Source organism: Myripristis murdjan, chromosome 18 (assembly GCF_902150065.1).
Source record: "Myripristis murdjan chromosome 18, fMyrMur1.1, whole genome shotgun sequence".
Lineage (NCBI taxonomy): Eukaryota > Metazoa > Chordata > Actinopteri > Holocentriformes > Holocentridae > Myripristis > Myripristis murdjan.
Window position 1 is genome coordinate 5,708,804 of NC_043997.1, and position 286,015 is coordinate 5,994,818.

General features: G+C 40.5%; 18 protein-coding genes and 2 long non-coding RNA genes across 27 annotated transcripts in view; 10 read left to right on the top strand and 10 right to left on the bottom strand.

Moving 5' to 3' along the window:
- Positions 1-4,109: 4,109 nt before the first annotated feature.
- Positions 4,110-26,421, bottom strand: LOC115376872 (gastrula zinc finger protein XlCGF57.1-like). 3 transcript variants are annotated; one of them, XM_030076684.1, is made up of 3 exons: positions 26,227-26,421; positions 19,528-20,831; positions 4,110-6,067 (listed from the first exon to the last, which is right to left on the bottom strand). In XM_030076684.1, the coding sequence occupies exons 1-3, from the start codon at positions 26,384-26,386 to the stop codon at positions 4,661-4,663; spliced, it is 2,871 nt and encodes a 956-aa protein (XP_029932544.1). In that variant the 5' UTR covers positions 26,387-26,421; the 3' UTR covers positions 4,110-4,660. The 3 variants fall into 3 exon arrangements, with proteins under 3 accessions (XP_029932544.1, XP_029932546.1, XP_029932545.1); XM_030076686.1 differs by lacking the exons at positions 19,528-20,831; positions 26,227-26,421 and adding exons at positions 8,150-8,378; positions 18,483-18,829 and having other exon boundaries at positions 4,110-6,456; XM_030076685.1 differs by lacking the exon at positions 4,110-6,067 and adding an exon at positions 8,151-8,378 and having other exon boundaries at positions 18,483-20,831.
- A 1,466-nt stretch (positions 26,422-27,887) lies between these two features.
- Positions 27,888-28,677, bottom strand: LOC115376896 (gastrula zinc finger protein XlCGF71.1-like). The gene is given in 3 exon segments (XM_030076722.1): positions 27,888-28,091; positions 28,093-28,461; positions 28,463-28,677. Coding segments are annotated over 3 exon segments (666 nt in total). The 5' UTR covers positions 28,594-28,677; the 3' UTR covers positions 27,888-27,925.
- A 3,042-nt stretch (positions 28,678-31,719) lies between these two features.
- LOC115376888 (butyrophilin-like protein 2) lies at positions 31,720-40,216 on the bottom strand. 2 transcript variants are annotated; one of them, XM_030076709.1, is made up of 7 exons: positions 39,955-40,216; positions 38,399-38,504; positions 37,643-37,984; positions 33,825-34,103; positions 33,050-33,328; positions 32,823-32,937; positions 31,720-32,378 (listed from the first exon to the last, which is right to left on the bottom strand). In XM_030076709.1, the coding sequence occupies exons 1-7, from the start codon at positions 40,018-40,020 to the stop codon at positions 32,360-32,362; spliced, it is 1,206 nt and encodes a 401-aa protein (XP_029932569.1). In that variant the 5' UTR covers positions 40,021-40,216; the 3' UTR covers positions 31,720-32,359. The 2 variants fall into 2 exon arrangements, with proteins under 2 accessions (XP_029932569.1, XP_029932570.1); XM_030076710.1 differs by lacking the exon at positions 39,955-40,216 and adding an exon at positions 39,383-39,448.
- A 7,937-nt stretch (positions 40,217-48,153) lies between these two features.
- On the bottom strand, positions 48,154-55,617 carry LOC115377049 (butyrophilin subfamily 3 member A2-like). Its single transcript, XM_030076902.1, has 5 exons — positions 55,509-55,617; positions 54,534-54,875; positions 54,108-54,386; positions 48,859-48,990; positions 48,154-48,394 (listed from the first exon to the last, which is right to left on the bottom strand). The coding sequence occupies exons 1-5, from the start codon at positions 55,615-55,617 to the stop codon at positions 48,165-48,167; spliced, it is 1,092 nt and encodes a 363-aa protein (XP_029932762.1). The 3' UTR covers positions 48,154-48,164.
- A 2,285-nt stretch (positions 55,618-57,902) lies between these two features.
- LOC115377050 (high affinity immunoglobulin gamma Fc receptor I-like) lies at positions 57,903-64,443 on the top strand. Its single transcript, XM_030076903.1, has 7 exons — positions 57,903-57,933; positions 58,345-58,407; positions 59,017-59,283; positions 61,081-61,326; positions 61,970-62,095; positions 62,281-62,349; positions 63,357-64,443. Exons 1-7 carry the CDS (start codon positions 57,903-57,905, stop codon positions 63,470-63,472), a joined length of 918 nt encoding a protein of 305 aa, XP_029932763.1. The 3' UTR covers positions 63,473-64,443.
- Positions 64,444-70,347: 5,904 nt separating this feature from the next.
- Positions 70,348-73,567, bottom strand: LOC115376889 (butyrophilin subfamily 3 member A2-like). The gene is made up of 5 exons (XM_030076712.1): positions 73,236-73,567; positions 72,268-72,546; positions 72,037-72,159; positions 71,548-71,592; positions 70,348-71,307 (listed from the first exon to the last, which is right to left on the bottom strand). The coding sequence occupies exons 1-5, from the start codon at positions 73,534-73,536 to the stop codon at positions 70,859-70,861; spliced, it is 1,197 nt and encodes a 398-aa protein (XP_029932572.1). The 5' UTR covers positions 73,537-73,567; the 3' UTR covers positions 70,348-70,858.
- A 68-nt stretch (positions 73,568-73,635) lies between these two features.
- Positions 73,636-89,260, top strand: LOC115376894 (low affinity immunoglobulin gamma Fc region receptor II-like). Its single transcript, XM_030076720.1, has 8 exons — positions 73,636-73,647; positions 85,307-85,493; positions 86,129-86,173; positions 86,610-86,852; positions 87,466-87,711; positions 87,884-88,003; positions 88,737-88,796; positions 88,938-89,260. The coding sequence occupies exons 2-7, from the start codon at positions 85,463-85,465 to the stop codon at positions 88,790-88,792; spliced, it is 741 nt and encodes a 246-aa protein (XP_029932580.1). The 5' UTR covers positions 73,636-73,647; positions 85,307-85,462; the 3' UTR covers positions 88,793-88,796; positions 88,938-89,260.
- Positions 77,958-101,405, bottom strand: LOC115377051 (trichohyalin-like). The gene is made up of 5 exons (XM_030076904.1): positions 101,150-101,405; positions 99,256-99,330; positions 99,035-99,151; positions 97,440-97,963; positions 77,958-79,019 (listed from the first exon to the last, which is right to left on the bottom strand). The coding sequence occupies exons 1-5, from the start codon at positions 101,403-101,405 to the stop codon at positions 78,714-78,716; spliced, it is 1,278 nt and encodes a 425-aa protein (XP_029932764.1). The 3' UTR covers positions 77,958-78,713.
- Positions 92,048-92,429, bottom strand: LOC115376900 (uncharacterized). The gene is made up of 2 exons (XR_003929865.1): positions 92,259-92,429; positions 92,048-92,161 (listed from the first exon to the last, which is right to left on the bottom strand). It is a non-coding gene; the product is annotated as an uncharacterized LOC115376900 (long non-coding RNA).
- A 5,398-nt stretch (positions 101,406-106,803) lies between the features above and the next one.
- LOC115376890 (Fc receptor-like protein 5) lies at positions 106,804-114,536 on the top strand. Of its 4 annotated transcripts, none has more exons than XM_030076713.1 (10): positions 106,804-106,849; positions 107,094-107,156; positions 107,876-108,142; positions 108,973-109,218; positions 109,785-109,886; positions 110,572-110,649; positions 111,585-111,659; positions 112,312-112,347; positions 113,127-113,218; positions 113,382-114,536. In XM_030076713.1, the coding sequence occupies exons 1-9, from the start codon at positions 106,819-106,821 to the stop codon at positions 113,216-113,218; spliced, it is 990 nt and encodes a 329-aa protein (XP_029932573.1). In that variant the 5' UTR covers positions 106,804-106,818; the 3' UTR covers positions 113,382-114,536. The 4 variants fall into 4 exon arrangements, with proteins under 4 accessions (XP_029932573.1, XP_029932575.1, XP_029932574.1 ...); XM_030076715.1 differs by having other exon boundaries at positions 110,572-110,613; XM_030076714.1 differs by lacking the exon at positions 112,312-112,347.
- A 2,323-nt stretch (positions 114,537-116,859) lies between these two features.
- Positions 116,860-120,060, top strand: LOC115377052 (low affinity immunoglobulin gamma Fc region receptor II-like). The gene is made up of 4 exons (XM_030076905.1): positions 116,860-116,890; positions 118,022-118,288; positions 119,453-119,698; positions 119,891-120,060. Exons 1-4 carry the CDS (start codon positions 116,860-116,862, stop codon positions 120,058-120,060), a joined length of 714 nt encoding a protein of 237 aa, XP_029932765.1.
- Positions 120,061-123,624: 3,564 nt separating this feature from the next.
- On the bottom strand, positions 123,625-125,034 carry LOC115377053 (RNA-binding protein 25-like). The gene has a single exon (XM_030076906.1). It carries the CDS (start codon positions 125,032-125,034, stop codon positions 123,625-123,627), a length of 1,410 nt encoding a protein of 469 aa, XP_029932766.1.
- Positions 125,035-129,898: 4,864 nt separating this feature from the next.
- Positions 129,899-136,141, top strand: LOC115377054 (Fc receptor-like protein 5). Its single transcript, XM_030076907.1, has 9 exons — positions 129,899-129,929; positions 130,538-130,600; positions 131,502-131,771; positions 133,252-133,497; positions 134,100-134,369; positions 134,554-134,799; positions 135,064-135,114; positions 135,274-135,390; positions 135,818-136,141. The coding sequence occupies exons 1-9, from the start codon at positions 129,899-129,901 to the stop codon at positions 135,850-135,852; spliced, it is 1,329 nt and encodes a 442-aa protein (XP_029932767.1). The 3' UTR covers positions 135,853-136,141.
- A 222-nt stretch (positions 136,142-136,363) lies between these two features.
- On the bottom strand, positions 136,364-139,115 carry LOC115376876 (trichohyalin-like). The gene is made up of 3 exons (XM_030076692.1): positions 139,068-139,115; positions 138,846-138,965; positions 136,364-138,583 (listed from the first exon to the last, which is right to left on the bottom strand). The coding sequence occupies exons 2-3, from the start codon at positions 138,952-138,954 to the stop codon at positions 137,031-137,033; spliced, it is 1,662 nt and encodes a 553-aa protein (XP_029932552.1). The 5' UTR covers positions 138,955-138,965; positions 139,068-139,115; the 3' UTR covers positions 136,364-137,030.
- A 17,313-nt stretch (positions 139,116-156,428) lies between these two features.
- On the top strand, positions 156,429-159,193 carry LOC115377055 (myelin-oligodendrocyte glycoprotein-like). Its single transcript, XM_030076908.1, has 4 exons — positions 156,429-156,538; positions 157,197-157,541; positions 158,379-158,428; positions 159,137-159,193. The coding sequence occupies exons 1-4, from the start codon at positions 156,430-156,432 to the stop codon at positions 159,191-159,193; spliced, it is 561 nt and encodes a 186-aa protein (XP_029932768.1). The 5' UTR covers position 156,429.
- A 17,620-nt stretch (positions 159,194-176,813) lies between these two features.
- Positions 176,814-224,330, top strand: LOC115376199 (Fc receptor-like protein 6). The gene is made up of 11 exons (XM_030075691.1): positions 176,814-176,827; positions 198,166-198,411; positions 199,472-199,654; positions 216,317-216,379; positions 216,775-216,837; positions 217,116-217,229; positions 220,844-220,909; positions 221,238-221,312; positions 222,197-222,232; positions 222,608-222,702; positions 223,962-224,330. The coding sequence occupies exons 2-11, from the start codon at positions 198,204-198,206 to the stop codon at positions 223,986-223,988; spliced, it is 930 nt and encodes a 309-aa protein (XP_029931551.1). The 5' UTR covers positions 176,814-176,827; positions 198,166-198,203; the 3' UTR covers positions 223,989-224,330.
- Positions 189,079-190,841, bottom strand: LOC115376904 (uncharacterized). The gene is made up of 3 exons (XR_003929868.1): positions 190,816-190,841; positions 190,592-190,711; positions 189,079-189,098 (listed from the first exon to the last, which is right to left on the bottom strand). It is a non-coding gene; the product is annotated as an uncharacterized LOC115376904 (long non-coding RNA).
- Positions 224,331-252,034: 27,704 nt separating the features above from the next.
- LOC115376200 (uncharacterized) lies at positions 252,035-260,948 on the top strand. The gene is made up of 11 exons (XM_030075692.1): positions 252,035-252,065; positions 252,479-252,541; positions 254,033-254,278; positions 254,808-254,909; positions 256,543-256,602; positions 256,869-256,949; positions 257,363-257,416; positions 257,728-257,787; positions 257,905-257,940; positions 259,946-260,046; positions 260,858-260,948. The coding sequence occupies exons 1-10, from the start codon at positions 252,035-252,037 to the stop codon at positions 260,041-260,043; spliced, it is 831 nt and encodes a 276-aa protein (XP_029931552.1). The 3' UTR covers positions 260,044-260,046; positions 260,858-260,948.
- A 3,190-nt stretch (positions 260,949-264,138) lies between these two features.
- On the top strand, positions 264,139-275,320 carry LOC115376090 (L-amino-acid oxidase-like). Of its 2 annotated transcripts, XR_003929773.1 has the most exons (9): positions 264,139-264,221; positions 265,474-265,517; positions 267,573-267,796; positions 268,341-268,453; positions 269,342-269,543; positions 270,659-270,727; positions 271,617-271,753; positions 272,381-273,751; positions 275,309-275,320. XR_003929773.1 is itself a non-coding variant. In XM_030075557.1 (8 exons), the coding sequence occupies exons 2-8, from the start codon at positions 265,496-265,498 to the stop codon at positions 273,174-273,176; spliced, it is 1,563 nt and encodes a 520-aa protein (XP_029931417.1). In that variant the 5' UTR covers positions 264,139-264,221; positions 265,474-265,495; the 3' UTR covers positions 273,177-273,945. The 2 variants fall into 2 exon arrangements, 1 of the variants encoding a protein (XP_029931417.1); XM_030075557.1 differs by lacking the exon at positions 275,309-275,320 and having other exon boundaries at positions 272,381-273,945.
- A 9,017-nt stretch (positions 275,321-284,337) lies between these two features.
- Positions 284,338-286,015, top strand: part of LOC115376201 (C-type mannose receptor 2-like) — a 10,893-nt gene continuing 9,215 nt past the window's right edge. The window contains exon 1 of the mRNA XM_030075693.1: positions 284,338-284,650. Coding sequence (XP_029931553.1) covers positions 284,353-284,650 — 298 coding nt within the window. The 5' untranslated portion in view covers positions 284,338-284,352. The remainder of the gene's footprint in view (positions 284,651-286,015) is intronic.

Consider the following 286,015-nt stretch of genomic DNA (forward strand, 5'->3'; position numbering starts at 1 on the left):
GGGGGGTTGGTTGTAACGCAGTGTTACAACTAAGCCACAATAAAAACAACTGCGTATTTGTCACTAGCATAAGAGTAACGTTAGCTACATAGTGTAGCTGTGTGTGTGTGTGTGTGTGTGTGTGTGTGTGTGTGTGTGCCCCTATCATCATGGGATTTCTACTGTATTCTTTCAAGTAGCTAGTGTATATTGAATAATAATAGTGTTTTTTTGTTTTTTTTTAAATTATTATTTCAATTGCTCTTATTTTGTGCTTTGAGCTGAAAGTCTGCTTCATAGCTGCAAGGTTTGAACTAAACCTGCTAATGCAAGACCAGTTTATTCGCTTAATTAAATTTAGTACTTTATAATAAAATGCCTAAATTTAGTCATTTAAGTCATTTAAACATATCTGAAGATTTCAGGAAATGTTACATGGGTCCAGTTTAAAGTGTCCAGCAGCCTCGCCCTTTAAGTTAGGTTAAGCTGAGTTCAGTGGAATTAAGTTGAGTTAAGTTAAATTAAACGCTCCTGAAGCAGCGGCAGGGGGGATTACGCACTGCGTCCCCCTCTGTCCATCTGGCAAACGTCCGCTCTCTGGCAAACAAAATAAAAGAACTCAGAACTCAGAACCTCTCACTTGGGTTCTGATTAAATGGATACAGATTACTAGGATTCAGTAAATAGTGTTTAGATTCTGAAAGTGAAAATTTAATGCAGAGTATCGTAATGGTGCCCGCAGTGAAGCCCAGACTGCTGCTCAGTGTGCTGTCCGTGGTGCTGAACCTGGTGGTGCACTGGGCGCTGTCCGTGGTGCTGGACATAGGAGTGGTAAGGGTGCGGCCTGTGGCGCTGAGTATAGGCGCTGTCCGTGGTTCTGAATATGAAGGTAATCGGCTTGTAGTCCATGGTGCTGACTTTCGTGGCGGACTGGGTGCTTTCCATGGTGCTGGACATGGAGGCAGTCAAGACGTGGCCCATGGTGCTGTCCGTGGTGCTAGACATTGAGGATTAGAGTGGTGGACATGCTGGTGGTCTTGGAAGTCAGGTTCAGCAGCAGACCCGCAGACCGTCTCTGTGGCTAGGTGCAGCTCCCTGGCTGTGCCAGTGAAAACGAATCTCCACCCTCAAAACAAAAGATTCACCACTAATAAACCTTTCCTCAAATCTTTGTGTTTTTAAATTCTAAGATGTGTGTTTCAAATCCCTATGATCCACTGTGTAAATAAGACCACTTCAGAGCTGCTGTAAGGTATTTTTGTTTGCTTGTTTTATCACTTTTGTCACAACTAAATTCTACCCATAATGAAATTCCACCAATAGGAATCATGGCTTCATAATTAAATACAAACTTAACTATTATTATGTTTACTCTTTGCAGCTATGTTTTCTTTGCTTCAGAGTATTCAACTTTATTTTGTTGATTTTTCCATAAATATGGGGAGGACTCGAACAGACCATGTTTATTTATTTGTTTATTTTCCAAATTCGGCCTACACATGCCAGAGTTTGTTCCTGCTCTTTGTGAGAGTTTGGTGATTTCCTATGTAATAACAGATAGAAAAATAGCAATCAAATGTCAACAGTTTTCTCTTTTGTTACTCTATAATTTCAGACTCCCCCCGAAAAAAAAAAAAAAACACACACGCACACACACACACACACGTACCACGTATAGATATCTATATATCTATACGTATACATGATGATGTAAACGGTTTCGAATGGTCTGACGTGACACTTGGGTGCCTCTCACCTCCTTTAAATGTGCCTGGAGTTGAGTGGCATTCATCATCTGGTTCCGCAGGGCACTGTTCACAATGAAGCAGTCATCAGTGTGGGATGTGGCCAAAGGACTTCACTTCTATGCCTTTCTGTGACTCTTCCAGTCTCTCTGTATCTCTGTTGCAACCTGCTGATGACACTCTGTGACACTCTGAGCTCAGTAGCCACTTCCGTCTGAGAACATCCTGTTTGAAGCCTCGCAATGGCGAGGTGCTGCTGATCAATTGTTAGGTGTCGTCTTGGTCTCATGATGTCAAAATGTGAACAGCATGATGAGGAGGACTGTTTAAATACCAATTCTAATTGAACCAGGAAATTTATTGGTCGATTCATGGATCAAACACCTGATGTGAATTTTGCCGTTAAACTCCTTGTTAGAGAACAGCAACTTGTGCAAAAAGTACTGAAACATTGAACAGTTGGACATGTGCATTCAAAAGTTTACAGAAGGTCTCATTAAGTTCACCTGTAAAGGTTATAATGCATTTTAGGTTCATCCTGAAAATTCACCCAAAAGCCAAATATCCCTAACTTTTTGTGAGTAGTGTATATTAATATATAAACCTTTATAAGCTGTGTTATCAAATATGTTCTGTGGTTCCAGATGAATTTCAAAATGCAAAAAGAAGAAATGAGAGTGAGACAAAAAAATTTGAGTAAGCAATATATTGCAAACAACCATTAAACTGAAATAGGCTGTTCATCAGCTGATCAAAAGTTTAAGACCACAGCCTTTAAAAGCCCCAATTTTCGGAAAAATGTGGATTCAGTGTCATTTTCTGTCAGGTATCCACACTGTCATGACCTCCTGATGGCAAAGGCAAAAAAGCTTTCTGTCTTTGAGCACGGTCGGATTGTTGAGCTGTATAAGCAAGGCCTCTCGCAGCGTGCCATTGCTGCTGAGGCTGGACGCAGTAAGACAGTCATTTTAAACTTCTCAAAAGATCCTGAGGGTTATAGAATAAAAAAGTCAATTGGTAGACCCCCAAAATTTCACCGGCCCTGAGCCGGAGGATCCAATTGGCTGTCCGTCAAGACACAGGACAATCCTCGGCACAAATTAAGCTTGTCACTGTTGCCAACTGCAGTCCCATAACCATCAGACGGCATCTGCGAGAGAAGGGTTTTAAGAACAAAAATGTCTTCAAAGGCTTCGTCTCCTTCAACGGCACAAAATTGCCCATTTGGAGTTTGCACGAGAGCACCAAACATGGGACATTGAAAGGTGGAAGAAAGTTTTATTCTCTGATGAGAAAAAAATTAACCTTGACGGTCCTGATGGCTTCCAACATTACTGGCAAGGAGATCCCACCTGAGATGTTTTCTACACGGCACAGTGGAGGGGGCGCCATCATGATCTGGGGGGCTTTTTCCTTCAATGGAACAATGGAGCTTCAGGTTGTGCAGAGGCGTCAAACAGCAGCTGGCTATGTGGAGATGTTGCAGGGGGCATCCTTCATGACTGAAGGCCATCATCTGTGTGGTAATGACTGGGTTTTTCAACAGGACAACGCTGCAGTTCACAATGCCCACCTGACAAAGGACTTCTTCCAAAGAAAGAACATCACTTTTTGAACCATCCTACGTGTTCCCCTGATCTAAATCCAATTGACAACATTTGGGGTTGGATGGCAAGGGAAGTTTACAACAATGGACACCAGTTCCAGACAGTGGATGCCCTCCGTGAAGCCATCTTCACCACTTGGAGCAACATTCCCACTAGCCTCCTGGAAACACTAGCATCAAGCATGCCAAAACAAATTTTTGAGGTGATTAACAAGAATGGCGCAGCTACTCATTACTGAGTGCTTTTTTTGAATTTTTTATTTCTATTTTAGGGGGGTTTGGGGTTTTTTTGAGATACTGTCCTAAACTTTTGATCAACTGATGAACAGCCTATTTCAATTTAATAGTTGTTTGCAATGAATTGCTTACTCTTTTTTCTTTTTGTCTCACTCCCATTTCTTTTTCTTTGGCATTCTGAAGCTCTACTTGGGACCTTCTTAAGATCCAACAGTTCAACTGGTCTTTTTGATTTTGATTGATATTTTCTAAACTATATTTAGTAGCTAGACCCATACATGTCTGGATAGAATAGCATTTTGAGAGGGATCGAAGGGCACAGGGACTTTTGCAGAGATGCTACACAAATGGGTGCCATGTCAAAAATGCGGTAACTGGACTGGGCTGTTGGTTTGTGGAGAATTTAAATGTCCCAAGTTGTACATATCACATCAAGAGGTCTCTCACCCCCAACAGAGAAAAAAAAAAAAAAAAAAAACAGAAAACATCAGTATATAAACATTTACACTAAAACACATCTGGAGAAATTACTTCAGGCCAGATTCAATTAAGATTTTATTATGATATATCCATACATACATATACTATATGGACAAAAGTATTGGTTCACCTCCACTTTAAACCCCCAAGAGTTTTTCTGACCTCCCATTCTAAATCCAGAGGCATTAATACGGAGTTAGTTCCCTTTTTCGCCCGTTCATCCAGAAGAGCATTTGTGAGCTCAGACACCGATGTTGGACCAGAAGGCCTGGCTCGCAATCTCCATTCTGGTTGATCCCAAAGGTGATGGATGGGGTTTAGGTCGTGGCTCTGTGAGGAATTCCTGCCCAGGATGTTAACTGACATGTAAGAGAAAATCAAACCGACACGGGAACAGAAACTTGACTTTGAGCCAAACAGCAGCAACAAGATTTGCTCTCTTACATGAGCCTGCAGTAACACAAGATGTGTGTGAGCAGACGTGGCTGCATCTCCAACCACAACACTGACTGACAAGGGTTTGACTTTTCTCGACCTGAGCGATGGACTCTCAGCAAGTTCTCTGCGTTACTGTCCTGTTGAACAGTCCAGCTGAAGCGGCAGCTCTGCAGCTTCAGCTCTGTGGGCTCTGACCATGACACTTATGCTGTTTAAGATGTCCACAGCGGCTGTAACTTCTCCCACACACACTGCAGCTGAACGGTCTCTTTCCTGTGTGGAATCTCATGTGCTTGTTTAAGATACGCTTATCTGAAAAGCTTTTGTCACATTGTGAGCAGCTAAATGGTTTCTCTCCTGTGTGGACTCTCATGTGACTGTTCAAGTGATTATGACGTGAAAATGTTTTGTCACATTCTGAACAGTTAAATGGTTTCTCTCCTGTGTGGACTCTCATGTGTCTGTTCAAGTTATTTTGATTTGAAAAGCTTCTGTCACATTCTGAGCAGCTAAATGGTTTCTCTCCTGTGTGGACTCTCATGTGTATTTTTAAGTAAGCTTGATCTCTAAAACCTTTATGACAAACTGAGCAGCTAAATGGTCTCTCTCCTGTGTGGACTGTCATGTGCTTTTTTAAGATACGTTTATCTATAAAAGTTTTGTCACAATCTGAGCAGTTAAATGGTTTCTCTCCTGTGTGGACTCTCATGTGAACATTTAGGAATCGTTTCTCTTTAAAACTTTTGCCACAATCTGAACAGTTAAATGGTTTCTCTCCTGTGTGGACTCTCATGTGTACTTTTAAGGATGATTTACCTCTAAAACTTTTATGACAAAATGTGCAGCTAAATGGTTTCTCTCCTGTGTGGACTGTCATGTGTACTTTAAAGGATGATCTATCTCTAAAACTTGTATGACAAAATGTGCAGCTAAATGGTTTCTCTCCTGTGTGGACTCTCATGTGTACTTTTAAGGATGATTTATCTCTATAACTTTTATGACAAAATGTGCAGCTAAATGGTTTCTCTCCTGTGTGGACTTTCATGTGTACATTTAAGGATGATTTATCTCCAAAACATTTATGACAAAATGTGCAGCTAAATGGTTTCTCTCCTGTGTGGTCTGTCATGTGTACTTTTAAAGATGATTTCTGTGTAAAACCTTTATGACAAAATGTGCAGCTAAATGGTTTGTCTCCTGTGTGGACTGTCATGTGTCTTTTTAAAATATTTTTCTGTGAAAAACTCCTACCACAAATTGAGCAGCTAAATGGTTTCTCTCCTGTGTGGACTCTCATGTGTGTGTTTAATTTACTTTTAGCTATATAACCTTTACCACAAACTGAGCAGCAAAAAGGTTTATCTCCTGTGTGGATTGTCATTTGTCTGTTTAAATCCGTTTTCTGTGAAAAACTTGTGTCACAATCTGAGCAGTTAAATGTTTTTTCTCTCTTGCGCATCACCATGTCCATATCTAAGTTCTGTCTTTGTTTAAAGCTTGAAACACCAACAAAGCACTTCCACTGTTTAATGTTTGTGTTTTTGTTCACCATGTCCTCCATGTCATCTTCATTGTCATCAGCCTCAGAGTCAGAGGAGTGTGAGGAGAGGAGCTGGCCATTACTAGCTGGTTGGAAATCAGCAGCTGGATCTATGTTCCCGGCCGGTTCCTCTCCAGCAGCTTCTGTTTCCATCTTTACAGTGGAGCTGCTGGCCGGAGACTCTGCCTCTCTGCTCTCCTCAGTTTGGCTTTGATGAAGCTGTGAGGGCCCAGCTTCCTCTTCATCATCTTCACTCTTCACAGTGACAACGGAGAGTGGGACCTTGATATCTTGTAGTTGCTCTGTCTCCTGACTGGCCCAGAGCTCCTGCTGCTCCTCTTTAACGTGTGGCGTCTCTGGCTGCTCCTGGTCCACACTGGGGCTCCACTCCTGCTTTTCTTCTTTACACACCAGCAGCTGCTTGGGCAACACTGAAACACACACACACACATACATTAAGGAAACCATAACTGGAAGGTGTACACCAAATGCAAAACTGAGTTGTTGGACCTTTTTAGGGGCTACGATAAAATACAATCTACTATGTGCATCTAGAGATGTTACTTTTATTCATTTCATAATAGAAATCAGGCAGCGACCAATAGATCCCTATAAACTTTTAAGCAGACAGGCTTGTAGAACATGTAGGGAGCACAGGGGGGGCTTCATGCTGTGGACCAACTGCTCCTTTAACTCTTTTAATGGCTTCTTTTTGGGATTCTTTGAGGAAAAAAAAGTTAATTCTTTGAGGAAAGTTCACGAACAGACTTAAACCATTATGCTGTTGTATTTCTGCATTATCACACCATGTGTCTGAGCAGTGTTCACATGTGGCTGCATCTCCGACCACAACACTACCAGAGTTTGATCATCTATCATTTGGTGATTTTGCTCTATTCATTTGGTCAAAAGAGAAGAAAGTAGAGGTTCTCTGAGGAGCCATCATGACAAGACAAACTAACTACTTCTTAGCCAGCTAACATCTGTGTCAAGGAATACAGAACACCCTAAAGTTAACGTTTTTCTCTTTAATATTTAATACTACCCAGAATTGAAAGCACAATTCAGTTTTTATTTCCCTTGTTAAGTAGCAATGTTTTATTTTACAATGTCAGTTCTGTGTGAACTCTCAGAACTTAGCCTCACTTTGAAGAGATATTTAGCCCACCTGCCAAATACCAAGCTTCACACCAATGGATTCTGTTGATTGTCTAGTTGGAAAAATGGAGTGGAAAAATCACTTTAGAGCAGCCGATTTGTTACAAAACTGGCACACAGTCTCATTATGGTATGGGAAACTACAGCCTGGATTTACGTGTAAATCAGACAATTAGATATTCCTGAGATATAAATAAATGAGCATAACAGCGCCCCCTAGCGGCCGATTTACACAATATTTTACGGTGTCTTATGGGTCACTTGGCACTCAAATTTGGTGTTGATTTGACAAACTGATGTATAGCCATAAATCACTTTCTGTTTGGTACGAGGTTAAACATTTGTAACTCTGACATTTTTCATTGAATCAAAACTCTTTTGATAACTTTTTAGTTTGAGGGTCCGTTGATTTTATGTGCCAAATTTCCTGAAGATGGGGATTGTTTGCCACCAACTGTCGTTTACCTTACTATTACAGTTTCGGCTCCAGTATCAGTTTTACCAGTTTTAATGGAATTAAATGAATAATAATAACCCAAGCGATTCCTAACCCTACTGGAATCGCTACTCGGGCTTGGACTCCTAATAAATCCATTGAGATAACAGGATTTGATGTATTAAAAAAAAAAAAAAAAAAAAAAAAAAAAAAAAAGAGCCCCGCGTGTTCAGCAGCTAGATTAGCTTGTGTGCTAACGGCTAACCGAACCAACTGAGCTGCTTTAAGGCAGTGAGCCCAAATTCTTGCTATCGCCAATCGAAATCGAGTCGATATCGTGATCTGATGAGGGCTGCAGCGTGTCTGGATCTTTCCTCTTGAATCCATCTCACTTAAAAACAGCATTAGCAGTTATGCTATGATAACTGCTAGCCTAGCTCGACCTGCCGGAACAGCCAAGGGTTAATCCAGATTATATCCAGCTGCGCCTCAAACTTTGGTGGAAAAAAAGTCCTGTTAAGTGGACAAACCTGTCGGGAACAGCCGGGCTCCGGGGTGTAAAAGCGCGTCCAGCAGCTTCCTCTGTCGCTCGTTGTCTTCTTTCAAACGGGAGATCTGCTCCTTGTAGTCCGCCAGCGCTCCGTCCAGCAGCTCCGACATCCGAGCGGCAGCCGCAGCCTGACACCGCCAGACCACCGAGCTCAACCCCTGTAGCTCTGACATCCTGCTGCACAGAGCTGCTCCTCAACCTACAGGAGTCTGGACACCGAGCAGCATGTGAGGGATTATGGGGGAGAGAGAGAGAGAGAGAGAGAGAGAGAGAGAGAGAGAGAGAGAGAGAGAGAGAGAGAGAGAGAGAGTCACGTGAGCAGAAGTTCAAAATGCGTCACGTGATTCATGGATACTTCAGATAGTTGGACATTTGAACGCATGAGCACACAATTAGTTTACAATTAGCAATTAGTTGTCAATATAAGCGCTCATGTTCAGTATTTTTATAATTCACCTGCACATTATAAGTGAGTCTGTTGTTATATCAGTACAGTTACATTAAAAAAAATGAATAAATAAAACTTCAGTGTTCAAAGTGCGCATGGCAGTGATAGGGAAATTCAATTTAACAGAAATCAATAGTTTCTAAAGTAAATTAAAAATCGTTTGTATGCTTGTTTGTTTGGGCTGTCAGTGAAAGACAACAACAGTCTAAATGGCCTCATCAAGGTCTGCTCCATGATTATCGGAGTCCAGCTTAAAGACTTGAGTTCACTATATAAAGGACACGTGGTTCAGAAAGCCAAATGTATTATCAGTCAGCCTGACCACGTTTTACATTGTGAGTTTACCTTACTGCCCTCAGGGTGGCGCTATTATGCAACAAGGACAAATCGCTATTCACACTCTTTTATTCCTTCTTCTATCAGGCTGATAAATGCCAAATGTCAAGAGTTGCTTTATCCTTCTATATTTAAGGGTATATTTTTGTTTTCTATTATATTTGTCCTTCCATCTCACATGTATTTATTTGTTAGATATGTATGAGAGAGCTTGTGATGTACACCATGTGCTGTGCTGCTGCATAATGGTTGATTGCTGTTTCTGTGTAGTATTATGCTGCATTGCGATTTGATTGAAATTGTAAATTATAAGGACTGGAGACTGCAAACTGAATTGCCCATTTGGGGATAAATAATGTTGTCCTGGTTCTGATTCTGATAAAGCTCACCAAATGCGCCCAAAACAAAACTGTTTCTTTGTCTTCTTGGAAACCAAAGAGAAGGAATTGTTATGATATAGATTACAGTTCATGTGATTTCCTGCAGAGGGGCAGAGTGAGAGCTTTTACTGAGGATTATGACATCTGAGAGAGAGAGACAGAGAGAGAGGGTGTGTGTGTGAGTGTGTATGTGTGGGGGGGAGGGGGGGGGGGTAATAGTGTTTTTTTAACTTATTATTTCAATTACTCTTATTTTGTGCTTTGAGCTGAAAGTCTGCTTCATAGCTGCGAAGTTTGAACTAAACCTTCCAATGCAAGTCCAGTTTATTTGCTAAATTAAATTTAGTACTTTATAATAAAATGCCTAAATTTCATGAAGACCATTTTAAAAGTCATTCATGTGGACTGAAATTTGCAGTGCTAAAGTTTGTGCACTTCTAGCAGTAACTACACTTATTATATTACAAATTCTTACATATGTTGTTTAAATTATATGGTCATTTAAAAATATCTGAAGATTTCAGGAAATGTTGCACAGGTCCAGAAGCCTCGCCCCTTAAGTGAAGTTAAGTTGAGTTCAGTGGAATTAAGTTGAGTTAAGTTAAATTAAGCGCTCCTGAAGCAGCAGCAGCGGGGATCACGCTCCCCTCTATCCATCTGGCAAACGTCCGCTCTCTGACAAACAAAATAGAAGAACTGCTGCTTCTTGGTTCTAAAAACTCAGACTTTTGCCGTTCTGCCGCCCTGTGCTTCACTGAAACCTGACTCAGCGAACACATCCCGGACAGCCACGCACAGCTGACAGGCTTCCAGCTGCTCCGAGCAGATCGAGATATGGACCTTTCAGGCAAGACGAGGGGAGTTGGAAAATGACAGGTGGCCTTTTTATGCACTACGGGAGTTTTCCTCGTTTGTTTTGGTCAGTGTTTACATCCCACCTCAGGCGAGCATAATGGAGCACAGCACCACCAGATCACAGACTCCCTTCTCATCATTCCTGGGGGCTTTAACAGACTACCTCTTGAAGCTCATCGAGAGAATGCCAAGAGTGTACAAAGCAGTAATCAGAGCAAAGGGTGGCTATTTTGAAGAAACTAGAATATAAAACATGTTTTCAGTTATTTCACCTTCTTTTGTTAAGTACATAACTCCACATGTGTTCATTCATAGTTTTGATTCCTTCAGTGAGAATCTACAATGTAAATAGTCATGAAAATAAAGAAAACGCATTGAATGAGAAGGTGTGTCCAAACTTTTGGCCTGTACTGTACATTACAGGCCCAGACGGATCGCGGCTGTGTTCGCCGCGCATATCCGTCCAATGACACAGTATAAATGAGGCTACCAGGCAGCCTGCGCGCACGCGCACACACACACACACACATATGTCTATCTATCTATATATATATATATCTATACACACACACACACACACACACACACACACACACACACACACACACATATATATATATATATATATATATACATATACACTACTCACAAAAAGTTAGGGATATTCGGCTTTCGGGTGAAATTTCAGGATGAACCTAAAATGCATTATAACCTTTACAGGTGAACTTAATGTGACCTTCTGTAAACTTTTGAATGCACATGTCCAACTGTTCAATGTTTCAGTACTTTTTGCACAAGTTGCTGTTCTCTAACAAGGAGTTTAACGGCAAAATTCACATCAGGTGTTTGATGCTCCAGCTCATCGAGGTCGTATCATTAGGGAACGGCTGCTGGAGACTGGGGTACCTCAAATGGAGTGGCCTGCACTTTCTCCAGACCTGCATCCCATAGAAAACCTATGGATCAGCTGAGTCGCCGTGTAGAGGCTCGGAGCTCTGTACCCCAGAACCTCAATGTCCTGAGGGCCGCCCTTCAAGAAGAGTGGGATGCCATGCCTCAGCAGACAATAAGTCGACTTGTGAACAGCATGAGACGTCGTTGTCAAGCTGTAATTGATGGGGCACATGACAAGTTATTGACACTGACATTTTTTGTTGTGGTATATCCACCACTGTTGTTGGATTTTGTTTCAAGAATTTGTTTGAGATGAGGAAATCACCAGTGTATGCTTCTACTTAAATGCCCTACTTTCTTGATATAATATCACTGTAGCGTAAACTTTTTACATTTTCCATAAATTTCACCCAAAAGCCAAATATCCCTAACTTTTTGTGAGTAGTGTATATATTGTTTGAATGACTAAAACTAATGACTAAAACTTGACTAAAATAAGACTAAAATCTTTTTAATTTTCGTCGACTAAGACTTAAGGACAGCAATGACTAAAATGTGACTAAGACTAAAAAGCATTTTTCGTCAAGAAGACTAAGACTAAAATTAAAATGGCTGTCAAAATTAACACTGTTACACAGTTATAAAGGACGTTTATCGCTCTGTTCCCTGTGCAGTTTTGGGACTCTCTGATCACTGTCTGATTCATCTCATCCCATCCTTCAGGAAGAAACTAAAAACTGCTAAGCCTCTAGTAAGGACCGTGAAGAAATCTGCAAATCTGAACCGTGCCATCAGAGTAGCAAAGCGCGCCCACAGTCAGAAGATCCAGGGCTTCTTCCAGGACCCCAACAACACCAGACAACTGTGGCAGGGCATCCAGACTGTCACCGACTACAAAGCCACACCCACACCCTGCCAGGATGACATCAGCTTCCTCAATGAGCTCAATAACTTCTTCGGAAGGTTTGAAGCTCTAAATAAAAATCCTGCGAGGAAAGCTACCCCCCACCCCGATGAACAGCCACTCAGGCTTGAAATCACTGCAGTGCGGAGAGCCCTGAGGAAGGTCAATGCACGGAAAGCTGCAGGCCCTGACAACATTCCAGGACGGCTGATCAAGGAATGTGCAGACCAGCTGGCCCATGTGCTCACAGACATTTTCAACATGTCACTGAACCAGGCTGTTGTCCCCCCGTGTTTCAAGTCGGCCACAATAATTCCAGTGCCCAAGAAACCAGCCATCACATGCCTTAACGACTTTCGCCCCGTTGCACTTACATCCACCATCATGAAGTGCTTCGAGAGGGTGGTTAAGGACAACATCATCTCCATACTCCCCCCATCATTCGACCCGTTCCAGTTTGCATATCAGCCAAACCGCTCCACGGAGGATGCCATCTCCACTGCTCTCCACCTGAGCCTGGAGCACCTGGAAGGAAAGAACACCCACGTACGGATGCTGTTCCTGGACTTCAGCTCAGCATTCAATACGATCATCCCCCAGGACCTGATATGCAAACTGGAGCCCCTGGGCCTCAAAACCTCCCTGTGTAACTGGCTGCTGGACTTCCTCACCGACAGAACCCAGTCTGTCCGTGTGGGGAACAACACCTCCAGTGTCATCTCCCTGAACACCGGCTCCCCCCAGGGATGTGTTCTGAGCCCCCTGTTGTTCACCCTGATGACCCACGACTGTCGCCCCAGGTACAGCAGCAACCACATCCTGAAGTACGCGGACGACACAACAGTTGTGGGCCTCATTCAGGACGACAACGAACTGGCTTACAGGGAGGAAGTGCAACATCTTGTGGACTGGTGTAAGGTGAACAACCTGGTCCTGAATGTCGATAAAACTAAGGAGATCATCGTGGACTTCAGGAGATCCAGACCCAGCCACACACCCCTCCTCATCAACGACACAGCCGTGGAAGTCGTGAGCACTACCAAGTACCTGGGGGTGCACATCACCGACAACCTCGGCTGGTCACTCCACACCTCCTCCCTGGCGAAGAAGGCACAGCAGCGCCTGCACTTCCTACGGCGGATGAGAAGAGCCTCCCTCCCCCCTCCCATCCTAACCACCTTCTACAGAGGGACCATCGAGAGCCTGCTGACCAGCTGCATCTCCGTCTGGTCTGGGAGCTGTAGGGCCTCAGACTGGAAGTCTCTGCAGAGAGTGGTGAGGACGGCGGAGAAGATCATCGGGACCTCGCCCCCCCCCATCCAGGACGTAGCAGACAGCCGCTGCCTATCCAGAGCCCACCGGATTATTTCTGACCCCACCCACCCCCAGCATGGACTGTTCTCCCGACTGGCGTCTGGCAGAAGGTTCCGCAGCATCCGCTGCAGAACAGCCAGACTCAGAAACAGTTACTTCCCCCTGGCCATCAGACTGCTCAATGCCAAATAACTTGTCATATGAACAATACATTTCTGTGCAATATATCTTTATGGAGGTATGGTTTCTTCAGGCCCAGGGTGTGTAGCCCAGTCCGGGAAACACCCCTGGGATGAGGAGAATTAATTACCTCCTATTTGTGCAATAACCCCCCCCACCCCCACCCCCCCTCCGCCGCCCGCCCGCCCAGCAGCTACGTATGGACAATACATTTCTGTGCAATATCCCTTTATGGAGGTATGGTTTCTTCAGGCCCAGGGTGTGTAGCCCAGTCCGGGAAACACCCCTGGGATGAGGAGAATTAATTACCTCCTATTTGTGCAATAACCCCCCACCCCCCACCCCCCCCTCCGCCGCCCGCCCGCCCAGCAGCTACGTATGGACAATACATTTCTGTGCAATATCCCTTTATGGAGGTATGGTTTCTTCAGGCCCAGGGTGTGTAGCCCAGTCCGGGAAACACCCCTGGGATGAGGAGAATTAATTACCTCCTATTTGTGCAATAATCCCCCCCCCCCGCCCGCCCAGCAGCTACGTATGGACAATACATTTCTGTGCAATCTTCCACTGTTAACACTGTTTAGTCAGTTGTTTTCTTTTTCTGTTGTTTACATTCTGTTCTTATTGCACTCATTATTATTTACACTGGTTATTCAGTTGTTTACGCTGCTCAGTCCGTTGTTTACATTCTGTTTTTATCTAGTTATTCTCAATTGCACTCATTATTATTTATACTGGTTATTCAGTTGTTTACACTGTTTAGTCTGTTGTTGTACATTCTGTTTTATCTAGCTATTCTAAATTGCACTCATTACTATTTAGCTCCTGTTTTTTAGCACTAGTTATATAGACCATATCATACCAGTTATATAGACTATATTTATGTATAATATTTATATTTATATATACCTAAACGGTCCCACAATTCCATCTCTGCTGTAATCCGGAAGCCAAGCAACGACATTTCGTTGCCAAAATCTCACTGCTGTGTTTTTTTGTGCAATGACAATAAAAGAAGTCTAAGTCTAAGTCTAAGTCTAAATGGACAGAGGAGTCAAAGCTACAGGCCTGCTTTGACTGCGCTGATTGGAGTGTCTTTGAAGCTGCAACCACAGATCTCAACAAACTGTCTGACACTCTGACATCATATATCAGCTTTTGTGAGGACATGTTCGTACAGACCGAGACCTTCTGCACAAACAACAACACCAATCCCTGGTTCTCCTCAAACCTGAGGAAGCTACGTCAGGCCAAGTACGAGGTCTACAGGAGTGGGGATCGGGAGCTGTACACGCAGGCCAGAAACACTCTGACAAAAGAGATCAAAGTAGCTAAGAGGAGCTACTCTAAAAGACTGAAGCACAGCGTTTAAATCAACAACCCTGCGTCTGTGTTGAGAAGCCTGCAGACCATCACCAGCTACAGGAGACCATCCCCCACCCCTGTGGGAAGCATTCAACTGGCTCAGGATCTGAATAGCTTCTACTGCAGGTTAAAACAGCCAACACCCAGCTCATTCACACCTCTCAGCCATCCCAACAACGGATTTCACTGCACCCCCTCACCACTACCCGACCCCCCACCTGCACTGATGATCTGCGAGAAGGTTGTTCACCAGCTCTTTCATAGGCAGAAGATCAGGAGGGCTCCAGGACCTGATAGCATGCGTTTTATTGTAAGATCCGGTTGTGAATCAAAGCGTACAGTGGTAAAAAATAATAAAGTCATAAAGTCAAAAGGCATTCTTGTTTTCAAAGATTATGTTTGTTTTTTTTGTTTTTTTTTTTTTGCTGTGAAATTAAGCTTTTACTTTCACTTCTAATTAAAAGAAATAAAGCTGTCAGATTTCTTTGGAATCTTGTGATAATTAGTTAGTTAGTTAGTTAGATACTTTATTCATCCCGAAGGAAATTCACAGTGCAATTATGCACTGCCGTTATAATGAAAGGCGAAACGGCGTTAGATATTTCAGTATTTCAATAATTTAAAAAAAAATAAAATAAAATAAAAATAAAAAACTACAAAGAAACTTACTTGCTGCTTCAGAGGTAAATTGCTCTACCGCAGATCTTGAGTTAAAAAAAAAAAAAAAAGAAAGAAAAAAGTAGTTTTCGACCCGCCCCTATTTATTGTGGCCGCTGTGCCTTCCTGTCTGCTTCAGCCCATAAGCTTTACATCGTAGGCCTAGATTATGCAAATTTCAGACGATATTAAAATGTTGTGGCTGTGCATGACATGATGTGCTGATTTTTGAAGGTTGACAGGCTACTGGTATTTTTGGGCCTGAATCTTCCAAAAACAAATAATTAGAATACTCAGAATGTCTCAGTTGGGTTCTGAATATATGGATACAGATTACAAGGATTCGGTAAATAGTGTTTAGATTGTGAAAGTGAAAATTTAATGCAGAGTATCGTAATGGTGCCCGCAGTGAAGCCCAGACTGCTGCTCAGGTTGCTGTCCATGGTGCTGAACACAGTGGCGCACTGGGCGCTGTCCGTGGTGCTGAACATGGGAGTGGTAAGGGAGCGGCCTGTGGAGCTGAGTATAGGCGCTGTCCGTGGTGCTGAACATGGGAGTGGTAAGGGAGCGGCCTGTGGAGTTGAGTATAGGCGCTGTCCGTGGTGCTGAACATGAAGGTAATCAGCTTGTCGTCCATGGTGCTGACTGAAGTGGCAGACTGGGTGCTGTCCATGGCGCTGGATACGGAGGCGGTCAGGGTGCGGCCCATGGTTCAGTCCGTGGTGCTAGACATGGAGGCGGCAGACCCGCAGACCGTCTCTGTGGCTAGTTGCGGCTCCCTGGCTGTGCCGGCGAAAATGAATCTCCATCCTCAAAACAAAAGATTCACCACTAATAAACTTCTCCTCAAATATTTGTGTTTTTAAATTCTAAGATGTGTGTTTCAAATCCCTGTGATCCACTGAGTAAACAAGACAGCTTCAGAGCTGCTGTAAGGTATTTTTGTTTGTTTCTTTTGTCACTTTTGTCACAACTAAATTCTACCCATAATGAAATTCTACCAATAGGAATCATGGCTTCATAATTAAATACAAACTTAACTATTATTATGTTTACTCTTTGCGGCTATGTTTTCTTTGCTTCAGAGTATTCAACTTTACTTTGTTGATTTTTCCACAAATATGGGGAGGACTCAAACAGGCCATGTTTTTTTTTTTCTTCCAAATTAGGCCTACACATGCCAGTGTTTGTTCCTCCTCTTTGTGAGAGTTTGGTGATTTCCTGTGTTATAACAGATAGAAATACAGTGGTCCCTCGTTTATCGCGGGAGTTACGTTCTAAAAATAACCCGCAATAGGCGAAATCCGCGAAGTAGTCAGCTTTATTTATTTTTTTTTACAATTATTATAGATGTTTAAAGGCTATAAACCCTCCACTACACACTTTATACACCTTTCTCAGACAGACATTAACATCTTCTCACTTTTCTCTCTTGTTTAAACACCCTCAAAATTCAAACCTTCGTAGAAAAATAAGTCCAGTATTACAGAATGAACGCATTCTGTACTGTACAGGAGACACGGCACGGAGGGGATTGATTGACAATGGTCTACAGTCCCTTAGCCAATCAGGACGCAGAACACAATGCGCTGTAAAAAAAAAAAAAAAAAAAAAAAAAAAAACAACAACAACGTGCAAAATTGCACTAAAAAAATCCGCGAAACTGCGAGGCCGCGAAAGGTGAACCGCGTTATAGCGAGAGACAACTGTATAACAATCAAATGTCAACAGTTTTCTCTTTTGTTACTCTATAATTTCAGAAACTCCCCAAAATACAGTTGAAAGGTGGAAGAAAGTTTTATTCTCTGATGAGAAAAAAATTAAACCTTGACGGTCCTGATAGCTTCCAGCGTTACTGGCATGACAAGGAGATCCCACCACCATCCCGAGATGTTTTCTGCATGGCACAGTGGAGGGGGCGCCATCGTGATCTGGGGATCTTTTTCCTTCAGTGGAACAATGGAGCTTCAGGTTGTGCAGAGGCGTCAAACGGCAGCTGGCTATGTGGAGATGTTGCAGGGGGCATCCCTCATGACTGAAGGCCATCGTCTGTGTGGTAATGACTGGGTTTTTCAACAGGGCAAAGCTGCAGTTCACAATGCCCGCCTGACAAGCTACATCACTCTCTTCACTCTTTTGAACCATCCTGCAATTTCCCCTGATCTAAATCCAATTGAGAACATTTGGAGTTGGATGGCAGGGGAAGTTTACAAAAATGGACACCAGTTCCAGACAGTGGATGCCCTCCGTGAAGCCATCTTCACCACTTGGATCAACATTCCCACTAGCCTCCTGGCAACACTATAGCATCAAGCATGCCGAAACGAATTTTTGAGGTGATTAACATGAATGGCGCAGCTACTCATTACTGAGCCCTTTTTTGAAAATTTTATTTCTATTTTATGGTGGTTTTGGTTTTGAGATATGGTCTTAAACTTTTGATCAGCTGATGAACAGCCTATTTCAGTTTGATAGTTGTTTGCAATAAATTGCTTACTCATTTTTTTTTTTTGTCTCACTCCCATTTCTTCTTGGAATTTTGAAGCTCTACTTAGGACCTTCTTAAGATCCAACAGTGCAAAATATAAATTCTTGCAAATTTTCAACTGGTCTTTTTTATTTTGATCAGGAGTGTATCTTCTAAACTATATTTAGTAGCTAGACCCATACATGTCTGGATAGAATAGCATTTTGAGAAGGATCAAAGGACACATGGACTTTTGTAGAGATGTTATACAAATGGGTACGATGTCAAAAATGCGGTAACTGGACTGGGTTGTTGGTTTGTGGAGAATTTAAATGTCCCAAGTTGTACATATCACATCAAGAGGTCTCTCACCCCCAACAGAGAAAAAAACATCAGTATATACATTTACACTAAAACACATCTGGAGAAATTACTTCAGAGCAGATTCAATTAAGATTTTATTATCATATATCCATACATACATACACTATATGGACAAAAGTATTGGTTTACCTCCACTTTAAACCCCAAGAGTTTTTCAGACACCGATGTTGGACCAGAGGGCCTGGCTCGCAATCTCCGTTCTGGTTGATCCCAAAGGTGATGGATGGGGTTTAGGTTGTGGCTCTGTGCTGAATTCCTGCCCAGGACGTTAACTGACAAGTAACAGAAAATCAAAGCGACATGGGAACAGAAACTTGACTTTGAGCCAAACAGCAGAAACAAGAATTGGTCTCTTACATGAACCTGAAGTAACACAAGATGTGTGTGAGCAGTGTTCAGATGTGGCTGCATCTCCAACCACAACACTGACTGACGAGGGTTTGACTTTCCTCGACCTGAGCGATGGACTCTCAGCAAGTTCTCTGCGTTACTGTCCTGTTGAACAGTCCAGCTGAAGCAGCAGCTCTGCAGCTCCAGCTCTGTGGCTCTTACCATCACACTTGTGGTTTTTAAGATGTTCAAAGCGGCTGTAACTTCTCCCACACACACTGCAGCTAAATGGTTTCTCTCCTGTGTGGACTCTAATGTGTACTTTTAAATTAGCTGTATATCTAAAACTTTTATGACAAACTGAGCAGCTAAATGGTTTCTCTCCTGTGTGGACTTGCATGTGCCTGCGTAAGGAACGCTTGTCTGAAAAGCTTTTGTCACATTCTGAGCAGCTAAATGGTTTCTTTCCTGTGTGGCCTCTCATGTGTACTTTTAGGTTAGTTTTATCTCTAAAACTTTTATGACAAAGTGAGCAGCTAAATGGTCTCTCTCCTGTGTGAAGTGTCATGTGTACTTTTATGTAAGTTTTATCGCTAAAACGTTTATGACAAACTGAGCAGCTAAATGGTTTCTCTCCTGTGTGGACTCTGATGTGTCTGTTAAAGTACCTGTCCTTTGAAAAACCTTTGCCACAAAATGGGCAGCTGAATGTTTTCTCTCTGTTGTGGATCACCATGTGCTTATCTAACGTTTGTCTTTCTTTAAAGCTTGAACCACAAACATGGCACTTCCACTGTTTCACGCTTGTGTTTTTGTTCACCATGTCCTCTTCACTGTCATCAGCCTCAGAGTCAGAGGAGTGTGAGGAGAGAAGCTGGCCATTACTAGCTGGTTGGAGATCAGCAGCTGGATCTACGTTCCCGGCCAGTTGCTCTCCAGCAGCTTCTGTTTCCATCTTTACAGTGGAGCTGCTGGCCGGAGGCTCTGCCTCTCTGCTCTCGTCAGTTTGGCTTTGATGAAGCTGTGAGGGCCCAGCTTCCTCTTCATCATCTTCACTCTTCACAGTGACATCGGTGAATGGGACCTTGATATCTTGAAGCTGTTCTGCCTCCTGACTGACCCAGAGCTCCTGCTGCTCCTCTTTAATGCGTGGCGGCTCTGGCTGCTCCTCTTTAACGTGTGGCGACTCTGGCTGCTCCTGGTCCTCTCCTGTGTGGACTCTCATATGTCTGTTCATGTTAGTTTGACTTGAAAACCTTTTGTCACATTCTGAGCAGCTAAATGGTTTCTCTCCTGTGTGGACTTGCATGTGCCTGCGTAAGGAACGCTTGTCTGAAAAGCTTTTGTCACATTCTGAGCAGCTAAAGGGTTTCTTTCCTGTGTGGCCTCTCATGTGTACTTTTAGGTTAGTTTTATCTCTAAAACTTTTATGACAAACTGAGCAGCTAAATGGTCTCTCTCCTGTGTGAAGTGTCATGTGTACTTTTATGTAAGTTTTATCGCTAAAACGTTTATGACAAACTGAGCAGCTAAATGGTTTCTCTCCTGTGTGGACTCTGATGTGTCTGTTAAAGTTGCTGTTATTTGAAAAACCTTTGCCACAAAATGGGCAGCTGAATGTTTTTTCTCTGTTGTGAATCACCATGTGCATATCTAACATTTGTCTTTCTTTAAAGCTTGAACCACAAACATGGCACTTCCACTGTTTCAGTCTTGTGTTTTTGTTCACCGTGTCCTCCATGTCATCTTCACTGCCATCTGCCTCAGAGTCAGAGGAGTGTGAGGAGAGGAGCTGGCCATTACAAGCTGGTTGGAAATCAGCAGCTGGATCTACGTTCTCGGCTGGTTCCTCTCCAGCAGCTTCTGTTTCCATCTTTACAGTGGAGCTGCTGGCTGGAGGCTCTGCCTCTCTGCTCTCCTCTGTTTGGCTTTGATGAAGCTGTGAGGGCCCAGCTTCTTCTTCATCTTCACTCTTCACAGTGACATCGGTGAATGGGACCTTGATATCTTGAAGCTGTTCTGCCTCCTGACTGGCCCAGAGCTCCTGCTGCTCCTCTTTAACGTGTGGCGGCTCTGGCTGCTCCTGGTCCACACTGGGCCTCCACTCCTGCTTCTCTTCTTTAGACACCAGCAGCTGCTTGGGCAACACTGAAACACACACACACAGACATGCATAAACACTAAAGAAACCATAACTGGAAGGTGTACACCAAATGCACAACTGAGTTGTTGGACCTTTTTAGGGGCTACGATAAAATACAAGATACTATGTGCATCCAACACTCTGTGAGCTGCTCAACTTCTGATGAAATTTTACAAACAATGAGGCAGCTTGGAAATAGTCCTATGGTTTATGGGCAAGCATTGATCTAGAGATGTTTTTTTTCCCCATTCTATTTTAGAAATCAGGCAGCGACCATGGCTGTAGTCAACCAAAGAAAATCTTGGTCCACTAAAGCCCTGAAATTTCGACCAAAATTCAACTAATCGGGGGTTGGCGGGAATACAAAAAAAAGTTACTATTTTTGTATTAATTAACCGGGCAGTAGCCTACCTGGTAGCCTCGTCTGCCTAAATGAATTCTAAATAAACATGAACAACTAGTATCTGCAGCATATTAAATTGTTTTTGGCTTAATTATTTTGCACTGAATGACACACTCAAGTCGGTCGGCTTTGACAGTGTGGCATCATGTGCACCTACGCAACATCATAGCCTATGATTTCCCAAAACAGTACTATGTCAAGCTGCCATCGTTGCGGGTGTGACTAAAACTTTCAAAGATGCCAATTCTGATATGTTTACACTCAAAACTGATGGAGCAACCTAGCACAGATATGTTAGCTTACCGTTTTTAGGTGATATGCCATGTTGGTCATTGAGCTGTGATACGCAAACTGTTGTTTGCAAAGGTTGCATTTGACTTTTTTTCCATCTATTTTGGTAAACAACAAAACAGCAACCGCACACTAGAACACTGTGCATTTATAAATTTATTAATGCAGTGTTTTAGTGTGCGGTTGCTGTTTTGTTGTTTTCCTTAGTTTTTAAGTTCAGCTCCAGCACCTATTCTAAGCGCACAGCTTACGGATGAGCGGTGGCTTTTCCTCACAGTCTTCTTTTCCATCCATTTTGGAAATCAGCAGCTGGATCTACGTTCTCGGCTGGTTCCTCTCCAGCAGCTTCTGTTTCCATCTTTACAGTGGAGCTGCTGGCCGGAGGCTCTGCCTCTCTGCTCTCCTCTGTTTGGCTTTGATGAAGCTGTGAGGGCCCAGCTTCCTCTCCATCATCTTCACTCTTCACAGTGACATCGGTGAATGGGACCTTGATATCTTGAAGCTGTTCTGCCTCCTGACTGGCCCAGAGCTCCTGCTGCTCCTCTTTAACGTGTGGCGGCTCTGGCTGCTCCTGGTCCACACTGGGGCTCCACTCCTGCTTCTCTTCTTTAGACACCAGCAGCTGTCACACTGACAACATCTTTGACATGGTAGAGGACCAAATGTTCATTAAATGTTCTTAATTAAGCAAATATTCGAAAAACCAGGCCTAATTTTTTCTTCAATTCAGAAAATACGGGCCTACCTGTCTGTCTCCACAAGTGGATTGGACTGATCCAAAATTGTGAAAACAGGGGGGATGTTCTGAAGAAACGACTGTTACCCGTGTTTTGAAAACACCCCCATTAACACTTAGTGCTTTTCTCCTGATAAAATTAACACGGCAAATAATTGACGAATTAGATTTTGGTCAACAAAGAACGTATCGACCAATAGACTAACAGACTACAGCCCTAGCAGCGACCAACAGATCCCAACATTTAAGTAAACAGACTATTTTTAAACTCTATTTATTTTTGCCGTAAACATCGGCAAAGGCAAAAATAACCAAAGGTAAATTGTTCATAAAATTAGATAGTTTACAATTAAATGCTGTTAAATCTGGTTTAAATAATTTAATAATAAGGATTAATTCTAAACTGACACTGCAGTATTGTTATTATTATTATTTGATTTAAAAGAAAAAAAAAAAAAACAGTTTGTCCCAACTCTCTTCTGAAATTGTTTGTAGTGACAGCCTGGATGGTTTTAAAACAAAAAGTAAAAAAAATCAGTTGAGGTCATAGGATTAGGTGTAAAACAGGTAATGGTGGCAGATATAAAAACAAACAAATAAATACATTTTAAAAACTCTACATGCTCACCAGCAGGTGTTACGGATCAACTAGTTCAGGGTTTCTGCAGGTTTCACCTGATAAAATTTAAGACTTTTTAAGACCTTTTTAAGACCATTATGAATGAAATTTAATACCTATGTCACAACATAAAAAACAAATAATGCAGAGTAACAAAATTACTTTATTAACATCTCGGGGGGGGGGGAATGGACTGCATGAACAACAGTAACTTAATGACTGATTGACTGTACAATTGACTGTGTGTGTGTGTGTGTGTGTGTGTGTGTGTGTGTGTGTGTATACAATCTCCTCCTCAATGCTTTTGAGCTCAGTGTCTTTGTCCTTGCTGGCCCTCCTCAGAGCAGGTTTTCGACTTATAGGACTGGTGTTTTGTAACAGTATGAAGGATCCAGAGCACCTCCGCTCTCAGTGTCGGCTCTGATCCTAAAAATGCCCGAAGATCTGCTGACCCGCTGCTCGGTTTGTCTCGAGGCACTGCGGCCGCTGCGGTGGTTCCAGGGGGAGCTGGAGCTGGTTCCAGGGTGGCCACCGGAGTAGAACTGGGTGATGGCGGGAGTTTGGCGGAGACGCTTTATGGCGGTGACATGTTTCTCACTTTTAGCATGCGATTCCAGCGCCTGTATCCCCAATGTTCCCAGTTGTATTAGTTTTTTTTTTTTTTTTTTTTTTAAAAACACACGCTGCAGAACACCTCACGGTCATGTTCTGGAACCTGTTTCAACCACGGTTTGAATTCGTCCTTTTCCAGCCAGGCCTCGCTGAACTTACATTTCCCCATCGCTGCAACATTCAACACCTTTTTTCCCTTGTTTATATTTCTTCTGTTTCCGAAAATGTCGAAAGGGACTCACTAATAACGCGATAGCTCATTGGATGCATGGATAAATTGCATCAAATGAGCGATCGCATTATTAGTAAAGCTATAGTAACGTGATAGCACATTGATCCAATGAGCTATCGCGTTACTATCGTTGTAGTCATAATATAGTCACAGATATACATCTATGAATATAGTAATGAATTGTTTCGGGAGCTTTTCATTTAGCATTTGCGGTAGCTTTACCAACTTATGAAAATTAAGACCTGTTTAAAATTATTTAAGATGTAAATTCAGTGATTTAAGTCTTTTTAAAGCCTTAAAATTTGATTTTCTAATTTAAAACTTTTTTAGACTTTTTAAGACCCCACGGAAACCCTGTGGTTTCCATGTTAACTGGTTACCATGGTTTGTAAACATTCGGCGTTCCTCGTGGCAACAGCAGGGCCGTACTCAACGTAGACGTACCGGTACGTTGACATCAAGCTAACAGAAATGATAAAGCTCTGGACAACCTGTTGCATTACACAAGCGTTGCAAGTATGGAAGCCGAGGGGGCCATTCTCCTGGCGATTGTAGCCGAAGAACTGTCTGAGCAGGACATTACTTTCTATGGATCATTAATAATGGGGGCACTGCAAAAGACCTTTGACATCACTGCCGCTGCTTTGCGGATGAGCAGAGGGTGGAGACCTCCAACCCGAATCAGTGGTTATCAAAAAAAAAAAAAGTTATTGTTAAACACTGTTTCCAAGATTTGTACCATAAGGCCTACACAAATGTGTTTTAAGTTTTAAGTTGAATAAAAGTTTCCATATTATTGAAGAAAAACAATAACCTATGTCTGATCTATCATCGTACATAGCACATACATGTGCTTTTACCTCTTCAAATGATGGGTAGTATTCTGGTAGTATTTGGGGAGCAGGAACTACTACAGGAACGTCCTCTCGCTCGGCCCTCTCAACTGTCGTGTCTCCACTGAGAGGGCCGAGTAATAATAATAATAATAATAACTTTATTTATATAGCACCTTTCCAAACCAAGGTTATAAGGTGCTTTCCAATAAAAACAAATCACAAATAAATACACATAAAACAATGAGTGTAAGCTACTAAAAGATCCCATACAACAATAAAACACAATACAAATAGATAAAACAATGATTTAAAAAAAAGCTATTAAAAAGATCCCACAAACAATAAAAACATACAAGTTACATTAAAACCACTGGTTAGTAAAAGGCCATGTGATAAAAGTGAGTCTTAAGAAGAGATTTAAAAGAAGAAACTGAGTTAGCCTGAGATCTTCCGGCAGGGAGTTCCACAGCTTCGGGGCCCGGACGTCAAAGGCTCGGTCCCCTTTGGTGATGAGCTGGTCCCTCAGAACGGCAAGTAGGGCCCTGCCGGAAGATCTCAGGCAGCGATCAGGCTCATATGGAATCAGCAGTTGACTAACATAGGCAGGAGCCTGACCGTTCAAGGCTTTAAAAACAAGCAGTAAAATCTTAAAATCAATTCTACAACTCACAGGCAACCTGTTCAGCTCTCCAAAATCAAGTCATTCCTCTCTCGCTCAGAGCTCCGCATGAAGACAGGAGTAGGACCAGGCAGGACACAGCAGGAAGAAGGTTCCTGTAAAGTTACTGCGCGGCTGCGCGACCATGACCGAGGCATCAAAATGCATGTTGTTCAAAAAGCCTGTTGTTAGCGTTAGCCAGCACGTTAGCGTTAGCTTGGTAGTATTGAACGTGTTGCTAGGGACGTCTCATGTTAGCTAAAGCTAACGCTAGCGCCCGGCTATTTTGTTGCTTTCTGTTGACACCACATCGCGCCGTGACTAAATCTAATCGGCGCCAAGTAAACCCCAAGCCCACCCGGGAGTTTTTCAGGGCCGCTCAGAGTCCCTACCCCGAGGCAGGGCCGTTTTTAGCCCCTGTAAAAGTTCAGGAACTTTCTCCTATTGGGTAGTTCCTGCGGTGGAGACACGCGACAACGGCCGCGGCCCCGTAAAATTACCCCTTAGTTCCTGCGGTGGAAACGGGTCTATTGTTATTTTGAAGAAAACAAAGCAAAATATGGAGTAGATTTCTGATTCCCACTGTTTCACTAAACCACCAACAAGCTAAGTCAAGCAGATAGTTAGCCAAGTCTAGAAAGTTATAAACGAGATTGAATAATAGGCATTCAGGCGAGGTCAGCTACGTCTCCTCGCCGTGATGAGCACATCTGCTGTTGCCATGAGAAATACCCGACATCTCCAAACAAAAAGTCACCAGTTAACATGGAAACCAGCTGATCCGTGACACCGGGTTAGCTTGTGTGCTGACGGCTAACCGGCTGAGCTGCTGCTTTAAGGAAGTGAGCCTTCGATATCGTGATATGGTAGTCTTTGCTTTGCAACTTGACAACAGCGTTAGCAGCTATGCTAACTGTTAGCTGCTAGCCTAGCTCGACCTGCATGTTTATTCCAGATTATATCCAGCTGCACCTCAAACGTTGGTGAAAAAAAATCCTGTGAAGCCGACAAACCTGTCGGGAACAGCCGGGCTCCGGGGTGTAAAACCGCGTCCAGCAGCTTCCTCTGTCGCTCGTTGTCTTCTTTCAAACGGGAGATCTGCTCCTTGTAGTCCGCCAGCGCCGCAGCCTGACGCCGCTGGACCAGCGAGCTCAGCTCCTGCATCTCCGACATCCTGCTGCACCGAGCTGCTCCTCAACCGTCTGGACACCGAGCAGCATGCGAGCGCGAGAGAGAGTGTCACGTGAGCAAAAGTTCAAAATGCGTCACGTGACACATGATGGAAAAGTCACATAGTTTGACATTTGAAAGCATGAGTTTACACAGATGCAATTTTCGGCAATTAGATAGATAGATAGATAGATAGATAGATAGATAGATAGATAGATAGATAGATAGATAGATATACTTTATTGATCCCAACCAGGGAAATTCTGGAAGTTGTCAGTGCAAGCATTTTTCGCACATTATAGACCTATAATTTGCAGATCATTTGTATGGTATGTATATATTGTATGTATGTGGTCTCTTGTGGGATTATCAGTTTTTCTGAGCCTGTTTTGTTTGATGAACTTGGACCTTTTGGTCAAAACCTCTATGACAGTATTAACAAAAAAAAAAAAAAAAAATGCATTTACTCTGCTCTGCCTGCCTCTCTTGCATTTGGGTCCCAGTTTTTGCTGACTTCTGCCAGCTTTGCTGCTCCCATGAGTAGAAATCCTGATATTGACAAAACACCTGAGTGGTCATTCAACCCACACACGTAACTACGACTGAAGCCAGCTATGTTGTTCTTAATGCTAATATTTTCTAAACTATATTTAGTAGCTAGACCCATACATGTCCGGATCGAATAGCATTTTGAGAAGGATCAAAGGACACATGGACTTTTGTAGAGATGTTACACAAATGGGTATGATGTCAAAAATGCGGTAACTGGGCTGGGCTGTTGGTTTGTGGAGAATTGAAATGTCCCAAGTTGTAAATATCACATCAAAAGGTCTCTCACCCCCACCAGAGAAAAAAAAACATCAGTATATACATTTACACTAAAACACATCTGGAGAAATGACTTCAGGGCAGATTCAATTAAGATTTTATAATCATACATACATACATACATATACGATATATTAAGTATTGGTTCACCTCCACATTCAACCCCAAGAGTTTTTCTGACCTCCCATTCTAAATCCAGAGGCATTAATACAAAGTTGGTCCCATTTTTCGCCCGTTCATCCAGAAGAGCGTTTATGAGGTCAGACACTGATGTTGGACCATTAGGCCCGACTCGCAATCTCTGTTCTGGTTGATCCCAAAGGTGATGGATGGGGTTGAGGTTGGGGCTCTGTGCAGGCCGCTCAAGTTCTTCCACACCAAACTCAGCCGGCCATGCCTTTATGGAGCTGCTTTGTGCACTGGGGCTCAGTCATGCTGGGACAGAATAGGACCTTCCCCAAACTGGTCCCACAAAGCTGGAAGCATCTCCAACCACAACATTGACTGACGAGGGTTTGACTTTGCTCGTCCTGAGCGATGGACTCTCAGCAAGTTCTCTGCTTTATTGTCCTGTTGAACAGTCCAGCTGAAGCAGCAGCTCAGCAGCTCCAGCTCTGCGGCTTTTACCATCACACTTGTGGTGTTTAAGATGTCCAGAGTGGCTGTAACTCCCACACACACTGCAGCTGAACGGTCTCTCTCCTGTGTGGAATCTCATGTGCCTGTGTAAGACATGCTTATCTGAAAAGCTTTTGTCACATTCTGAGCAGCTAAATGTTTCTCTCCTGTGTGGAGTCTCATGTGTACTTTTAAGTTAGTTTTAACACTATAAGTTTTATGACATTCTGAGCAGCTGAATGGTCTCTCTCCTGTGTGGACACTCGTGAAGCTTCAAGTTATATTGACATGAAAATCTTTTGTCACATTCTGAGCAGTTAAATGGTCTCTCTCCTGTGTGGACACTCATGTGAATCTTCAAGTTATATTGAGATGAAAATCTTTTGTCACATTCTGAGCAGCTAAATGGTTTCTCTCCTGTGTGGACTTGCATGTGTGTGTCCAAGTTACTTTTACGTTTAAAACGTTTGTCACATTCTGAGCAGCTAAATGGTCTCTCTCCTGCGTGGATTCTCATGTGTACTTTAAAGCTAGTTTGATCTCTAAAATCTTGATGGCAAACTGAGCAGCTAAATGGTTTCTCTCCTGTGTGGACTCTCATGTGTTGGTGTAAGACATGCTTATCTGAAAAGCTTGTCACATTCTGAGCAGCTAAATCGTCTCTCTCCTGTGTGGACTTTCATGTGAATGTTTAAGCGTTGTTTGTCTGTAAAAGTTTTGTCACATTCTGAGCAGTTAAATGGTTTATCTGTGTGGACTTTCATGTGTCTATTTAAAACACCTTTATGTGAAAAACTCTTACCACAAATTGAGCAGCTGAATGGTTTCTCTCCTGTGTGGACTCTCGTGTGTACTTTTAAGTTATTTTTAGTTATAGAACGTTTACCACAAAATGGGCAGATAAATGGTTTTTCTCTCTTGTGTCTCATGTCCATATCTAAGTTCCGTCTTTGTTTGAAGCTCAAATCACCAGCAAAGCACTTCACTCTTGTGTTTTGGTTCACCGTGTCTTCCATGTCATCTTCACTGCCATCAGTCTCAGAGTCAGAGGAGTGTGAGGAGAGGAGCTGGCCATTACTAGCTTCCTCTTCAAAATCTTCGCTCTTCACAGTGACAACGGAGAGTGGGACCTTGATATCTTGAAGCTGCTCTGCCTCCTGACTGGCCCAGAGCTCCTGCTGCTCCTCTTTAACGTGTGGCGGCTCTGGCTGCTCCTGGTCCACACTGGGGCTCCACTCCTGCTTCTCTTCTTTACACACCAGCAGCTGCTTGGGCAACAGTGAAACACACACACACACATTAAGGAAACGCTGGAAGGTGTACACACAACACAAAACTTAGTTGTTGGACATTTTAGGGGCTATGACATTTTTTTAATAGTTATTTGTGGACAAAATCACTTTAAAGTAGCTTATTTATGACAAAACTGGCACACAGTCTGGTTATGGTATGGGAAACTACTGCCTCGATTTGCATGTAAATCAGACTTTATTCGATATTCCTGAGATGAAAATAAATGAGCATAACACCGCCCCCTAGCGGCCGATTTACACCAACTTCTGCACAGACCCTAACACGTCGTTTATATAACTACCGTATTTCACCAATTACAATAGCCTTAGTAATAGTTATTTACATAACTATTACAGTTTAGGCTCCAGGAGCAGTTTTACTGATGGAAGGATAATAATTAATTAAATAATAATAATCCAAGCGATCCCTAACCCTACTGGCATCGCTAATCAGGCTTGGACTCCTAATAAATCCGTTGAGGTCATAGGATTAGATGTAAGATTACTATGTTCAGTTAAACGTACCTTAATATCAAAACAGCAAGAGCCAGTAATGAATTAATCATGTTTATGGAACTCATTTGAGTGAATTACAGGTAGTTGTTTTGACACACGAGCTGACCAATACAGATGTTTGCCAATGACCACCTCTTTGTCAGTTTTTTCTTCTAAGACTCATGTCTCAATCAGTTTTACTGGTTACATAAAGGTTATAATAATGACTATATAAATGTGAGCTATTTGTGTGTGGTAGGGTTTCACAGATGGCCAGATTTATACTCTCGGTGGATGGCTTGCAACCACTTTGTCCTTCTAATGGGCTCTGTGTTTATATTTGGCAAACCTATAAACTTTAATTCCGGATTTTTAGCAAAATTCGACGTGCAAAACGTAACACAGCAGCTCTTAACCACTGTCCACTCGTTGTTTTCAATGGTCGCTAAGGCTGCTTTGTTTTCCACCTAGGCTAAAACCGGATGTGACGTTTGTGGGCGTTTCTGTTTAGCTTCGTGTATGCGTGTTCACATATCCTGCGTTCCAAATCGCATACTTATACTTTTTACTTTTAGTATGTACTGCAGCTGCCCTTAAAAAGTATGTAGTTTAGTATGTATTGGGACATACTAATTCTTTTTTTCCCTACTAAATAGTATGGTAGTATGGGTATTGGAACGCAGGGATAGTTGGAAACGTCTTCTTCTTGTTGTTTTTTGTTAGCTGGCAAACCATTGTACTCCACTCCCGCCACCTACTGGATTTTTACAGCACCACTTTGTTCACCCTGAGTGCTCCCGTTCACAAAACACTGTCCGATTTACTGATGCACATCACCCAGCTCATGTCCACTACATGCAAAAATCTCCAGGCAGCATCCACTACCATCCCCCTGTACCTGTTTCCACAGCAAAACCGATAACCACGGCAACGAATACCAAAACGAGCGGCAGCGAGTGTGTGTGTCCAACAGAGATAGGAAGAAATCGTGATGGTTCACTCCTTACCTTCTTCTGTTGTTCACTCTAGGGGGGAAAACCGTTTTTTTTTTTTTTAAACTCCTTATATCTTGACAAAAACATCAACAACAACATTGTGTGCCGTTTGATGAGCTGTTGTTTAATAACCTGTGTTAGGGCATAACAGAATACAAGTAACAGCTTGTATTTTCTGCAGGTCTGTTATGTGAGTTGGACCAAAAAAAAAAAAATAAAAAAAATAAAAAAAATAGAGAACATAAAACGGTGCAATGACTTCAAGAATTTTCTTAAGACGTTGTTGTTTAACAGAATGATCTCTTTGTCAAGGCGGGCGTTTTGGTAGAACATCTTTTCTCACTAACAGAGAGAGGAGATTTAATTTAATGTTACACAAACAAATACAATTCCAGATATATTTTATTACAAAAATAGAATAAGACACTTGTAAAGAGGAGAATCTGATTATTAAAATATTGCACTTCAGACAAGAAACACAGACTGAATTGAATAGTCAACATCTACACTATTGATATTATACATAACTACTTTGCACAAGCCAGAAAAAAGATGCAACAGTATGTCAGTGAAACCAGTGTGACTGATTTCACTTGTTCTGCTATTTTCTGGTGCATGGCTGTGAGGGACCAAACAGGATTCACAAGTTAATTTACTGGGGGAAAAAATGGCACTTATTCGTTCCTAACTCAAAGAAGAACAGAAGGAGGGCGGCATGGCTCAGGAGGTAGAGCGGCTGTCTGGTCATTAGAGGGTTCCTGGTTTGATCCCTGGCTCCTCCAGAGTGTGTCAAAGTGTCGTTGAGCAAGACACTGAACCCCTCACCGCTCCTGATGGACAGCTAGGCACCTCGCATGGCGGCTTCAGCCGTCAGTGTGTGAATGGTTGAGTATGAGGCAAACATTGTGAAGAACTTTGAGTGGTCGGTAAACTAGAAAAGCGCTTTAATAACTAAACAGAAAGAAATGCTTTAGTATGCTGACCTTTACAAAGTAACTGAAAATGTGCTACCAAATTAGAGACAATGTAACATCGAATATTAATAAAGCACTGTGTGTCATTTATCTGTTTAATGCTGTATGAAAAGGCATGGCGACTGCAAAAAATGTGCATAAAGTAAATTAAAGTGAAATGAAGGGGTCCAAAAGGTGTGTGGAACTAATAAAAGAATTTTAAAGTCAGTATGAAAGCTGACCGGCAGCCAATGCAGAGACTTTAAAGCGAGTGTAAAGTGTGTAAAGTGTCAGTATTTGTCCAGCACAGCTTTGAACTGGAGATGCCAAATAGCTCGTATCGGAAGAGATTGGACACGAGCTTTATGTTAGGTGAGTCAACTATACAAATAAAGATATAAGGAAAATTTGAGTTTGCCACTCTCATTAAAGAAGCAAGGCAAAAGATTAAAATTACAAGTACACACAACATAAGACAACTGGTAAAAGTGACAGCAATAAATAAAATGTCAAAAAAAAATTCAAAAAAGTAAAAGGCTTAATGCAGTGCAGTTTAAATATCTATAGTAAATTGTATTGCACCCTTTTATTAAATGCTGTGCTCCCTATTGTATTGCACCCTTTTAATAAATGTTATACTCCCTGTTTTTTGCGTCAAGATCAACCGCGCTTTCTGCTTCGATCTGCTCCCTGTCCCTTTCTCCTTCCGTCAGAGACTTGGTTTCTTCTTTGTCACTACTTTGTTGTGGTGTGTCTTCTTCTCTCTCTCTTCCTCTTCTCATCATATTTTTGACCTTACGCTGTATCTCGGTCTCTGTGTGCAAACAGAAGCAGAGAAGAGTGTTTAAGGTGAAATTCAGATTTGCTGCATACGCACTGTTGGAGTTGCAGCTTGACGGAGCTCAACACACACAGCAGAAGATGGTGAAGCTACAACATTTTTACATTGAATGTCTGCAGAAATGCACATTTCTACATAAATGAAGCATTTAATTTCAAAATCAGACAGTAATAATTTGTGAAAAGTGACATTTCTGACAGACTGAAATGAAACTGAATTGATAATTATTCATATTTTCTCTGCATGCAACAAAATCTAATAATATGTAATGGAATATTACATTATATATCACAATGAAGATTGAGTTCATTTATTTTGGTTTTTATGATGAAATCTTTCCTATCACGATAATCATCAAAGAGCTGTGATGGTAGTTTGATATTAAACATGGAGAGGAAAAAATAGTTTGTGACTTACTGATTTCTTAAACTCTCCTTTTTCCACAAAATAAAGACAACTGCAGAAATACACATGACAGGAACAACCACACGGACAGTGATAGCAATAGCATGATTAGGTGGGAAGAGATCATCTGAAATGATAAAACACAGAACAGCAGGCCATTTTTTTTTATAAAACTACATCTCAGCTGTTTAAAACAAAGTAAGCGCTTATATGATAAATGTAAAAGACATTTTTCTCACCTGGAACATGAATCTGTGTCTCCCTGGTTTGCTGTATTTTGCTTTGCTGAACCCTGCAGGTGAAGCTGTTGCCGTGGCTCTTCTCCACAGTCACTCTGCTGCTGACAGTATAGAGTCCATCAGGACCTCTGACTGTCTCTGGAGCTCCAGCAGAGAGGAGCTTTCCCTCAGCGTCCAGCCAAAACAACTCAGGCTCTGGGTACCAGCCTTTACTTTCACACTCTAAAACCACTCCACTGCTGCTTTTGGTCATGTTGAGGACAGGAGAGGAGGCAGCACCTGATGAGGAGAGAGAGGAGGAGGGATTGCAACCAGTGACTTCAGTGGAAATGGGAACACGATCCTTGGCACAGCACCACTTTGATTTTAGGAAGTCCTAATCCAATCCATAATTTCAATACAATGACAAAATGTGGATTTAGCCACATAATGACTCTCATTTTTTCTGTATGGCATTAGTATATTTGTAATAAGCTACACATTTCCTTTTTTCCTCTGTGCCAGTAAAGTCACCTCCTTCCATTGAGTAAGGAGGTCCAGCACATACACCAAACAATAAGAAGCTAGTTTTCAGTATGAATATTAATTAGTCTCTGTTTTGTTATTTAAGGTTGTTCTTGTATATTACAGGCATATTCATGTATATATGGTATAGTCTGTCTAGATTTGTTGATTCTCCACTATTTCTTATTGTAGCCTATTCCTGTATGTTACATGCATACTGGTGTGTGTTCTCTTTGTCTTATATGATTAATTTAAAAGACATTTTTCTCACCTGGGACGTGGATGTGTGTGTCCCTGCTCTGGTTGATGCTGAGCTGCTGAACCCTGCAGGTGAAGCTGTTGCTGTGGCTCTTCTCCACAGTCACTCTGCTGCTGACAGTATAGAGGCCATCAGGACCTCTGACTGTCTCTGGAGCTCCAGCAGAGAGGAGCTTTCCCTCAGCGTCCAGCCAAAACAGCTCAGGCTCTGGGTACCAGCCTTTACTTTCACACTCTAAAACCACTCCACTGCTGCTTTTGGTCACGTTGATGACAGGAGAGGAGGCAGCACCTGGTGAGGAGGGAGAGGGGGGATTTCAAATGGTTTGCATATCAAACAGGCAAAGGTGTTGATGATGCAAAGCTTTTTATATTGGATAAAGCATACAAGCACCTCGAGAATCCAAACGGCCACATGTGACTTCTATGAAATTTGAGATTAAGCTTTGATTGAGATTTGATTTTATTGGTCCCCGTAGGGAGATTTGTCTTCACTGACTGTACATAACAAGAGGGCAACATTGCACATCACAGGCAGACAACAGCAGTAACGACATGTGACTAGACATAACAGTAAAGCACTAACAACACAAAGCAGTGGTAGACAGACAGATCAGCGGGGCCTGCCGTTCAGGGCAGCTATAGCTGCAGGGATTAGGCTTTTCCCGAGGCGAGCCCTCCTAAACTTGATGGTTCTATACCTGCACCCTGAAGGTAGTGGGATGATGTATTGGTGCAGTGGGTGAGTGATGTCTTGTGCTATGGTGTTTGCTAAGTGGGAAATGGACTTATTGTTTAGTTCTGTGAGGTTGGGTGTGGGGAGACCAATGATTTTAGCAGCTGTGTTTGTGATGCGTGTTTGACCCGGTTGGTGACAGAAAGCATGGTGAAGAAACATGTGGAACAGTACAGGAGGATGGGTTGAATGATGCTTTTATAGCGTAACAACAGGAGGTGGTGTGCAACATATAGTCCTTTAAGTTTGCAGATGGCTGACAGTCTTTGTTGGCTTCTTTTTTGAGTGTCCGTGGTGTGCTGATCAAAGGTGAGTTTATTGTCCAGAGTTATTCCCAAATTCTATTCACAGACTTTTCCTCTGCTTTTAATAAGATGCAGCCATTTATTTAAATTGAGAAACTGGCTTCTCATTTTAACTTATCAGAGCGGATTTTACTTCTGATTTTTAACTTTTTAACCGACAGAACTCAGTGGGTCCGTGTAAATGAGCAGACGTCCCACACTATTGTTGCTAACACTCGTTCTCCACAGGGCTGCGTTTTGTCCCCACTGCTTTTTATCATGTACACTGACAGCTGCAGGTCATCCCAGTTGGGGAGTTTTCTTGTGAAATTCTGTGATGATACAGCCCTACTGACACTTCTCCAAGGCCCACAGTTACACCATGGCTGTGCCCTACCTGCCTTTGCTAAATGGTGTGAGGACAACTATCTTGACCTGAATGTCTCAAAGACCAAACAGTTAATCATTGACTTCAGGAGGGACAGGCCAAAACCAAGTGTAAGCGCTATACAAGGCCAAGAAGTCCAAATAGTGGAGTACTTCAAATATTTAGGGACAATCTTTGACTCCCAACCCAACACTATTATGCCCCCTTGAGGAAAACCAATCGATATTCTAACTCCCTCCTTCCTTCAGCTATTAGATTGCTGAATAACAATTGAACTGAACTGGGTATGAGATATGGAGCAAATGCTGTTATGTGATGTTTTTCTGTTGTTGTGATTTTAGCTGGGAACTGTAAACAGAATTGTCCTTTGTGGGATAAATAAAGTTTTCTGACATGACCTGGTGAAAATCCATCTAGCAGCATGAGTTTCCTGGTCTCATACTTTTAAGCAGAGGCAGATTTAGGTGGACATGGTCATGGGTCATGGACATGGGCAGCCCAGCTAGCCGGCCAGGGTCCTTTCTCCCCGTTCTCCCTGTGTCTGTGTGGGTTTCCACTGGGAGCTCTGGTTTCAGGTGAACTGGAGATTCTAAATTACCCCTAGATGTGAAGATGTATGTGAATGTGCTGGTTTGTCTGTCTGCCCTGTGATGTAGCAGTGACCTGTCCAGGGTGTTTCCCTGCCCTCCACCCAGTGAGCGCTGGGATCGGCTCCAGCAGCCCTGAGACGCTAATTAGGATAAGTGGAAAATGAATGAATGAATGAAGGAAGGAAGGAATGAATGTCCTGGGTAGCTTCCTTGGGCCGGATCTCGCCAGGGACAGCATGTATCTATCTATTAGGGCTGTGCAGAGGCTCCACTATTTGTATTTGTATTTCTTTTGGGGAAACATAATTCAGATTCAGATTCAGGGAAAAGTAGGTATGGCTTGAAGTATTTTTTTTAATCATTGGATTTTAACCACAAATAAATACAAAATGAATGAAATTCCTGTTTATTAGAACTATACAGGTTTAGGAAAACCACATTTTTATCTGTACTGTGACTGTTACTGTCTATTCTTTTGGTCTATCTCCATCTGCTGTGCTCCATGAGGTGTAGTATTTGGGTTATTGCCACTCTAAATCAAAAGGATTGATGTCAAAGACAGCAAAAATAGCACTGCATGTCATAATTTAACTCAGCTTGTGAAAACAATGAAAGTATCGTTTAGAGTTTACCGGAGTCAAATTCCTTGTATGTGAACACCAATAAAGCTGATTCTGATTCTGATTCAAGCCAAACCTAACCTAACCTTCTGAACCTCGGCACAAAAGAAAACATTCTCTACCTGCAGAATATGGATTCAGATTCAGGTGTATCTCTACTGTCTGTTAATTTACTTTTTCTTTTTTTTTTCTTTTTTCTTTCAAAGCATACACCCAGCTACTCCTAACATTCACCAAATACATTTTTAGGACACACAATGTTGTAAATGTGAAGCAGTATGCTGCTTCACAGCTCAGGAATGTCGTTGAACAGACAGAGGAAGATCTTGATTTATTGTGTGGTCACTGCCGTTCCTTATAATGGCCACTAGGGGGAGACACGCTATCAATGACTGAGTAAATAAGTAAAGGAATGAATGAATGAGTGCATGGATGGATGGCTGAACAGATTGATGGATTCATCAATGTTTGTGTTTGGTTGTCAAACCAAACACAAATATACAAACTGCTCCATACGGTGCAAAACTGAACTGTAAATAACGAAACATTCAATACACAACATTGGGGGTGGGAATCACTAGAGACCCACCACACCATATTATCAAGATACTTAAGTCACAATACAACAATATTGGGATTTTAAACATTTTTGAAATATATTTTGTATTGCGATATATTGAGATTTATTTACCTTTTTTTCAGCTGCAAATTCTGTCATAAAAGCCTGACATAAAAGTTGCATCAATTCGTAGTGATGCAATATCAACCCTTAGCGTCCATATATTGATGCAATATTTACATATAAAATACTCCATTACTGTGCTGCATCGATTATTTTGCCCAACCCCACACACAACACACCCCACACAAGGCAGTGTTACAAACACATCCAAACACACACTGAGCTGATGAATCCATGAATATACTGAAATTATTTTTGTGTTTGTTTCAAATAGTTTTGAGGTGTGCCTTTGAGCGAATATTTGTTGATTTTATAATGTTGTCCCAAATTTCTGAATGAAAAAAGAGGCTTTTTTTGCGAAGGAGAAAAACTACAGAGGACTGGAAATGGTGGTGTTTCTTTTCTTCTAAACCAAACCAAAACCATGACCCAAAAATTGCAATATGAACAGTACCATGGGTTTACTGAGCTGTCACACCCCTAGATACTTTGCTTATTAAATAAATGCATTATGTAGACAAGCCCACTTACCAACGATAAGCTCAATGAAGGATTCTCTTGGCAATGAGGGAAGGAGACACCTGTACCCTCCCTCATCAGAAAGTTTCACCTCAGAGAGCTTCAGTGAAACGTTTCCGTGCTTCAGTTTGTCAGTGAAAAGAGACGTTCTTCCCACGTAGGATGGGTTTTGACGTGTCACAACCTCCTGACCTTTATACCGCTGGTGCACCAAACTGTGGTCCAGGTCAGGTCTCATCCAGTCCACTGGCATGTCTGCAGCGTCTGTGGCAGGTTCCAGGTGGCTCGGCAGAATGACATCATCACCAACTATTGCCACTATTGGCTGAGGAGGACCAATCAGCTGATGCTGACCTGCAGGTATCAAGAGAAAAGATGCCAACAGACTGAATAAACGGATCAATATTTTCAGTATTTTTGCATTTTATGCATCTTGTGATTTAAGTTTTTTGTCTTTGTGTCATGTATTGTCATGTATCAGCTGCTATGACATTTTAATTTCCCTTCAGGGATTAATTAACCTATCTATCTGTCTATCTATCTATTTATCTTCAACAAAGAAATGTTTTTTATGCTACGCACATTGAGAATAGTTGTAATGCGCACAAAGAAGAAAATGTGTTGAATTTGCTAAGCAGACGGTCATGTAGCTCCTCTGCCAAAACAATAGAAGTAGAAGCTGCCATTGTTGTAGAATTCAATAGTATGAGGAAGAGAAGAGCTGTAGAGGAGGAGGAGAGAGAGAGGGAGGGAGAGGGAGAAACCTACCATGACAGGAATGTGCTAGAAGGAGACAGACAGTGTGACAGAAAGCCATCACACTGCGTCCAGATGGAAGAGACCCTCTGTCCACCAGTGCAACCATCCTTGACTTCTGAAAATTACAACAAACCAAATTTTTTAAAATTGGATCCATCAGCATGAACACATGGAGGAAAAACATTTTTTGAAGTGGCATGAGAAAAAAAAAATCAACATCATGTGTTCAAAAGTAAACACTAAGCAAACAACATAAAGACTCAAAGTGATAATAAAGTTTTCTGTCATGTCATCATGCTCTTATTGCTCTGAACACTTAATATCTTAAAAACGTCACACCTGTACTGCAAGTAGTTTTACTCTCAAAATGACGGTGAACTCGTTTGTCATTGAAGGTTTTTTTCTGCTTTCTCATTTTTAATTTGAGTTCTTGAGTTGAAAATAAATGCAGCCAATTTTAAAAAAGAACATTTAGCAAAGTTTTATTTTTCAGTGGAATTCTGTGTGACGCAAATAGAAAACAGGTGAAGCTCCATTTCCTGCTTCACAATCTCTCTGTAAATCAGTACATAATGGTGTCAGCCACATTTGATTGTTGTGTGTAAACTGCAGTAAACGTTGTGTCCCAGCTGACACGGCCGCCGTCCTGATCTTACACCTAAAATATGTTTACCTATAGACCCTCATGTTGAGCAGCCTGATGAACAGTTTAATAAAGTTTAAGAAATTCCTTCCTATGAATGTTCTTTTCTATGAAATAAACAAGTTACTCTCACATTTAGACCGTTAGACGTTTCTGAAGTTAAATTACAAAAAAAAAAAAAAAAAAAAAAAAAAAATCTTGCTATGTCGCAGGATGTTGAGTTTTCTTCGCTCTAAACAACTTGGTCCTTTCACTTTCATTTAAAAGCCTTTGTGTCGCTGTGAAAATCTGGTTTCTTTTTGGTCGTACGATAACGTAATATTTAGATAAATAAATAAATAGATACTTACGGCATATTTCACAGAGTAGACAGACCTAGAAGTAGATACGTTCTATAAGCGAGGTGTTGAACTAACAACAACAAAGCACTGTCTTGCCCTTTTCTTGCACTGGGCGGACTTTCTTTGTGCCCTCCCATCCGCTGTAGTAGTGATCCAGTTGTAAATATTAGTTTAACTTGGGCTCTATAATGAATTGAAACTACTGAGCATGTGTCAATAACAGAAAGCTACAACCTACTTAATCTTCATTTTGATCAGTATTTCAGGCTGAGAGCCTCTGAAACAGAATTTAGAATGATGCAGAATGATGCAAATGATGATGCAGTTAGGCTACATGACATAAATTAGACAACAGCTTGTATGTACAAATCATCGGCTGACAAAGTGCTGTCAAATTTACAGACTCGGTCGTCCACAGTTGAATGATGAGGTTCAGGCGTAATGGGCAAAGCATTTTCACGTGCAGCATCTGCATTTTTGAAAACTTGATCACAGCTCAGGCTTTCCTTAAAATGGAATTAAAGCATCTTAGAATAAAACCAAATAATCAGTGATGGTCTGTGTGTCTGATTTGAACTCACCTGAACACTTTTGTCTGTCATTTCAAACAGTGTCAGGCGGAACAGAGGACAGCGACGACAATTCATCACAGGTAATCACGGGTAAATGTTTGATTTCCAACAGGCAGCAGGCAGCACTGGTCAGTGTGTGTCCATTCAGTGTCTGGCTCAGAGACGTCTGTCCTTTGTTCTCCTAAGATGACTGTTCCATTCTTTCAGGAGAGGAAACTGGCACTCAGCTTGGGCCTGGTGCAATTAGTGTGATTGTCATTGCCTCCATCACTCTCATCCTCGGTATTGTTACTGGTGTCTGTGTGTGGAAACATAAAGGGCTCTAGTTTCGCAGACCAGGCGAGGCGGGGGCGTAGCGCAGATGCGCTTCGCCAACTGGGTGTGGCCAGGCGGATTTTCCAAGTTTGGCACGCCGTTCTCGGTGGCGCAAGTACTCCGCCGTCCCTCCTACCGGCGCAAGGGAGGAGAGAAGGCGTGGAGTGGGTTTGACACAGCCGATTCACATTTAACCAATCAAATGAGCCCCTGTCCTCGCCTTTAAAATGCGCTGCGCGAAGGCGTAATGAAAGTTTACACAGCTGACAAGGAGGTCTACTGCCGCAGGCGGAGCGGAGCCCAGGAGACAGGCGCGGAGCGGAGACCGGCGAGCAGTGCGCACACGTCACCAAAACCTCACAGGCAGGCTTCCGGGATGTCAGGCACATGAACGATGCAATAAATACCGAAAAAAACACTATTCAATGCTACGATCACAATCAGCACATACATATATCTCCATATCAACTGTCCCGTCACAGCTGATGTCAGATCAAAGGAGATTGGCACTGTTTATGCTGATTGTGAGGTTTTGGTGATGTGCGCCAGGCAGCCAAACTTCCACTGCGCCGGCTCCGCTCCGCCTTGCGCGGAAAGTAGACGTGGTTTCAGGAGGCGAGCTTTTGGCGCACCTCGGCGAAGCTTTTTGGCACAAAACTGTCACTGCGCCAAGCCGAATCTGTCGGCACCTCCCCCCGCTGCGCCACCACTCCCATCTCCGCGCAAGTCCGTCTGCGAAACTTGGACACTGTCCGCCTCTGCCGTTTCGCCGGTCGAAACTAGCTCTGCGCGGGGTTCGCCTCACTGCGCCACCCCGCGCTGCGCCGGGAAACTAGAGCCCAAAGCCTGTAAGTCACAATATCGTGCTCTTAAACTTTTTATCACTGACATTTGTCCCACTGTCGTCTAATTTACTGTATTACTGAAAGGATCCAGACCCCCTTCACTTTTGGCACTTCTGTTATGTTGCAGCCTGATGCCACAGCTGTCATAAATGATTGTAGCATCAGGTGCATACTGAGGTGTGTTTTCATTCCCCCCACCTTTTTGCAACAATTTCCAAAGGTCAGCTGAAGGTTATTTTATGGTTGAGTCTCCACATTTGAATCAGCTGAGGCTTAAGTGGCGTCGACGTGTATCACCTCCCTTTGGCAGAGTAAAACTCGTGTATTTTCTGTGTAGAAGCCATACATTGCTTTACTGATTGATTATTTTGTGTTCAGTTAGTTTTCTCTTGTTGCCATGGGTTTGGTTCACATGAGCACTGAGGTTGACAGCTGGCAGGTAGGTTATATCAGTCTGCTTCACCTGCACGGGGAGGAGAGAGATGAGTCTAGGTAGCCGTAATTTTTGTTGACCGCATTTCCGCATTTTTGCTTTTGGTTATCACTTTTGTTCATGATCTGCTTTAATACACGTTCGCCATTAAGTGTGCACATTCAACATCATACGTGCGTGTAAAGCCGCTGTAGTGGCTGATTGTCATTAAAACCCATAAAACATCTCTGGACTCAGCATGCTTCCTTGGACAAGCAACAGCACGTCATACAAATATACAGGACCCACTCTCTGCCTCACAAGCGACTTTATTGAGATACAGAAAGCCGCAATATTCTGTTCTCACAGAAAGAGCAGACGAAAAGGCAGGATGAAAAAAGCGGAATGGGATTTGTTTTGTTTTATCCCTCATCCGTCTGTTCTTCTGAATTTTGTTCTGTCTTTAACTTCTGAATAAAGGTGCCGCCTGATGAAATGTTGGAGTTTTAGTGTTTTAAAATACGCTCGCCTTTTTACACAGATTAGTCAACCATTTCACCTCAGAAAGACGGTGTGCGTTTGTCTTTGATTTTAACTTTTTTTTTTTTTTTAATGAAATTACTTCTATTTTTTTTTTTTGGGGGGGGGGGGGGGGGGGTAATTTAAACTAATTAAAAAGTTATATTAAGAAAATGAAATTCACATGATTATGTTTTCAGTGTCCTGTACACACTTTGGACGCATCGGTTATAAATAACAAAAATCTGTACTTAGAAATAATATAAAGCCATTAAAACACCAAAAATTAATATTTCTTTCCAATTTTAGGTCAATCTGTGAGATTTTATGGTGATTTGCATATTTTTCCATAGTCGCGTAATAGGAATACTGGATGTATAAGTGGGGGTGGGAGGAAGTTATGTTTTATTTAAAGCGATACTGAGGCCGTCGACAAAGAAACATGAAGTACCTGACACATAAACTTTGGTAACAATTAGTTATAATAATTTTGTGGAGGTTTAAGTCAAATTGACCCCAAACATAAAAGATGTTCGTAAATTTCAACATAACAGGAGGGTTAAATGTTCCTGCTTCAACTGGGGTACTGAAAGATAATAATTAAAGAAACCATCACTGTCAATTCATCTGGTTTGCTGTAATCTCAGTGGACGCAGAGGGTGGAGCTCATATCCCTGAAGGTCTCACACCGTGCATTCAGCTGAAGAGTGTTCGAAACCCCACAGAGCATCACGCATATTTCACTTATGAAGAAAATCCCCACACAAGCTCTTATTTCAGCATGCTCATTAATTTAATAGCCTGCCATGTTCTTTTAAAATGTTCTTTTATCTGTGGATGATTGTGTATACAGTAGGCTATGCATGTGTTGTGCACTTGTTTGTTGTTGTTCAGGCATTGCAAAGCGGAATTTCGTTACACTTCGTGTAATGACAATAAAGTCTATTCCATTCTATTCTGTTCTATTGCAAAAACCCAATATTTACACTGCTGCTTTCTGTGAAGCCACACACCTAGAACAATAGAGACGCTACAGGAAGTTCTAGTTTTGCCGAAACAGCCGACGTCTGTGTTGCTGTGTGAGTTGGACAATATAAATAAATAAATAAATGAATGAATAAATACAGAGAACATGAACAGATTCTTGAGACGTTGTTGTTTAACAGACTGAACTCTTTGTCGAGGCGGACGTTTTGGTAGAACATGTATTCTCACTAACAGAGAGAAGAGAAATAAAACAGCAGATATCTTATGTAGTAGCATTTCTTGGTGTGACTGGTTTTACTTGTTTTACTTGCTCTACTAACCCTAACGCTAACCCTAAACCAGTTGTCCTCGGATAGGAGTTAATCATTTCAACTTAATTAAAACATTCATTCATTCATTCATTCATCTTCTAAACCGCTTATCCTCACTAGGTTGCTCAAAATGTGTCCCACATATTCGTCACGACCGTCAGATATTTATTTAAAAAAATAATAATAAAAAACCTACAAGGTCAACTACATTCCTGAGGATCCCTTTTCAAATCTTCAGCTCTACTGCATGCATCAAAACCACTCAGGCTCCTGGAAGTTTGCTGTTTTCTCTGAAATCTCTTCATATTTTTGGACACTGCTACTATCACAACCATAACATTTCAACACCGTCACTTTTGTATAAAAAATATTAGATTAGATTATGGAATAAATGTATACTTTTTAAGAAGAGGTCTGATGCGGGTAGCAACAGGGCGAAAACAAGCTGGTTAATGTGAACAACTCATGCTTATCATGTTGAAAGAGCAGGTTTTTGTCACCACCGTCAGACGTCACCACCGTCAGGTTTTCTGTCTGACGGTGATGACTGAAGTCTGAAAAATGCTTATAACAGTGCTCAGGATTGTTATTTTTTATACCAAATAGTTAAATAAAGTTGTTAAGCAAGAAGCCATTGACTTGAGTGGCATAAATTTTGGAAATGTATGTTGTAATGAGACCACTGTCACCACCGTCAGAGGCAGTTATATTTGTTTTAAATGAATATGCTTACAATATGTTTCTTTGGTGCTGTTGAGTTATTAAAGTAATATATTTTAATACAAAAATATGTTTTTCAAATAAAAACAAAAAAAAAAAAAAAAAAAACATTATGGTGATGGTGTTGACAAAAACACCTATTTTATGAAAAAAAAAAAAAAAAAAAAAAAGCAATGTACCGGTGAGGTTGCACCGGTACATTGCTGAACAGCCAAGACCTTGGCCTATAATGATATACCTTCAGATTTTGTAATTTAATCACTTTTTTTTTTTTTTCAAAATTATTACCTGTTTTATCCAAATTCCCAAGAATCAGTGTACTACTTTCTGGTGTGAGGGACCAAGCTGGTAGACACAAGGATTCTCAAGTTAAATTATTGAGGGAAAAAATGGCACTTATTCGCTCCTAACTCAAGGGAGAACAGAAGGAGGGTGGCATGGCTCAGGAGGTAGAGCGGTCATCTGGTCATCAGAGGGTTTCGGGTTTGATCCAGAGTGTGTCCAGTGTTAGGCTACTTCTCGGAGCTTCAGTTTGTCAGTGAAAAGCGACGTTCTTCCCACGTAGCATGGGTGTTGATCAGTCAAAACTTCCTGACCCCTTTTCCACTGAAGCACCAAACTGTGGTCCAGGTCCAGTCTCGTCCAGTCCACTGGGATGTCCGTGGCAGGTTCCAGGTGGCTCTGCAGGATGACATCATCACCAACTATTGCCACTATTGGCTGAGGAGGACCAATCAGCTGAGGCTGACCTGCGGGTATCAAGAGAAAAGATGCCAACAGACTGAATATTTTCAGTATTTTTGCATTTTATGCATCTTGTGATTTAAATTTTTGTCTTTGTGTCATGTATTGTCATGTATCAGCTGCTATGACATTTTAATTTCCCTTCAGGGATTAATCTATCTGTCTATCTATCTATTTATCTTCAGCAAAGAAATGTTTTTTATGCTACACACATTGAGAATAGCTGTAATGCGCAAAAAGTAGAAAATGTGTTGGATTTGTTCCTGTTCCAGCTTCAAAACATTCAGCCCAACTGGGGAAAAATGTTTCTGAATAAACTTGTGCAACACATCTCAGCTGTAGAAGCAGAATGGATACAGATAGGGATGAGCCGGATACTCGGCTGAAACGAGTATCCGGTACGGATATAGCACCGTTGTGTGATAGGACAGTCACACACAGCGCCCCTCCACTACACACACACAGTACAGCGGTGCCCCGCTCACACACACACACACAGGGACAACCTCAGATGTCACTCACTCAGGTGTGACAGCTCACGTCGCGTCTCTCTTCAGTAGCGGTCAGGTGTTTTCCAGCTCGCTCTTCCCTCGGATTGTAATCACTGATAGTCAGTAGAGTTTCTGCTAAACTTGACTGGTAACAGACGCGCTGCTTTTGAGCAGAGTTAGGGTTAGGGCTTAGGGGTTGGGGCTGAATGCGACTGGCCTCGTGTCTCTCACTGCCGACACAGCGGTAGTTTTTTTTTTTTAACCATCTGCTCGCTCTTACACACTTACACACACACATTAGCCGAACACACAAAGTATATTATTATTTTGATTTTATTTTGGCTGCATGCACTGAGAGTCTGACACTTTCTCACTGTAGTTCATAAAAATAAATATAGTAGTAGTAGTATAAATATTACAAATTAAGCTATATATCTATATAAATATATCTCTATCTATCTATCTATCTATCTATCTATCTATCTATCTATCTATAGCCTATATACACTCTCTCTAGTACTTCATAATTGCCTACTGCATGTGTTGTATTCATTGATGCACTTAAGAATATTCATGTTCTGTGTTATAAAAAACTTGTTCTGTAAATAAACTAAAACATTGATCTGAAGCTTCTGAGGCTGCTCTGTAAATAGGTTTCCAATAAACAATAAATATAGCAACTTCTGATCAACCAGTATCAATTTCAGGCTTAAAATAACCTACCGTCGTAAGCCCCACCCACTTCCGGTTTAGACCCCGCCCACTCCGAGTACAGATACGGATGTAGATGGTTAACCCTCCTGTTATGTTCAAATTTTACTAACATCCCTTATGTTTGGGGTCAATTTGACCCCAGCAGTTTAAACCTCAACAAAATTATTATAATTAAAATTGTTACCAAAGTTTATGTGTCAGGTACTTTATGTTTCTTTGTTGACTACCTAAATAGTCCTTTAAATAAAACATAACAGGACACTGAAAACATATCATCATGTGAATTTCATGTTTACCCGGTAGTATCCACTAAATTAGGAAAAGTCATAAAATATGAAGCAAAAAAAAAATGATGTTAAGTATGTATTTAGAGTTGTTAAAAACTGAATGGGGTCAAATTGACCCCAAACATAATAGGAGGGTTAAACAGATACAGATACAGATACAGATAGTGGTGTACTCGCTCATCCCTAGATACAGATCACTATCACTGTGATAAGAGGACAGTTTACTTCCAGGGAGTGAAGGAATGCTACAGGCCCGGTTAAGCGACTAGAAAAGGCACATAGGCCTACACATTGGTGTAAAAGGGGAAAATACATAGGCCTACTGACAGAGTTAGAATGAGGAGATTCAATACGTGACATTCCTGCACAGTAACTGCCTGCTGTGTGGACAGATGTTTCTGCTTCTAGCTCTTCCTCCCTTCGTCCAAATAAAAGTTTTGCAAGTGTTGTCGTCTTTCCACGGGATGAGATTTGATAAGATTTTAGTGATTCCGATTCCATGATTTAACAATTTTCTTATCGAGTCTCACTGGGCAAGGGGAAGAAAAAAAAGTACAAATGGGCTTACTTGTATTAACTTGTATTTTAAATATATATATATATATATATATATATATATATATATATATATATATGTGAGTGTGTGTTTGTGTGTGTTTTTGTGTGTGTGTGTGTGTGTTTATGGTTCATATTTGTAGCAGGTCCTCTGAAGCTTAGTAGACAGTCACGTAGCTCCTCTGCCAAAACAATAGAAGTAGAAGCTGTGTACTTAGTAATAGTATGAGGAAGAGAAGAGCTGTAGAGGGGGAGGAGGAGAGAGGGAGAAACCTACCATGACAGGAATGTACCAGAAGGGGACAGAGAGTGCGACAGAGAACCAACACACTGAGGCCAGATGGAAGAGACACTCTGTCCGCCAGGGCAACCATCCTTGACTTCTGAAAATGACAACAAACCAAAATCTTTAAAACTGAATTCATCAGTGAGAGCACATGGAGGAAAAACACTTTTTGAAGTGGCAGGAAGGAAAAAAAATCAACATTATGTGTTCAAAAGTAAACACTAAGCAAACAACATGAAGACTCAAAGTGATAATAAAGTTTTCAGTTGTCATCATGCTCTAATTGCTCTGAACAGATAATATCTTAAAAACGTCACACCTGTACTGCAAGTAGTTTTACTCTCAAAATGACAGTGTACTCGTTTGTCATTGAAGGTTTTTCTGCTTTTTCATTTTGAATTTGAGCTCTTGAGCTGAAAATAAATGCAGTCGATCTTTAAAGAGAACATGAAAGTTTTATTTTTCACAAGAACTCTGTGTGACGCAGGTATAAAACAGGTTGAGCTTCATTTCCTGCTTTGAAATCTCTCTGCAGATCAGGAAGTAACGTTTTTATTGTTCTGTGTAAACTTGTGTCCCAGTTAACACGGCCACTGTCCTGATGTAACACCTAAAATATCTTTACTTATAGGCGTCTCTACTAAGTTTAATAATGATTAATTACCGCGGGGAGGGGTGGTGTGTGTGTGTGTGTGTGTGTGTGTGTGTGTGTGTGTGTGTGTGTGTGGGGGGGGGGGGGGGGGGGGTTACACATATACAGTCTGTGGTAGAAAGATGATAGACTGACACCTTGTGCTCACATCCAGTTCTGCACTGAGCTGATTTATCTTCTCTGTCTTGCTTCGGGACATGAAACTGTCTTTGGTCTCCTGTAGCTTTCTCTCATGTTCTGCTCTTCTGTCATGTAGACCCAAGCTAGTCTCTCTTAGTAACTGTTGGTATACATTTTTCTTTTTCTCAGCAGCTTCTTTTTGTGTTTTTATTTCCTTGAGGTTTCTGTCATCATCTTCATCCCACTGTCTCTCTCCCTGCTTCAGCTGTCATTTGTGTCTCTGTTTGTTTCTCCGGGTTCCATCTGTTTCTCTTTATTCTCTTTCTTCTGTTGCTTTTCAAGTTTTGCATTTTTTGTGTCCAGATTCTTCGTTGTGTCACTTTCTGCACTGACTTGTTCTCTGTTTCTTTCTCCTTCCATCAGAACCTCAAGTTCTACGTTGTTTCTCACAGATTCAGTCTTCTCTCCTTCTCTCTCCTGGGTCTTGGTCTCTGTGTGAAAACAGAAGCAGGAAACAGCTGAAAGTAAAACCTGCTGTACAGTGTTGACTTAAAAGGTAAGAAACTGAAGACAATTTTCAGGTCATAAAAGGTCAGCAGTAGATTCATCATCATCATTCATCGTCTGAAAGCTGCTCATTACTTGCCATAAATGAAGGTATTACAGCAAGTGAGGCATTTAATTTCTAATAGACTTGTAATGAACACGTTTTCTGACAAAATGTAAAAATCCATCTGGAATGATGTGGTTACATTTTTGTTATATTTATGCATTATAACTTTATAAAACACACATATTTTTTGTGTTATCAGATTTTTTTTCTTTTTAACTGAACAATTACTGATATGTGTATGTTTTATTGATGTTTTATCATGAATCCCACATATAAATATAATAATAAAAAAGCTGTGATAGTAGCCTCATATCACAAAAGGAGAAAAAAATAGTGACTTACCAATTTTGTTTTGTCTCCATTTATAAACAAAAAAGGCAAAGCTAATACACAAGAAGACAACAGCAAAGCCAATGACGATATGTTCAGTGGAACAACTACAATCAGCTGTAGTTATGTCCATGAAGAAATCACCTGAAATGATAAAACACAGAGCAGCATGGATTTTATGTAAATGAGACAACAGCTGTTTACAGTTAATAATTTGTATGAATTTAAAGTCATTTTCACCTGGAATGTGAATCTGTGATTCCCTGGTTTGCTGTATTTTGCTCTGCTGAACCCTGCAGGTGAAGCTGTTGCTGTGGCTCTTCTCCACAGTCACTCTGCTGCTGACAGTATAGAGGCCATCAGGACCTCTGACTGTCTCTGGAGCTCCAGCAGAGAGGAGCTTTCCCTCAGCGTCCAGCCAAAACAGCTCAGGCTCTGGGTACCAGCCTTTACTTTCACACTCTAAAACCACTCCACTGCTGCTGATCATCACCAACTAATGCTGCTATTGGTTCTGGTGAGCCAATCACTACAGACTGTCCTAGAAAATAAAATACACAAACCGAAGAATAAACGGGACAGAACAACAGAAACAATATTTTCACCTTTTTTTTTTTTTTTTTTTTTTTTTTTTTTTTATCAGAAACAAGAAGAATCAGTGCTGGTTTGCACTAAGAATGTAACTGCACTGATAACTTGTTTATTTCTGCAAAGGGCAATAAAGCCTTTGAATCCTTGAATTAAGGGACATTTTGAAGAAACTTCAAAATCAATTTCCTAAAATATTCCCATCAGTCAGCCATGATACCCCTGCATTTTGCAGTTTTTTTTTCTGCTGACTTATTAACGATAAATAAATGAAAAAATCTCATTCTAATTGTAAACAAATGTTTTCATTCAATCCAGCAATAAGGTTCAAATTAGCAACAGCAGTGCAGTGTGGCTGCTGAGACACACAGGTTTACTGATATGGTGATTTATAATACTTATATTAACATTTGAATTAACTGCAGTGTGGCCACAGGTCTGAATGGAGCTGAAGTCGACTCAGCCAATCAGAGCAGAGGACTGAAAGGTCCAGTTTACCTGTAGAAACTGGGAGTCTGAGGATGAAGAACAGACAGGATCCAAAGCAGCTGCACACACTCCACTTCATTTTCCTCTGGGAACCAAAACAGACACCGAGGCTGAAGAAAACAGGCTGCTGACAAAGATCAGTCAACTGAGAGTCAGTTCAAAACAATCTTTAATGATCTGTGTGGCAAATCTGTTGAGTTGAGCTGAATATTACATTAATCATTATTATTATGATTATAATGATGATGATGATGATTATTATTAGTCGTAGTAGTATGAGTAGTGACAGTAGTAGTGGTGGTAGTGATAGTGGTAGTAGAAGTAGTAGTAGTAGTGGTGGTAGTAGTAAAGTCGTGGTAGTAAGACTAGTAGTGGTGGTAGCATTAGTAGTAGTAGTAGTAGTATTGATAGTAGTAGTAGTAGTGGTTGTAGTAGTAGTAGTAGTAGTAGTAGTAGTGGTAGTAGTGGTGGTGGTAGTAGTAAAGTAGTGGTAATAGTAGTAGTGGTAGTAGTAGTAGTAGTAGTAGTGGTACTAGTTGTAATATCACTAAACAACAGTAGGTAATCATGGTTTCATGTTATTATGACAGATTTCCAGCAGACGTGTGGTAATAAAATCAGCTTCAAATGTGATTATAATATTATATTATTATATATTATATATTATATTATCAGAATTCCAGCTCATTACATCAGTGTTTGAAGCTGTTTGGTAAAAGCTGCTCAACAGCGCTCCCTGCTGTTCATTTTTTATCATTTTCACATCCAGGTTCGTAAAGAGCACAGCTGCTGAACTGTTTGTGCCTGGCTGAGCAGATTCAAACCTTTCAGCTTCAGCAGGACCCACTGTGATTTAAAAACGCTCTCCTGTGTGTGTCACATCAGGTCACCTGGTCTCTGCTGGTGTGTGAGAGCAGAAAATTGCCTGTTCCAAAGTTGCCACGTTTAAGTCATGACAGTCAACTCTCCGAATGCTAAATACTGAACCCACATCACTTAAAAACATAGCAAGCAACAGTTTTATGTTCAGAAACGATCGTCTCTGAATCGTCCCACTCTGGACTTTGTGTCTTAACGCTCAAATGAAGCCTTAAGCAGTTTGTAAGAATCAGTACAGTGCTGTTATTTTCACTGAGCAAGTTATTACTACAGTATCTGCTAGCCTCCATCTCACACACAAATGCTAGTTTAATAAGCTGGCAACAATAAACTGCTTTTTAAGCCAACATTTGGAAACACATTGGTATAAGAATTGAAAAAAAGGTCATCTCACCTGTTGCATGTCGTGTGGAGTCACTTCACCTCAGCAGGAAGGTGCTGCATGACCAAAGTCCTCAAATAAAGATGTGATAAAAATATAATAAAACACACTTTGATCCTTGATTTGGGTCACTTGTAGGCCCACTGTGTGTGTGTGTGTGTGTGTGTGTGTGTGTGTTTGGCAGCCTCTGATCTGCAGAGCGTCACACCCACCAGAGGAGAAACCATTCTGCAGTTACAGGGCTGCGGCAGATTTACTGGCTTTAACATGTCTGCAGAAAATCAACCAGGACATTTAGGTAGTGTATATATAGCAAAATTATTTATTTACATTGATGCTGACAAACCCAAATACTGTTTATTCATTCATACACAAACACAAAGTCGCCTGAAGTTCACAAAGTTGTTGATCATGAAAACTTGATAAAGAGCAGGACAGCCTTACATGAATTATCATTAAGCAACAATCTAACAATTAATGCTAATTATCACAACATTACATAAACAGAAAGCACTAAGCAATACAGTATCTCAAACAACAACAATAACAACAACTCCACACAAGCATAAATATCATCCAATAAAAAGTGGAAGCATAACCAAGTTTAACAGTTGCCCTGTGGCATTGGAAATGGAAATGGTATTCTCTTATTCATTCATCCATTCTCTTTATCAAACCCTAAAGATCAATTGATGGAGATTTACAACACTGACTGTACAAACAAATCAATTAAATGTAATTACAATCTATTAACTACAATAAAACAGTTCCAACATTCAAAAGATATTATTTCCTCTTCTTTCTCTGGTTTCTCTGCTTTTTGCTTCTTAAATCGTCATTTAGAGCAACTGGGTGATGCTGTTTTCTCCTTCAGTTCCTCTAAATCAGAGCAGGATTATCTTCCCACAGCACAGGAAGGCTTTATCAACAGAGTTTAATAGTTGAGTAGATGCACTCTCCTGGTCAGCTGCATGACCCAAACCCATGCGCCCTGACTTGAAATTCCACAAAGATGCTTAAAAAAAAAAAAGTAGATAAATTAGCCAAACTTGAATCTCCAGATGTGCTGCACATTCACTGGGATTTGATCTGGTGATGACAGGAAGCTCCAAATTTACAGAATTCATCCTGGAAGAGAAACTTATATTATTTGTATCAGAATTACACAATATGCTAAGGTCATGTTGTAACTCAAAAAAAAAAGGAAAAAAAAAAATCTCAGATGCGGAAAAAAGAACAAGAAAAACTACAAAACTGACTGAAAAGCCAGTTTCTATCTGTACTATACAAGCCTCACTGTAACTGTAAATGCTGCTTCTGTCAAGGTTATCGTTCTTATTTTCCATATTGTTTTTAAAACAGTAAGCACTGTAATAGTTCATACAGTCTGTGGTAGAAAGATGATAGACTGACACCTTGTGCTCTATGTTGTCCTCTGGTTCACAGGTCTGCTCTGTTCTCAAGGCTCTGTTTTCTCTGTAGGGGCTGTGAAAAGTTTACTATTAATTGCATCAGTCATTGTCTTCATCACATCCAGTTCTTCACAGAGCTTATTTATCTTCTCTGTCTTGTTTAGGGGCATGAAACTGTCTTTTTTGTCCTGTAGCTTTTTCTCAAGTTTTGCTTTTCTGTCATGTAGAACCCAGTTAGTCTGTTTTAGTAACTGTTCATATTCATTTTTCTTTTTCTCAGCATCTTCTTTCTGTGTTTTCATTTCCTGAAGGTTTCTCTCCCTCTCCTCCCTCTGTCCCTCTGACTCCTCCAGCTGAGATTTGAGTGTCTCTATTTGTTTCTCCAGTTCCTGTTTCTCTTTATTCTCTTTCTTCTGTTGCTTTTCAAGTTTTGCATGTTTTGTGTCCAGACTCTTTGTTGCATCACTCTCTGCTCTGACTTGTTCTTCTCCTTCCATCAGAACCTCAAGTTCCATGTTGTTTCTCACAGATTCAGTCTTCTGTCCTTCTCTCTGCTGGGTCTTGGTCTCTGTGTGAAAACAGAAGCAGAAAACAGTGTTGAATCTGAAAGTCAAACCTGCTTTAAAGTGTTGACTTAAAAGGTGAGAAACTGAAGACAGTTTTCAGGAGAAGATAAGAGGTGAACAGTGTCATCATCATCATCGTCATCATCATTCATCATCTCAAAGCTGGCAACCTGGAGTAAATTTTGAGATGCTGCTCAGTATTATGTGGCATAAAGTGTTGCAGCAGTTTTTGGATTGGGTAAGGTTCATGCAACATTTTGGCCATTTTTGACCACTTGAGAACTGATAAACATGGTTAAAGATCCATCCGAAATACCACATTGGGACACCAAGACCTTGAGGAACACCACAGAAAAATTCTGCTCATAACTTGCCATACACCAAGGTGCCATTACAGCAAATTAAGTATTTAATTTCAAACAGACATGTAATGAACACATTTGACAAAAATACTTTTGGCTTGGGAGCAAAAATCCACTTGGATGATTTATGATGATTGAGCAGTTACTGATGTGTGCATGATTTATTGATGTTTTGCTATGAAATCCCACATTCAAATATAATCATCAAAAAGCTGTGATGGTAAAAAAAAATAAATAAATAAAATGAAAAGGGGGGGGGGGGGGGGGGGGGGGGGGTGAATAATGACTTACCAATTTTGTTTTGTCTCCATTTATAAACAACGAAGGCAACTCCAACACACAACAAGACAACAGCAAAGCCAATGACGATATGTTCAGCAGAACAACTATAAACAGCTGTAGGTGTGTCCATAAAGAAATCACCTGAAATGATAAAACAGCATGGACAGCATGGATTTTATGTAAAAAAAAAAACAAAAAAAACAAACAAACAAACAAACAAACAAACAAACAAACAAAAAAACACCAGTTTTTTACAATTAATAATGTGCCCATGCCATAAATAAATTATAAAAAAAATCACCTTGAATGTGAATCTGTGTCTCCCTGGTTTGCTGTATTTTGCTCTGCTGAACCCTGCAGGTGAAGCTGTTGCCGTGGCTCTTCTCCACAGTCACTCTACTGCTGACAGTATAGAGGCCATCAGGACCTCTGACTGTCTCTGGAGCTCCAGCAGAGAGGAGCTTTCCCTCAGCGTCCAGCCAAAACAGCTCAGGCTCTGGGTACCAGCCTTTACTTTCACACTCTAAAACCACTCCACTGGGATCTTTGTTAATCCCAAGGACAGGAGAGGAGACTGAACCTGATGAGGAGAGATTTCACACAATATAAATTCAAGTTCAAGCTGATTTAAAGCACAATGTCACATTAAAGGGCTTTACATCCCCACAACTTAACAACAAACAGGTAATCCAAAACTGAAAAAACAGGAAACTTCTGGCTGACTCACCAACATTGAGCTGTATGAAGGTTTCTCTCCGTATCGAGGGAATGAAGCATCTGTATCTTCCCTCATCAGAGAGTTTGACCTCAGAGAGTTTCAGTGAAACGTCTCCATGGTTCAGTTTGTTAATGAACAGAGATGTTCTGTCCTTGTAAGATGGGTTTTGATCAACTAGAAGACCCACACCATCACGCCACACGTAGATAAATTTGGGCTTCAGGTCAGGTCTCGCCCACTCCACTGTCATGGCAACAGCATCCATGGCAGGTTCCAGGTGGCACGGCAAAATGATGTCTTCACCAAGTATTGCCACTATTGGCTGAGGTGGACCAATCAGCTGAGACTGACCTGGGAAGAAAGAGTTTTGTTTCATATTTCTTGCTATGAGAATATAATTGGTTCAATTCTATAGGTTGCATGTCCACCAAGAAAATTTTTACCTATTGCACATCTCCTGGAAACATATTTGGTGTGATTAAAGTCTGCTAAATGTCTAAATATTGTAGTTTGGTGTTTAAGTTAAATAAACGCCTCTTGGCAACGGGGAAAGAAATAATCAAGGAAGTGCATGTCAAAATAATCTCTGAGTAGGATTAAACTTTAGGAGAATCATAACATGAAGTACATAGTGTTCTTTTGCTGATGCCTTCTTGGGACACAGGTCCCTCAAAATCAGTAATCAATTAGCTGACTTGACAAAACTGTGTGGATTAATTTCATTGGAAATCAACTCAGTCAGTGCAAGCTTGTAAATCAGGCTCTGTGTGCACCGATGAGACCACAGTGGTAGCCTAAAAATGATCAAGCCCTGTCCCACACCTCATGAAAAAAATCCTTAAATGATAGATGGAAAATGGCATAAAAATGCAATTCGTGCATGTGCCATAATAATAATGAGTCAAAGTGCATGTGCACGTGTGTATGTGTGTGTATGTGAATGTGTGTGTGTGTGTGTGTGTGTGTGTGGTTTATGTAACGTACCTTCACAGCTGCTTGTTAGAAATAGAAAGACAGCAGTGTGATGGAAAACCAAAGCAGTGAAGACGCTGAACTGAGATTTAATGGACAGTCCGTCCTTCAGGTGAGACATCCTCAGCTTCTGAAAACTGATGATTTATTTATTTATTTAAATATATAAGTAAATTAAAGGTGCCATTGTACAATTGCAATTTCCAAAGCAATTTTTGGCCAATATTACATTCAACACTTAAATAACTATTATATAATATAAATGGAGATCATAGTTTGATTGATGAATCAGCAATCATGAATATTGTCTTCACTCTTAATTATATTAATACTAAAACTATACAACATGTTGTTAGTGTAAATTGTACCTAATTATCTTCAGCACTGATGATCCAAAAACTATAAAACAGATACTTGTACCACCAGCACCTCATTATCTCTTTTCTGCAGAGGAACACTGATTCATCTTATTCATTGTTATCATCTACAGCTATTAGCACAGCTTAAATTTCTCAGTTTTAATTTTTTTCCCACAATTTTGCTGTATTACTTCTTAAGCATTGATTTTTTTTCCTGCTTTATTTCTACTCAAATTAACCTTATAGTCCCTCCATGTTTCATTAGGAAGCATTAAGCTCCTGCACTCAGTCACTGGCAAAACACACTTCTCTAGTTCCCTTAAAATGCATCCTCCATCCTCCATGTTGGATAATGTGACAGGGTATTTGGTAAACAGCGCCCTCTGCTGGTCATTCCTCCACTCTTTGTTTCATTGACTGCCCCGGACAAATTATTTTAGATTCAATCTTGGCTGTTTCAGACCTACACACTTAAAAAAGCTTTAAATAAAAACATGCTGCCATTATTTTGCCACTGCTGAACTCTTAATATCAAGGACCAAAATGGAAATAGGTTTTTAACTTTACTGTGTTAACTCTGACAGATTTTCAAATTAAATCCCATTTTTTTAAATAGTCATAGAACTAAACTAAACTAAACCATAATAAATTCTCTGCTGTATGCACTGTGCTCTCCTGTTGTTTGACTTTCACTGTGGAGCTGAATGAGAACGGTGCTGGAAAAGTAGTTTCACTTGCATTTGTTCCCAAGAAGATAACATGTTTTGCTTCTAAGATACTGCTTTTTTACATTTTGAATAATTAAATCACAGTTAAGTTTATTTTAAATACAATGTTGTGATTATATTTTGGTTAATTTTATCATATGTAGGACCTATGAGTGTAATGAGCAACGTTCAAATATGAAAAAAAAAAAAAAAATGACTCTCCAGGGTTGTCTGCAAACCAGCTTTTCTTCTAAAAATTTTTTTTTTTTTTTTTTTTATTTAAAATTAAGGAAGAACACTACCAGAACAGGCTATACTTAAGAACATATATATACATACCTGTTGTACGTCTCCTAAAGTCACCTCCAGCTGCCTCAGAGTAAAGTGAACTGCACGGCCAAAGTCCTCAAATAAAACAATAAAAAACTGTAGGCCCTCCTTCGTACTGGTCATTAATTTGTGTTTGTGCTTTTCTGCCTGCAGCCCAGATTAATGTGCACGCCTGTTAGATTACAGCTGCATCAAACACCAGGGGAACTTGGACATATCCTGCATACGGCCTTTAAATGAATTAGAATTAAAATAAAGCACGCAAAGAAAATAACATTTAATTCCACAACTTTTTATTTCATTCACATGGTAAGATGTTGGTTCACCAAGAGCTGCCAGAACAGCTTCTACATGCCTACATGCAACAGGCCTGTAAGATATTCATATTTTACAAGCCTATTATCATCAGTACTTCCTATTTCAATTAAAGGAAAAAATATATTGTTACAGTAAAGATATGTGGAAAGGTTTTTTTTTTTCCATGTTTGTGAGATAGGTGTAGGTCAACGTATTTACTGCAGGGGGCAGAGCAGCATGTCTGTGACTTTACATCTGTCAGGTGGGGCTGTGGGGGTTAACAGGGTGTCTATCTCACCCTGGTTAGATGCCACTCCCCCTAAGTAGTTAGGGGGAGTGGTATATATATATATATACAGAGTATAAATAGGCATATCTTTAATAATTTACAGCCACTGAAATATACAGGGGAGTATAACCACTTCCTGGTCAGAGACCTCTACTGCTCTGGCCTCATCAGCTGTCACTACAGACCTGCCCTGAGGCATGTTCATCAGCAGCTGCAAGTTTCTCCCAGAAAGCCCCTGAGCAACACTTTGGTTCTCTGGCTCAGCCTGCTGAGGTCGACTCAGCCAAGGAGAGAAATAAGGTTCATATCAAGCTGCTGTTGCATCAGCAGCAGAGATGAGCTGCGCAGGAAGAGGAGGTCCTCCCCTCCATCAGATCTGAGCTGATGTTCAGTCTGACACTCAGACAGTCAGCAGCAAGACAGCATGGAGGTCACAGCTGTCTGCCTCTCACTGGGTGAGTACTGACTCCCTGCTTCATTTCTCTGGAGCTTCACAAACCAGAAAAGTTAGAAATACTGGTACTGATCATGTTTTACCGATCCAGACAAATCAGTTGGTTGAACTGAGAGTGTCAAATTGATATTAAGTATATTTACATTTACATCATTTACATATTAGATGTCAGCGCATCTCCTTGTGTCTTTGTCATGTAACTTTTATGAAGACTTTTACCAACAGAACTTCTCAGCCTTTAAAGGAAGATGATTTTGTTCTCTTTCATTTACATTTCAGATATTAAACCACTCGTCAGATTTCTAGATCACAGCCATGACAAGCAGCCACAATTAACCAGTGTTCTTTTTTCACTTTTACAGTAAGATAGCATTTGTGTTATATTTCTGTCTTCCTGTCTTCTTTTGTCCAGTGATGAATGTGTTGATGCTGCTGGTTGCACAAATTCAGCGTGGCTGTTTTGCTCAGAACAGCGGTAAGTACAACATAGTTAATCAACTCTATTTATTTGTTTAGTTTTACATACTTTACAGGCAGAGATGATATACCTGACTGTGTCCTGGCTAAAAGCTGCTTGAGTCAAGGGTAACAGGATACTCGGAGAAGTAAAAGAAGCAAAGCCGCTTTTGAGAACAAAAATTTCAAGAAAAAGTTTCAAAAATGTGATGATTTAGTAGAACTGGAAATGCACAATAAATTACTTACTTTAGTCTGGCATGATGGACAACATGGGTCATCCAAGTCCATGCATGACCCCAATGCCGGCCCCTCCAACGAGACCCCAGCACTGTGGTGGAGTTATTCAGCCACACCAATGTGCCCATCTCCTCTCAGACACAGTGACAACCACCTTCATCATGGTTGAGTTTCGGTCATTTGCAGCCTCTTATTAGAAACCCTTAGGAACTGTTACCTTGAGGTGGAAGGGGTTAAAGTGAGTTCTGGCATGGCAGGAGGTAAAAGAGGCAAAAGTCAACCACTAACCCCCCTGACAGACGAGCAGCACGTTGGCCGCTCATCTAAGCCCTTTCATTTTTCTTCTTTTGGGAACAAATTTCTTAAATTCATCTCTCTCTCTGTTCAGATGCAGCTCTTCTTCACATTGATCCAAACAGACTGCAGCTCTTTCAATACGAGGCTGCCTCTTTAAATTGTGAGGGGGTTGATGGCTCTACTGGATGGAGAGTGATGAGGAAGATGAAGAGAACAATTAAACCATGCAGCACAAACTGGGAAACGTCAAGAGAGTCCTCGTGTTCCATAAAAAATGCCTATGCTGCTGACAATGGGGAATACTGGTGTGAGAACGAAAGGGGAGAGAGAAGCAACGTTGTCAACATCACTGTCACAGGTATGGTTACAGAAACCAAAAAGTTCAAATTACTATTACCTGACAGGCTGTCGTTCTGTATGAATAAAGAATTCGCTCTGTAGAAGTCACTGATGTTTTAACCTTTTCTATGCAACCGTTTTTTAAGGGTGAGGCTGTAATCTACATCATTCATGCTTGCTAGAATTTTGTGGGTGGAAAAGAAAAAAATATTCAAAATTGTGGAAAATCTACCATTGCTTGTGTAGTGGGGTTTCCTGCTATATATAGGGGAGCATACACTGATAAGCCATAACATTATGACCTCTGACAGGTGGAGTGAATACTATTGATTATCTGATTACAGTGGCACCTGTCAGTGGGTGAGATATATTAGGCAGTAAGTGAATATTTCCTCCTTGAAGCTGATGTGTAGAAAGCAGGAAAAATGGGCAAGTGTGCGTTCCCGGTCTGCAGGGGTCAGTACGCCCCAAAAGTGGTCCAAGGGAGGAAAACCAGTTACAGGGTCATGGGTGGCCAAGGTTCATGATGCACCTGGGGAGAGAAGGCAGTTCCACATGGTCCAAGCCAACAGAAGAGCTACTGTAGCTCAAATTGCTGAAAAAGTTCATGCTGGTTCTGATAGAAAGACGGCAGTTTGTTGCGTTTGGGACTACGTAGCTGCAGACCAGTTATGCTGACCTCTGTCCACCACCGAAAGCGTCTAAGCATCAGAACTGGACCCCGGAGCAATAGAAGAAGGTGGCTCTGTCTGATGTGGATGGCTAGGTGTGTATACGTTGCTTACCTGGGGAAGACGTAGCACCAGGAGGCACTATGGGAGGAAGGCAAGCCGGTGGAGGCAGTGGGACACTTTGGGCAGGGTTGCTGCTGGGAAACCTTGGGTCCTGCCGTTCATGTGGATGTTACTTTGACATGTACCACCTACCTAAACATCATTGCAGACCAAATCCACCCATTCAAGGAAGCGGTATTCCCTGGCAGTGGCTTCTTTCAGGACTTTGTGCCCTGGCACGCTGCAAAAATTGTTCAGGAATAGTTCAAGGTGTTGACTTGGCCTCCAAGTTCCCGAGATCTCAGTCCAGTTGAGCATCTGTGGGATGTGCTGCACAAACAAGTACGAACCATGGAGGCCCCACCTTGCAGGACTTAAAACGCAGGTGTCAAACTGGTGCCATGGAGGGCCAAGAGGCTGCAGGTTTTCATTCCAACCAACAACTCCACCAGGTGATTTCACTGATTAGTCCCGCCTCTCTGTTTGGAGGTAGGGTGATCAGTGAAATCACCTGGTGGAGTTTTTGGTTGGAATGAAAACCTGCAGCCTCTTGGCCCTCCATGGCACCAGTTTGACACCCCTGACTTAAAAGATCTGCTGCTCAGGTCTTGGTGCCAGATACCAGAGCACACCTTCGGACGTCCACGTCTTGACGGATCAGCAAAAGGGGATCTATGCAATATTAGGCAGGAGGTCATAACTGAGATCTGATCGGGCTCCCCTAGTGAAGCTGGTCAACCTTAAGTGTCAGCCCAGCTTAAGTGAGCCTGATCAGGTCTTGATGGTCACCACGTCTGGTGCATAGCAGGCAAACCCGACTACACTTGAAAGACAAATTTGCAGTGTGTTTGGTCTCAGCCAGGGCATTTTGGAAACACTCATTTAATATTCTTTGAACTACTGGTTGGTGACTGTCTGCTGCATGATTTAAGTAACATCCCAGACTGTGACATCCATGCCAAGACATAGAGATGTAAAGTTTTCACTTGAATGTGGCAACAATATTGTCTATATTGTTTTGTAAAAATGAATATGTTGTCCAGCTGGTTCTGTGGTCCTCGTGAGTCCTGTTCTTCCTGTGACGGAGGGAAGTGATGTCACTCTGCGCTGTGAAACCCAGACGACTCCCTCCAACCTCACAGCGGATTTCTATAAAGACGGCTTCCTCTTTGGGAACGGCTCCACAGGAGAGATGACCATCCACAGTGTCTCCAAGTCTGATGAAGGTTTCTACAAGTGCAGCATCTCTGACTCTGAGGAATCACCCGAGAGCTGGCTGGCTGTCAGAGGTGAGACATCACAGATAAAAAAATTTAAAACGATCATTTGTAGAAAATCCATTCAGCGTTGTATCAGGGGATAAAGAAATGTTAGCTTGTATTGTGACTGTTTTAATGTGCAGTTACAGCTGGATAAACAGAGTGAGAATTAAGTTATTTTATCAAGTTCATGATTTTATTTTCCAATATAAATGAACATACCTGCAGTGAGAGTAAGGAAATGCAACGGCATGATTTTTTTAAGACTCAGCACTAAACTAAATGTCTCGATGAGTGGACATTGTTTGCAGGGTGATATTTAAGCATCAGTGTGCAACTTTTCACCTTGAGGCATGAAGTATTTTGTTATTCCCGCCCTCCTCCTCAGCAGGTCGGGGTCACCCCAACACCGATCCTGTTTTCATGCACTTTAGAGAGCAGCTCAAAGCGCAGTGCAGTGCTCAGTGTACAGATGTGATGGTGCACATTTGGTAATTTTATGAGATTTGGGAACAAGGTGGGATTGAGATGAATATGTGATCAGTGAGTGTGTTTTTGCAGCATGAGAGCATGTGCTGTCTATCACCTGTCCTCCACCTCACAAGGACACTCGTCCTCTCCAGAAGTGTTAGGACACTACAGTCACACCATGTGCTCTCTGCTGTTTTTCCAGCCCTTCACCAAGAGCCACATCCTTTACCATGGGTGCTTGTCACTGCTGTCGTTGCACTGCCGGCTCTGCTGCTGCTGCTGCTGCTGGTCGGCCTGGTGGTGCTGCTGCGCTTAGGGAAACACAAAGGTACCGGAAAAAAGAAGAAAAATACCCACAAATGTTCATGTTACCGCCAAAATAAAGAAAATGCCTGAATAAATGCAAACTAATCTAAATCGAAATCTACTTTATGTCTCTGGAACGCTTTTCTGTTGAACTCCAGGATGGCAGCATAAGTGTTTATGTTAATAATCCTTTTATTTTATTTTCAGGCTCTGGAGAGACCAGTGATGCTAATCCACAACAGGCAACGTATGCTGTCATCACAATCAAGAACAGAGGTACTTTACTTAATTATTCTTCTTGACTTTGACTTGTTTTTATGTGGAACAAAAGGACACAGTGAGTACATGACACTTTGGCAGATTTGTATTGAGAAATACTAAATGTAGCATGTAGCAAAAACAGCTGGACAAAGAAAGAAAGCCACCTAAAATGATAAAAGTCTCTCACAGTGTCTGGGACTGTGATAATATCAAATTTCTCTGACAAAAAAAAAACACATGAGAAAACCACAAGCAGAAAAACATCATGTACATGTTCATGTAGAGGCCATAATCACAGTTACAATCTCAAAAGGTTTTACAGGCTCATAGATTATACAAAACAAAAATGATACCTGATGAGCTACACCCTAATAGTGAGCATGAAAAAATTCCCCCAAAAAACCTGAACGCGTCACCAAGACGCCCAAAATGCAGATCTTAGTCCTCCGCTGAGAGGACTTCCAAGAAGAACCATGATGTGGTGAGATCAGACGTGAACCAACCAAATGATCCCAGAACGCATAAGTTCATAGAGTGAAATGAGATCGATGCTGGCATTTGATAATTTCTTGTCGATATGAAGACAAGAGAAAATAAATAATCACAAAGAGTGCAGATGAGTTCGTCTCTTCTAGCGGCTGAAACTAGAGTCCGATGTGTTTTGATTTGACCCTCATTGCCAAAATCTCAATCATGGGTGCAAAAACTCTAATATATGAGCTACTTGCGAGTTCATGTGATTTTTGTTAACAGAAAAAAGCCTGGCTGGCCTGTCATTATGTAGTGTGAGCATCAATAAACCAAATACAGTGCAATAAAGTTAACTTTTCCTGCTTGGGTGGGCCTAAAGAAATTCACATTGCATGACCTTAACCACCATAAACAATGTATTTATGATCATACTTAGTCATTATATCTTATTTTAAAGCAAATGCCAAAATTCTGCCAAAAGGCAGTGATATTTTTTTATTTTCTTTCTTTCTTTCTTTCTTTTTCTTTCTTTCTTTTATTTTTATTCAAAGCAGAACCAGGAGCGAGAACACCTGCCCCACCGGTGACCCACCCATGCCCAACAGAGGAGAACGCTCTGTATTCAGCTATTTCACTCAAAACAAGTAAAAAATCACAGTCAAACTGATTTTCTCCAACCGCTTTTATGGCATCTCTGTTTTGTAAAAGTGTATGAAGGAGAGAGAGGCAGAGAAGAGGTGACTTGCACATGTGAGAAATCAAATGTGGCCAAATGTTTTATCTGTCAGCACTAAACAACATCATAATTTCTTAAAATATAAGTAAAATATACATAGGCCTGGTTCTTGTGCTGCTCCAGATGAGAAAGCTGGTCATCAGGTTTTTCCAAATGATATTAGTCTTGTTACCTTCCAATAAGGCAGATCACACATTTGAATCTATCTGGCCCCATTTGTTGTTTGTTTATTGTTTTTCACTTGTACATAAGAATTTAAGGCTGAATTGAAGCTTACCACTGGTACCACTAAATAAATTTTCCATCCATGCTGATGTTTTTTAACTTTTTGAACAGTTGTATCTTCTTTGTATTTTTAATGCTGTTTGTGCATGGGTAGAAATGGAAAAAAAAAATCACATTCAGTGTAAATTATTGTAAATGTTATAAGCAGTAGCTGAAATCTCATACATTACAAAATAAACCTTTGTAGGCTAAGCATCAATAACAGAAACAGTTGCATCAGAAAGTGGCCGGTCGTGTGTCACATCTGTCACAAACACACACATGCGCACACACACACACACACACAAATCCTGCAGCAATCATTGTTAAAGCAAAGTAAGAGCCTTTTCTTTTTTTTACTCCACATTTTTTTTATTTGTACAACAATGTCAGACCACCTGAAATTAACCAGTCAAATTATAGCAAAGCATTTTTTATATTCTGAGGGTTTTTTTTATATTGTTTGTATATCTGCTACATGTAGTAAAAGTCTCCTGTTTGTCTCCAGATTTTTTATAAATGCTGTTACTTACAACCACTAGTTGTAATGTTTTGTATATTCCTGTTCAAATACTGTAGAATATGTGTTTCATATTCAGAGCAAAATTGAATTGAATTGAATCCAGACTCCTGCATTTGTGTCTCTCCATTCACTTCCATAGTGCAAAACAGATCCCAACATAGCACTTTTAGCATATAAATAATCACAAACAAAGCAGATTATGTCAATATACAAAGGCACAAATACAGTATTGTGGATTATTTTGTGGATTAACAATGACATTTCACCACCATGTGGATTCATATCACACTCAGGAAACTTTACAACCCAACATTGCACCGAAATTCAGTTTTATTTTAAAACCAGCAGTAGGTTTTGTGTGTTGATGAGCACAGTGAGCATGGCGTCCATTCACAGTTAATGACAGTGAACCTCACCGAACAGGAAATCATTTGGTTCAACCAGAGCCACTCGAGTAGACGTGGGCTGTATTTAAAAGTTATTTAAAAATTATTCTCATGATCAGTGTTGATGTGAGCGCTCTAAATAAAACTCTACATCAGCCTCTATTTGTAAAAGCGAGCTCATTTTAAGAGTGGAGCAGTTAAGCCGTCTTGTTTGTCATGTTTGATGACGCTGTTCACCACCACGGAGGCGCTGCAGCTTTAAAACAGACACCATGTGGTCGATAACACAGCAAACATTTAGCCTGAAGCAGCTGTAATACAGGTGTGTTGCGTGCTGTTGTGGTCTGTGGTCAGGAGGAACTTAACTTCTGTGTGTGGCTGCATAAAAACATTTTTAGAAATACAGCATCATCTACTAAATTAATTCAGGTACAGAGCTAAAAAAAAAAAAAAATGTACAGAAGTGTTTTTCAGGCTTCCCTATCAGCTCATTTACATTTCCCTTCCTCCATCAAAACTAAAGACCGATTTTCAAATGACTTTTTCTATCAAAAATTGTGGAAAAAATAGTTTTGAAGCAATTTCTCTTTGCACTGGAAAGTAAACAACCTTTTTTAGAAGTTTCAGTCTGGATACCATAAGTATCACAGTACTGACACCTCCCTGCTCAAGGTGACTGCTTCATCTTTTTCATCTTCATTTTCTGCTGCTTATCCTGAACCGGGTCACGGTGGGAGGCGGTGGAGGTCAGCCCGGACCCTCTTTTCCCCGGCCACCTCTACCAGCTCCTCCTTGGGGATGCCGAGGGAGACATAATCCCTCCTGCATGTCCTGGGTCTGCCCCGGGCTCTCCTCCCATTTTCCCCACCAGGAGGCGCCCAGGAGGTGTCCAGACGAGATGCTTGAACCACCTCAACCAGCTCCTTTCAATGTGGAGGAGCAGTGGCTTGACTCTGAGCTGCTCACCCTCTCTCAAAGTGTGCGAATAAAGAATTTATCTTTATTTTTGTTTATTTATTTATTTATTTATTTAAAGGATGTCTTCCTCATTGAAGAACAGACCCGTGAATCACTGTTTGAGGAAATGAATAATAATAATAATCATGATGACATAATGATAGTAACTGTAACTGAGTAATTTCCCACTTCATCTGTGTGCATGTTTCTGTGTAATTTACTGTTAAAATCCTCACAGCTGATCCACATCATAGTGAGAAGTTTAACAGGGAGCAGCTCGACGGCACCCTCTGCTGGACGTGGGTGATACTGTAGGTTCGCTGACAAATTAATTAAATGCTGTTTACTGGGAATCCAAACATGATTTGGTGATCTGTTTCAGATGTGACACCCTCAGATGTCCAGCAGGGATGAAAGAACAAATGTTACTCTGACAACAGGCAATGACTGACTCCTTTTAATTAAAGGCTAAAATTAAAGGTGTGTATGTGTGTGTGTCTATCTATCTATCTATCTATCTACATACATTTTTATCAACGTAACACAACATCGCTAACATTCAAAATATAGCTGCAGATGTCGCATCAGGCTACATCTATAACCTTTATTTATGCCTTTTTATACTGATTTTTTTTGGTGCTGCAAACGAAATTTCGTTGTGTTTTTATATATGACAATATCTTTCTATCTATAATCTTTGCTTGCATTGAATAACACAGCACCAAAGTGGCATTTGTGACCTGCATCCAAAACTAATTATGTAATTATGTGAACTAAAATAGTATACATCTGTCATGAATCCTAACAAAACATTACAAAGCACATTTCCATTCATTCTCAATGATGTACAGACAAGCTCTGATAATCAAAAATAGGGGTGTTTCTGTTTTATTATAAAACTAAACTTTAAAATTTTGACAAAGCATTCAAAACATGAAAGATAATCAAGATGCAATCAATTGTGGTAGAAAAAAATATAATGAGAAACAAAGAAAAGAAAACACACAATGGAACTTTTTTTTTTTTTTTTTAACTGCAATATGTATTTAAAAATATGCTATAATAAAACTCAAAGCATTGGTAGCTGATGTCATCACAAACTCAGAGGGACTCAGACTGTTCCAGCGCTGCTTGGAGCCGCTGGAGAAAGGAAGTGGAGAGCAGCTGTTCAACAGGATCACAGCAGGGAGCTGCACTTCATTTACCTGTTTTACTGTCAGCAAACACTTTAGTGTCTCTTCTCCTCCTCCTCCTCCCTCTCTCCCTCCTCTCTCTCTCCAGTCTTTCTTCAGCTTCAGCTCTTCCCTCAGTCAGTTGATCTTTCTCATGCGGTTCTTCCTGATTCTCTGTTTCTCTCTTCTTCAAATCCAGGTGGGATTTCTCCTCCTGACTTTCTGGAGCTTTTCCTTTCTGCTGTTCCTCTGCCTGAGTCTTCCTCTCTCTCTCATCCCTCTGTTTCTCTACCTCCTTCAGCTCCTTCAGCTCCACTCTGATCTGCTCCATCTCGCTCTCTGCTAGTTTCTTCCTTTTTGTTGCTGCAGTAAGTTTACTCTCTTTGGTTTCCAGTCTTTTCTCTTCATCTCGTAGTTGTTTCTCAAAATAGTCCTTTTTCCTCTCCAGATTGTTTTTGTCCTGTAATAGAAAACTTAAGTCTTCATCTTTCTCTTTCTCTGCTGTGTCTTTTTGTTTTTCGAGGTATGTCTTGTCTCTCTCCTTTTGTGTTTTTCTTCTCACTGACTGAAGCTGCTTCTCGTTCTCACAGCACAGTCTCTCCATCTCCTCCAGCTTTAATTTGATTTGCTCTCTTCTGTTCTCCAGTTTAATCTTGTGTCTCATCAGTTTATCACACTGCACTACCGAGTGTTTCCTCTCCTCCTCTTTCTTTCGCAGCTCTTCCTCCAGTTTGGCCTTTTTCTTGTCTAGATCCTTCAGTGTCTCTCTTTCTGTCTTGAGCTGCTCCTGGTTTCTTCCTTCCTCCTTCTTTCTCTCTGTGTGAAACAGAAACGGGAAACAATGTTAGTTGATGTTAAAACCTGTTGTGTTGATGGAGTTTTGTCTTTTGGAGAGAAAAATAAGATAAAGGCAGAGAGGTGATGACAGGCAGCAAAGAGCCGAAGCCACTTTGACAAGAACTGAGCCTTAAAGATACGCCCTCTACTGGCTGACTGATCAAGGTGCAACTACCACAATTATTTTCGACAGTAAACAACAAACATAAGGTATCTTTTAATGAAGTTCTGAAATTAACGAAATTCACCAAGAAATGTGAATCCTTCACGTCGGAATAACCATCAAAGAGATGTGACGGTAATCTGACATTAAAGAAAGGAGAGGAAAAATTATTTTGTTACTCACTGATTTTGTTCCGTCTCCATTTCCACACAACAAAGACGACAGTAACAAAACACAGGAAGACAACAGACAAGCTGATGGTGACAGGAGCAGCAAGAGAAGATGGGACAAAATCATCTGAAATGATAAAACACAGAACAGAATGGCCTGTGAATAAAACTTGATCACCTGATTCAACCTAAATATGGCTCACATTTTACATATTTATAAAACCCTTCTGACCTGAAACATGAATCGTCATCTCCCTGCTCTGGTTGATGCTGAGCTGCTGGTCCAGTTTACCTGAGGAAACTGGGAGTCTGTGGGTGAGAAACAACCAGAATCCAATGCAGCCACACAGACAGAACTTCATTTTCCTGATCCAAGATGGACACTGAGAGTGATGACAGCAGGCTGCCGAGACAGATTATTCAATTTAGTTTTAATTTAAATCAAATTTCATTGTCCAGTGAAGAACATCTGGGTTGAGGACAAGATACACAAATTAAAAATTATTCAGGGAAACACCACAATATACAGCAACATCAGCTGATAAAACAAGTCAGCTGCACAGTATGGTGGACTTAAAGATTGTTCACTATAAACTGGAGCTGCATTGTTTTATGTGCAAACAAAGGAAATGAATGATGGTGGGCTAAATTATTATTATTGTTTTTAATTTGTTTGTTTTTTTAGTTAGAATTGTTGATATTAGTCTCTTTATTTAAAGCAGCAGCCAGAAAGGAATAGGGCTTCTTTGTTTAATGTTTATAAAATCCTGATGTTTCTCTAACCTGACTACCTGCATGTCAATTTGTGCATCACAGATGAATCACAAATGTGTAGAATTAAATGAACGTTAAAAACTGGAAAAACTGGAACTGCATTGTTCTATGAGCAAATGAAGGAGGGTGGGATAAATTATTATTACTGTTTCAGTGTTTTTAAGTTGTGATTGTTGATATTGGTCTCTTTAAAGCAGCAGCCAGGGGCTTCTTTTTTTAATTCTCATAACATCCTATTTCTTTAACCAGGCTAGCTGCATGTCAATTTGTGCATCACAGATGAATCACAAATGGGTAGAATTAAATGAAATGATAAAAAATAGCTGCTAAGTACATTTACAGCAATAATAATTAAGCCTATCTGACCTTTCTGTTTGCTTTCACTTTTATGCTGCCAGCATCAAATCAAAATGTTTTCAGCAGTGTGATCGCATTGTTATTATTAGTAGTCTGTGTAACTTTTAAATCATTTTTTTTTTTTAAATACCGTATACTGAGTAGACATTAAGTTAATAATCAAGTTACACCCAGCCAGTGATAAAAACCATTTCAGCGGCTGGTGTGAAACTGTCAGATAATTCTGGTCTTTAGACAGATTTTAAGCAGAAGTACTGAAAGATTGCTTCCAGGACCTTCCAGTCATATGCAGTTATAATATTCTCATTGTTTAACTTCAGTCATTATGTGTTATATCTAGATTCAATAGTAATTTTATGTTAGCTTACCTTGAATAAAGACGAGCACTGGTTACGTCTGAGGCAGATCCTTGTAGATCAACCTTTGGTCGATATGACATGATGTTATGATATGCAATAAACTAACAACATTTTCTTTCTGCTCTTATATCTTAGAGGTTGAAAACATTTCCCTGCACTGATGAATCCATCAACTTAACCAGCTGCTGCACTTTGTTTACTCTTCACAGTTTGATATGGTAAAAAAAAAAAAAAAAAAAAAGTTTAATATGACAAAACAAGGTCATTATAAAACCTGAGCAGAGTGAGATTTCTCTTTCGCTTTCTGTCTGTTCTTTGACTCTCTCTCTCCCTCTTGTCCCTGTCTGCCTCTCTCTCCACTCTGTGACTTTCTGTCCATCCACAGTGAGACAAACAGAGAGTTGGAGTTACTTTATTCAGCCACACTGACCCACCACTGAGGCCAGCTCCACAGTTTTTGATGCTCATATTTATATTTAAAAACTCAAAACTGTGATCTTTCAAATGTTTTGTGCTGCCAGACTCTGAAAAGTCAAGAGAACCACATCATGAGCAGGATCCAGCGACACAGAGGCTCCAGAGAGGCTGCAGACACGAGGCAAAAATTTTCCTCCTGAGGGAGAAACACAGTGGAAGTGGATTCATTTAAATAACCACCTCAGTGTCGGTTTCAATAGAAAGCCTTTATCAAAAGGTCACATGATTTGTAGAAAAAAAAAAAACAGTTTGAAACATTTCAGTTGAGTTCAAAACTTTTATTCTGAAGTTAAAATTCAGTCCTGATGCACAGTGATATTATGCTACAAAAATAAAAGCACATTTATACAATTCAAAAGTCAGACAACTAAAATAAAGCAAGGATGGGTTGGGTTTTCTGCAGCTTCAATATTTACACACACACACACACACACACACACCTGATGACACACTGTACTCAAAGTAAACAGTAATAAAAATATTTTAGCTCTTATCAAAGAAAATGGCATAAGCTAACTGTCACAGTATTACATACAGTACACAGATGTATCTTATGATAAAAACTAAAAAAAAAAATTCACAACTACTAATTGTTGGCACCAAAAACTGAGTATGGAAATAGTATTTTTATTTGTAATTGTATTATTTACATAAATTCAGCTTCTGTTACTCTGTTTTAAAATCTTAAACCAACATACTGAGCTACTGATTTGGTTTAACAAAATAAGAGTAAGAATAAGAATAATAACATGAGTGTTTAATGCTGCTGGTAGGATTGTCCATGGTTTTAGTTTAATGTAAATGTCATTATTTTCATCTCCTGTTGTGGAGATGTTTGTTTGCTCCTCTGGTCTGAGAGCTGTTCCCTCCCTGACTGACTAAAACCTTTTCTGAACCTCATCGATCATCATCTTTGTCTCCTTCAGCGCCTCAATGACTGCCTTTACCTTCTCTTCTTTCTTGTCACTCTTCATGCTCTTTTCTTTGGTTCTCTTAAGCTTCATCTCAAGTTCTGACCTTCTGTTCATCAGAACCAAGTTGCTCTTTTTTAGCAGATCTTTGTACTCGTGTTTCATTTTCTCAGCATCCTCCTTTAGCTTCCTCTCAGTCTCTTCACTTTTCTTTACCTCCTTCAGCTCTGATTCCAGCTGCTTGATCTGTTTCTCCAGCTCCTCCTTCTGTTTCCGTTCATTCTCTTTCTTCTGCTCCTCTTCATGTTTGGCATTTTTCTTCACCTCCTTCTCTGCCATGAGCTTCTGTCTCTCTCTTTCTTCATCTGTTGGACCTTCTTGTCCTAAGTTGTTGAGCTCTTCTCTCTGCTGCGTCTCTGTGTGAAAATAAACATCAAACTGAGCTGAAGTTGAATTTCAAACCTGCTGTGTTTCAGCAGTGTTCCCTTTACAGAGAATAGAGGGGAATTAAAACATAATTTGATGTTTTATTGTATGCTGTTGATGTTGGTGTGTTTTATGGCTGATGTCTGCATGGCCTCTTATGTGTCCCCTCCCTTTTCTCCCAGTTTTGTCCCTGCTAGTTCTTTGTGTGCTCTGGTTGTTACCTTGTTCACGTTTTTTACTGAAGATGTTCGTTAGTCGACCCATCCTTGTGTTGCCTGTTGAGAGAAGCCACAAAGAGACGATGACTTGGTGTGACGTGTTATGACGATGTGATGCGTTTCCACAGTTAAAGTGACAAAACTGCTGAATATACTCATTAGAAAAAAGAAATGAATCACTTGTATTTGTCTTAACTGCAGAATTTCATTTCAAAATTAGACTTTTAACAAACCACTTTTCTGACAAAATTATTGGTTTGAAAGTAAGATTCAGCTTTGAATCATGTGTTCACATTTTTGTTTGTTTGTTTGTTTATACACTTACAAAATGCAAACATGTTGTGTTACCAATATTTTCTTTTTAATTGTGAAATCACCAATGTGTGATCGTGATTCTGATGTATGGAACTGAAATCCCAGATATCAACACCATCATCAAGAAGCTGTGGTGGTAGCTTGACATTACAAAAGAAGAAGAAGAAAAATTTATTGTTGACTTACCAAGTTTGTTTGTTCTCCATAAATAAACAGAAAAGACAACAACAACAACACACAACAACACAACAGCAAAGCCAGTGGTGATATGAGCAGCAGAACAATTAGATTTGTCCATGAAGACACCATCTGAGAAGATAAAACACAGAACAGCATGAATTTTATGTAAAACAAGAAAGAGATCGGCTGTTTAATGTAACTCAAAAGCTCATGTTATTTATTTAGAATAATGTTCACCTTCAAGATGAATCCGCATCAGCCTGGTTTGCTGTATTTTGCTCTGTTGAACCCTGCAGGTGAAGCTGTTGCTGTGGCTCTTCTCCACAGTCACTCTGCTGCTGACAGTATAGAGGCCATCAGGACCTCTGACTGTCTCTGGAGCTCCAGCAGAGAGGAGCTTTCCCTCAGCGTCCAGCCAAAACAGCTCAGGCTCTGGGTACCAGCCTTTACTTTCACACTCTAAAACCACTCCACTGCTGCTTTTGTTAATCGCAATGAACGGAGACGAGACAAAACCTGATGAGGAACGGAGAGACAAGAGACTTCAAATGGTGATTTTATTGTGAATAAAATGTCACGGTATATAATCACCATACCATTTAAGTAAGGGGAGCCACTTGATGATATAATTACCCAGTGATTCACACACATATTCAGTTACTCTACTCATTGTGGAAAAGCAGATTACCTACAGTGCATATTTGCAAACTATGCATGCACCAAAAATATGACCAAAATGACTACATTATTAAAAAAAAATAAAAATAAAAATAAAAATAAACCTTTCATGTCGTGTAACACATTAAAATGATACTGGCACTGCCTTGCAATTGATTACAAAACATAACTACACAGCTGGAACTGTGATACAGAATCACTTCTCTTAGTGACCCAATATATTACAAAGAGCTTTTTTTTTTAATCACATGTACATCTTTGCTTGATTTTCATTTTTCAAGATTGATCAGTATTTTATTAGCAGTAGTCCTGGTGGTGGCAGTAGTAGCATCAGACTTTGCTATACAGTAATGCTGGTACACTGTATGTGTACACACATGCACGTGCAAACACACACACATACACATACACACACAAGTAGATGCTATACATTCATGAATATGAAGCAAGGCTGTTCCCTGCAAAACCCTTCCTTGGATAAACAAAGTAAAAACAAACAAAGCAGTAATGAGCATATGCTAACTTACCAACAATAAGCTGAACAGTAGTTTCTTTACCCAGTGAAGGAATGAAGCATCTGTATTTTCCCTCATCAGAGAGTTTGACTTCAGAGAGTTTCAGTGAAACGTCTCCGTCCTTCAGTTTGGCCATGAGCAGAGACGTTCTGCCCTTGTAGGACGGGTGGTGATCAATTAGAAGTTCCAGACCTTCACGCCACGTATGGACAAACTGGGGATTCAGGTCAGGTCTCGTCCACTCCACTGTCCTGCCAACAACAGCCATGGCAGGTTCCAGGTGGCTAGGCAAGATGACATCATCACCAAGCATTGCCACTATTGGCTGAGATGGACCAATTAGCTGAGCCTGACCTGGGAGGATAAAAGTTTTGTAATTCTTTCTACAAGAAATGACTGAAATGGTTAAACCCTATAAGGCTGTGTGAGCATCAAGAAACTCTTACTTATAGCTAATTATTCTCATATTCACCCCACCATAATAGCTTGAGTTAATTTTCTCCTAATTGGTAATTCTGTGTTGTCATCCTGACAGATACAGAATTCAACTTCAACTTTTTGGGGAGAGGAAATCCTCTGTGGAACTGAATGACTTTCCCAAAACATCCTCATCTGTATTTTGGGAAACAGTAGCTCTTGGGGGATGCATTATCTCATACTTGACATACAAGATGAGGAATGAACAAGTAATTCAAACTTATCTTAGGCAAACACTAAAATATGGTACTTAATAGTCATCCTTCCAGTTCACCATCTGAACATATCTAAAATGAAATTCAGATTCTCCAAAATTCAACTTGAAACCACGATACACCAAAAACACAATTTAAGTGTCAGTGTTGCTCTCCTAATGCAGAAGATTAGAATTGCCTTCAAGAAATAGCTTGTTCTGCCCAACATTAACTCACCTGGATAAGATGGTTTGCCTATGAAATTTTATGAGTGGCAAAAATACGTAGATAAAAATGTCAGAATGCTGTCAGAGGTCATTGGTCTTCCAGCAAGACAAACTCAAAGTAAATGTCAAAAACCAGCAGAAATGGTTTAAGACAAAGCACTGGAAAGTTCTGCAATTCAGCAATGAGTCAAGATATAAATCCTGTGAAACATCTATGGACAGATCTCAAAACAGCTGCTGGTACGAAGGCACCCTTCAACTCTTAGAGACCCGGAGCAGGTGGCAAAAGAAGAACGGTCCAAACGTCCACTAGACAGGTGTAATAAACTCAGTCATGGTGACAGGAGGCGATTGATTTCAGTTTTTTTCCCCAAAGGATATGCTACCAGATATTAAATTGAGTTTTGTGTAGGATGAGATCAGATCAGGCTTTTTTTCACTACTTTTTTGTGCTATTCCAGTGCAAACAAAGGAAATTAACATGTGAATACCAAAGCATTTTAATTGCAATTTTTTTTTTTTTTTTCTGGGAGAAGTTGTGCATTATCTGAAAGGATTGGAGCGGTGCCAGTATTTTTGGCCATGACTGTATATATGATATCAAAATACTTAAATAAGTGACAAATAGTACCTTCACAAGTGTTTGTTAGAAAAAGAAGGACAACAGAGTGATGGAAAATCAAGGAACTGAAGACACTGAGCTGAGATTTAAGGGACAGTCTGTCCTCCAGGTGAAGCATCCTTGACTTCTGAAAACCTGACACAAACCAAATGTGAGGTGTTAATGCACAAGAATACCATATGGGGAAAATGCATTTTGAAGTGGCATGTAGGCTGTGGAAAATAACCAACACATCATCTCATCGATCAAGACCAAAGAAGACCAAGAAGACCAAGACCAAGAAGATTTACACAGTAAATAGCCTATTTCTAGCTAGAAAATTAATTAATTTATTTGCACATTTTTAAAGTGATGATGGTCATTACAGTTTTTTTAACTCTTACCACCATTGTAATTTGAGTTAGATATTTCGTCAAAACTATAAACAGTTCAACTTCAAGAAGTCTCAATTTTTGAAAGTTTTAATTAATCTTTTTCAAACCTTTTGTACTTTTGAGACATTACAAATGACGTTTACGCAGTGAATGCAATGACTATGTGTTGTATGGATCTCCTAATCCAAGATTCCTGTATTTTTAGATTTTAATAAAATCTAACAACAAGGTGGTTTCTAGCCAAGCAGAACTGGCAAATAAGGCGGCTGCTAGTTGTCCTGATTTATCCATGTTTACAGGATACATCAGGAAAAATGTATCATACAAACTGTCAGTGTAACCGGCTACATTCACCGTGTTGGATAATGTAACAAGTGATTTAGATTCAACAGTGCCCCTTGCTGGCCATTCTTTCAATTTCATGTCCACCTCTATACATAGACAAATTCATTTAACCATAACACTCAGTGTTTCAGACTGTATGCTTCTACAGCAGCAAACAACACACACACAGACACAAAGAAAAAAATCCTCTTCTTACTCTTTCCTCTGTGGTTTTATGAGCTGCACTGTGAAATGAAAAATGTCGGCTATGGCATTTTTCCTTTCATTTTTACGTGCCCTACTTATCCTATTATAAACTACTGCTTCTGAGTTGTTGCTGATGAAATTTGGATTATGAAACTTCTGAGATTATAGGCTATATTCCATTCTATGTTTTTTGTTTGTTTGTTTGGTGTTTGTTTGTTTGTTTGTTTGTATGTTTGTTTGCTTGTTTCATGTGGGTCAGATGCTGTATAAAAATTTGGCTGTGGTAAAGAGTAAATGCCGACTATCTTTTGTTCTCAGGATAAATAGGTTCGATGAATCATTTTTAAATTAAAAGTTTGGAAAAGCCTCATCAGCATAGGTAACATTTAGGAAAAATAACAATAATAATTATTATAATAAACATAGACAGATCTACCTTTTACATGTCCCAAAGCGTTAGGTTTTCTTTGTTCGAACGAAAGTAGACTGTATGAGGACAAAGTCCTCAAAAAACAGGCGGCAGATGATGGCAGCTGCAATAAAGGCTTGGCAGAGCGTCTCAAGGGAGGAAACTTCAGGCAGTCATAGACTGCAAAGGATTTTCTTTCAAATATTGAATATAATCCTTAAATTTGTAGTTATGTATATTATGTATAGTTTGTCCAATGACTTCTGAGCCTCTGAAGATTATATGTATATATATATATATATATATATATATATATATATATATATATATATATATATATATCTTGAAGTAACTACCTCTTGAAGCTCATCGAGAGAATGCCAAGAGTGTGCAAAGCAGTAATCAGAGCACAGGGTGGCTATTTTGAAGAAACTAGAATATAAAACATGTTTTCAGTTATTTCACCTTTTTTGTTAAGTACATAACTCCACATGTGTTCATACATAGTTTTGATTCCTTCAGTGAGAATCTACAATGTAAATAGTCATGAAAATAAAGAAAACGCATTGAATGAGAAGGTGTGTCCAAACTTTTGGCCTGTACTGTATATATTCACAAGCTAGAAACTTAATTATTATTTTTCTTAAATAATGCTTGTCATACAAAGTCCAGTTCTGTATGACAAGAGGTAACATGAATTATTTGTCACCCAAGCAAAAACAAAGAAAAAGGAGACGTTTATGAGACAGGTCCATTGATTTACTGCAGGGGGCAGAGCAGCACCATGATCATGAGTTAGTGTGTGTCCCTAGCAGGATGGTCGATGAAGTTTGGGAAGGTTGCAAAACTGAATTAATGCTAAATTTTCTATACAGTGTGTGTGTGTGTCTGTGGCAAGACAGTAACTGTTGGTTTCAGCAGTTTAAAGGCAAAGATGAAAACCTGCGTATCAGGGTGGCCTTGTGGCTGCAGACACCATCACATAAAAAAGGTTTCAGTGCTGTTTGCTGGGAATCCGTTACACTTTCAAATGTCCAGCTGGGATGAAGGAACAAATGTTATTCTGACAACAGGCAATGACAGACTCGTTTTAATTAAAGCCTAAAAAGTGTTTGTATATTTTTAGAAATAATTCAACATTCCACAAAAAGTAAAATAACAACCAAAATATAACAATAATTTGACAAAAAATAGAGTTTAAACATAAGAGCATCAAAAATATCTTTCTACTACTCTACAACAGTGTAGTAAAGAAAACAAGCAAAGTAAGAACATATTTTTATCAACATAACACAACATCTCTAACACTCAAAATATAGCTGCAGATGTCGCATCAGACAATAATCTTGCTTGCATTGAATAACACAGCACCAAAGTGGTGTTTGTGACCCGCGTCCTAAATGAGACAATAATGTCTCTAATGTCTAAAATAGCATACATCTATCACGAATCCCAGCAAAACATTACAAAGCACGTTTCCATTCATTCCCAATGATGTACAGACAAGCTCTGAAAGTCCAAAATTAATCACAAATTTATTTAGTCACATTGTGTCACACTGTACAGGTGTGACAACCTGAGGGAGAACTGAATGTAGGTTTTCACCTGGTAAAAAGGAAAAAGTAAATGTTCACAAAGCATTCGGAAAATGAAAGACAATCAAGACACATCAATTGTGATCATCACAAACTCAGAGGGACTTCTGTTTTACATACTGATGTATGATCACTGATGTATTTTCTGTAATGCAAATTTAGTTACTTACATCAGTGCTCACTGTGGCATGTGTGCACTGATGTAAGTAACATCAGTGCACACATGCCAAGTAAAAAAAACAAACAAACTCTAAACATGCAGGAAACAAGACTGTAAAAGATTAGATAACAGACTGTAGCATGTGCACAGTTATTAACTTTTACTTAATGTCTGAAAAGAAAGATTTCAGATCAAACATCATGATGAATATTTATACTTCTATTTACTCTGTTCAAGCTTACAAAAGTCAGTTTTAGCTGCACACACACCTGATGTCACATTGTACAGGTGTGACAAACTGAGGGAGAGAGTTATATAAATTCTCACTAAGGAATAAGACAAAATTTAATCATTAAAAACATTAAAATATAATAATAAACAACACAATAAGATATGATACAAAAAATAATAGTAATAAAATATAATATCTTGTAATAAAACTAGAAACAAGGTAGTAAATACTGTTATAAAAACTGTATGTTCTCATGTTGAGTCATTTTCCTGCATTTTGAATCAACAACCTGAGACAGAGAGACGGTGGTGGTCAAGTCTCTTAGATTCTGAAGTCAACATGGATCAGTTTCCAGTCTTCCTCCTCGTCTCCACTTTTACAAATCCCAGTGTGGAAGTGGGAAACATCAACACTGGCAGCTGTGACATGAAATCCAAAGCTGATGTGCTCAGCTCCTTTTCTCTGTCTGATGGCTTCAAATGTCTGCTGGATGTGAGCAGAGATGAAGAAGCTGCTCAGAGCTCAGAGGGACTCAGACTGTTCCAGCGCTGCTTGGAGCCGCTGGAGAAAGGAAGTGGAGAGCAGCTGTTCAACAGGATCACAGCAGGGAGCTGCACTTCATTTACCTGCTTTACTGTCAGTGAACTCTCTGATGAGGAACCGGGAAAATTACCATCGTGTAAAATGACTCCCAATGACTGATGACACTTTATCTTCTCTGAATTTCCCCTTCTTTGAGTCTCTCTTCTCCTCCTTCTTCCTCTCTCCCTCCTCTCTCTCCAGTCTTTCTTCAGCTTCAGCTCTTCCCTCAGTCAGCTGATCTTTCTCCTGCAGCTCTTCCTGATTCTCTGTTTCTCTCTCCTTCAAATCCATGTGGGATTTCTCCTCCTGACTTTCCAGAGCTTTTCCTTTCTGCTGTTCCTCTGCCTGAGTCTTCCTCTCTCTGTTATCCCTCTGTTTCTCTACCTCCTTCAGCTCCTTCAGTTCCTCTCTGATCTGCTCCATCTGGCTCTCTGCTAGTTTCTTCCTTTTTGTTGCTGCAGTAAGTTCACACTCTTTGTTTTCCAGTATTTTCTCTTCATCTCGTAGTTGTTTCTCAAAATAGTCCTTTCTCCTCTCCAGATTCTTTTTGTCCTGTAACAGAAAACTTAGGTCTTCATCTTTCTCTTTCTTTGCTGTGTCTTTTTGTTTTTTGAGGTCTGTCTTCTCTCCCTCCTTCTCATGTATTTTTCTTCTCACTGACTGAAGTTCCTTCTCGTTCTCATCCCTCTGTCTCTCCATCTCCTCCAGCTTTAATTTGTTTTCCTCTCTTTTGTTCTCCAGTTCAATCTTCTGTCTCATCAGTTTATGACACTGTATTACCCAGTGTTTCCTTTCCTCCTGTTTCTTTTGCAGCTTCCTCCAGTTTGGCCTTTTTCTTGTCCAGATCCTTCAGTGTCTCTCTTTCTGTCTTGAGCTGCTTCTGGTTTCTTCCTTCCTCCTTCAGGGACTGAAGTTCAGTGTTGTTACCCTGAGAGTTGGTTTTGCTCTCCTCCTTCTTTCTCTCTGTGCGAAACAGAAACAGGAAACGATGTTAGTTGATGTTAAAACCTGTTGTGTTGATGGAGTTTTGTCTTTTAGAGAGAAAAGGCACCAAACTGAAGAAAATACAGGAACACTGAAAACATGAAGCTGAAAACATGTTTGTCAGAGAGGCTGACTGATGGCATGGGAATATGATTCAGCATGAAATAACCTTTTCAATAGCCTTTCAAAAATAAACTTCATTTTTTTCTTTATATTTTAACCTTTTATATAACCTTTGAGAAATCTTTTTTTTTTTCCTTTTTGTGTTTGTTTCATTTCCTCTAGTCTTAGTAGAGAGACAAATAAGATAAAGGCAGAGAGGTGATGACAGGCAGCAAAGAGCCCAGGCCACTTTGACAAGAACTGAGCCTTTAAGATACGCCCTCTACTGGTTGACTGATCAAGGTGCACCTATCACAACTATTTTCTACAGTAAACGTTAAACAGTGGAGTATTTTGTTGAGGTTTTGGAGTTAATGAAATTCATGAAAAAACAGAATCATTCACATCACTGTAATCATCAAAGAGATGCGGTGGTAATCTGACATAAAGAAAGGAGAGGAAAATGAATGTGTTACTCACTGATTTTGTTAAGTCTCCATTTCCACACAACAAAGACGACAGCAGCAACACACAGGAAGACAACAGACAAGCTGATGGCGACAGACAAGCCGATGGCGACAGGAACAGCACAAGACGGGCAGAAATCATCTGAAATGATAAAACACAGAACAACATGACATTTGTATAAAACTTGATCACTTGTTTAAATCTAAAAATGGCTCACATTTTACACATCTATAAAAGCCCTCTGACCTGGGACGTGGATGTGTGTGTCCCTGCTCTGGTTGATGCTGAGCTGCTGAACCCTGCAGGTGAAGCTGTTGCTGTGGCTCTTCTCCACAGTCACTCTGCTGCTGACAGTATAGAGGCCATCAGGACCTCTGACTGTCTCTGGAGCTCCAGCAGAGAGGAGCTTTCCCTCAGCGTGCAGCCAAAACAGCTCAGGCTCTGGGTACCAGCCTTCACTTTCACACTCTAAAACCACTCCACTGCTGCTTTTGGTCACATTGAGGACAGGAGAGGAGGCAGCACCTGATGAGGAGGGAGAGGAAGGAGGGATTTTAAATGGTGATTTCAATGTAATGGGGTCATAACAGCTACTTTACAGCAGAGGGCTTGTTCAGTACAATTTCTCAAATTGTGACGCTGTTATTGCACTTCAGATCTTTTACATCATTCACTGACTGACTCACCAACATGGAGCTGGATGAAGGCTTCTCCCCATATCGAAGGAATGAAGCATCTGTATCTCCCCTCATCAGAGAGTGTCACTCTGAAGAGTTTCAGCGAGATGTTTCCGTTCTTCAGTTCATCAACAAACAGGACGGTCCTGTTCTTATACAGTGGATTTGGGTCCTGAACCACAAGACGACCACTTTGGTGAACATGGATGTACGGTGGGCCCAGGTCTTCTCTGGTCCACTCCACTGTCCCGGAAAAGTCACTGGTGGCTGGTTCAAGGTGACACGGCAGAATGACATCATCACCAGCTAACGCTACTATTGGCTGAGGTGAGCAAACCACTTGAGACTGACCTAGAGGGAAAACTATGAAAACAATTTTAAAAACTTGTACCGGTTGATGAAAAGGAAGTTTGATAGACCTGATAACAAAACACTTGCAATAAGCCTCAAGGGGCTCACAATGATTTTAGAAAGACGACCCAAGAGGTGTTCAAAACAACCAATGTCAGTGTAGATAAACAATTAGATGAAATATATGCTTCATTTTTCCATCTCATATGATTTAACATCAATCCTCCACCTACAAATGAAGACCATGAGTAACAGTGTTCAGCCAAACATGAGTGCTGATATGACTGGTCATCTAAAATTATTAGCTTGTTTGTGGGTGTTTATTGCTTTATGATAGTGCTGAACTTGATAGATAGATCTAGTATTGATATTGCACAAACAAAATTTTCTTTCACAACAATCCAACCTTGCAGCTTTGGACAACATGGCAATATGCAACATGATATACTCCACAAGTCCACGGCAACTTTAAAATGTAATTTTGACTTACAAAACATAGAGATGACGATCTCAAAATCACAATTTAGGGATTTTTTTCACCTTTTCACCTCGACAATAACACCATTTTCTTGATGTGTCAGAAAGCAAAAAACATCAAAATTTATGTGACTACTACCAACTAGTAGGTCCAACTGAGGATAAATCTCTCATATCATCCTAACCACCTCGATCACATCATATGAGACATTTTTTGGTATCATTTTTAAAACTAAACAATTCAACAGAGTCTGGTTGCCAGTATTTTTAGAGCATAACAACACACGCTGTGCCCTACTGGTCCAGTTTACCTGAGGAAACTGGGAGTCTGTGGGTGAGAAACAACCAGAATCCAACGCAGCCACACAGACTGAACTTCATTTTCCTGATCCAAGATGGACACCGAGAGTGACGACAGCAAGCTGCCGAGACAAATTATTCAATTTAGTTTTTATTTAAATCAAACTTCATTGTCCAGTGAAAGAAAATCTGGGTTGAGGACAAGATACACAAATTAAAAATTATTCAGGGAAACACCACAACATACAGCAACATTAGCTGATAAAACAAGCTGCTCTGTATGGTGAACTTAAAGATTGTTTACTATAAATTGGAGCTGCATTGTTTTATGTGCAAACGAAGGAAATTAACGATGGTGAATTTATGCTGCCAGCATCAAATCAATATGTTTTCAGAAGTGTGATCACATTATTATTATTAATAATAATATGTGTAACTTTAAAATGGATTTTTTATACTGAGTAGACATTAAGTTAATATTCAAGTTAAACCCAGACAGTGATAAAAACCCTTTCAGCAGCTGGTGTGAAACTGGCGAATATTTCTGGTCTTTAGACAGATTTTAGGCAGAAGTACTCAAAGTTTCATTCAAGAACCTTCCAATATATATGCAGTTATAATAATCCCATTATTTAACTTCAGTCATTGTGTTACAACCAGATTCAGTAGTAATTTCATGGTAGCTTACCTTGCTTGCTTGCTACCTGCAACCTTTGGTCGATCTGAAAGGATATGACTTTATGATGTGATGTCATGATATGCCATAAACTAACAACATTTTCTTTCTGCTCTTACGTATATATGTAGCTACAGTTAGGTCTGTAAGTATTTTGATAGTGACACAATATTTATAATTTTGCCCTTGTCCACCACCACAGTGGATTTGAAATGGAGTAATCAAGACATGATTGACGTGCAGACATTCAGCTTTAATGTAAGAGGCTGAACAAAAATATGGCATTAACCGTTTATGACTTACAGCCAGTTTTATACACTGTCACCCCATTTTCAGAGGCTCAGAAGTCATTGGACACTTGACTAAAAAGCAGTTTCATGGCCAGGTGTGGCCTTTTCCCTCATTATACCATGACAAATTAAAAAAATAAAAGGTCTGGAGTTCATTCCATGTATTTGCATTTGGTCGCTGTTTATCAGAACTTCAACATGACAGCCAAAGAGGAGTCTGTGCAGGTGAAGGAGGCTATCATTAGGCTATCAGACAGATAGCAACAACTTTAGGAGGAGCCAAATCAAAGGTTTGGTTTAAACTGAAAAAGAAGGAATGCACTAGTAAACTCAAAAGGCCTGGAAGACCACAGAAGACATCTGAAGTGGATGACTGAATAATTCTTTCCCTGATGAAGAAAGACCCGTTCACAATGTCAAGGGAAGCCAAAAACACTCAAGGTAGGCGTATCATTGGCCAAATCTACAGTCAAGAGACGTTTGCTCTTAATTCCTAAAAGGTTAATTAAATATTTTTTTCAACCCCTTAAATTAAAGCTGAATTAAAGCATCTTGATTACTCCATTTCAAATCTATCTACTTTTAAATCTACTTTTTTTTTTTTTTTTTTTTTATAAAGTATCTTATCGAGCTTAATTATCTAGAAACTATTTTACCTGCTCAGCTTGCCTTCCAGTCCTGCTGGCCAGGCAGGCAAGACAAGCAGATAAAATAGTTGCATGTTTTCCTGAAAAAATGTATCATAACAACAAACTGAACTGTCAGTGTAACCATGACGTGGGAACAGGTTATTTAAAGTCAACAGCGCCCCTTGCTGGCCATTCCTTCAACAGCATGTCCACTTCTATGGACAAATTCATTTCATTTTAAATACACAGTGTGAATCTGATTACAGTTTCAGACCGTACACTTTTACAGCACCAAACAACACACTCACACACTCACACACACAAATATCCTCTACACTGTCCTCTCTGGTTTTATGACCTGCTCAGTGTAAAGATAATTGCACTGCAAACTACTTTCAGTTTTACTTGCCCTGCTTATCATTTCATAACCTACTGCTTCTAAGTTGTTGCTGATTAAATTATAAATTATGACACTGAAAAGCTTACGGGCTCTATTCTGCTCCATGTTTTTGTTTGTTTGTTTGTTTTCATAGTGGTAAAACAAGCCTCACATGCCGCATAAAAAATGGCTGTCAAACATAAACTAAATTAAACATAAATTGGTTAGATTCATACTTTTTAAAATATAAGTTAGGAAAAGCCTCATCAGCATAGCATTTAAAAAAAAATGAAGAAAGAAAAAGAAGAAACATACATACATGCCTACCTGTTACACGTCCCAGAGTGTTAGGCTGTATGAGGAAGTCCTCAAAGAAGGAAAAAAACAAAAAAACAAAAAAACAAAAAAACAAACAAAAAAAAAAAAAACAAGAAACAACATGTAGTGCCTCTCCAGTTCACCTGTGGGACAGTAACAGCAGGGAAACTCAGCTGTAAATCACATTATGTCTTTAAGTGAAGAACTAATTCATAGAAAAGCAGGTAAAGTAAATAGCATTTTATTGCATAGGATTTAAGTTCATTCATATTTCCAACACAAACTAATAATGCTTGTTTCAATATGGATTGTATTGATATTGTTCCTCATTAAGTTAATTTTCACATTTACTTTCAGCTCAGTCTCTTCATTTATGTGAGCCACTTATAAATAAAAAGTTGAACTTGAACTCGGTCACCAATAATATATAGAAAAACAAACAACGTAAGCAATGTAATATAGAGCTCTTATATAAGAAAAAAGGTGGATTGTTTCAATAAAGATATGTGAGAAGTAACATCAATTATTTGTCATCCAAGTAAGAAAAAGGCAAAGGAAATGTTTATGAGACACTTGTTAGGCCGGCTGATTTACTGCAGGGGGCAGAGCAGTACCATGATCATGAGTTCGTAAGTGTGTGTGCGTGTGTGTGTGTGTGTGTGTGTGTGTGTGTGTGTGTGTGTGAGAGAGAGAGAGAGAGAGAGATGTCCTGCAGGATGGTTGATGAATTTTGTGCAGGTTGCAATACTGAATTAATGCTAAATTTTCTATACAGTGTGTCTGTGGCAAGACAGTAACTATTGGTTTCAGCAGTTTAAAGGCCAAGATGAAAACCTGCATATCAGGGTGGCCTTGTGGCTGCAGACACCATCACATAAAAAAGGTCATTGGTTCAACTCTGACAAACAAACATGTCCATCAGCAGTCCCATATGATCTGTCTCAGTGCCCTTGAAGCAAACCCATCAGCTTTTTTTGACCTTTGCTTGTTGAGTTTTAGCTCAACCTTCGAGGTTTTCTCCGCCTCCAGAGCAGCTCTGCCTTTGAGCACGTCGGCAACATCAAGACTTCAACCTGCTGCTGCGTCAAAACCAGAAGTGAGCTGCACAGGAAGAGGAGGTCCTCCCCTCCATCAGACCTGAGCTGATGTTCAGTCTGACATTCAGACAGTCAGCAGCAAGACAGCATGGAGGTCACAGCTGTCTGCCTCACACTGGGTGAGTACTGACTCCCTGCTTCTCTACGTTTCTCCACCACAGTAATCAAAGTTTTGTAATCAATCAAAACGAGACACAGCAGCAGTTAAAAATACTGGTGTTGATAGCTACAACATGCTGGATGGTTGGTTTCTGAGTTGAACACAACTTGTTTCACTTTCCTGTATTGTTTGGTGTCTGGCTGCATGTTTGTGTCCCATAAAGTCTCTTATGGACAAAACTGATTTCCTATATGTCAAAACAGGTCTTAAATTGAAATTAAGTAGTTTCAAATTTACATTTTGAAGCTGTGAACATCAGTTATGTCTTTGTCATGAAGGTTTACACCATCAGGCATTTTCAGAAGAGCAGTTAAAGTTGGTCTCCCTTTCTTGTCCATTGTTGATGTTAAGTTGAAGCTCAGATTTCTGGATTAAAAACATCAGAATTACCTCCAGAATTAACTAGGATCAGAGGTCAGAGCCTCTTTACGACAGATGTCATGTCCCCGCCTTCCTAGAATGATCACGTTTGGTCGAAGTGTCACGTGAAATGATAGTAGCTAGCTGGAAAGTAGTAAGATGTTTTGTTTCTGAAGTGTTTCTATATAAAGACATTTATTTGTGATACACACCTCTCTTCCTCTGTCTCTCCAGTGATGAAAGTTTTGCTCCTGCGTAGTTCCTCTGCTCAGAACAGCGGTACGTACCACTTTGGTAATCTGTCGTTTACAGAATGAAATACATTTCTGTGTGAGTGTATTTTTATTAACTTAAATATGAGTCCAGTTCCACAACATTATACAGGAGTTTATCTGGGTTGAGATGGGATACCTCACTGTGTTTTTTCTAAAAGCTGCTTGTTTGCATCAAGGTAAAGAAAGTGGACTTGTAAATGCTTAAGAAATCAGCGTCACAAAATTTTCAGCATGTTTAGCTGATATGCACTTTTTATTCAATATTCTGATACTATATCTAATTTGAAGACATTTTAACTTATATATACTTATGTAATTTTAAATAGTTTTGCAATATGCACTTTTGATGAAGTGTTCAGCTCTGCTAGAACAGCTGATTCCACTCTTTTTAATTTGGGCACAAATTAATTTAACCATCTTTTTCTCTCTGTTTCTGTCAGATCTAGTTTCTCTTCATGTTGATCCCAGCAGACTGCAGCTCTTCCTGTATGAGTCCGTCTCTTTCAGCTGCGAGGGTCTCGACGGCTCCGCTGAATGGAGAGTGATGAGGAAGATCAAGAGGCTAATTAACACCTGTCCCACCAACTGCAGCATCAGAGCTGCCTACGCAGTGGATGGTGGGAAATACTGGTGTGAGAACGAGAACGGAGAGAGAGGCCATGTTGTTAACGTCGTTGTCGCTGGTATGGTTTTATAAAATGAACACTTCAGCTCCAGAGAATGTATGAAACAACAATAGTTAAGAGTACTAGTAGTAGTAGTAGTAATAAAACTTATAATAATACGCTCTTGAAGTCCATCATTCAATGTCAGTCTGTCGCAGTTTGATCATTTTGTCAGATGATGGCTTAGATTTTCTTTAATGCCTTTAAAAGAATTGTAACTGTTTATTTGCAGTGACTTTAGAGACGCTGCAGTACTTAGCAATCATGCACCCCTTCGTCATTTATGCATCAAGAAAGAGTATTCACACTAATGATCGAGTTGCAGCCTTGAGCTTGAACTTGTAATAAAATTAGTGAAACGTTTTCTTTCCCCGACCCCAATTTTTTTATCCAGGAGTTGATTTGAAAAGATCAGTTTTCAGACTTTGTTAAAAAGTTGAAATGGGACTTGAGAGGAAAAATTTGCCACCTCGGTCTCCAAACTGATACACTCCCCTGTCTGTATTTTCAATCTACCCTATCTCATTTTATTTGTTTATTTAAATTTTTACCGATAATTGAAAACTTCTTCTCTCTTATATATGACAGCAAGTCTGCTTCTAAAACCTTTTATGAAATCCATGTTGCTCAGCTGGCTCTGTGATCCTGGAGAGTCCTGTCCTTCCTGCGATGGAGGGAAGTGACGTCACTCTGCGCTGCAGGAACAAGACGACTCCCTCCAACCTCACAGCTGATTTCTATAAAGATGACTTCCTCATCAGGACCGGCTCAACAGGAAAGATGACCATCCACAGTGTCTCCAAGTCTGATGAAGGTTTCTACAAGTGCAGCGTCTCTGACTTTGAAGAATCCCCAGAGAGCTGGCTGGCTGTCAGAGGTGACACGTCACAGCATTTAAAAAAATATATAAAGATGATATGTTGTTTTTTCCACCACTGTATGTATTTTATTACTGTCTTTTAAATCTATTAATAAAAAGCTTCATATTGCAGTGCTGAAATAACACCTTATCTCAGTATTACATCATCTATTTTCTCTCGTCTTTTTAGTGTTTCATGAGGAGACTCAGGGCTGTCCTCCTGCCCACCTCCTGATAAAGACGGTCCTCACCAGTTTATTGATGACAGCGCTGGTGGTGATCGGACTGCTTCACTGTGGGAAACTCAGAGGTATAGCCAGATAATACACACTGTGAATAAGTGACTGCCAAGACAAAGGTAACGCTTGAGAAAATGAGAGGTACAAAGAATATTGTAAACAGGTTCTGCCTCTCAAAGCAGGTCAAATATGGGCCTGTGTTGACCAGAGAAACCCTATCATTGTGCCTTCGTGTTGCCATGAGAAAAGAGTTAAAGTTGAGGTTATCGTCAGCCTAAATACATCATTAGACTGTAAAGAAGCTGTGCCGAGTTACCTTGTGAAGTATATTCTAAGGGGCTAATTTAACTGTTTGAGTCGCTCAACACGTTGGTGGTAATTTTAGTTTCTGTGACACAAACCACACGAGAAAACCACGGACAGAAGCAGGTCAGAGGGCTTCTTCAGGCTTGGTAGCAGCAGTTTGATGGAGTTACTTGATAAATACTAGACACACTAGGTCTTGAGATTAAAAAAAAAAAAAAATGTGGAGATGAGTTATGGTTAAAGACAAATATATAATATTTTGCTCCTCCACCTTCACTCATCCTTCTGTTTGTGTCAGTTCAGTCCCTCAGTTTCTGCTGCAGGTCAATCTCACCCAATCCAAGTCTTCAACATGGTGTAAAAATATTAAACATATCTCTTTCAACATGACATTTTCTCTTATTTCAATCACTGGATCAAATATGTAAGAGGAAAAAATAATGATAATACAAATAGTGGAATAATAACCACAGATATTTCTAATTTGTGTTTGTGCAGGTCAGTGTTGTAGAGAGAAGAAAAGCTGTGATGTCATCGTGGAGGATGCCAAGTAGGCAGGTAAATCACATCTGGGCCCTTTAATCCTCATCATACTTCATTTTTAATTATACTCATTTTTGAGTATGGTGATGTTGTGTTCAAGCGACCATGAGAAACCTAACAATTGTTCATTTTATGTTCATATTATATCTGTTTCAGGGAAGGACAACACCTGCCAATCATCTGTTGCCACATGACCTGCTGTATTTCAGTGGCACAGCCATCTAGTGGCCAACACTGGGACTGCAATCTTGTCTGTGTTATGAAGCCATTATGATCAGATGTGATCCATGATGATATTGAGGAAAGATGAGAAAATGTTTGTATGTTTCCCTGTGTTCACCTCTGTTTCTGTCACTGTCTGTTATATCTGTAGTTATTTTACCTGATTAATTTCTTTCTTGTTTGTTTTGTGACTTATACTGTATTTGTAAAGAGAGAACCAGGTCTGTATCACAACAGGAGAGAAGTAAAAACAGATAGACATTTATATTTTGAAACACTGTGTTTAAACAGCAGCAGTTCTTTATTTCTTTTTTTATTAACATAAGCGTCTCTATATGTATAATTGAAAGCGTCCGTATAACCATGAGAAACCGTTGAAGCAGACAAACCACAGCAGCTGAACGCCTCTGTGAATAGATCCTGTGGGTTTGTTATAGCGTTGGCCAATCAGCTCACACTGACCGAGAGCTGAGGACGACCAGACTGCTGATGCTGTTAGTTACTGAAACTGTCCAGAGTGAGAAAATAAGACCAAACAGTGCAGAGGCTGTTGCAGATGAACTTCCTGTGGAGAGGCTGCAGAAATCATTAAAATATCAACCACTGGTGCATAAAGACCACAGTTAGACCGGACTATGTGCTGCAGTTTTGCCATTGAATAAGAAATAAACTGACATCTACAGTACTGTGTAAACGTTTTAGGCAGGTATTCATTTTATAGATATGAGGCAAAAGATGCAGAAAACAAGACTGTAAAAGAGATAAAAGACTGGAGCATGTGCACAGTTTTTAACTTTTACTTCATGTCTGAAAGGAAAGATTTCAGGTCAAATATCGTGAATATTTACACTTTTATTTAAAGTGTTCAAGCTTACAAAAATAACTTAGCTGCACACACATCTGATGTCACATTGTAAAGGTGAGACACACTGAGGGAGAGAGTTATGTGAATTCTCAGCAAGGAATGAGACAAAATTTAATCATCAAATACATTCAAAATATAACAATAAACAACACAATAAGCTATGATACAAATAATAATAATAATAATAATAATAATAATAATAAAATATAATACCTAGTAATAAAACTGGAAATAAGGTAGTAAGTGCTGTTATAAAAACTGTTTATTCTCACGTGGAGTAATTTTCTTAAATTTTGAATCAACAACCTGAGACAGAGAGACGGTGGTGGTCAAGTCTCTTGGATTCTGAAGTCAACATGGATCAGTTTCCAGTCTTCCTCCTCGTCTCCACATTTACAAATCCCAGTGTGGAAGTGGGAAACATCAACACTGGCAGCTGTGACATGAAATCCAAAGCTGATGTGCTCAGCTCCTTTTCTCTGTCTGATGGCTTCAAATGTCTGCTGGATGTGAGCAGAGATGAAGAAGCTGCTCAGAGCTCAGAGGGACTCAGACTGTTCCAGCGCTGCTTGGAGCCGCTGGAGAAAGGAAGTGGAGAGCAGCTGTTCAACAGGATCACAGCAGGAAGCTGCACTTCATTTACCTGCTTTACTGACAAAACTATTTTTCCTCTTCTTTGAGTCTCTTTTCTCCTTCTTCTCCCTCTCTTCCTCCTCTCTCTCCAGTCTTTCTTCAGCTTCAGCTCTTCCCTCAGTCAGCTGATCTTTCTCCTGCGGCTCTTCCTGATTCTCTGTTTCTCTCTTCTTCAAATCCATGTGGGATTTCTCCTCCTGACTTTCCAGAGCTTTTCCTTTCTGCTGTTCCTCTGCCTGAGTCTTCCTCTCTCTCTCATCCCTCTCTTTCTCTACCTCCTTCAGCTCCTTCAGCTCCACTCTGATCTTCTCCATCTGGCTCTCTGCTAGTTTCTTCCTTTCTAATGCTGCAGTAAGTTCACTCTCGTTGTTTTCCAATCTTTTCTCTCTTTCTTGTAGTCGTTTCTCAAGATTAGACTTTCTCCCCTCCAGACTGTTTTTGCCCTGTAATAGAAGATCTATGTCTTCATCTTTCTCTTTCTTTGCTGTGTCTTTTTGTTTTTCAAGGTCTGTCTTGTCTCCCTCCTTCTCATGTATTTTTCTTTTCACTGACTGAAGTTTCTTCGTGTTCTCATCCCTCTGTCTCTCCGTCTCCTCCAGATTTAATTTGTTTTCCTCTCTGTTGTTCTCCAGTTCAATCTTCTGTCTCATCAGTTTATGACACTGCATTACCCAGTGTTTCCTCTCCTCCTCTTTCTTTTGCAGCTCTTCCTCCAGTTTGGCCTTTTTCTTGTCCAGATCCTTCAGTGTCTCTCTTTCTGTCTTGAGCTGCTTCTGGTTTCTTCCTTCCTCCATCATGGACTGAAGTTCAGTGTTGTTACCCTGAGAGTTGGTTTTGTTCTCCTCCATCAGCGACTGAAGTTCAATGTTGTTACCCTGAGAGTTGGTTTTGTTCTCCTCCATCAGCGACTGAAGTTCAATGTTGTTACCCTGAGAGTTGGTTTTGTTCTCCTCCATCAGCGACTGAAGTTCAATGTTGTTACCCTGAGAGTTGGTTTTGTTCTCCTCCTTCTTTCCCTCTGAGTGAAACAGAAACAGGAAATGATGTTAGTTGATGTTAAAACCTGTTGTGTTGATGGAGTTTTGTCTTTTAGAGAGAAAAGGCACCAAACTGAAGAAAATACAGGCACAATGAAAACATGAAGCCTTAAACATAAAGCATTATTTTTTCTATATATTACAATCCTTTCTATAAGCTTTTAACAATGTTATCAGATTTTCTGTGTGCCACATTTGTTCTAGTCTCAGTAGAGAGACAAATAAGATAAAGGCAGAGAGGTGATGACAGGCAGCAAAGAGCCCAGGCCACTTTGACAAGAACTGAGCCTTAAAGATACGCCCTCTACTGGTTGACTGATCAAGGTGCACCTATCACAGCTATTTATTTTACAGTAAACAAGAAACAGTGGAGTATTTTTATTGAGGTTTTGGAGTTCATGGAATTCATGGAAAAATGTGAGTCCTTCACATTACTATAACCATCAAAGAGATGTGATGGTAATTTCACATGAAGAAAAGAGAGGAAAAATGAATGTGTCACTTACTGATTTTTTTACGCCTCCATTTGCACACAACAAAGACGACGACAGCAGCAACACACAGGAAGACAACAGACAAGCCGATGGTGATATGAACAGCAGGAGAAGACGGGAAGAAATCATCTGAAATGATAAAACACAGAACAAGATGGCATTTATACAAAACTAGATGTCACACATATGTAAACAACCCACATCCCATCTATAAAAGCCCTCTGACCTGGAACATGAATCTGTGTGTCCCTGGTTTGCTGTATTTTGCTCTGCTGAACCCTGCAGGTGAAGCTGTTGCTGTGGCTCTTCTCCACAGTCACTCTGCTGCTGACAGTATAGAGGCCATCAGGACCTCTGACTGTCTCTGGAGCTCCAGCAGAGAGGAGCTTTCCCTCAGCGTCCAGCCAAAACAGCTCAGGCTCTGGGTACCAGCCTTTACTTTCACACTCTAAAACCACTCCACTGCTGCTTTTGGTCACGTTGAGGACAGGAGAGGAGGCAGCACCTGATGAGGAGGGAGACGAGGAGGGAACCCCTCAGTGATTTGTTACCCAGTGTGAGTGGCTGTAGTTAGCTTAAAAAGGGTGAGTACTTACCAACAACAAGCGTGATGATAGTGTCTCTTCTGAGTGAAGGGATGAAGCATCTGTATTTTCCCTCATCAGAGATTTTCACTTTAGAGAGTGTCAGAGAAACATCTCCGTTCTTCAGTTTGTCCCTGAACAGAAACGTTCTTCCCTCATATGTTGGGTTTTGATTGATCACAATTTCATGACCGTCACGCCACAGATACACAAATCTGGGCTCCAGGTCAGGTCTCGTCCACTCCACTGTCATGCCAACAGCATCCACAGCAGGTTCCAGGTGGCTCGGCAAGGTGATGTCATCACCAACTATCGCCACTATTGGCTGAGGAGGACCAATCAGCTGAGACTGACCTGAGGAGAAATGTTGTTTTACATTTCCTGCAATGAGAACTGACTGAACTGATTCAGTATGCGCAGCTGTTTTTGTCTGCAAACTCCCATTTTCACTTCAGTTCATTTACTTTTTATTGTCTTATTGCAGGTAGAAACACACATACACACACTGAACATCACATCAGTCACCCCAACATTTATAAATATGAATAAATATGTACTTAAAAATTAATATGCTTCATATAGTCTCTTAACATCACTTTGCCTTCAACTTAGATAACAACAGATCTAAAGCCTAATAATGATCTTTTATCTGAAAACACACACCAAGGTATTACTGATCTTTTCTGTGTGTCATTTACCTGCACAGGAGTGTGTTAGAAGAAGAGCGACAACAACGTGATGGAAAACCAAGACACTGAGCTGAGGTTTAAGGGACAGACCGTCCTTCAGGTGAATCATCCTCACAGTCTGAAAACTCCAATTAAATGTCTTTTACACTAAAATTAATGAGAAAAAAAACATGAGTCCATATTGATAACCTTCCCTCAACAGAGCTGTTGTAGAAAGCATTATCAAAACAAATAGCCTTTACTGTCATTGTACAAAGTTGCACAACGAAATTTGGGGTCTGCACCTCTGCTTGATAAGAAAAGACATTACAAACAAATAAATAGCACAATATATACCTAGTAAAAACAGTAAGAACAGGCATAGATCAAAAGTTATTGCACATGGAGATATCAGATATGGAATTATGGCCTGGTTTGGTTTGGTTTGGTGTTATGCACTAAACAGTGATGAAGATAACTGGCATGAAAAAACATGAGCCCACAGAGTCTCTATACAATCAATCAGTCATGAAACAAGCAACGAAAATCTCCTCAGACTCGCCTCAAATCATCATTTGTTCCAGCCCCCACTACATTATTGAACAATACCCTAACAGTCTGTGCCATATCAGGGCCAGACATAGGTCACCATTTGGTGCAGATCCACTAAACGTATCTGCGCCTGTGTCTTTCTGCACAACGGACCAATACCGGCACAGATTAGGATAACGGATCTGTAACAGATTTTGACCGGACCTGGCCCCATACAGTGGATAAAGCCATGACATGCGGTCTGTATCTGGCCCAGATCTGCGATCCATGCTTATGACATGTGGTTTGGATTTGGCCCAGATCCGTAATATGACCTATGGTTTGGATCTGTCATATGGGAGGTCTGAGGCAATTAAAGCTGGTGCAGAAGCGTGTAACTGCTACGCGGATCTGGCGACTTGAGGGCGGATCCGTTCCAGAGTGTACTGCTGTCTGGGTAGTCCAGAAGAGCAACGTACGATTTAACACACAGTCATTTCTGCATTTTTCTTGCACTTCAAATTAACCAGCTTTTTGTGTGCGGTTCAATTTCCTCTATATTGTCAGTATTCAATGTACTCTGTGTTTTTTTAGGATGTTTTATGTGATGTAGCTGTTTTTGTGACGGTGTTTTAGTTTATTTCTGTGAAGCAACAGAGTGTCATAGGCTACTTTGCCCTAGACGAATTTCCCTTGGGAACAATAAAGTTTACTCTTACTCTCGTACTCTTAGGGTTCAACAGTTTTGCACACAAAGAAATCACTAAGGACTCACCCGCTCACACACAAGCTGATTTTAATTAAAGAAAGATGAAAAAGAACGGCAGAATTTTTACATAATGGAAATATATTTTATGCGCATTTGAGTGCAAATGATTCACTCACGGTGGAGAAGCAACAACATATTTGACGACAGAGCAGCTTTCGTACAAAATAGATAAATAAACGACATCCACTTTATTTAATTAATAGCCTAAATATGAAATACCACGGAAATAAGCGATTTAACAATAAGAATTTAACTTGTGAAGGTCTACATACCGTGTGCTGACAGTCACCTCAGCCGAGCGGAAATCAGATGAGGAGGTCAAAGTCCTCAAACATCCAAACAATAAAACCAAATATGTACAATAAAAAAAAGCCTGCATCCTGGTCACGTGTTGCAGCTCTAAGGGGTGTTCACCTCACTGCATTTTCCCGTTTATCTGCTGCTGCCTGCGTTCATGTGCATGTCCGTTTGATGTTAATCTGTTTTAATTTGAATTTCATCTGTCTCGTTTATTATAAATTAACAGACCCAGAGGTGAAGATAGACGCTGGTTTTGATGCCATTTGTGAAACTGCCGTCTCTTAAATATGAACCTGACATGTGAGGGAAAACTGAATATGAAAAGGGTCAAGCAGTGTAGAGATGGACATGCAGATGCAGATGAACTTCCTGTAGAAAAGCTACAGCAATTATTAAAATATCAGTCAATTGTTCAAAGAGACCATAAAGGACTACATGCTGCCACTGAGGGAGATGCTGACGTCCACGTTAGAGGACTTCATTAGTGTTGGTTTCAATGGAGAGTTTTAGTGTCACATAGTCTACAGGCCGTCCACCATTTGAAAAAACTGCAGCATCACTACAGTGAACTTTTAGCAGCTCAAGTACCCAGAATCCTTTTCTGTCCAGGTCTCAGCCTCTGAAGTGACACTGACTCCATTACGGGACATTTAAAGTCTCCACTGATACCAGACTTTTTCTTTTCTTGTCTTTTATTTTGAAGTTATCAGCTGTTAAAGGTAGTTTCCCACCTCGTCTGCTCCCTGAAGCTGAGGGATAAATAATTCACCTGGCCTGGACAATGAAACTGGAATATCAAATAAACCACATTTCATGTAAGACTTTGTTTTCCTGCAGCTGTGCTCAGTGACAGACCTCCATCCTGTTGGCAGCTGTAGTTTCTTCCTCACCACTGTCGCCCTGTGCTGCTCTTGGGGGGATTTTGCTCCATGGATTTGGCCGATATCTGTTGGGTTTTTGTGAAGCACCTTGAGAAACTTTTATGATTTGACGCCAAACAGATAAAATTGAACTGAACTGAATTGTAACATGTATCAACTTTATTAAAGCATGAGGGACACAGAAACAATGCATTTTTACATGATTTGACTTGACTTGTGAAACCTCTTGTCATTTCACAGATAAATAAAATCCATCCCACCAGCTGTAGCAGCTCCTGGTGTGCAGACTCTCTGCTGAGCTGCTTCAACTCTGCAAAGTGAGTCAGTGGGAGGATCTGGCAGCTTCATGCACCTCAACAGTTTCCACAGGAAACTTGCTTTGCTCAGTTACAGGACTGGAGCGTGTGCACTGTTTGACACTTTTGAAAAGAAAGAGCTCAGGTCAAACATCATGATGAATATTTACACTTCTATTTACAGTGTTCAAGCTTACTAACTTCAGTTTTAGCTGCACACACACCTGATGTCACATTGTACAGGTGTGACACACTGAGGGAGAGAGTTATGTGAATTATCACCAAAGAATGGGGCAAAATTTAACCATCAAAAACATTCAAAATATAATCATAAGCAACAAAATAAGCTGTGATACAAAAAATACAAAAAATATAATATCTTGTAATAAAACTAGAAACAAGGTAGTAAGTACTGTGATAAAAACTGTATATTCTCATGTTGAGTTATTTTCCTGCATTTTGAATCAACAACCTGAGACAGAGACGGTGGTGGTCAAGTCTCTTGGATTCTGAAGTCAACATGGATCTGTTTCCAGTCTTCCTCCTCCTCTCCACTTTTACAAATCCCAGTGTGAAAGTGGGAAACATCAACTCTGGCAGCTGTGACATGAAATCCAAAGCTGATGTGCTCAGCTCCTTTTCTCTGTCTGATGGCTTCAAATGTCTGCTGGATGTGAGCAGAGATGAAGAAGCTGCTCAGAGCTCAGAGGGACTCAGACTGTTCCAGCGCTGCTTGGAGCCGCTGGAGAAAGGAAGTGGAGAGCAGCTGTTCAACAGGATCACAGCAGGGAGCTGCACTTCATTTACCTGTTTTACTGTCAGTGAACTCTCTGATGAGGAACTGCGAAAATTAAGATCGTATTATATGACCACACGCGACTGATAACACATTAGTGTCTGTGTTTTTCCCCTTCTCTGTCTCTCTTTTCTCCTTCTTCTTCCTCTCTTCCTCCTCTCTCTCCAGTCTTTCTTCAGCTTCAGCTCTTCCCTCAGTCAGCTGATCTTTCTCCTGTGGCTCTTCCTGATTCTCTGTTTCTCTCTTCTCCAAATCCATGTGGGATTTTTCCTCTTGACTTTCCAGAGCTTTTCCTTTCTGCTGTTCCTCTGCTGGAAGCTCTGTCTTCATTTGGAGATCTTGGTTTCCTCTCTTTGCTGTTTCTTGCTGGATTTTCAGGTCTTTCTCTGTCTCTGTTGCTTCCCTATTGACTGACAAAGGCTTCCTTTCTGTCTCATCCTTCCGTTTCTTATTTTCTTCTAAGTTATCACTGATTTGTTCCTTTGCCTCTGTCTTCCTTTCCATAAGTCGTGTACTTTCAGCCTCTTTGCTCAGCAGTGCTTTCTCTGTCTTGCTCTTTCTCTCATCCCCCTGTTTCTCTACCTCCTTCAGCTCCACTCTGATCTGCTCCATCTGGCTCTCTGCCAGTTTCTTCCTTTTTGTTGCTGCAGTAAGTTCACTCTCTTTGTATTCCAGTTTTTTCTCTTCTATTTGTAGTTGTTTCTCAAAATAGTCAGTTCTCCACTTCAGATTGTTTTTGTCCTGTAATAGAGAACTTAGGTCTTCATCTTTCTCTTTCTTTGCTGTGTCTTTTTGTTTTTCGAGGTCTGTCTTGTCTCCCTCCTTCTCATGTGTTTTTCTTCTCACTGACTGAAGTTTCTTCTCATTCTCATCCCTCAGTCTCTCAAACTCCTCCAGTTTTAATTTACTTTCCTTTCTGTTGTTCTCCAGTTCAGTCTTCTGTGTCATCAGTTTATCACACAGTTGTTCCCAGTGTTTCCTTTCCTCCTCTTTCTTTTGCAGCTCTTCCTCAAGTTTGGCCTTTTTCTCATCCAGATCCTTCATCAGCAACTGAAGTTCAAAGTAGCTAACCCCATAGTTGGTTTTGTTCTCCTCCCTCTTTCTCTCTGTGTGAAACAGAAACAGGAAACAATGTTAGCTGATGTTAAAACTTGTTGTGTTGATGGAGTTTTGTCTTTTGGAGAAAAAAGGCACCAAACTGAAGAAAATACAGGCACAATGAAAACATGAAGCTGAAAACATGTTTGTCAGAGAGGCTGACTGATGGCATGTTTTTTTGGGTTTTTTTTTTTCATTTCTTTGTGTTTACCACATTTCTTCCAGACACAGTAGAGAGACAAATGAGATAAAGGCAGAGAGGTGATGACAGGCAGCAAAGAGCCCCGTCTAACAGTCAGCCTTATTTCCAAAGCCTAGTTCACGACACTACTGTAGTTTTCCTTACTGTCAGTGTTAGGTTGAAAGACTAAATTATATGTTTACTCCCCAAACCCAATGAACCAAAGGACTTGCTTCCAAAAATAAGGTTTATTAACTGTATTATGTCAGTTTGCAGTTAATTCAACGTTTAGTGTCATTTTAAATGTCTATAAGACACTCAAATGTTCAGGTCCAAACTCTAAAATCCTTTAACCCACTAGGAAAAATCTCTTTAAAAAAGCAAGAATAAAACTCAAAAACAGTGATGTACTGCAAAGCGTTTGCTCTTGCTTTGAGGTTTTCAGCTCATGGAAACCTTTTCCTTTGGACATTACTGGCCTTCTCAAGACCCATTATATTAACTTAACAGTTTTAAATCAAAGGTCCTCTCTCTGATCCCTGGTTTTCCTTCAGTTTCATGCTTCCCTCTCTTCGTTTCCTGGCCCAATCCATATAAGAAACCACCAATAAGCATGAGCATGACCGTATCTGAACACTGGGTCCACTCTTCCCTTTGGGCCAGTATTTAAACCAGTGTTTTCATGCTGGTGGTGATGCTACACCAGGCTGCTATGACAAGAACCTAAGCCTTAAGGATACGCCCTCTACTGGTTAAGTGATTATAGCACACCTATCACAACTACTTCTTATAGTCAGCATAAAACACTGCAGCATTTTTTTTTTTTTTTTGACCATCAAAGAGATGTGATGGTAATTTGACATGCAGAAAGGAGACAAAAAATTAATTTGTGACTTACTTGTTTTGTTACGTCTCCATTTCCACACAACAAAAATGACGACAGCAACAACACACAGGAAGACAACAGACAAGCCGATGGCGACAGGAACAGCAGAAGAAGACGGGAAGTAATCATCTGAAATGACAAAACATAGAACAATATGACATTTATATAAAACTAAATCTCAGCTGTTTCAAGCTAGGAAATGACCCATATTACATTAATAAAACACTTCTGACCTGGAACATGAATCTGTGTCTCCTTGGTTTTCTGTATTTTGCTCTGCTGAACCCTGCAGGTGTAGCTGTTGCTGTGGCTCTTCTCCACAGTCACTCTGCTGCTGACAGTATAGAGGCCATCAGGACCTCTGACTGTCTCTGGAGCTCCAGCAGAGAGGAGCTTTCCCTCAGCGTCCAGCCAAAACAGCTCAGGCTCTGGGTACCAGCCTTTACTTTCACACTCTAAAACCACTCCACTGCTGCTTTTGGTCACAATGATGACAGGAGAGGAGGCAGCACCTGATGAGGAGGGAGAGGAGGAGGGATTTCAAACAATGGAAATATATAAATGATATCTGCCACAGCATACTATCATCAAATCAGTAAAACAGAGAGAACCACCTGATTATGTGATGATCTCATGGTGCATACACATATGTCTACAACAATGCATATGGGTCATTCCATGTCATTTCACTAAATGGCTCACGGACTTGGGTCTCAAAAAATTCTGAAAAATTCACCAGTTGTTCCTTATTTATCCAGTAGGCACATTGTAAAATTTTAGTTTGCTTGGATGGATACTTTTTGATGTAGGCTACGGTCAGTTTAGTGAGGGTATAGAGTAGAATAAAGTATATGTCGATTTTGGTTCGATTTTCACACGTCCTTATTTTTCCTGCATTTTCAGGTGTTTTGTTTTATATCCCAAGAAAGAGCAAGCTTTGAACTTTAAATTAAAACAGAGATCAGATTTTTTTTAAGACATTCCCACATGCAGTTATGGGCCAATGAAAATGTGACATGAAAACCTTTTTTTTTTCCTTTTCTTCACCACTCGAGGTCAGGCTTCACAGAGATTCACAGTTGGTGTTCATTTACTGTTTAAACCAAAATGAATTCATTTCTATAAGGTTGCGCTTAAAATGGCTGCACCTGTACGGCTGTGAAAGGCTTTGGCATTGAGTGTGCATACAGTCCTTGCCATAGCTCATTATACTTATAATTAGTAATTCATAATTATATTAAATTACTTGTATGTCTTTAGTAGTTTGTGTTTCATTTGATTTTCACTTTGCAAGACTGACCATTATTTTTCCTAGTAGTGGCACTGGTGGGTGCAGTAGTGGTATCAGACTTTGGTTTGCTATGTAGTAATGCTGTTACCCTGGAATTTGCACAAAAACCAATCCCATGAGGTGGCATGGCTCAGGAGGTAGAGCTGCAGTCTGGTAAGGACTCCTTGAGCAAGATACTGAACCCCTCACCACTTCAGATGGACAGCTTGGCACCTTGCATGGTAGCCTCAGCCATCAGTGTGTGAATGTGTGTGTGACTGGGTGAAAGTGAGGCAAACAGTGTAAAGTGCTTTTAGTGGTCAGTAGACTAGAAAAACACTATAGAAATGCAGTCCATTTACTAGCTCCTTTGAACAGCAGCCTGTTATGACCTATAGTTATGATTTAAAGTTATGCAACCTCTAGCGGTCTGAGAAGTAACGTCACTGTGGGATCTTATTAAGGGAGCAACAAAGTCTGAGGTTACCGGTGTTGGTGGCTGGAGGATGGGTCAATCAGCACGCCTTACACACACCCAAGACAAATTCAAATCCAAGCTGGGGAATTTTTAGGCAGGTAAGATTAACATTTCATAATCTTAGTCCTGACTTTTACCTGACCTTAACCATTACTCACCATTACTAACCATTAGCCTTTCCCTAACCTTAACAATAACCTTTTCCAAACCTTAACCAAGTATTTTTAGTGCCTAGTGAGTTCAGGAAACAATCCTTTGGGTCGAAATAGAGGGTTGGAACAAATTACCAATATGGCCGTTTGAATTGAAGATAGATAGATAGATAGATAGATAGATAGATAGATAGATAGATAGATAGATGTACAGGTGGTTCACTTACCGATAACAAGTGAAACAGTAGTTTCTCTATCCAGTGAAGGAATGTAGCATCTGTATCTTCCTTCATCAGAGAGTTTCACGTTAGAGAGTGTCAGTGAAACATCTCCGTGCTTCATCTTGTTGATGAACAGCGACGTTCTTCCCTTGTAGGACGGGTTCTGGTGACTCAGAAGGTCCACACCGTCACGCCACACATGGACAAACCTGGGCTCCAGGTCGGGTCTTGCCCATTCCACTGTCATGGCAACAGCATCCATGGCAGGTCTTAGGTGGCACGGCAAAATGACGTCTTCACCAATTCTTGCCACTATTGGCTGAGATGCACCAGACTGACCTGGGGAGGAAGGTTGTTTTTCATTTCCTTTGAGAACAGATCAAAAGTCTAATAATGATGTTTCACCTGTCAACAGGTTCCTGTAAAAGGTGTAACTGATGTTTTCTGTGTGCATGTTACCTGTGTGTTATCTGCTGTGTGAACTGACTAAGCCGGTTTAACAGTATGAGGCTGTGCAAACTGCCTATACGATGCCACTTTCTATTTCTATTTCTAATCAATGGAAATCTACTGGCTAAAAACATGTTTGGTGAGTGATAATCTTCAGAGCTGTCCACCTGCTGCATTTCCTGGTCTTATTTCTCTCAGTTTCCTCCCCCATCCTGATCAAATTTCAACATCTGTACATTCACTGTATTTGTTAAAAAAAAAAAAAAAACACAAAAACAAATTGCTGTCGTAATATCGTCGCTGCTGCTGAAGGGCCAACGAAATATTTTACACCAAAAATACAGTTACACTTCAGTCTCTACTGAAAACACTAATAGGAAAACTGGACAGCTTCTTTTTTGGTTGCTCAGTCTCAAATTAAGGTCAGTATCATTTTTTTTTTTTTTTCTATGAGATGCTTTTTGGATTTATGTAAAACAATATGACATGAGCTATTTGCATATGGAGAATTCAGACATGTCTCAAAATAATAATTACAAGCGAACACACCATGTCATGGGTTCAAAATGTAATTTTGTGTGCATGTGTGAAATAAATTCTTTCCTCTTCTATGGTTTTTGTTCATTTATTGGAAGATGGAGCCAAATTTGTGTGTGTACAACATGCAGGTTAATATATAGAGAGAACTTCATGGTTAAATAAAAGTCATTATAAGGCAGAGAATGAAGCAAGGATCCTCCAGCCTTCCTGGGACCTTTTAATAAACGTCAAGGTAGTACTGGTGTGTTTGTGTGTAAGTTACCTGCACAGGTGTGTGTGAGCAGAAGAAAGACAGCAGTGTGGTGGAAAACCCAGGCAGTGAAGACACCAAGCTGGGATTTAAGAGCCAGCCTGTCTTTCAGATGAGGCATCTTTGACTTCTGAAACAAAACATAAAGCAGATGTTTCCTAAGAAGATCATCAGGGGGAAAAAAAAGTGAAAATCATTTAATCACTCAGCAAAAATAACAATTAAAAGCAGTGTATTTACTCAAACTGAGGCAAAAGTTGTGCAAGACCAAAATAGTTCCACCACAGCAAAGAAACTGAAAATGTTTCATTTCATATAAATTCTCATGTTTTTACTTGTAGGTTATACTCGTGCTTAATTTTCTAAACAGTTATTATTTTTCATATTTAGTGCTCTTAAATTATGAGTGCTGACGATTTTAACTTACTAAAATGCTTTGCAGTCTTTTTATTTACTGCACCTGTAAATTAACGCTCTATATAAGGTTTAGTAGAAATACAAATGAATGTAATTGGCCAAAGAGAACAGATAATTGGAACAGAGAGTAATTTTGATCCTCCTCATTCATTAATTTTTTGTGTTCCACTCTTACAATGTGAATTAATAAATAACGAGCTGTCAGGACATCCATCACGGTGAGTGATAACAGCAGGATATAGGATATAATCAACAGCGCCACCCTGCTTATTCTCATGTCCGGGTTTGTGTGCACGGACAACATAGTTTACTTTTACACTTTTACACATTGATGAGCCGTCTCATATTTTACACTTTGAAAACACTGAATTTGATTAGGAAAAAATCCCCTCAAGTCCCTCACTGTGTAATGATAATAGTAGCTGACAACTAATTTCACTTTCAGATAAACCTTAAAAGACTTTGAAAGCAGTTTTGCACACATGCAAATCACTCAGGGTTCAATACAATCCAATAGAAGCTGATTTTAAAAAGTGCCGCAGAAATTTTGACATGATGGAAACATATTTTGTGCGTTCGTTTGAGCGCAAATGGTTCATGAATAGCCGCTTGAGGCTGAGAAGCGACAACAGATGTGACGGCAGTTCCCACGTTATAAATAGGCGACGTCGTCCTCATTTCATTAAAACCTATGGAAGCGCCACTAAAATAGGCAATTTATAAAATAAGAGCTGAATTTGTGAAAGTCTACTTACCGTGTGCTGACGGAGTGTCCTCAGCCGAGTGGAAAGTAGGTGGCGAGAGCAAAGTCCTCAAACAACCTCATGACCAAAAGAAAAACAACAGCCTTCATCCTGGTTGCCTGTCTGTCAGCTGCTGCCAGTGTTTGTTAGATCTTAATCTATCTGACACAGAATGTATTCATTCTCGTTTATTATAAATCAACACTGATATGTGCAGACTTTTGGAGGCCAATGCTGATAACAGTAATGATATATGTTGTTGTTGATGTTGTTGTTTTATATAGCAGTTTTACATATTAATAAGACTTTACGCTGTAGGTTTATGATGATGATGATGATTAATAATAATAATAATAATAATAATAATAATAATAACCCTTTAACTATAGTATTTACTGTTTCTCTTAAATTTTTTGTCTTGGTTTTATTCTGGAAAAAAAAAAGAAAAGAAAAGCTCAAAAAGTATTTCGAGATAGAAGCCTGCACTGAATGCAAATATTTTCACCGTGATAATGATCTGTTTTTTTTTTCAATGCCAGTCCAAACTAGATCCACATGCTTATTTAAACTGTCATGTGAGTCTCCCCACTGACACCCAGAAGAAAAAGAAACTGAATTGCTTTTCGAGGATAAATAAAGTTGTTTAAAGAAAGAAAGAAAGAAAGAAAGACTGTCTTAGATCGATAACTGACATGGTTTCTTTATTCTTGGCTGCTGTACTGCCTTAAAGAGCTGGAGGGACTCACCTCACCTGTTCAGTGTCAATGTTTTTTTTTTCCTGCAGCAAATATCAGAGTTGAAAAACATGAGAGGCTAATATCTCATTTTTAATGAAAGGTCAATACTGTCCCTATGTTTTGTTCCAGTATAGTCAATACTATGTCTCATCTGCCTGAGCTGACACTGTATCAAACGTATGAGTAACCAGGTGACCTTTGCGCTTGTCAGTTGGCAGAGTAAAATAATACAGCATCAATAAAACTGTATGAGCAGTGACCGTTTTCTTTGTTCTCCTGGAAAACAAGAGAAAGGAATGAGGAGAGACAGAGGTGACAGTTCATCTGATTTACAGCAGGGGGCAGAGTAGGAGCTTTTATTCAGGATTGTCAACTTTGAGTGGAAGAAGGCAGAGGGAGACAAAGCCAGCAACAGAGAGGCAAGAAAAGGAAGGAAAAGGGAGAGAAAGGCAAGAGAAGAGAAGAGAAGAGAAGAGAACATGATTTCTGAATGGCAGAGTTTGCACATCAGTAACATTCAGTCAATCAATTAAGTTCATTATTCATATAGCCTACCACCTTTTAAAATCAGATTCTACATGAGAAGGAAAAAAAATACAGAAAGAATTAGTGATAGAAAAATAGTTTAAAAGCATAGAGATAAAACACAAAATAAAATAAAATTATTAAAAGCAAGAGAAATATAAATAATATGAGGTACCTGCTTCATTCATGTGGGCTCCCAGAACAAGGTTCCTTGGAAGAAACAAGACTAAACAAGTGTGTTTTCACTATTCGCTGTCTCTATTCAATATTTATGCAGAATATCCCACATAAAGTCACCGTGTTGAGACGATCAATCATCTTAACATCAATATTTACGAATTACCAAGACCAACACAGAAATTCTGGCAGCAGGTGACCCAGCAGCTACATCCCATAACCCAAAAGGTCACAGGTTCAGTTCTTTAAACACCATCAAAATCTGTAGAGAAACAAAGGAAAACCAGACCTGATGTGCGTGCCAAATTTGGTGAGTTTTTGAGCATGTTTAGGGGGTCAAATTAAGCGTCAAAGAGACGTAATAATAAGGGAGGAGAAGAAACGATACAGATACAATAGGGCTTCACACTGGGACAGTGCTCGGGCCCTAAATACAGAAAAAAGAGTGCAGTGCAGTGTTTTGGCCAGAGGGGGCAGTGTTGACCACCTGCCACACCGAATATATGGTGATCAATAGGGCTAAGTGCTATAAAATGATCAGCAGACTTGATTCTAAATATTTAGCAGTAACTGGACTCCTACTGTCATTGTTCCACAGCTCCAATATTTATAATGAAGACAAAATTATAAGCTGAGGTGAAGTCCATGGTTGTAAAATGCCAGTTTCAGTAGATTTCCACTGGCGTTGAGGCTCTGTGCTGCTGAGTGGTTGCATACGCTGGCCAGATGTCCCAGTTTGCCCAGTTTCAAGCTGGATGTCCAAACAAAAATCTGTAAAACAATAAAATGTCCTGGTTGTCAACATTCACTTCCAAATTGTCCTGTTTTTTCACTCTTCACGGACACAAGTCAAACCGAGCATACACACATTATACACCTGAAATGTTTATCGTTTTCTCCTGAATCTAACTGTGCCAGAGTCGAAGCGATTTGACCCTCGACTTTTGATGCTAAATGGCTCCAGATTTCATTTGTCAAAGCACACAGAAATATGGATCATCTTGAACTGGCGTCTGCTTTTTTTCACTATTGTACTGTGAAAAACATTATTACAATTTAAAGAAAGATGATTTTTAAAGCTGGAAGAGTCCCATTGACCACTGTTGACTTGACTCTGTTTAGCCCAGGTTTAGTGCTCTATGTTGCCCCCTGGAGGAGGCCTCATCAGATATTCTCATGAGTGGAATATCTCCCTGTATAGACTATCTCTGATGCCCCTGTCCTGCCTGCTCAGTTTCGCATTTTGGATTAAAGAATCAAAGTTAAAATGCGTGAATGTGTGACGTAGCTACTGCTGTAGGTATAAAGTCCAAGAAATACATAATAACACTATCATGTCACACAGGTGTACTGAAACACTGCAGTTTTTTTCCATATCTTTGACATGTTCTGCTTCATGAAATAATATTGTACTGCAAATATGGCGACTTGATCAGTAAACTGGCTCATCCCATATGTAATAAAGTTGTTCCTGCACTATCATGTTTGGGTTGAAGCACCCATCCCTACAAACTCCTGTGGCCTTTCTCTGTAGCTGACCTTTGACCTCTGACAGGAGAGTAGTGGTTCTTCTCATTCAGATCAACACTGTGTCACAAATAGTCTTTCAGTGGCTGCAGGGAGCGTATTCTGGGCTGCATCAGTGGTTGTCACCGTGCTTTTATGAACATTTCTCAGAGGCAGAGCTCTTCTGGTGGCAAAAATAAGCTCAAACTCTGATGTGCTGTTACGTCAGCACCAGAGGAAAAAAAAAAAAAAAAAAAACAGAACAGGAAGAGGTGGTTCTCACCTACAGCATATTGCAGCTGATATTCAGACAGTCAGCAGCAAGACAGCATGGAGATTACAGCTCTCTGCCTCACACTGGGTGAGTACTGACTCCTTGCTTCTCTACAATTAATCCACCAGGTTGGGGGGGAAGGAGGTCACTTGAAGTTAAAAGTTAAGAGTTAAAAGTTGATTACTGAGTTGAAAATGCATTAAATAAATACTGCACAAAACTCCACAACTTCTCAAGCATGGTTGAATGTCAAATGTACATTAAATATGACATTGATTTATATATAAAAACATATTTGTAAATATACATCCCTCCTCCTTTATCTCTCCAGTGATGAATGCATTGATGCTGCTGGTTGTACAAGTTCAACGTGGATATTATGCTCAGAAAAGCGGTAAGGAGCCTCGCTGTTTTGTGGCTTGGTATTCAATTGTCTGCTGATCATAGGCGGAGTTTGCGGGGGGCCAGGGGGGGCATTGCCCCCCCTAGCGTCTGAAATGTGTCACTACATTGAGTCAAAAATAGGTCCAGTATTTTTTTTTCCTGTATACATATCTATAAACATTTAAGCAATGCAATAAAATAAGATTATTTTCAGAAATAAATCTGAATTACATTATGTTTGGTATTGTAATAAATAAAATAATAATAAAAAAAAATGTTTGCCCCCCCCCCCCCCCCCCCCCCCCCCAGCGCAAATTTCAAACTCCGCCTATGCTGCTGATACTCGGTTTTATTTTACTCTGCTTCTCTCTCTTTCCAAAATGAAGTCAGGTTCAAGTAAATCATCTGAAACTTCAGGCTTTTTTCCACAAGTGTCCAAATCTAAAACCTTGTATGTCCAGATATGCTTTGTTATGTTAGTCAGTTTTAAGTCACTGAACTAAAACAAAGGCTTTGTAGCTTTTGTTTTTCTTCATTCTTCATTATGTATCTTCATTTGAAAAGAAAAAATATATTCATGATTCATTAAATGTAAAATCTCATAGAACCGGGTCTGTTAAAGTTTGTCTCTGATTTTTTTTGGCAATACATATTGTATTTCACATGGTGAATATTTAATTGGAAAGAAATCTCTTAATCTCTCTCTTTTGCTCTGTTCATCTTCCTCAGATGCAGCTCTTCTTCAAGTTGATCCAGACAGTCTGCAGCACTTTGAGTACAAGTCTTTCTCTATTATTTGTGAGGGGCCTGATGGCTCGTATGGGTGGAGAGTGTTGAGGAGGATCAATGAGAAAACTGAAACATGTCCCACTAACTCCGAATGGCGAAACAGGTGCTCCTGCACTATTAAAACTACCTATGTGTCAGACAGTGGAAAATACTGGTGTGAGAATGAAGAGGGAGAGAGAAGCAACACTGTCAACATCGCTGTCACTGGTAAGTTGATAGTTACTGAGGAGTTCAACTTCAAACATATATGTCTTATCGATTTTGAAAAAGAAAGTATAATCTCCAGATCATCTCCACCATTCAGTAAAAAATATGAAGAATTCCACAGGTGTTATCATTTTATCAAGCAAGAACTTACATGACTTTTATCCGTTAACAAAGTGCCATAATCTGTTTTGAACTTACTTAACATTTCAAAGGGTAGCGGTCACATCTTAAAAATGGTGCACATCTCAATCAAAGTCAGTCAGTCTTTAAGTCACGCACTTCAATCCTGCATGATACACCTGACAATATATGCCTTCTTCTCACTGTTATCATGTATTGTATGATCTGCTGAGGGCCTCCTATGCTGAAAGCTTGCCACTGAATATGAATTATGCAATGAAATGTGTCACTTTCTCCTTCACAAAATGCCGAAAATGAGTAAAAATAATGAAAGTAAATGAATAAATGAGAATGAAAGCAAAGAAGGAATTGCAATATTAAAGGAAAGTAAGAATAAAATAAAATCCTGTAAGTGTATGTTTTGCATAATGTGGCATTTGTTTCGTTGGTGTTTGGTGTTGGTGTTTTTTAATGGTTAAATTTAAGGTAAAAGAGTTAAAAGCGACTTAAGAGCCTTTACAGTGAATTCACATTGAGGGAACTATGAATTTGTTATGTCTATATATAGCCTTGTTTCTATTCCGCATGACAGACCATGCTTTTTGTTTTTTTTGTTTTGTTTTGTTTTTTTTTTGTTTTGTTTTTTTTTCTTTGTTTGTTTTTTATCTGTACTCATTTACAAACTCTTGTTTAATCTACATGTTGTCCAGCTGGCTCTTTGATCCTGGAGAGTCCTATACTTCCTGTGATGGAGGGAAGTGATGTCACTCTGCACTGTAAAACCAAGATCACTTCCTCCAACCTCACAGCTTATTTCTATAAAGATGGCTTCCTCTTCGGGAATAGCTCCACAGGAAAGATGACCATCCACAGTGTTTCTGATTCTGATGAGGGTCTCTACAAGTGCAGCATCTCTGACTCTGGAGATTCACCAGAGAGCTGGCTGGCTGTCAGAGGTGAGTATCAGTCCTTCCAAAACAAAATTAAGTCAATAATTTGTATTTTGCATGGCCATGTTTCATGCAGATGGTCAATGAGGCAGTGTACCTTCTAGTGTTGAGACCCATTGCTTGATGCTTGGTAGAAAATCCATTCATACAAAAGTTAAATATGTGAGAACAAAAGCGAGGTGAGAGAGAAAATGAAGACAGTATGTTGTATTTGCATGGTCATGTTTTATGCAGATTATACTTGATGCTATACATCCTAATTATGTGACCCACTGTTTGACATGTGGTAGCAAATCCATTCATATGTGTAAGTCATATAAGTCATGTATATTATTGTGATTTCACAACTCTACTTTCCAACATAAATCAAAAAACAAAACTTTGGAAGTCAAGTGACATTTTATTTCAAAATGTGGGCTGGAAACAGATGGAAAAAAAATGACACTGCAATGGAAGGAGAGAAACTGTCTCATCCCACTGCCAGTCAGACAAACATCAAAAAGTTGTGTATTGCAGCACAGTCACACCATGTACTATACTGTACTGTACTTTTTATTGTTCTTTATTTCCAGCCCTTCAAAAAGACAGTCATCCTTCCCTGTGGGTTATTGTCACCATTGTATTGGTGGGTCTGCTGTTGGCAGTGGGACTGCTTCACTTGATCAAAAAAAGAGGTACTAAAAAAGGAACCCCAAATATATAAATTAAATCCCAAATTACAAATCACATGAATAAACAAAGGTCACAATGTATGTTTAGAACAGGTTTGAGTCCTAAGATAGTGAACAGATACCAGATATCCAAGCTCAGATGAAGGAGCTTGAACGGAGGACAAATGTCAACCATGTACTGGTAGATTCACATATTGTTATTATTACAGAACTTCCTAGTCTCCAATTCTACAAACAGATCCATTTTAAATTTTAGTTTGTCTTGAGACCCCCACCCCCTCTACGAACTGGTGTGTCTGTTCATTAATGCATCCATCTGCTCCTCTAACAGTGGCAAGATTGGACATGCTTCTGAAATGTTTATCAAAATTTAAATGAGAATCAAAGACCATACCAAGGTGTCTTTCTGACAGCTTGGCTTTTGAGACAACAGGCCCTGACAGAGACTGAGAATCTCAATTTTATCAGGGTTTAGCTGAAGAAAAGGGTATTCCATCCATTCTTTGACATTTGCCATGCACTCTTGCAGGACAGAAACTTTGCTAAAATCAGAGGGTTTGACAGAGAAATAAAGCTGTGTATCGTCAGCATATCAGTTCATGTTCAAGTTAAGTTGTTGTGTTTTTAATGTCCTTATCTTCCTTTTCAACTGTGATGTCTGTTGATACCATTTTTTTTCTCTTACAAGTCCAGCTTTCCTCGCAGAAGCAAACACCACAATCAGGCTCAGGTGAAGGAGCTCAAACAGAAGAGGAACGTCAACCATGTACTGCTGGATTCACATTGTTATTATTACAGATGTTCCTAGTCTCCAATCCTACAAACAGATCCATCTTAAATTTTAGTTTGTCTTGAGCCCCCCGCCTCCACTACAAATCGGTGTGTCTGTTCATTCATACATCCATCTGCTCCTCTAACAGTGGCATAACCCCCAAACACATGCTGAGATTTCCACCAAATTTGGGCAAAATGTTGGTCATGGGCTTCGCCTGTGACTAACCTAAAAGGAGGTGTGACAATGGGTGTGGCGTATCAAAAAAAGTCTCAAAACCTCCAAATGGATTAGCATAACACATGGTTTTTATTTCCAACATATTAACAGGATCAGGCATTGCAACAAAAGTGAAAAGAATCTAATTCAGCTGAGTGTTTTTTGGCTTCAAGAAAGCCAAAGCCAAGAAAGCTGCAAGAAACGCAGCGGTGTTCAGCAAAAAAGTTGAGCAGGAATCTTTTTTTTTTTTTTTGCCACAACACAACCCAATGTCACAATGCATTGGCCAATCACACAGCCAGTGAATAAACTGAGTGGGCAGATAAGCAGACGGGCCATGTTGTGACACACCCACACCTCCATACAAATAGGCACACAGCCACAATGCCTGATTCTGTCTGAAAGCGGCCGTAGTCTGTACTGGCCAACAAAATGACTGATTCAAAACCACACCCACCTCTGCTGCAGCTCTATATTACAGCTTCTAGTCCACAGCTACTAGCTCTACAGAGTTTCAGGCATTATCATTTGTTTATCTGCTCATTTTATACAATGTTAGGTGTTTTTTTTTTTTTTTTTACATCCATGTTCTGCACACAGTACTGATCAAAGCATGTGCACATTTGTACATATATGCTTGTATTTATTGTCCTACCAAGTGTATCTGTTGAAATGCAGGATGATATATATATTTTTTTTTTATGTTTCAGTCTCCAGAGAGGACAGTGAAGTTCACCCACACATGGAGATGTATGCTGTTGTAAGAAAACACAGGAAGCACAGAGGTACTATATTTACAACAAGTACAATGTCAAAATTCAACAAATATATGTTGATGTTTGCAGTAGCAGAATAGGTTAAGAGCCACTGACTAAACAGGGAGTACTTTTTTAAGGGTTATTTTGCATTGCATGAGTTTTGTTTCAGGTTCTACAGACAGTGGTGATAATTTCAGCTTCTCTGACAAACCACACGAGAAACCCACAGACATAGAAAGAAAAATACTGTGACCTCTCACCAGGCCCTGTTGCAGCACAATTTATGTAGTTCACATGACATAGTGCACGATTATATTGTTTGATGGGGTTAGTTGCAGCAGTATGGCTTTATTTAACCAGCCAAAAAAAGATCCAAATGTCTTCTAACTAAAAATGATGCATGGTATCTGTCTCTTTCACACTCATTCACCCTTCAGTCCACTGGTCTCTCACTCAGTCACTCCTCAGTTGCATTCTGGCTGTAAAGCTTCAACTCTGCCAACATTTTGAGGCTGAATAGATGTTGATACAAGGGTGCTCTCCAAAACTGAAAATGTATCACCAAAAAAGACATCTGGGTCATTCTTAGCTGCTACTAGCATTAATTCATTCATTCATTCACTCACTCATCTATCTATCTATTGCTCACTGAGTCACACTGTCCCTCTCTCTCTGTCAGATGGAAATCAGCCTCTTTACTACAGCTTGAGCCTGGGTGAGAGTCCACAACCTTTAATTACATTTAATTACATTTAATTACATTGGTGTGGTATCCAGTGGTCGGTGTCACATGAATGGGGGTCCACCTACTGTGTCCACAGAGCCCAGTTAGAGGGCAGAAGCCTTTGAGAAACACAATGAGGGTTACAATATTGTAACCGTAATTCTGTAATGGGCTTCCCCTGCTGCTCACTTGCTGTGTGACTGCACCTATAGAACTAGGGTTACAATATGATAACTTCTGGTAGCTACAGTTAATCAGACATAATCCAGATAATAACTACTCTCCTGGTGTTGATATGAACTATGAACAATGCTGCTGCTTGACAGTGTTACAGCCAAGTAGAAAGGTATGACTTCAAAGTAATTGTCCTAAATGAAGATCTGAATTTTCTGCCCAAGAGGATTGTGATGTGGTTTGTTGGTGAGAACTTAACTGAACCAAACACAACTGACCCCAAAACCCAATGTTGTATGTGTGTTAGGAGACAGATATTGACCTCTGATAGCTGCAGAAAAGTTTGTCATTCCCAGCCTCTGAGACTGGACTCGTTTTGACTCAAACTCCATTGCTAAAATATCTTACCTACGCTGAGGCTACCAAAGCTCAGTGTGTAACATGAGCTATATGTGAGTTCATGGCATTTTTGCTTAAGAGCCAGTTTGGCTTGTAATTGGTGTGATTTTTTTTCTAGTTCAGTCTTGAGCAGGAACAGAAAATATCATTTTTTAATTAATTAATAATTAATTAATTAATTTTTTGCTCCAAAACAGAACCAGGATCATTCTCAGCAACAGGGATTCCCTCAGTGTCGACCAACCAACATTTTGTGAATGAGGATGACTTCTATTCAATGGTTCAGTAGGTGAGACTAACAGTAATACTGAACTTCTACACAGTGTATGTTTTCTCAAAAATAAACTGAAGCTTGCATAGCTTGTTGCCAGTGAAATATTTTATTGTGCATACTAGTTGTTTTTGCTCCCTTTTGACAGTTGCTGCCTTTGTGTCCTCTGTGTGTGTTACAGGAAGGAAGAGAGAGCAGACTGAAGCAGAATGGAGGGACTTTGTTCATGTTGTGTGTGCACGGACGCAATTTGGAAAAAAAAAATCACCTTCAGCGCTGCTACCATAACTGACTGACTTTTTTTGTACATTTTTGTACTGTTACTGAACCTGCAGCCATTACAAAGGAGGGAAAAAAACCTCTGAGGCAGAAACTGGCCGATCATGTTACATCTGCATAACACCTGTGCAAACGTGAAAGAAATATTATTGTATATTAATAATATGATTGCTTGATTGCTGTCACTAGCCTTGCTAACTAGTTTGATAGCTAATAGCAAAAGAAACATCAGTGTTGTCAGCTTTTTAGTATATAAAAAACGAAAAACTGTAACATTTTAAGAAAGTTCACTGTTGTACACCATACCATCTGTAACATCTGCATTTATTAAAAAAAAAAACAAAAAAAAAAAAACAAATATAAAGCCTTCAGCTGATGATCCACATAAGCTGAGTGTGGATGAGTGATACAGTTTCAAACACTGTAAGAGTGTGAGCTGCAGTGTTGTCTGTATTCCCAATGTGTTTTGTACATTTATACTTAAAATCACTCATGAGGACAGTAAACATTATGTACACTAACGGTTAATGACAGTGCACCTCCCCGAAATGGAAACTATTTCAACCAGAAATGAAAGTACACGGATATTTCACAATGTCTCACATCTTCAGGCTTGAGAAATAATTCTCAGATTCAGGATCTACTTTTTTAACCGCATGCTTTGTTCTAGGTTTTTAAAGGGGAACATGCAAACCACCCGGCGCTCTCTTCTACGCCTCTGTTTCTGTTCTAGAGGACGCTGTTGAGAACAGCACAAGCAGTGTTTCCCTGAAAAACTCACTATGTGGTTAATAGCAAAGCCAAAGCTGGCCTTGAAACGGTCCTAACACGGTTGCATTATGTGCTGTTATGATCGGTTGTTGTCATGGTGTCAAACCCCTCAGGTTTCTCTGTGGTCAGGAGGAGCTCACAGCAGCTACATGGCTGCATGAACGCTTTCGGAAATACAGCAACATCAACTAAATTAAGTCAAGTCTTGATGCAGAGCACCAGAGATGTAACTCAAGTTTCTCTATGAGTTTATCCAATAATCTTTTGTTTTTGTTTTTTTTTTTTAGTTCCTGCAGGCATTTTACAAGCAGGATTCCACCTGACAGTGATGAAGCATATCAGACTGTATGAATTTAAGGCATGATGTGCGTTGTAAACTTTTCATGGATGAATAAAAGTTGTAAAAACAGTGCTGACATCACCATCAGCGGGGTTTGAATGCATATTGACAATGAATAAAGAGCATGTGGGTGAATTAGATCTCTATCTCTCTCTCTCTTTCTGTGTCTGTCTCTTTCTCTCTTCCTCATAGGGCTTTGGCCTTCCTCATAGGGCTTTGGTTTTCTTTAGTGGGTGGATCCTAATGTAGGGACGGGTTGTTCTTTCTGTAAAACACCTGAAACTGAATGTGACTACGTGACACCATTGTTTGACCTGCTGTGGTTTGTGGACAGCTGGGGGTGCAGCACCTGAAGGGTGACCTATTACTGGAAACTCTTTCCCTCAAAACATCTGGAGACTGATAAATTTCTTTGGGGTTTTTTTTTTGTGACTAAAATACACTCTCAGACATGACAAATTAAAACCTCAGTCCCAACAGTAAACAGCAGATTAATAAATGGACTGATAAGTTGATAATGTGACTTCCTCTTTGCTGTTGTTTTCTTCTGGTTAACTTTTTTTTCTTGGCCTCTGTGAATGACGATTAAGGTTAGACATGTTGGTAATCTCGCCTTTACAGACTGGCTCATGTGTAGTTTTGGTTTTTGGACACTGAGGTCACAGGGGTCAATCTGTTTGCACATCCTATCAAGAAAACTCAGTCACAGTCGCTCAGTCACATAAGAGTATGCTTTCATGAATCTGATAGGTTGGCAAGCTGTCAATCACTCAGTTAGCAAATCAAATAAGCTTTTTTTCCTTTTTTTATTTTTAGAAGAGTGGGGTTGATCCCCCTCTACTATACCCCTGGTGTTATCTATGTAGAGGCTTTTTGGCTCCAGCAGGACTTGCTTATAGTGACCATCCATCACAGCAGACACTTATTACACTTAGAATTAAGTATTCTCCTCAGAGCAATGTAATAATAATGTACAAAATCAAAATGTACAAAAACAATCGTGAGTGTCCTTTGGTTTCTTGATTTTGTTTAGGCTGAAACAAAGACAAGGTTCAGCTGATGGGGTTTTTGAAGGCCAATGTCAAAGCTGCCAAGAGTGAATATTGTGCTAATATGCATCTTTATTTTTTTCCATGTTCTCATCCAGAAATTAGAAGCATTTGGTGTTGTAATTTTACGGTGTGAAGATCCTGGAAAACAGCTTTCAGAACATTGTTGGACTGTAAAAGTTCTTAAATAATTGAATGTATTACATGCACAAAGACAAAGCAATTGTCAGGTTTTCCAGGCATTTTTTGGTGGAATCTTCCTTCATATCATATCAATACTGATTTAGTAAAAGGACGTTGTGGGCCTTACATGGAGCTGGTCTAACGTTATCAAGGTTGGGTAACAGGGTAACAGACGGACAGCCATTATTAACTATTAATACCACAGCAGCAAGTAAAGCTTAATAGCCATCAAATTGTATGAGGGAACAACGATTTTTCAATAATATTTCTCTGCTATTTCAATCACCAGGGAAAAGAAAGTGTTCATGATAGAGGTGACAGTTCAGCTGATTTCCTGCAGGAGGCAGAGTGGGAGCTTTTATTGAGGATCAGAATATTGATCAGCTTTTGATCAGTGAAAGAGAGTAAATGGATGATACATGTGTGGCATATGTTAATGCTATGGGAGGCATTTTCCACTCATATACATAGAGGGAAGACTCACTGCTAATGAATACAAAGTTATTTTGAGTGATCACTTTTAATCTGTGATGAAATATTTCTACCCTGATGGGTGTGGTCTCCTCCAGGACGACCACGCCCACCATCCACAGGGCCTGGGGGCTCACTGAGTGGTTTCATGAGGATGAAAATGATGTAGCTCATATTCTATGGCCTTCACATTCACCACATCTCAACCCAGTTTAATATCTATGGGAGATTTTGGACCAACATCAAAACACCAGTTAAGGGAATATCTTTTGGAAGAATGGTGCTCCATCCCTCCAGTGGAGCTCTAGAGACTCGGACAATCTCTGCCAAGGAGCATTGAAGCTGTTTGGCATTTTATGTTGGGTTTTCCTTTAATTTTTCACCCACATGTTCATATCCTCTGCCTCCAGAGTGGGTCAGTCCCTGAGAAATGTTGGTAAACCTGAACCAACCCCTGTTGTTACGTCAGCAGCAGAGATGAGCTGCACAGGAAGAGGAGGGTCTCACCTCCATCACATCTCGGCTGATGTTCAGTCTGACGCTCAGACAGTCAGCAGCAAGACAGCATGGAGGTCACAGCTGTCTGCCTCACACTGGGTGAGTACTGACTTTCATACAAACCAGAGAAAAAGTCACTTGAAGTTTGAATTAACGGAAGCAAAAAAACCAATAACAACAAACCTTGTCAGTAGTTATAAATATTAATACTGATAGCAATAATGCCTTACAGATCAAATCTTTTTTCTATATTGACAGCCCATTCTCATTCCCAGGGTGTCAAATACATTTCAAGCATGCATTACTGATTACCTGGATGGTCTAATAGATCTAGCAGATATTGCAAATATGGCAGTGCCCCTATAATAAGTTTGTATGATGCATGAAAGAAGTGTATCTAGCAGACACATGAACGCATCAATCATATGTCCTTTGTCTTTCCAGTGATCCATGTATGGATGCTGCAGGTTGCACAAGTTCAATGTGGATATTATGGTCAGAAAAGTGGTAAGTAGCTGTTTTATAATTTGGAAATCAGCTGCTTACACAAATTAAATACACAAATTATTGGTATTTGTGAATTTGCAATGCACATTATTTCTCTCTCTTTCCACAGCAAAGACTAGTTTATGCAGAACATGTGAACTTATGTTACTTTTTAACAAGTGGTGCTGTATGTATCTGAATATCTAATGTGTCAGATATTCAGATACAGGCTGCTTCCTTGTTGCATCCTTGCTTGGTGCTTTTTTTAATTTAAACTTTGTTTACAGTCGCTGGACTTTGACTCACTGGAGTTAAAAAATGAAAGATAAAGCTTAACCCCGGCGATCCCACAAAAGGCTATTTTTCTGTGGCTAACATACATACACAAGTTTTTGGCATATTCACCTTCATCAGTAGTATTATAAAGAAGCGTACCCTTGTTCCTTTTTTGAAAAAAATCTGCCTCAGAGCTGGAACAGTGGCTTTGGCTTCAGTGTCTTATGTTAGTCTGGGTTTACAAATTTGAAGAGCAATGAAGAAAAGCAGAACTCTTTTCTAGAGCATAACTTTTAATCTGTAGTGCCATTATATTCACCACTAAAATAAAGGCTTTCTAAAGTGTTTGCTGAAAAAAAAATTGTATCATCCAGTATCCCAAAAGAACCTTGTTGCATCACTTTTCAATTTTGTTTAGAAAGAAATCTCTCGATACAATCTCTCTTTTTCTTTCTTTCTCTTCCTCAGATCCAGCTCGTCTTCATGTTGATCCAGACAGCCTGCAGCATTTTGAATACAAGTCCATGTCTTTCAGCTGCGAGGGGCTTGATGGCTCTTCTGGATGGAAAGTGGAGAGGAATATCAACAGGAGAATGACAACGTGTTCATCTAACTTTGAAACGCCAAAAGAGTCCTCCTGCATTTTTAACACTGCTTATGCCTCCGACAGTGGAGAATACTGGTGTGAGAATGAAAAGGGACAGAGAAGTGACCCCATCAACATCGCTGTCACTGGTATGTCTGTAACAGTTTTAAAATAACAAGATGCTTCTTTTAAAAAGAAACTATCACATCTCTCACATGGTGGGCGTCTCAATCAAAGTCAATAAATCAAACTTTAATTTGTTAATTTATTTAATGCAATTCAATGGTGTACCAGGCAGTTCACAAAATATACCAGCTTCCAGTGTTAGTCTGAAAGTTTGTTATTGAATATAAAATACACACTGAAATGAGTATGCAGAGTCGCTTTTGCCTCACCATAAAAGTAAAATTAACAAGATGCATTAAAAGAATTCAATCCAATTAAATATGAAAGCAAAGGGCAAATGACAATATCAAAGGAGAGTAAAAATACAAGTAATTTAATAAATGTTTTGTGTTATATGATGGTTTCTTGCTGAAAAGTGTATTGTCAAGCCCCCTTTTTTTAAAAGATTAAAGTTGTGAAGATGTAAAAGTGTTGGCCATGGTACCGGCCACTCATCTTGTAGTGTTTCGTCCTCCTATCTTTTCAAAAGAAGAGACTGTCTTTGTCAAAAGCTGATAATCATTTTCTTATATTTGAACACTTCCTTGTATAATTTGCTCCAAACAATCATCTGAAAGGCAGAAGTGGTGATGTTTTTGGATGTAGGAAAGGCCTTAGGACTCTTTTTGTGTTACTAATTTTTTTTTTTTTTTTTTTTTTTTTTATGGAAACATTTACCTACTGGGTCCGTCTTTTATAAACATATCCTATGGTTTCTGTATGGAGATGAAATCCATTTTAATTCCTTTATTCTATCCAGGGGGACACGCAAAGGGTGCCCTCTTTCACTGCTCTTCTTTTGGGAAGGAGTATAATCAAATAAACAAAATAAACATTTTCACCAAATTTTTGTATTTGATCCAAACTATGTGGTTTTTACCTTCACATATTTTCTTTTTACTGGGGCATCCAGCAATCTGCATTTTGTCTAATATTTAAAAAATAAATAAATAAATAAATAATAAGATTTTTTTTTCTTTGAACTCTAAGACATTCTAAAATTATGATGACTTTTTAAAACCAATTTTGAAATAATAACTTGGTTTCCCACCTACATGGCCACCAATTTCTCTTGTGTATGACACCAATCTTTGATAAAACTCCTGTTTACAATAAAATAATACATTTTTAAACCCCATATTGTTCAGGTGGCTCTGTGATCCTGGAGAGTCCTGCCGTTCCCGTGATGGAGGGAAAAGATGTCACTCTGCGCTGTAAAGCCAAGACGACTCCCTCCAACCTCAAAGCTGATTTCTATAAAGATGGCTTCCTCATCAGGACAGGATCCACGCAAGAGATGACCATCCACAGGCTCTCCAAGTGTGATGAAGGATTCTACAAATGCAGTATTTTTGATTCTGGAGAATCAACTGAGAGCTGGCTCAAAATCCGAGGTAAAACATAACGGTGTAGTTACCATGTGATATTATGCAACACAGAAAAGTTCCTAATCAGTAATTGGTACAGATGATGCTTCAGGCAAAATTATGTTCCACCAAGTTACGTCTTTCTTGGCTCTCCAGGTCTCAAAATTGTAGATCATCCACATAGTCTGTCAGTTTCATTTCTTGATTTTTCATTCTCAGCGTCATCATTTTCAACACTTCAGAATGAAGAGACTCCTGACTCTCCTCATCCTCTCCTCGTGGTGAAGGCTGTTTTCACCAGTTTATTGATGGTTGTGCTGGTGGTGATTGGACTGATTCACAGTGGAAAATGCAAAGGTACAGCCACACAACACAGCACACCACACTAATGCCAATTCAAGTTTTTAACATACTGGAAAATTCTTAAAGATATTTCTCTTAACATGATATGCTTGTCTCAGTTAGTATGTAAGTCCCATTTATGTCACAGATATTGATAATTTTAGTACATTAAGTAAGGATATTTGCAGATTGATAATATTTGCATATTTTTTCAGAACTAGAGTAGGAGAAAATTAGAGAAAGTTCTGACTGTTTTTTGTTTTTGTTTTTTTTTTTTGCAGGTTGTTTTTTTAGAGGGAGAAGAAATTGTGATGACATCAAAATGGAGGAAGTAATGTAACCAGGTACATCACTCCTCACTGTTGTTTTAAAAAAAATCACATCTTTTTATGTTTCTTATGTTTTTTTATGTATTTTTGTTGTTCAGTCAGCTAAATACATTTCCCTGGTACCTGCTAAAAAGATGTGTAAAATGAGGTTGGCACGGGGGGAAAGTCACCAAATTAAACAGGGTTCATTCTTTTGGGAGCATGAACGTGCTCATCAAACATTTTGGCCAATCTGTCCAATGAGATATCAAATGTGACATTTTGGCTCATAGATTTAAAGGTATGCTGGCCGGGAGTGAAGTGTTGAGCAGACGGATGGGGAGGTGGACCAACATGGCCAATCTTAGGCCTTAAGACTTAAGTGAAATTACCAAATCCTGTGAACAACCTCTTAAAATAGCTGTTGTAGATCAAAATCAATTAAGATTTAACAACAGTATGGCTTTTTGTGGCCTAGTTTGTTTTTGTTTTTTTGTTTTTTTCAGAAGCAGGAATGTTGCAGTCTAAAAAAAAAATAAATAAATAAGACATTATGTTATTCCACTTGTAAAACTTACAAGAGAAACCAAGGGCAGCCCAAGAGTGGTGTGTTGATGTTCATGTTTGTATTTCAGGGAGGGAGAGCGCCTGCCAATCATCTGCTGCACCGCCTGCATTATTTCATTGGTGATACTGGGAAGCAAGACAAACTTGTAGTGATGCCATTTCAGCCGTGCTTTAAGCTTGCCAGCTGGAAAAGCATGAAATATTCATTATTTGCAGCTTTTTGACACAACAGAAAAAACTAAATGCCTATATGTTCCTCCAAATGATGCTGAAGTGGCGATGATAGTGTCTCCTGTTGCTGTCTGTTATCCCATGTGATTTATTTCATTTGTTTCATTACTATGTTCACTTTGTAACTTAATTTTATAAATGTCTGTCATGTGCTGTGTATCTGTATCAAGAAATGAAGACTCCCATACATCAAGTCCGATTTAGATTTGTCGAATTTTCAAACCACAGCGCCTTTAAACTGTATGTTCACATCACCAACAGTGTCTGTGCAGTCATGAGAAAGCCTCAGCGGAGAAACCACAGCATCTCTACACATCTCTGAACAAGAACAGAGCCGGTGGCTTTGTTTTAATGTCTGTCACAGTTCAGACCACACTGACCTCGACCCCGCTTAAGCAAGAGCCTGACATGGCTATAAAAAACTGCATGATGGGAAGGATCAAACAATAGAGGCTGAGCAGTTCAGAGACTGACCAGAGACAACTTGTTTGGTTGCCTCTGGTTCATTGAAAACAAAGTTGAACTGATCAACATGCTGAGTTGCTATCAAGGACCCCTGAGGGTCTCCGGACCCCACTTTGAAAACCACTTGTCTTGAGACATCCCCACCCCACCAGGAGAAAACTCTATTGGAGACATTAGTATGTACAAGTAAAGGATTGCAGTATGTGCAAAAAATAGATATGCAGGGTTTTTTTTTACTTTTTTTATTTGTAAAACTCCTACTATTGAATTTGTTTATATTCATACATATATACATATACATACATATATTCACAAAATAATATGAGGCTGATGTGATGCACTAAAAAAGAGCTTTATATTAATTATGACACCATGATTTAAGCAAACATTAATTAATACAATACAATGTTACATTCAAAACAGGCAACAGTAGCAACACAGTCATTCACAGTCAAAATCATAATAAATAAGAAAATATATAAGAATAAGGATAAGAATAAGAATACATCTGACTTTGAACATGAAGACATCACAGTTTAAAATCTTTTTTTTTTTTTTTTTTTTTTTTTTTTTTTTTTTTTAACAATTTTTGGGTTGTCAAAGGTAACATGTTCTGAGGTGAATATGTAGCTACCATCAAACCGGAGATACAAGCTTCCACAATGGAACAGGGTCAGACTCTTTTGTGTATCAGTCAGTCCTGAAGTTAAATCAGGAGCGCTGCCTCAGATTGAATATCCGCTTAAGTGTCTTGATATTGAGCTAAGTTTTTTTCTATTTTTATAAATGCCACTATAACAGCAGGTAGAGCAGGCCTGAAACATGAACAATGGGAGGGCTGAGAAGAAATACCAGTATTAAGCTACATGGCCGACCTGCATATTTTGATTATCTGATATGACGATCTGTGGTACTGTCATGATGTGAAGATAAATCAATAAGATGCCCAATATTGTTTACCACACCTGTTAGCAGCAGTGAGAGAATGAGTAGACCATCTGGTTGCGAAGGGGATCAGGGGAGGATTGCTTCATCCCGCTCCTCTTTTCTTGATGTGGATGAATGTCAGCTTGTCCCTCAATGTCATCAATGTCCCCTGAAGGTATTCCAAGAGTTCCACGTTTCTATTTTTTGAATGGATTTGAGATTCCTCTCCATCCTGTATCTCATCATTCAAAGGGTTTTGGGGCTCCTCTGGATGCCTGTTCCCTCGGTCTGTGTCTGCGCTGCTAACTGGTTGTTCCTTCTCATTTTTCTTTTCCCTTTTCTTTCATGGTCTCTAAACGAATCCTGTCTTTCTCTTTCTGTTTCTTTGCATTTTAATGGTCTGCCTTGTCTCTCTCTCTCTCAGTTATTTCCCTCGTCACTGTCCTCATCTTCCCGATTCTCATCCCTCTGCTTCTTTGCCTCTTCCAGTTCTATTTTCAGTGTATCTCACTGCTTCTCCAGTTCCCTCTACTGTCGAATTAATTCATCTGATTTTTGATTTTACTATTATTTACACATCTGTAAATCCCACTATAGAGGTTTGTGTGGCAGAGAAAGACCTGAAACACAAATGCTGGGAGTGCGGACAAGAAATTCCAGCATCAAACTACATGAGCAACCTGTTAAACGTATTGTTACTTTCTGATATATGATACATGTTTCTGTAATGTTAAATAGATAATGTCAAGAGAGATGAATATGCTGCCCAATACTCTGTTCACAGCACTTTGATATTGTTTGTAGTTGAATTCAGTGTTTTTAATGCTGGCAGATTCATGCGCTACAGATCACTGATCACTAAATCTGTTGATCTCCTGCTCTTAGCCCTTCGGCACGATGTCTTCCTCCTCCTCTTCTCTTGAGGAAGGTGAGAGTCAGCTCTTCCCTTGGTGACCTCAGTGACTTCCCGCTGCTTTGCTTTTCTCTTCATCTAATGCGTTCAGGAATCCTCGACATCCAATTTCGGCTAATTTGAATGGGTCTTTTTTTTGTTTGTTTGTTTGTTTTTAAATTTCTTCTGATCAAATGTCTCCTTATTCGAATCATTTGGGATTAGTTCACATCCATTTCCTCCTCACTGAAATCATTTTGGGATTCCTCCAGATCCGCTTGCTGCTCACAGGGATAGTTCTGATAGTCCATTGGCTCCTCACTGGATTGGTTTCGGGATCCCCACTTGTCCATTGTCTCCTCACTGGAATAAATTGGGGATTCAATTTCTTCCTCCTTATCCGTGACTGTGTCCTGTTGAAGATTTTGATTTTCTCTCCCCGTTGCTTCTTGGTGGATTTTGAGGTCTGTCTTGCCTCTCTTGCTCTGTGGCTTTTCCCTACTCACTGACTGAACCTTCCTCTTGTTCTCTTCCCTCTGTCTCTCTTTCTCTTCCAGTTTGAGTTGATCTCTTTGATTCTCTGGTCCCAAAAGTGTTTTGTCCACATGTTTTGGTTTGTTCTCCTTCTTCTGCAGCTCTTCCTCAGGTTTTGCATTTTTCTTGTCCAGATCAGTCACTGTTCTATTTTCTCTGAATGTCTCTTGGTCTCTGTCAGTCTGAAACTTAACTTCTCTGCTGTCTGTCGCTGTCTGCTGTCGCTGTCTCCTGTCCAAATCTGTCCTCTGTATTTGCTGTGTTTCAGCTCTTCCAGCTCTGTCCTGTAGCTCTGTCTGATGCTCTGCTTCTCTCTTTTGGAAATCCATGTGGGATTTCTCCTGCTGCTCGGTGAGTTCATCATGACTTTCCAGAGGTTTTACCCTCTGTTCTTCCTTTGCCTGAGACTCTGTCTCTTTCTTGAGCTGTGGGTTTTCACTCTCTGGTGCTTCTTCCTTCATTTTGAGGTTGGCTCTCTGTGTTGCTTTGCTCTTCTCTGCCTGAAGCTTCCTCTCTGTCTCATCCTTCTGTTTCTTTTTCTCCTCCAAGTTAACACTGATTTGTTCTTCATTTGCTTCCATCTTCTTTTCCATAATGCCTGTACCTTCAGCCTCTTTGCCCAGCAGTGCTTTCTCTGTCTTCTGTTGCTGTTTCTCAGGTTCTCTATTTCTCCTCTCCTGATCTTTCTTGGCCTCTAATCTGAGCGTTTGTAAAGCCTCTAAAAAGTGTTTGTCTTTGTCTTCGAGGTCTGTCTTGTCCCTCTCCCTCTCTGTTGTTTCTTTATCCACTGACTCCCTCTTCTTCTCGTTCTCATCCCTCTGTCTCTCTGTCTCCTCTCTCTGGTTCTCCACTTCCTGCTGTCCTGTTGATTTATCAGATTTCTCTTCCACACACTTCTGTTCATTCTCTGACTTTTCAGTCTCTTCCTCTTGTTTTGTCTTAATTCTTGTACTATCGGTGTATTTGCTCTGAAATGGTTTGTCTTTCCTCTGTTGCTGTTTCTCAGGCTCTCTATTTCTCCTCTCCTGATCATTCTTGGCCTCTAAGCCAATCCTTTTGTCCTCATCTTTCTCTTTATCTGCATCCTCTTTATGCATTTCACAGCCTGTTTTGTCTCTCTCGCTCTCTGTTGTTTCCTTTCTCACTGACTTTATCTTCCTTACCTTCTCATACCTCCCCCTTCCCATCTCTTCATTCTGTTGCTTTGCTTTAAGTTTTGTCTCTTTCTTTTTTAGATCCCTCTTTTCCTTTCTTTCTGTCGTGAGCTGCTTTCTGTCTCGTTTACGTTCTGCCTTGTCCTGACTGTTGTTCAGATCCATGTTTTCCTCTGAAAGATTTTTGTCTTTGTCTTTAAGGTCTGTCTTGTCCCTCTCCCTCCCTGTTGTTTCTCCTTCCGCTGACTTCATCTGTGTCTCGTTCTCATCCCTCTGTCTCCATGTCTCCTCTCTCTGGTTCTCCACTTCCTTCTGCTGTCCTGTTGGTTTGTCAGATTTCTCTTCTGCACACGTCTGTTCATTCTCTGACTTTTGTGTCTCTTCCTCGTGTTTTGTCTGTTTCTTGTCTGGATCATTCTCTGTCTCTCTTTCTGACATTAGCTCATCTCTTTCTCTTTCTTCCATCAGAACCTGAATTTCATTCTTTGTTTCTCTTTCTACAACAAATGTCTCTCTGTCTCTTCCTCCTTCCATCTTAAACTGAGGATCTGCGTCTTCATTTAAAAATCCTTTCTTCTTTTCTTCTCCTTCCTCGTGGTGCATCTTCGTCTCTGTGTGCAAACAGAGACAGGGGGCAGTGGAAGTTAATGTGACTGCAATGTTGCAAAGAAAAGGTATCAAACTGAAGACAAGCCAAGGTGAAGCTAAAACATCTGACCTGCTTCACAGGGAGGAATTACAGTTTACTACATGATATACAGTGCACAACAAGAAACACTGACCATTAAGTCATTATTAACTTCACATCACTATAACCTTTGAAGAACTGTGATAGGAACTTGGTATTAAGACTTCGGGCAATAATTTGGGACTCACTTGTTTTGTTCCGTCTGCATTTCCACACAACAAAGACAACAGCAACAACACACAGGAGGACAACAGACAAGCCGACGGCGACAGGAACAGCAGGATTAGGGGGAACCATGAAGAAATCATCTGAAATGATAAAACACAGAACAACATGACATTTATATGAAACTAAACATTGGCTGTTTCAAGCTAATACATGACCCATTTTACAGTTTATACATCATTTCAGACCTGGGATGTGGATGTGTGTGTCCCTGCTCTGGTTGATGCTGAGCTGCTGAATCCTGCAGGTGAAGCTGTTGCTGTGGCTCTTCTCCACAGTCACTCTGCTGCTGACAGTATAGAGGCCATCAGGACCTCTGACTGTCTCTGGAGCTCCAGCAGAGAGGAGCTTTCCCTCAGCGTCCAGCCAAAACAGCTCAGGCTCTGGGTACCAGCCTTTACTTTCACACTCTAAAACCACTCCACTGCTGCTTTTGCTCGTGTGGATGACAGGAGAGGAGGCAGCAACTGATGAGGAGGGAGACGAGGAGGGATTTCAAACAATATTTTCAGTGGAAAATGAAAAACAATTCATGACACAGCAAACAGTTGAGAGAACTCCTTAAAAATCAGACTACCTAAGGATGAGCACTTGCAGATCTCCACATTAAATGTACCGCAAAGAACTCACATTTGCAAACAATGCTCTTCAGTCAATGGGGATAAGATGTATTGTAGGAACCAATCAGAGTTCAGTTCTTTAAACAGGAACCAATCGTTGCCAAGTCAGATGTTCAGCCCAGAACACAAACAGTGTTTGACTTCTGAGGCAATTATGTGCAGCAGTAGTTATTCGTGGTTCAGTATGCTGCTGTTTGTTTGCTTATTATTGGAAATATGATTTAGTTTAATGGACACTAAGAAGTTTGTGGAAAATAAATGGACTGGCCACAGTGTAGTAGTGTTGGCTTTGATTTTGACAGACAATTTTGAGTTACTCTCAGGCTTTGTCTTTCAACACAAAATGCATTTTAGTCACATTTTAATTATTTGAATTTCCCTAGTTTTAGTTTTGACTACAGAAAATAAAGTGCTTTTAGTCAATAAAAATGAAAGCTTTAATCTAATTCTACATCATTTTTTTCTCTGTAAATCTCCTGCCTGTTGAAAGTTTAAAGATAATGTTCTCTCCTATCCTACCTACCATAGTACTGCCCTTGACAAAGACCTTTAATCCCCGGTGACACGGGTTCCAAAAGTATAAAACTGAGTAGTCTGGCTCTATAGAATAAACAATGAACATGCTCACTTACCATCAACAACAAGCTCTACCGCAGATTCTGTACCCAGTAAAGGGATGAAGCATCTGTATCTTCCCTCATCTGAGAGCTTCACTCCAGAGAGTTTTAGGGAAATGTCACCGTGCTTCAGTTTGTCAATAGACAATGATGTTCTTCGCCCATATGATGGATGTTTTTGCATTAAAAGGTCCTGACCATTACGCCACACATGGACAAATCTGGGCTCCAAGTCTGGTCTCGACCACTCCACTGTCCTGGCGGCAACATCCACAGCAGGTTCCAGGTGGCACGGCAAGATGATGTCACCACCAAGTATCGCCACTATTGGCTGAGGTGGACCAATCAGCTGATACTGACCTGGGAAGAAACAATACAATTCCTGCTGTGAGACAAGGCTATTGACAAAACACAGCAACCCAGTGGGAGCTGTAGCATCCAACACATTCACAATGTAACTGGAGCTGAGATGTTGGAGGGTCACAGCAGACAGGGCTAGAAATAAAGGCACAGTGTCTGTCCTGATGGCCTTTGCATTGGCATTGTTTCTGTGGATCATAGTCATTTTATGGTCATTTGTATTTCTCCGAAACAAAGTTGCATATTTTGTGGTAAAAATCTCCAGGATACAATGCTTGTTTCTATCACCCTGTGTCACAGACATTAAACTGGTCTAGTTTTGCTGCTGAAACTTTAATTTTACCCAAGATATTGATGCTCAGAGTTGGTCACAGAAAAAAATTGTTTTGAAGAAAAAACAAATTCTGGCTTCAGATTTTGACACCTGGGTTGTAAAACTGATTCGGTTGTGGTTTTGAACAGAACTCTAGTGTGTTTTGCAGCCCGGAAAATGTCATATGGCTATCTCTATTAGAAATGATGCTAAGAGGCCTTAAAAATGCTAGAAAAAAACGTGAATAAAAAAAAAAAAAAAGCACCAAATTTTTACTTACCCTTACATACTTTGTGGAGTTGTAACTAAGAAAATATGTTGAGGAAAAAATCGGGCTCATGAAGGAATTTGTTTTTTAATTGGTTGATTTTATATGAAATGACCCAATAGTATATTGTTGACATTATTCTAAAATAATTATATTGCATCAAAAGGCATAACACACACACAAACACACCAAGGTGTTAATGGTGTGTTGTAAGTTACCTGCACAAGAGTGTGTCAGAAGAAGAAAGACAACAGTGTGATGGAAAAGCGAGACACTGAAGACACTGAGCCGGCAGGGAAGGGCCAGTCCGTCCTTCGGGTGAAGCATCTTTCACATCTGAAAACTGACATAAACCATTTGTAAAGAGTGAAGTCACACGAGGGCCATATGGAAAGAAAAATATCTTGTCAGAGGTCATTTTACAAAATCCAATCCAACATGTACAAGCAAAAACAAGGGGGAAAAAACAAAGGGATGTAAAAACTAGACTAATTAACTATAAAATCACAGCTAACAGAAAAAAAACAAACCAAAAAATAAAATTATTACTAAGGGTTTATTAAAAATGTCACCCTGTATAATTACTCAAAGCCCGGGGCTGCTTAGAAATTAAGACTTCAAATTAGTTTCACAATAAAAATTAGAACATATTAATTAACAGAAGGATCTATCTATCTATCTATCTATCTATCTATCTATCTATCTATCATCAATAATAGACTTTTGGATCAGATTTTTTAAAGAAATTAACAGGCCCAGATACAAACGTGATCAATTAAAATCAGATCAATCCACAGTACCCACCAAATGGTGACTGTCACTCTACCTGGGGGCATCTACAGTCACCATTCTGGCTGAGGGAACAGAGGCACAGATCAGCAGCACCCTCTGCTGGTTCCTGCTATACTGTCATATCCGTCACCTCTGACAAATTCATTTAATGTTTAATGTTGTTCAATGGACTGTGAATCCAGAGGCGGCTTGGGTGACCCGTTCTCCAGATTTAATAATCTCTTGAATCTCTTGCCTCTAAAGTATGTATGACCTTCACTGTCAGTGAGAACGTCACAGTGTTTGAGTTTCACTTTCACCTGTTGCTTAAGAGTATAATATAGTATAATATTTACTTGTGAAATACAGTAATAAAATCATTTTTTAAATGCAGGCATGACAAGTAGCAAATTCATTTGAATGAAATGTTACAGGAAGGAAAAATTTCGGGTAGGAATTAAATGTATTTTAAAAAGCACACGTACCTCTTGTTGTATCGTGGAGTGGCTTCAGAGAGGCTCACCCAGGTGACAAAGAAAAAAGAAAAAAAAAAACACAGTGCACCCTCCCCTCACCTGGTCACCTGGGGTAATTTGTGCTTATGTTTATGGCTATTAGGCAGGCCTACTAGTCTGCCAGTGTTGTAAATGTGCACATCTTATTTTAAACACTATCAGCATGTTCAGTCCTGCCTGTTTACTTATAATTTAAAATCAGTGTGACCGTGCTTTTGAATGTGCTTGTAGTCCAGGTGACATTAGAGCTCTGGCAGGATTTTTGATGGCTAACGTTCATGTATTTTTGCACATTTTCTTACACCCACCGCAAATTGCAACCTGCTGTCACAAAACCAGAGATGAGCTGCACAGGAAGAGGAGGTCCTCCCCTCCATCAGATCTGAGCTGATGTTCAGTCTGACTCTCAGACAGTCAGCAGCAAGACAGCATGGAGGTCACAGCTGTCTGCCTCACACTCGGTGAGTACTGTCTCTCTCTCTTTACATTTTTCTGTGAGGTTCAGGTGCAATCAGTCGAAACAAAGCTCATCAGAATTTCAGATGCTGATACTTACAGCATCGCCATAATGTTTTACAGATCTCATACACTTTTTTGTGTATTGTTTTGTGTCTGGCTGTTGAAGCAACTGAGGATCTGTTTGAGTGCATTCTGTCACATTGCTGTGCATTACATTTGCATTTTAGGCCTCTGTCAGTGAATTTAAAATCTTTTGACTCTAACTTTGATGAAGCCTTTCTGCCAGAACAAGTAACAAGAAAGACGTTTTTGAGAACATCCATCAGAGTTCATGAGTATCTAAATTGCATTCTTACATTTCAGGTATTTTTCCTCACAAAATTACCAACATTTCAAGCCTTTAATATTAATGATTACAAGGCTGAGAGGTCAATAGATCTAACAAGCATGCAGCATCCCTACAGTGTGATGTTAGAAAGAAGTGAAACAGTGAGATAGATGGAAAAGCTATAATTTTCAGCATGAATATATTGTGCTTACAGCACAAAGACATTTATCTTCATATAACCATCTATGTCTGATATACATCTCTTTTCTTTTGGCTCTCCAGTGATGAATGTGTTGATGCTGCTGCTTGCACAAGTTCACCGTGGTTACTTTGCTCAGAACAGCAGTAAGTCGCTTTAAAATAACTTCTCACACAACTGACTTTTGGGGTTTTTTGCATTACGTTTATTCACTCAATTTTGAAATTTTGAACTAAGGGTGGCACTAGTAGAGGAAAGGTGATAGTGACACCAAAACTGAAAAGGTTCATTTTCTGGTAAGCATGAATACCTGGCAGTCCATCCATTACATTTACAGACATGTCATGTGCATGTCAAATGTTTGGGCTGAAGGTGGCGCTAGAAGAAAGCTCATAGGGTCACCACAATCAACAGGAGTCTTCCTTTGTGGAGCGTGGCTGCACCCACCAAATATCATGACATCAAGTTGTGACCAAATGTCATGAAAATCTGCTGAATAGATTTCAGGATATGTTGCATGAGGGCTGCACTAGAGGGAAGGTCATGTGGTCACTAAAACATGACAGGGTTCACCCTCTGAGGAGCATGAATGTGTTTATAAAATTTCACCATAATCTGCCCAAAAGATTCTGAGATAATGTATATAAGCCAGAATTGGGCCTGATAGTGGCACTAGATGGAATGATTATGTGGTCACCAGAAAGGACAGGGTTCATCTTCTGTGGAGCAGGAATGTGCTCACCACATGTTATGGCATGCCAGCCGATAAACTTTGAAATATATCAGTGAAGATTTGAAAAGGTGAACATATGGATCTTAGGCCCTACTAGCGGCATGGCAAAAATCCTCATCTTCATTAGAATCTGTCAATAATATATAGGATCTAGCCTGGAAAAACACAGTACCTTTAGTTAGTATTCATCACAGTTACACTACTTAGTGTTTTGTGCCTTTTGTTATTTTGTAGGCATCACTTCTCAAACAGTTTAGATTTAATTTGAGAACAAATATCATAATACAATATCTCTGGTTCTCTCTTTCTGACAGATCCAGCTTTGCTTCGTGTTTTTCCAGACCGACTGCAGCACTTTGAATACGAAGAAGTCTCGTTCAGTTGTGAGGAGCTTGATGGTTCTTCTGGATGGAGAGTTATGAGGATGACTAACAGAATAGTTAAGCTGTGTGCACCTGACTGGGAGACGTCAAATGAGGCCTCCTGCAGCATTGAAACTGCCTATCCGGTAGTAGACAGTGGAAAATACTGGTGTGAGAATGAAAAGGGACAGAGAAGCAACGCTGTCAGCATCACAGTCACTGGTATGTTTGTAGTTACTGAGGAGGTCAATCTATAGAGTTGAAGTTAAACTCATTTACAAGGGACTTTGGAGTTAATTAAGGATAGAATGAGCCATGTTAACATGATGGGAAGTCAATACCTATTACACTTATTTCTTCCACCTGAAATAACTCCAGATCCTATGTTTCGATTACTTAACAAAGGTACACTATATTACCAAAAGTATTCGCTCACCTGCCTTTACTCATACTATGAACTGAAGTGCCATCCCATTCCTAACCCATAGAGTTCAATATGATGTCGGTCCACCTTTTGCAGCTATTACAGCTTCAACTCTTCTGGGAAGACTGTCCACAAGGTTGAGGAGAGTGTTTCTAGGAATTTTTGACCATTCTTCCAAAAGCGCATTGGTGAGGTCACACACTGATGTTGGTCGAGAAGGCCTGGCTCTCAGTCTCCGCTCTAATTCATCCCAAAGGTGTTCTATCGGGTTCAGGTCAGGACTCTGTGCAGGCCAGTCAAGTTCATCCACACCAGACTCTGTCATCCATGTCTTTATGGACCTTGCTTTGTGCACTGGTGCACAGTCATGTTGGAAGAGGAAGGGGCCCGCTCCAAACTGTTCCCACAAGGTTGGGAGCATGGAATTGTCCAAAATGTTTTGGTATCCTGAAGCATTCAAAGTTCCTTTCACTGGAACTAAGGGGCCAAGCCCAGCTCCTGAAAAACAACCCCACACCATAATTCCTCCTCCACCAAATTTCACAGTCGGCACAATGCAGTCTGAAATGTACCGTTCTCCTGGCAACCTCCAAACTCAGACTCGTCCATCAGATTGCCAGACGGAGAAGCGTGATTCATCACTCCAGAGAACGCGTCTCCACTGCTCTAGAGGCCAGTGGCGGCATGCTTTACACCATTGCATCCGACGCTTTGCATTGCACTTGGTGATGTGTGGCTTGGCTGCAGCTGCTCGGCCATGGAAACCCATTCCATGAAGCTCTCTGCGTACTGTACTTGGGCTAATCTGAAGGTCACATGAAGTTTGTAGCTCTGTAGCAATTGACTGTGCAGAAAGTCGGCGACCTCTTTGCACTATGCGCTTCAGCATCCGCTGATCCCTCTCCGTCACTTTACGTGGCCTACCACTTCGTGGCTGAGTTGCTGTTGTTCCCAAACGCTTCCATTTTGTTATAATAGAGCTGACAGTTGACTGTGGAATATTTAGGAGCGAGGAAATTTCACGACTGGATTTGTTGCACAGGTGGCATCCTATGACAGTTCCACGCTGGAATTCACTGAGCTCCTGAGAGCGGCCCATTCTTTCACAAATGTCTTGTTTCACAGTCTGCATGCCTGAGTGCTTGACTTTATACACCTGTGGCCAGGCCAAGTGATTAGGACACCTGATTCTGATCATTTGAATGGGTGAGCGAATACTTTTGGTAATATAGTGTATTTAACTCAACAAAAAAATGTTACAAAACACATGTTGATCAGCTGGCTCAGTGATCCTGGAGAGTCCTGTCCTCCCTGTGATGGAGGGAAGTGATGTCACTCTGCGCTGTAAAACCAAGACGACTCCCTCCAGCCTCACAGCTGATTTCTATAAAGATGGCTTCCTCATCAGGAACAGCTCAACAGGAGAGATGACCATCCACAGTATCTCCAAGTCTGATGAAGGTTTCTACAAGTGCAGCATCTCAGACTCTGGAGAATCACCAGAGAGCTGGCTGGATGTTGGAGGTGAGATTTTATGAAAGTTATGAGCAGTAATTCCAGATCTAGGATCACAGAGAGCCTCTCAAGCCCATAGGGCCTAATGGACTTCCATGGGCTTTTCCATCACATGTATTCGTATAATTGTCTCAACTGTCCCTATAAAGGAAGTTTGGCTCATAGGGGCTGTGATCAAAACAGCCAAGGCAGCAGCAGCGAGGTCCATGAATGCATCACTTCCACCTTTGGCAGCTTACACACAGCAGCAGGCTGTTTGTCCTCAGTTACGCCCTGCCTCTCCCCATGTCCTTTTGTAGGGGCTCCTCCCATAAGGAAGTGCAGGCTTGCTGTGATTGAGTACATGAATGCAAACTGTCAGTAAGTTGAGACACAGATGTGATAGCGGGTGGAGTTATTAAGTACATATAAAGCTGAAGGATCCAATCAATAAATCTCTGTTTTGTCAACCAATAACTAAAATTATCAACATCCTATCTAAGGTACAAGTAAACCAATTTGTGCTGATTTTGTGCAGTCTATTATTTTGTAAGGATGGTCATCATTTTTCAGATGGTGGATATTTAATTTGAGAACAGATCCTAACATAACTCTATTATTCTTTCTCTCAGATGCAGCTTTTCTTAGTGTCAATCCAAACCGACTGCAGCTTTTCGAATACGAACCTGCCTCTTTTAATTGTGTGGGGCTCGGTGGCTCCTCTGGATGGAGAGTGATAAGGGAGATCAACAAAACAATAAAGAAATGTGCCCCTGAAGGGGAGCTGTCATCTGGAGCCTCCTGCACCGTGGAGAATGCCTACACAGCAGCAGACAGTGGGAAATACTGGTGTGAGAACGAGAAGGGAACGAGGAGCTTCACTGTCAACATCACTGTCACTGGTGTGTTGACAGTAACTAAAGAGTTTGATTGTAGTTATTCCATGTCTGTGTTGTCTGTTTTGGGTGAAAAAAGAAGCTACTTTTACAAATTTTTACCAGTTTACCAATATTCTGATGTATAATATGAATTTCATTGATAAAAATCAAGTTTACCATGAATTAAAATGCAACTAATGTTGATCAGGTGGCTCTGTGATCCTGGAGAGTCCTGTCCTCCCTGTGATGGAGGGAAGTGATGTCACTCTGCGCTGCAAAACCAAGATGACTCCCTCCAATCTCACAGCTGATTTCTATAAAGATGGCTTCCACTTTGGGAACGGTTCCACAGGAGAGACGACCATCCACAGTGTCTCCAAGTCTGATGAAGGTTTCTACAAGTGCAGCATCTCTGAAACTGAGGAGTCACCAGAGAGCTGGCTGGCTGTCAGAGGTGAGGATCAGTCCTTTCAAACAAAATTAAATCAATAATTTGCCTTTTGCATGGCCGTGTTTCCTGCAGATGATCAATGAGGCTGTGTACCTGCTAGTGTTGAGACCCGTTGTTTGATGCTTGGTAGAAAATCCATTCCTATAACACTTAAATGTAAGAACAAAAGTGTGACAGAAGCAAGAGCACTAATCCACCATCTACAGTCTCTGTAGTTTGTATGCATGCAAGACTGAAGGGAGGATTAAAATTTGCTTTCCCTTGCAGGTCGATATCAGAACGTTTCTGCACAGTGGAACTTCGCAAGCAGCGTGCCAGGTACTCCACATGGCTAATGTGGTTTTTGACTTCACAACAAAATCTCTAGTTTTTCCTGTAACGGCGAATTGGCACATTTATATTGCTTTTTTTGAATATTGCAGAATTAAAAGTGTAATTGTCTCAGTATGACAGTACACATTCTTTATTATCTTTCAGCACTTCATGAAGACACTGACAGCTCTGTTCATGTCTTCGTGATAAGGACTGCAGCCACCTGTTTATTGATGGCTGTGCTGCTGGTGATCGGGCTGCTTCACTGTGGGAAATGCAGAGGTGAAGCAACATTACAACACACTCGTATCTATCTGTTCAGAAATAGATATATGCTGTTATCTATTGTGCTGAATGTGTGTTCATTCCTCTATTGACTTTATAAGTTCCTCTCATAAAGGGTCAAACAGGTCAGTGATGTACTGTGTCTGTAACAGGAAATTAAGATTCTCATAGGTTAAGTCAGATTTAGATTTAGATTTTTTTAACTGCACCAGTTTTTCTCAGGTGTGTCTATATATTGATACATGCAAAGCGTCCATATGAGCCCTCTGCAGAATAACCACAGCGTCTCTACGCCTCTCTGAATAGAGTCTGAGGGTTTGTCTTAGCGCTCTAACAGTTCAGACCACGTTGACCCTGAGCTGGGGACAAGTGCACTGTTTTGGATGCTGATATTAACTGAAACTGTCTGAAATGTGTCCTGCAGCAAGATCTCACACGTCAGGACAAGCGGCACTATGAGAAAGACCAAACAGTACAGAGACTGATGAACCTCCTGCAGAGGAGCTGCACAAATGAGATGAACTTCAACAATCAGCCTGATCTGTTCTGCTGTTTCCTCTTCAGCCGAGGAAAAGACCAGCTGCCACCCACATGAAAAGATATTTAGTTTAGGGTTAAGTATCAAATTGTTTAGTTGTCATTCACTGCCAGCACTGATAAACACATTAAAAGCTTAAAAAAGTTAAAACTTAACAATAATTACGCATACTTTTGTAAAAATTTTGTACTGAATTATATTATACTGAAAATAAACTATTCCTCATTTTGTTGAGAAGCTTTAAAGCCCCTCTGGGACTCAATTTCTTTGGCTCTGTACCCACCAGAACACCCAGCATTTTTAGACAAATATGATCATTTATTGACACATTTACATTTTTTTATTATTATTATTATTTACAGTGATGCCACTTTTCATTTTTTTTTAATTACATGATTTCACATCACATGAAGCTGATGTCACACTGCAATCATCATAATCGCTGGGAACAAATACAAAATAAAATAAAGTAAATAAGTTCAGCATTCAAAAGTCATCATATAAAGACACTGAAAGCATCACAGAGTTTAACTTCTGTTGTAAATAATAATCATATTTGCTGTTTCTGAAACTGAAACACAAATGCTGGGAGTGTGGACAAGAAATTCCAACATTAAACTACATGAGCAGCCTGTTAACACATTATTACTTTCTGATGCATGATACTTGTTGCTGTAATGTTAAATAGATAATGTGAAGAGAGATGAACATGCAGTTGAATTCAGTGTTTTTAATAATTCTGGTAAGTTCTGTGATTCTTAACTGACCATGTGTTACTGATCACTGATCACTAAATCTGTTGACCTCCTGCTCTCAGCCCTTCAGCACGATGTCTTCCTCCTGAGGAAGGTGAGAGTCAGCTCTTCCCTCAGTGACCTCAGTGTTCCCGCTGCTTTGCTTTTCTCTCCATCTAATGCGTTCAGGAATCCTCCACATCCAATTTCTGCTTATTTGAATGTTTGTTTGTTTTTTTATTTCTCCTGATCAAATTTCTCCTAATTCCAATGATTTCTGGATTACTCCACATCAAATTTCTAAACATTAGAATTTTGTTGGGGATTCTCCTGATCCAGTTTCTCCTAATTTGAAAGGTTTGGGATTAGTTCACATCCATTTCCTCCTCACTGAAATCATTTTGGGATTCCTCCAGATTCACTTGCTGCTCACAGGGATAGTTTTGATATTCCTCTGCTTCTCTCTTGTGTAAATCCATGTGGGATTTCTCCTGCTGCTCGGTGAGTTCATCATGACTTTCCAGAGGTTTTACCCTCTGTTCTTCCTTTGCCTGAGACTCTGTCTCTTTCTTGAGCTGTGGGTTTTCTCTCTCTGCTACTTCTTTCTGCATTTTGAGGTCGGCTCTCTGTGTTGCTTTGCTCTTCTCTGCCTGAAGCTTCCTCTCTGTCTCATCCTTCTGTTTCTTTTTCTCCTCCAAGTTAACACTGATTTGTTCTTCCTTTGCTTCCATCTTCTTTTCTATAATTCCTGTACTTTCAGCCTCTTTGCTCAGCAGTGCTTTCTCTGTCTTCTGTTGTTGTTTCTCAGGTTCTCTATTTCTCCTCTCCTGATCTGTCTTGGCCTCTAAACAGAGCGTTTGAAAAGCCTCTAAAAAGTGTTTGTCTTTGTCTTCGAGGTCTGTCTTGTCCCTCTCCCTCTCTGTTGTTTCTTTATCCACTGACTTCATCTTCCTCTCGTTCTCATCCCTCTGTCTCTCTGTCTCCTCTCTCTGGTTCTCCACTTCCTGCTGTCCTCTTGATTTATCAGATTTCTCTTCCACACACTTCTGTTCATTCTCTGACTTTTCAGTTGCTTCCTCTGGTTTTGTCTTAATTCTTGCACTATCCTTGTATTTGCTCTGAAATGGTTTGTCTTTCCTCTGTTGCTGTTTCTCAGGCTCTCTATTTCTCCTCTCCTGATCATTCTTGGCCTCTAAGCCAATCCTTTTGTCCTCATCTTTCTCTTTATCTGCATCCTCTTTATGCATTTCACAGCCTGTTTTGTCTCTCTCGCTCTCTGTTGTTTCCTTTATCACTGACTTTATCTTCCTTACCTTCTCATACCTCCCCCTTCCCATCTCTTCATTCTGTTGCTTTGCTTTAAGTTTTGTCTCTTTCTTTTTTAGATCCTTCTTTTCCTTTCTTTCTGTCGTGAGCTGCTTTCTGTCTTGTTTAGGTTCTGCCTTGTCCTGACTGTTGTTCAGATCCATGTTTTCCTCTGAAAGATTTTTGTCTTTGTCTTCCAGGTCTGTCTTGTCCCTCTCCCTCTCTGTTATTTCTTTATCCACTGACTTCATCTGCATTTCATTTTCATCCCTCTGTCTCTCTGTCTCCTCTCTCTGGTTGTCCACTTCCCTCTGCTGTCCTGTTGGTTTGTCAGATTTCTCTTCCACACACTTCTGTTCGTTCTCTGACTTTCTTGTCTCTTCTTCGTGTTTTGTCTGTTTCTTGTCTGGATCATTCTCAGTCTCTCTTTCTGACATTAGCTCATCTCTTTCTCCTTCTTCCATCGGAACCAGAATTTCATTGTTTGTTTCTCTTTCTACAACAAATGTCTCTCTGTCTCTTTCTCCTTCCATCTTAAACTGAGGATCTGGGTCTTCATTTAAAAATCCTTTCTTCTCTTCTTCTTCTCCTTCCTCGTGGTGCATCTTCGTCTCTGTGTGCAAACAGAGACAGGGGACAATGGAAGTTAATGTGATTGCAACGTTGCAAAGAAAAGGTATCAAACCAAAGACAAGCCAAGGTGAAGCTAAAACATTTGACCTGCTTCACAGGGAGGAATTACAGTTTGCTACATGATATACAGTGTACAACAAGAAACACTGACCATTAAGTTATTATTATAACTTCACGCCACTATAACCTTTGAAGAACTGTGAACTTGGTATTAAGACTTGGGGCAATAATTTGGGACTCACTTGTTTTGTTCCGTCTGCATTTCCACACAACAAAGACAACAGCAACAACACACAGGAAGACAACAGACAAGCCGATGGCGACAGGAACAGCAGGGTTAGAGGGAACCATGAAGAAATCATCTGAAATGATAAAACACAGAACATGACATTTATATGAAACTAAACATTGGCTGTTTCAAGCTAATACATGACCCATTTTACAGTTTATAAATCATTTCGGACCTGGGACGTGGATGTGTGTGTCCCTGCTCTGGTTGATGCTGAGCTGCTGAACCCTGCAGGTGAAGCTGTTGCTGTGGCTCTTCTCCACAGTCACTCTGCTGCTGACAGTATAGAGGCCATCAGGACCTCTGACTGTCTCTGGAGCTCCAGCAGAGAGGAGCTTTCCCTCAGCGTCCAGCCAAAACAGCTCAGGCTCTGGGTACCAGCCTTTACTTTCACACTCTAAAACCACTCCACTGCTGCTTTTGCTCGTGTGGATGACAGGAGAGGAGGCAGTACCTGATGAGGAGGGAGACAAGGAGGGATTTCAAACAATATTTTCAGTGGAAAATGAAAAACGATTCATGACACAGCAAACATTTGAGAGAACTAAAAATCAGACTATCTAAGGATGAACACTTGCAGATCTCCACATTAAATCTATCACAAAGAACTCACATTTGCAAACCATGCTCTTCAGTCAATAAGATGGGGATAAGTTGTAATGTAGGAACCAATCAGAGTTTAGTTCCTTAAATAGGAACCAATCGTTGCCAAGTCAGATGTTCAGCCCAGAACATAAACAGTGTTTGACTTCTGAGGCAATTATGTGCAGCAGTAGTTACTCGTGGTTCAGTATGCTGCTGTTTGCTTGCTTATTATTGGAAATATGATTGAGTTTAATGGACACTAAGAAGTCTGTGGAAAATAAATGGACCGGCCGCAGTTGTCACGGCTAACGTAAATATTTAAAGATTTATTAACACAAATAACCAAAAAAACATTCTAAAGTTATGAGGTGTGTAAATATGTAATGTCAGTGTGTCTGCAGATGGATGAGTGGAAAATGGTGAGTGAGGGGTGTTATATGAGAGAAACAAAACCTAACCAGGCCAACGTCAACCAAACAAGAAACATGGTGCCTTCAGGGTGGATGAGAGGGAGGAAGAGAGAATGAGAGGGGGCCTTTTAACCCCTGGGAGGCTGATCAGGTGCTCCCAGTTAGGCTAACAAGTCTCCGCCCACCAGCAACCTGCAACACAGGAAACACACACAACAAACAGGGAGAAACACACACACACCCAGCAGGCCCTGCTAGGCAGGAGGCCGTCACCCCCCCTCCATAGGAAAGGGGTTCCAACCCCGGAACCACAAGTAAACAATAAACTACCAGTAAAGTAAATACTTACAAATTATCCATAAGTCATTGCAAAAAATATTTTTCCTCAAAAACAAACAAACAAACAAACAAACAAACAACTAACCTGACGTTTGTCACCCACTGGTGCAACTCAAACCTTGTAACCATACCCCTTCCCCCTCAGCAACCTGGTACCAGTAAGAAGCGAATTAAGAGGGAGAAGGTGAAGCACAAGAAAGAGACACACAGATGACATACATTGTCACACATTGGTTATTACTAATAAGGAGCTCTGGACAACGTGTCTGCCACGACGTTGTCAGAACCTTGATGAACCGAATATCTAACCAATAGGACTGCAACAATAAAGACCACCTAATTAATCTTTGGTTTGGACATTGCAGAGAGTTGAGAAAAGTCAAGGGGTTGTGGTTGGTGTAGACCACAACAGGTACAACACCGGATCACACATACACATCAAAATGTTTTAGGACCCAAATGAGTGCAAGCGCTTCTTTCTCTACGGTAGAATAATTTAGTTGGTAGGGGTTAAACTTCTTTGAAAAGAAGCTCACAGGTTTCTCAAAACCAAGATCATCAGCCTGCAAGAGGACTGCGCCAGCGCCCACATGACTAGCGTCCACTTTTAGTGAGAATGGACGGTCAAACCGCGGGGCCGCCAAAATTGGAGCATTAACCAATAGCACTTTTACACGCTCAAAAGCCTGTTGGCACACAGTGGACCACACAAAAGTTACCTTACCCTTCAACAAATCGGTAAGTGGCGCTACCACTTCAGAAAAATTCCTATAAAAATCTCTGTAGTATCCCACTAGACCGAGGAAACGTATGAGTTCCTTTTTTGTGGTGGAGGATACTGTTCAACAGCCCGCACCTTTTCTTGCACCGGACAGACTGTACCCTGACCAACCACCCGACCCAAGTACATCACCGTCGCCCTCGCGAACTCACACTTGGTAAGGTTGACAGTGAGACGCGCCTGGATGCACTCCAGGTGAGAGGACCATGTCTCAGAACATACAACATCATCATCCAAATAGACAGTACATCTGTCCAAGTCCCCCAGAACTTTTGTCATGAGCCTCTGGAATGTTGCCGGCGCATTGCGCAATCCGAAAGGCATTACATTATAGGAAAACAAGCTGTTTGGCGTTATAAACGCCGAGATTTCAAGCACCCTCTCTGACAATGGGACCTACCAATAGCCCTTCAGTAAGTCAATCTTACTTATGTACTTGGCATGGCCAACCTGGTCAATACAGTCTTCCATACGCGGGAGCGGAAAAGAATCTGGCTTAGTCACTGCATTCACCTTACGGAAGTCGGTACAGAACCTGGGAGTGCTATCAGATTTGGGAACCAAAAGGCAAGGTGAAGCCCAGCTTGAGGATGAGGGCTCAGCGATTCCATGATCCAACATATATATTACCTCAGCATTCAGATATTTACGCTTTTCAGGATTCACACTGTAAAATCTCTGCCGAATTGGCTGAGCATCTCCAACATCTATATCATGCTCGATGAGGTGCGTCTGGGTAGGAGTGTCTCCAAACAAACATGGAAAAGACCCAATGAGCTCAGACAAATCTGCCTGCTTTGAATCTTCCACATGATCTGGCAAAACATGCAACTTAGAAAGTGACTCTGAATTCTTCAAACGGCCATGCAACACAGCAGAATCAAGACTGGGCAACCCATCCTCTACCTCTGCTGCCACAGACTGAGGAGCAGAAATCACCGACACTCACAGCACTGAACAAGCCAGGTGCGTGCGCACCGGAAGAGACTGAACATTAGCCACAGATGGACCAGACTCACGACCATAATATGATTTCAACAAGTTTACATGGCACAGCTGAGTTGCCTTCCTGCGCTCAGGGGTGGATATAATATAGTTATGTTCAGACACTTGTTCCGGTAAATCTCACTTGGAATGGCGAGGTAACAATGGGCAGCAACGCCAATATCTGGTCCCCCACACAAAATACACGGCGCTCAGCACATCGATCATACAATTTTTTCATTTTACTTTGCACAGATGTCAGCTTCTGTTTTGCCAGCTCTCCAGCTGCATATAATCTGTGCTGAAAGCCATTTACATAGTCTATACGATTCTTGGGAGGTTCTGCCTCCCTCCACTTATCATACAACAAGGTCAACAGGCCACGTACAGTGTGCCCAAACACCAAGTCGTTTGGACTAAATCCCGTGCTCTCCTGTGTCACTTCTCGAGCTGCCAACATCAGCCAAGGCAACCCCTCCTCCCATTATGCATCCATCTGAACACAATAAGCCCGCAAGAGCAACTTTAGGGTCTGATAGAAACACTCTAATGTGCCCTGACTCTGCGCATGATAAGCAGATGCTTTGTTATGCTTTACATGGAGCTGTTTCAACACCTGAGAGAAAAGATGGGAGGAGAAGTTCGAACCCTGGTCAGACTGAATGATTTTTGGGATACCAAAAATAGAAATGAACTGTGTAAGAGCACATACCACAGACCGAGCAGTTATCATGCGCAGCGGGTAAGCAGCTGGATATCAGGTGGATTGACACATCACTGTAAGGAGATAAACTGCGCCAGACTGAGAGCTAGGCAATGGACCCACACAAACAACAATTAAATCTTCAAAAGGCTGTCCTACAGCTGGAATGGGAAACAGAGGAGCAGGTGTTATACCCTGGTTGGGCTTGCCAGTGAGTTGGCAGGTGTGACATGTTTTAATATAGGCTGTAACATCCTTTTTCACATGCGGCCAAAGAAATGCCGGAGAGATCTCCAGAGGAACATCAGACAGGGAAAATGCACACAACTCTGAGACATCAGCCTCCAACTTTTCAGCACTAGACACATCTGAATTGCCACACGTCATAGAGCGTGTTACCACACGGCAGTAAAAATGTCTGGGAAGCTCACCTTACTGTCATCCGGTTGCTTCCTCAGCAGCAGAACAGATGACACCACCGGAGGTGGCGGAGGCGGAGCATCAGCCCACACACGACCTCCTGCCACAACATTCCCCAAAATCAGTGTGATGCTCTGAATTGGCAGTGCCGGGCACACACCAACAGCCACCTGGCCCTCAAAAAGATCTGAATGCAGCATGACATTATGCAGCGGCACCTGCAAAATTTTCATGCCCATTCCCAAAACAGGAACGGAGCACCCGGTGTCGCTCTCTTCTCAGAATGGCAACACTGAGGCCTGGATGAAAGAATCAAAAGCAGCCGTATCCCGCAGGATTTTAACTGGCACTTTAACCTCACTGCCCACCAAGGAAACAAAACCATCGGACACAAAGGGAGGAACGAATCAAGTTCATCAGGTAAGGCTTTTGCTTGCATCCCATTGTTTACCACATCCACAGCAGACAACATGGGCATAGACACAGCCAGGCAAGCGCCCTTCGCTTGTCCAGCAAGACCAGTCTGTCTAGACTTACCCTTAAGGGCATAACAGTCCGCCTTCCAGTGCCCCTTTTTATGGCAAAAATTACAGATCTTATCTGAATTACGCATGCCACGCTCTCTCATTTTGAATCTACCTGGATGGGCAGAAGAAAACACACCACCCGTGTCAGTATTTTCCACCAAGCCAGCACTGCGCGCGCATAATTCCCTGGGATTACGCCTGTGTTAGAGTATAGTCATCTGCTAGAGCAGTCGCTGCAGCAGCAGTTTTCACCTTCTGATCGCTGATGTACGTGGCAATACTCTCAGGGATTGAGTTTTTAAACTGCTCCAACACAATCAAATCACACAGTTGCTCAAAATTATCCATCTTTAACGCGGAACACCAGCGTGTAAAATGCGCTGTCAGGTCATGTGCAAATTCCAGATGCATCTGCTTATCCCCTTTTACCCATGTCTGAAAACGCTGGCGATAAGCTTCGGGGACAAGCTCGTAAGCTTTCAAGACAGCTGATTTGACAACAACATAGTTTTGACTATCAACAGAAGACAATGAGGAATAGGCCTCCTGTGCTCTCCCAGCCAATCGCACTGCAGCATTAACGTGCGAGCAGACTCCGGCCACTTCAGCGTGTCTGCCACCCGCTCATACAGAGCAAAAAAACGTCTCCGGATCCTTCTCATTGAATTTCGGCAACAAACGCAAGTTACCCAAAATGTCAAAACAATCATCTAGCACAGAACAACTGGAGGAACTCTCCCGCTCCACAACACTATCAACAGGCAATTTTCCACTTTTAATCAAGTGAAGCTTGTACTGATCCAAATTCAGCTTTGTCTATTCAGACTCAAACCGTAATTTTTCAACTGTCAGTTGTTTTTTCAATTTCTGCCTTCTGCTTCAGTCTATCATGTTCTAGTTGCAACATGAGCATCTCCTTCTGTTGCTCAAACGTTAAACCACCACTTGCCGCCAGTGGAGGCAAATCCACCATCTCACCTGGACTGGGAGGTCGCTCCTGACCCACAGCCAAAACACCCATATCAACCAAATTTGCCTTCAAAATACATTTAATGTTGTCTTTCAACCGCTTATCAGGCACATCCACTTTGTAATGCTCTGCTATTTTTAACAGTTGCTCCTTAGTACATTTATCTAAAAACTCCTCCGATGGAGCTTTAACAAAATCCACAATCTCCGCCATCCAGGGACGTGCACAGAGCACCTGCCCTTGTCCTAGTCTGGACCAGCAAGTGCCCTTTTGAAAGTTATTATTATTGTTTTTTAAACAGTGTACTGTATGAAAAAATTGCTGTCCAGCACGACTGTACCTCCCTCTTTCTCTCTTACGCTCCTTTGAAATTTGCCGTACAGTGTTGAGCCCTCAGCATGTTCATATGTTTTAAATATTGCTATTAAAAGCAATAATCCTCTAACCAAATGTCTTTGCTCACTGTTCTATTTCCACTACAGTCCATCAAAGTAGCTTTACAAGCACTAGAAACTCAAAATAAACTCTAAAACTAGAGGAAATACCTTGAATAATCCTACTACATCAAACTATTCTTCAAAAAACAGATTTATTGTAGTGTCAACAAAAAAACAAAGCAAGAATATATGGCATCAAATAGTGACATACAGTATGTGTTTGAACTGTACACTGTCCCTTTTATATAAAATAAGAAAATGAAATGAAACTATACCACAAAATAATGCAATTTAAAATGCAGCAATCTATTTGCCAAATGACAAAGTCCAAAATGCCTGCAGAAAAAGTAGCCTGGCTTGTTGTAATGTCACCAAGCAGTCTTATCCATAGTGTTGGTCTATTTTGGGGAAATTTTTGGGAAATTAACCCGTAATTATCACAGCACAACATTGACTTAGCTCATTTACCAATTGCAGCACAATGCCAAGAAAAGAAAGAAAAAGAAGAGAAAAAGAAAGGGAGCTACAGCAAGCAGCCCGGGGGAGCAGCTCTCTGCTCTCCTGGATCAAGCCATCGACCATCAGCAAGGAGGATGAGGAGGAGGCAGAACCCATAGATGAAGAAGAAAGGTCAGAGTCAACACCAGAGTCGTGTTAAGGGACAACTGTCTAGGGGAATTTTATTGAAATATCTTATTAGCGGTCCACAATTTATTTTAACTACACATAATAACTCCAACACAGTAAACAGTAAACAACCACTCAGTGTCTCCAAATTACACACTACAACAGCTGCGCTGTGGGAACCTCGATGACATCAGCTCATTCACAGATTCGGAGCACATTCACAAATCACCACTTATAGTTCGGTTTCTTAGTGAAAGGATTGTGCAATTGCGGATAAAAGCGCCATTTTTTGCATGATGGTTCCTTAGGGTCAGTTATTGAATTTTAGCCTAGGCGCCCTTGTCAAATATCTATTTTAAATATCAAATTGCAAGACTATCAAAATCAATGAAATATGTGAAAATCCGCCTAGTATTTTTCAGACTATATAGACCATAAAAAGATCAGATTACTTCCAAATGTGATAAAGTTGACTTATTTTGACATTATTAAAGTCGCAGAACATGAAGTATCATCAGTAACACCTTTATTGCAATGAACAATACAAATGAATATGCATCATAGTTTGAAACATGTTATCGAGTTGTGCCTTCTTTCTAGCTGTCACAATTGCATTTGCAAAGTGGGGAACAGTCCAAATTTGCATTGCTGCATTTGTACGTACTACAGTCACCTTTAAGGCTGAATTATGCTTCCGCGTAGGAAGAGCGTACGGAGGTTGTGCGGAGCTTACGGGGGTTGTGCGACCGCCGCAGAGCCTTGCCGCGCGCCTCCCAAAAATTGTAACTACGCGGACCCTCCGCAGCCCCACAAGAGCTGTGATTGGTCCGCCGAAGTACACTATTTCCGGCATTTCGTTGCAACCGGCATCACATTCCTGTTGTCGTGCCGTCAGCGCCGTTTTTTTTTTTTTTTTTTTTTTTAAACTGTTGTGTCTCGACTCGTCGGTTGTGTTTGAAAACTTTGGAGAGTGCCCGCACCTATACGACTCGTCCACTCGCCACAGAAGAGCAGCGACCATACGTCACAGGGTCTACGTTGGTGGGAGGAGAATTGCTCTGTGTGTTTGCAGAGGTATGTTGGACACACACGCGCTGCGTAGGAAATGCGTGCTTCGCACAACCCCCGTACGCTCTTCCAACGCTGAAGCATAATTCAGCCTTTACAAGGCTCGAGATTTGGGTTCCCCCAGGCTTTTGCACATACTGTTGATGTGATAAAATCTGTATTTTCTGCCCATTCCGAAAGCCACCCAGATGTCAGTCAAAGGTTGAAGTACCATTAAATCATGGAACAAGCCAGCAAGGATGACAATGACATCACTGTCCACAGTGCGTACAAGGACAGTTTTTGCTCCATGCTCCAGTGCATATTGTACATGGACCACAATCCTTGTGTCTGCTTCCTCATGATTGCAAGAGTCCATGCTACTGGGACCAAAAGATGGCACAGCTTGCCCTGATGTGACATGCAAAGCTTTGGTTGGTGGCCAGCTGAACTCTTCAATCCTGGATGTCAAAAAGTCAAACAGCTCCTTCTTATTGATTGGGTCACAAAGAAAATCCATCCAATTTCCTGGTAGCTTTGTCTGTCCAGACACTTTCCTGCAAACACCTTGCCCTGTGTGTGAGGATCATCTGCATTCTGATTCTGATCATGCTGATTTCTGGCATCAGGGAAATCTCTCATTTTTAGAGTTAGGCTTATTTTATGAGAACAACTTAATGCTTAAATCTTATAGTGGGGCGGCATAGCTAAACTATCGTTCATTTTGTGATAAAAGCACCAAATTTGGTACACTGATTGCTGCTATCATATATAGAATATTGACAAATAGGAAACTGATAGCCATTTCTGACTTTGAGAGACTAATCAATAGCTATGCTAATTAATCAATAATTATGACTAAACGGTAACCTTTACAGCTTGGCAGCAGAAATGGATTCAGCATTAAATAATCATACAGAAACAACAGATAAAGTGCTTTTCCTCAAAAATGTCTACCATGTTGTTTCCTAAGGGGCTTTTTAAATTTTTGGTCCTGACTATATGCTAGCTAGCTCGTGGGCTAGCTGGCTTGCAGTGGTGGTTGTGGTGGTGGGGGCAGAAAGTATTTGAGATACTGAGTGTGTATAACTGTATTTTTTCTTAATTTAATGTGTATTTACATTTTTAAAATATTTTAATGAATCATTTTAATATTTTTATTCATTTAAACAAATCAAATGCCTACAAATGCCCACTAGAGGGCGATTTTGTGATGGCCCAATATCCAGATTTGTTTGAAATATATCCACCAACACATCTACCAAATTTTATGCTTTTATCACAAAATGAACGATTGTTGTGATATATTGAGCTAAGCCGCCCCACTATTAAACAAGAATGGAGAGAGAGCTCTTTACATAAACATAACACTTCTTTTTTTTTTATTGTGCAGTACTTTATGGAGGGTGTACAGCTACCAGGTATCTTGATACTCTATTTTACACATCATTTTGGAGGTTTAATAATCAGTGGACAAATTCAAATCAGATTCACCTTCTTAAGTGTACAAAAAAAATTTATCACCCATATTATTCTTATGATTCAAGATTTTTTTTTTTTTTTAATAAAAAAAAAAACAACTTTTGTGTTCTATATGGATATTTCCGATATCTGTGTTGGGCTCCTAGGCTAAAATCCTTTATTATGTCCTAAGGAAGCCTCATACAAAATTTGGCGCTTTTATCCGCAATTGCACAATCCGCTGAAAACGTGCGCTAAGCCTCTGGACTATTACTGATCGCGTACCTGGCTGCGCACACCAGGACCAAATCTAGTAATCAACGCGGACTCAACGCACCAACAAGACAAAGAGACCTAATTCACAATTACTGACAACCACATTAAGTTACCAAAGTCTCTATAAACAAACCCGGCAAAGGCGAGTCCCCAATTTGTCACAACCTGGCTCATGAGCCATGACAAAAAGTGGAGGTACACAGTGTTAATATAAATATTTAAAGATTTATTAACACAAATAACCAAAAAACAAAAACATTCTAAAGTTATGAGGTGTGTAAATCGGTAATGCCAGTGTGTCTGCAGATGGATGAGTAGAAAATGGTCAGTGAGGGCTGTTGTATGAGAGACTGAAAATGAAAATGAAAGTTTTAATCTAATTCTACATCATTTTTTTCTCTGTAAATCTCCTGCCTGTTGAAAGTTTAAAGATAATGTTCTCTCCTATCTTACCTACCATAGTACTGCCCTTGACAAAGACCTTTAATCCCCGGTGACACGAGCTCCAAAAGTATAAAACTGATGAGTAGTCTGGCTCTATAGAATAAAATCTGTCTTTGGCTGAATAAACAATGAACATGCTCACTCACCATCAACAACAAGCTCAACCGCAGATTCTGTACCCAGTAAAGGGATGAAGCATCTGTATCTTCCCTCATCTGAGAGCTTCACTTCAGAGAGTTTTAGGGAAATGTCACCGTGCTTCAGTTTGTCAATAGACAATGATGTTCTTCGCTCATATGATGGATGTTTTTGCATCACAAGGTCCTGACCATTACGCCACACATGGACAAATCTGGGCTCCAGGTCGGGTCTTGACCACTCCACTGTCCTGGCGGCAACATCTACGGCAGGTTCCAGGTGGCACGGCAAGATGATGTCACCACCAAGTATCGCCACTATTGGCTGAGGTGGACCAATCAGCTGAGACTGACCTGGGAAGAAACAATATAATTCCTGCTGTGAGACAAGGCTATTGACAAAACACAGCAACCCAGTGGGAGCTGTAGCATCCAACACATTCACAATGTAACTGGAGCTGTGATGTTGGAGGGTCACAGCAGACAGGGCTAGAAATAAAGGCACAGAGTCTGCCCTGATGGCCTTTGCATTGGCATTGTTTCTGTGGATCATAGTCATTTTATGGTCATTTGTATTTCTCTGAAATAAAGTTGTATTTTTTGTGATAAAAATCTCCAGGATACAATGCTTGTTTCTATCACCCTGTGTCACAGACATTAAACTGGTCAAGTTTTGCTGCTGAAACTTTCATTTTTCCCAAGATATTGATGCTCAGAGTTGGTTACAAAAAAAAAATGTTTTGTAGAAAAAACAGATTCTGGCTTCAGATTTTGACACCTGGGACGTAAAACGGATTTGGTTGTGGTTTTGAAACAGAACTCAAGTGTGTTTTGCAGCCCTGAAAATGTCATATGGCTATCTCTATTAGAAATGATGCTAAGAGGGCTTAAAAATGCTAGAAAAAAAAAAGTGACTTAAAAAAAGCACCAAATTTTGACCTACCCTTACGTACTTTGAGGAGTTGTAACTAAGAAAATATGTTGAGGAAAAAATCGGGGTCATGAGCATGGCCGTAGCTACCATTGAGGACACCGAGGCCATGTCCTCTGTATTTTTTTCCAGTATCATTTTCCATTTTTTTCAAGCTGACTTTTATTTTGAAACTTTTTTTTTTTTTTTTTCCCTATAGGGAAAATAATAACATTGATTGCATTATCATTCGTTGCTGCAGTAGGTAACGCGGTGTCATGTGACATGAACTAGCCTGTCTCACTCTGACAGCCGAGTGTCACTGTGTCATGTCACTGTGGGGGAAAAAAGTATCGGTGTCAGGAAAGATCATGGGGAAGATACAGTACAGGCCAAAAGTTTGGATCATTCATTCACTCATTCAATGTGTTTTCTTTATTTTCATGACTATTTGCATTGTAGATTCTAACTGAAGGAATCAAAACTATGAATGAACACGTGGAGTTATGTACTTAACAAAAAAAGGTGAAATAACTGAAAACATGTTTTATATTCTAGTTTCTTCAAAATAGCCACCCTTTGCTCTGATTACTGCTTTGCACACTCTTGGCATTCTCTCGATGAGCTTCAAGAGGTAGTCACCTGAAATGGTTTTCCAACAGTCTTGAAGGAGTTCCCAGAGGTGTTTAGCACTTGTTGGTCCCTTTGCCTTCACTCTGCGGTCCAGCTCACCAAAACCATCTCGATTGGGTTCAGGTCCGGTGACTGTGGAGGCCAGGTCATCTGCCGCAGCACTCCATCACTTTCCTTCTTGGTCAAATAGCCCTTACACAGCCTGGAGGTGTGTTTGGGGTCATTGTCCTGTTGAAAAATAAATGATCGTCCAACTAAACGCAAACCGGATGGGATGGCATGTCTCTGCAGGATGCTGTGGTAGCCATGCTGGTTCAGTGTGCCTTCAGTTTTGAATAAATCCCCAACAGTGTCACCAGCAAAACACCCCCACACCATCACACCTCCTCCTCCATGCTTCACAGTGGGAACCAGGCATGTGGAATCCATCCGTTCACCTTTTCTGCGTCTCACAAAGACACGGCGGTTGGAACCAAAGATCTCAAATTTGGACTCATCAGACCAAAGCACAGATTTCCACTGGTCTAATGTCCATTCCTTGTGTTTCTTGGCCCAAACAAATCTCTTCTGCTTGTTGCCTCTCCTTAGCACTGGTTTCCTAGCAGCTATTTGACCATGAAGGCCTGATTCGCGCAGTCTCCTCTTAACAGTTGTTCTAGAGATGGGTCTGCTGCTAGAACTCTGTGTGGCATTTATCTGGTCTCTGATCTGAGCTGCTGTTAACTTGCGATTTCTGAGGCTGGTGACTCGGATGAACTTGTCCTCAGAAGCAGAGGTGACTCTTGGTCTTCCTTTCCTGGGTCGGTCCTCATGTGTGCCAGTTTTGTTGTAGCGCTTGATGGTTTTTGCGACTCCACTTGGGGACACATTTAAAGTTTTTGCAATTTTCCGGACTGACTGACCTTCATTTCTTAAAGTAATGATGGCCACTCGTTTTTCTGTAGTTAGCTGATTGGTTCTTGCCATAATATGAATTTTAACAGTTGTCCAATAGGGCTGTCGGCTGTGTAGTAACCTGACTTTTGCACAACACAACTGATGGTCCCAACCCCATTGATAAAGCAAGAAATTCCACTAATTAACCCTGATAAGGCACACCTGTGAAGTGAAAACCATTTCAGGTGACTACCCCTTGAAGCTCATCGAGAGAATGCCAAGAGTGTGCAAAGCAGTAATCAGAGCAAAGGGTGGCTATTTTGAAGAAACTAGAATATAAAACATGTTTTCAGTTATTTCACCTTTTTTTGTTAAGTACATAACTCCACATGTGTTCATTCATAGTTTTGATTCCTTCAGTTAGAATCTACAATGTAAATAGTCACGAAAATAAAGAAAACGCATTGAATGAGAAGGTGTGTCCAAACTTTTGGCCTGTACTGTACGTCGAAGCAAATCCATCTCTGTGAAATGGCTGAAACAATCGGTCTTATCATTTGGAATTGGAGCAGCAGATAAGTCAGCAAAAGGGCAGGGAGAGAGGAGAGAAGGTGAGGGTTTAGGTAGGACAATATGAGAATGAGGAAAAACAGTCAACACAGGTGCAATAACATTAATAGGCTGAACAGTAACATTACTGTAGGCTAGTCTTGCTAAGCACCACTGAAATCGTAACGGAATCAATGAAAGAAGATGCAGGCATTCAGCCAGTGGCGGATCACTGCTCTGTGAAACAGGGAAACTCTCATAAAGTTAACGCACTCCTCCTCTTTAACTTTACGGCTTATTTAGAAGACACTGTCAGCCACACTTCTGAACTAGCATAACATTAGCAACGCTAACGTTACCCTGAAGCCTTTTCTTCAGTCTGCATCAAGAAAGTCTACGGCGGCATCTTGTGGTGTAACATAAACACAGCTTCAACTGGATCACATCACACAAACTCATGAAATACTGTATGTCAGTTGTTTAAGTCAATCAACCAATCTTTATTTCAAACTCAAAAGTAGGTCCATATAAAATATAAGTATTAGGCTGCTAACATTAAGCTAGTTGTTTCAGTATTAGGCTGCTACCCTGCTATAGGCTATTGTTATTTGTGGACAAAAGTCAACCATATCCCTCAAACCTAGTTTAGACCTACTGAGAGTTTTCACTGGAAGTTGAAAAGTCAATTAATTACTTTCTTTGACTATTCATTATGTAAATACAATTGTAACCTACATAGCTGGTTTAAAAGTAGTGCAGTTTTAAAGCAGTCATGTCATTTTGGCTGCAGTACACTTACTGACCATTATGCTGTGATCTCTGCTACAGTAAAATCAGTACGTACAGTACACATTCTTTAGGCTGGATGCTGATGCTTGCATCCATTAAGTTTTGATAATTAAATAAAAGTGTCTTTAGCAGCACTGATCTGTTTTTATTTATTTCTTTATTTTTGACCTTGGGGTGGGTCAGGGTGGTGGTTCACGGGGTTGAGTTGAGGTTGACCTCGGTATTTGAAAAATCCTGGCTACGGCCTTGGTCATGAGGGAATTTTTTTTTTTTAATTGGTTGATTTTATATGGCATGACCCAATATTGTTTGACATTATGCTAAAATAGTTATATTGCATTAAAAGGCATATCACACACACAAGCACACCAAGGTGTTAATGATAAGTAAGTTACCCGCACAAGAGTGTGTCAGAAGAAGAAAGACAACAGTGTGATGGAAAAGCGAGACACTGAAGACACTGAGCCGGCAGGGAAGGGCCAGTCCGTCCTTCGGGTGAAGCATCTTTCACATCTGAAAACTGCCATAAACCATTTGTAAAGTGTGAAGTCACAGGAGGGCCATATGGAAAGAAAAATATCTTGTCAGAGGTCATTTTACAAAATCCAATCCAACATGTACAACCAAAAACAAGGGGAAAAAAACAAAGGGATACAAAAACTAGACTAATTAACTATAAAATCACAGCTAACAGAAAAATACAAACCAAAAAATAAAATTATTGCTAAGGGTTTATTAAAAATGTCACCCTGTATAATTACTTAAAGCCTGGGGCTGCTTAGAAATTAAGACTACAATAATTAGTTTTACAATAAAAAATTAGGGCATATTAATTAACAGAAGGATCTATCTATCTATCTATCTATCTATCTATCTATCTATCATCAATAATTGACTTTTGGATCAGAATTTTTTTTAAAGAAATTAACAGGCCCAGAAAGGAAAGTGATCAATTAAAATCAGATCAATCCACACTATCCACCAAATGGTGACTGTAACTCTACCTGGGGGCATCTACAGTCACCATGCTGGGTATAGGAACAGAATCACAGGTCCATAGCACCCTCTGCTGGTTGCTGCCATACTGTCAAATCAGTCACCTTTGACAAATTAATTTAATGTTTAATGTTGTTTAATGGACTGTGAATGCAGAGGCGGCTAGGTGACCCGTTCTCCAGATTTAATAAAAAAGAAACTGTGCTCTTGCCTCTAAAGTATGTATGACCTTCACTGTCGGTGAGAACGTCACAGTGTTTGAGAACTAGTTTCACTTTCACCCTGTTGCTTAACCCTATAAAGCCATTCGTATCATATATGATAAACATTTTCAATTCCGTTTTTCGTTTTCAGTTTAATCAATACTTGACCAAAATACTGTTGTATACCTTTGAACACTTCCCCTGTTCTTCCCCTGTTCACCCTGGACCCTATATATATGTGTGTGTGTGTGTGTGTGTGTGTGTGTGTGTGTGTGTGTGTATATATATATATATATATATATATATATATATATATATTGTTATAGGGCTAAATAAAGGGTTCAATTTTTAAATAAAAAAATTAAAAAAAAATGGAATTTTCTGCCAATTCTTTCATAGTTCAGGCTTTATAGGGTTAAGAGTATAATATAGTATAATACTTACTTGTGAAACAATAACATCATTTTGGAAATGCAGGCACTCGCAGACAGGCTACTCACCTTTCTTGGTGAAAAAGTCAGTAAGAGGTTGATATCCCTTCTTTTCTCTCTCCTCTCTCTTTTCTCTCTTTCCTTTTCTGAAACCCAGATTTTATCTTCCTGGGCAACGTTATGGTCACTCACTGTAATCTGGCGCATCTCTTGATTGCAATTAAATAAACACATCGTCACTGACAAGTGAGCCAGCGCAGCTGCAGGACCGAACCATTTCATACAGTTGGGGGGCGGGCAATATGGATGTTCACTTTGTGGTCAATGGGGATTTTTAACTTTTACTGCCAAAAACAAGTAAAAACAAAGAGATCATAATGGTAGTATTATATTTGAGAAAAAAAATAGACACAAATAGACGGGAAATAGACACAAATCCAAAAAAATGCTGTTATTATTTCAAATCAAATTGGTGCGCGCATGACGTTCATTTTCAATAGTGAAATGTAACACATGTGCGCATTAATGGACAGCAGACAGACAGGAAAACTTCCGCCCAGCGGCTCCAGGTGACCAGGGGGAAGGTACACATTATTATTATTATTATTTTTTAATACACCTTTATCGAGGCGACTCTGTGACAGACATAATATGTGCAAGAGGTAGGTACCCTTTCAAAAACACATCCAGCTCTTATCCATAAATTGCTCCTTGTAGTGATTTTCTTGAACTTACTATAAATCAAAATGAATACGTCACCGCCTGTTTTTCCAACGAAGGTGGCTCTGCCGGATCCCTTGTGCTCTCTCAACCGCAAATTATTTTTCATATAAGTCGCTAATTATCGGGTGGAGTAAATATGCATGGAATTTAGGCTATTAATAATAATGATGTCACTATTACAACTATTATAACTGGCTTATAAAAGATAATTGTGCATATTTTGAACACGTCCTGCTTTCTGTAACGGTTGGCTGGTTATTAAGATTCCGCATTAATTACTTAAAAAAAGGGAGTTTGGATTATAGATTAGACACGGTGAGTTATGAAATGTGTTATATCTGATATCCAGGCCGGTTCAAAGATATATATATATATATTTTTTTATTTTACAAATAGCCCTTTTCTTTTCTTGTAAGTGAAAGTGAAACTCGTTGTCAAGCACTGTTGTCCTCACAGGAGAGGTCATGCACTTATGAGAGGCAGGAGGGCAGCTTCTTTAATATTTCCTCGAGTGAAAGTGTGAAAATGTGTGTAAGCGTGTAAAAAAACATTTTAAATTTATTTGAGAAAAAGAAATGAACGCAGAAATTAAAATAAAAGAGTGAACAGCAGAGGGCGCTGTTGACCAGCCTGTTACATTATGCAGCATGGTGGCTGGAAATGACCTGAGTGTATATTGACAGTTAACGTTATTACCAATTTATCAGCTCTGTGTGTAGCTGGATGAAGGCTAAAAAACACATTGATGCAAAAGAGTTGAATAATCTCAGATACTTACACTTACTTACAACCTTTATTTAACTAGGCAGGTTAATTAAGAGCGGACTCTTATTTGCAATAACGGCCTAGGTGGGGGTAGTGGCCCCCTGGGGAAGGGTTTGGGGATTAAAATAAAATTTTAAAATTATATAGATATAGAGCTTTTTATATATATTATATAGATATAGAGATATAGAGCTTTTTACAGCTACTGACTGCTTTGAAAGCCATCCTTTGTAATAAAAGAATGGATATATAAATGATTAAACAAATAAAATCATATGGAAATCATATTTTCATTTTTTTTTTTTTTTTTTTTTATGTTAAAAGTATTTTGGTCTCTGTCCGCCTCAAGTTCTACACCTCTAACCTTCACAGCAGTTTTTGACTGATTGAAGAGATATTTTGGATTTGATTGTTTTATAAGGATGCAACTCGAGAGACTTTTATTGTCCTCCAGCTAGTGTTTGCAGGAATTTACGCTTTGTAACTGGTTTAAATCAGTTTTCAGATGTGAAAGATGCTTCACCCGAAGGACGGACGGTCCCTTCGCCTCCGGCTCAGTGTCTTGAGTGTCTCGGCTCTCCATCTCACTGTTGTCTTTCTTCTTCTGACACACTCTTGTGCAGGTAACACATACACCAACACACCAGGAACATGTGAGTGTAAATGTGAACAGTGGAAAAGAACTGGGAGAAACTATCCATCTCTGTAGCTGCAATACGTCATCCATAAAGATAAAGATAAAGATAAAGTATGCACAAAATTGGCGCAATGACAAAGTTCATTCAGAGGGAAGGAATGCATCTTGTACCCACTGTATGTACAAAATATTGTTTTTATGTTCCTCTAGAGGGTCCATGAATAGAATGGGCCTTTTTTTTTTTTTTTTTTTTAATTCATAATCATGGACCATCAGAAGGTGTGCTATCTTAAAAGAGTAGCTTTTGAACTTGGAAGGGAAGCTGGATTTATAAAAGCTGGAACTTCTAAAACTTAGTATGGCTAGATTGCACTAGATTTTAGAAGTGTCATAATTTTAGCTTCCTTTTCTTGCACCTCTAGTCTTTTTTCTGAGGTTTATGTTAACTCAGTCACTCATATTATTTCTGTCTTCAGAGTAACTTTCCACACGAGCTGATACAGGTTAAATAAATGAAAGTCCAATCTGCCAGACTCAGTCACAGAGGCTCACCAGCATTTTCCTTTATGTTTGCATTCTTTAAGAGCTGAACCATTTCAGGCAGTTTGCACATCAGGAATGAAAACTGATCTGTTTATCTCCAGCTCAGTCTCAGCTGATTGGTCCACCTCAGCCAATAGTGGTAGTAGTTGGAGATGATGTCATTTTGCCGAGCCACCTGGATCCTCCCATGGATGTTGCTGCCAAGACAGTGGAGTGGGCGAGATCTGATACCGCAGAGCGCAGATTTGTCCACGTGTGGCGCGGTGGACGGGACTTTGTCCTCAACCAACACCCATCCTACGAGGGAAGAACATCTCTGTTCACAGACAAACTGAGGAACGGAGACGTTTCACTGAAACTGTCTGAGGTGAAACTCTCTGATGAGGGAAAATACAGATGCTTCATTCCCTCATTACATAGAGAATCTTTTGTCGAGCTTGTCATTGGTAAGTGGGAATACTGGGGGTCCATTGTGCATTTTTTAACATTATTAATTTAAGGAAAAGTCAGTCTGCCTGGGATTTCCCTGTAAATCACAACTGAAAATATAATAAACACAATACTAAAGAATAAACCCATAAAATTCCTCATACAAAGTGAGGTCTTTAGCTTTATTCCTTAAGTATTTCATTTACACAACTCTTCGCAATGCAGCAATTCAAACAAGTCACACTACAGGTGTCCTAAATGAACCACTGCCCAATAAGCAAACATACAAAGGGAACACACACCAGTATACACGTAACATACAGGAATAGACTACAATAAGAAATAGTGGAGGCTCATTAATACACAGGTCTTTGTCCAATGGAGCATTGCCAACAGGGGGCAGTAGAGTGAGACATCTCTTTTTTTATTATTTTATCATGGAACAATAACATCACAACATGGCAAATCAACAAATCTAAACATAGCATATATACATGAATAAGCATATAACATATGCATGTAACGTATAAGAATAGCCTTAAATAACAAAACAGAGACTAATCAATGTTCACACTGAAAACTACTTTCTTATTATTTGGTGTATGTGCTGGACCTACTTACTCAGTGGAAGGAGGTGACTTTACTTGCACAGGGAAAAAAAGGAAATGTGTAGCTTATTACAAATACACTACTGCCATACAGAAAAAATGTATTAGTCATTATGTGATTAAATCTACATTTTGCCATTGTATTGAAATTATGGATTGGATTAGGACTTCCTAAAATCAAAGTGGTGCTGTGCCAAGGATCATGTTCACATTTCCACTGAAATCATTGAAATCCCTCCTCATCAGGTGCTGCCTCCTCTCCTGTCATCCACACGAGCAAAAGCAGCAGTGGAGTGGTTTTAGAGTGTGAAAGTAAAGGCTGGTACCCAGAGCCTGAGCTGTTTTGGCTGGACGCTGAGGGAAAGCTCCTCTCTGCTGGAGCTCCAGAGACAGTCAGAGGTCCTGATGGCCTCTATACTGTCAGCAGCAGAGTGACTGTGGAGAAGAGCCACAGCAACAGCTTCACCTGCAGGGTTCAGCAGCTCAGCATCAACCAGAGCAGGGACACACACATCCACGTCCCAGGTCCGAAATGATTTATAAACTGTAAAATGGGTCATGTATTAGCTTGAAACAGCCAATGTTTAGTTTCATATAAATGTCATGTTGTTCTGTGTTTTATCATTTCAGATGATTTCTTCATGGTTCCCCCTTACCCTGCTGTTCCTGTCGCCATCGGCTTGTCTGTTGTCTTCCTGTGTGTTGTTGCTGTTGTCTTTGTTGTGTGGAAATGCAGACGGAACAAAACAAGTGAGTCCCAAATTATTGCCCCAGTCTTAATACCAAGTTCACAGTTCTTCAAAGGTTATCATGACATGAAGTTATAATAATAACTTAATGGTCAGTGTTTCTTGTTGTACACTGTATATCATGTAATAAACTGTAATTCCTCCCTGTGAAGCAGGTCAGATGTTTTAGCTTCACCTTGGCTTGTCTTCGGTTTGAAACCTTTTCTTTGCAACATTGCAATCACATTAACTTCCACTTTCTCTTTTTGTACACAGAGACGAAGATGCACCATGAGGAGGAAGGAGAAGAAGAAGAGAAGACCAGATTTTTAAACAAAGACGCAGATCCTCAGTTTAAGAGAGACAAGGAGACATTTGTTGTAGAAAGAGAAACAAACAATGAAATTCTGATAGAAGAAGAAAGAGACAAGCTAATGTCAGGAGGAGAGACTGAGAATGATCCAGACAAGAAACAGACAAAACACGAGGAAGAGACAAGAAAGTCAGAGAACGAACAGAAGTGTGTGGAAGAGAAATCTGACAAATCAACAGGACAGCAGAGGGAAGTGGAGAACCAGAGAGAGGAGACAGAGAGACAGAGGGATGAAAATGAGATGCAGATGAAGTCAGTGGATAAAGAAACAACAGAGAGGGAGAGGGACAAGACAGACCTTAAAGACAAAGACAAAAATCTTTCAGAGGAAAACATGGATCTGAACAACAGTCAGGACGTGACAGAACCTAAACAAGACAGAAAGCACCTCATGGCAGAGAGAAAGGAAAAGAAGGATATAAAAAAGAAAGAGACAAAACATAAAGCAAAGCAACAGAATGAAGGGACCAGGTCAAAACACAAAGTGGTGAATGCAGAAGGGATGGAGGGGGATGAGAAGAGGAAGACAGCGAGAAATGAAATAACAGAGAGCAAGAGAGACAAAACAGGTCTTGAAATGCAGAAAAAAGGAGAAAAAGAGAAAGAAGAGGACAAAAGGCTTGGTTTAGAGGCCAAGAATGATCAGGAGAGGAGAAATAGAGAACCTGAGAAACAGCAACAGAAGACAGAGAAAGCACTTTTGCTGAGCAAAGAAGCTGAGAGTACAAGAATTATGGAAAATAGGGTCGAAACAAAGGAAGAACAAATCAGAGTTAACTTGGAGGAGACAAAGAAACAGAAGGATGAGACAGAGAGGAAGCTTCAGGCAGAGAAGAGCAAAGCAACACAGAGAGCCGACCTCAAAATGCAGAAAGAAGCAGCAGAGAGTGAAAACAAGAAAGAGACAAAGACAAAGAAAGAGACAAAGAAAGAGCAGAGGGTAAAACCTCTGGAAAATCATGATGAACTCTCCAAGCAGCAGGAGAAATCCCACATGGATTTCCATAAGAGCGAAGCAGAGCATCAGACAGAGCTACAGGACAGAGCTGGAAGAGCTGAAACACAGCAAGTATGGAGGAAAGATTTGGACAGCAGGCAGCAGAAAACTACCAGATCAAGTAAAAACAGTGAAGTTAATTTTCAGGCTGACAGAGACCAAGAGACCCTCAGAGAAAAAAGAACAGTGACTGATCTGGACAAGAAAAATTCAAAACCTGAGGAAGACCTGCAGAAGAAGGAGAACAAACCAACACATGTGGACAAAACACTTTTGGGACAGAAAAATGAAGTGGAGAATCAAAGAGATCAGCTGAAAGTGGAAGAGACAGAGAGACAGAGGGAAGAGAACAAGAGGAAGATCCAGTCAGTGAGTAGGGACAAGACAGACCTCAAAATGCAGAAAGAGACAGAGAAAAGGGAGGGGAAAAGACTCTGGACAAGAGAAAGGCTAAACTTGATGAACAGCCACAGACAGAGAAAGCAGTGGGCAGCAAAGATGGTGAAGATATTAGAAAGACAAAACAGGAGATGGAAGCCGAGAGTCAGAAGGAGCAAATCAGTGTGAAACTGGAGGAAGTAGAGAAACAGAGTGATGAGAGAAAGGAGATGGACCTGAAATTACATCAAGAAACAGCAGGAACAGAAAAGCAAGAGCTCCAACAACAAAAAGAGCGACAAGAAAGACAGGCAATGAAGGAAAGAGAAAGCAAATCCTTAAGTAACAATGAAGACATTTTTCACTTGAAAGCAGAAAAATATACAGAGCAACTCGTGGCCAAGAGTTGGGCAAAGAAAGAAAAGTGGGGAAACTGGAAAGAAGAAAACCCAAAGGAGCCAATCAGTGAGCAACTGGAGGAGACACAGAGACAAATGGAGAGAGAGAAGATTGACCTCAAAATCCGCCAAGAAGCAAAAGAGAGAGAAAATCAAGATCAACAGGAGACAGTCACAGATAATGAGGACATGGATGTTGAGGAATCCCAAAACCATTACAGTGAGGAGCAAATGGATTTGAACAAATCCCAAACCATTCAAATTAGGAGAAACTGTATCAGGAGAAGTCCAAAAACCATTGGAATGTTTAGAAATTTGCTCCGGAATAACCCAGAAATCATTGGAATTAGGAGAAATTGGATTAGGAGAAATCCAAAAAACATTCAAATGTTTAGAAATTTGCTCCGGAATAACCCAGAAATCATTGGAATTTGGAGAAATTGGATCCAGGGGAATACAAAAACCATTCGAATAAGGAGAAATTGGATCAGGAGAAATCCAAAAACTATTCTAATGTTGAGAATTTTGATCCGGAATCACCCAGAAATCATTGGAATTAGGAGAAATTGGATTAGGAGAAATCCAAAAAACATTCGAATGTTTAGAAATTTGCTCCGGAATAACCCAGAAATCAGTGGAATTAGGAGAAATTGGATTAGGAGAAATCCAAAAAACATTCGAATGTTTAGAAATTTGCTCCGGAATAACCCAGAAATCAGTGGAATTAGGAGAAATTGGATCCGTAGGAATCCAAAAATCATTCAAATTAGCAGAAATTGGATGCGGGGGAGGATTCCTGAACGCATTAGATGAAGAGAAAGCAGCGGGAACATTGATCTCACTGAGAGATGAGCTGATTCTCACCTTCCTCAAGAGAAGAGATGGAAGAAGACATCATGCTGAAGGGCTGAGAGCAGGAGGCCAACAGATTTAGTGATCAGTGATCAGTAACACATGGTCAGTTAAAAGAATCACAGAACTTACAAGCATTAAAAACAGAATTCAACTGCATATTCATCTGTCTTCACATTATCTATTTAACATTACAGCAACAAGTAGCCTATCACACATCAGAAAGTAAAAATGAGTTTAAGAGGCTGCTCATGCAGTTTAATGCTGGAATTTCTTGTCCGCACTCCCAGCGCTTGTTTCAGTTTCAGAAACAGCAAATACAATTATTATTTACAACAGAAGTTACACTTTGTGATGCTTTCAGTGTCTTTATATGATGTCTTTTGAATGCTGAACTTATTTACAGTGGTCCCTCGTTTATCGCGGGAGTTACGTTCTAAAAATAACCTGCAATAGGCGAAATCCGCGAAGTAGTCAGCTTTATTTTTTACAATTATTATCAATGTTTTAAGGCTGTAAAACCCCTCTTTATACACTTTTCTCAGACAGGCATTAACATTTTCTCACTTTTCTCTCTTGTTTAAACTCTCAAAGTTAAAACCTTCGTAGAAAAATAAGTCCAGTATTATTGAATGAACGCATTCTGTACTGTACAGGAGACACGGCGCGGAGGAGATTGATTGACAATGATCTACAGTCCCTTAGCCAATCAGGACACAGAACACAATGCGCTGTCAAAAAAAAAAAAAAAAGCATGCAAAATTGCACTAAAAAAATCCGCAAAACTGCGAGGCCGCGAAAGGTGAACCGCGTTATAGCGAGGGACTACTGTACTTTACTTTTATTTTATTTTGTATTTGTTCCCCACGATTGTGATGATTGTAGTGTGACATCAGCTTCATGTGATGGGAAATCTTCTCCTCTGCTTTTAACACCGTAAACACTGACACACTGCTGCACTGCCTCCTGAACCTACAGATCCACCCAACTTTGATTTTATGGATGAAAAACTTTTTAATGGCAAGACCACAGCAGGTGCTTTTAAACAGTTTTAAATCCAGTAAACTGGTTTTAAACACAGGGCTCCCACAAGGTTGTGTTTTATCCCCCATTCTGTTCTCTGCATACACGAACGACATCACCTGCCACAGGGAGGGAATGAGTCTTTTTAAATATGCTGATGACATGGCCCTGGCGGCCCACATGGACAGTATAGTGGCTCCCATCCGGTACCAACTGGCAGTCAACGACCTGGTCGCAACTTTTAATGAGAAATCACTGGAACTAAACATCCAAAAGACAAGGAACTGTGCTGCTGTGTTGGCAAGGACATGCCAGCAATTACCCCTCAGCTTTTTAAACCTCTGACTGTCCAGGGAGAAGAGGTTGAACAAGTGGACTGTTTTAAGTATCTGGGTACACAGATGGATACCCGCCTGTCATTCCAAACACACTCTGACACCATCTACAGCAAAGCCCTCCAGTGTCTCCATCTTCTCCGGAAGCTGAGGCACTTCAACATCAGCAAAAGGACTCTAATAATGGTTTACCGGTCACTCATAGAATCCATTCTCACCTTCAATATCACATCTTGGTACAGCTTCCTCACCAGCAAGCAGAAAATAAAACTCTCACGCATCTCTGACCAAGCCAGCAAAATAATTGGTTCACCACAAACCCCACTGTCCCATCTGTATGAGCGCTCTGTGATCAGGAAAGCCATCCTGATCACAGAGGAACCCCCCCATCCGCTTCATCACTCATTTACCCTCCTCCCATCAGGCAGAAGATACAAAGTTCCACGGGCCAGGAAAACAATCTACAAAAAATCATTCATTCCATCTGCAGTCACAGCCCTCAACAGCTAAAAAGCTTAAGTTTTATTATTATTATTATTATTATTATTATCATTACGAGTACTGTTGTGTTTTCTGTCGTTTTTAATGCCTACTGTGTGTGTGTGGGTGTATACATGTAAGCCTTTTTGAGCCTTGTCAAAGAAAAATTTCTGGCACCTTCTGGGTCAGACAATAAAATTCTATCTATCTATCTATCTATCTATCTATCTATCTATCTATCTATCTAATCATGTAAATGAATAAACCCGAAAAGTGGCATCACTGTAAATAATAATAATAGAAAATGTAAATGTGTCAATAAATAATCATATTTGTCTAAAAATGCTGGGTGTCCTGGTGGGTAAAGACCCAAAGAAATTGAGTCCCAGAGGGGCTTTAAAGCTCCTCAACAAAATGAGGAATAGTTTATTTTCAGTATAATATAATTCACTACAACATATTACAAAAGTATACATAATTATTGTTAAGTTTTAACTTTTTTTAAGCTTTTAATGTGTTTATCAGTGAATGACAACTGAACAATTTGATACATAACCCTAACCTAAATATATGTTCATGTGGGTGGCAGCTGGTCTTTTCCTCGGCTGAAGAGGAAACAGCAGAACAGATCAGGCTGATTGTTGAAGTTCATCTCATTTGTGCAGCTCCTCTGCAGGAGGTTCATCAGTCTCTGTATTGCTTGGTCCTTCTCATAGCGCCACTTGTCCTGATGTGTCAGGTCTCGCTGCAGGAAGCATTTCAGACACAGTTTTAGTTAGTATCAGCATAAAAAACAGTGCAGTTGTCTGCAGCTTGGTCTGAACTGTTAGAGCGCTAAGACAAACCCTCAGACTCTATTCAGAGAGGCGAAGAGACGCTGTGGTTATTCTGCAGGGAGCTCATATAGACGCTTTGCATGTATAAATATATAGACACACCTGAGAAAAACTCTGCTGCAGTTCAGAGAAGGTGCAGTTAAAAAAAAAATCTTAATTTCCTGTTAGAGACACAGTACATCACTGACCTGTTTGACCCCTTATGAGAGGAACTTATAAAGTCAATAGAGGAATGAACACACATTCAGCACAACAGATAACAGACATAACAGCATACATCCATATCTGAACAGATAGATACATGAGTGTGTTGTAATGTTGCTGCACCTCTGCATTTCCCACAGTGAAGCAGCCCAATCACCAGCAGCACAGCCATCAATAAACAGGTGGCTGCAGTCCTTATCACGAAGACATGAACAGAGCTGTCAGTGTCTTCATGAAGTGCTGAAAGATAATAACGATAATAGCATGCTGAGACAATAGTAATTTTAATTCTGTAATATTCAAAAAAGCAATATTAATGTACCAATTCGCTGTTAGAGGAAAAACTAGAGATTTTGTTGTGAAGTCAAAAACCACATTAGCCATGTGGAGTACCTGGCACGCTGCTTGCGAAGCTCCACTGTGCAGAAATGTTCTGATAATGACCTGCAAGGGAAAGCACATTTTAATCCTCCCTTCAGTCTTGCATGCATACAAACTACAGAGACTGTAGATGGTGGACTAGTGCTCTTGCTTCTGTCACACTTTTGTTTTTACATTTAAGTGTTATAGGAATGGATATTCTATCAGGCATCAAATAACGGGCCTCAACACTAGCAGGTACACAGCCTCATTGATCATCTATGTGAAACATGGCCATGCAAAAAGCAAATTATTCATTTAATTTTGTTTGAAAGGACTGATCCTCACCTCTGACAGCCAGCCAGCTCTCTGGTGATTCTCCAGAGTCTGAGATGCTGCACTTGTAGAAACCTTCGACAGACTTGGAGACACTGTGGATGGTCATCTCTCCTGTTGAGCTGCTCCTGATGAGGAAGCCATCTTCATAGAAATCAGCTGTGAGGCTGGAGGGAGTCGTCTTGGTTTTACAGCGCAGAGTGACATCACTTCCCTCCATCACAGGGAGGACAGGACTCTCCAGGATCACTGAGCCAGCTGATCAACATTAGTTGCATTTGATTTCGTGGTAAACATGATATTTATCAATTATACATCATATTACACATCAGAATATTGGTAAACTGGTAAAAATGTCTCTGTTTTCACCCAAAACAGACAACACAGACATGGAATAACTAGAATCAAACTATTTAGTTACTGTCAACACACCAGTGACAGTGATGTTGACAGTGAAGCTCCTCATTCCTTTCTCGTTCTCACACCAGTATTTCCCACTGTCTGCTGCTGTGTAGGCATTCTCCACGGTGCAGGAGGCTCCAGATGACAGCTCCCCTTCAGGGGCACATTTCGTTATTGTTTTGTTGATCTCCCTCATCACTCTCCATCCAGAGGAGCCACTGAGCCCCTCACAATTAAAAGAGGCAGGTTCATATTCGAAAAGCTGCAGTCGGTTTGGATTGACACTAAGAAAAGCTGCATCTGAGAGAAAGAAAAATAGAGTTATCATATTAGGATCTGTTCTCAAATTAAATATCCACCATCTGAAAAGTGATGACCATCCTTACAAAATAAAAGACTGCACAAAATCAGCACAAATTGGTTTGCTTGTACCTTAGATAGGATGATGATAATTTTAGTTATTGGTTGACAACAGTGGCGGTTCTGCCTATGTTGCCGCTCTAGGCGAAATTACTGGCTTGCGCCCTTTCATGTTACTACTCCAACCCCCCCGCCCCGCAGCACCAGTCGGGTGCGGCACCGGGGCAGCATCAGCCGGCATCAGGCGAGCCGGCACTGGCCGGCATTAAGCCGCTCACCTGCCTGCTGCTGTGTGTAAGCTGCCAAAGGTGGAAGTGATGCATTCATGGACCTCGCTGCTGCTGACAGAGCAGTCACACACCTCGCACGAACAATAACCAACGACCCCGATCACCCTCTCCACCCACACTTCACACTGCTGCTGTCTGGCCGCAGATACAGGACTCTGAGATGGCGATGGGCACGCTTCAGTAAGAGCTCTGTCCCGTCTGCCATCTCAGCACTCAACAAATAAGCTGTATGGACCCAGTCCTCCTGAGCGTTTTGGTTGTTAAATGTCTGGTGGTGTTTGTGCTTTGTGTGTATTCATATGTTGTTTGGTGCCTGGTAATGTTGTTTGTTTGTGCATTGTGTGTTGTTTAGTGTTGGTTTTGTGACAGTTTGTGAAAACAAATTTCCCTTTGGGACAATAAAGGCTATCTATCTATCTATCTATCTGCTGGCTTGGCTGTTTTGATCACAGCCCCTATGAGCCAAACTTCCTTTATAGGGACAGTTGAGACAATTATATGAATACATGTGATGGAAAAGCCCATGGAAGTCCATTAGGCCCTATGGGCTTGAGAGGCTCTCTGTGATCCTAGATCTGGAATTACTGCTCATAACTTTCATAAAATCTCACCTCCAACATCCAGCCAGCTCTCGGGTGATTCTCCAGAGTCTGAGATGCTGCACTTGTAGAAACCTTCATCAGACTTGGAGACACTGTGGATGGTCATCTCTCCTGTTGAGCTGCTCCTGATGAGGAAGCCATCTTTATACAAGTCAGCTGTGAGGCTAGAGGGAGTCATCTTGGTTTTACAGCGCAGAGTGACATCACTTCCCTCCATCACAGGGAGGACAGGACTCTCCAGGATCACTGAGCCAGCTGATCAACATGTGTTTTGTAACATTTTTTTGTTGAGTAAAATACCTTTGTTAAGTAATCAAAACATAGGATCTGGAGTTATTTCAGGTGGAAGAAATAAGTGTAATAGGTATTGACTTCCCATCATGTTAACATGGCTCATTCTATCCTTAATTAACTCCAAAGTCCCTTGTAAATGAGTTTAACTTCAACTCTATACATTGACCTCCTCAGTAACTACAAACATACCAGTGACGGTGATGCTGACAGCGTTGCTTCTCTGTCCCTTTTCATTCTCACACCAGTATTTTCCACTGTCTACTACCGGATAGGCAGTTTCAATGCTGCAGGAGGCCTCATTTGACGTCTCCCAGTCAGGTGCACACAGCTTAACTATTCTGTTAGTCATCCTCATAACTCTCCATCCAGAAGAACCATCAAGCTCCTCACAACTGAACAAGACTTCTTCGTATTCAAAGTGCTGCAGTCTGTCTGGAAAAACATGAAGCAAAGCTGGATCTGTCAGAAAGAGAGAACCAGAGATATTGTTTTATGATATTTGTTCTCAAATTAAATCTAAACTGTTTGAGAAGTGATGCCTACAAAATAACAAAAGGCACAAAACACTAAGTAGTGTAACTGTGATGAATACTAACTAAAGGTATTGTTTTTTCCAGCCTAGATCCTATGTATTATTGACAGATTCTAATGAAGAAGAGGATTTTTGCCATGCCGCTAGTGGGACCTAAGGTCCATACATTCACCTTTTCAACTCTTTACTGATATATTTCAAAGTTTATCGGCTGGCATGCCATAACATGTGGTGAGCACATTCCTGCTCCACAGAAGATGAACCCTGTCCTTTCCGGTGACCACATAATCATTCCATCTAGTGCCACTATCAGAATCTTTTGGGCAGATTATGGTGAAATTTTATAAACACATTCATGCTCCTCAGAGGGTGAACCCTGTCATGTTTTAGTGACCATATGACCTTTCCTCTAGTGCAGCCCTCATGCAGCATATCCTGAAATCTATTCAGCAGATTTTCATTTGGTGAACATATTCACGCTCCTGAGAAGATGAGCCCTGTCATTTCTGGTGATCTCATGACCTTTTCTCCAGTGTCAAACTGCAGTCAAACAGTCTACTTTGCACCAGGGGCGTAGCCAGTATTGGGCCTGGGCGGCACTGGCCCGCCCAGTTTGTTCACTGGCCCGCCCAGACAGGCTTAATGTTTTTATTTATTTATTTATTTATTTATTTTTTAACAATCCTATAATGATTGAGTGGTTGTTTGAGTGATTAATTCGATATGAACATGAGCTGTATTCGTTTTTGTAAGCTTAATGAAAGCATAATATATTTTTCATTTTAAACTCTATTCCATCGGTTCCCAAACGGTGTGCCATGGCACACTGGTGTGCAGTGGCGGTTCTGCCTATGTTGCCGCCCTAGGCGAAATTACTGGCTTGCGCCCTTTCATGTTACTACTCCAACCCCGCCCGCGCCCCCACGGCACCAGTCGGCCGCGGCACCGGGGCACCATCAGTCGGCATCAGGCCGCTCACCTGTCAGATCCGACAGACCTGACCGGGTGGGCGTGGTAACGGCCGGTGCCGGCCCGCACTTGCCATGTGGCAAGTGCGGGTGCCGTGGGATTTTGTGACAACCATACATTATTATTGTAATATACAATTACAGAAAAATAATTATTTTTTTTAATTTACTATATCACTACTTTTTATGCACTCATTTCAAAACAATTCTTAAAAAACTCAAAGAGAACCCCATATTTCGCTGTTCGCGCAGTTGTGCAGGTGGGAATTATAAGACTGAGAAACATAACGAGAGGGAAAATGGAGCGCTTTCTTGTGCGGAAGAAACCACCAACCACCGCAGTGCAGAGACTGCCGACAACCCACCGAAAGAAAAGAGAAAAAAAACTGTGCTAGGCAAAATATTTACAATAGCACACGTTTCAATGCTGATACAAAATGTTACATTGATAATTTGTAGTTCTGAGGTCCGTTTCACGAAGCAGGTTCAACAAACTCCGAGTCTTACCCCGAACTCTGAGTTGATCTACACTGAGATAGGAAACTCTGAGTTTTCGGTTCCAGAACAGCTGATTTGAGTTAGTTTCATCAACTCGGAGTAGTTTCACCTGGAGTTAAGCGCGTGCATCACAGCTGTAAAAAGACAGCGTCAATGGAGCCCCGATTTGACGAGTCACCATGGCAACGGGGAAGCATCGGGCTGCGTTTTTCACCGCAGTTGAATTGGAAACCTTAATGCACATGTTTGAAAACATGTTTTTTTTGTGCGTGTGTCTGCAGCGGCAAAAGAGAGAGACGGCGTGGGAGAACATTGCTGCTCGGATCAATGTGTAAGTTTAAATGTAGTCCGCTGCAATCACAATAATATTACAGGGGAAAACTGCTTGAACGGAAGCCTATTAATTTATTTCATTTAGGTGCAATGCCGCGGGGGAGAAGCGGTAACGCTCAAAAAGATGTCTGGAAATGCTAAAAAATCTATGCGCAGACTTATAATCATCAGGCTAAGTTAAATACCGTGTGTGGCTGAAAGAGGGCGGACGGACACAGAGAGAAACTCGAGGTTTCATGAGAAAAACCTGGTCCCGACCAGGTTAGTTTCATGGAGTCTGTTACTGCAGTAACTGACCGAGATCTTAAGTTCCCTCCCTCTGTGAAACAGGCTAGAGTTACCCCTCTTTCTCTGCTTTGAGTTACCTCCCTTTGTGAAACAGAAAACTCAGAGTTTCCCTCATTTCAGGGTTAACAGACTCAGAGTTTTCACTAAACCCGCTTTGTGAAACGGACCCCTGGACCATGGACAGTGCAGCTTCCTTGCATTGACAGTTGAAGCCTAATTTGATGAAGTTTCAAATTAATTTTTGAAATATTTCGTTAATAAATATTTCATGAGTAGCCTAATATTGTTGTCTTTGTCACATTTTATTTGGTATTTGTAAATAATTATGCACATTTACAGATATTTTAGATGATATGAGTGATAACCACTGCTCTATTCTGAGCCAATATTTTCTGGTAAAAAAAAAAAAAAAAAAAAAAGGCCCACCCACATTTGTTCAGGCCCACCCCAAAAAAATATTCTGCCTACGCCACTGCTTTGCACACAAGATGTCACGACTTGATGACATGATATTTGGTGAGTGCAGCCACGCTCCACAAAGGAAGACTCCAGTTGATTGTGGTGACCCTATGAACTTTCTTCTAGCGCCACCTTCAGCCCAAACATTTGACATCCACATGACATGTCTATAAATGTAATGGATGGACTGCCAGGTATTGATGTTTATCAGTGTTGGTGCCCCCAATCACCTTTCTTCTAGTGCCACCCTTAGTTCAAAATTTCAAAATTGAGTCAATAAAGGTAATGCAAAAAATCCAAAAATTATTTAAAAAAAAAAAAAAAAAAAAAACAGAGTCAATTGTGTAAGAAGTTATTTGGTAACACTTTACAATGTGAGTACAACAATTAACGTTAGTTAATGCCATAATAAATATTAAGTAACAGGTAATGAACATTAAGTAACAGTTAACTAACCGTTAACTAATGTGTCTAAGAATCATGTACTAATGCTGTTCAGGCTAAGGTATTAATTTATATGTTATTTAAGGGTTATTGTAGATATTATTAACATTAGAAATGCCATAATAATCATTAACTAACAGTTAATTAACCATTACCGCATGAACTAATGTTAACTAACGTTAATTGTTGTATTCTTACTGTAAAGTGTTAGGAGTAATTTTAATACGACTTACTGCCGTTCTGAGCAAAGTAACCACGGTGAACTTGTGCAAGCAGCAGCGTCGACACATTCATCACTGGAGAGCCAAAAGAAAAGACACGTATATCAGACATAGATGGTTTTATTTAAAGATAACTATCTTCGAGCTATAAACACAAAATATGCACGCTAAAAATTATAAAGCTTTTCCAACTATCTCACTGTTTCACTTCTTTCTACCATCACACAAACTCACTGCAGGGACACTGCATGCTTGTTAGAGCTATTGTCTGGCTGCTGTGACCTCTCAGCCTTGTAATCATTAATATTAAAGGCTTGAAATGTTGGTGTTTGAGGAAATTTTGTGAAAAATACCTGAAATGTAAGAATGCAATTTAGATATTCATGACCTCTGATGGATGTTCTCAGAAACATCTTTCTTGTTACTTGTTCTGGCAGAAAGGCTTCATCAGAGTTACATGGCACAGTCAAAAAAATTTAACCCTATAAAGCCTGAACTATGAAAGAATTGGCAGAAAATTCCAATTTTTTGAAATTGAACCCTTTATTTAGTCCTATAACAAAATATATATATAAAAAATAAAATCAAAAAATATGTTATTACACGACCTTTCTGGTGTATGATATATGATATGTACTTGAAGTGCCAATGGTATGGTCCAGGGTGAACAGGGGAAGTGTTCAAAGGTATACAACAGTATTTTGGTCAAGTATTGATTAAACTGAAAATGAAAAACAGAATTGAAAATGTGTATCATATATGATACGAATGGCTTTATAGGGTTAAATTTACTGACAGAGGCCTAAAATGCAAATATAATTCGCAGCAATTAGACAGCATGCACTCAAACAGATCCTCAGTTGCTTCAACATACACTCACCCAGCAGCCAGACACAAAACAATACATAAAAAATATATGGAATCTGTAAAACATTATGGCAATGCTGTAAGTATCAGCATCTGAGACTCTGATGAGCTTTGTTTCAACTGATCACACCTGAACCTCACAGAAAAATTTAAAGAGAGAGAGACAGTACTCACCCAGTGTGAGGCAGACAGCTGTGACCTCCATGCTGTCTTGCTGCTGACTGTCTGAGCGTCAGACTGAACATCAGCTCAGATCTGATGGAGGGGGGGAACCTCCTCTTCCTGTGCAGCTCATCTCTGGTTTTGACGTGACAGCTGGTTGCAATTTGCGGTGGATAAGAAAATGTGCAAGTGCAAATGTGTGCAAATGTGCATAAACGTTAGCCATCAAAAACCCTGTCAGAGCTCTAACATCACCTGAACTACAAGCACATTCAAAAGCACGGTAACACTGATTTTAAATTATAAGTAAACAGACAGGACTGAACATTGGAGGGAAGTGCGGGTCGAGTCGGGTGTACAACAGGACCGCAAATCGGGCAGACCGAATTAATGTATTAACTTCAATCACGCAACCTTTTCTTCCACCTCCTCTCCTCTCCTCCACAGTCAGACACACACAAACACACACACACACACACACACACGAGTCGCCAGGGAGTTGCAGGGAGTCTGTGGGCATTACTCTGTCTCTCATGCTCTTTTTACCATAACAAAAAAGAAATATTTATTAATTACATAAATTTAAACACAAATTATTATCTCACTTAATGATCATTATGAAATAAAATTAAATAAATAAATAAAAACACCCTATTGTCTGTACTGGATGCTGGACAGTTGGAAACAGTGAGTAGCTCTCAGCCAGCATGCAAGTTACAGACAGTATTAAAATTATCCAGTTTGATACATTCATTTAGATTGAATTATGGCTGTCAGTAACTGTGATACTGATACTGATGCGTGTTATGATAACACCCATCAGTATCACAGTTATTCATCCTCTTTGTCAATATGAAACATAGCACCATGGCAGCTCCGTCCATTATAACTTATTAGTGCACTTCTGCAGGTATTATTTGGCATTCTGTACACCATTTAACTGTTTGTTTAATCATTTAACTGTGCAATAATTTATACCTGTATATAGGGGTGTCGTAGTGGGGGGAAAGCGGGACTGATTACCCAGGGCCACAATGGGGGAGGGGGCCCCCGAAAGGCCTGAAATGAAAAGGTTGGCTATACAAGGGCCCAATAAGATTTCTTTTTATGGGGCCCAAAATCCCTGGCAGCACCCCTGATTTCCCTCTATCATACATCAACATCGCTGTGAGTATGTGCTTTTCCGTTTCCTCATATTAATATTTTCCTTTTCTTATGTGACAAGAAAAGAGTTCCTGATGTTGGTTTTGAAGGCTATATATTTTCGCTCCAATAGCAGATAGTTTATTTTAATATTAATTTACGTATCTTTACTATTATGTATTTTTTCACTTTCCTTTTCCTCAAAAATGACAAGAATTCATGTGTTTCTCCCCAAAATCGTAGGCTATTATTTTAAAGATGGGAATGTTTCACTAAAACTCCCAAACATTAAACTGTTAAGGGTTACATAGCGCTTTAAAGCGGGGTGACCCAAATGTTTAGTGATCAAGGGAAGCCTGTGAGATTCATTACTGCCTTGTAATGGGAATTTATTTATTTATTTATTTATAATCATCACATGTATGATTACAGTAAAGAAAATAGAAGTCCATGTCAGGTTTTCCACATATCTGATATGCCATGGCTGTTTGTTATAACCCACACTCAAGACAGTTTTTTTTTTGTTTGTTTTTTTTTATCTTCAGTCCTAGTGTGGGAACTTCCTCTAAGCACACAGCCAAACTTGGATTTTGGACTCAGTTGACCTTTCAGCATAAATGATTAACCACCAGCAGCAGCATTTAAATCTACAGTGTATTTTATGAGGACACAGAGGATTGTTTGTTTGTTTGTTTGTTTGTTTGTTTGTTTTATCTCCTTATTATAACAGAAGAGATAAAATGTCTCTGCTGTCCTGGGCAACCAAAGACAAGGACATGCTCATGATAAAAGCGACAGTTCAGCTGTTTAACTGCAGGGGGCAGAATAGGAGCTTTTATTCAGGGTTGTGACACTGATCAGCCTGTGCCTGTGTTTGGGCAGTGTGGTAGAGGAGGGAAGGATGAAAAAAGGGACCTAAGGAGAGAGGAGAGGAAAGCACCGGGCCCTCAGTGCCTCAGAAACAGACGACAGACACCATCCCATAACCAAAAAGTCGCTGCAACAACTGTGGAGCCACAAAGCGTCACAGATACTGCATCGTCATATCGGTCATCCTATGTCCTGCAGGAACAAAACTCCCTAAAAGTCCCAATACCATGAAGGCAGACCAAAATACCAGGCCAGTTTGTTCATCAGTTTCAGCACCTTTGCACCAACATGCCTTTTAAGTGGGTTTGCTAATATTAAATTAGGGAAAATACAGATAATTGTGCATTTTAAATGATTTTGAGCTGCTGTGGATATGCAGTGGATTTGTTTACCGCTTGTCTTGTCTGTCACCACTCAAGAGGTGTGCCACTTTGTGCCACAAATTGCCACACATTTTGCACATACCAGTAAATCAGTAGTGCCACTGCAGAACGTAAGCTGCCATGCCATTGTTTTTTTATATTGTCTTGCCCTTTTTTACCATACTTTATTAACGTATTCCCGTCTTTGCCCTTTAACTTTCTAGGCACCTAACATTAAAACAGTGGTGATTGTTTGGCTCCATCCACAGAAATGTTAGTCACACTAAAACAGCAACCTGTTGCATCAAAACCAGAAATGAGCTGCACAGGAAGAGGAGGTCCTCCCCTCCATCAGATCTGAGCTGATGTTCAGTCTAACGCTCACACAGTCAGCAGCAAGACAGCATGGAGGTCACAGCTGTCTGCCTCTCACTTGGTGAGTACTGACTCCCTGCTTCTCTGACGGCTTACAAAATAGAACAAATTAAAAGGAGGTAACTTGAAGTTGAAATAAGTTGTAAAAAAAAAAAAAAAAAAAATGATATGATCAAAACAAGACTCATTGGGCAAAGACAAGCTACTGACAGCAACACCATAATGTTTTACAGATCTTTTTCATGCTGTGTGTAACTGATGAATTTGCTTGATGCTAGTGAATAGGTCACACTGATTTGTATCATGATTACATTTTTACCTCAGAGAGAACTTGAATGTCAGTCTTTTCTTTTACATTTCAGGTGTTTAGTTTTAACTCAAATTCCTGGATCACTGACATGTTAAGAAGCCAGCATTTGAGCCAGACAGTAGATGTGACAAACACTGCATTGTCCTTGAAGTCAGCTTGTATTATGTTGGAGAGAAGAGGCAAGTTAAAAAATTTGACTTTTGGCAACATACTTTTTTGTCTGTAGGTGTATTATTCTAACAGACATGCAGTTACCTATAAAATAATTTATTTTTGATATACATCTTTTCTCCTTTGCCTCTCCAGTGATTAATGTGTTGATGCTGTTGGTGGCACAGGCTCGGTGTGGTTTTCATGCTCGGAAAAGTGGTACGTAACAACTACCAACATAAATTACTTATTTTGTGTAAACCTTTTGTAGTACACTTTTCTTTATTCTCAAACCAAAGCCAGGTTGATGTGCTACAACCTAAATGTCTTGTGTGAATGTTTCTATAATGAAATACAGATTCCTTCATTTTTTTCTTAGAAAATAATTCAAAAAGGAGCCTGACTACGGTTTTATGGAGTTTAATTCTAAAATATTACATGTCCAGGCAGAGAGGCTGTACCGTAGTGCATTATTACTTTATGTTTCTCCAAATTAAAATCTGTTGAAAAGGCACCAGAGCTTTGACTCACTGGAGTCAAGGAGTAATAGCAAGCTGAGGCAAAGGCAGTCTTCTTTTGAATGCAGCACGCTGTGGCTTGCACGCTGAATTCATATTTTTTGGAATATACGTTTTCAGGCAGTGTGGTGCTTGCAGGACCCTGACCCCGGCACAATTTAATATTGCCACGAGGAGGCTTCTGTAGATTAGTTCTGCACCATCCTTGATGGGATCTTCAAAATTAGGTTTTGGGGGCAGTGATGGATTTTGACACATTTCAGCATTTTGAATATAAACTTGATTGTCCCATCGCAGCACTACCACCAGGCTGGCAGGGCCCTCAGCTTCAAATCACAGATACTGTTGGATCAAACTTGGTGAACCTTTGATGAATGATGCGTTTTTACAGTGATAGCCAGTATCAGCAAAATGAAACTGATTGGTCCACCACAGCGCCACCAACAGGTTAAAAAGTCTCCAGACTTCAGGAAGCAGCATCTCCGATCATGCATCTCACACCCAAAAAAATTAATAAATAAATTCAATAATATATCTCTAAAGGGTGAGATCTGTGAAAGTTTGCGTTGTCATCCAGTGACTTAAGTTATCTCCATCCTGCCATTTGTTATTTTGTAAGGGTGGTCATCACTTTGGGAACAAATCTCCAAATGTCACCTCTCTTTCTGTGTCTCTCTCAGATGCAGCTTTGCTTCGTGTTGATCCAAATATGCTGCAGCACTTTGTATACAATTCTGTTTCTTTTAAATGTGAGGGGCTGGGTGGCTCCTCTGGGTGGAGAGTGATGAGGACGATCAACAATGCAAATAAAGAGTGTGACCCAGACTGGGAGAGGTCTAAAGGCTCAAACTGCACCATTGACAATGCCTATGTTGCGGACAGTGGAGACTACTGGTGTGAGAATGGAAAGGGCATGAGAAGGATGGCTGTCAACATCGTTGTCACTGGTATGTGGATGAAAAGTTGCAGTAATTACATCTCTTGGGGGGGAAAAATTACCTGAAGTCCATTATTCACTTTCTGTAAATTGTGCAGATAAATACATCATAATTTACTTAGATTTTTCTAGCAACTGCTGGGTGCCTCACATTATTTACCTGCCCTTATCTGGCCATGTATTCTCTGATGAGGGCCTCCAAGATCCAGAAACTCACTTTTAAATATGGAGTACCCACAGAAATCAGTGTGCACAGGGTCACTGTCTCCTATACAAGTGTATATAGATATAGATATAGATATATATATATATATATAGAGAGAGAGAGAGAGAGAGAGAGAGAGAGAGAGGTAGATAGATAGATATAGATATATATATATATCTATATATAGATAGATAGATAGATAGATATAGATAGATATAGGTATATATAGATATATATATTCAATCATATTCAACTTTGAGCTGATTTCATATGGTGGAAACTACATTCTTACTTTCTTAGGGGTCCAAGGAGCAAAGCTGCTGGAGCAAAATAAATGCCAACAAGGCAATCAAAATAAATGCTGGCAGGGTGATCAAACCTAGAGTCATTTCCTGTATAGCCTATTAGTTGTTTAACTTAAAAAATAGACACTTAATGATCCATTTCTTTGTTAAAGGGCCATGCACACCTTGAGGAGGTTCTTATATTTCACACTATGCCATAGTTTTTTCACTCCTTCATGAACAATCACCAGTTTCTTTAATTTCTTATAACCGACAAATCATTGCTAAAAGTAATGTTTAACATTAAAATAAACATGTGTCCAGCTGGCTCAGTGATCCTGGAGAGTCCTGTCCTTCCTGTGATGGAGGGAAGTGATGTCAGTCTCCGCTGTAGGAACAAGACAAATCCCTCCAAACTCACAGCTGATTTCTATAAAGATGGCTTACTCATGAGGAGCAGCTTTGCAGGAGAGATGACCATCCACAGTGTCTCCAAGTCTGATGAAGGTTTCTACAAGTGCAGAGTCTCTGACTCTGGAGAATCACCAGAGAGCTGGCTGGCTGTCAGAGGTGACACATCACAGCGTTTCTAAGAAAATATTTTGCTTTTTGCATGAACATGTTCATGCATGATGATAGATGATGCTTTGTATCTTCGTTATGTCGAGACCTATTGCTGAAGATGTGAACACTCAATGCTGTATTAAATGGCTTTATAAAAAAAAAAAAAAAACATTTTTCCAAAATTTAACTAGAACCCTACCCCTAACCCGCAGAGGATACACCATTTAACAACATCAAATCCCAGTTCTAACTTTTTTCTTACTAGGAAAACTGCACCGCTGATGTTAACTGTGTTTCTAAATGTATTTACCTTCATTGTTCCTCCACTGTTGCTCTTGTTGTGACCTGTTCTGCGGCTCTGTGGGAATGTTTTACACCCCAAAATGTCCTCAACGTCACTGAAAAGACTCCCTCAGGCAACCAGGTACATATAGGGGTGAACACATTTGAGAATACATCCTGGTCATTCAACCTCAGAAAGTTGTATATTTCAGCATTATGACTTTCTGTCTTCTTTCCAGAATTTTACAAAGAACCAAGTCATTTCTTGCTGATTGGTGTCATCATCGTATTGGCTGCTCTGCTGTTGGTGGCTGGACTGCTTCACTTTAGGCAGCACAGAGGTACTGAAAATAAATTAGACACAAATATATGTAAGTTACATCAATAGGAAACTCTGGCATAAATAAGGGCTACAAAGAATGTTTAATGGCCTCTTCAAACCACATTTACAAGCCTGATAATGACCCGAATCCATAGATATGCAGCATCTGTAAATAAGTGTTGAGAATGATAAATGTGTATTTCATACAGCGTAACAGGGTGGAATATAACTGGATCTGGGGTGCCTCATGTCATCCTGACATCAAGACTGGCATAATACAATGAGTTAAGTTAATTGTTATCACCTAAGGATGGGCTGATTTCTAAATAATAATGTCTCTCACAACACTCAACTACTTTGTTCTCAGCATGTTACTGGTACATCTGAGTCATATGGGGCTGACTATATAAGAATTATGTTCCCTGACCCCACATTGCTTTGTCCTTCAAATGCAGTTGTGGGTCCAGGCACATTTTCTTTTTGCTCATTATCCCAAACAGAAGTAGAAAACTGGAAACCTGCTCCATGTGCACAGTGATCCATGATAATCATCTATTGAGATGATGATGATGCCAATGGTGTTGCTCTCTCCTCCAAGACACATCAAGAGCTAACTGTCTAGGGTGACATTAACAAACTCAAATTATTTAAAAAATTTTGTCATCTGTGGAGGTCATAAAGCAAGTTTTTTTGTACCAGTTTGAAACTTAAGATAGGGAAGCAGATAACGTCCTCTAATGTTTAGGAACATTAAAGCCATTTTGGCTGCTCCTGGTTGACCAATAGCCTGTTAACATACTTTTTGTTTGGGTTCCTTTTATTTTAGTGTTTTGTGATTTCTTAGGACCACACCAAAGTTTATTATTTCTGTGGTGGAGGCAACAACAGAGACAGAGACTTGGAGCTGATAATCAGAATCTCAGTTGGGCCAAAGTTTAACTTAAGTAAATGATGTATCATCCATTCTTTGAATTCTCTGACAGAGATGTAAAGCTGTGTGTCATCAACATAGCAATGAAAAGAGACCCTTTATCTAAGAATCATATGGCCAATAGTAGCATATAAATGGAAAATAAAACAGGACCTAGTATTGACCCCTGAGGGACACCACAGGCAGTTGCAGCTGAACATGTAGTAACAAATAGAGACAGGGATGGATTTATTTGGCAGGTAGGATGAGACTCACTCAAGAGCATTCCTAGAAAAGTACCACTGCTCTAATCTGACAGTAAAAACTCTGATCAGTTGCTTAAATGCAGCCAACAGTACAGCAATTTTTTTTCTTCTCCTGTATTTTCTGTTTATGGCACTTTTGTTCCTCTTATGTACTGCAGTGGCGGTCTGCGTCTCCTCACAGACACGAACACCCAAACTAGACTCAGGTGAAGACGCTCAAACAGGTGAGGACAACGAAGATATATCAGCATATTGTTATGATGTTATTATTATAAAAATTATCTTAGCCTAACTTCTTACACCATTGCCCTGCAAAAAATGTTTTTCAGAACTAAATGTAAAGCAAAGTTATAATGTATCACCATGCTAAATACTGGACTGTACTGGCCTACCCAGTGCATAGTTTTTCCATTCATGTAAATATAGATAAAATTCTATGACATGACAATGTTAAATTGTTTACAGTGTAAAAAGGAGTATTTTTTTAACCTATGTATACGCCAGTCTGCCAAGCTGCCTCTGCCACCTGTGTTCTTTATGTTTCAGACTCTGGAGAGGCCAGTGTAGCGACTTCAACTAAGGCAACATATGCCATTGTCAGAAAACACATAACGAAGAAAGGTATTTTATTTGACATTTTGGCACCTTCATTTATTTTTTTTAGGGTACCTTTAAATGTATAAACTTACAGGAAAAAGAGAAAACAGAGGAAACCATAGAGTCTATGGTTTCCTCCTTTATAATTTGTCTATGGCATAGACATTTATATATTTATACATTTATACATTTATAGAAACATGTATGTGTAGATGTAGATGCTGTTGTGATGGTAGAACTGGAGATGTGGAACCAGGACAAATCATTAGAGATGGAGTCCCAGGAGTCCCAGCCTTTACTGTTCTTCCTAAAGCAGATATGTTCTTTAGCTTTACTAATATTTAGGGTCAGATTGTGTTCTTGGTACCACACTACATGCACCAGTCATGCTCATGTAGTTTTCATTTTGAGAACTGCAAATTGCTTCATGCAGCCCATTTAGTCAAATGAAACAGAAAAAAAATCTCTTATCACAGTTCACTGTCTACAAGTTCATGCTTGCAACACCAAAGGCTGAGAACCACTGAGGTACTTGGCCTGACACTTGTGAAGCATTTTCACAGTCTAAAAAAATTCAGACTGTCTCGGCCTGGGTTTTGTTTCAGCTTCTCAGACACAAACCACACGAGGAAACCACAGACAGAAAAAGTTCACGGGGCCCCTCACTCCCCTCACTTAGTTTATTTAGTTTGTCTTATGCAGTATTAGAGGTCATATACTGTCATGAAGCCACACCATTTTAAGGTAAACAAGCAAACAAAAACCTGAAAATGTGTTTAACAACCAAACATGATGAATATTATCTGTCTCTCTCACACTCACTCCCTCTGTCTATCTATTTGGCTGCCTGTCTGTCTATCTATGGAACACTATCATGTCTTTGCCAGATGAAAATGATCCTGCATACTACACCTTGTGCCCAGGTGAGAATCCACAATGTTTAATTACATTTACGACAGTAGTTTTATATATTGCCATAAGAATTATTTACTACCGGTACCATTTTTTCCAAAGAACACTGTGCAGCAATCAGACCTCAGTATGACTGAATAAGATGAGCCTTATCAATGGCCTGATGACCTGAGCGTAGCATGTTTGGCTCACTTTCTGCAGTTGTGGCAAATTGGCTTTGAGCATGACGAGCTTGAACCGTCTCTATGGAACTTTTGGTAGTGTTTTGTTGCTACAAAACTAGTGGAACGTTGTGAATTCTTGATACAAATATAATCTGTTTTTTGGGTGACATAACCCTTTAATATAATATTTCAAAGCCAATGGCAAAGTTCCGAAATCAGGCTGAGATGGTTGTCCTTTTTTCTAAAGCAAAATCAGGAGCATCCAGCAATTCAGCAGGAATGAGTCCCTCAGTGGTTACCAGCGTTCTTTTGGAAGATTGCTTCTATTCAACTATCCAGCAGGTGAGACTGAGGTTACTAGTACTGAACTTATGAGGCTGATTTCCCACCTATAGTTTCCTTACCTTGCTGCAATTCAGGTGCAACGCTGCATTTTCATTAGATCTGGTTAGTGGCACACAATTAAATGGGTCAATCAGTTACTGGACGGTAATTTTACAAGCAATTCTGATTGTTTTGGTCTACCGACCAGATAAAAACAGTTGAACATGACAAGGAACTGTGAGAATGCATGTGTGCTTGAATGCATTTCCGCAAGCAATCATGAAATCATCAGCCTATATCTGAAGAACTCTCCATCGTTACTCAACGAATGCGAATGACAAGGGGTGAAATTGGGAATCAGCAGGTTTCGTTGGGGATTAGGGTGGGGGTAATGCCGGACATTTGTCCCACTTTAAGCTCTGCTCTTGGGTTATTTTAGCAGCACAAGCAGGTCTGTCTGGTTTGCAGCTTTCACCCCACAAAGCAATGTGTGTTGGCCCATTTCCGATAGTCACATTCTCATTTGTAATAATCGAAACCAGAGTTTAAGCGGAACCAGACAGTCCCAGCTTTTGTGGCAAGCCACAGATTGAATGCATGATCCCGCCTCTCTGCACACAATAGTCTAATGTAGTAAAAACACCATGATATGGGTTAATTTAAACAGACCAGACATGGTCGGTGTGAAAGCAATCTGAAACTCTTTTCTCAAACGACTTCCTTGGGTCTTCTGCATGAGAAAGAGGCAGGAAAGGTGGAGGAGCGGTAACTTGTCATACACTGTAACTCATGGTGACAAGTTGACTTGAATGTGCCTCCATTATTTGACCCACGAGAGCACCGCTTATAACAGCATTTTTAAAAACATACAGTGAACTAAAGTCAAATGAGAAGGACAATTTCAAGGACAATTTCTCAAAAATACGATTTGGAATTCATGCTTGATATTCATTAGTCATCATTTCAAAGCATAGATGTTCTTACACTTTAAAATTTCACTTTCTTGCTATCAATATTTTACAGCCGAAAAAAAGCTTAATTAGCTTGTTACAGTTGAAATATTTTGCAGTGCAAGCTAATTTTTTACACCCTTTGTTGCACCAGTTGACGTCTGTTGTGTTTGCATTTCTTGTGTGTGTTACAGGTTGCTGAAGGAGAGACGGCTAACTGAGGGAGAGCAGGACTTTATTTATGCTGCATGCACAAAGATGAAAGTGTATAGAACTGTAAAAAAATACATTGTGTTGATACTACAACTGAATAACTTTTGTAGGCATCGTTGTAAGTCATTAATGTATATTTTACATTCATTTAACTTTGTTTTGTACGATTTGAAACTGCTTCAATATCAGAATAAACCTTTGTAGCGTGGATGGCATCAGAAACTGTCCTGTTAAATATTTCATCCATTAAACTCCATAAATATGTAGCGGAAATTTCAAATTAACTGTAAAATTAAATGTTCAAACTTATCAACAATAGTCAGTAAACTATCTTTCCAGCTTCAGCGTTTGTTGCTTTATTGATTGTTGTCTACTTAATTTACTAGCCTTGCTAGTGAGTTGAATAGCTGACAAGAAAAATCAGTTTAGTGACATAAAGACATGAATTTAACATTTTCTGGAAAGCTCGACACGGGGGGAAAAAGCGTATCATTAAACTGGAAGTCATTTTGATCGACAAGTGCTGCACATCTGTGGGCTGTTCAAAGCATTTCTCAGCGCTTCACATCGTCAGTCTTCATCTCTGGGCTCAAAATATCATGCAGCATCAGGCTTTATTTTTAAAAGCGTGCTCTTTGTTTTGTTTTTTTTGAGGTAGGAACACTTAAACCACCTCGCTCTTTCTCCTACATCTCTATTTCTGTTCTGGAGGAAAGAGGTCACAAGAGCACAGGTGGTGCATCTTTGAAATAGTCACTACGTGGTTAATAACAAAGCCAACATTTGCCTTGAAGCAGTTATAACCCAGTTGTATTACAACCTGTTGTGACCAGTTAAAGTCAGCCATGTTCAAACCCCTCTGAGGTTAGGGGGAACTCATAGCAACAATGTAAGTGTATGAATGTTTCTGGAAATACAGCGCCATCTACTGCAGTGTTCTCAATCTTTTTGACTCATGACCCTTTAAAACAAACCAGTACCTTCTTGCAACAACCCCGTCACAGGCTGCATAAGCAAAGTGGTGAACAGTCAACCTACAGAATGACCATTTCACTTACTTGATTATCAGAGGAGGTGTCACATTTTAAAACTAGTCAGCATTTCACAGGAAACCAGAAAAAGTAGCAAATGAAAAAATAATCATGATAATTTTGCCTATTAAAAAAAGTTTTTTTCTTTCACTTACGTCTTAATCATCTTGCATCACCCAAAAATGATTTCACAAGCCCCTGATGGGTCCCGACCCCCAGTTTGAGAACCACTGATTTACCAAATAAAGTCAGGGAGGACATTTACCTGCCTTTTCAGAAGCTACCACAGAATATTAAGTATTTAATTCCAAACAACACACAAGATGGTACTTATTATGATTTTTTCTACTCCACACCATGCTATACTTTACTTTGTACTTTCAAGAATTGGACAGGGTCAAATTGTTTGTACAGGACACATTGAACACATTACTATAACCATTACAGAACTGCTGTTGTAAGCTGACATGAACAAGGAAGAAAGATGAATCTGTGACTCTGGTTTTGTTTTGTCTCCATCTACACCAAGGGTGTCAAACTCGTGCCATGGAGGGCCAAGAGGCTGCAGGTTTTCATTCCAACCAACAACTGCACCAGGTGATTTCATTGATTAGTCCCGCCTCTCTGTTTCGAGGTAGGGTGATCAGTGAAATCACCTGGTGGAGTTGTTGGTTGGAATGAAAACCTGCAGCCTCTTGGCCCTCCATGGCACGAGTTTGACACCCCTGATCTACACACAACGAGGGGAACTGCAACAACGCAGGAAGACTCTAGGAGTAGCTGGGAGGAAACCATCTGAGAAGATAATAAAGAATATTTATCAACCACTCCTGCATGAATACTCTTACCTTGGTGGCCTTGGCAATTCTTATTTTTTAAAACCTTATGTTGTTATCTTTCTTATGTGTCTATATTGGCTTTATCTTATTTCCTCTTCTGTGGTCATCTTTTATTTTGGCTTTTTAGTATTTTCCATATCCACTTATTTATTTGCAATATGAAGGTGGGTTTCTCCTTTTTTTAGTGACTGGCCCAAAGGAAGAGGTGACTGGTTGACTTGTCTCCGTTGTGCTGGGTAATGTGGCAGGCTGGTCAACAGCGCCCTCTGCTGCTCACTGCTTTACCGTCATGCACAGTGTGTGAGAACTACACTTTGACTTTCCCTTGTGCCTAAATGACCTGAGACTTACTAGTGATTTTTAAATTTGTTTTGTAGTCCAAGATATTAACATACACGTCTTCTATAACCCACCATTTCTGAAGTGGAGATTCATAATGACCTGTACCGACTGATATTCAGAAATTTGTGTTGAAATGCTCAGTAGTGCTTCTGATTTCAAAGCCAGCAGAGGGTGTGGAAACTCTTCATGATGACATTATTACATTTCATACCAACCTGATCTCACAGAAATCCGTGAAGTGAGCACGACCTCTTAACAACGCATTGCGTGCTCCTGGCACATAACCTGTTATAATTATGTGTGGCCACCACAGAAACAGCGTCCACTGAAAGTCAGTTAGGATCCGTGTCGTATGGCCACCACGCAAACGCTGTCCACTGAAAGTCAATTTCATGTGGGTGGTAGTTCATAGGTCCCGGAAGTGCAAATTTAATCAAAATAAAATAATAAAATAAAAAATAAAAAATCGCCAGTTTTCTAGACTAGGCCTACCATATTGACCCGCATAAAAGACGACCCTGATTTTAAGATGACCCCTCTTTTTCAAGACCATTTTTTGGAAAATAGGCTACTTTTTATATGGACAAAATCTTGTTTGAATAAAAAAGCCACCGGCCTGCATCAGGCGGGTCGGCCGCGGCACCGGCTGGTACCGCGCCCACCCGGTCAGGTCTGCGGGATCTGACAGGTGAGCGGTCAGTGCCGCGGTCGGCCCGCCTGGTGCCATGGCCGGTAGGAGTAGTATCTAACATGGAAGGGCGCAAGCCAGTAATTTCGCCTAGGGCGGCACATAGGCAGAACCGCCACTGTATAGTTTATAATGTCATCATTTTCATATTTTTCTAGTCCACAAAAATCACATTTTAAGCCATTTTGAAATCAATGAACGAAATTTTATTTTAATCTGAAAAACACCGGCGTTACCAAGGCAACGCGCTTCATGCTACCTGGTGACTCCCGGCTTCTCGGCTTCAAAGACGTCACGCCGTGGGTGGTGGTTCATAGATCCCGGAAGTGCAAATTTAATCGGTATTCTGAAAAAAAGGTCTGATTATTAGCCATAACGTTGTAACCACCCAAGGCAGACTTACCACGAGCTATGAGGATGTGTAACGATGGCATGTGTCCACAAGTCCCGTATAATATCAACTTTATTTTAAGAAAACACGTTTTATTTGCGATATCATATCACGGAGAAGCACTACATTACCCATAATCCTAGTGTTTATCAGCGACGTGTCTGAATTGACAGCTTTCATCAATAAAGTCAATAAAATCTAATAAAGTGCATGAAAGTTGATAATGTGCTGATATGTTACGCCATTGAACACAACCCTTTCAGTCAGCGAAACAGAGCGGGTCGACAAACCGTGGAAACACGTCAAAAATAGCACTAACGATATATTTTTTTTTTTTTTCATAACACATCTTTACTCGTGGTATAAACATAGGCTACATGTTAAGGTTATGCTTTTGCTGTTGAAAAACTACCGTATGTATGGTTTTTAAACCTAAATTCACAATGTTTATCCTAACCCGGAAGAGGGGTACCAGAACTACAATTCGTGCAGAGTTGCAACACACAGAGCTGTACTACGCCATAGCTTTTGTAGTTCTAACATGTTATGTCTATTATATGAAGTGGTGATCACTAATTTTGCAATCTTAATCAAAGTTTTTGGGTGTGGGAAGAACGCCTGAATGGTCAGATTTTAATTTTTTTTTTCTTAAGATAGTGAAATCATGTTTTTTCCATGTTTTGACACTAGTCGGTGGCGCCCCCTATTGGTTTGCCATCGGACATGATAGTAGAGGTCAAGAGCTTTCCAAAAATGTTGACCCCATGTCTGTACCATTTTTTGTTGCTGCACTGTAAGCCTTTTAAAGTGTCTCAGGTGGCCATATTAAGTTAATGGGAAAATCTGAAATATGAAACATTGAGTATTTTATGGGGAAAAAAAGCTTTGAAATGGTCCAAATTGAAAAGTATGACTGTGTATATGACTAACATCAATATTCTAAATAAATTTGGCCATTACATACCCCCTTAAAGAAGTTTGACTGATTTTATCAAGCTTGGCCCTAAAAGAGGTCTGCAGATGTACACCTGAGACAGCCTTGGCTTGGAGCACGATGAAAATCAAACTTTGTCACAGAACAACAATGAAGACATCATTTGAAAGGTCTTGACCTATGGAGTAACATATCTCAGTGTGAGACCAGTGGGCAGTTCCTGCTCCCCACTAGTGCCCTTTGAACCTTGCACCTGAGACACTTTTAAAGGCTTACAGTGCAGCAACAAAAAATGGCACAGACATGGGGTCAACATTTTTGGAAAGCTCTTGACCTCTACTATCATGTCCGATGGCAAACCAATAGGGGGCGCCACCGACTAGTGTCAAAACATGGAAAAAACATGATTTCACTATCTTAAGAAAAAAAAATTAAAATCTGACCATTCAGGCGTTCTTCCCACACCCAAAAACTTTGATTAAGATTGCAAAATTAGTGATCACCACTTCCTATAATAGACATAACATGTTAGAACTACAAAAGCTATGGCGCAGGACAGCTCTGTGTGTTGCAACTCTGCACGAATTGTAGTTCTGGTACCCCTCTTCCGGGTTAGGATAAACATTGTGAATTTAGGTTTAAAAACCATACATACGGTAGTTTTTCAACAGCAAAAGCATAACCTTAACATGTAGCCTATGTTTATACCACGAGTAAAGATGTGTTATGAAAAAAAAAAATATATATATATATATATAGACTATATAAATCATTAGTGCTATTTTTGACGTGTTTCCACGGTTTGTCCACCCGCTCTGTTTCGCTGACTGAAAGGGTTGTGTTCAATGGCGTAACATATCAGCACATTATCAACTTTCATGCACTTTATTAGATTTTATTGACTTTATTGATGAAAGCTGTCAATTCAGACACGTCGCTGATAAACACTAGGATTATGGGTAATGTAGTGCTTCTCCGTGATATGATATCGCAAATAAAACGCGTTTTCTTAAAATAAAGTTGATATTATACGGGACTTGTGGACACATGCCATCGTTACACATCGTCATAGCTCGTGGTAAGTCTGCCTTGGGTGGTTACAACGTTATGGCTAATAATCAGACCTTTTTTTCAGAATACCGATTAAATTTGCACTTCCGGGATCTATGAACCACCACCCGCGGCGTGACGTCTTTGAAGCCGAGAAGCCGGGAGTCACCAGGTAGCATGAAGCGCGTTGCCTTGGTAACGCCGGTGTTTTTCAGATTAAAATAAAATTTCGTTCATTGATTTCAAAATGGCTTAAAATGTGATTTTTGTGGACTAGAAAAATATGAAAATGATGACATTATAAACTATACAGTGGCGGTTCTGCCTATGTGCCGCCCTAGGCGAAATTACTGGCTTGCGCCCTTCCATGTTAGATACTACTCCTACCGGCCATGGCACCAGGCGGGCCGACCGCGGCACTGACCGCTCACCTGTCAGATCCCGCAGACCTGACCGGGTGGGCGCGGGACCAGCCGGTGCCGTGGCCGACCCGCCTGATGCAGGCCGGTGGCTTTTTTATTCAAACAAGATTTTGTCCATATAAAAAGTAGGCTAGCCTATTTTCCAAAAAATGGTCTTGAAAAAGAGGGGTCATCTTAAAATCAGGGTCGTCTTTTATGCGGGTCAATATGGTAGGCCTAGTCTAGAAAACTGGCGATTTTTTATTTTTTATTTTATTATTTTATTTTGATTAAATTTGCACTTCCGGGATCTATGAACTACCACCCACGTGAAATTGACTTTCAGTGGACAGCGTTTGCGTGGTGGCCATACGACACGGATCCTAATTGACTTTCAGTGGACGCTGTTTCTGTGGTGGCCAGACGTAATTATAACAGGTTATGTGCCAGGAGCACGCAATGCGTTGTTAAGAGGTCGTGCTCATTTCACGGATTTCTGTGAGATCAGGTTGGCCTCTTTCTGCATTTTGAGGTCTGTCTTGTCCCTCTCACTCTGTGTCTTTTCCCTACTCACTGACTGAACCTTCCTCTCGTTCTCCTCCCTCTGTCTCTCTGTCTCTTCCAGTTTGAGTTGATCTCTTTGATTCTCTGGTCCCAAAAGTGTTTTGTCCATATGTTTTGGTTTGTTCACCTTCTTCTGCAGCTCTTCGTCAGGTTTTGCATTTTTCTTGTCCAAATCAGTCACTGTTCTATTTTCTCTGAATGTCTCTTGGTCTCTGTCAGCCTGAAACTTAACTTCTCTGCTGTCTGTCGCTGTCTGCTGTCGCTGTCTCCTGTCCAAATCTTTCCTTTGTATTTGCTGTGTTTCAGCTCTTCCAGCTCTGTCCTGTAGCTCTGTCTGATGCTCTGCTTCTCTCTTTTGGAAATCCATGTGGGATCTCTCCTGCTGCTCGGTGAGTTCATCATGACTTTCCAGAGGTTTTATCCTCTGTTTTTTTGTCTTTTTCTTTTTCTTTGTCTTTGTCTCTTTCTTGTTTTCTCTATCTGCTGCTTCTTTCTGCATTTTGAGGTCAGCTCTCTGTGTTGCTTTGCTCTTCTCTGCCTGAACCTTCCTCTCTGTCTCATCCTTCTGTTTCTTTATCTCCTCCAAGCTAACACTGATTTGTTCTTCCTTTGCTTCTATATTCTTTTCCATAATTCTTGTACTCTCAGCTTCTTTGCTCAGCAAAAGTGCTTTCTCTGTCTTCTGTTGCTGTTTCTCAGGTTCTCTATTTCTCCTCTTCTGATCTTTCTTGGCCTCTAAACCAAGCCTTTTGTCATCTTCTTTCTCTTTTTCTCTTTCTTTTTTCTGCTCCATCCCTTCTGCATTCACCATTTTGTGTTTTGACCTGGTCCCTTCATTCTGTTGCTTTGCTTTAAGTTTTGTCTCTTTCTTTTTTATATCCTTCCTTTCCTTTCTCTCTGCCATGAGTTGCTTTCTGTCTCGTTTACGTTCTGCCTTGTCCTGACTGTTGTTCAGATCCATGTTTCCCTCTGAAAGATTTTTGTCTTTGTCTTTAAGGTCTGTCTTGTCCCTCTCCCTCTCTGTTGTTTCTCCTTCCGCTGACTTCATCTGTGTCTCGTTCTCATCCCTCTGTCTCCATGTCTCCTCTCTCTGGTTGTCCATTTTCCTTTGCTGTCCTGTTGATTTGTCAGATTTCTCTTTCACACACTTCTGTTCATTCTTTCTTGACTTTCTTGACTTTCTTGTCTCTTTCTCGTGTTTTCTCTGTTTCTTGTCTGTGTCGTCGTGTAAAAATCTGGTCTTCTCTTCTTCTTCTCCTTCCTCGTGGTGCATCTTCGTCTCTGTGCAAACAGAGACAGGGGGCAGTGGAAGTTAATGTGAATGCAATGTTGCAAAGAAAAGGTATCAAACCGAAGACAAGCCAAGGTGAAGCTAAAACATCTGACCTGCTTCACAGGGAGGAATTACAGTTTACTACATGATATACAGTGTACAACAAGAAACACTGACCATTAAGTTATTATTATAACTTCATGCCATTATAACCTTTGAAGAACTGTGAACTTGGTATTAAGACTTGGGGCAATAATTTGGGACTCACTTGTTTTGTTCCGTCTCCATTTCCACACAACAAAGACAACAGCAACAACACACAGGAAGACAACAAACAAGCCGATGGCGACAGGAACAGCAGGGTTAGGGGGAACCATGAAGAAATCATCTGAAATGATAAAACACAGAACAACATGACATTTATATGAAACTAAACATTGGCTGTTTCAAGCTAATACATGACCCATTTTACAGTTATAAATCATTTCGGACCTGGGACGTGGATGTGTGTGTCCCTGCCTTGGTTGATGCTGAGCTGCTGAACCCTGCAGGTGTAGCTGTTGCTGTGGCTCTTCTCCACAGTCACTCTGCTGCTGACAGTATAGAGGCCATCAGGACCTCTGACTGTCTCTGGAGCTCCAGCAGAGAGGAGCTTTCCCTCAGCGTCCAGCCAAAACAGCTCAGGCTCTGGGTACCAGCCTTTACTTTCACACTCTAAAACCACTCCACTGCTGCTTTTACTCGTGTGGATGACAGGAGAGGAGGCATTTCCTGATGAGGAGGGAGAGGAGGAGGGATTTCAAACAATATTTTCAGTGGAAAATGAAAAACAATTCATGACACAGCAAACAGTTGAGAGAACTCCTTAAAAATCAGACTTACTAAGGATGAGCACTTGCAGATCTCCACATTAAATGTACCGCAAAGAACTCACATTTGCGAACCATGCTCTTCAGTCAATGGGGATAAGATGTATTGTAGGAACCAATCAGAGTTCAGTTCTTTAAACAGGAACCAATCGTTGCCAAGTCAAATGTTCAGCTCAGAACATAAACAGTGTTTGACTTCTGAGGCAAATATGTGCAGCAGTAGTTATTCGTGGTTCAGTATGCTGCTGTTTGTTTGCTTATTATTGGAAATATGATTTAGTTTAATGGACACTAAAAAGTCTGTGCAAAATAAATGGACTGTCTGCAGTGTAGTAGTGTTGGCTTTGATTTTGAATTGAATTTCCCTAGTTTTTGTTTTGACTACAGAAAATAAAGTGCTCTTAGTCAATGAAAATGAAAGTTTTAATCTAATTCTACATCATTTTTTTTCTCTGTAAATCTCCTGCCTGTTTATAGTTTAAAGATAATGTTCTCTCCTATCTTACCTACCATATTACTGCCCTTGACAAAGACCTTTAATCCCTGGTGACAGGGTTCCAAAAGTATAAAACTGATGAGTAGTCTGGCTCTATAGAATAAAACCTATCTTTGGCTGAAAAAACAATGAACATGCTCACTTACCAACAACAACAAGCTCTACCGCAGATTCTGTACCCAGTAAAGGGATGAAGCATCTGTATCTTCCTTTATCTGAGAGCTTCACTTCAGAGAGTTTTAAGGAAATGTCACCGTGCTTCAGTTTGTCAGTAAACAACGATGTTCTTCGCTCATATGATGGGTGTTTTTGTATCACAAGGTCCTGACCATTAAGGGACATATGGACAAATCTGGGCTCCAGGTCGGGTCTCGACCACTCCACTGTCCTGGCGGCAACATCCACAGCAGGTTCCAGGTGGCACGGCAAGATGATGTCACCACCAAGTATCGCCACTATTGGCTGAGGTGGACCAAACAACTGATACTGACCTGGGAAGAAACAATACAATTCCTGCTGTGAGACAAGGCTATTAACAAAACACAGAGACACAGTTGGAGCTGTGGCATCCAACATATTCACGATGTAACTGAAGCTGTGATGATGGAGGATCACAGCATGAAATGCACCAAATTTAAAGCCTTTCTCGAAACACAGGCCAGATTTTACTGCACATGTGTTGTAGGCTACAGTACATAACAGTGCCAGCTCAAAGTCAACTAGTATCCATCATCTTGTTGGATACATGAATTAGTGATAGTATAAAGAGTTAGAAAGAGTAAAAAAGTTCTGTAAGGAGGTTGATGTGGCGGCTGGTGGTTCAATCAACATGACTACCACTTTCAGTCCGGACTCAAACACAGTTCGAGGTGAGACGAAAGTGATCAGTTCATATTTACAACATTAGCTTGCTAAAACTTGCAACTTTACTCTGTTGACAACAACCATCACCTTTCCCTAACCATAACCAGATGGTTTTGGTGCCAAAACCTAACCAAGCCTCGTGTTAAATGTCAATTTCTTAACTTTAGATTACTACCACCAACCATGACGTTTCCAGGACCTTAACCAAGTAGTTTTGGTGCCTTGACCTAATGTCTGTTGGTGGTGGCACATCACTTTAAATTGTGGTGGTGTCATGTAATTTGTCCTGATTGCCTTTCCATTGGAATTGTTTCTGTGGATCGTGATTATTTCAATAGTCATTTGTATTTCTGCGATATAAAGTTTCTTTTTTGTGGTAAAAGCCTCCAGGATACCATCAACAACTGTGAGATACTCTCGGGCTTTGTCTTCTGACTAAAATGCATTTAAGTTTTAGTCATTTTTTAATCATTTGAATTTCCCTAGTTTTAGTTTTGACTACAGAAAATAAAGTGCTTTTAGTCAATGAAAATGAAAGTTTTAATCTAATTCTACATCATTTTTTCTCTGTAAATTTCCTGCCTGTTGAAAGTTTAAAGATAATGTTCTCTCCTATTTTACCTACCTTAGTACTGCCTTTGACAAAGACCTTTAATCCCCGATGACACGGGTTCCAAAAGTATAAAACTGATGAGTAGTCTGGCTCTATAGAATAAACAATGAACATGCTCACTTACCATCAACAACAAGCTCTACCGCAGATTCTGTACCCAGTAAAGGGATGAAGCATCTGTATCTTCCCTCATCAGAGACTTTCACTCCAGAGAGTTTTAGGGAAATGTCACCATGCTTCAGTTTGTCAATAGACAATGATGTTCTTCGCTCATATGATGGATTTTTTTGTATCAAAAGGTCCTGACCATTACGCCACACATGGACGAATCTGGGCTCCAGGTCGGGTCTCGACCACTCCACTGTCCTGGCGGCAACATCCATGGCAGGTTCCAGGTGGCACGGCAAGATGATGTCACCACCAAGTATCGCCACTATTGGCTGCGGTGGACCAATCAACTGATACTGACCTGGGAAGAAACAATATAATTCCTGCTGTGAGACAAGGCTATTAACAAAACACAGCAACCCAGTGGGAGCTGTAGCGTCCAACACATTCACAATGTAACTGGAGCTGTGATGTTGGAGGGTCACAGCAGACAGGGCTAGAAATAAAGGCACAGTGTCTGTCCTGATGGCAATGCAAAGCATTGGCATTGTTTCTGTGGATCATAGTCATTTTATGGTCATTTGTATTTCTCTGAAATAAAGTTGCATTTTTTGTGGTAAAAATCTCCAGGATACAATGCTTGTTTCTATCACCCTGTGTCACAGACATTAAACTGGTCTAGTTTTGCTGCTGAAACTTTAATTTTTCCCAAGATATTGATGCTCAGAGTTGGTCACAGAAAAAAAATTGTTTTGAAGAAAAAACAGATTCTGGCTTCAGATTTTGACACCTGGGTTGTAAAATTGATTCGGCTGTGGTTTTGAACAGAACTCTAGTGTGTTTTGCAGCCCAGAAAATGTCATATGGCTATCTCTATTAGAAATGATGCTAAGAGGGCTTAAAAATGCTAGGAAAAAAAACGTGAATAAAAAAAAAAAGCACCAAATTTTTACTTACCCTTACATACTTTGTGGAGTTGTAACTAAGAAAATATGTTGTGGAAAAAATCGGGGTCATGAAGGAATTTTTTTTTTTTTTTTTAATTGGTTGATTTTATATGAAATGACCCAATAGTATATTGTTGACATTATTCTAAAATAATTATATTGCATCAAAAGGCATAACACACACACAAACACACCAAGGTGTTAATGGTGTGCTGTAAGTTACCTGCACAAGAGCGTGTCAGAAGAAGAAAGACAACAGTGTGATGGAAAAGCAAGATGCTGAAGACACTGAGCCGGCAGGGAAGGGCCAGTCCGTCCTTCAGGTGAAGCATCTTTCACATCTGAAAACTGACATAAACCATTTGTAAAGTGTGAGGTCACAGGAGGGCCATATGGAAAGAAAAATATCTTGTCAGAGGTCATTTTACAAAATCCAATCCAACATGTACAACCAAAAACAAGGGGAAAAAAACAAAGGGATGCAAAAACTAGACTAATTAACTATAAAATCACAGCTAACAGAAAAAAACAAAAAATAAAATTATTACTAAGGGTTTATTAAAAATGTCACCCTTTATAATTACTCAAAGCCCGGGGCTGCTTAGAAATTAAGACTTCAAATTAGTTTCACAATAAAAATTAGAGCATATTAATTAACAGAAGGATCTATCTATTTATCTATCTATCTATCATCAATAATAGACTTTTGGATCAGATTTTTTTAAGAAATTAACAGGCCCAGATAGAAAGGTGATCAATTAAAATGAGATCAATCCACAGTATCCACCAAATGGTGACTGTCACTCTACCTGGGGGCATCTACAGCCACCGTGCTGAGTGAAGAAACAGAGGCACAGATCAGCAGCACCCTCTGCTGGTTCCTGCTATACTGTCATATCCGTCACCTTTGACAAATTAATTTAATGTTTAATGTTGTTCAATGGACTGTGAATCCAGTCACGGGTCACCCAAGGCAGCTTGGGTCACCCAAGGCAGCTTGGGTCACCCAAGGCAGTTTGGGTGACCCGTTCTCCAGATTTAATAAAAAAGAAACTGTTCTCTTGCCTCTAAAGTATGTATGACCTTCACTGTCAGTGAGAACGTCACAGTGTTTGAGTTTCACTTTCACCTGTTGCTTAAGAGTACAATATAGTATAATACTTACTTGAAACAATAAAATCATTTTTGAAATGCAGGCATGACAAGTAGCAAATTCATTTGAATGAAATGTTACAGGAAGGAAAAATTTAGGGTAGGAATTTAATGTATTTTGAAAAGCACACGTACCTCTTGTTGTATCGTGGAGTGGCTTCAGGGAGGCTCAACCAGGTGATAAAAAAAAAAAAAAAACACAGCACACCCTTCCCTCACCTGGTCACCTGAGGTAATTTCTGCTCATGTTTACGGCTGTTTGGCAGGCCTTCTAGTCTGTCAGTGTTGTAAATGTGCACATCTTATTTTAAACACTATCAGCATGTTCAGTCCTGTCTGTTTACTTATAATTTAAAATCAGTGTGGCCATGCTTTTAAATGTGCTTGTAGTCCAGGTCACATTAGAGCTCTGGCAGGATTTTTGATGGCTAACGTTCATGTATTTTTGCACATTTTCTTACCCATCACAGATTGCAACCTGCTGTCACGTCAAAACCAGAGATGAGCTGCACAGGAAGAGGAGGTCCTCCCCTCCATCAGGTCTGAGCTGATGTTCAGTCTGACGCTCAGACAGTCAGCAGCAAGACAGCATGGAGGTCACAGCTGTCTGCCTCACACTGGGTGAGTACTGTCTCTCTCTCTTTACATTTTTCTGTGAGGTTCAGGTGCGATCAGTCGAAACAAAGCTCATCAGAATTTCAGATGCTGATACTTAAAGCATCGCCATAATGTTTTACAGATCTCATACACCTTTTTGTGTATTGTTTTGTGTCTGGCTGTTGAAGCAACTGAGGATCTGTTTGAGTGCATTCTGTCACATTGCTGTGCATTACATTTGCATTTTAGGCCTCTGTCAGTAAATTTAAAATCTTTTGACTCTAACTTTGATGAAGCCTTTCTGCCAGAACAAGTAACAAGAAAGACGTTTTTGAGAACATCCATCAGAGTTCATGAGTATCTAAATTGCATTCTTACATTTCAGGTATTTTTCACAAAATTTCCTCACAAAATTACCAACATTTCAAGCCTTTAATATTAATGATTACAAGGCTGAGAGGTCAATAGATCTAACAAGCATGCAGCATCCCTACAGTGTGATGTTAGAAAGAAGTGAAACAGTGAGATAGATGGAAAAGCTATAATTTTCAGCATGAATATATTGTGCTTACAGCACAAAGACATTTATCTTCATATAACCATCCATCTCTTTTCTTTTGGCTCTCCAGTGATGAATGTGTTGATGCTGCTGCTTGCACAAGTTCACCGTGGTTACTTTGCTCAGAACAGCAGTAAGTCGCTTTAAAATAACTGCTCACACAACTGACTTTTTGGGCTTTTTGCATTACCTTTATTCACTCAATTTTGAAATTTTGAACTAAGGGTGGCACTAGAGGAAAGGTGACAGTGACACCAAAACTGAAAAGGTTCATTTTCTGGTAAGCATGAATACCTGGCAGTCCATCCATTACATTTACAGACATGTCATGTGCATGTCAAATGTTTGGGCTGAAGGTTGCGCTAGAAGAAAGCTCACAGGGTCACCACAATCAACAGGAGTCTTCCTTTGCGGAGCGTGGCTGCAATCACCAAATATCATGACATCAAGTTGTGACATCTTGTGTGCAAAGTAGACTGTTTGACTGCAGTTTGACACTAGAGAAAAGGTCATGAGATCACCAGAAATGACAGGGTTCATCCTCTCAGGAGCGTGAATGTGCTCACCAAATGAAAATCTGTTGAATAGATTTCAGGATACGCTGCATGAGGGCTGCACTAGAGGGAAGGTCATGTGGTCACTAAAACATGACAGGGTTCACCCTCTGAGGAGCATGAATGTGTTTATAAAATTTCACCATAATCTACCCAAAAGATTCTGAGATAATGTATACAAACCAAAATTGGGCCTGATAGTGGCACTAGATGGAATGATTATGTGGTCACTGGAAAGGACAGGGTTCATCTTCTGTGGAGCAGGAATGTGCTCACCACATGTTATGGCATGCCAGCCGATAAACTTTGAAATATATCAGTAAAGAGTTGAAAAGGTGAACATATGGACCCTTACTAGCTGCATGGCAAAAATCCTCATCTTCATTCGAATCTGTCAATAATATATAGGATCTAGCCTTGAAAAAACAGTACCTTTAGTTAGTATTTATCACAGTTAAACTACTTAGTGTTTTGTGCCTTTTTGTGTTTTATTATTATTTTGTAGGCATCACTTCTCAAACAGTTTAGATTTAATTTGAGAACAAATATCATAATACAATATCTCTGGTTCTCTCTTTCTGACAGCTCCAGCTTTGCTTCGTGTTTTTCCAGACCGACTGCAGCACTTTGAATACGAAGAAGTCTTGTTCAGTTGTGAGGAGCTTGATGGTTCTTCTGGATGGAGAGTTATGAGGATGACTAACAGAATAGTTAAGCTGTGTGCACCTGACTGGGAGACGTCAAATGAGGCTTCCTGCAGCATTGAAGCTGCCTATCCGGTAGTAGACAGTGGAAAATACTGGTGTGAGAATGAAAAGGGACAGAGAAGCAATGCTGTCAGCATCACAGTCACTGGTATGTTTGTAGTTACTGAGGAGGTCAATGTATAGAGTTGAAGTTAAACGCATTTACAAGGGACTTTGGAGTTAATTAAGGATAGAATGAGCCATGTTAACATGATGGGAAGTCAATACCTATTACACTTATTTCTTCCACCTGAAATAACTCCAGATCCTATGTTTCGATTACTTAACAAAGGTATTTTACTCAACAAAAAAATGTTACAAAACTCATGTTGATCAGCTGGCTCAGTGATCCTGGAGAGTCCTGTCCTCCCTGTGATGGAGGGAAGTGATGTCACTCTGCGCTGTAAAGCCAAGACGACTCCCTCCAACCTCACAGCTGATTTCTATAAAGATGGCGTCTTCATCAGGAGCAGCTCAACAGGAGAGACGACCATCCACAGTATCTCCAAGTCTGATGAAGGTTTCTACAAGTGCAGCATCTCAGACTCTGGAGAATCACCAGAGAGCTGGCTGGCTGTCAGAGGTGAGAATTTATGAAAGTTATGAGCAGTAATTCCAGATCTAGGATCACAGAGAGCCTCTCAAGCCCATAGGGTCTAATGGACTTCCATGGGCTTTTCCATCACATGTATTCGTATAATTGTCTCAACTGTCCCTATAAAGGAAGTTTGGCTCATAGGGGCTGTGATCAAAACAGCCAAGGCAGCAGCAGCGAGGTCCATGAATGCATCACTTCCACCTTTGGCAGCTTACACACAGCAGCAGGCTGTTTGTCCTCAGTTACGCCCTGCCTCTCCCCATGTCCTTTTGTAGGGGCTCCTCCCATAAGGAAGTGCAGGCTTGCTGTGATTGGCTGAGTACATGAATGCAAACTGTCAGTAAGTTGAGACACAGATGTGATAGCGGGTGGAGTTATTAAGTACATATAAAGCTGAAGGATCCAATCAATAAATCTCTGTTTTGTCAACCAATAACTAAAATTATCAACATCCTATCTAAGGTACAAGTAAACCAATTTGTGCTGATTCTGTGCAGTCTATTATTTTGTAAGGATGGTCATCACTTTTCAGATGGTGGATATTTGATTTGAGAACAGATCCTAATATAACTCTATTATTCTTTCTCTCAGATGCAGCTTTTCTTAGTGTCAATCCAAACCGACTGCAGCTTTTCGAATACGAACCTGCCTCTTTTAATTGTGAGGGGCTCGGTGGCTCCTCTGGATGGAGAGTGATAAGGGAGATCAACAAAACAATAAAGAAATGTGCCCCTGAAGGGGAGCTGTCATCTGGAGCCTCCTGCACCGTGGAGAATGCCTACACAGCAGCAGACAGTGGGAAATACTGGTGTGAGAATGAGATGGGAATGAGGAGCTTCACTGTCAACATCACTGTCACTGGTGTGTTGACAGTAACTAAAGAGTTTGATTGTAGTTATTCTATGTCTGTGTTGTCTGTTTTGGGTGAAAAAAGAAGCTACTTTTACACATTTTTACCAGTTTACCAATATTCTGATGTATAATATGAATTTCATTGATAAAAATCAAGTTTACCATGAATTAAAATGCAACTAATGTTGATCAGGTGGCTCTGTGATCCTGGAGAGTCCTGTCCTCCCTGTGATGGAGGGAAGTGATGTCACTCTGCGCTGTAAAACCAAGACGACTCCCTCCAACCTCACAGCTGATTTCTATAAAGATGGCTTCCACTTTGGGAACGGTTCCACAGGAGAGACGACCATCCACAGTGTCTCCAAGTCTGACGAAGGTTTCTACAAGTGCAGCATCTCTGAAACTGAGGAGTCACCAGAGAGCTGGCTGGCTGTCAGAGGTGAGGATCAGTCCTTTCAAACAAAATTAAATGAATAATTTGCTTTTTGCATGGCCTAGTTTCCTGCAGATGATCAATGAGGCTGTGTACCTGCTAGTGTTGAGACCTGTTGTTTGATGCCTGATAGAAATTTTCCATTCCTATAACACTTAAATGTAAGAACAAAAGTGTGACAGAAGCAAGAGCACTAGTCCACCATCTACAGTCTCTGTAGTTTGTGTGCATGCAAGACAGAAGGGAGGATTAAAATTTGCTTTCCCTTGCAGGTCGATATCAGAACGTTTCTGCACAGTGGAGCTTTGCAAGCAGCGTGCCAGGTACTCCACATGGCTAATGTGGTTTTTGACTTCACAACGAAATCTCTAGTTTTTCCTGTAACGGCGAATTGGCACATTTATATTGCTTTTTTTGAATATTGCAGAATTAAAATTGTAATTGTCTCAGTATGACAGTACACATTCTCTATTATCTTTCAGCACTTCATGAAGACACTGACAGCTCTGTTCATGTCTTCGTGATAAGGACTGTGGCCACCTGTTTATTGATGGCTGTGCTGCTGGTGATCGGGCTGCTTCACTGTGGGAAATGCAGAGGTGCAGCAACATTACAACACACTCATGTATCTATCTGTTCAGATAGAGATATATGCTGTTATCTATTGTGCTGAATGTGTGTTCATTCCTCTATTGACTTTGGAAGTTCCTCTCATAAAGGGTCAAACAGGTCAGTGATGTATAGTGTCTGTAACAGGAAATTAAGATTCTCACGGGTTAAGTCAGATTTAGATTTAGATTTTTTTAACTGCACCAGTTTTTCTCAGGTGTGTCTATATATTGATACATGCAAAGCGTCTATATAAGCCCTCTGCAGAATAACCACAGCGTCTCTACGCCTCTCTGAATAGAGGCTGAGGGTTTGTTGTAGCGCTCTAACAGTTCAGACCACGTTGACCCCGAGCTGGAAACAACTGCACTGTTTTGGATGCTGATATTAACTGAAACTGTCTGAAATGTGTCCTGCAGAGAGATCTCACACGTCAGGACAAGCGGCACTATGAGAAAGACCAAACAGTACAGAGACTGATGAACCTCCTGCAGAGGAGCTGCACAAATGAGATAAACTTCAACAATCAGCCTGATCTGTTCTGCTGTTTCCTCTTCAGCCGAGGAAAAGACCAGCTGCCACCCACATGAAAAGATATTTAGTTTAGGGTTAAGTATCAAATTGTTTAGTTGTCATTCACTGCCAGCACTGATAAACACATTTAAAGCTTAAAAAAGTTAAAACTTAACAATAATTACGCATACTTTTGTAAAAATTTTGTACTGAATTATATTATACTGAAAATAAACTATTCCTCATTTTGTTGAGAAGCTTTAAAGCCCCTCTGGGACTCAATTTCTTTGGGTCTTTACCCACCAGGACACCCAGAATTTTTAGACAAATATGATCATTTATTGACACATTTACATTTTTTTATTATTATTATTATTTACAGTGATGCCACTTTTCATTTTTTTTAATTACATGATTTCACATCACATGAAGCTGATGTCACACTGCAATCATCATAATCGCTGGGAACAAATACAAAATAAAATAAAGTAAATAAGTTCAGCATTCAAAAGTCATCATATAAAGACACTGAAAGCATCACAGAGTTTAACTTCTGTTGTAAATAATAATTGTATTTGCTGTTTCTGAAACTGAAACACAAGCGCTGGGAGTGCGGACAAGAAATTCCAGCATTAAACTACATGTGCAGCCTGTTAACACATTATTACTTTCTGATGTGTGATACTTGTTGCTGTAATGTTAAATAGATAATGTGAAGAGAGATGAACATGCAATTGAATTCTGTTTTTAATGCTTGTAAGTTCTGTGATTCTTTTAATTGACCATGTGTTATTGATCATTGATCACTAAATCTGTTTGCCTCCTGCTCTCAGCCCTTCAGCACGATGTCTTCCTCCTGAGGAAGGTGAGAGTCAGCTCGTCCCTCAGTGACCTCAGTGTTCTCGCTGCTTTGCTTTTCTCTTCATCTAATGCGTTAAGGAATCCTCCACATCCGAATTTCTGCTATTTAATTTTTTTTTTTTTTTCTCCTGATCAAATTTCTCCTAAATCCAATTATTTCTGGATTATTCCAGATCAAATTTCTAAACATTTGAGTGTTTTTGGGGTTTCTCCTGATCCAATTTCTCCTCATTCCAATGGTTTTTGGATTCCTCTGCATCCAATTTCTCCTGATTCCAATGGTTTTTGGATTCCTCTGCATCCAATTTCTCCTCATTCCAATGGTTTGGGATTTTTTCACATCTGTTTGTTCCTCACAGGAGTAGTTTTGATATTCCATCATGTCCGTTTGCACCTCACTGGGATAGTTTGGGGATTCCTCAACATCCATTTTCTCCTCATCTGTGACTGTCTCCTGTTGATTTTCATTTTTTCTCTCTTTTGCTTCTTGGTGGATTTTGAGTTCAGTCCTCTCTCTCTCCATCTGTCTCTGTGTCTCCTCCAGTTGCTCACTGATTTGCTCCTTCAGGTTTTTTTCTTTCCCATTTCCCCACTTTTCTTCCTTTGTCCAACTTTCTACCACAAGCTGCTCTGTATGTTTTTCTGCTTCCAGCTGAAACCTCATTTCTTCATTGTTACTTAAGGATTTGGTTTCTCTTTCCTTGATTGCCTGTCTTTCCTGTAGCTCTTTTTGTTGTTGGAGCTCTTTCTTTTCTGTTCCTGCTATTTTTTGATGTAATTTCAGGTCAATTTCCTTTCTCTCATGACTCTGTTTCTCTGCTTCCACCAGTTTCACACTGATTTGCTCCTTCTGGCTGTCAGCCTCCATCTTCTGTTTTGGCATTTTAGTTTCTTCATCCTCTTTGCTGCCCACTGCCTTCTCTGTCTTCTGTGGCTGTTCATCAAGTTTGTCCACATTTTTTTCCAGTTCAGTCTTTTTTCCTCCATCTTGCTTTTTCTCTGCCTCTTTCTGCTTTTTGGGGTCTGTCTTTTCCCTACTCACTGACTGATCTTTGTCTACATGTTCTGGTTTGTTCTCCTTCTTCTGCAGCTCTTCCTCAGATTTTGCATCTTTCTTGTCCAGATCAGTCACTGTTCTTTTTTCTCTGTGTGTCTCGTTGTCACTGCCAGTCTGAAACTTAGCTTCTCTGTTTTCACATATAGATGTGGCAGTTTTCTGCTGTCTGCTGTCCAGATCTGTCCTCTGTATTTGCTGTGTTTCAGCTCTTCCAGCACTGTCCTGTAGCTCTGTCTGATGCTCTGCTTCTATCTTATGGAAATCCATGTGGGATTTCTCCTGCTGCTCGGTGAGCTCATCATGACTTTCCAGAGGTTTTACCCTCTGCTCTTCCTTTGCCTGAGACTCTGTCTCTTTCTTGAGCTGTGGGTTTTCACTCTCTGCTGCTTCTCCCTTCATTTTGAGGTCGGCTCTCTCTGTTGGTTTGCACTTCTCTGCCTGAAGCTTCCTCTCTGTCTCATCCTTCTGTTTATTTATCTCCTCCAAGTTATCACTGATTTGTTCTTCCTTTGCTTTGACCTTCTTTTCCATAATTCCTGTACTTTCAGCTTCTTTGCTCAGCAAAAGTGCTTTCTCTGTCTTCTGTTGCTGATTCTCGTGTTCTCTATTTCTCCTCTCCTGATCTTTCTTGGCATCTAAACTGAGACGTTTGTCCTCTTCTTTCTCTTTTTCTCCTTCTTTTTTCTGCATTTCAAGACTTGTTTTGTCTCTCTTGCTCACTGACTTCCTCTTCTCATCCCCCTCCATTCCTTCTGCATTCACCACTTTGTGTTTTGACCTGGTCCCTTCATTCTGTTGCTTTGCTTTAAGTTTTGTCTCTTTCTTTTTTATATCCTTCCTTTCCTTTCTGTCTGCCATGAGCTGCTTTCTGTCTCGCTTAGGGTCTGCCTTGTCCTGACTGTTGTTCAGATCCATGTTTTCCTCTGAAAGATTTTTGTCTTTGTCTTTAAGGTCTGTCTTGTCCCTCTCCCTCTCTGTTATTTCTTTATCCACTGACTTCATCTGTGTCTCGTTCTCATCCCTCTGTCTCCCTGTCTCCTCTCTCTGGTTCTCCACTTCCCTCTGCTGTCCTGTTGGTTTGTCAGATTTCTCTTCTGCACACGTCTGTTCATTCTCTGACTTTTGTGACTCTTCCTCTTGTTTTGTCTGTTTCTTGTCTGGATAATTCTCAGTCTCTCTTTCTGACATTAGCTCATCTCTTTCTCCTTCTTCCATCAGAACCTGAATTTCATTCTTTGTTTCTCTTTCTACAACAAATGTCTCTCTGTCTCTTCCTCCTTCCATCTTAAACTGAGGATCTGTGTCGTCGTTTAAAAATCTGGTCTTCTCTTCGTCTTCTCCTTCCTCGTGGTGCATCTTCGTCTCTGTGTGCAAACAGAGACAGGGGGCAGTGGAAGTTAATGTGAATGTAATGTTGCAAAGAAAAGGTATCAAACCGAAGACAAGCCAAGGTGAAGCTAAAACATTTGACCTGCTTCACAGGGAGGAATTACAGTTTACTACATGATATACAGTGTACAACAAGAAACACTGACCATTAAGTTATTATTATAACTTCATGCCATTATAACCTTTGAAGAACTGTGAACTTGGTATTAAGACTCGGGGCAATAATTTGGGACTCACTTGTTTTGCTCCGTCTCCATTTCCACACAACAAAGACAACAGCAACAACACACAGGAAGACAACAAACAAGCTGATGGCGACAGGAACAGCAGGATTAGGGGGAACCATGAAGAAATCATCTGAAATGATAAAACACAGAACAACATGACATTTATATGAAACTAAACATTGGCTGTTTCAAGCTAATACATGACCCATTTTACAGTTTATAAATCATTTCTGACCTGGGACGTGGATGTGTGTGTCCCTGCTCTGGTTGATGCTTTGCTGCTGAACCCTGCAGGTGAAGCTGTTGCTGTGGCTCTTCTCCACAGTCACTCTGCTGCTGACAGTATAGAGGCCATCAGGACCTCTGACTGTCTCTGGAGCTCCAGCAGAGAGGAGCTTTCCCTCAGCGTCCAGCCAAAACAGCTCAGGCTCTGGGTACCAGCCTTTACTTTCACACTCTAAAGCCACTCCACTGCTGCTTTTGGTCACATTGAGGACAGGAGAGGAGGCAGCACCTGATGAGGAGGGAGAGGAGGAGGGATTTCAACCAATGATTTCAATGTGATTTTTAGCACAGCACGACTTCGATTTTAGGACGCCCTAATCCAGTCCATAATTTGAATAGCGTTAGGGTTAGGGTTTTGAATGGCAAAATGTAGATTTAATCATATAATGACTTTTTGATAATGATTTTTTTCTGTATGACAGTAGTGTATTTGTAATAAGCAACACATTTTTTTTTTTTCCAGTGCCAGTAAAGTCAACTCCTTCCATTGAGTAAGTAGGTCCAGCACATACACCCTCAAATAATAAGAAGCTAGTTTTCAGTGTGAATATTGATTAGTCTATTCCTGTATATTACATGCAAATCCGTGTATATGTGGTATGTCTAGATTTGTTGATTTAGCATGTTATAATATTATTATTCCATGATAAAATAATAAAAAAAGAGATGTGCAACTCTACTGCCCCCTGTGAGCAATGCTCCATTGGACATAGACCAGTGTATTAATTAATGTATTAATTAATGAGCCTCCACTATCTCTTATTGTAGCCTATTCCAATATTTTACATGCATACTGGTGTGTGTTCTCTTTGTGTGTTTGCTTGTGTGTTGGGCAGTGGTTCATTTAGGACACCTGTTGTGTGACTTGTTTGATTTGGTGCATTGCAAAGAGTTGTGTAAATGAAATACTTAAGGAAGAAAGCTAAAGACCTCCCTTTGTATGAGGAATTTTATGGGTTTATTCTTTAGTATTGTGTTTATTATATTTTCGGTTGTGATTTACAAGGAAATCGCAGGCAGACTGACTTTTCCTTAAATTAATAATGTTTAAAAATGCACAATGGACATACAGTATTCCCACTTACCAACGACAAGCTCGACAAAAGATTCTCTATGTAATAAGGGGATGAAGCATCTGTATTTTCCCTCATCAGAGATTTTCACCTCAGAGAGTTTCAGTGAAACATCTCCGTTCTTTAGTTTGTCCGTGAACAGAGACGTTCTTCCCTTGTAGGACGGATGTTGGTTGAGGAGAAAGTCCCGCCCACCGCGCCACACGTGGACAAATCTGCGCTCTGCGGTATCAGATCTCGCCCACTCCACTGTCTTGGCAGCAACATCCACGGGAGGATCCAGGTGGCTCGGCAAAATGACGTCATCTCCAACTCTTGCCACTATTGGCTGAGGTGGACCAATCAGCTGAGGCTGAGCTGGAGAGAAACAGATCAGTTTTCATTCCTGATGTGCAAACTGCCTGAAATGGTTCAGCTCTTAAAGAATGCAAACAAAAAGGGAAGGGCTGGTGAGCCTCTGCGACTTCTGGCAGATCGGACCGTCATTTATTTAACCTGCATCGACTCGTGTGGAAAGTTACTCTGAAGACAGAAATAATATCAGTGATTGAGTTAACGTAAACCTCAGAAAAAAGACTAGAGGTGCAAGAAAAGGAAGCTAAAATTATGACACTTCTAACTCGAGTGCAATCTGGTCATACTAAGTTTTAGAAGTTCCAGCTTTTATAAATCCAGCTTCCCTTCCAAGTTCAAAAGCTACTCTTTTAAGATAGCACACCTTCTGACGGTCCATGATTATGAATTAAAAACAAACAAAAAAAACAAACAAAAAAAACAACAGGCAAATTCTATTCATGGACCTTCTAGAGGAACATGAAAACAATATTTTGTACATACAGTGTGTACAAGATGCATTCCTTCCCTCTGAGTGAACTTTGTCATTGGCGCCAATTTTGTGCATACAAATTAAAGTCTGATATGTGCAGAAGAAAAAAAAGAAGTAGCAGTAACTTCAAATTAAAAGTCCCCAGAGGTTTGATTATGGATCTTTATGGATGACATATTGCAGCTACAGAGATGGATAGTTTCTCTCAATTCTGCTCCACTGTTCACACTTACACTGACATGTTCCTGGTGTGTTTGTGTGTGTGTTACCTGCACAAGAGTGTGTCAGAAGAAGAAAGACAACAGTGCGATGGAGAGCCGAGACACTCAAGACACTGAGCCAGAGGCGAAGGGACCGTCCATCCATCACGTGAAGCATCTTTCACATCTGAAAGCTGATTTAAACCAGTTACAAAGCGTTAATTCCTGCAAACACTAGCAGCATGAAAATAAAAGTCTCTTGAGTGGCACCCTTATAAAACGATCAAATCCATAATATCTCTTCAATCAGTCAAAAACTGCTGTGAACGCTAGAGGTGTAGAAATAGACCAAAATACTTTTAAAAATATGATTTCCACATGATTTTATTTGTTTAATCATTTATATATTCATTCATTTATTACAAAGGAAGGCTTTCAAAGAAGTCAGTAGCTCTAAAAAGCTCTATATCTGAGATTATTACTCTTTTGCATCAGTGTGTTTTTTAGCCTTCATCCAGCTACACACAGGGCTGATAAATTGGTAATAACGTTAACTGTCCATATACACTCAGGTCATTTCCAGCCACCATGCTGCATAATGTAACAGGCTGGTCAACAGCGCCCTCTGCTGTTCACTTTTTTATTTTAATTTCTGCGTTCATTTTTCTTTTTCTCAAAAGAATTTAAAATGTTTTTTACACGCTTACAAACACATTTTCACGCTTTCACTCGAGGAAATATTAAAGAAGCTGCCCTCCTGCCTCTCATAAATGCATGACCTCTCCTGTGAGGACAACAGTGCTTGACAACTAGTTTCACTTTCATTTACAAGAACAGAAAAGGGCTATTTGTAAAATAAAAAATATATATATCTTTGACCTGGCCTCGATATCAGATATAACACAATTCATAACCCACCGTGTCTAATCTATAGCCTAATGCAAACTCCCTTTTTTAAAGTAACTAATGCGGAGACGTTTAATAACCAGCCGACAGTTACAGAAAGCGGGTCGTGTTCAAAATATGCACAGTTATCTTTTATCACAGTTATAATAGTGACATCATTATTATTAATAGCCTGAATTCCATGCATATTTACTCCACCCGATAATTAGCGACTTATATGGAAAATAATTTGCGGTTGAGAGAGCACACGGGATCCAGCAGAGCCGCCTTCGTTGGAAAAACAGGCGGTTACGTATTCATTTTGATTTATAGTAGCCTAAGTTCGAGAAAATCACTACAAGGAGCAATGTATGGATATGAGCTGGATGTGTTTTTTAAAGAGTACCTACCTCTTGCACATATGATGTCTATCACAGAGTCGCCTCGATGAAGGTGTATTAAAAAAATAAAAAAAATAATGTGTACCTTCCCCCTGGTCACCTGGAGCCGCTGGGCGGAAGTTTTCCTGTCTGTCTGCTGCCCATTCATACCCACATGTGTTACATTTCACTATTGAAAATGAAAATGATTTCAATTTGATTTGAAATAATAACAGCATTTTTTTTGGATTTGTGTCTCTTTCCCGTCTATTTGTGTCCAGATTTTTTTTTCTCAAATATAATACTACCATTATAATATCTTTGTTTTTACTTGTTTTTGGCAGTAAAAGATAAAAATCCCCATTGACCACAAAGTAAACATCCATATTGACCGCCCCCCCATCTGTATGAAATGGTTTGGTCCTGCAGCTGCGATGGCGCACTTGTCAGTGACGATGTGTTTATTTATTTGCAATCAAGAGATGCAGCAGCTTACAGTGAGTGACCACAATGTTGCCCAGGAAGATACAATCTGGGTTTCAGAAGAGGAAAGAGAGAAAAGAGAGAGAGAGAGAGGAGAGAGAAAAGAAGGGATATCAACCTCTTACTGACTTTTTCACCAAGAAAGGTGGGTAGCCTGTCTGTGAGTGGTATTAGCCTGTTAGCTACATGTCCATAGTGAAATAAGATAGGTAGCTACAGACTAGTGTCAGCCTATTTCATCAACATTTAATCAGTGCAGGGAAACGTTTTTGACATGCCAGTTAGCGTCATTGCAGGGAGTCTGTGGGCATTTCTCCGTCTCTCATGCTCTTTTTACCATAACAAAAAAAAAGAAATATTTATTAATTACATACATTTAAACACAAATTATTTTCTCACCTAATGATCATTATGAAATAAAATTAAATAAATAAATAAATAAAACACCCTATTGTCTGTACTGGATGCTGGACAGTTGGAAACAGTGAGTAGCTTACCTCAGCCTGCATGTAAGTTACAGACAGTATTAAGATTATCCAGTTTGATACATTCATATAGATTGAATTATGGCTGTCAATAACTGTGATACTGATAGGTGTTATGATAACACCCATCAGTATCACAGTTATTCATCCTCTTTGTCAATATGAAATATAGCACCATGGCAGCTCCGTCCATTATAACTTATTAATGCACTTCTGCAGGTATTATTTGGCATTTGGCATTCTGTACACCATTTAACTGTTTGTTTAATCATTTAACTGTACAATAATTTATACCTGTATGCAGGGGCGTCGTAGTGGGGGGAAAAGCGGGACTGATTACCCAGGGCCACAATGGGGGAGGGGGCCCTCGAAAGGCCTCAAATGAAAAGGTTGGCTATACAAGGGCCCAATAAGATTTCTTTTTATGGGGCCCAAGATCCCTGGCGCCACCCCTGATTTCCCTCTATCATACATCAACACCGCTGTGAGTATGTGCTTTTCCGTTTTCTCATATTAATATTTTCCTTTTCTTATGTGACAAGAAAAGAGTTCCTGATGTTGGTTATGAAGGCTATATATTTTCGCTCTAATAGTGGATAATTTATTTTAATATTCATTTACTTATCTTTATTTATTTATTTTATTATTTTTTTTTTTTTAAATCATCACATGTGTAATTACAGTAAAGAAAAGAGAAGTCCATGTCAGGTTTTCCACATATCTGATATGCCATGGCTGTTTGTTATAACCCACACTCAAGACACTTTTTTTTATTATTATTATTTATCTTCAGTCCTAGTGTGGGAACTTCCTCTAAACACACAGCCAAACTTGGATTTTGGACTCAGTTGACCTTTCAGCATAAATGATTAACCACCAGCAGCAGCATTTTAATCTACAGTTTATTTTATGAGGACACAGAGGATTGTTTGTTTGTTTGTTTGTTTTATCTCCTTATTGTAACAGAAGAGATAAAATGTCTCTGCTGTCCTGGGAAACCAAAGACAAGGACATGCTCATGAAAAAGCCGACAGTTCAGCTGTTTAACTGCAGGGGGCAGAATAGGAGCTTTTATTCAGGGTTGTGACACTGATCAGCCTGTGCCTGTGTTTGGGCAGGGTGGTAGAGGAGGGAAGGATGAAAAAAGGGACCTAAGGAGAGAGGAGAGGAAACTACCGGGCCCTCAGTGCCTCAGAAACAGACGACAGACACCATCCCATAACCAAAAAGTCGCTGCAACAACTGTGGAGCCACAAAGCGTCACAGCTACTGCATCGTCATATCAGTCATCCTACGTCCTGCAGGAATAAAACTCCCTAAACTCCTTAAATGAGTCCCAATACCATGAAGGCAGACCAAAATACCAGGCCAGTTTGTTCATCAGTTTCAGCACTTTTGCACCAACATGCCTTTGCATGGGTTTGCTCATATTAAATTAGGGAAAATACAGATAATTGTGCATTTTAAATGATTTTGAGCTGCTGTGGATTTGCAGTGGATTTGTTTACTGCTTGTCTTGTCTGTCACCACTCAAGAGGTGTGCCACTTTGTGCCACAAATTGCCACACATTTTGCACATACCAGTAAATCAGTAGTGCCACTGCAAAACGTAAGCTGCCATGCCATTGTTTTTTTATATTGTTTTGCCCTTTTTTTTTTTTACCATAGTTTATTAACGTCTTTCCTTCTTTGCCCTTTAACTTTGTAGGCACCTTACATTAAAAAAAATGGTGATTTTTTTTGGCTCCATCCACTGAAATGTTTGTCACACCAAAACACCAACCTGTTAAAACCAGAAGTGAGCTGCACAGGAAGAGGAGGTTCTCCCCTCCATCAGATCTGAGCTGATGTTAATTCTGATACTCAGACAGTCAGCAGCAAGACAGCATGGACGTCACAGCTGTCTGCCTCACACTGGGTGAGTACCGACTCCCTGCTTCTCCACGTTTCGCTGTGAGCTTTCAGAATAAGAAAAAAATTAATAGCAGGTAACTTGAACTTGAAAGATCATCCAGAACAAGGCTCATCAGCACTTAAAAGCAACTGATAGCAACTCCTTAATGTTTTCCAGATCTTTGTCCTATGTTGCTTGGTGCCTGGCTGAATGTGTAACTGAGTGTAACTGAAGAATTTTCTTGGTTCAAGTGAATAGGTCAAATTGATATGCAGCATATTTACATTTTTGACTTTCAGCCTCAGCACATGACCCATTAACAGTTTGCCATGTAGCCTGACTCCGATGAAGGCATCTGCCAGAGCGAGTTGGGTTTCTTTACCAATAAGGACATCTTTTAGAATATCCAGTGGTGTCCAAGAAAACTTAAATTTCAGTCTTTTCATGTGCATTTCAGGCATTCAGTATTCAGTATTCAGCTGTGAAGTTGTAAAAGTCAAAGTACTTTAACATTAATTACCAATGTTGTGCAAGTTACTGAAAATTAGTAATAAGTTACAGTCACTGGTTGCTTCGCTCAAAAGTGCTTTAAGTATTTTACCAGTCACTGTGGAAAGCATTGAGTTACAAAGTAAACTTACTTTTCCATTACTTTGAAAAGTCTGCTTCAATTATCTCATGAATGCACATGTAGCTGTGTCCATGTCTGTCTCCTGCAATTAGCTTTGTAGAGGCATGTTGTTCTACTCCGTGCTTCAGAGCATTACAATTACTGTTCTTTGATGTGGACAAAGTTCTCGCACCTGCATATAGACTATAAAAGAGATAGGTCGCTGTATTTTTGTCCTTGATCTTGAGGAGGGAAAAATAATGTCCACATGTCCAGGAGAGAAAGCTCACATCAACTGAACTGTTGGGCTTTTGTGTTCAGTCTAAAGCTGATCGACTGCTTCAGTTGTTCATTGCACCGCCATAAGGTCGAGTGACATTCAGTCATAAACCAGAAAACCCAGGAAACAGCATTACATGTGTTTGTCTGCTATCGACAAAAGTAACAAACCCAGTTGGTAGGTTAGTAATTTTTTTTACATTTCTTGAAGTTACAGTGATGCATTACTTCGATAACACCTTACTCCCAACCCTCAGTTTGATAAATATCTCTTTTCCTGTGTCTCTCCAGTGATGAATGTGTTGATTCTACTCGCTTCACAAGTTGAGCGTGGTTATTGTTCTCAAAGTGGTAAGTAGCTGATAGTTAACTAACAATTTAAGAAATTGTTTAAATTTGCTCAACTGTTTTGAAGCATGCCCTACTTCTCTCCATTCTCAAACCAAAGCCAGCTTGATTTACATCATCCCAAATGTGAGTTTACTTCTACAATACCATGTATAAAGCCTGAGGGGTTGTATCTGTGGGTGTTCACTTTTTATGCTTCTCTGTATTAAATGATACCTGAAGCAAAGGAACTCTTATTGTGAGCAATGCTTATATATTTTTTATATATGTGCTTTCATCAGTGATAGCAAACTAGAACAACCAGGGCTGCACTTACAGGACCACATCCCTAGTAATGTTTAACGTCACCACTAGGAGGCTCCACTATCTCATTCCTGGAAAAAGTCAGTAAGTCAGTGAGGGACATACCAGTTTCTAGACCTTCCCCCCTGGTAGGCGTCCAGCAAGAAAAGACAAGTACTTTGTCTTTTCTTTTCTTTTCTTTTCTTTTCTTTTTTTTGCTAACATTAAAAATGTATTTCCCTTTTTTCTGATTTCCACCACTATTGCATTTTTTGTCTTGGGGGATTGCAAATTGCAGGAGAATGGAATTTCTATATCATGGCCTGACAGTGGCACTAGAGAAAAGGTCATGAGGTTGCTAAAATTGACAGAGCTCACCTTTGTGGAGTGTGATTTCCAAATATTTTGGCAGGTATCCCAATTGATTTTGAGATATGCAATTTGACATTTTGGCCAAAGGGTGAGACTAGAGGAAGTGTGCTTGAGTCTTCAAAGCCAAGAGGTGAGCCAAGATTGGTCTCCGTCCATCCACCCAGTGCCTCTACTGAGCCTTTGCTGCCTGTTTTAGACAAAACTTGGGGAAATGATGGATTTTGACTCTCGGTTCTGGCATTTTGAATCAAAACCTGAGTCCTGGCAAAGATGTTTGTTTGGCATTTCCAGATTGATTTTAGGAAGTCTGAGCACAACCATCATGCTGGTTGTTTTGCCCTTAATTTATGTTTTTGTGGTGCCATTACATTGCTTGTCAAGGTTTGATATTGACATCTAATATCAACAAAATGAAACTTATTGGCCCACCACAGCGCCACCGACAGGCCAAAAAGTCTCCAAGCATCAAGCAGCCATGTCCAACATGGCACATAACATGCACAAACAAATAAATTAATAAAAAAAAATAAAAAAAATAAAAAATGAAATAAAATACTAAGGTTCATCATTTAGCATTGCTTAAGTCTAAAGGAAATTGTTTGTAATACTTTGTTTTGTCATCTACTGACTTAAAATCTCCATCAAAGATACAACTACACTAATTTGTTGGTTTTTAGCCAACAATGGATGTTTAATAAATATTTTAATATAATATCGGTTGTGCTCTGTTTCTCTCAGATGCAGCTGTTCTTCATGTTAATCCAAGCAGGCTCCAGCACTTCGAATACGATCGTGTTGTTTTTGCTTGTGTGGGGCTTGGTGGCTCCTCTGGATGGAGAGTGTTGAGGAGGATCAGCAATGCAAATGAAGTGCACTCCCCAGAGTGTAAGATGTCCACCTGCATCATTGAAAATGCCTATGCAGTAGACAGTGGAGGATACTGGTGTGAGAATGAGAAGGGCGAGAGAGGCCACGCTGTCAACATCACTGTCACTGGTATGTTTAATCTCAAAGAGTGAAGTAATCTCCAAAGACGTTATTTATTCATTTTAGGAAAAATAGCTACCTGAAGTCTATCTTTCAGCATTTGTAAGATCAGAAATGACTACCATCAGTCAGTTAAATTCAGTCATTCAAACTTTATTCATGTAGCATGTTTGATAAAATTCAATCCTACACAACATGCTTTACATTCTTACACACCTTTCACAATCGGCCATGAATGTTCTGCAGAAATTACCTATAGGCTATTATACACTACTCACAAAAAGTTAGGGATATTCGGCTTTCGGGTGAAATTTCAGGATGAACCTAAAATGCATTATAACCTTTACAGGTGAACTTAATGTGACCTTCTGTAAACTCTGAATGCACATGTCCAACTGTTCAATGTTTCAGTACTTTTTGAACAAGTTGTTGTTCTCTAACAAGGAGTTTAACGGCAAAATTCACATCAGGTGTTTGATGCTCCAGCTCATTGAGGTCGTATCATTAGGGAACGGCTGCTGGAGACTGGGGTACCTCAAATGGAGTGGCCTGCACTTTCTCCAGACCTGAATCCCATAGAAAACCTATGGGATCAGCTGAGTCGCCGTGTAGAGGCTCGGAGCTCTGTACCCCAGAACCTCAATGTCCTGAGGGCCGCCCTTCAAGAAGAGTGGGATGCCATGCCTCAGCAGACAATAAGTCGACTTGTGAACAGCATGAGACGTTGTTGTCAAGCTGTAATTGATGCTCAAGGGCACATGACAAGTTATTGACACTGACATTTTTTGTTGTGGTATATCCACCACTGTTGTTGGCTTTTGTTTCAAGAAATTGTTTGAGATGAGGAAATCACCAGTGCATGCTTCTACTTAAATGCCCTACTTTCATGATATAATATCACTGTAGCGTGAACTTTTTATATTTTCCATAAATTTCACCCAAAAGCCAAATATCCCTAACTTTTTGTGAGTAGTGTATATCCACTTATCCAGGAGTGCAGAAGGTCTTCTATACAGTGCACCTCACAATACAAGTAATGTAGTAAACTGAAAGAATAAAGTCAAAAGACAAACAACCATAAAAAAATTTGTGCAAATATAAAATATATAAAAGTACTAAAATATATTTTTCTATCATGTGGTTGTCACTTCAAATGTATTATGGTTTGATTTTTCCTGAGTAGGATGAGTAGGATTTGTCATTGCAGTTTGCAAACACAACATTCAAAGCTGGCCCCTCCTTCCTGGTTATGTTAACTGCCAGCAGCAGGTTTTCATTTCTGAGAATTGCAAATGAAAGCCGTTGCCCTCCAAGGAAAAAATAGGATGGCCGGCACATACCTGTCCAACAGAAAATAGGCCGCCACCATGTCGCTCTTCATCCTCATCATCTCCTTAAGTCCATTCTGCCTCTAACTCTTTGAGCGTCAATAAAGGAAAAATGAGCCATAATCTTTAAAGTGAGTTCACATGGTGGGAAAATTACATTCTGATGGTCTTTTACCTGTTCTTACTTGTATTTAACACTACATCGTAGCTTTTCTCTCCCACATGACTGATAATAGTCATGTTTAACATGAATAAATGTTTCAAAACACATGTTGCTCAGTTGGCTCAGTGATCCTGGAGAGTCCTGTCCTCCCTGTGATGGAGGGAAGTGATGTCACTCTGCGCTGTAAAACCAAGACGACTCCCTCCAGCCTCATAGCTGATTTCTATAAAGATGGCGTCTTCATCAGTAGCAGCTCAACAAGAGAGACGACCATCCACAATGTCTCCAAGTCTCATGAAGGTTTCTACAAGTGCAGCTTCTCTGACTCTGGAGCATCACCAGAGAGCTGGCTGGCTGTCAGAGGTGACACATCACAGCGTTTCCAAGAAAATATTTTTCCTCTTTCATGGTCATATTTTCTAAATATGAAAGAAGATGCTATTAACTCTGATTTTGTCAAGACCCATCATTGGATGCTTTGCAGAGACTCTAGAAGCTTGATTTTTCAAGAAAAACAATCTTAAAACTCACTGCATTAAATGGTTTCACGAAAACAAATTTCACCCTAACCCACAGAGTCTCTTGGCCTGGGTAAAGAACAAAGCACAATTGTTTCTGTTGCATCTGAATGGCATGATGTCTTGATGAATATGTATGGTCATGGAGATTTTAAAGGTTCATTTTATCCAGCCAAATGATAATGGTCATATTAATGATAAGCAGCAACAACAACAACAGAAATACTAATAATAGCAGGATATGTTTTAAAACGTAATAGCCTTTAAAATTGTTCTTTTTTTCTCTCCTCCTGCATCACTGTTCACCAATTTTCTGTTGTATATACCAGTCAGATCATTTATTAAAACCATATTTTGATGTTGTCCAGGCGGCGCTGTGATCCTGGAGAGTCCTGTCCTCCCTGTGACAGAGGGAAGTGATGTCACTCTGCGCTGTAAAACCAGGACGACTCCCTCTAACCTCACAGCTGATTTCTATAAAGATGGTGTCCTGTTCAGGAACCACTCTACAGGAGAGATGATCATCCACAATGTCTCCAAGTCTGATGAAGGTTTCTACACATGCAGGATCTCTGGCTTTGAGGAATCACCAAAGAGCTGGTTGGATGTCAAAGGTGAGACACATATTATATATTATAAACAACACTTTCTGGACCAGTTTTAAAAATGCTTGCAGTATTACTATACAACTTGAAAATGAGAGCAAAGGAGTGGCTTCCATTGTGACATGAGCCCTGCACACAATAGCCTCTGCTTTAAGAATTCATGCTCCCATCTAACCTCTCCTTATCACCTTTGACCCAGGTAAAGAACAAAACCAAATTCTTTCTGTTGTTCTGCAGCTTAATAACATGATAAACATGTGCTGATATGATTGTGGAAATGTTAGTGGGCTTTTGTTTCCAGCTACAAATCATGATCATGTCAGTTAGAACCATAGTGGAAATATTTGCTTTCCCTTTAACAATAGGGTAAATTCCTAAATAAATAAATTCTTCTTATTCATCAGAAACAACAACTGTTCACACCTCAACCAGTGAACCAGGAGGAGGAAGCATCAGAACAGAACAAGGTTAGCTCAGTGGAGTGTGTGGCAGAAGTCACCATTATATTTCTCTGTTGAATGTGAAATTCCATTTACAGTTATGTTTTTTATCGCCTTTTATTCAGTATTTGTTCCTAAAATTGCTTAGTAGAACCAGTTTCACAAAAAAACACCAAAAAAATCACACCTCACACATCCAAAATGTTGCCAACAGCAGGTGCATTTAGGCATGAACACACACATGGATAATTTCAGTATCAAGAAGTTGTATGTTGCACCATTAATCCTTTCTGTCCTCTGTCCAGCATTTGACACAGACGTTCAGTCCTCCCCAAGTCAGTTCACTTTGGTTTGCGTCAGCATCGTATTGGCTGTTTTGGTGCTGGTGGTGGCACTGCTTCACTGCGGGAAACACAGAGGTACTGAAAAAATCGCCACACATAAATAAATTATATCCACAGGAAACTCTGGCATAAATTAGTGCCAGAAATTATGTTTAATGGCCTCTTCAGACCACAGTTACAAGCCCGATAATGACCTGAGACCCAGATGACCCATATCGGGGTTATCTGTTATTGAGAATTCCTCGTATCCTTCATTCCACACAGTGTAAAAGGATGAACTATAACTGGGTGTGGGATGCCTCATGACATCCTGACATAAGACTGGCATAACAGAATTTGTTTGCATTGCATTGCCGAATTTGTTTGCATTGCCTTCAGACTTTGGATGGTATGTTCACAATGAGTTCCGTTCATTGTTATCACCTCGGGTCGGGCAGAATTCTACATAACAATATTAATGCCTGTCCTGTCAAAGATTTATCATCTTAAACTCTTGTGTTCATACTTGTTATTATGTGCCATTATTCCACCACACTCAAGCATGTTGAGTCATATGGGGCTGACTATGTAAGAATAATGATATTTGATCCCACATTGCCTGCTCCCTCAAATCCAGTTTTTGGTCCAGGCACATTTTCTTTTTCCTCATTATCCCAAACAGAAGTAGGAAACTGGAAACCTGCTCCATGTTCACAGTGATCCATGATAATCATCTATTGGGGTGATGATTATGCCCATGGTGTTGCTCTCTCCTCCAAACACAACAAAATGTTTAGCTAAATGTTTAGTGTGACATTAACAAACTCAAATGCTGTATCATCTGGGGAGGTCATAAAGCAAGTTTTGGTCCTTAAGATAGGGAGGCAGATAACATCTCCTAATGTTTAGGAACATTAAAGCCATTTTGGCTGCTCCTAGTAGACCAACAGCCTATTAACATACTTTTTGTTTTGGTTCAGTTTTCTTTAGTGTTTTGTGATTTCTTAGGACCACACCAAGGTTTATTATTTCTTTGGTGGAGGTAACAACAGAGACTTGGGGCCCTATCTTGCGCCAGACTCCCTAAACCCGTTATTTGCAGATTTAGGATTTAGGAAGAGGCGTTCCCCCGTGAAAGTTGCTATCTTGTGCACCTCCCGCTATCCGCAAAACACCTGCGCTACCCGCTATATTATGCATAGGCGTGTTTTGGGCGTTACGCCAGTTAAACCAATCACTGTGCCAGGTGCCATTGCCTTTAAGGGCAGGCTGCGCTATCCTAAATCCTAAATCCTAAACCCGTGATGGAGAGAGGGAGGTACATTTTCTCAGGGCTTCTACTGAGGCTAAAGCAAGTTGGCTTTATATATATACACTATATTACCAAAAGTATTCGCTCACCTGCCTTTACTCATACTATGAACTGAAGTGCCATCCCATTCCTAACCCATAGAGTTCAATATGATGTCGGTCCACCTTTTGCAGCTATTACAGCTTCAACTCTTCTGGGAAGACTGTCCACAAGGTTGAGGAGAGTGTTTATAGGAATTTTTGACTATTCTTCCAAAAGCGCATTGGTGAGGTCACACACTGATGTTGGTCGAGAAGGCCTGGCTCTCAGTCTCCGCTCTAATTCATCCCAAAGGTGTTCTATCGGGTTCAGGTCAGGACTCTGTGCAGGCCAGTCAAGTTCATCCACACCAGACTCTGTCATCCATGTCTTTATGGACCTTGCTTTGTGCACTGGTGCACAGTCATGTTGGAAGAGGAAGGGGCCCGCTCCAAACTGTTCCCACAAGGTTGGGAGCATGGAATTGTCCAAAATGTTTTGGTATCCTGAAGCATTCAAAGTTCCTTTCACTGGAACTAAGGGGCCAAGCCCAGCTCCTGAAAAACAACCCCACACCATAATTCCTCCTCCACCAAATTTCACAGTCGGCACAATGCAGTCTGAAATGTACCGTTCTCCTGGCAACCTCCAAACCCAGACTCGTCCATCAGATTGCCAGATGGAAAAGCGTGATTCATCACTCCAGAGAACGCGTCTCCACTGCTCTAGAGGCCAGTGGCGGCGTGCTTTACACCATTGCATCCGACGCTTTGCATTGCACTTGGTGATGTGTGGCTTGGCTGCAGCTGCTCGGCCATGGAAACCCATTCCATGAAGCTCTCTGCGTACTGTACTTGGGCTAATCTGAAGGTCACATGAAGTTTGTAGCTCTGTAGCAATTGACTGTGCAGAAAGTCGGCGACCTCTTTGCACTATGCGCTTCAGCATCCGCTGACCCCTCTCCGTCACTTTACGTGGCCTACCACTTCGTGGCTGAGTTGCTGTTGTTCCCAAACGCTTCCATTTTGTTATAATAGAGCTGACAGTTGACTGTGGAATATTTAGGAGCGAGGAAATTTCACGACTGGATTTGTTGCACAGGTGGCATCCTATGACAGTTCCACGCTGGAATTCACTGAGCTCCTGAGAGCGGCCCATTCTTTCACAAATGTCTTGTTTCACAGTCTGCATGCCTGAGTACTTGATTTTATACACCTGTGGCCAGGCCAAGTGATTAGGACACCTGATTCTGATCATTTGAATGGGTGAGCGAATACTTTTGGTAATATAGTGTACATATTATATATTATATTATAGGCGAGTTAATTCGGGAGGTGGAGCCACATGTGTCCAAGTGGACGTGTCACAAGGTTGTACTGATTGAGTAAAATCCCTGGGCCACACCACAGACACACAAGAGGCAGAGGTGGAACTATGTGTAAACTAATTTATTGACAAGGTAGATTGGGCAAATAAAATATTAAAAATAAAAATATAGCACAGCTGCTGGCTTATGATAAAACAGTAAAACGTGCTGGCGTAAGTGTCCAATTAAAACAGTCTTTCCTCTAAACAGTCTATATGAGTAATATACTCAGTCCATTCCGGTGGCGTCCTGGTATCAGTCCGACCGTGTGCGTGGCGAGGCTCCGTCGGGGCGTGCGTTGAAGCCGCCTGGGCGCGCTCTCGTAACAGCCCAAACTTTAGGGATAGCGGATAGCGGGTGGTCAGGACCACCCGCTATCCGCTTTGTGTGGATGTGTGTGCGCAAGATAGCAACTTTAGGGATAGCGCATGAAACACGCCCACGGACACACCTCCAGGCGCAAATGACGGAGTCGGCATAACGGATAGCGGGTAGCGTGGGCGCAAGATACCGTTTAGGGATAGCGGAAGTTCCTAAATCCGCAATTTGCGGGTAGCGGGTAGTGGCAGCGGATAGCGGGTGGCACAAGATAGGGCCCTTGATCTAAACAGACAGAGACTTAAGTAAATTATGTACCATCCATTCTTTGAATTCTATGACAGAGATGTAAAACTGTGTGTCATCAACATAGCAATGAAAAGAGACATTTTATCTATGAATCATATGGCCAATAGTAACATATAAATGGAAAATAAAACAGGACCTAGTATTGACCCCTGAGGGACACCACAGGCAATCACAGCTGACCATGTATTAACGAATAGAGACAGGAAAAGATTTATTTGGCAGGTAGGATGGGACTCATTCAAGAGCATTCCTAGAAAAGTACCACTGGTCTAATCTGACAGTAAAAATTCTGTCATCAGTTGGTTAAATGCAGCAAACAGTGCAGCAGTTGTTTTCTTCTCCTGTATTTTCTGTTAATGGCACTTTTTTTCTTCTTATGTACTGCAGTGGCGGTCTGCTTCTCCTCACAGACACGAACACCTAAATCTGATTCAGGTGAAGACACTCAAACAGGTGAGGACAACAAACATGTATCAGCATATTGTTATAATTTAAATTTTATAGAAATGATCTTAGCCTAACTTCCTTCACCATTACCCTGCAAAAAATGTTTTTCAGAGCTAAATGTCAAGCAAAGTGAAAATATATCACCATGCTATATACTGGACTTGTACTGGCCTACCCAGTACATAGTTTTTCCATTTATGTAAATATAGATAAAAGTCTATGAGATGACAATGTTAGTTTAATTTGTTCACAGTGTAAAAAGGGGTATTTTTTTAACCTATGTATATGCCTGTCTGCCAAACTGCCTCTGTCACCTGTGTTCTTTATGTTTCAGACTCTGGAGAGGCCAGTGTAGCGACTCCAACTAAGGCAACATATGGCATTGTCAAAAAACACATAACGAAGAAAGGTATTTTATTTGACATTTTGGCACCTTCATTATTTATTTTTTATGGCACCTTTAAATGTATAAACTTACAGGAAAAAGAGAAAACGTAGGAAACCATAGAGTCTATGGTTTCCTCCTTTAAAAACTGTCTATGGCATAGACATTTATATATTCATACATTTATACATTTATAGAAGCATGTATGTGTAGATGTAGATGCTGTTGTGATGGTAGAGCTGGCGATATGGAACCAGGACAAATCATCAGAGATGGAGTCCCAGGAGTCCCAGCCATTACTGTTGTTCCTAAAGCAGATATGTTCCTTAGTTTTACTAATATTTAGGGTCAGATTGTGTTCTTGGTACCACACTACATGCACCAGTCATGCTCATGTAGTTTTCATTTTGCAGCCCAATGCAGCCCATTTAGTCAAATGAAACAGAAAAAAATCTCTTATCACAGTTCACTGTCTATAAGTTCATGCTTGCAACACCAAAGGCTGAGAACCACTGAGGTACTTGGCCTGACACTTGTGAAGCATTTTCATAGTCTAAAAAAAATTCAGACTGTCTCGGGCTGGGTTTTGTTTCAGCTTCTCTGACACAAACCACACGAGGAAACCACAGACAGAAAAAGTTCACGGGGCCCCTCACTGGGCTCTGTAGCAGCGTTAGTTTATGTAGTTTGTCTTATGCAGTATTAGAGGTCATATACTGTCATGAAGCTACACCATATTAAGGTAAACAAGCAAACAAAAACCTGAAAATGTGTTTAACAACCAAACATGATGAATATTATCTCTCTCTAACACTCACTCCCTCTATCTATCTATCTATCTATCTATCTATCTGTCTGTCTGTCTATCTGTCTATCTATCTATGACACACTATCCTTGCCTCTGCCAGATGAAAATGATCCTGCTTACTACACTTTGTGCCCAGGTGAGAATCCACAACGTTTAATTTCATTTACGACAGTAGTTTTATATAGTGCCATAAGAATTATTTACTACCGGTACCACTTTTTCCAAAGAACACTGTGCAGCAATCAGACCTCAGTATGACTGAATAAGATGAGCCTTGAAGCATGTTTGGCTCACTTTCTGCAGTTTTGGCAAATTGGCGTTGAGCATGACGAGCTTGAACTTTCTCAATGGAACTTTTGGTAGGGCTTTGTTGCTGCAATACTAGTGGAACGTTATGAATTCTTGATACAAATATAATCTGTTTTGGGTGACGTAACCCTTTAATATAATATTTCAAAGCCAGTGGCAAAGTTCTGAAATCAGGCTGAGATGGTTGTACTTTTTTCCAAAGCAAAATCAGGAGCATCCAGCGATTCAGCAGGAATGAGTCCCTCAGCGGGTACCTGCGCTCTTTTGGAGGATCGCTTCTATTCAACTATCCAGCAGGTGAGACTGAGGTTACTAGTACTGAACTTATGAGGCTGATTTCCCACCTATAGTTTGCTTACCTTGCTCCAATTCAGGTGCAATGCTGCATTTTCATTAGATCTGGTTAGTGGCACACAGTTAAATGGGTCGATCAGCTACTGGGTGGTAATTTTACAAGCAACTCTGGTTGTTTTGGTGTTCCAACCAAATAAAAACAGTTGAAGCATGACAAGGAATATGAGTGACTGTGAGAATGCATTTGTGCTTAAGTGCATTTCCAAGTGCTTAAGTGAAATTGGGATTCGGTAGGTTTCGGTTATTAGTAGGAGGTGCCGGACCATTTGTTCCCACTTTAACCCCTGCTCTTGACTCATTTTAGCAGCACAAGCAGCTCTGTCTGGCTTGCAGATTTCACCCCACAAAGCACTGTGTTTTTGGCCGATGGTTACTTTCTCATTTGTAATAATCGAAACCAGAGTTTAAATGGAATTGGACCCATTCCCAGCTTTGGTAGCAGGCCACAGTTTGAATGCATGACCCTGCCTCTCCAAACACATCAACCTACTGGAGTGAAAACACCATGGTGTGATTTAACTTAAAGGGACCAAACAGGGTCGGTGTGAAAGCAACCTGAAATTGTTTTTTCAAACGACTTCCTTGGGTCTTCTGCATGAGGGAGAGGCAGGAAAGGTGGTGGAGGGGTAACTTGTCATACACTGTAGCTCATGGGGACAAGTTAACTTGAATAAGCCACAATATTTGACCCACCAGAGCAGCGCTTATAACAGCATTTTTAAAAACATACAGTGAACTAAAGTCAAATGAGAAGGCCGATTTCAAGGACAGTTTTTCAAAATTACGATTTGAGAATTCATGCCTGATATTCATTAGTCAGCATTTCAAAGCATAGATGTTCTTACACTTTAAAATTTCACTTTCTTGTTATCAATATTTAATTGAACCTTCATGTTTGTCAAAACGTGGATTAGTTTGATTATCTTACAGTAACGCAGATCACATTTGTTTGAAGATCAAAGGTCACATGATTCAAGAAAACTCCTCAAGCAAGTCGAGTTGTACAGCAAAAAGACTCGATCTCTCCATGTTTATTGTTGTTGTTTTTATCCCTCATCTTGAGAAAAATATGATTTTACGGCCAAAAAGAAGCTTAATTAGCTTGTTACCAGTGAAATATTTTGCAGTGCAAGCTAATTTTTTACACCCTTTGTTACATCAGTTGATGTCTGTTGTGTTTGCATTTCCTGTGTGTGTCACAGGTCGCTGAAGGAGAGACGGCTAACTGAGGGAGAGCAGAGGGACTTTATTTATGCTGCGTGCACAAAGATGAAAGTGTATGGAAGTGTAAAAAAACATATATTGTGTTGATACTGTAACTGAGTAACTTTTCTAGAAGTCTTTGTAAGTCATTGATGTTTATTTTACATTTATTCAACTATGTTTTGTAAGATTTGAAACTACTTCCATGACAGAATAAACCTTTGTAGTGTCTGATGGCACCAGAAACTGTCCAGTTACATATTTCATGCATTAAACTCCATAAACATGTGGTGGAAATATCAAATTAACTGTAAAATTAAATGTTCAAACTTGTCAACAGTAGTCAGTAAACTATCTTTCCAGCTTCAGTGTTTGTTGCTTTATTGATTATTGTCTACTTAATTTACTAGCCCTGCTAGTAACAAGTTGAATATCTGACAAGAAACATCAGTGTGGTGACATGAAGACGGATGGAAAAAAAATACTGCATGTGTTTTGTGCATTCATAGGTAAAATCAGAACAGGTCATGTCACATCTATGAAGAGAGTAAACATTGCTTATATTCACAGTTATCAACAAGTGCTGCACGTCTGTGGGCTGTTCAAAGCATGTCTCAGTGGTTTACATCGTCAGTTTTCATCTGCAAGCTCTAAATATCACGCTGCATTAGGCTTTATTTTTAAAGGCGTGCTTTTGTTTTTTTGAGGTAGGAACACTTAAACCACTTTGGCTTTTCCCCTACATCACTGTTTCTGTTCCGGAGGACAGCGGTCACAAGAGCACAGTTGGTGCATCCTCGAAATAGTCACTATGTATCTAACAGCAAAGCCAACATTTGCCTTGAACCAGTAATAACCCTGATGTATTAAACCCTGTTGTGACCAGTTAAAGTCAGACGTGTTCAAAACCCCCTTAGGTTAAGAGGAGCTCATAGCAACGATGTAGGTGTATAAATATTTATGTAAATACAGCACCATCTACTGCAGAGTTCTCAGTCTTTTTGAGTCATGACTCTTTAAAACAAACCAGTACCTTCTTGCAACAACCCCGTCACAGGCTGCATAAGCAAAGTGGTGAACAGTCAACCTACAGAATGACCATTTCACTTACTTGATTATCAGAGGAGGTGTCACATTTTAAAACTAGTCAGCATTTCACAGGAAACCAGAAAAAGTAGCAAATGAAAAAATAATCATGATAATTTTGCCTATTAAAAAAAGTTTTTTTCTTTCACTTACGTCTTAATCATCTTGCATCACCCAAAAATGATTTCACAAGCCCCTGATGGGTCCCGACCCCCAGTTTGAAAACCACTGATTTACCAAATAAAGTCAGGGAGGACATTTACCTGCCTTTTCGGAAGCTACCACAGAATATTAAGTATTTAATTCCAAACAACACACAAGATGGTACTTATTATGATTTTTTCTACTCCACACCATGCTATACTTTACTTTGTACTTTCAAGAATTGGACAGGGTCAAATTGTTTGTACAGGACACATTGAACACATTACTATAACCATTACAGAACTGCTGTTGTAAGCTGACATGAACAAGGAAGAAAGATGAATCTGTGACTCTCTGGTTTTGTTTTGTCTCCATCTACACACAACGAGGAGAACTGCAACAACGCAGGAAGACTCTAGGAGTAGCTGGGAGGAAACCATCTGAGAAGATAATAAAGAATATTTATCAACCACTCCTGCATGAATACTCTTACCTTGGTGGCCTTGGCAATTCTTATTTTTTAAAACCTTATGTTGTTATCTTTCTTATGTGTCTATATTTGCTTTATCTTATTTCCTCTTCTGTGGTCATCTTTTATTTTGGCTTTTTAGTATTTTCCATATCCACTTATTTATTTGCAATATGAAGGTGGGTTTCTCCTTTTTTTAGTGACTGGCCCAAAGGAAGAGGTGACTGGTTGACTTGTCTCCGTTGTGCTGGGTAATGTGGCAGGCTGTTCAACAGCGCCCTCTGCTGCTCACTGCTTTACCGTCATGCACAGTGTGTGAGAACTACACTTTGACTTTCCCTTGTGCCTAAATGACCTGAGACTTACTTGTGATTTTTAAATTTGTTTTGTAGTCCAAGATATTAACATACACATCTTTTATAACCTGCCATTTCTGAAGTGGAGATTCATAATGACCTGTACCAACTGATATTGAGAAATTTATGTTGAAATGCTCAGTAGAGCTTCTGATTTCAAAGCCAGCAGAGGGTGTGGAAGCTTTACATGAGGACATCATTACATTTCACATTAGTAATGATGCACTGATAACCTGGCAAATTACTGTTGGTTGTGAGGCGATGTCCTGCTAAAGTTGTGCTGAACCGCCTTTGTCCTAAAAATAGTCGATAATATGTGCATTTCAACTAAATATAGCAGAAATCACAACTTGAACAATCAGAATTTATTTTATTTTATTTATAACAGTACATTCCTGCTCCATACCTTTTACTCTCACCGCATAATTACCAGAATCCACTGCTGTTCAGGGTGGAAATGTCTCTGAAACAACATTTAGACCATCATGTGATGATTTTTATTGCCTGATCCTCTCAGATGAAGTCATTACTTATTATAGTTATTATAGTAAGTTATTTGTACTTTTATTTTTGTGTAGTGAAAATGCTATTCAACAGTTTAATCTGAGTACACAAACTGTGCAAATAAGACTCCATGTCAGGTTTTCCAGACTTTCATTGTGGCCGCCCTCATATCAGAGGTGGACATGGAAGACTTAGGTTACAGTTCAGCTCAGTCACTGCAGGGGGCAGTGTAGCAGATACTATTCAGGAATATGACACCTATCAACCCGTCTAAGGCGAATGAGCATGCTTGTGTATGTGGGAGGGGAGTGAGACACAGAGAAAGGGAAAGTAAAAAGAGGAAAACAACTTGAAAAAATGGCATGTCTGTTCAACATGTCTGCACACTATGTAAAACATCCCCCATAATGTCATCATGCTGAGATGTCTGACCATCTCGTCGACCAGGGGCGGATGCAGTGATTTGAGGGCCCAAGAACAACACAGCGCGGACCCCGCTCATGCCTCCCACCACCCATTCACATTGGTCTATATAATCACACCTGCCTAAACAATCAGACCTAAATAATAAATAAAATTGTACTAACTTTTGCACTAGGTTTTTTTCTTGGAAAGCATATTCAGTATCTTTTGGGTGTGACTATTGGAAGTCCTGTGTTAGGAAAAAATATATAAATTACATCTCATTTACATGCGGCATTGGGATCCAATGAGGCCACAGGCAGATGCCAGCCTTTCCTAATGGTAAAGTCTGCCCCTGTTCACAGCCAGCTCTGATTCATTACCAGGGAAACATGTAATCATGCAGAGTTACCCGGGTGCTACAAAATATCACTCCAGAAACCAGTAAAACTGTAAATCAGTCATCGTATGCTGCAACAAGCTAGAAAGCTTTGAAGAAACAGTTAGAAAGATGTTCCTGCATAGTGAAAGTCCCAGACAGCAGTCCCTGGTTGCAAGTCATTTTCAGTTTTCTTAAATGGCAGCTATGTGCTGTGCGGTGTATGAGGCACTCCTGCTCAGAGTTTGGAGACTTACTGGCCTGCTGGTGGCACTGTGGTGCCCCAATCAGTTTCATGTGAGAAAAGCCAGATCTCATGAAGCTGCATCATCTCCCCCAGGGTCTGTCAAAGTAAAATTGGGCCATTGGTGTCTGAAAAGGTGTCTGCTGCTTGAAGTTTGAAGACTTCAGGCTTGTTGACGGTGCTGAGTTGGAGCATTCAGCTTTATTTTGTATCAAAAAGCCCAATATGTTCTGGCAGCAGAGTTGAAGATCTCAAGACTTATCAGAACATGCATCTTAAAAATGCACTTAGAAAGGTTAAGTGTGGGCATTAGGGTCAATTTAGCTTTGGGCATAAGAGATGGTTAAGGTTAGGCAATGATTTGGTACGGTTAGGGTAAGAATGAGTTAGGTGTTTTGTTGACATGGGTGTTCCTTGAGGTTCTAGAGAACCTCTGGCTTTCTCTGGACCTCTTTCTACTACCCAAAGGTTCTTCAAATTTGCCCGTGCAGTGTCCAACATATTGCGCGTGGCCTTGTACTCGCGCTGCGGTCGGACAATCAGGTTTTTATTGAAAATGCTGGTCCCAAGTATGAAAATTAGACGGACAGAGGCACCAATCCACAGTCCCATCCCTGATCTTTGATTATAGGGACTAAAAGAGGGATGAAGACTTGTCACTGAGCTGCAGAGTAGTATTATACTGTCAGTTTAGAGCTAAGGTTGTGTCATCTAGGATAAATGAAAGGGTAGACAAGCTAGAAAACAAAAAAGATCAATATTAGTACTGTCAACAGACCAAAGATCTGACCACTGCAGACAGAGAAGGCCAGGAGAAGCTCTGACCAACTGTGCTGCTAGAAAAGATAAGAGCATCCATCATTAACCACTTTAATCTGCTTCTGACATCAGTTCAGCTGTTATGCAGCATGTTTTTCATAATATTAACTGCAAAAAAGAAAACAAATCCAGCCCTCATAAGTTATCTCAGTCAGGTCGTTATTCTGACTGACTTCCCACGCTCAAACAAGCCGGTAGCTGTCTAGGTAAGATCATGTTTCAGCCTCATGAAGGCCACGATCACAAAGAAATAAAAACGAAAACATGGCTATTCATATGTTTTTACATTTTAGTAATGTAGCAGGATAGTCTCTTCCTCCTCCCCTTCCCCCTCCTTTTCGCTTGCTCCACACCAGGTGTGGGTCATCTCGCGGCACTAATTGCGGGGTGGAGCCGCTAGCCTTTTTAACTGCTCCGGTGTGTGTGTTTGCTCAGTGTGCTACCTTGTCTCCCTCGGGGCTGGCGTCCGCGTGTGTCGCGGCGTTCCATGTGTGTTGAACCGTGTGGCGGTTGGCGTTGCCGATTTCCCCAGGTCTTCTCCATCTCTCCGAAAATTTGAGGCTGTCGGCTGGCTGCGGCTGTGTGGGACTGGAGGTTGTCTACGCTGTTGTTCGCTCTCTCCAGCGTTTAGCTGCGGCCTGCTGCTCTCCCTCTCCTCCCCGGCGGAGACGCTGTGCCTGTGCTCTGTGCTCTGTGGCACGTTTTGGCCTGGCTGTGCGCTGCGGTGCTCCACTCTCCGGCGGTCAACGCTCTGGTGCACCGGGACTCTACTGCTGTCTTGTTTGGGCTTGTCTTGTATTGCTGTGTATGCTGCCTTGTCAATTAGTTCATCTATTGTCTTGCATGCCGCATGTTTTGCACAGCCGCATTTATATTGTTGGCTCCCACTGTGGCCGCAATTACGCCACTGTTTGTTTTACCCTGTTTGTTATCGCCAGTGACTACTATAAGTGCCGTGCTATGATTGGCTGATCTCCCGCACTATTGTACGCGGGGACGAACTGCAATTGGCCCACTTTTGGGTCAGTCCCAGTAAACCCTGATTTATTATTTATTTACTTGGTGTTGTATATTATGAATATTGTGTTTTGAGTTTATTATAATTCGCTCTGCTTTATTTTTGTTTTTTTTTAATGTTTTTTTGTGTGCTTATGTTTGGTTTGTGTGAGGTTTAAGTGTGTTTAATTCATTGTTTATTCCTTTGGTTGTTTTGAGTTTTTTTTCTTTATTGTGATTGCTTTGATTTCCTATGCATACTGGTACTGGTGACCCTAAGTGATATTGTTGTAGTGGCCGTATTACAGTATTTGAAAAGATCTGTGTCACTGTTTGTATTCGACCTTGTTTTAATATTGTGAAAATCTATTTTTATATTGATTTCACGTCTGGTCTGGGTGCATTACGAACCTGAATTAAGTTCCTGGGGGTGAAATTCCCCCAGGTGGCGTTGTCGAGCACATTTAAATTTAAGCCTTATTACATCATTATCTTCCAACCACCCGTTTTGCCACAACTTGGCGTTGGTCGGCAGGATGCACCCTTAGACACAGACGTGATTTTATTTTTAGGAATTTTTTTTATTTTTAAACTTTTTTTAAACTGAGAATTGTATCTGTGGGAGACTGTTTAGTATAGCAAGAGACAAGACAGCAGTAGCGGTCTAGACCTTTAACTTACCTGTGATTCTAGGATTCCATTTGGTGTGAAGCTTTGGTACAGCTTTTTCCCTGCAGTTATGGAGGAGGAGACACAGCAGCTCAGAGACCTGGTGGCCCAGTTAAGGGCAGAAAATGAGCGGCTTCTGGAGGGTGTTGCCCCCCAGGCGGGTCCCAGTGTGGCTGCTTCTGTCCCTCCTGCCGTGGCGGGCGGTGCCCCGTCTGCCGGCCCAGCGGTTGCTGAGCGGTTGGTGGTCGTGCCCAGGGACCGCAGATGCCCCATGTTCAATGGTAAGACTGGCATTGGCATAACTGAGTGGGTGGAGGAGGTTCAGGCATGCATGCGTGCACGCCATCTGTCCATGGTTGACCAAGCTTTCTTCATTTTTGATCATTTGGAAGGTGAGGCCAGGGAAGAAATAAAGTATCGCGCCAGTGCTGAGAGAAGCGACCCAGCTAAGGTCCTAGCAATCTTGAAGGAGCTGTATGGTTGTGCTAAGTCATATGTCACCTTGCAGCAGGCTTTCTTTTCTAGGAAGCAGCAGGAGGGGGAAACATTGTTGGAGTTCTCCTTGGCTCTGATGGCTCTTATGGAGCAGGTGAAACAACGCGCACCTGATGGTTTGCTTAACGCAGCAGTCCTGCTTCGTGATCAATTTGTGGAACATGTCTTGGACAGTGCTCTTCGCCGGGAGCTGAAACAGTTTGTTCGCCGCCAACCCACTGCTACATTGTTGGAGGTGCGTGGGGAAGGTATGCGGTGGGAAAGGGAGGGGTTCCCAGGGGGTGCAAGGGAACGTAGCCACTCCCTTCCATCTATGTATGGCCTGCAGTATGGGGTGCAGGGTAGTTCTCGGCCAGCTTCTCCTGTCTCTTCACATGGTTCCGAGCTTGGTGAATTGAAAGAGCTGTTGAAGCGCCAGCAGGAACAGCTCAATCAACTCACTCGCACTATTGCCTCCATGCAGACTTCTCTTCCGCCAGCTCGATCCTCTCGGAATGGCCCGGTGACTTGCCGTCGTTGCCGCCAGCCTGGTCACTTTGCCAGGGACTGTGAGGGTGAACGGGCCCGTGCTGGCCCTGCTGCTGGTCTGTCTTCTACTGTGGCCAGACCCACCAACTCCTCTCGCCATCCGGAAAACTAGAGCCCACTGAACTGCTGAGCCACAGTTCAGATGGGGAGTTAGCGGGCTCACAGGTAGCAGCGGCAGTGGGGTTAATGGCGTCCTGTCCACATATTGATGTGATGATGAGTGGAGTCACGGTTTCCTGCTTGGTGGACACTGGGTCGATGGTGTCCACGGTCACCGAGAGCTTCTTTCTTGAGCACTTTGCACCTTGGGGGAATGATCGCCTCCGGTCATGCCATTGGTTGCAGCTTCGGGCTGCTAATGGTCTTGCTATTCCCTATCTTGGCTACTTGGAACTGGATGTCATCCTCTGTGGTAAGAAGATCCCTCGCTGTGGTATTCTAGTGGTGAAGGACCCTGCCAGCGCTGAATCTTCTGTCCCTGGGATTCTCGGGATGAATGTTATTCGCCGCTGCTACAGAGAACTCTTTGGGGTATATGGCCTTTCACTCTTTGACCTGCCTGCAGTCACACAGTCTCCTGGCCCTGTCATTGAGGCCTTGCAGCAATGCCATCAGGTCACTACTCAGCGTCATGTTCCGTCCACCGGTGCTGCCAGGGTTCGTGGCCCTCGAGTGGTGCGAGTGCCTGGTGGTGTCATGAAGATGGTGGCTAGTACTTGCCCTGAACAGCTCTCTGGTCAGTCTGTGCTTTTTGAGCCCCCAGAGTCCGGCTTGCCAGCTGGGCTGCTAGCTTCCCCCTGTCTCGTCCAGGTGGTGCGAGGTACTGCTTACATCCCAGTGGTCAACGTTGGAACCACTGAAATTGTCCTTTACCCACGAACCCGCCTTGGCGCTCTGAGTCCAGCTGAAGTGGTCAGTCTTCCCCCAGGAGTCACAGAGGTTAGATCCTCTGCCACTGTATCCTCTCAGGTCGCCGCTGCTTCAGAGCAGGGTGGGGTTGAGGCAGTTGATCTGTCTGCATTGACAGAGCCAGAACAGGTGCAGGTCCGGTCCTTGTTGCAGGGGTACAGTTCAGTCTTCTCTGCCCATGAAGGTGACCTTGGTTGTACAAATCTGGTTTCTCATGACATTCCTCTGCTGGATGACACCCCAGTTCGGCAGAGATACAGACGCATTCCACCCTCTGAGTATGAGGCGGTCAAGACCCACATCAACCAGCTCCTTGAAGCCCAGGTGATAAGGGAAAGCAGCAGTCCTTACGCCTCCCCGATTGTTTTGGTGCGGAAGAAGGACGGCAGCCTACGGATGTGTGTCGACTACCGCCTGCTTAACGCCAAGACGAGGAAGGACGCTTTTCCTTTACCTCGCATTGAGGAGAGTTTGGATGCGCTGTCTGGGGCCCGGTGGTTTTCCACGCTCGATCTGGCAAGCGGTTACAATCAGGTGCCAGTCTCAGAGCCGGATAAGCAGAAAACTGCTTTTTGCACACCATTCGGTCTCTTTGAGTGGAATCGCATGCCTTTCGGGCTGTGTAATGCGCCGAGCACATTCCAGCGCCTCATGCAGAGGATGTTCGGAGACCAGCAGTGTCAGTCTCTTCTTTTGTACTTGGATGACATCATTGTGTTCTCGTCTTCAGTCTCCCAGCATGTTCAGCGGCTGGAGGTGGTTCTGGATCGGCTCCAGAGGGAAGGTCTTAAGGTCAAGCTCGCCAAGTGTTCCTTCTTCCGGCGAGAGGTCAGCTACTTGGGTCACATCATCTCTGACAAGGGTGTTGCCACCGATCCCGCAAAGATCGAGGCCGTAGCCAAGTGGCCACGTCCCAGCCAGGTGTCAGAGCTGCGCTCCTTCTTGGGCTTTGCCAGTTATTACCGGCGTTTCGTTGAGGGCTTTGCCAAGCTAGCCGGTCCTTTGCACAAGTTGGTGGCGAAGCTGGCTGGCACGAAGTCCAAGAAGGGGTCCGGACAGGTGTTCCAGACTGCGTGGACCCCAGGGTGTGAAGAGAGCTTTGAGGCTCTCAAGTCCAAGCTGACCTCTGCCCCCGTGCTTGCCTACGCTGACTTCTCCCGCCCTTTCATTTTGGAGACGGATGCCAGCCACAGTGGACTTGGTGCGGTCCTCTCCCAGGAGGTTGAGGGTGGGATTAGGCCGATAGCCTATGCTAGCCGGGGCCTTCGACCAACGGAGCAGAATATGGCCAATTATAGTTCAATGAAGTTGGAATTCCTTGCTTTGAAGTGGGCCATGACGGAGAAATTCAGGGAGTACCTTTTGGGTCACAGGTGCATGGTTTTCACAGATAACAATCCCCTGAGCTACCTCCAGTCAGCCAAGCTAGGTGCTGCTGAACATCGTTGGGCTGCCCAACTGGCGGCGTTTGACTTTGAGATCAAGTATCGGTCTGGCCGCAGCAACAAAAATGCTGATGCCCTCTCTCGGCAGCCCACATCCAGCGCTAGCATGGCAGAGCAGGTTCTGCCCAGCACCTCTGTCCCTGTTACACTCCAGTCAGCTCCTTGTTCAGGCCTTGTATCGGCATCCCAGGCAGTGGTGTCTGTCTTTCCCCAGCATTCCTCTTCTGACATCCGTGCTTTGCAGGAGGCTGATCCCCTCCTGAAAGACATCTTGGCGCACTGGAGAAGGCAGCTTCAGCCAACACCGGTGGAGAAAAGACAGCTCCCCAGCCTGGCTCGGGCTTTGTTAAAACAGTGGGATCGTCTTGTGGAAAAGGAGGGCGTGTTGTACCGGCGGGTCTATCGTCCAGATGGGGGGGAGGAAATCCTCCAGCTTGTTTTGCCATCTGCCCTTAAGCAAGACACCTTGACGCAGCTGCACCAGGAGCACGGGCACCAGGGGGTGGAGCGTACCACCGAGCTTGTGCGTCAGCGCTGCTATTGGCCAGGGATGACGTCCGACATCAAGCAGTGGGTCCAGAGCTGTGAGCGTTGCCAGGTTGCAAAGGACACCAGACTAGCGTCTGGTAGCTTCATGGGACACTTGTTGGCATCGCGGCCAAATGAGATCGTGGCTGTGGATTTTACATTGTTGGAACCCTCCCAGAGTGGTTTTGAAAATGTTTTGGTGATGACTGATGTATTTAGCAAGTACACTGTTGCTGTTCCAACTCGGGATCAGAGGGCATCTACTGTTGCCCAGGTTTTGTTGAATGAGTGGTTCTTCAGGTTTGGAGTCCCAGGTCGCATTCATTCCGATCAGGGCAGGTGTTTTGAGAGCACGTTGATCCAACAGCTCTGTCATTTGTATGGGGTCAGCAAGTCACGCACTACTCCGTACCATCCCGCTGGCAATGGGCAGTGCGAGCGTTTTAATAGAACGCTCCACAACCTCTTGCGCACTTTACCAGTATCACGGAAGCGTGACTGGGTTTCTTGTCTTCCCCATGTGCTCTTTTGTTACAATACCACTCCTCATCAGGGTACTGGAGAGTCACCATTTCTTTTGATGTTCGGCCGTGAACCCCGGCTTCCCATTGACTTCCTTCTGGGTCGTGCCCAGGACCCAGTGCAGGGAGAAGTTCAGGACTGGCTGGTCGAGCACCAGGCCAGACTTGAGGTGGCCTTTGCCAATGCTCGGGAGCGGTTGTTGGTGGCCGCCGAGCGTCGCAAAGAGCGTCATGACCAGGGGGTTCGTGATGCCCCATTGCAGGTTGGCCAGTTGGTTTATCTTCGCGACCACAGCGCTAGGGGTCGCCATAAGATTCAGGATATCTGGAGCTCTGTTGTTTATCAGGTCTTGAGAGCTCCTTCTGGTGGTGGACCTGTCTACACCATCGCCCCAGTGGATGATTTGCAGAAGACCAGGAATGTGCACCGTGACCAGCTGAAGGCCCATGTCGGCCCCGAACCTGTTCCTCCTTTCCATCAGTCTCCCCCTCCAAGGACCTCCGAAGCTTCTGATGATTCTCTTGGTGGTGACGTATGGGTTCTGGTTCCCGACACCCCAGCACCATCTGTTTCTGTGGCCTCTAGGTTTTCCGGGTCCACAAGGCCCAATCGGGTGACCTTGGTGGACAGTCGGCCTGTTCCTGAGACCCCTGCAGCAGCCCCGTCTACTCAGAGGCAGCCAGCAACTGCTGGTCAGTCAGTTCCACGTCGTACTCTTCGGTCAACAGCTGGGCAACATTCAAATATCCATCATCTTCCCCGGCCTGTGAGTCATGAGGACAACGAAGTTGTGGGACCGTTAAGGCCAGTGTCAAATGCACAGTCTGTAGTTTTCCGGCCTTGGTGCTAGGGTGTTGAGTGCTTTACCCATCGTCGGGGCGACGATGCAAGACTGGGGGGTAGAATGTAGCAGGATAGTCTCTTCCTCCTCCCCTTCCCCCTCCTTTTCGCTTGCTCCACACCAGGTGTGGGTCATCTCGCGGCACTAATTGCGGGGTGGAGCCGCTAGCCTTTTTAACTGCTCCGGTGTGTGTGTTTGCTCAGTGTGCTACCTTGTCTCCCTCGGGGCTGGCGTCCGCGTGTGTCGCGGCGTTCCATGTGTGTTGAACCGTGTGGCGGTTGGCGTTGCCGATTTCCCCAGGTCTTCTCCATCTCTCCGAAAATTTGAGGCTGTCGGCTGGCTGCGGCTGTGTGGGACTGGAGGTTGTCTACGCTGTTGTTCGCTCTCTCCAGCGTTTAGCTGCGGCCTGCTGCTCTCCCTCTCCTCCCCGGCGGAGACGCTGTGCCTGTGCTCTGTGCTCTGTGGCACGTTTTGGCCTGGCTGTGCGCTGCGGTGCTCCACTCTCCGGCGGTCAACGCTCTGGTGCACCGGGACTCTACTGCTGTCTTGTTTGGGCTTGTCTTGTATTGCTGTGTATGCTGCCTTGTCAATTAGTTCATCTATTGTCTTGCATGCCGCATGTTTTGCACAGCCGCATTTATATTGTTGGCTCCCACTGTGGCCGCAATTACGCCACTGTTTGTTTTACCCTGTTTGTTATCGCCAGTGACTACTATAAGTGCCGTGCTATGATTGGCTGATCTCCCGCACTATTGTACGCGGGGACGAACTGCAATTGGCCCACTTTTGGGTCAGTCCCAGTAAACCCTGATTTATTATTTATTTACTTGGTGTTGTATATTATGAATATTGTGTTTTGAGTTTATTATAATTTGCTCTGCTTTATTTTTGTTTTTTTTTAATGTTTTTTTTGTGTGCTTATGTTTGGTTTGTGTGAGGTTTAAGTGTGTTTAATTCATTGTTTATTCCTTTGGTTGTTTTGAGTTTTTTTTCTTTATTGTGATTGCTTTGATTTCCTATGCATACTGGTACTGGTGACCCTAAGTGATATTGTTGTAGTGGCCGTATTACAGTATTTGAAAAGATCTGTGTCACTGTTTGTATTCGACCTTGTTTTAATATTGTGAAAATCTATTTTTATATTGATTTCACGTCTGGTCTGGGTGCATTACGAACCTGAATTAAGTTCCTGGGGGTGAAATTCCCCCAGGTGGCGTTGTCGAGCACATTTAAATTTAAGCCTTATTACATCATTATCTTCCAACCACCCGTTTTGCCACAGTAATATTACCAGTTTCTTCTTTATCTGTCAAGTTTACCAAGAAAACAAGAAAAGGTCATTCTTTCGCACAACGCACTGATGTCTAAAGTAGATTTCCTCTTCCTCCAGAGAAGCTCTGCCTCTGAGTTTGTAACACCTCAACACCAGAAAAGAACTGCACAGGAAGAGGACGGTCTCACCTATATTAGACAGGAGCTGTTTTTAGTCTGACGCTCAGACAGTCAGCAGCAAGACAGCATGGAGATCACATCTGTCTGCCTCACACTGGGTGAGTACCGACTCCCTGTTTCTCTACATTTCCATGTAAGGTTGACAAACCAGAAAAAATATAAAGGTCATTTGAAGTTGAAAGTAATCAAAGTAATCATCAAGGCACAAAAGAAATCATACAGTTTTACTGATCCTGCACATCTTTCTCCTGTAATGTCTGGTACTTTGAAGCATCAATTAGCCAATGAAGAATTTGCCGCATGCAGCTGAATATTCAGTGTCAAATTGATATGATTTATATTTAGGTTTTTATTTTAGGCCTCACATTCAAAATCAATTGATCCTTTGTCATGCACAAGAAAAGTCTTAGCTGAAACATTGTATTTTGTGTGCGTGTGGGTGTGTTGTGCTTTTAGTTACTTTTTATGGTTTTTAGCCAATAAAAGCACCTATATTCAATATGCAGCTCTTCTTTTGTGTTTCTAGTGATGAACGTGGTGATTCTGCTGGCGGTTCAGGTGCACCGAGGTCATTCTGCTCATGAATGTGGTGAGTAGCAGCTACTTCTCTGGTCTTAGCTGGTTAATATTATTATCATCGTATTTTATCCAGTGATCGGTTGGTTGATCAATGGCTTTAAAGTGATGTTTATGTATGTAGTTTGACCCATAGGCTCTAATGGACACATGCTAACAGTATTAGAGGTGCACAGTGTAAACTTGCATTGAAGTGAGGACTCTTAGTATCAGCTGACAAAAAGACCAAACCACGAGACGTGATGGCTCAGTCTACAAGGTTTTCATCGTCAGAACAATAATATAAACACAAAACCTGAAGGTTGCCATGGTTCTTATTGTCAGCCTGAATCTCTGATATTTTGGATACTGATTGTAGATTTTCTGTTGCGTCTAAATGGTCCCTACTTCAATGAAACACAGCTGATGAATACATTCTGATTACTTTAAACATCAAACAACTGACAAAAGTTGAACTTGAAGAGCAATGAAAACTAACATGTACTGATATGAAGAAGCCTGTAAAATTAAGGCTTTGTAACTTTTGTCCAAGAGAAGTGTGCATTGGATTTGTTTATCTTCACATCTGGAGTTCCTGAAATTCATCATGAAGCATCTTTAAAATCTTGATTTTGTGTTTTGTGCTTTCGCGTCTTTTGAGTGTGCATCACTTTTCAAACATTTAATTTAGGAGCAAATGTCTTGATGTAATCTGTTTTCTCTTTTTTCTCTCTCCTTCTCTCAGGTCCAGCTTGTCTTCATGTTTTTCCAAACAGATTACAGCACTTTGAGTATGAATTTGTCTCTTTTAACTGTGAGACGCTTGATGGCTCCTCTGGTTGGAGAGTGATGAGGAGCATCAACGCAACAGTTAAAGCATGTTTCCCTGACTGGGAGATGTCAAAGAAGCCTTCCTGCAACATTACAAATTCCTATTCAGTATTAGACAGTGGAGGATACTGGTGTGAGAATGAAAAGGGCAAGAGAAGCGACACACTCAACATCACTGTCACTGGTATGTTTGCAATAACTTAAGAGTTAAGCCCAAAAATGTAATTCACCCATTTAAAAAATAACTGTATCTGCAAAAACATAAATCATTTGTCTATAAAATTGTAATAATTTTGCTTTGGACTTAAATTACCTTTTATCTTTTACTGCAACTATAGCATGACCCCTTTTGATATTTTCCAGCAATTGATATACAAGGTCAGGTGGCACATTTTTCAAATAGTGAACATCTGAGTGTGTCGCACAACATTTCAGCAACTACTCAGCAAAACCGTCAATCAAACTTTATTTCGGTCTTCGAGACCAAAAGAATTATCTTACGCATAAAATAGGCACTGAAGTAAACAATAAAAGCTAAATAAAAAATTCTATATTAAAATGATAAAAATAAAAGGAATGATGATGTAAAATGATAGTAAAAATAAAGTAAAACCAAGTAATAAACAGTACTTTTTGCTTCATATACCTAAATGCTGCTGAGCTAAAAGGTTAAAAGTGTTTTCAGCCTTTGTTCATAAAGAGTTGAGTTTCAGTTTTGCGAAAGATCACTTATGAAACTCCTGTTTGCCATAAAGAAACAATGTTAGAAATTGCATATTGTCCAGCTGGTTCAGTGATCCTGGAGAGTCCTGTCCTCCCTGTGATGGAGGGAAGTGATGTCACTCTGCACTGTAAAACCAAGATGACTCCCTCCAGCCTCACAGCTGATTTCTATAAAGATGGCTTCCTCTTCGGGAACAGCTCCACAGGAGAGATGACCATCCACAGTGTCTTCAAGTCTGATGAAGGTTTCTACAAGTGCAGCATCTCTGACTCTGGAGAATCACCAGAGAGCTGGCTGGCTGTCAGAGGTGAGGATCAGTCCTTTCATACAAAATTAAATCAATAATTTGCCTTTTGCATGGCCATGTTTCATGCAGAAGATCAATGAGGCTGTGTACCTTCTAGTGTTGAGACCCGTTGTTTGATGCTTGGTAGAAAATCCATTCCTATAACACTTAAATGTAAGAACAAAAGCGTGACAGAAGCAAGAACACTAGTCCACCATCTACAGTCTTACTTTGCAAGCATGTAAGTCTGAAGGGAGGATTAAATTTTGTTTTCACTTTCTGCACAGTGGAGCTTCACAAGCAGTGTGCCAGGTACTACTCCACATGACTAATGTGGTTTTTGAGAGGTGGAGGTGTTGGGGGGTTCTGCTTTTTTAGACAGGCATGGCACAGAGAGACAGGGAAGCCGCTGCAGCTAAAATGCTTCATGCTTTTTTCTTCTCCTCCTTTACTCTCTCTAACTCTTTGCACATTTCAGACAAAGTTAATCCACCATATACATCACAGTTGACTTCACAACAAAATCTGTAGTTTTTCTTATAAGGGTGAATTGGCACATTAATATTGCTTTTTTGAATCTTGCAGAATTAAAATTGTGTTTGTATGACAGTACACATCATTCTTTATTATCTTTCAGCTCTTCACATAGACAGCTCTGTTCATGTCTTCATGATAAGGACTGTGGTCACCTGTTTGTTGATGGTTGTGCTGCTGGTGATCGGACTGCTTCACTGTGGGAAATGCAGAGGTGAAGCAAAATCACAACACACTCATGAATCTATCTGTTCAGATATAGATGTATATCTATTATATAGCTGTTACTCTTGTAGCCTAGAGCAGTAACTTAACTCTGCCTGTTACACAGTGGCTCCCAGGTCTATTTATTCTTCTTAGGAAGCCCTATGAGGCTGCTCTTGGGCATGGAGGGCTGGTTGGTCCGGTGGCTCGTGCACCCCACACCCTGCCTGGCCTCCAATTTTAATGCAACACAATCACCCATTCCCAGAGGTGTGTTGGGGCGGGCAAGGGAGCCTCTGGTGGAGAGTGCTACAATGCCATAGTGTGGCATGGGTGGGTGGATGGGTGTGGTTTTTCACACTTATGGCACTACTCATCGCCTTTGTATGTTTCATCTCCCAAGGTGTTAGAAGCTGCTCAGCAATCTCATCTTCAAAAATCCCAGATGCACCATCTAAAACTTTGTCGACCTCTAAGATGTGGACACCCTATATGGTGTTAAACTACGAGAACAATGCAGACCAAAAAAAAAAAAAGAAAAAAGACATATGTTGTTATGTCTGTTATCTTCCGTGCTAAATGTGTTTCCTTCCTCTATTGACTTTGGAAGTTTCTCTCATAAAGGATCAAACAGGTCAGTGATGTACTGTGTCTGTAACAGGAAATTAAGATTCTCATAGGTTAAGTCAGATATAGATTTAATTTTTTTTAACTGCATGTATATATTTATACATGCAAATGTCTGAGGGTTTATCTTAGCGCTCTAACAGACCACACTGACGCCGAGCTGCAGACAGCTGCACTGTTTTTTTATGCTGATATTAACTAAAACTGTGTCTGAATTGTTTCCTGCAGCGAGACCTGACACGTCAGGACAAGTGGCGCCATGAGAAGGACCAAGCAATACAGAGACTGATGAACCTCCTGCAGAGGAGCTGCACAAATGAGATGAACTTCAACAATCAGCCTGACCTGTTCTATTGTTTCCTCTTCAGCCGAGGAAAAGACCAGCTGCCACCCACATGAGGAGATATTTAGGTTAGGATTAAGTATCAAATTGTTTAGTTGTCATTCACTGTCAGCACTGATACACATTAAAAGCTGTGAGGTTAAAACTTAATATTATGCATACTTTTGTAATATTTTGTAATGAATTATTGTGTGGAACAAATACAAAGGGAAACAAAATGAAAGTAAACAAGTACCTGCTTCCAGCTGCTCTGCGTTTTTTCTGAAATTCATTTGGGATTCCTCTGGATCCAATAACCTAATCTGGATTTATTTTATTTTATTTATTTATTTATTTATTTATTTATTTATTTATTTATTTATTTATGTATGTATGTATGTATGTATGTATGTATGTATGTATGTATTTATGTATTTATGTATTTATGTATTTATTTATTTATTTATTTATTCAATCATTTATTTATATTTTTGACTCCTTTTGTATGCAGTTTCTCAACATTTAAATGGATTCAGGATTTCCTAGGATTCAGTTTTTCCTAATAATAATGCTTTTGGGATTATTCCAAATCCAATTTCTCAGCCATCGAATGGGTTTTGGATTTCTCCAGATCCAGTGTCTCCTAAATCCATAAGCTACCCAGTATTGTTCACCTCACTTGTTATTAAGTGTGAGAGTTATGAGCAGTCCATCTGATCACTATCCGTCTCCATCCTCGTTATCTCCTGTTGAAGTGGATATCTGTCAGCTTGTCCATCAGAGGCCTCAGAGTTCCCCTGAAGCTCCTCCAGTGTGCTTCTTTTCTTTTCTTCAAATGAGTTTGAGATTTCTCCACATGCTGTACATCCTCCATATCCATTTTCCTTCTTTTTCTTTTCTTCAAATGGTTTGTGGATTCCACCGTATCCATTTTCTCCTCATTCAAGTGATTTGTGCTTTCATCCACCTCCATTGGCTGTTCCTGTCCACCTTCTTCCTCTCCTGTTTTTTGTGATTCTAGTAACTTCACTAAACCTAAACTTCACTAACTAAAACACAGGTCCTTACATCCTTGTCATAAATTTAGTAGAAAATAAAAAACAATTCTCACTTTTCAAGCAGACAATAATGAATAATTATCTACAAATCCTCAGTGAATACTCTCGCCTTGGTGGTCTTGGTGTTTTTAGCTACTCAAGCAATTATTATTATTTTTTAAATCTTATATTCTTATCTTTTTAACCTGTATGTTTTACCTTACTTCATCTTCTGTGGTCATCTTTTACTTTGGATTTGAAGTATTTTACATATCCACTTCAGTTGGTTAATTTTACTGTTGTTATGTTTTAATCTTTCCTGTACAGCACCTGTTGAGCATAAGATTTGGTATTTATTTGCAATCAATCAATCTGGAGTGTTTGTTTGTTTGTTTGTTGTTTGCTTAAATGAAGGTGGTTTTCTCCTTTTTTTAATTCACTTTTCAATCAGATTTTGAGGAAATTAGCAACCAGCCCAGAAGGAGAGGTCACTGGTTGACTTGTCTCCATGATGCTAGGTAATGTGACAGGCTGGTCAACAGCACCCTCTGCTGCTCACTGCTTTACTGTCATGCACAGTGTGTGAGAACTACACTTTGACTTTCCCTTGTGCCTAAATGACCTGAGACTTACTAGTGATTTTTAAATTTGTTTTGTAGTCCAAGATATTAACATACACGTCTTCTATAACCCACCATTTCTGAAGTGGAGATTCATAATGACCTGTACCAACTGATATTCAGAAATTTGTGTTGAAATGCTCAGTAGTGCTTCTGATTTGAAAAGCCAGTAGAGGGTGTGGAAACTCTACATGATGACATTATTACATTTCATACACATTAGTAATGATGCACTGATAACTTGACAAATTACTGGTGGTTGTAACGCGATGTCCAGCTATGATGGAACCACCTTTGTCCTAAAAAATAGCCAATCATATGTGCCTTTCAACTAAATATAGCAGAAATCACAACTTGAACAATAAGAATTTATTTTATTTTATTTATAACAGTACATACCTGCCCTATACCTTTTACTCTCACCACAGAATTACCAGAATCTGCTGTGCGTTCGGGGTGGAAATGTCTCTGAAACTACATTTAGACCATCATGTGACGATTTTTATTGCCTGATCGTCTCTCAGACTAGCAGGGGGAGTTTAAGTGTTTTTATTTTTATGTCTTGAAAATACTTTTCTACAGTTTAATCTATGAGTAGCCAAACTGTGCAAACAAAACTCCATGCCAGCTTCTCCAGACATTCATTGCGGCCGTCCTCATATCAGAGGTGGACATGGAGGAGTTAGGTTACAGTTCAGCTCAGTCACTACAGGGGGCAGTGTAGCAGATTTTACTCAGGAATATGACACCTATCAACTCGTCTAAGGCGAATGAGCATGTTTGTGTGTGTGGGAGGGGAGTGAGACACAAAGAAAGAGAAAGTAAAAAGAGGAAAACAACATGAAAAAAGAAGAAGGGAGAGAGACAATAGAGCAGTCCCTGGTTGCGAGTCATTTTCAGTTTTCTGGCAGCTATGTGCTGTACAGCAGTGGTCCCCAACCACCAGTCTGTGGTCCGGTACCGGTCCGTGAGACATTCCAGACCGGGGCATGCAGCGTGGGGGAACCCCACCAACCCCACCCCCCCAGGCCGTGAAAAAATAATCTGAATCAAGGCGGTCCGGTTCTAGAGATCCTCTGTCTTTCTCTGGACCTCTTTCTACTCACCAGTGGTTCTTGTAATTTGAACCTGCAGTGTCTGAGATACTGACCACGGTCTTGTGGTGGTGCTGTGGTCAGACAATCAGGTTTTTTATTGAAAATGCTGGTCCCAAGTGTCAAAATTAGATGGATTGAGGCACCAATCCCCAGTCCCATCCCTGATCTTTGATTATAAGGGACTAAAAGAGGGATGAGGACATGTTGCTTAGCTGTAGAGCAGTATTATACTGTCAGTTTAGGGCTAAAGTTGTTTCATTTAGGAAAGCTAGAAAAAAAAGATCAATATTATCACTGTCAACAGACCGAAGATCTGACCACTGCAGCCAGAGAAGGCCAGGAGTAGCTCTGACTAACTGTGGATGTTACTAGAAAGAGAAGGAAAGAGCATCTTTTCCTTCACCAACCACTTTAATGTGCTTCTGACATCAGTTCAGCGGTTATGAGGCATGGTTTTCTTAATATGAACTGCAAAAAGAAAACAAATCCAGCCCAAATCTAGGTCAGGTAGTTATTCTGGTTGACCTTCCAATTTCAGACAAGCCAGTAGCCATCTCGGTAAAATCATGTTCCAGCCTCTTGAAGGCCATGATCACCAAAAAAAAGAAAACATGGTCATTCATATGTTATTATAGTTTAATAATGTCACCAGTTTCTTCTTTATTAGTCAAGTTGACCAAGAAAACAAGAAAAGGCCATTCTTTCGCTCAACCCACTGATGTCTAAAGTAGATTTCCTCTTCCTCCAGAGAAGCTCTGCCTCTGAGTTTGTAACACCTCAACACCAGAAAAGAGCCTCACAGGAAGAGGACGGTCTCACCTATATTAGACATGAGCTGTTTTTAGTCTGACGCTCAGACAGTCAGCAGCAAGACAGCATGGAGATCACATCTGTCTGCCTCACACTGGGTGAGTACCGACTCTCTGCTTCTCTACATTTCCATGTGAGGTTGACAAACCAAAAAAAATATGAAGGTCGTCTGAAGTTGAAAGTAATCAAAGTAATGGAAATCATACCGTTTTACTGATCCTGCACATCTTTGTCCTGTATCACTGGTGCTTCGAAGCATAAAGTAGCTTATGCAGAGTTTGTTGTGTGCAGCTGAATATTCAGCGTCAAATTGATATGATATATATATTTACTTTTATATTTTAGGCCTCACATTCAAAATCTATTGATCCTTTGCCATGCACAAGAGAAGACTTAGCTGAAACACTGTATTTTGTGTATGTGTGGGTATGTTGTGTTTTTAGCAACTATTTAAGGTTTTTAGCCTATAAAAGCATCAATATTCAATATGCAGCTCTTCTTTTGTGTTTCTAGTGATGAACGTGGTGATTCTGCTGGTGGTTCAGGTGCACCGAGGTCATTCTGCTCATGAATGTGGTGAATAGCAGCTACTTCTCTGGTCTTATCTGGTTAATATTATTATCATTTTTTATCCAGTGATCGGTTGGTTGATCAATGGCTTTACAGTGATGTTTATGTATGTAGTTTGACCCATAGGCTCTAATGGACACATGCTAACAGTATTGGAGGTGCACGAAGTAAACTAATAATATAAGCACAAAACCTGAAGGTTGCCATGGTTCTTATTGTCAGCCTGAATCTCTGATATTTTGGATACTGATTGTAGATTTTCTGTTGCGTCTAAATGGTCCCTACTTCAATGAAACACAGCTGATGAATACATTCTGATTACTTTAAACATCAAACAACTGACAAAAGTTGAACTTGAAGAGCAATGAAAACTAACATGTACTGATATGAAGAAGCCTGTAAAATTAAGGCTTTGTAACTTTTGTCCAAGAGAAGTGTGCATTGGATTTGTTTATCTTCACATCTGGAGTTCCTGAAATTCATCATGAAGCATCTTTAAAATCTTGATTTTGTGTTTTGTGCTTTCGTGTCTTTTGAGTGTGCATCACTTTTCAAACATTTAATTTAGGAGCAAATGTCTTGATGTAATCTGTTTTCTCTTTTTTCTCTCTCCTTCTCTCAGGTCCAGCTTGTCTTCATGTTTTTCCAAACAGTTTACAGCACTTTGAGTATGAATTTGTCTCCTTTAACTGTGAGACGCTTGATGGCTCCTCTGGTTGGAGAGTGATGAGGAGCATCAACGCAACAGTTAAAGCATGTTTCCCTGACTGGGAGATGTCAAAGAAGCCTTCCTGCAACATTACAAATTCCTATTCAGTATTAGACAGTGGAACATACTGGTGTGAGAATGAAAAGGGCAAGAGAAGCGACACACTCAACATCACTGTCACTGGTATGTTTGCAATAACTTAAGAGTTAAGCCCAAAAATGTAATTCACCCATTTAAAAAATAACTGTATCTGCAAAAACATAAATCATTTGTCTATAAAATTGTAATAATTTTGCTTTGGACTTAAATTACCTTTTATCTTTTACTGCAACTATAGCATGACCCCTTTTGATATTTTCCAGCAATTGATATACAAGGTCAGGTGGCACATTTTTCAAATAGTGAACATCTGAGTGTGTCGCACAACATTTCAGCAACTACTCAGCAAAACCGTCAATCAAACTTTATTTCGGTCTTCGAGACCAAAAGAATTATCTTACATATAAAATAGGCACTGAAGTAAACAATAAAAGCTAAATAAAAAATTCTATATTAAAATGATAAAAATAAAGGAATGATGATGTAAAATGATAGTAAAAATAAAGTAAAACCAAGTAATAAACGGTACTTTTTGCTTCATATACCTAAATGCTGCTGAGCTAAAAGGTTAAAAGTGTTTTCAGCCTTTGTTCATAAAGAGTTGAGTTTCAGTTTTGCGAAAGATCACTTATGAAACTCCTGTTTGCCATAAAGAAACAATGTTAGAAAATGCATATTGTCCAGCTGGTTCAGTGATCCTGGAGAGTCCTGTCCTCCCTGTGATGGAGGGAAGTGATGTCACTCTGCGCTGTAAAACCAAGACGACTCCCTCCAGCCTCACAGCTGATTTCTATAAAAATGGCTTCCTCTTTGGAAATGGCTCCACAGGAGAGATGACCATCCACAGTGTCTCCAAGTCTGATGAAGGTTTCTACAAGTGCAGCGTCTCTAACTCTGGAGAATCACCTCAGAGCTGGCTGGCTGTCAGAGGTGAGGATCAGTCCTTTCAAACAAAATTAAATCAATAATTTGCATGGCCGTGTTTCCTGCAGATGATCAATGAGGCTGTGTACCTGCTAGTGTTGAGACCCGTTGTTTGATGCTTGGTAGAAAATTCATTCCTATAACACTTAAATGTAAAAACAAAAGCGTGACAGAAGCAAGGACACTAGTCCACCATCTACAGTCTTACTTTGCAAGCATGAAAGACTGAAGGGAGGATTAAATTTTGTTTTCACTTTCTGCACAGTGGAGCTTCACAAGCAGTGTGCCAGGTACTCCACATGGCTTATGTGGTTTTTGAGCGGTCCGGGTGTTGGGGGGTTCTGCTTTTTTAGACAGGCACGGCACAGAGAGACAGGGAAGCTGCTGCAGCTAAAATGCCTCATGCTTTTATCTTCTCCTCCTTTCCTCTGTCTAACTCTTTGCACATTTCAAACAAAGTTAATCCACCATATACATCTCAGCTGACTTCACAACAAAATCTGTAGTTTTTCTTGTAAGGGTGAATTGGCACATCAATGTTGCTTTTTTGAATCTTGCAGAATTAAAATTGTCTCAGTATGACAGTACACATCATTCTTTATTATCTTTCAGCACTTCATGTAGACAGCTCTGTTCATATCTTCGTGGTAAGGACTGTGGCCACCTGTTTATTGATGGCTGTGCTGCTGCTGATCGGACTGCTTCACTGTGGGAAATGCAGAGGTGAAGCAACATTACAACACACTCATGAATCTAGGCATTTTGGCTGGTCCCTCCCGTGGCGCCTTGTCTGCCCACAGGGATGTGGGTTGGGTTGGCTCTCCCATTGCTTTTCTGCCCCCCACCCCCCAGGCTGGCAGGCTTGCCGTGTAGCCCCAGCGTGCTCCAGCTCGTGCACCCCTCACCCTGCCTGGCCTCTGATTTTAATGCAACACAATCACCCACTCCTTGAGGTGTGTTGGGGTGGGCAAGGGAGCCTCTGGTGGGGAGTGCTACAATGCCATAGTGTGGCGCGGCCTGTGTTGGGTCCCCCGGGTCACTGGGGGGCTTCTGCCTCTCTTGGGGGTGGGGGGCGGGCGGGCGGCGCGGGTGGGTGGATGGGTGTGGTTTTTCACACTCATGGCACTATTCCTTGCATTTGCATGTTACATCTGCCAAGGTGTTAGAAGCTGCTCAGCAACCTCATCTTCAAAAATCCCGGATGCACCATCTAAAACTTTGTCGACCTCTAATATGTGGACACCCTTTATGGTGTTAAACTACGAGAACAATGCAGACCAAAAAAAGAAAGAAAAAAGATATATGTTGTTATGTCTGTTATCTTCCGTGCTGAATGTGTGTTCCTTCCTCTATTGACTTTGGAAGTTTCTCTCATAAAGGATCAAACAGCTCAGTGATGTACTGTGTCTGTAACAGGAAATTAAGATTCTCATAGGTTAAGTCAGATATAGATTTAATTTTTTTTAACTGCATGTATATATTTATACATGCAAATGTCTGAGGTTTTATCTTAGCGCTCTAACAGACCACACTGACGCCGAGCTGCAGACGGCTGCACTGTTTTTTTATGCTGATATTAACTAAAACTGTGTCTGAATTGTTTCCTGCAGCGAGACCTGACACATCAGGACAAGTGGCGCCATGAGAAGGACCAAGCAATACAGAGACTGATGAACCTCCTGCAGAGGAGCTGCGCAAATGAGATGAACTTCAACAATCAGCCTGACCTGTTCTGCTGTTTCCTCTTCAGCCGAGGAAAAGACCAGCTGCCACCCACATGAGGAGATATTTAGGTTAGAGTTAAGTATCAAATTGTTTAGTTATCATTCACTGTCAGCACTGATACACATTAAAAGCTGTGAGGTTAAAACTTAATATTATGCATACTTTTGTAATATTTTGTAATGAATTATTGTGTGGAACAAATACAAAGTGAAACAAAATGAAAGTAAACAAGTACCTGCTTCCAGCTGCTCTGCGTTTTTTCTGAAATGCATTTGGGATTCCTCTGGATCCAATAATCTAATCTGGATTTATTTTATTTTATTTTATTTTATTTTATTTTATTTTATTTTATTTTATTTTATTTATTTTATTTATTTATTTATTTATTTATTTATTTATTTATTCATTCAATCATTTATTTATATTTTTGACTCCTTTTGTATGCAGTTTCTCAACATTTAAATGGATTCAGGATTTCCTAGGATTCAGTTTTTCCTAATAATAATGCTTTTGGGATTATTCCAAATCCAATTTCTCAGCCATCGAATGGGTTTTGGATTTCTCCAGATCCAGTGTCTCCTAAATCCATAAGCTACCCAGTATTGTTCACCTCACTTGTTATTAAGTGTGAGAGTTATGAGCAGTCCATCTGATCACTATCTGTCTCCATCCTCGTTATCTCCTGTTGAAGTGGATATCTGTCAGCTTGTCCATCAGAGGCCTCAGAGTTCCCCTGAAGCTCCTCCAGTGTGCTTCTTTTCTTTTCTTCAAATGAGTTTGAGATTTCTCCACATGCTGTACATCCTCCATATCCATTTTCCTTCTTTTTCTTTTCTTCAAATGGTTTGTGGATTCCACCGTATCCATTTTCTCCTCATTCAAGTGATTTGTGCTTTCATCCACCTCCATTGGCTGTTCCTGTCCACCTTCTTCCTCTCCTGTTTTTTGTGAGTCTAGTAACTTCACTAAACCTAAACTTCACTAACTAAAACACAGGTCCTTACATCCTTGTCATAAATTTAGTAGAAAATAAAAAACAATTCTCACTTTTCAAGCAAACAATAATGAATAATTATCTACAAATCCTCAGTGAATACTCTCGCCTTGGTGGTCTTGGTGTTTTTAGCTACTCAAGCAATTATTATTATTTTTTAAATCTTATATTCTTATCTTTTTAACCTGTATTTGTTTTACCTTACTTCATCTTCTGTGGTCATCTTTTACTTTGGATTTTCAGTATTTTACATATCCACTTCAGTTGGTTAATTTTACTGTTATGTTTTAATCTTTCCTGTACAGCACCTGTTGAGACAAGATTTGGTATTTATTTGCAATCAATCAATCTGGAGTGTTTGTTTGTTTGTTTGTTTGTTGTTTGCTTATATGAAGGTGGGTTTCTCCTTTTTAATTGACTTTTCAATCAGATTTTGAGGAAATTAGCAACCAGCCCAGAAGAAGAGGTCACTGGTTGACTTGTCTCCATGATGCTAGGTAATGTGACTGGCTGGTCAACAGCGCCCTCTGCTGCTCACTGCTTTACTGTCATGTACAGTGTGTGAGAACTACACTTTGACTTTCCCTTGTGCCTAAATGACCTGAGACTTACTAGTGATTTTTAAATTTGTTTTGTAGTCCAAGATATTAACATACACGTCTTCTATAACCCACCATTTCTGAAGTGGAGATTCATAATGACCTGTACCAACTGATATTCAGAAATTTGTGTTGAAATGCTCAGTAGTGCTTCTGATTTCAAAGCCAGCAGAGGGTGTGGAAACTCTACATGATGACATTATTACATTTCATACACATTAGTAATGATGCACTGATAACTTGACAAATTACTGGTGGTTGTAACGCGATATCCAGCTATGATGGAACCGCCTTTGTCCTAAAAAATAGCCAATCATATGTGCCTTTCAACTAAATATAGCAGAAATCACAACTTGAACAATGAGAATTTATTTTATTTTATTTATAACAGTACATACCTGCCCCATACCTTTTACTCTCACCACAGAATTATCAGAATCTGCTGTGCCTTCAGGGTGGAAATGTCTCTGAAACTACATTTAGACCATCATGTGACGATTTTTATTGCCTGATCGTCTCTCAGACTAGCAGGGGTAGTTTAAGTGTTTTTATTTTTATGTCTTGAAAATACTTTTCTACAGTTTAATCTATGAGTAGCCAAACTGTGCAAACAAAACTCCATGTCAGCTTCTCCAGACATTCATTGCGGCCGTCCTCATATCAGAGGTGGACATGGAGGAGTTAGGTTACAGTTCAGCTCAGTCACTGCAGGGGGCAGTGTAGCAGATTTTACTCAGGAATATGACACCTATCAACCCGTCTAAGGCGAATGAGCATGTTTGTGTGTGTGGGAGGGGAGTGAGACACAAAGAAAGAGAAAGTAAAAAGAGGAAAACAACATGAAAAAAGAAGAAGGGAGAGAGAGAATCCAGCAGTCCCTGGTTGCAAGTCATTTTCAGTTTTCTTAAATGGCAGCTATGTGCTGTACAGCAGTGGTCCCCAACCACCAGTCCGTGGTCCGGTACCGGTCCGTGAGACATTCCAGACCGGGCCATGCAGCGTGGGGAACCCCACCAACCCCACCCCCCCACGCCATGAAAAAATAATCTGAATCAAGGCGGTCCGGTTCTAGAGATCCTCCGTCTTTCTCTGGACCTCTTTCTACTCACCAGTGGTTCTTGTAATTTGAACCTGCAGTGTCTGAGATACTGACCACGGCCTTGTGGTGGTGCTGTGGTCAGACAATCAGGTTTTTTATTGAAAATGCTGGTCCCAAGTGTCAAAATTAGATGGATTGAGGCACCAATCCCCAGTCCCATCCCTGATCTTTGATTATAAGGGACTAAAAGAGGGATGAGGACATGTTGCTTAGCTGTAGAGCAGTATTATACTGTCAGTTTAGGGCTAAAGTTGTTTCATTTAGGAAAGCTAGAAAAAAAAGATCAATATTAGCACTGTCAACAGACCGAAGATCTGACCACTGCAGACAGAGAAGGCCAGGAGTAGCTCTGACCAACTGTGGATGTTACTGGAAAAAGGAGGAAAGAGCATCCTTTGCTTCACCAACCACTTTAATGTGCTTCTGACATCAGTTCAGCTGTTATGAAACATGTTTTTTTTGTTGTTTTTTTTTAATATTAACTGCAAAAAATTTTAAAAAATCCAGCCTTCTTAAGTTATCTAGGTCAGATCGTTATTCTGGCTGCCTTTCCACACTCAAAGAAGCTGGTAGCTGTCTAGGTAAGATCATGTTTCAGCCTCATGAAGGCCGCGATCACGCAGAAATAAAAACGAAAACATGGCTATTCATATGTTTTTACATTTTAGTAATATTACCAGTTTCTTCTTTGGTAGTCAAGTTTGTCAGTTAGTCAATTTGAGCTTTTAAAAAACCATAACAGGTCATTCTTTCGCTCAACCCACTGAAGTAGATTTCCTCTTCCTCCACAGAAGCTCTGCCTCAGAGTTTGTAACACCTCAACACCAGAAAAGAGCTGCACAGGAAGAGGACGGTCTCACCTATATTAGACAGGAGCTGTTTTTAGTCTGACGCTCAGACAGTCAGCAGCAAGACAGCATGGAGATCACATCTGTCTGCCTCACACTGGGTGAGTACCGACTCTCTGCTTCTCTACATTTCCATGTGAGGTTGACAAACCAAAAAAAATTAAGGTCGTCTGAAGTTGAAAGTAATCAAAGTAATGGAAATCACACCGTTTTACTGATCCTGCACATCTTTGTCCTGTATCACTGGCGCTTCGAAGCATAAAGTAGTTTATGCAGAGTTTGTTGTGTGCAGCTGAATATTCAGTGTCAAATTGATATGATATATATATTTACTTTTATATTTTAGGCCTCACATTCAAAATCTATTGATCCTTTGCCATGCACAAGAGAAGACTTAGTTGAAACATTGTATTTTGTGTGTGTGTGGGTATGTTGTGTTTTTAGCAACTATTTAAGGTTTTTAGCCTATAAAAGCATCTATATTCAATATGCAGCTCTTCTTTTGTGTTTCTAGTGATGAACGTGGTGATTCTGCTGGTGGTTCAGGTGCACCGAGGTCATTCTGCTCATGAATGTGGTGAGTAGCAGCTACTTCTCTGGTCTTAGCTGGTTAATATTATTATCATTTTTTATCCAGTGATCAGTTGGTTGATAAGTGGCTTTAAAGTGATGTTTATGTATGTAGTTTGACCCATAGGCTCTAATGGACACATGCTAACAGTATTGGAGGTGCACGAAGTAAACTAATAATATAAGCACAAAACCTGGAGGTTGCCATGGTTCTTATTGTCAGCCTGAATCTCTGAAATTTTGGATACTGATTGTAGATTTTCTGTTGGGTCTAAATGGTCCCTACTTCAATGAAACACAGCTGATGAATACATTCTGATTACTTTAAACATCAAACAATTGACAAAAGTTGAACTTGAAGAGCAATGAAAACTAACATGTACTGATATGAAGAAGCCTGTAAAATTAAGGCTTGTAACTTTTGTCCAAGAGAAGCGTGCATTGGATTTGTTTATCTTCACATGTGGAGTTCCTGAAATTCATCATGAAGCATCTTTAAAATCTTGATTTTGTGTTTTGTGCTTTCATGTCTTTTGAGTGTGCATCTCTTTTCAAACATTTAATTTAGGAGCAAATGTCTTGATGTAATCTGTTTTCTCTTTTTTCTCTCTCTTTCTCTCAGGTCCAGCTTGTCTTTATGTTTTTCCAAACAGATTACAGCACTTTGAGTATGAATTTGTCTCCTTTAACTGTGAGACGTTTGATGGCTCTTCTGGTTGGAGAGTGATGAGGAGCACCAACACAACAGTTACAACATGTCTCTCTGACTGGGAGACGTCAAGGAAGCCTTCCTGCAACATTACAAATTCCTATTCAACAATAGACAGTGGAAGATACTGGTGTGAGAATGGAATAGGCAAGAGAAGCGACAAAGTCAACATCACTGTCACTGGTATGTTTGCAATTACTCAAGAGTTAAGCCCAAAAATGCAATTCACCCATTTAAAAAATAATTGTATCTGCAAAAACATAAATGATTTGTCTATAGAATTGTAATAAATTTGCTTTGGACTTAAATTACCTTTTATCTTTAACTGCAACTATAGCATGACCCCTTTTGATATTTTCCAGCAACTGATATACGAGGTCAGCTGGCACATTTTTCAAATAATGAACATCTGAGTTTGTCTCAAAACATTTCAGCAACTACTCACCAATACCGTCAATCAAACTTTATTTCGGTCTTCAAGACCAAAAGAATTATCTTACATATAAAATATGCACTGAAGTAAACAATAAAAGCAAAATTAAAATTCTATATTAAAATGATGAAAAGAAAAGGAATGATGATGTAAAATGATAGTAAAAAGTAAAACCAAGTAATAAATGGTACTTTTTGCTTCATATATCTAAATGAAGCTGCTTTAGCGGCTGAGCTAAAAGGTTAAAAGTGTTTTCAGCCATTGTTCATAAAGAGTTGAGTTTCAGTTTTGCAAAAGATCACTGCAAACTCCTGTTTACCATAAAGAAACAATGTTAGAAATTGCATGTTGTCCAGCTGGCTCAGTGGTCCTGGAGAGTCCTGTCCTTCCAGTGACGGAGGGAAGTGATGTCACTCTACGCTGTAAAACCAAGACGACTCCCTCCAACCTGACAGCTGATTTCTATAAAAATGGCTTCCTCTTCGGAAACGGCTCCACAGGAGAGATGACCATCCACAGTGTCTCCAAGTCTGATGAAGGTTTCTACAAGTGCAGCGTCTCTGACTCTGGAAAATCACCTCAGAGCTGGCTGGCTGTCAGAGGTGAGACATCATAGTGTTTCCAAAAAAATATTTTCCTTTGTGCATGGCCATGTTTCATACAGCTGATGGATGATGGCATTTACCTAAATGATGCTCTGATCCATCAGATGATGCTTTGCAGAAAGTCCAGTAGCCCATTTTTGTTTTCAATTTCCTACAAGAGAATCAACAGTTTTGCATTGAATACTGCAGTAAACAACTTCACAAAATCATTTTTCCCTAAATTAAAATCTCCTCTCAACAGGTGCTAAGAAAAAGGCAGCAAACAGCAATCTGCAATTTAACATATCTCTGATGTTTCTCTTCCTGCTTTCCCTCACTGTTGTTGCTGTCACTTCCTATTTTGTTGCCAAAGGTAATGGGTTGCACTCAAAAGTGTCCTCAACATCACTGAAAAGACAGTCTCAGACAAACAATTGGATGTAGGCATAAAGACACAGACTGATAATGTAGGATAATTTAGGACTTATGTGAGTTATTGTCAAAAGGTTACATATCCGAGCATTAAGCCTTTCTGTTTTCTTTGCAGCACTTCACACTCCTCCTCCTGACGCCACATTGATTGGTGTCACCGTTGTATTGGCGGTTCTGCTGTTGGCGCTGGGACTGCTTTACTTTTGGAAATACAGAGGTACTGAAAAAAAATACCTAAAAATATATTATTCTGAGTGAAATCAGTAAGAGTGGACAAGTTTTGTGTGATATGCTGATCAAAAGTGAAAAGACTCAAAGTTGATGATCAGAATCAGGGTTTAACTGAAGCCAAACAGTCATGCAAGACAGAATCTTTGCTTAACTCAGACAGTTTACACTGATACTTAAAGAAGTGAGTCGTCAGCATAGCAATTAACACTCATTAACACTCAAGGTCTGGTTAAATAAAACAGCATAAAATGAAATATGAACTTGAACAATGAGAGGAGATTGTGTGTCTGCAAATTATATGGCCTAAGGGTTGCACTCAAAAGAAAAATGTAATTTGACCAACAACCAGCCCCTTCAAGATTCAACAGAATTTATTTGTCACATATGCGTACAAATGCATATTTTGAGATGTAGTTGTGTCAAACTCCCGGACAGTGCACCAAACAAGTGCAAGACTTGCTTAGTGCAAGTCATATACAATCTACACATACAATATATACAATGTTTTATTGTATATATTGTATGTATTTAAAACTGTTCATAATTGCAACAAAAAATATACATAATAGTAAATACGGTTTTAAAAAAAAGTGCCGATGACTGGCAATAATATTTAGACAGCAGCAGCAAAGTACAGTACAATATACTATACCTTGCACTGCTGCTAATATAGTATAATATCCTGTACATATGTGAATGTTCATTATTTTATTATAGCCTGTGGAAAGAAAACTCTTCCTCAGTCTCTCAGTGCGTGATTTGTATCAGTGCAGGTGCTTGCCTGTTTGCAGTCACATAGTCCATTGCTGTGGCGTTGGGGGTTCTTTACTATCCTGCTAGCTCTGCTTACACACAGCTTGTTGCTGTTGTTTACACACTTCCTGTTGTATGGGCTCTGCAGGAGGTGAGTGCAGAACCCACAGTGCGCTCAGCTAATCATGCATCCTGTCCTAAGAGGAGCTGTTCTGATACCAGGTGGTTTAGAGCTTCATTAGGATGCTCTGCGCTGCAGCAGAGTAGAGGGTTAGCAGGACTTTCTGTGAGACCTTGAATTTCTTCAGCTGCCTGAAGTGATATTGGAACTGTCTTGTCTTTGTTGCCACAGTGCCAGTATGTGTAGTCCATATCAGTATGCACACCGAGGTACTTAGAGCTGCTCTACCTCTCTACTGGAGGCCCACCAATTTGCAGTATGAGGGTGTAAGATCTGTGATGTTTCCTGGCAAAGTCCAAAATCAGGTCCTTAATTTTACTGATATTCAGGGAGAGGTGGTTGACCTGGCACCACTGGATTAGGTCTGCCACCTCCTACAGATAGGCTGCCTCATCATCATCATCATTCGAGATCCAACCCACCACGATTGTGTCATCATCAAACTTTGTTTGACCATGTAGTTGTGAGTCAAGGAGTACAACAAAGGGCTCAACAAGCAAATTTTAGGGGCCAAAGACTTAGACCTTAGCTCAAATGGTCAAAAATCCAGGATCCAAGTGCACACATGGTTGTTTAGACCCAGGTTAGTCATTTTTCCAGCCAACCTGGGTTGGAAAATAGTGTTGAACACTGAGCCCAAGTCTATTAACAGCACTCTAACATAATCCCTTCCCCTGTTGTCAAGGTTGGAGAGTGAGGTGTGCAGTACCTGAGGGGTGGCGACGTACTGGGATCAGTTTGGACGGTAAGCAAATTGCAGGGGATCTAAGGTAGAGCGGAACAAGTGTAGTCTTTTACCTCTGCCCTGAGTTACACCACAGGCTAACTACAGCCAAAGATGGCATGTAGTCACCAGCAGAGACGAAGTGCTATTTAAACAGCAGCATGAGAAAATTCAACGGCAGTGCTAGAATATTCACAACATGCTATATTTGTTGCACCTTTTGAAATAATGTGAACAATGCAGCATTTTTTTTCTTCTCTTCATGTGTTTTCCGTTAATCGTCTCAGTCTTGCGTGGTGCAGTTCCACGCTGCTTCGCCTCACAGGCAGGAACACGTGGATTAGACACAGGTGAAGAGGTTCGAACAGGTGAGGGGCACCATCCTGGTATCAGCATCTTCGTATATTATTTTAGTAACTGATGTCCTCCATTGGCCACCAGTGGGGTTTGCAACATGAAAGGAACTTATGTCATTTTCAAGATTATTCCTCTTGAGCTATGGTGGCCAATAAAGCTAGAGTTAGAACTGAGATCCAACAGATATATCTAATGAAGAGCTAATATATAACCATGCACTGCACTATTACTACTGCTTGAATGTGTGCATTTTTGTTTTAAGAATGATACTTTGCCTAATATGTGGCTTTTTTTTTTCATTTATATAAATTCAGGTGCAATTTTAAAACTCAATGTTAGTCAGTGATTTAAGATGTAAAAAAGGATGTTGTTATTAAGATATGTATATGTTTGTCTGCGTATGTGCCTTCCTGTCTGTCTCTAGCTGATCCACTCGAAGCAATGTACACTGTCGTCACAAAACGTGCAAAGAACACAGGTATTTTAGTTTACATTACGTTACTTTCTTTTGCCCTGACAGGTCTTTATTTCCTGTGGAGCAAAGGGCCACAGCGAGTCTGTGATAATTTTGTCTTAGTTATATTTGAAGCATGTGTGGTCTTCATTTTCAGAAACACAAATTGCCACTTGTAGCCCCTTTACTGGGGTAAAACAGCGAGGAAAGGAAAAATAAATCACTTGTCAAAGTTCACCGCCTACATGTTTCTACTTGCAACAGTGGAAAAAGGCTGAGAACCTGACAGTTGTACAGTATTTTCTTAGACTTTCTCAGACTGGGTTTTGTTTCAGGTGCTGGTGATAATTTCAGCTTCTCTGACAGAAACCACACGAGAAACCCACAGATAGAAGGTAAGAGGACAAGAAGGTCGAGAAACCAAAGCTGAGGCATCTAAATTAGTCCATAGCTGCTGCCTTATCTATCTATTTATCTGTCTATCTTACACTATTTCTGTCTCTGTGCGTCAGATGAGAATCGTCCTGTTTACTACGCCTTGAGCCCGGGTGAGAATCCACAAGTTTTTTTTATTACATTTATTACAGTATTTACTGCCATATGAATCAGCTATTATCAAGATACCATGCATTCTCCTAATGTTGACAAGAAATATGAATAATGCTGCTGCTTGACAATGTCATTGCAATAGCATAAGAGCAACAAAACCAGATATTACGTATTATATCGGGCACATTCAAACCAAGCACGATCTGGACTAACAAGTCATTTAATGTGTTGTACAAACCACTTGATACATTGCATGTGGTTTGGTTGGCCATCACACAACATGTGATGTGCTTCCTTATTACTGACCAAAAAGGAAAGTGCATAGAGAACTATAGAGCCCATGGAAACTGAATTAAAGTTGATGGCAGTCTTTTGTCTGTGTATAAAAGGAAGATTAATCAAATAGAACATGAGACCAATGCCAATCAATGAAGACGCTGGTCTGTTGTGTAATCACAGAGGGCAGAAAGAAAGAAGGCTGAAGACACAACAACAGTCATGATTTCATAACTGCATTATGACTGTATTTTCAGACCAAACATGCACGCAAGTTTTCAATGCGGCGTGTTTTTTTCCTGCAAAGCCAATGCAAAAATGTGAATAGATGCAAATTCGTGCCAGGCAATGTGAATTTCCACGACACGAATGACGTGACAAAATTTCTCAACTTGAGCGCAAAATTCGTGGTCGTATTCACGTTAGTCTGTGATGCAAAACTTCACTTCACATTTGGTTTGATAAAGATAAATGTAGTACAATCAGCTGTATTCCTAGCCAACCTTACTTTTCTCATTTCAACTTCTTCAGAATTCACTTGGAAATGAGACCCTTGCACCAAGAGGGTGAATTCACCAGTTTTCAATTCAGCCAGACTAAACACAGCAGGTGTGAAAGCGACCTTGAAACTTTTACTGGTTTAGCTCAGTTTGTTTGGCAAAGTGAGAAGCATGATTTTCAGGATGTTTTCACATGTGCAGTATATAACCCATTTGGGTGGACCCTTGTGCGTTTGCGGTATCTTCATAATGTGATTTATTTGAGCAGCTGGACAACAGGAATCCCATTCTGCTCCAGATCGAAACAAATGGTCCAACACTGCTCACTAAAGCTGGTTTCAGTCTGCATCTGAGCAAATTCTAGTGTGGTTTGAGTTTAATAAGGACATAATTAAACTCCAGTTCAAGCCAATTGCAGGATTTGGAACCAAACATGCTTTGTATTACTATTATAGGTCTTGGTGGCATGATTGTTCTTGGAAAGAGGGAATCGACACATTGCCCACAACCCAGTCGCTTAAAAAACATTTTGTGCTGCACAAATTTGTCCACAATGGAGAACTTAATGCCAAAAAGTGGCAATGAAACAGACAATGAAAGTACATTTCCAGTAGAACTCCTTCCTCAGCGATTTTCTTTTTTGACTGCTTAGATTTAAATTCAGAAAACTTTATTTATCCCATACGGGCGATTCAGTTGACAGACGCAGTATGATTTTTTTTTTTCATATGGAGTGTGAAACTAAATCTCACCAAACACAAAGCAAACCAAAGTATCAGTTAATTGATTTTACCAGGCAAACAGACCTATAGGTTGAGAAGGTGACCTTAAGTAACTACAGCACCCAACAATGCAGATCTCATTCCTCTTTCAAGAGATTTCCAATGTGTGAGAACATAATCGAGCCAACCACAGGAACCAAGCTCAAAAACAAGAAATTATGAGGCCAGTAGTTCCTCTTGATTGTCTGGACCAATGCTCATATTCAGCTTTTTCCTCAGAGGGCAGATATTACGGCAAAGAGTGCCAACAAACCCATCATGTGTAATAAACAGGGACTGGACTGACTGGACTGAAAGCGTACATGCAAATTCACTCCATTAGTGCTGTATAATTAATGACGCACTGCAGTAGATGTCCACTTTAAAGTATTTATTGTCATATTCAGCCTTAATTTATTATGTTAAAGCAGATGCTGTGGCTGAAGTAACTGTGTTTGTTTCCAAAGCACAAGCAGGAGCCTCCACCTCCTCAGTAAACAGGATGACCTCCGCGGCAGCCGGCCCCGTTTTAGCAGAGGAGGATCACTTGTATTCAACCATCTAGCAGGTAAGATGAGGTTAATCGTGAACACTTTTTATTTTCCTCAAGCTTCTTTCATTCGTTCTCTAGTAAGGCTCTTACTCAAACATACACCAATCCTGCACCTGCCAGAGCATCGCTTATAACAGAGGTCCGCAATATGCTTGGATTGTAATCCCAAAAACAAGCCAAATGCCAACTCACAACCCCATTTGCATAATTATCAGAGAAGCCGTTGTATTTTAAAACCACTCAGTGTTTCACAAGAAAACAGACAAAAAGAGTAAAATATGAAAAAAATGATGATGATAATTTTGTATATTATTTTTTTTCTTTCACTTATGTCTTATTTATCTTGCAACCCACCAAAAGCCACTGACTTATAAATGTATTTCTTAAAATATACAAAAGAGAGGGCCATCCTTCAAAAATGCCACCCTTCAAAATTTCATTAGTCAGTATCTCAAGAACTGAGACGGCTTGATGTGTTTCTACCTGCAATAAACAAAACAAAACCAAAAAAAAAAGTGTTTCAAGAGCAAACATCATAGGAGAAGTCATTATTCTAATATTTACTCATATTGGGCATCAATTTCTTGCTATCAATCATCAGCTGAACAAGTTGTTGTAATTATATTTTACAGAGTGCCTCATTGGCTGTACTGCCCTCTAGGGGTTGAGACTTACAGGCTTCTGGACTTGTTTACTGGTGACATATAAATATAGGCGTTTTTTTCTCAGCGTGTAACTTCTTAATATAGAAATGTTTTGTAGAGTGTGTTCATTTTTCACACTGGTTTTTGAGAATGATTATTTTTGTATGTCCTGTGTGTTACAGGTCGGTGAAGAAAGAGGCAGCTAACTGAAGGAGAGAGGTGTTTTGTTTGTTTCGTGTGCGGAGGAGAGAATTCATGAGACCCCAAAGAAAATAAAGATCATGACATAATGCTCTCAAATTGACTTTTGACCCGCTGTTTTCACTCACATACTGACATGTTTTGGGTGCTTTCTGGTAGTTTTAATTTGTTTTGGGTATCTGCACTGACATGCTTATGGTACATTGGGGTTGTTTTGGGTATCTGTACTGGCATGTTTTGGGTAGTTGTGAGTACTTTTGGGTTGTTTGGTGTAATTTCTGTAGTTTGGGCATAATGTTGGAGTTGTTTTGGGCAGTTTCATGTAGTTTAGTTTCGGTTTGGGTTTCTGAACTGACATGTTTTGGGTACTTTTGGGTACTTTTGGTTAGTTTTAATTTGTTTTGGGTATTCACACTGACAAGTTTATTGCACGTTGGGGTTGTTTGGGGTAGTTTTTGGTATTTTTACTGGCATGTTTTGAGTACTTTTGAGTTGTTTTGAGTAATCTCTGTAGTTTTGGGTTGTTTTGGGGTAATTTGTGTAGTTTGGGGTTGTTTTGCATATCAGTGCTGGCATGTTTTGGGTTGTTTTGGGGTAATTTGTGTAGTTTGGGGTTGTTTTGGGTATCTGCACTGGCATGTTTTGGGTACTTTTGGGTTGTTTGGGACGATTACTATAATCTGTCCTCTGGCTGCTCATGGAACAGTAAACTGCATCAGCGTTTATTTTTAAAAGCGTGCTCGTTTTAAGAGCACAACAGTTGAACCACCTCACTCTCTCTTCTCTGCTTGTTCAGACATTTGAAGCTGTTGTTCGTGACCACTGAGGTGCTGCATCTTTAAAACAGACACTCTGTGGTCAGCAGCAAAGCAGACGTTTGCCTCAAAGCAGCTGAAACACAGTTGTATTACTTCCTGCTGTGATGAATTCTGCGTATAGTCATGGTGTCACAACCCTCAGGTCATTCTGTGTTTACTGCAGGAGGAACTCATAGCGAATGTGAGGTTGCATAAACTTTTTGGGAAGTTCAGCAACACCTTACTGAATTAATCTACTAAAGAATTTTACTTAGGAACTGTTTTTATCTGAATTATTCACAGACTGTGAGAAAAAAAATATTTGTGGTTCATGATTGATTTTATCTAGAACAACGTACAATGAGTAAGCACACAGATGCTTCAAAGGCAAGATGCAATGAAGAAACCTCTGATGGTTAGAAGTATTTTTAACCACTAACACTTTCATTACACTTCACTGATACTGCAATGCCACCTGCCCTTCTTAGATAGACCATTATTTTCTTTTATATATATATATATATGTATATTCTGAACCACAGAATTCACTCCCATCAAGCTCTGGACCCCGACTTTTAACACTTTGTGCTTCTTCCTCAGGCAACGTGCACAGGATGCGTTACATATCTGCATGTACATATAGCCTTTTTTGATTTTGTCACTGCACCCTATGTGCTTATGTAACATGGCACTCATGAAGTTGTATTAAAGGACTATTCCAGTGCTTTTAAATGTTTGGCCTGGTTACCACAATTTACCCACAGTTTGTATTGCAACAAACCATGTGTCAAATGATGAGGGGGGAACTGGAGATTTCACAACATATAATCAAAATTCCCCAATTTTTAAATGTGAATTTTTGGCTGAAACAACCTTATAATGTTCTGCTTTATAAGCCATTCATAAACCACAGAGCTGATAATTTGCTGTGTAAAGCAAATGTCTCCCTGGGGACTACTTTCTGTCGGAGAGATTTCAGGTTTCAGTGCTGCTGCTTTTAGGAAAACTAATGCAACTGCCGAGTTTATTAGAAAAACATACAATAAAAACAAGGTGCAGTACATTCAAATAAAAAGGAAAAACATTGCCACTTGTTATAAGACAGTTATACCAATGTTTCTACAGTGCTGAATGTCATTCTGAGAATCATTTACTTGACAAATAAATGTATACATGAATTTATACATCAGGTTCCTCAATACAGCCTGAAAAGTTAACTCTTAGCTGCTTTGGATAAAAATAAAAGCGATTATACATGAAAAAACAAGTCACTGACACTTTACAACTGAGTTGTTGTTGTTGTTGAGGAGTGCATTATGCTCTAAAGAGACTTGTCTTACAGGAATTCACCAACATTTTGAGCAAAATCCCCTTTTTCCAAATTCCCCAGACTGGGACAAGATGTTAGACACCATTTTCACCTCACCTCTCACCTCACAAAAATAAGGCAGCATCAGAGCTGCTGTAAGGTTTATTTTTTCACTCTGACGCAGCCAGGCTAATGACTCCTATAAACTTCAAGTCTTTATGCTAAGCTAACATGAAATACTACCCACAGGAACTGAATCAGTGGATGTACGGAGGTGAACATGGTGTCTAACATCTGGTCTCAATCCGGGGAAGTCAGGAAAAGGATATTTTGCCCAAAATGTTGGACTTCTCCTTTAACATCGTGTGAACACATGTACAATTCTCTTGCCAAAATGTTAGCTTCAGCTTAGATTATACAGCACAGCCTATTCACGCCATCATCATCTGACATTTGATCTAAAATGAAGCACCCCAGATATGTATATATATTTTCTTTATTTCAAACACAAAGCACCTGCCTTGACAGATCATGATCGGGTAATTTGAGGCCCTTATCCCCTTTTGCTCTATCACGACAACAATCTTTTTAGCTTTGCATTGCACATCATAATATAATATTTGACCCCATAATCGGAGCATATGTTCAGCAGCACTGCCAGGAGAAAGAATAGCCTGATGATCACCATTACATATTGTTAATTAAGTTGTTACCAATCATACACATATCCCTTGTCATACCTAAGGGAGCCTCTATTGTCCCACTTGATTTGCATACTGTGCTTGGCACACCAGGACACCAGGATCCTCCTCATGTTGTCCGGCGCACCCCTTTGACTCAATTAAGTGACAGTTACAAACATCAGTATTTGCTTTTTTCCACTGTGTGAGTCATTGGTGTCCTAGTTCCCCTGCAGCAGCATGTGCCCTGGCTGTGGCTGATGGCCTGAAGCAAACTCACCACTTAAGTAATACTGAAGTTTTTCTCAAACATGGGAACTGACCACTGGCTCGGAAGTGCCACGCCTGACTCCCAGGAGACTGTAAATCACGAGTTTTGATCTTACAGTAAAAAGATCAGTGACCGAAAAGACAATGGAGTCATGCACCTTGCAGGGAGGCGGGTCAGATGAGAACCTGTCACAGCGAGAAGGGAGAGTACATAAAGCTCGATGATTCCGCTTCAGGATCCTGTAATTGCAGATTTTGACCTTTAAGCTCCTGGTCTTTGACAGAAAGGGTAAGAAACTGCTATGCTCTTTATATTTATCATTTCTTATTTCATCCACTTGTATGTGTATTTGCACTTGTGACCACCACCTTTTAGGTGGCAGTAGAATTTCAGGAATTTGCAGACTCAGTTTTGTTGTACTTTTACAATAACAATTAAGAATGAATCTGAATCTGAACCGGACTTCTGCCAGGAGAAACAATGTCTTTGTTGTTTCGGTCTGCTTTACAAATGAAAAAAATAATTTCCAAAATATTAAAAACCAAAACACAATCTAAAACATGATATGAACATTTAATGATATTAAATGTCATTGCTTCTTAGGGAGAAACCAGATCATTGCATCAACAAACTACAGCTGGATATGAATGAATGGATGGATGAATAGATAAATAAATATAAATATTGCAGTATTTTATAACACGTAGTATTTTGGTCACATTTTGGTTGCATAGTCCCCATTATATTTCAACAACACTGACATGTATTGACATTCTGTTATGTGTGTCTGCTGAATTTTAACAAACATGTACGCCTAGTTGACATTTTCACTGGGTTATTATGAGTTCTGAGCAATATGCACATTAGACTTTGTAAGAATGAGTGTCTCTTTTTTCATTTTGTGGATATCTCACTCTGGAACAAAGACCTTGACCTATTTCATAAAGTTAAAAAAAATTCAAACAAAACCTTTTTTAAAAAAATTCATTCATAATTTGTGACTCAGACACGGTCTCTGTCATAGCAACTCAGTTATTCGCAGTTATTATTGTCATATTATTGTCACATTATTGCAGTTGTTTTTCAGAAGCACCACTTGTATTTATTCTATGTGTTTATTTGACAAATTTTGTCATGCAGTGGCAATAACTTGTGCATAGGTATGGTATAGCAAAGTTATAATATTTCTGATGGGGGGAAAAATTGCAGTAAAACACCGAAAAATGCAAATCATTGCAAAGTATAGATTTAAACAGTTAATGAAGCTGTGTATTGTCAGGGTGCAGTGACTCTGACCCTTTCAATCAACATCAAATCAGATTTCATTCTTACAGTAAACACGGTTTATTTCACAATCCTTTGTCACGAAAGGAAAGACTAAATGACATCACAGAATGTAAGTCCGGTCAAGATAAAGTCACACACAGACATCTCTGTCAGACACGTACAGTCAGGGGTTTCCAGGACTGGGACAGACAGCTGATCTGTGTTATCCTCATTTCTAAGTTTCTGTTCCTCTCCTTCCAATACATGACACCAGTGAAGAGGAGAAGATATTACAGATGGCCCTGCAGTGGAAGTTATGTAAGTATATAATGTTATTTTTGTCTTAAATAACTCTGAAATCTCATACACACACATACAAAAAAAAAAAAAAAAAAAAAAAAAAAAAAAAATTATAGTAATCTAAACTGAACTATAAGACTCTTCTTGTGCATGTGGCTGAACAGAAGAAAGAGGCTTGGAGGTTTAGTGACCTGAATGTGCAGGTTTGAACACCCCAGAAATGAATTAGTGATGATTTCTCCACATAAGTGCTCTTGAGCAAGGCATTTGAGAGGCGCTCAGTGCGCCACAGACGCCTGGAGCTGTGTGTGTGTGTGTGTGTGTGTGTGTGTGTGTGTGTGTGTGTGTGTGTGTGTGTGTGTGCGCGCGCGTGTGCATGTAAATCAGCGTGTTTTCTTGTCTGTGGTTGTGATTCACCGGGAGCTGCGGTCGCTCTTCTGCTTTTTCAGACACAGGGCTCTTTCAGTATTTGTTGTCCCTCGCTGCGTGATGAAACACAAAGAAAGAATCTGACCGAAAAAATTCCTTCCTTGCACTCCTGGCCAACTGGTCGCCTGCAATTTGGGAAATTATGCTTTTAACAAATAAATGCCTGCAATTATAATGCAATAACGTCATTTTACATCTACGCTATGAAAGCACAAAACAGGAACAGCGCATAAGCTTAAAAAAATACAGATTTATAAAAACATGCTCACCACTGCATGCAATTCGCTTTAATCAATCACAAATCTACCTGAGATGATGCACAAGTGCAGGGGGCTCAGCTCCCACCTTGGGAACGCCCGCAGTTAGCCATATTTGGTCATGAATGCCGATATTTCCGGAGGAGTTTCTAGTTTAGCCTATTTCGTTTCTGGGAGACAGAATGGCACTAATAGAGCGCAACTTTATTTAGGCTATGTAGCACATTCCATATAGAGGCAATTCAAACTGCTTTACATAATTATGAAATAGAGACATTTGAAATAGAATTAAATTGCAATGTGAAATATTTACAGAACATTGCCCCTATTTTTTCAAATAAAGTAGTCTGACTTAAAGAAAGAAAGAAAGAAAGAAAGAAAGAAAGAAAGTGTGCCACATAAACTGGCAGAGGCTGGTGGCCCGTGGCGCACCTGCCTCACCTGTTCACGGAGACACCGCACCAAACAATACTGTCACGCTTTGCATTCGAGTCGTCTTTCAACGGTGCCACGTTATCCGTCACGCATCCATGCACCGATATCACCGCACGCAACCACACTGCGGCGCCACTCTTTACCAACATGATGGAGTCTGTCAGTGGCATCCCCCGCCCTGGGAAGATGGACTTTTGATAGCTTTTGTTTTGAAATCAGTATTTAGATAAAAGAGGGTGAGGTGAGGACGAGCTTCCTGCAGACTGCACGCACAGAAGTTTGGCTGCAGGCTGGTGGAGAGGTGGTAGAAAATAACATCAAAGTGGGGATTTATTATTGTAACTTTATTATTTAAACATACTAAGTGTCCTTAACAAGCATATTTCTGTTTTATTATTATTATTATTATTGTTGTTGTTGTTGTTGTTGTTGTTATTGCTATATTTATGAGTGATAATCTGTAGCTGTATCACACATAATCCAGATGTGATTGATGAGCGGACTGATTGATTGTTTGGCACATGTGTGATCAGGTAATAATCGTTATGATGAGCTATAACCAGGCTGAGCCCTGAGGAATGACAGCAGTAGTGGCTTTGACTGTTAAGCGACCTCACTGACCTTTTAGTCACCAAAATACTCGGATATTCTCTGAGATTAAAGTAGTAAAAAAAAAAAAAAAAAAAGTCACAAATTAATGAGAAAAAAAACGTTTATTCTACGTTTATTAAGATGAGTTTATAAAGATCACCTAAATAATGTAAAAAAAAAAAAAAATTCATGCTGCATTATGAGCAGGTCACAAAAAAACTTATTTGATTTTATTTGGGAAATTAAAAAAAAAAAAAAAAAAAAAAGGTTTTTGCAACACTATGGAAAATTTTCTCAATGAATAATTGCTGTGTTTTATCTGTGTGTGTGTGTGTGTGTGTGTGTGTGTGTGTGTTCCTAGTTCCCCTGACTGCACTAGTGCTCTTGGTGCACCAGTGCCTTGGTGAAGCCCCCAGCCTGCAGGAACATCTGGCCGACTGCCTGAATGACACGGACTACGCAGATCTGCTGAGGACAGTAGAGACCGGCCTCCCTCTCACACACACACCGCAGCACGTTGTGATTGTCGGGGCTGGAATCGCTGGACTTACAGCCGCCTACTTACTGGAAGACGCAGGACATAAGGTACACACAACTGTCTGCAACTTCAGCTGATCAGCTGCACACATTTCATCAGCTAAAGTCCCCCACTGGTACTTTAAAAATAAAAAAAAAAATAAAAAATTATTCTTAGGGCAAAAAAGCACATTGTTACAATAGTAATATTACAAGAATAAAGTTGTAGTCCATTAACCTTTGAGACAAAAGTAAAAGTAATAAGGTCACAAGAATAATTCACAATTTTATGATCATAAAGTTATGATACTGTGGGAATAAAAGTCATATCTTGAAAATTTTGATAACAATAAGACTGAGAATTATCATGATGTTATGACTTTGTTCTCATAATCTTTCTTTTTTATTTTTTTTACATTGGCCACTGTACTTCTGTGTGTTTTTCCCAAATTAATACTTAATTTTATAACAAAACTTTAGCATGACTTAGTAGTAGTCGTAACAATAAGAGCTGTAGTATAGACATGGATTGGACTGAGCTTTTGTGGTGTCCCTGCTCCAACATGGCGGTGTCCCTGCTGGTGTGACTGGTCTCTGTTCCTGTGTCAATCAGGTAACGATACTGGAGGCCAGTGGTCGTGTTGGAGGACGGGTGCACACCTACAGAGATGAGAAAGAGGGCTGGTACGCTGAACTGGGAGCTATGAGGATACCGAGTTTCCACCTGTGAGTAAAACCTGCCTCAACGTCATAATCAGGAACAGGAGAGCAATAATGTGTGTGTGTCTGTTTCTTTGGGACTGGAAGTAAATTCCCTGCACTACAGAGGAGACAAAGCAAGGCAAGCGATGTGTGTGTGATGCCTTCAACTCACCTTGAAAGCAATAACAATATTTTCATACAAATAAATGTCTGTTTTTGCTTTTCTCTATCTCCTCTGTTCATTTAATTATTGATTTACACCTATTAGACTCACAGGGACAATGCGTGTAATAAACTTTTGAGTAGATGTGCCAGGTTATAGCCATCTATGCAAATTTTCAACTGCAGAGACAAAACACACACAGAATCTGTGGGCCGTGCAGGGATTTGGTTTCTTTGGCCCGTTTTTCAGATACTTGATTTGGTTCCTATCTTCAGTTTCCTGATTTTCTGGGCTAAAGACACTCCTATTTAGACAGGCGCTGATGCAATCCTGTATGCACCAGCTATGCATTTTTATATTTATTGTGTTTTTATGCGTATTTCACGCATTGTTCTTCCTGTGTAATACTGCTTTTTTCCTGTGCTGTCTTTTTTTACATGTACTATGTTTTAACTTTTGCATGTGCATCAGGTGGCTTTTTTTTAATATTTGCTCTGAAATTGCATGATGTCATTGTCAAGCACTTTGTTACCTGTGTCTGTGAAAAGCACTACAGAAATACCTTCTTTACTTTATTTACCTCCTAGTCAAACATATCAGAGCTCTCAGGTTAAATGAGATTTCTAGTTGTAATTGCAAGTTGGACATTGGCATGCATACTATACATGTTGGGATTTGGTACTTAGGATATCATTAATTATATTGCTCAGGAGCTGCTAATTGCCTTCTTCCACCTCCTCTCACGACAGCATCGTCCGCTGGTTCACTAATAAACTGGGGGTCAAGCTGAACGACTTCAACATGGAGGACACCAACACCTTTTACCTGGTGAACGGACTGAGGAAGAGAACATACGCGGTGAAGGAGAACCCCAACATCCTGAGGTACAACCTGACGGGGAGAGAGAGAGGGAAGTCAGCCGACGAGCTGCTGGAGCGAGCTCTGCAGAAGGTACGAGGCAGATGAAAGCTGTGGTCACACTCTCTCAAATCCCAATTGCTGCCAATGTCTGTTCACATCTATTTCAGAATGTAACACATTTAATATGAACCGAACGTCATGTCCAAAAGGTGCACAATAATAAAAAATGTCACGTCTTTTTGTGTTTGTATCTGCTGATGCTTGTCTCCAACACATTTTGTGGATGCAGCGATTGTCAAACACCTCTTAAATCTGCCATTTCTCTTTTATTCCAGTGTTGTGTCTCATTGTTCACCATGGCTCAGCCAAGCCACTAAGGCAACATAACAGCTTTGGGTTTGCAAGCTGCGTGCAGATCAAGCCAATTTTGTAGCAAATATCCTGTAAATGTGGCCCATATTGGAATTTAAACAATGACACACTTTTCTTTTTGCTGTTTAGAGCATCAAATCTGTCAAATGTGAAGGAAAAATCAGACTTGCGGCACTTTTCTGCTTCAGTATGAATGCAGGGGCGGCTCAGACTATGAGGTGCTTTGCAAAATTGCCATTGTTTCCAATGGAAAGACACAAATTCCCCTGGCAGCACCATCTTGCTTGCCTTTTTTTCAGAATCAGAATAGGTTTCATGGCCATTTAAAGAACATACAAGGAATATGCCTTGGTATACAAAACAGTGCACAGTCCAAGGTTTTGCTCTGCTGCTGCTTTCGATTCCTTGGAAAAAGAAATCGATATGAGGCGGATTGCAGATTCCAGGCAGAAAACACGGGGCCTGACGGAGGGATAGAGAGCCAGCGATTCAGCTCTTGCATTAACCTTTGAAGACACTTTGTAAAAGAGGAAGGGAAAGAAGAATGAAGGAGGATGTAGAGAGAGCTTTTGCCCTGTCAGAGTGTCCTTGAGCAAGACATTGAACCTGCGTTAGAGGACACTCTAGCACATGGCTTTTAAATTATGGATGCTCTACGTAAATAAAGTTGATCTTCAATCTTAAATTTTGGATAAGAGAACCAACCAAATGGCTGAAAAGTGAAATGGGTTCTTCGATGACCCACAGGTGATGCTGCAGGTCGTGACTCACTTGTGTGTTTAAGCCCAAAACCTCCGCCAAAAATGTCTTGATGTGTGTTGCATTTTCTGCAGGTGAAAGATGAAGTGAAGGCCCATGGCTGCAAAGCTGCACTTGTAAAATACGACCACTATTCTGTGAAGGTAAACTAACGACTTTATCCATAAGAAACCACTTTCACTTTCTCTAGGAAAAGTTTCTTCACTGATCACAATGTACTCTAGTGTTTTACTGATGATCTGGATGCTGTGACTTTAATCCTTGTGCTGCTAGGATTTGGTTGGTTGGATGGTTGTAACATTTGTAATCTTACCAGGAATTTTGCATGTTTGAGCCATTTAATGCACAATTTACATTTCAACAAACCATTTTGCAAATCATGCGGGAGCACTAAAGATTATTTATTTGGATCCCCATTAGCTGTTACAACATCACAGCTACTCTTCCTGGAGACCATATAAAAATATACTGTATACACATGTTGTGACATACATGCATTCATGAATACATTTACATTACTTTCCCCCACCCACCCCAATACTAATTACTAAAGATTTCACAATTATATAATCAACCCCTCAAATGAGGACAGTTTTATTACGGAGATGGAGGACTGGTGTGAAAATAGTCTGAAGTCTCTGAAAGTTAATTTTCATATCATAGTGGAATGAAATGGCTGGATAAAAGGTAGGAAAATGATATTTGAGTTCTGAAATATGACTGCTTGCTTTGGGAGAAGATTAGCAGAAACATGAAGTATACATGTTTTGCAGATATTATGCAAAACATGTAAAATCATTGGTATGGCCCTTTAAATATGCACTAAACAAGACTTTGTACAAAAAAAAAAAAAAGTCCAGATGAAATGCAGGCATTGGCTGTGGACACTGGTGAGACGTTTTGACCTCGACAGATCGAGGGAAATTTTGCCCCAGTCCAGAGAAAGTTGTACTCGCTAATATTAGAAAAATGAAATACTTGAATAGACTCATTCCACTGCCCAGTATGAAGAACTGTTTTTATTATTCACAGGAGTACCTGGTGGAGGAAGCTGGTCTGAGTCGAGAGGCGGTGAGGATGATCGGGGACTTGCTAAATGAAAACAGCCTCATGTACACAGCGCTGTCTGAAATGATCTATGAACAGAGTGCCATCAGCGATGACGTCATGTAAGAACAAACATCCAACACTGGCTTTTTTTTTCATTGTTCAAAACGGGGAAAATTAAAATGGGTAAACCAGGACAGTTGAGGAATGAGAACAAATACATTCATAAGGTATTTCTAAAGACTTTCAGCAGAAGTACCCTTTGATAACTTCTCTTCTATAGGATGTTTGGTCTCTCACAACCCTGTGGCTGTATCGCCCAGATGAGTTTAGAGTTCAGAAGCTTTTAACAGTTTAACAGTTTTTAACAAACTTTTTTAACACAAAGGAGTTTTTGCCAGATTACTACTGGCAAAAAGTGAGAGGAAGAAAAATTCACCCAAGACATTGTGACCTGTAGAGCATTCACAAGAAGTGTGTTTGTGGAGCTACAGTATATTGTCTTACTGAAATTTGGGCTTCATTCAAGCAATAGTCAATATGACCATACCAAAAATTTAAAGATTCAGGCCTCAGGATAGTCCAACAAGAAAATCTCTACAGAAGCGCAGATCACAAATCCATAGCTTACCTTGCTCCAATCCTTGCTCCAAAACATAACATATCCAGAGGTGACACAGCTAATGATACTTTTAAGTGGATAAACAAATATGAGTAAACAATAAACAAGTATTTTTTGGTTTTCTAAGGTATTCTGAAATCACTGGCGGATCGGATCTCCTCCCCCGAGCTTTCCTCAGCGTCATCAGTGCCACCATTCACCTCAATTCTAAGGTCAAACGCATCCAACAGTCCCATAGAGGTGTAATCGTGTCGTATCAGATGGGCAACCGACCCTCTTGGACCCAGCTGGCTGCCGACGTTGTCTTGGTAACGACCACAGCCAAGGCAGCCCTCTACATGGACTTTCTGCCTCCTCTGTCCATCCAAAAGATGGATGCCCTGAGGGCGGTCCACTACGACAGCTCCACTAAGATCATCCTCACCTTCAGCGAGAAGTTTTGGGAAAGGGATGGCATCAAAGGAGGGAAGAGCATCACCGACCGGCCCTCGCGGTACATCTACTACCCGAGCCACAGCTTCGCCAAAAACAAGACCATCGGCGTCCTCTTGGCGTCTTACACCTGGTCTGATGACTCCCTCCTCTTCCAAGGCGCGAGTGACCAACAGCTGAAAGAGCTGGTCCTCAAGGATCTGGTGGAGATCCACGGCGAGCGCGTCAGGTCCCTCTGCACCGGCGTGGTGGTGAAGAAGTGGAGCGAGGATCCTTACAGCATGGGTGCCTTCGCCCTCTTCACACCCTACCAGCACCTGGACTACGCCAAGGAGCTCTTCCAAAGTGAGGGAAGGGTGCACTTTGCCGGCGAGCACACGGCCTTCCCTCATGCCTGGATAGAGACGGCGATGAAATCTGCGATCAGGGCCGCCACCAACATCAACAAGGAGGCATGCCTGAACACCGGAGCTCAACGGGAGGAACTCTGAGGTCTTGAGGCTGGAATCACGTGCACTCAACGATAATGAGTACCAATAATGTGAGAATTAATGTGATATTAATTAATGTAAAATTGCCTAAGAATTACCTATTTTATTACGCCAGGAGACAAAATGTATTATTTCTGTTGATTCACCCTTCAACAGCATCATAAAACTGTCATTTCCTTTTTGACTTTATAATGAGACTCATCGTCCGTCATAAGGTCTTGTAACTCCTTCATGGCACCGTCCTTCATCTTTTAGCAATTAAAAATCAAATTTCCCACAGATATGGTGATTTTGTGTTATGAGGTAGGACAAACCTTACTTTTTGCCCCTTTAGTATTTGACTAAAACCCAACGGATCTCAATCACTGTGATCTGAAAAGTAAAACAGAATCTGGGCCGAGCATTTTCTGTGACGCCTGGTGACTGTCAGTAATATTTGGCACAATTTACACTCATTCATTTATTCATTCATTTTTGTAAGAGAGTAATTAAAGTACTTAAATGATTGTTTGCAATTGTGTTATATGTACATGAGGCATATTTATTTTATTTTATTTTATTTGGACAATACACAGGTATGTACTGCTTCAGTTTACTATACTGTCCTAATTACCCTCAATGGGCACTGTGTATCAAAACATTATGAGACTGGTGCATTTACCATTTTCACTGATAAATTTCTCTATATTGTTTGGATTTTTCAATAAAGAAGGACCTGGTTGTTAGGACTGTGTCTTTTTACTATCGGCAAAAAATAAATAAATAAATAAAAAATCATTTGTACAAATACTTTTTGCTCTACTGCTGGTTTCGATTCCTTGGAAAAACAAATCGATTTGAGGCGGATTGCAGATTCCAGGTAGAAAACACAGAGCCTGACTGAGGGATGGAGAGCCAGCAATTCAGCTCTTGCATTAAGCTAGGGTTGGTTGGTTGGTTGTAACATTTGCAATCTTACCAGGTATTTTGAATGTTTGAGCCATTTTATGTTACAATTTACATTTCAACAAACCATTTTGCAAATCGTGCGGCAGCACTAACAACACACACACAAAGTCGGGCTGCCGTCTCACCAGCTGAGACTCCTGTAGACTTCTCCTGTTTGTCTGGATGACATGCAGGCATTGGTTGTGGACACTGGTGAGAGGTTTTCACCTGTAGGAAGCCATCGATCAAGGGATCTTTTCCCCAGTCCAAAGAAAGCTGTACTCTATAATAACAGCAGAAGACACAAGATATTTAGTGTACTGACATCACGTTACATGATTTCTTGGTTACCTCCCGTCCCTGCCACCAATTTGCCAAGAGTCTCAGTGCAGCATTTTTGTTATGCTTCTGTAACATTTCAGGCTTTTAATTCAATCTTGAAAGATGCATTGCATAAACAGATCCGTTCCACTGCACAATATGGCAAACACACGGCCTTCCTTCATGCTTGGATGGAGACGGTGATGAAAGCGATCAAGGCCGCCACCGACATCAACAAAGAGGAACGCCTGAACACCGGAGCACAACTGGAGGAACTCTGAGGTCCTGAGGCTGGAATCGCGTTCACTCAACGATAATGACTATCATTAACGTGAATTAAATAAGCATTACCTATTTTATTATGCCACATGCCAAAATGTATGATTTCTCTTGATTCAGCGTTTCAACAGCATAATAAAACTACTTTGTCATTTGCTTTTTTGGCGTGATAATGAGACTCATTGTTCTCCATATGGTCTTGTAACGCTCCATTATAGCACCGTTCCTATTGTTTGAGCAATTAAAAATCAAATTTCCCACAGATATGGTGATTTTGTGTTATGACGCAGAACAAAGTTTACTTTTTGCCCTTGAAGTATTTGCCTAAGTTGACTAAATCCCAACAGATCTCAATCATTGTGATCTGAAAAGTAAAACATATTCTGGGTCGAGCATTCTCTGTGACGCTTGGTAACTGTACAGTTAACAGTAATATTTAGCAGTTTACACTTATTCATTCATTCATTCATTCATTCATTTTCCAGGCAGTTTATCCTAAATCAGGTTCAGAGCAGTAGACGAAAGAAAGTAATTAAATTAATTAAATGATTCTTTGCAGTATGATGCATATTTATGTTAATTTATTTTATTTGGACAATACACAGGTATTTATGTACTGTGCTAGTTTACCATACTGTGCTTATTATTATTACTGAGACTGAGACTGGTGCATTGGCCAATAAAGAGTGACCTGGTTGTCCAGATTCTGTCTTTTTTTCTATATGCAAAAAATAACAAAAATAAAACAAAAAAGTCACTTGTTCAGGTAAGGAAGTTTTTGTTTTGCAAAACCTGTGCACGAATCCACCCAGACAACATTTCCATGTGCTTTGCATTTGTACTGGACATTTACTAAAGCATCCAAAATTGACAGAAGAAAGAAAGAAAGAAATGCCTGCTCCAGTGACTTGGACTTGTGAGCCCCGTCCTGCTGTTTCGAACAAATTAATTTATCTATTTTTTTAAAATTTGTGTTGCATCTTAGCCATAATTCTCTCGGGATGCAGACACAATACAGGAAAATCCTATAAGTTACCTAACGTTACTTGACATTGTGTAAGCTTAACAGACTCAGCCGACCCGGATTCAAATCCAAGCAAGAGTGGTGGTCATTTTTGGTTCGCTAACGTTACCGAGCTATTATTAGCGAGCAAACTTTTGCTAATGTGAGCTAGCTGAGCGAGCTAGCAGGCTAGATTTCACTTATTTTCATTCTTAGAGTATTCTTAATATTTTGACTGAAGCAGATTGAAGTTGCATTTTATTGCATTTTATGTAAGAAAAGTGCTATGGAAATAACAATTATTATTAGCTATTACAGTTATTATTTTTTTGCATTATTAGCATTTTTAATCTTACAACTGAATCCATATGTTTGTTTATTTTTGATGAAAAAAAAGTGCCACCATTAGGCTAAAATAGATTTTAGTTCTCCCACTACCTATATTCTCTACTTGTTCCGCTTCTTTTCCATCACTAAGTGTCGTCAGGCAGAGGGTGTGTACCCCGGGACGGCCTTCCTTGTTTTCGAGGTATGTTGATCAGACGCTTTAAAAGACGGCCCCCCAAGACACAAGACACAGAGGGTTGAAACAAACTCTGCTTTCCTCTACCTTCTCCTTTTTTTTATCCCAATTTGAATCCCTTCTTTAGAAAAAAAAAAAAAAAAAAAAAAACAGCCGCAATTTCTTTGGGTGACAACAAAGGGACACAATGAAGATAGGAATTTTTTTCATCCTGCTGGTCTCAGGTGAGGGACTCACACAGTACATGTTGTAATATTACACAGACAGCCCATATGTACACAGGATGTGCATGTTTGTGCATTTCATAGGACCATCATAAGAAGTAATTTAGTCTCATTCACTTGTAAAAATTTTCCTTTTCTTCAAACAAGGTAAAAAAAAATAACAGTTGGATGAGATAATCCCTTTTTTTCAGCGCAGTTTCACTTGTTTTCAGGATTTCTTTTTTAAGAGAACAAGTATAAATGTGTCGAAACGAGGCAGAACCAGGCAGATCAGCCTCTAGGATTCAAGAAAATGACACTTGACTGAAGAAAAAATATGGAAACAAGTTGATTGGCATTGGAAATAAGTGGGATTATTTCATCCCACTGGTGGATTTTACCTTGTTTGAAGAAAAACAAAATTTGAACACTGAAGATGAAACCAAATGATTAAAATGTCAACAGTAGTGAAACTGTTTTTATTGTGGAGCAATGAAAAGGTTTTACCTTACACTGCAAAACTTAACAAGTCTTAACAAGTTATTTCAGCTCATATTCAGTGTTCAAATCTCGTTTTTCTTCAAATAAGGTAAAAAAAAATATATATATATATATGATTATGGGAAGAGATAATCCCACTTGTTTCCAGTGCAGCTTCACTTCACTTTTTTTTTTTTTTTTTTTCAGGGAACAAGATTTGATCACTGAAGATGAAACCAAATGATTAAAATGGAGATTTTTTTTTTTTCAGTTTATGTTTAAAGTGCCCATGTCTGGTAGCTTCTGCCAGCTCAGTTTTGAGTCTTCAGGCAGCCGGTTACCTCTCAGCTTCATTTCCACCTGCCAAAGGGAAACAAAAGATTTACTTTTAAAATGAGATATGTCTATCATACAGTGGCCGTCCACAGTAGTGAAACTGTTTTTTATTGTGGAGCAATTAAAAGGTTGTACTATACACTGCAAAATTTAACGAGTCATTATGGCTCATATTCAGTGTTCAAATCTTGTTTTTCTTCATATAAGGTAAAAAAAAAAAAAAATTATCTGCTAGTGGGATGAGATAATCCCACTTGTTTCCAGTGCAGCTTCACTTCACATATTTTTTCAGGTAACAGGTATAAATGTGTTGAAACGAGGCAGAATAATGCAGATCAGCACAATAGGACCAAGAAAATGACATCTGATTAAAGAAAATCCTGGAAACGTGGGATTATCTCATCCCCCCGGCAGATTTTTTACCTTGTTTGAACACTGAAGATGAGAGTAAATCCTTTAAGACAGAGGGGTTTTTTTGCTGTTAAAGCACTGTGTCTTGTCTGAAATCTTTACTCTTGCTTTTACTTTTTAACAAAATCCTCTTCAGGTCTCTGCCAGCTCTCCTCCACGCATCGCCATCGTCATTACATTTTCATCGCCCAGAAATTGTCGTGGCATGAAGCCCAGCGCTACTGCAGAGAGAGGCACGTCGACTTTGCCACTGTAGAGGACATGGACGACGTGAAGGAACTGTTCACTCTGCTACCCGGTGACGTGAAAAAGGCCTGGTCTGGTTTGTACAGAGTTTGGGATTGGTCGCCCTCTTCCTCCGAAGACTACCAAAAGGTAGAAACTGCCTACCAGAACTGGGCAGACTATGAACCCAGTTACGGCAAGTTCTGCGGGGCAATGGGACATGGGGCGACCTGGTTTGCTGCAGACTGCAGCCAAAAAAAATACTTCATCTGCTACAACGGTGAGAACATGAGGAACTTACTAGATTGTATTGGGGATGTGAGACGTTGCAGCTGAATCGATGAAGTAAAAATAAAATATATATATATAGCAAATGGTTTAGCACCTTCACCAAAAATCAATTGGTGGTTGATTTTTGCCCTTATTCCGAAAAAGGCAATATTCTTGCTAGGCTGTTTATTTATAAGGCTAAATGAAAATAAATATTGCTGTTTACATGCTGTCGTGCAAACTTTCATTCTCTCAACCGCCTGATTGAAAAGGTCCAAATCTTTCATACACTGTAAATAATTTCTGTAAATTTACGGCAGAATTTCAACAGTATTAAGGTGTTTTTTCAATAAACAGTGCTTTACTGTTAATATTACAGAAAATCAGTGAAATTACAGCTCATTTACTGTTTTTTTAACTGAACTCTACTGTATTCCTATTATACAGCACTTTACCGTCAAAGTGTCTAAATGTCTGTGAAATTAACATTAATATGCTGTAAAATTGTGACATAAAAAAACAACAAAACAAGAAAAACAATGAATCAATGTATAATTTAAAGCAATATATTGTGAAAAACAAAACAGTTAATAATTGTTGATTTTACAGTTAGTATATGTTAAAAGGATGATATTTCCTTGTAGAATTTATATGTTGCTGTATTATAAACATAGAAAAAAATGTAATACTTGAACCAACACAGTACAGTTAAAATTGCAATACAGCTTGGTTTATAGAACTGAAATAAACTGTATAGCATTTTACAAATTAATATGTTGTGATTTCCAGATAAGTACTGTTACTAATACTATATGATATCATGGATTAGTTGAGAATCAATATAAACATGTTTAGAACTGAGACAGCATTTGTAGTTCTCTTTTTGACAATATAATCTAGATTGACAGCTCTTTCTGTAAAAGACAAAAGAAAAAAAAGCTCTCTGTGTGTTTCTTTAATCAGTTCACTATTTTTCTTTCTTTTAGATTATGTTTCTGTGATTAAATACGCAGCCTGCTAGAGCACATAGGGAAAAAAATACGGGAAGACATAAACGCTGCGTTAGAATTTAAAACTGCTCGGATCAATCATAGAGCAGCACCGTTTGTGTACTCTTCTGTCATTGGACGCTACGTTATTGCGGGAGCACTCGGCGCGGACACCTGAAATTGTGGGAACAGACACAAGGAGAGTGAGGAGCAGAAACGTGGAGCGAGAGCAGGAGACGAAGAGTCGGAGCAATTGGGGAAAAAAAGGAGCAGTTGAGGAGAAGAGAAGTCGAAGCAGTGACGAGGAGCGGGAGCAAGAGGCAAAGAGGAGCGGTCGGGGAGAAAAGAAGTTGAAGCAGTGGCGAGGAGCAGTCGGAGGAGTCGGAGTAGGGACGTGAAAAACGTCGAGGAGACAAGTGGGAACAGGTAAGCTACGTTGAGGGGGCAGTAACAAGCTAGCTAACGGGAAGCTAACGGACTTGAACTTATGCAGCAACATGATTAGCTAGCTTACACGTGCTTTCAGTATTTCTTAAAATGATTACATGCCGTTTTTGTAGCAAAACACTGCTAACATTGAGAGGCTATGTTCTGCATTGCCGCGTTCATAGAAATGAACCACGTTGTTTTTTCCAGTGTGTTGGCGTCGATTGCAAGAGGTCATTTTGCACATATGCTGCTTTTAAAGCTCATTTCTACCGTCAACACAATGTGCCAGAACCCCCTCACAGCAGAGCTGTTGTTACAGATTTAAAATGCGCCATTTCGCTGTGCTCGCGCCAGTTTCACACAGCAAAAGAACTCGTACATCATTTGAAAGAGCATGTAGTTGAGGGAAGAGCTGTATCATGTCCTGTGATTGGTTGTAAAAACGTGTTCACTAAAAAATCGTCCTTCACTGCTCATATGTCGCGCAAACATAGAGAATGTTCTGTGGAAAACATAAGTGATATGTACAGGGAAACAGTGTCTCAGTCTACTAGCACTGTAACGTTATGTGAGGATGCATCCCAGATCTCAGTAGATCCACCAACCAGTGAAAACTGTGAACTCCCACAGAATGTTGAGAGGTGCTGAGCGGAGCGGCTGCTCTGAAGATGTGAAAGAAATGGTCCTGCTGCTGCTGGCCTATTTTGACGAAAGGGAAGAGATGATGCTTTCTAATGTGGAGGACACCTGTCTGGCAGGGGAAGTCCAGACGGACAAGCTCCCCTTAACTCCTACCATCATTGTCTGTGGTAAGTTAACTTTTTGTTGCTGTTTTTCATTTTATGTCTGAATGAATTCTGCTTGTTTTTGTTATTGTGAACAGTGTAAATCCTGTGGGTGTGTGAGAGAGAATATACCTGTGTGAGTCTTTAAGTCTGTCTGTGCCTGGAAGTGTTTGAGGAGCACAACCATTTGTTTCACTTATGTTTGTTTTTGATTTCCTTCCCTTTTTTAGGGCAATCCTGCTTTACTGCCACACGATGTATGCTCAGTGTTGACAGAACCATTGTTCAGGAGAACATCCCCTCCTTTGTGTCATCATTGTGTCTGATGTTTGGAAGCTACTACAACTTCAACATCCATTATCCATCCGGACTGGCATCCACCCTGGAGTTCCTGCAGAGGTGTGTCATTTTGGATTGTTCAGCCAACATTTTCTTTTTATTGAACTGTAACAAAAAAAGCCAAAAAAAAGTTGCTTGATGTAGTATTTTATTGTTGTTTTGGAAGTTATTTTATCATTAATACATGTCTCTGTTTTTCTCCTGTTTTTCCAAGATGCTTTTTCTCCATAAATCCCGAGAAGGGCACGAAAGTGGAAAAGACCAGCACCTCCCGTCTACACGTGAACCCCAGAGTCCTCACGTTGATACAAGACCTTTCAGATCATGAGTGGCGGGACATGTGAATAAAGACTCAAGTAAGTCTTAGTAGTAGTTTAATTTTCGGTCCCTAAGTCAATCAAACATAGATGCACCACAGTAAAGCTGTACATATAAATAAATGAACCAAAAAATGTTTAGGCTGAAGCCGTAGACAAGTCATTGTTTGTGGTGATGCCCCAGTAACAGATAAAAGTTTTCTTTAGGTGGCTTAGTCTTTTAACCCTCTGATACACCTTCAAAATACTTACACTAACACACCTTCACACAAAAATGTGTGCTTGAAAATTAAAGCTATAAAAAAATTGTGAATTATCATTTTGAAAATCTTTTTTTATTTTGGAAAGCAACTTCTGCCCTAACCATACATATCAAATAGTATTTTTTTTTTTTTAACCCTTTAATTGCCCTTTAATTTTTTGATCTAAAAAAGCATTTTATTTGATTTATTTTCATATAATTGATGCAAACTGGATCATTTTTTGTTTTATTATGGCAGCCTGGTATATGTGAAAGATTAGCAGCAACATTGATTTTTTTTTTTGCATTGTTATTTTTATAATTATACATTATATACTACCTCCTTTTGCATGCTAATCAAAATAAAGCTGTTCAATATTCAAAGTGTCAATTAAAAAAATCAACATGATTTTTCACTTTCAGTTTATTTTTAGTTTATTCAAACTTATTCATGCTGAGGAAGGTCCTGAGTTCACTCATTTTAAAGCAGTGCAACGCGCACACAGCAGACACGCGCACACACAAATATTGTCACCTCAGACCTTGTGTGGCACATAAATGTGTCAAGGTGTAACAGAGGGTTAAGCTTTAACAATAAACGTTACAGATGAAAATATTTGAAGTTGTGTCAGAGTTTGCGTTTGTGTGCCTATGAGTGTCTGCCTCTGTTTGTGAACCTGTGTGTATCTGTGGGTCTGTCTGTCTGAGTCTGTGTATGTCTGTGAGTCTTAGTGCATTCATTACATATTTGTCTGTTTTCTTCTGTTTCCCAAGATGCTTTTCCACCATCAACACAGAAGGCACCGAAGTGGAGAAGAGCGACAGTTCCTGTCTACAACCCCAGAATCCTCACCCTGATTGAAGAAGGTTTCTTCATGCTTAGTTCATTAAGCTTTATTTGTAAATGTTACAGATAAAAATACGTTATAGACTGGTTATAGTTGTTGCAATTGAATTTTTTCATATTCGAGGCATTATTTCAAATGTTTGTTTGTTTTTCCTTTGAGGAAAAATGGAAAGGAATACTTAATTCCTTAGTTTGATGTTGAGACAAACAAAATACACACAACTGTTCAAAACTGAAAATATTTTTGCATAACTTTGCAATAATTAATAAAATATTAAAATAACGAGTTGGTATTGTACTTGATTTTTAAAAAGGTCTAATTGCTCCATACCACAGGGTATAGTTCTCTACACATTTCTGGTAAAAGCCAAACATAAGAAAGTGCAGTTGTAACCATAAAATATAGAAGTGGTCAATCAGTCGTCAAAAAGTTTTCTTTAGGTGGCTTAGTTCTTTAAGTTTTAACAGTAAACATTACAGATGAAAATCTTTGTTTGACGTTGTGTCAGAGTTTGCGTTTGTGTCTGTGCCTGTGAGTCTTAATTCAGTTATAGTATGTAGATGTTTATTTCACTACAAAACAATGCTTTTAATATTACAAAATACACAACCTTTTAATAAAATTAGCAGGAAAAAACAGTAAAAATTACTATCTTATAATGAGGCCTTTACTGTTTAATAATGCCTTTTGTCTGAAGTTTTTCAGTGAAATTTAATGGGATTAGATGTAAAATAAGCAACCACCACATGTAAATTGTACAGAAAAAAATGGCTTTAATAACGGCATGGTCATGCTAATTTGACTTAAAAGGGATGTTGAATTTACCAGTTCAGCATGTCATTTTTAAAATGTTATTTTGTAAATGATAACAGTTTTAAGTTGTAAAATTTACAGTTGCTTCAGTAATGTGGTTTACACTCTGCTGTATTTTTTACAATATTATTCTGGCAACCACAGCTGCCAGTTTTTTTCCGTAAAAACAACGGGTTTTTTTTTACAGTGTAATATTTAAAAGTACCTGTCTTCCTCCTTCCGACCAGAAATGTGTGGCTTTTATTTTGTGAATGTAGTTGATTGAACTCATTGAGTACATTTACATGCACACCATATTCCTGTATTATTCGGAATATCCGCAATATTCCGGTTGCGCACGAGTCATGTAAACACGCACCGAACCAGATTAAGGTCATATTCCAGTTGGAGAGAATTCAGAATCAGACCCCTGGCATGTGCCTGTTCCAACCGGAATATTGAGGCATGTAAACACCTTAGTCGGAAAATGCCCCGTACCAGAATATTCAGGTACGTCTGCACACGCTCGATTCGCAATGAATCCTGGGGCATCTTTGTTGCTATGGTTACTGCAAGTGGGGAAAACGACATGATGAACAGCAGCAAGAGCCAGGAGACTGCAGTCTGCCTTCAGCTAATGAAAGACTTCAATATCATGGAGGATATCGATGGGAGAAAACACAGAAATAGCGACAGAAGAAGAAGAAGACTTCTTCTGTATTTCCAGCAGACCAGATGCCGATACACGTACTGCTGCCCCCCGCAGGTTGAGTGTCGCATTACATAAGAGCGTGGAATACGCCAAAACGCGGGAATATGCCAAGTAACATGTAAACGGAATATTCCAGTTGCCGCAGCGCAATTACCTTAACCGGAATATTGACCCGAACCGGAATATGGCGTGCATGTAAACGTAGTCACTGTAACCAGCTGTTCTGAAACTGAAAACTTTCCGCTCCGTTTTCAGGGTCAAGTTCAGGGATTGTTAAACCACATTCCTGAAATACTCCATAGATATTGTTTGTGAATTACTGTTTAGCATTTTTGTTATTCAATGTTTTCTTATAGGCCTGTTTGATGTTTGAAAGTGCGCCATAGGTCAATTTAAGTGACAACCCTTTTGACTCAGCTGGCAAAACATGGAATGCCCTCGAGCTTTTTACCATTAAAGATCAGGTTTCACAGAGATTTGGGGGGGTTTTTTGTGTTTTTTTTTTTGGCATTTGGTTACTCTTGAATTGTTGAATTGAAGTGTATACTTGACCTGATTAAATGCTAAAATGAGGAATAACCACTAGATTAGCTCTAACGTGAATGGGACCTGTAACCTGAACAGAATAGTGAAAATTGTAATAAAAATATCCACTAGATAAAAGAGGATTAAACCTGTTGATGCTGATGCTATTTGCAGGTGCAGCAACTCAGACTTCAGAAAGATTCATATTGGTGAAGAAACTAATGTCCTGGACCGAGGCCAACACCTACTGCATGACAAACTACACCAGCCTGGCCAGAGTGCGCGACAAGCTTGAAAATGAGAAGCTGCAGGAGATTAAGTTAGGAAATCAGGTCTGGATCGGTCTGGATGGAAACTCATGGAAGTGGTCGGATGGCAGCGAATCCTCCTTCAGATTCTGGGAGCCTGATGAGCCCAACCTCAACGAGGTTTCAGATTGTGTCTTATTTCACATTGCAGATACTCCTGGAATGCGTAACTTGGATTGCTCCAGGATTCATCCGTTTTTATGCTATGAGGGTAAAAGGTTTTCATGCACTTAAAGTAATTTTTCAGGTTCTTACCCATGCCCTTGTATTTGCTGCTCCATGCAAGTCTAATACTTCCACCAAGCTTGGCCCATTAACCCCTTCCCTGTTGTGAGAACAGGAGTTTCACCAGGAGTGGTCTGCCCCAAGATGAATGAAGTAGATACTGCACAGAAAACAACATGATTTTGAGCGGTGACACCAGGCTGAAAATTTGTTTTGAAGGATGCACAACAGCACACATTTGTTCTCATTTCAATTTCAACTTTTTTTGCCCAACCTCCTGGCTCCCTAAATGGCGGAACTACTTTCTTTCTGCCGCAGAATCACCAAGCAGCAGCACATCAGCCCAGTATCAAGGCAAGAGCCGCTGGTCCACCAGAGGAAAGCGTGGCAGTGTGACATTGTGAGAAAATGGCACAGCTGTATGAAAGAGCAGTGATGTGATGTTGTATAAAGGGAACAACAGAATCGGTGAAAGGAGGCAGGAGGAGTGGCGGATGGGTCAAGCACACACTACCCTGTGGGAGACCGGAGCTCAAATCCACGTCCAAGCAAAACTTTCATAGCCTTTACCCTAACCTTAGCCTAATCCTAATCCTAACCCTAACCCTAACCCCTACCCTAACCCCAGTCTTATCTTCATTTTGTTTTCTGCTGCTAATCTGGGACCGAGTCGCAGTGGCAGCAGGCTAAGGAGGTCCGTCCAGACGGTCCTTTCCAAGGCCACATCCACCAGCTCCTCCTGGGGAATCCCAAGTCGTTCCCAGGCCAGTTGAGAGACATAATCCCCCCAGTGTGTCCTGGGTCTGCCCCGGGATCTCCTCTCAGGTGGCCGTGCTTGGAACTTTTTCTCCACCAGGAGGCGTCCTGACTATATGAGCTCCTCGTGGATGTCCACCCTCCTCACCCTGGCCACTCTGCGAAGGAAACTAATTTCCGCCGCTTTTATTCTAACCGTAATGTCACCTTAACCAAGTATTTTACCTAACATTACCTAACGAGCCAATGATTAGTCAATGCTAAGAAGATAACAAGCTAACGATTAGCTAACAAGCTAATGTTCACACATGCTCAAATGTTACGCCAGACTGGCAGTGGACTGGCGAGTTTATTACACGCTTTGACATTCTGTCAGGTTGTAAATTCAAACTACAGCACCGTAGGTTGTATATGAGACTTATAGTTGACCTAACAAGTTTATAGTGACTATAATATCCCCTACAATACCACTGTATCGAATATGGGAATATGATGCAGCAGCAGTTTTTGGAGAGAAAGTAGTTCCACCATTTTGGAAGCAAGAAGGCTGGACTGAGCGCTGATAAGAATCCCAAATAAATGAGTGCTGTTACGC

Excerpts from the sequence above, each read along its gene's own strand:
- LOC115376872 (XM_030076684.1), bottom strand. The coding sequence starts at position 26,386 with ATGTCGGAGATGCAGGAGCTGAGCTCGCTGGTCCAGCGGCGTCAGGCT. Across the intron at positions 20,832-26,226 it reads AGCCCGGCTGTTCCCGACAG|TGTTGCCCAAGCAGCTGCTG; the intron begins GTTTGTCGGCTT and ends TGTGTGTTTCAG. Across the intron at positions 6,068-19,527 it reads CACACTCCTCTGACTCTGAG|GCTGATGACAATGAAGATGA; the intron begins GCTGATGACAGT and ends TCTGACTCTGAG.
- LOC115376888 (XM_030076709.1), bottom strand. The coding sequence starts at position 40,020 with ATGAATTGTCGTCGCTGTCCTCTGTTCCGCCTGACACTGTTTGAAATG. Across the intron at positions 38,505-39,954 it reads TGACAGACAAAAGTGTTCAG|AAGTCAAGGATGGTTGCACT; the intron begins GTGAGTTCAAAT and ends TGTAATTTTCAG. Across the intron at positions 34,104-37,642 it reads CTTCATTGAGCTTATCGTTG|GTGCTGCCTCCTCTCCTGTC; the intron begins GTAAGTGGGCTT and ends CCTCCTCACCAG.
- LOC115377049 (XM_030076902.1), bottom strand. The coding sequence starts at position 55,617 with ATGTCTCACCTGAAGGACGGACTGTCCATTAAATCTCAGTTCAGCGTC. Across the intron at positions 54,387-54,533 it reads CTTCATACAGCTCAATGTTG|GTTCAGTCTCCTCTCCTGTC; the intron begins GTGAGTCAGCCA and ends TCTCCTCATCAG. Across the intron at positions 48,395-48,858 it reads ATGGAGACAAAACAAAATTG|AGACCAAGACCCAGGAGAGA; the intron begins GTAAGTCACTAT and ends GTTTTCACACAG.
- LOC115377050 (XM_030076903.1), top strand. The coding sequence starts at position 57,903 with ATGGAGGTCACAGCTGTCTGCCTCTCACTGG. Across the intron at positions 58,408-59,016 it reads CTGTTTTGCTCAGAACAGCG|ATGCAGCTCTTCTTCACATT; the intron begins GTAAGTACAACA and ends CTCTCTGTTCAG. Across the intron at positions 62,096-62,280 it reads GCGCTTAGGGAAACACAAAG|GCTCTGGAGAGACCAGTGAT; the intron begins GTACCGGAAAAA and ends TTTTATTTTCAG.
- LOC115376889 (XM_030076712.1), bottom strand. The coding sequence starts at position 73,536 with ATGCTTGGTGATGATGTCATCTTGCCTAGCCACCTGGAACCTGCCATG. Across the intron at positions 72,160-72,267 it reads GATGCGGATTCATCTTGAAG|ATGGTGTCTTCATGGACAAA; the intron begins GTGAACATTATT and ends TTATCTTCTCAG. Across the intron at positions 71,593-72,036 it reads ATGGAGAACAAACAAACTTG|GCAACACAAGGATGGGTCGA; the intron begins GTAAGTCAACAA and ends TTCTCTCAACAG.
- LOC115376894 (XM_030076720.1), top strand. The coding sequence starts at position 85,463 with ATGGAGGTCACAGCTGTCTGCCTCACACTGG. Across the intron at positions 87,712-87,883 it reads GAGCTGGCTGGCTGTCAGAG|TGTTTCATGAGGAGACTCAG; the intron begins GTGACACGTCAC and ends TCGTCTTTTTAG. Across the intron at positions 88,004-88,736 it reads TCACTGTGGGAAACTCAGAG|GTCAGTGTTGTAGAGAGAAG; the intron begins GTATAGCCAGAT and ends GTGTTTGTGCAG.
- LOC115377051 (XM_030076904.1), bottom strand. The coding sequence starts at position 101,405 with ATGGATGCTGTTGCCATGACAGTGGAATGGGCAAGACCCGACCTGGAG. Across the intron at positions 97,964-99,034 it reads ATGGAGACGTAACAAAACAA|AGAGAAAGAGGGAGGAGAAC; the intron begins GTAAGTCACAAA and ends TGTTTCACACAG. Across the intron at positions 79,020-97,439 it reads TCAGAGTGGAGCTGAAGGAG|CTGAAGGAGGTAGAGAAACA; the intron begins GTAGAGAAACAG and ends GAACTGAAGGAG.
- LOC115376890 (XM_030076713.1), top strand. The coding sequence starts at position 106,819 with ATGGAGATTACAGCTCTCTGCCTCACACTGG. Across the intron at positions 106,850-107,093 it reads AGCTCTCTGCCTCACACTGG|TGATGAATGCATTGATGCTG; the intron begins GTGAGTACTGAC and ends TTATCTCTCCAG. Across the intron at positions 109,219-109,784 it reads GAGCTGGCTGGCTGTCAGAG|CCCTTCAAAAAGACAGTCAT; the intron begins GTGAGTATCAGT and ends CTTTATTTCCAG.
- LOC115377052 (XM_030076905.1), top strand. The coding sequence starts at position 116,860 with ATGGAGGTCACAGCTGTCTGCCTCACACTGG. Across the intron at positions 118,289-119,452 it reads CATCAACATCGCTGTCACTG|GTGGCTCTGTGATCCTGGAG; the intron begins GTATGTCTGTAA and ends CATATTGTTCAG. Across the intron at positions 119,699-119,890 it reads GAGCTGGCTCAAAATCCGAG|CGTCATCATTTTCAACACTT; the intron begins GTAAAACATAAC and ends TTTCATTCTCAG.
- LOC115377053 (XM_030076906.1), bottom strand. The coding sequence starts at position 125,034 with ATGCATAAAGAGGATGCAGATAAAGAGAAAGATGAGGACAAAAGGATT.
- LOC115377054 (XM_030076907.1), top strand. The coding sequence starts at position 129,899 with ATGGAGGTCACAGCTGTCTGCCTCACACTCG. Across the intron at positions 130,601-131,501 it reads TTACTTTGCTCAGAACAGCA|ATCCAGCTTTGCTTCGTGTT; the intron begins GTAAGTCGCTTT and ends TCTTTCTGACAG. Across the intron at positions 134,370-134,553 it reads TGTCAACATCACTGTCACTG|GTGGCTCTGTGATCCTGGAG; the intron begins GTGTGTTGACAG and ends AATGTTGATCAG.
- LOC115376876 (XM_030076692.1), bottom strand. The coding sequence starts at position 138,954 with ATGGTTCCCTCTAACCCTGCTGTTCCTGTCGCCATCGGCTTGTCTGTT. Across the intron at positions 138,584-138,845 it reads ATGCAGACGGAACAAAACAA|AGACGAAGATGCACCACGAG; the intron begins GTGAGTCCCAAA and ends GTTTGCACACAG.
- LOC115377055 (XM_030076908.1), top strand. The coding sequence starts at position 156,430 with ATGCTTCACCCGAAGGACGGACGGTCCCTTCGCCTCCGGCTCAGTGTC. Across the intron at positions 157,542-158,378 it reads TTTTGTCGAGCTTGTCATTG|GTGCTGCCTCCTCTCCTGTC; the intron begins GTAAGTGGGAAT and ends CCTCCTCATCAG. Across the intron at positions 158,429-159,136 it reads GCAAAAGCAGCAGTGGAGTG|AGACGAAGATGCACCATGAG; the intron begins GTTTTAGAGTGT and ends TTTTGTACACAG.
- LOC115376199 (XM_030075691.1), top strand. The coding sequence starts at position 198,204 with ATGGAGGGAAGTGATGTCACTCTGCGCTGTAAAGCCAAGACGACTCCC. Across the intron at positions 216,380-216,774 it reads GAGCTGGTTGGATGTCAAAG|AAACAACAACTGTTCACACC; the intron begins GTGAGACACATA and ends CTTATTCATCAG. Across the intron at positions 220,910-221,237 it reads AGGTGAAGACACTCAAACAG|ACTCTGGAGAGGCCAGTGTA; the intron begins GTGAGGACAACA and ends TTTATGTTTCAG.
- LOC115376200 (XM_030075692.1), top strand. The coding sequence starts at position 252,035 with ATGGAGATCACATCTGTCTGCCTCACACTGG. Across the intron at positions 257,788-257,904 it reads GAGAAACCCACAGATAGAAG|ATGAGAATCGTCCTGTTTAC; the intron begins GTAAGAGGACAA and ends TCTGTGCGTCAG. Across the intron at positions 257,941-259,945 it reads TTACTACGCCTTGAGCCCGG|CACAAGCAGGAGCCTCCACC; the intron begins GTGAGAATCCAC and ends TTGTTTCCAAAG.
- LOC115376090 (XM_030075557.1), top strand. The coding sequence starts at position 265,496 with ATGGCCCTGCAGTGGAAGTTAT. Across the intron at positions 270,728-271,616 it reads ACGACCACTATTCTGTGAAG|GAGTACCTGGTGGAGGAAGC; the intron begins GTAAACTAACGA and ends TATTATTCACAG. Across the intron at positions 271,754-272,380 it reads GCCATCAGCGATGACGTCAT|GTATTCTGAAATCACTGGCG; the intron begins GTAAGAACAAAC and ends TGGTTTTCTAAG.